We start from the raw sequence: 241,119 nt of genomic DNA, 5'->3' as shown, positions 1-241,119 counted from the left end.
TGTCTGTCCCTCATAACCATAGACTTCCTTATAGGTCAAAAATCCATCTAACTTAGTCTTGAATATATTCAATGACTCAGCCTTCACTCCCCTCTGTGGAACGCTAACAAGCCTCTGAGAGAAAAAAAAATCAAATCATAGAATTACTACAGCACAGAAGGCAATTCCAGCCATCGCAATCCTGCTGAATCTCCGAAGGAGCAATACGCGTGCTGCCACTCCACTGACTTCTCCTCATCTCAGTCTCAAATAAGAGACCCTTATTTTTAATAGTTCCTCCTGGTCATAGATTTGCTCATGAGGCAAACATCCTCAAAGCATTTATTCTGTCAACAACCCCCCCAGCCCCAGAATCCTTTATGTTTCAATAAGATCACCTCTCATTCTTCTAAACTGCAATGTATATGGGCTTAACGTGCTCAAATTTTCCTCGAGACAATCCTTTTATCCAAAAAAAACAATCTAGTGAACCTTCTCTGAGCTGCTTCCAATGCAAGTTTATTTACCTTTAGCTGAATATAGCAACAGGGTTAGGGTTGGGAAGACCAAAATTGTACACAGGGCTCCAGATGGGGTCTCACTAATGCCCTGTACGGTTGTAGCCGGACTTCCCAGCTTTTGTACTCTGTCCCCTTTGCAATAAAGCTCAACATTCTATTTGCCTTTCTAATTACTTGCTGAACCTGCATGCTAACATTTTGTGATTGATGTATAAATGATGAAATTTAAATCCAGTTTATAAATCTGGAATTAAAAGCTAGTCTCTGTAACGGTGACTGTGAAACCATTGTTGATTGTCACAAAAATGTATCTGGTTCACTAATGTCCTTTAGGAAAGGAAATCTGCCGTCCTTACCTGATCTGGCCTACATGTAACTCCGGACCCACAGCAATGTAGATGACTTTATTGCCCTCTGAGAAAGCCTTGCAGTGGAGTTGAGAAGAGGACACAAAGATTAGCACCAGCATCTAATCACGTTATTCAATCCTGTCCAGTTTGTAGCTCCAGATCAGAACAACCGTGTTCTGAGAAAAAAACATAGTCACACGAAAAAAGGTAGTTGAATGGATGGTAAATATTTTTCTCATCTTCATGATAACTATAGTAATTTATTCATAGTAGAAAGACTTACTAATAGTAGTTTATTAAATTAGCTGGTGAATATTTATCTTACTTAGGGAATTTCAATTGGGGTAAGTAGAACATTTATTGAACTAATGAGAATATAAGTACATGCTGGACTAGAAACAAAATTTAATCAGTAAAATAATCAAACGCTATAGAAAAGGCAGGGTGGGTGAAGTGTGGCAGCTGCAGAATGTGGGGGATACTAGACACTTCTGTGATCCAAGCACATTTGAGTAGTGTCTGCAGCTGTTGGGAATTTGGCTCAGTGTCACTGAGCATTGGGACATCCTTATCTGAACTTAGCAGTGTTCTGCTGAGTCTTGTCTTCAGGCTGCTAGAGAGGGCTTGAAACTAGATAGAGGGGGTGGGAGACCAATTTAGGGAAGATGTGATCAATTAACAAGAAAGGACAAAGCAGAAGAACAATGTAGCAATAAGGGAATTGATGATCTGAGTGTGGCAGCAAAGAACAGAGGATTCAAACTTAAGCATGCACCAGCAGGTAGAAACATAGAAGATAGGAGCAGGAGGAGGCCATTTGGCCCTTTGAGCCTGTTCTGCCATTCATCACAATCATGGCAGATTATCCAATTTAATAGCCTAATCCTGCTTCCTTCCCATAAACTTTGATCCCATTCACCCCAAGTGCTGGATCCAGCTGCCTCTTGAACACATTTAATGTTTTGGCATCAACTACTTTCTGTGGTAATAAATTGCACAGACTCACCACTCTCTGGGTGAAGAAAAGCCTCCTCATCTCCATCCTAAATGGTCTATCCTGAATCCTCAGACTGTGACCCTGATTCTGGGCTTGCCCACCATTGGAGCATCGTCCCTGCATCTACCCTGTTCAGTCCTGTTGGAACTTTATAAGTTTCTATGAGATTGCCCCTCATTCGCCTGAACTCCAGCGAAAACAATCCTAATCTAGTCAAACTCTTCTTATACATCAGTCCTGCCATCCTCGGAATCAGCCTGTTAAACCTTCACTGCACTCCCTCAAGAGCAATAACATCCCTCCTCAGAAATGGAGACCAAAACTGCACGGAATACTCTAGGTGTAGCCTCACCAAGGCCCTGTATAATTGCAACAACACATCCCTGCTCCTATAAGAGCAAAAACAAAGAACAAAGAAAATTACAGCACAGGAACAGGCGTTTTGGCCCTCCAAGTCTACACTGACCGTGCTACCTGACTAAACTAAAACCCCTATCTTCCGGGGACCACATCCCTCTATTCCTATCCTATTCATGTATTTGTCAAGATGTCCCTTAAAAGTCACTATCCTATCTGCTTCCACTATCTTACCCTGGCAGCAAGTTCCAGGCACCCATCACCTTAGTAAGGTGGTGCACTGCACCTTAGTAAGATAGAGGGTTATAGGTAAGCCTAGTAGGTAGGGACATGTTGGGCGCAACTTGTGGGCCGAACGGCCTGCTTGTGCTGTAGTTTTTCTATGTTTCTATGTCACAGCCCTCCATTCAAAAATGCACCCTTCCAGTACTACTCTATCTTTGACCGAGCCAGTTTTGTATCCACCTTGCCAGCTCACCTCTGATCCCAGGCAACTTCATCTTCTGTACCAGTCTGCCATGAGGGACCTTGTTAAAGGCCTTACTGAAGTCCACGTAGACAACATCCAGTGCCCTACCTTCATCGATCATCTTCGTCACCTCCTCAAAAATCTCGATCAAGTTCGTGAGACACAACCTCCCCTTCACAAAACCATGTTGCCTCTCGTTATTACATCCACTTATTCTCCAGAGGGAGTAAATCCTGTCTCGAAGAATCCTCTCCAATAATTTCCCTACCACTGATGTAAGGCTCACCAGCCTGTAATTACCTGGATTAGTCTTGCTACCCTTCTTAAACAAAGGAACAACATTGGCTATTCTCCAATCCTCTGGGACCTTCCCTGTAGCCAGCAAGGATACAAAGATTTCTCTCAAGGTCCCAGCAATTTCCCCCCCTTGCCTGTCTCAGTATTCTAGGGTAAATCCCATCAGGCCCCAGGGGCTTTTCTACCTTAATGTTTCTCAAGAACTCCAATACCTTCTCCTTTCTCATCTCAACATGACTCAAACTACCTACACATCCTTTCCCACATTCATCATCCACCAAGTCCTTCTCTTTAACATAGAACATAGAACACTACAGCACAAACAGGCCCGTTGGCCCACAAGTTGCGCTGATCATATCCCTACCTGCTAGGCCTATCTATTACCCTCCATCCCATTAAATCCCATATACTCATCCAGAAGTCTTTTAAAAGACCCCAATGAGTTCACCTCCACCACTATCGACGGCAGCCGATTCCATTCACCCACCACCCTCTGAGTGAAAAACTTAACCCTGACATCTCCTCTGTACCTACTCCCCAGCACCTTAAACCTGTGCCCTCTCGTAGCGACCATTTCTGCCCTGAGAAATAGCCTCTGAGAATCACCCTATCTACACCTCTCAACATTTTATAAACCTCTATCAGGTCACCTCTCATCCTTCGTCTCTTCAGGGAGAAAAGACCGAGCTCCCTCAACCTATCCTCATAAGGCATGCCACCCAATCCAGGCAACACCCTTGTAAATCTCCTCTGCACCCTCTCAATAGCTTCCACATCCTCCTTGTAGTGAACATAGAACATAGAACATAGAACATTACAGCACGGAACAGGCCCTTCGGCCCACAATGTTGCGCCGACCAGTCTTATTTTTAAAAAAAAACATTGACCCACTCATCTAAACCAATCCCTTTTCGTCCATAAACCTATCCACCAATCTCTTAAACGCCCCCAAACTAGGCGCATTTACAACTGCAGCAGGCAGGGCATTCCAGTCCCTCACCACCCTCTGGGTGAGGCGAGCAGAACAGCACACAGCACTCCAAGTGGGGTCTGACAAGGGTCCTATAAAGTTGCAGCATTACCTTCCGACTCCTAAACTCAAACCCTCGATTAATGAAGGCCAGTACACCATACGCCTTCTTGACCACATCCTCCAACTGCGAGGCCGATTTAAGAGTCCTACGGACCCAGACCCCAAGGTCCTTCTGATCCTCTACACTGCTAAGAGTCCTACCCTTGATATTATACTCCTTCATCCCATTGGACCTGCCAAAATGGACCACTACACATTTATCCGTGTTAAAGTCACTTCTCTGCCCAGTCTTGCATCCTACCTATGTCTTGCTGCAACTTTTGACATCCCTCCAGACTATCCACAACACCACCAACCTTCGTGTCGTCAGCAAACTTACCAACCTGTCCCTCCACTTCCTCATCCAGGTCATTTATGAAAATGACAAACAGCAAGGGTCCCAGAACAGATCCCTGGAGCACTCTACTGGTGACCGACCTCCATGCAGAAAAAGACCCATCCACAGCCACTCTCTGCCTTCTGCAGGCAACAGCCCCTTGGATCCCATGCCTTCTCATCTTCTCAAGAAGTCTTAAGAAGATAAGAACATAAGAAATAGGAGCAGGAGTAGGCCATCGAGCCCTTCGAGCCTGCCCCGCCATTCAATAAGATCATGGCTGATCTGTCGTGGCTCAGTTCCACTTTCCCGCCCTCTCCCCATAACCCTTAATCCCCTTGCCTATCAAAAACCTATCTACCCGCGTCTTAAATATATTTAGCGAGGCAGCCTCCACCACTTCAACGGGCAGAGAATTCCAGAGACTCACCACCCTTTGAGTGAAGACATTCCTCCTCAACTCCGTTCTAAACTGTGCCCCCCTTATCTTGAGGCTGTGCCCTCTAGTCCTACTGTCCTATCTCAGCGGGAAGAGCCTCTCCACCTCTATCCTATCCATCCCATTCATCATCTTATACGTCTCAATGAGATCTCCCCTCATTCTTCTAAAGTCTAATGAGTACAAGTCTAGTTTATTCAGCCTTTCCTCATAGCTCAACCCCCTCAACTCAGGTATCAGCCTAGTGAACCTCCTCTGCACTCCCTCCAAGGCCGTAAGTGCGGCGACCAAAACTGCACACAGTACTCCAGCTGCGGCCTCACCAGTGCCCTATACAGCTGCAGCAAGACCTCCCTACTTTTATATTCAATCCCCCTCACTATGAAGGCCTTCCTGACCACCTGCTGCACCTGCAGGCTGGGTTTTTGCGACTCGTGCACAAGGACCCCGAGGTCCCTCTGCACCGTTGCATGCTGCAGTTTTTCCCCTTGTAAGTAGTAGTCCTTCCTACCATTATTCCTACCAAAGTGGACAACTTCACACTTGCCAACATTAAATTCCATTTGCCAGTTCCTGGCCCATTTGCCCAGCCTATCTAGATCCCTCTGCAGACTTTCCACACCCTCCGCACAATTTGCTGTTCCACCAATCTTGGTGTCATCAGCAAATTTCGACACCGTACACTCGGTTCCCTCCTCCAGATCATCTATATAAATGGTAAATAGTTGAGGCCCCAGCACGGACCCCTGGGGCACTCCACTAGTCACCAACCCCCAATCTGAATAGCACCCATTGACCCCCACTCTCTGCCTCCTATTTGACAGCCAATCCCCTATCCACGCTAACACCCTACCCCCAACTCCATGCCCCCTAACCTTCTGTAACAACCTCTTGTGCGGCACCTTATCAAACGCCTTCTGAAAATCAAGAAACACCACATCCACTGGTTCTCCTCTATCCACCGCACTAGACACATCCTCATAGAATTCCAATAAATTCATCAGACACGACTTCCCCTTAACGAAACCGTGCTGCGTCTGCTCTATCAAACAATTCTCCTCAAGATGCCTCGCTATTTTTTCCTTGATTACAGATTCAAGCATTTTACCTACAACAGACGTTAAACTAACCAGCCTATAATTCCCTGCCTTTTGCCTGCTACCCTTCTTAAACAACGGCGTAACATTAGCTGTTTTCCAATCTTCCGGCACTTCTCCGGAATCCAGCGAGGTTTGGAAAATAATCATCACGGCATCCACTATCACCTCTGCCATTTCTTTCAGAACCCTTGGATGCATTCCATCCGGTCCTGGGGACTTGTCCACAGTCAGTCCCTCCAGTCTGTTGAGCACTGCCTCTCTAGTAACAATAATGTCAATCAGGCCCTCCACTCCTACCATCTTTCCATCGCTAACATCCGGCAAACTATTCACGTCCTCCTCCGTGAAGACCGAAGCAAAAAAGTTATTCAAGGCCTCAGCCATATCCCCATCCCCTACCACTAAGTCCCCCCTCTCATCCTCTAAGGGTCCAACGTTCACCCTAGCCAGCCTCTTCCTTTTTATATATTTATAAAAACTCTTACTATCCTTTTTTATATTAAGCGTTAGCCCAGCTTCATAGTTTATCCTTCCTTTATCAACTTCTTCGTCATTCTTTGTTGATATTTAAACCTCTCCCAATCCTCTTCTCGCCCACTACTCTTAGCCACTCTAAACGCATCAGCATTTAATTTAATACTCTCCTTTACCTCCTTCGTTATCCATGGCTGATTATCTCTCCTCCTACGATCCTTTTTAACCATCGGAATACATTTCTGCTGAGCACCAAGAAAGATCTCCTTAAAGATCCTCCACTGTTCCTCAGCAGACCTACCTTCCAATGTGCTCCCCCAATCAACATTCGCCAATTCCTCTCTCATCCTATTGTACTCCCCTCTGTTCAAACAAAGGACACAGGTCTGGAAACCCACTTTCTCCTCCTCCATCTGCATCAGAAACTCCACCATACAATGATCACTCTTCCCAAGAGGATCCTTCACCACAAGGTCCCTAATTCTACCTGCCTCATTACATAACACCAGATCCAAGATAGCTTGCATGGGGGACCTTATCAAACGCCTTGCTGAAGTCCATGTAAACCATGTCCACCGCTCTTCCTTCGTCAATGTGCTTAGTTACATTTTCAAAGAACTCAACTAGGCTCGTAAGGCACGACCTACCCTTGACAAGGCCATGCTAACTACTTTTGGTCATACTAAACTTTTCTAAATGTTCATAAATCCTGTCCCTCAGTATCCTCTCCATCAAGTTACTAACCACTGAGGTCAGACTCACCGGTCGGTAATTTCCTGGGCTATTCCTGTTCCCTTTCTTGAAAATAGGAACCACATCTGCAATCCTCCAATCCTCCGGAACCTCTCCCATCTCCATCGATGATGCAAAGGTCATCGCCAGAGGCTCTGCAATCTCTTCCCTCGCCTCCCACAGTAACCTGGGGTACATCCCATCCGGTCCCGGCAACTTATCCATCTTGATGCAATTTAAAAGCTCCAACATGTCCTCTTTCTTAATGTCCATATATTCAATCTTTTCATTCCACCGCAAACCTGCAGTACAACCACCCAGATCATTTTCCACCATGAATACCGAGGTAAAGTATTCATTAAGCACCTCTGCCATTTCTACCGGTTCCGCACAGACTTTTCCCCCTTCACCTTTTATAGGTCCTATTGCTTCACATCTCATCCTTTCACTCTTCACATATTTGTAGAACGCCTTAGGGTTCTCCTTAATCTTACCCGCCAAGGCCTTCTCATGACCCCTTCGGGCTCTCCTAATTTTCTTTTTAAGCTCCTTTTTACAACCTGTATACTCTAGATCCTTTATATTGCGTAGCTCTCTGAACCTTCTCTATGCCTTTCTTTTCTTTCTGACTAGGTTCATTACAACCTTCGTGCACCACGGTTCTCGTAACCTACCAAAACCTCCCTGTCTCATCGGAACGTTGTTGTGCAGAGCTCCAGACAAACATTCCTTGAAAATTTGTCACCTTCCTTCAGTACTTTTCCCCAAGAACACCTCCTTCCAATTTACTTGTCTAATTTCCTGCCTGATGGCTTCATAGTTCCCCTTACTCCAGATAAACACTTTCCTAGCCTGCCTGATGCTATCTCTTTGGTGAATACTGATGCAAAGTACTCATGCAATACCTCCCCCATTTCCTCTGGATCCACACAGAGATTCCCTCCCCTCTTCTTGAGTGGGCCAATCCTCTCCCTGGCTACTCTCTTGCTCTTTATATTTGTATCAACAGCCTTTTATCCTGCTGGCCAATGCTTTTTCATGACCCCTTTTAGCCCTTCTTACTCCTTGCTTAAGTTTCTTTCTACTCTCCTTGTATTCCACACTTGCTTTGTGTGTTCCCAGCCTCCTAGCCTTGACAAATGCTTCCTTTTAGTCTTTGACACTTCTTGAAATCTCTCACACTGAAAGCTAACATATCATTTGCCTTCTTTTCCGCCTGCTGTACCTGCAAGCTTACCTTCAGCAACTGGTGCACAAGGACACCCAAGTGTCCCCTCTCCCAATTTATAGCCATTCAGATAGTAATCTGCCTTCTTGTTTTTGCTTCCAAAGTGAATAACCTCACATTTATGCTGCTAGAGGTTGAAAAAATAATAAAAGAACGGAATAGAAGGTGCCTTATCTGAATGTGCATAGCATTCACACTGAGGTAGATAAATTGACAGCACAGCTAGAGTGAAACATACATGATCTAATTGCCATCACGCTGATGTGACTGCAATGACAAAGGTCAGTAATTAAATGTTCAAGGGTATTCAACATTTGGGAAGGATAGGCAAAAAGGACAAGGAAGTAGGGTAGCACTGTGAATAAAGATGAGATCAGTACACTATTGTGAGAAGATCTTCAGTCAGAAGACCAAGATGTAGAATCAGATTAGCTGGTGCTAAGAAACAGCAAGGGGTAGCAAACATTGGCAGGAGTTGTTTAACCAAACAGGGGTGGTAACGCAGGGCACATTATAAATCAGAAAAGTAGAGGTGATTGCAACAACAGTAATAGAGTAACCATAGGGTACGCCAATCTAGATGGAGACTTGGAAAACCAAATTAACATGAGTAGCTGGAAGCTTGAACTCCTGAAATGTATATAAGATTGTTTTTGCGAACAGTACCAATGAGCCCGACAAATGGGCTGTATTTTGATCTAGTATTATTAATTGAGAGACAGCTAATTAATAAAGGGGCCTCTAGGGAACCGTAACTATAATATGTTGAAATTTTACATTAACATTGAATGTGATGCAGTTTAATCCAAGGACCTTAAATCTAAATGAAGTGGGATATCTAGACCTAAGGGGGATATTTGTTGTGGTAGATTGGAGAACTACATTAACAGATATGACGGTAGATAGCAATAACTACTATTTAAAGAATTAATACATGATGTCCTTTGAGGCAAAAAACCAGTAGGAAAAGTAATCCAACTGTTGCTAACAAGAAAAGTTAAAGATTGCATTAGATCAAAGGATCTAAGCACCTAACCAAGCTATCATAGTACAGCGACAACACTGGAAGCTATTTGGCAATGTAGAAAAATGGTCAGGTATGTCATGTACAAGGAAAAAGTCTGACAACACCAGGTTTTAGTCCAACCTATTTATTTGATAATATACTCACAAGCTTTCAAGGGGACTGCCTCTTCGTCAGGTGAATGGAGAGTTCCACTCCATTCACCTGACGAAGAGGCAGTCCCCTCGAAAGCTTGTGAGTATATTATCAAATAAATAGGTTGGACTAAAACCTGGTGTTGTCAGACTTTTTACTGTGTTTACGCCAGTCCAACGCCGGCATACCCACATCATGTACAAGGAACACAGGACAATTTGAACCGAGCCAGTTACTGCCCCAATCAGCTGTCACATTCATCAGGAAAGGGGAGGCGATGGCCTCGTGGTATTATCTCTAAACTATTAATCCAGAAACACAACTAATGTACTGGGGGACTCGGGTTCGAATCCTGCCACAACAGATGGTGGAATTTGACTTCAATTAAAAATAAATCTGGAATTAAGAATCTACAGATGACCATGAAACCATTGTCGATTGTTGGAAAAGCCCATCTGGTTCACTAAACGTCGAAACTGGAAGCAGGAGTGGGTCATTCGGCCCTTGAAGCCTATTCCGCTATTCATTTTGATCATAGCTGATCATTGAATTCACTATCCTGATTCGGCCTCTCTCTCTCCCCCACCCCCAATATCTCTTGATCCCTTTAGCCAAGAGCTATATCTAATTTATTCTTGAAACCAGATAATGTTTTGGCCTCAACTACTTTCTGTGGTAGTGAATTCCACACATTCACCACTCTCTGGGAGAAGAAATTTCTCCTCACCTCAGTTCTCAAAGATTTTCCCCTTATCCTCAAATTATGACCCCTAATAGTGGATTCCCCCACCATTCTTTCTGAATCTACCCTGTCTAACCCTTTATAATTTTATAAGTTTCCCCTCCGAGAATCCCACCTGAGGTCAACAGACCTTTCATGGTCCACCCCTCATCCGCTACGATTCCTGGGGCGGGCAGAACAGGAACAATCGCCCAATAATAATTCATCCCTTTGACAAGCTACCACATGGTACATTGTTCCATAAGGTTAAATCTCCCAGGATCCAAGGTGAGGTAGCCAATTGGATACAAAATTGGCTTGATGACAAAAGACAGAGAGTTGTTTTAGAGGGTTGTTTTTCAAACTGGAGGCCTGTGACCAGCGGTGTGCCTCAGGGATTGGTGCTGAGTCCACTGTTATTTGTCATTTATATTAATGATCTGGATGAGAATTTAGGAGACATGGTTACTAAGTTTGCAGAAGACATGCTGGTGTCTTGGCGTTTATTGGTAGGGGGATTGAATTTAGGAGCCGCAGCGTCATGTTGCAACTGTACAAAACTCTGGTGCGGCCGCACTTGGAGTATTGTGTGCAGTTCTGGTCCCCACGTTATTGGAAGGATGTGGAGGCTTTGGAGAGGGTGCAGAGGACGTTTACCAGGATGTTGCCTGGTATGGAGGGGAGGTCCTATGAGGAGAGACTGAGGGATTTGAGGTTGTTTTCGTTAGAAAGAAGGCGGCTTAGAGGGGACCTTATTGAAACATATAAGATGATTAGAGGTTTAGATAGGGTGGACAGTGATAGCCTTTTTCCTCGGATGGAGAAAGCTAGCACAAGGGGGCATAGCTTTAAATTAAGGGGTGGTAGTTATAGGATGGATGTCAGAGGTAGGTTCTTTACCCAGAAGGTGGTGAGGGATTGGAATGCCCTGCCTGCTGCAGTTGTAAATGCACCTAGTTTGGGGGCGTTTAAGAGATCCGTGGATAGGTTTATGGATGGAAAGGGATTGGTTTAGGTTAGAGGGTCATTGCTTTTTAATTGGTCGGCGCAACATCGTGGGCCGAAGGGCCTGTTCTGCGCTGTAATGTTCTATGTTCTATGCTGGCATGGTGGACAGTGAGGAAAGTTATCTTGGATTGCAACAGAATCTTGATCAATTGGGCCAGTGTGACGAATTTGATAAATGCAAGGTGATGCAACTTGGTAGATTGAACAAGGGCAGGACTTACTCAGTTAATGGTAGAGCATTGAGGAGAGTTATAGAACAAAGAGATCTAGGGTCCAGGTTCATAGTTCCTTGAAAGTGGAGTCACAGATGGATAGAGTGGTGAAGAAGGCATCCGGCATGTTTGGTTTCATTGATCAGAACATTGAATACAAGAGTTGGGATGTCTTGTTGAAATTGTACAAGACGTTAGTAAGACCACACTTGGAATACTGCTTACAATTGTGATCACCCTATTATAGAAAGGATATTATTAAACTAGAAAGAGTGCAGAAAAGGATGCTACTGGGACTTGATAGTTTAAGTTATAAGGAGAGGCTGGACAGACTTTATTCCCTGGAGGGTAGCAGGCTTAGGAGTAATATTATAGAGGTCTATAAAATAATGAGGGGCATAGATCAGCTAGATAGTCAACATCCTTTCCCAAAGATAGGGGAATCTAAAACTAGAAGACATAGGTTTAAGGTGAGAGGGGAGACATACAAAAGGGTCCAGTGGGACAATTTTTTTCACACAGAGGATGGTGAGTGTCTGGAACAAGCTGCCAGAGATACTAGTAGAGACAGATACAATTTTGTCTTTTAAAAAGTATTTAGACAGTTACATGGGTAAGATAGATTAGGGGGATATGGGTCAAATGTGGGCAATTGGGACTACCTTAGTTGTTCAAAAAAAAGGGTGACATGGACAAGTTGGGCCAAAAGGCCTGTTTCCATGCTGTAAATCTCTATGACTTCCTGACTCTATAACTCTAAAGTGTGACATCCTGTTATGTCATCCTCTCAGCTAGTCACAGGCAGCACAGTAGCACAGTGGTTAGCACTGCTGCCTCACAGCATCAGGGGCCCAGGTTTGATTCCCGGTCTGGGTCATTGTGTGTGGAGTCTGTGCGTTCTCACCTGTGTTTGTGTGGGTTTCCTCCAGGTGCTCCGGTTTCCTTCCACGGTCTGGAAGACATGCTGGTTAGGCGTGTTGGCCATGCTAAATTCTCCCTCGGTGTAGCCGAACAGGCACCCGAGTGAAGTGACTAGGGGATTTTCATAGTAACTTCATTGCAGTGTTAATGTAAGCCTACTTGTGACATTAAATAAATAAATTTTCTAAACTACTCAGCACTGCAAGTTCAGATTTTCTTTTTAAGGTTATCAGATTCTACAGGGATCATAACAGCATTGGTACATCTTCTATCATCCTGGTAGGCCCATAATACAAAAATAATGACGCTTTGACCAATCACAGTGATTAACCTCTATTATTGAGACCATCAAAACCCAGATAGGAGGTGGAAAAAACCCTCAATGGAGGAGACATTCGGGAACCATCCTTCCAAAGTCACTTGTTCTTCCCAATCCAGGAATTACGCATTACCTCTCAAATACTCACACGCTGAACATAAGAACATAAGAAATAGGAGCAGGAGTAGGCCAACTAGCCCTTTGAGCCTGCCCCGCCATTCAATAAGATCATGGCTGATCTGTCATGGCTCAGTTCCACATTCCCGCCCTCTCCCCATAACCCTTAATCCCATCAACCCGCGTCTTAAAAATATTTAGCGAGGTAGCCTCCACCACTTCAACGGGCAGAGAATTCCAGAGATTCACCACCCTTTGAGTGAAGAAGTTCCTCCTCAACTCCGTTCTAAACCGCCCCCCCTTTATCTTGAGGCTGTGCCCCCTAGTCCTACTATCCTTTCTGAGCGGGAAGAGTCTCTCCACCTCTATCCTATCCATCCCATTCATCATCTTATACGTCTCAATGAGATCTCCCCTCATTCTTCTAAACTCTAACGAGTACAAGCCTAATCTATTCAGCCTCTCCTCATAGCTCAACCCCCTCAACTCCGGCATCAGCCTAGTAAACCTCCTCTGCACTCCCTCCAAGGCTAAAATATCCTTGCGTAAGTACGGCGCCCAAAACTGCACACAGTACTCCAGCTGCGGCCTCACCAATGCCCTATACAGCCGCAGCAAGACCTCCCTACTTTTATATTCAATCCCCCTTGCGATGAAGGCCAGCATCCCATTCGCCTTCCTGACCACCTGCTGCACCTGCAAGCTGGGTTTTTGCGACTCATGCACAAGGACCCCGAGGTCCCTCTGCACCGTCGCCTGCTGCAGTTTTTCTCCACGTAAGTAATAATCCTTCCTACCATTATTCCTACCAAAGTGGACCACCTCGCACTTGCCAACATTAAATTCCATTTGCCATTTCCTGGCCCATTCGCCCAGCCTATCTCGATCCTTCTGTAGACTCCCCCCACCCTCCGCACAATTTGCCTTTCCACCAATTTTGGTGTCATCAGCAAATTTCGACACCCTACACTCGGTTCCCTCCTCCAGATCATCTACATAAATGGTAAATAGCTGAGGCCCCAGCACCGACCCCTGGGGCACTCCACTAGTCACCATCCGCCAATCCGAATAGCACCCATTGACCCCCACTCTCTGCTTCCTATTTGACAACCAGTCCTCTATCCACACTAACACCCTACCCCCAACTCCATGCCCCCTGACCTTCTGCAATAACCTCTTGTGAGGTACCTTGTCAAACGCCTTCTGAAAATCAAGAAAGACCACATCCACCGGCTCTCCTCTATCCACCGCCCTAGACACATCCTCATAGAACTCCAGTAAATTTGTCAGACACAGTTGATTCTCTGTCTGAACTGATCTGTCAAATCACTCAGTTGTATCAAGCTATTAGTAGTTCAAGGAGAAAGCCACCAGCATCTTAGGATAACTAAAGGTGGACAGTATGTGATAACCTTGCCAACAAATCTATATAACCAGAATGAAGAGAAGTCTGAGGCCTACCATGCTACAAAATTCTTCAGACACTTTTGCATAGTTGCTCTAATTTATATCAAATTTGTTTAGCTATCAGCAAAAATAGATTTGCAAACTGCAAAATTAAAAGGTCAAACAGAAATTAATTATTTTTATAACATAATAATCATTCCAATTCTTTAGTGCAATTTCCCATCAACTGCAGTGGGTAAGCTTTAGCAGCATTGACAGGAAGCCATCTGTTAAAAAGGTCATATGGTTGTTTGAGGTTTGGGTGCAAACTGCTTGTGCTGTTGAAGAAGCTGTGAGATGGCGGAGAATTGGAGAGAGCAGCATGCAAAGTACTCTGCTCAGCTAAAAAGCAGAAGTACCTTCTCCTTGCTTGAATCCATTCTTTCTAAGGGTTACCCAGAACACATAGCGTAAGTAAACGGACGTTAATTTTTTAAAGTAATGCAGATTTACTTTACAGACCATTGGTTCGTTAATCCATTTGTATCTGGAATTTGTAAATGATTTAACAGCTGTTTGTTTCAAAAATGTTCAGTCACGGCTTTAATAGTTTAAGAATTTAAATTTCAGTGAGATTAGAGAACTAGGAGTGAGTGGACACAGATTTGAGTTAATTGGTATAAAGAACCAGCGGCAAGATAGAATTGTTACGTAGTAAGTTATGATCTGCAATATGCTGCATGAAAGAGCAGTGGAAGCAGATTCAAATGTAAATTTCAAAAAAGAATTGGATAAATACTTGAAGGAGAAATTAGGATTATGGCCCAAAAGCTGGTAAGTGGGACTTGTATAGATAATTGGATAGCTCTTTCAAAAAGCTGGCAAAGGCTTGATGGGCCTGTGTATTTACCGTTAAAAGGCGTAGCTGTTAGGGAACTTGGGGAAGTAAAAAGTAATGTTTTGAGGAGTATACATATTACAGAGAAGGAGGTGCTGGAAGTCTTAACACGCATCAAGGTGGATAAATCCCCGGGACCTGATGAAATGTATCCCAGGACATTGTGGGAGGCTAGGGAGGAAATTGCAGGTTCCCTAGCAGAGATATTTGAATCAACGACAACCACAGGTGAGGTGCCTGAAGACTGGAGAGTAGATTGAAAGGTGGCAAATGTTGTGCCTTTGTTTAAAAACAGCTGCAGAGAAAAGCCTGGGAACTATAGGCCGGTGAGCCTCATGTCTGTAGTGGGTAAATTGTTTCTGAGAGACAGGATCTACAGGCATTTAGAGATGCAAGAACTGATTAGGGACAATCAGCATGGCTTTGTGAATGGAAAATCATGTCTCACAAATTTGATTAACCAGCAGTGTGCCTCAGGGATCAGTGCTGGGTCCACAGTTATTTGTCATTTATATCAATGATTTGGATGAGAATTTAGGAGGCATGGTTACAAATAAAACATTACAACGCAGTACAGGCCCCTCGGCCCTCGATGTTCATAGATCATAGAGCCCTACAGTGCAGAAAGAGGCCCTTCGGCCCATCGAGTCTGCACCGACCACAATCCCACCCAGGCCCTACCCCCATAACCCTACATATTCTACCCACTAATCCCTCTAACCTACACATCCGTGGACACTAAGGGACAATTTCTTAGCGTGGCCAATCAACCTCACCTGCACATCTTTGGACTGTGGGAGGAAACCGGAGCACCTGGAGGAAACCCACGCAGACACGAGCAGAATGTGCAAACTCCACACAGACAGTGACCCGAGCCAGGAATTGAACCCAGGACCCATGAAGCAGCAGTGCTAACCACTGTGCTACCGTGTTGTGCCAACCTGTGAACCCAATCTAAAGCCCATTTAACCTACACGATTCCAATATAATCTATATGTTTATCCCATGACCATTTAAATGCTCTTAATGTTGGCGAGTCCACTACTTTTGCAGGCACGGCATTCCACGCTCTTACTACTCTCTGAGTAAAGAACCTACCTCTGACATCTGTCCGATATCTATCATCCCTCAATTTAAAGCTATGTCCCCTCCTGTTAGTCATCACCATCCGAGGAAAAAGGCTCTCACTGTCCACCCTATCTAACCCTCTGATCATCTTGTATGCTTCTATTAGGTCACCTCTTAACTTCCTTCTCTCTAACGAAAACAGCCTCAAGTCCCTCAGCCTTTCCTCATAAGACCTTCCCATCATACCAGGCAACATCCTGGTAAATCTCCTCTGCACCCTTTCCAATGCTTCCATATCCTTCCTATAATGAGGTGACCAGAACTGTACGCAATACTCCAAGTGCGGCCGCACCAGAGTTTTGTACAGCTGCAAAGTGACCTCATGGCTCTGAAACTCAATCCCTCTACCAATAAAAGCTAACACACCGTACCCCTTCTTAACAACCTTGTCAACCTGGATGCCAACTTTCAGGGATCTATGCACATGGACTCCGAAATCTCTCTGCTCATCCACGCTACCAAGTAACTAACCATTAGCCCAGTATTCTGTATTCCTGTTACTCCTTCCAAAGCGAATCACCTCACACATTATACTCCATTTGCTACCTCTCAGCCCAGCTCTGCAGTTTGTCTATGTTCCTCTGTAAGTTGCAACATCCTTCCGCACTGTCCACAACTCCACCGACTTTAGTGTCAACCGTAAATTTACTAACCCATCCTTCTGCGCCCTCATCCAGGACATTTATAAAAATGACAAACAGCAGTGACCCCAAAACAGATCCTTGTGATACACCACTAGTAACTGAACTCCAGGATGAACATTTTCCATCAATCACCACCCTCTGTCTTCTTACAGCTAGCTAATTTCTGATCCAAACCACTAAATCACCCTCAATCCCATGCCTCCGTATCTTCTGCAATAGCTTACCGAGGGGAGCCTTATCAAACGCTTTACTGAAATCCATATGCACCATATCAACTGCTTTACCCTCATCCACCTCTTCGGTCACCTTCTCAAAGAATTCAATAAGGTTTGTGAGGCATGACCTACCCTTCACAAAACCGTGTTGACGATACCTAATCAAATTATTCCTTTCTAGATGATTATAAAATCTCCTATAATCCTTTCCAAAACTTTGCCCACAACAGAAGTAAGGCTCACTGGTCTATAATTACCAGGGTTGTCTCTACTCCCCTTCTTGAACGATGTGACAACATTTACTATCCTCCAGTCTTCTGGCACTATTCCTGTGGAGAATGACGATCTAAAGATCAAAGCCAAAGACTCTGCAATCTCCTCCCTAGCCTCCCACAGAATCCTAGGATAAATCCCATCCGGCCCAGGGGATTTATCTATTTTTACACTTTTCAGAATTGCTAACAACACCTTTTTATGAACCTCAATCCCGTCCAGTCTAATAGCCTGTATGCCTGTATCTCAGTATTCTCCTTGACGACATTGTCTTTTTCCTATGAGAATACTCGTGAAAAATATTCATTTAGCGCCTCTCCTATCTCTTCAGATTCCACACACAACCTCCTACTACTGTCCTTGACTGGCCCTAATCTTACCCCAGTCATGCTTTTATTTCTGACATACCTATAGAAAGCTTTATGGTTTTCCTTGGTCCTACCTGCCAAAAACGTCTCATGCCCCCTCCTGTCTCTTCTTAGCTCTCTCTTTAGGTCGTTCCTGGCTAACTTGTAACTCTCAAGTGCCCTAACTGAGCCTTTATGTCTCACCGTTACATAAATCTCCTTCTTCCTGTTCACCAGAGATTCAATTTCTTTAGTAAACCACAGTTCCCTCGCTTGACAGCTTCCTCCCTGCCTAACAGGTACATACTTATCAAGTAAGTAAAGAACTTCATAAGTTTGCAGATGATATTCAGATTGGTGGCATAGGGGATAGAGAAGATTATCTAGGATTGCAACGGAATCTTGATCAATTGGGCCAATGGGCTGATGAATGACAGGTGGAGTTTAATTTAGATATATGCGAGGTGATGCATTTTGGTTGATCAAACCAGGGCAGTATTTACTTAGTTAATAGGGCATAGGGGAGAGTTATAGAACAAAGAGATCTAGGGTACAGATTCATAGCTGCTTGAAAGTGGACTCACAGGTAGACAGGGTGGTGAAAAAGGCATTCGGCATGCTTGGTTTCATTGGTCAGGACATTGAATACAGGAGTTGGGATGTCTTGTTGAAGTTGTACAAGACATTGGTTAGCCCAATGGAATGCTATGTACAGTTCTGGTCATCCTATTATAGAAAGGATATTCTTAAACCAGAAAGAGTGCAGAAAAGATTTACTAGGATGCCACCGGGACTTAATGGTTTGAGTTATAAGGAGAGGCTGGATATATTGGGACTATTTTCCCTGGAGGGCGGGAGGCTTAGGGGTGAACTTTTTGAGGTCTATAAAACAATGAAGGGCATAGAAAGAACAAAGGATAATACAGCACAGGAACAGGCCCTTCGGCCCTCCAAGCCCGCGCCGATCCCTGCCTAAACTAAAATCGTATGCACTTACGGAATCCATACCCCTCCATTCCCATCTTTTCATGATAAGTAAGGTAGAACAAAGAAAAAAGAACAGTACAGCACAGGACACAGGCCCTTCAGCCCTCCAAGCCTGCGCCACTTATTGGTCCAACTAGACCATTTGTTTGTATCCCTCCCTTCCCAGTCTGTTCATGTGACTATCCAGATAAGTCTTAACCAATCACAGTGTGTCCACCTCTGCCACCCTGCTTGGCAGCGCATTCCAGGCCCCCACCACCCACTGTGTAAAATACGTCCCTTTGATATCTGAGTTAAACCTGACCCCCCCTCACCTTGAACCTGTGACCCCTCGTGTTCGTCACCTCCGACCTGGGAAAAAGGTTCCCACCGTTCACTCTATCTACACCCTTCATAATTTTCTACACCTCTATTAGGTCTCCCCTCATTTTCCATCTTTCCAGGGAGAACAACCCCAGTTTACCCAATCTCTCCTCATAGCTAAGACCCTCCATAGAACATAGAACATAGAACACTTCAGCACAAACAGGCCCTTCGGCCCACAAGTTGCACCGATCACACCAACTCCATACCAGGCAGCATCCTAATAAACCTTTTCTGTACTCTCTCCAAAGCCTCCACATCCTTCTGGTAGTGTGGCGACCAGAACTGGACGCAGTACTCCAAATGTGTCCTAACCAATGTTCTATACAGCTGTCTTGCTGCAACTGTACAGGGTACTGGTGAGGCCGCAGCTGGAGTACTGTGTGCAGTTTTGGTCGCCGCACTTACGCAAGGATATTTTGGCCTTGGAGGGAAGTGCAGAGGAGGTTTACTAGGCTGATACCGGAGTTGAGGGGGTTGAACTATGAGGAGAGGCTGAATAAACTAGGCTTGTACTCGGTAGAGTTTAGAAGAATGAGGGGAGATCTCATTGAGACATATAAGATGATGAATGGGATGGATAGGATAGAGGTGGAAAGGCTCTTCCCGCTCAGAAAGGACAGTAGGACTAGAGGGCACAGCCTCAAGATAAGGGGGGTGCAGTTTAGAACGGAGTTGAGGAGGAACGTCTTCACTCAAAGGGTGGTGAATCTCTGGAATTCTCTGCCCGTTGAAGTGGTGGAGGCTGCCTCGCTAAATATATTTAAGACGCGGGTAGATAGGTTTTTGATAGGCAAGGGGATTAAGGGTTATGGGGAGAAGGCGGGAAAGTGGAACTGAGCCACGACAGATCAGCCATGATCTTACTGAATGGCGGGGCAGGCTCGAAGGGCTAGATGGCCTACTCCTACTCCTATTTCTTATGTTCTTATGAAATAAATTGATTAGGGATAGTCAACACGGTTTTGTGAAGGGTAGGTCGTGCCTCACAAACCTTATCGAGTTTTTTGAAAAGGTGACCAAAGTGGTGGATAAGGGTAAGGCAGTTGATGTGGTGTATATGGATTTTAGCAAAGCATTTGATAAGGTTCCCCATGGTAGGCTATTGCAGAAAATGCAGATGCATGGGATTGAGGGTGATTTAGCAGTTTGGATCAGGAATTGGATAGCTGATAGAAGACAGAGGGTGGTGGTTGATGGGAAATATTCAACCTGGAGTTCAGTTACAAGTGGTGTACCTCAAGGATCTGTTTTGGGGCCACTGCTGTTTGTCATTTTTATTAATGACCCAGATGAGGGTGTAGAAGGATGGGTTAGTAAATTTGCTGACGACAGCAAAGTCAAAGGAGTTGTAGACAGTGAGGATGGATGTCACAGTTTGCAGAGGGACATAGATAAGCTGCAGAGCTGGGCTGAGAGGTGGCAGATGGAGTTTAATACAGAAAAGTGTGAGGTGATTCACTTTGGTAAGAATAACAGGAGTACAGAATATAGGGCTAATGGAAGGACTCTTAGTAGTGTTGACGAGGAGAGAGATCTCAGGGTACATGTGCATAGCTCCCTGAAAGTTAGCACCCAGGTTGATAAGGTTGTTAAGAAGGCATACAGTGTGTTAGCTTTTATTCGTAGAGGGATTGAATTTCGGAGCCATGAGGTCATGTTACAATTGTACAAAACTCTGGTGTGGCCACACTTGGAGTATTGTGTACAGTTCTGGTTGCCGCATTGTAAGAAAGATGTGGAGGCATTGGAAAGGGTGCAGAGGAGGTTTACCAGGATGTTGCCTGGTGTGGTGGGAAGGTCTTATGAGGAAAGGCTGAGGGACTTGAGGTTATTTTCATTGGCGAGAAGAAGGTTACGAGGTGACCTGATTGAGGCATACAAGATGATCAAAGGATTGGATAGGGTGGACAGTGAGAGCATTTTACCTCGGATGGTGATGGCTAACACAAATGGACATAGCTTTAAATTAAGGGGTGGTAATTATAGGACGGATGTCAGAGGTAGGTTCTTTACTCAGAGGGTAGTAAGGTCGTGGAATGCCCTGCCTGCAGCAGTTGTGGACTCGCCAACTTTAAGGGCATTCAAATAGTCTGTGGATAGGCATCTGGATAACATTGGAATAGTTTAGGTTAGAGGGTCATTCGATTGGTTCCACTGGTCGGCGCAACATCGAGGGCCGAAGGGCCTGTACTGCGCTGTAATGTTCTATGTTCTATAATTATCCCTGGGTTATCCTTGCTACCCTTCTTAAACAACGGGACCACATTTGCTATCCTCCAGTTCTCTAGGACCTCACCTGTGTCCAGTGAAGAGACAAAGATTTCTGTCAGAGGCCCAGTGATTTCATCTCTTGTCTCCCTGAGCAGTCTAGGATAGATGCCATCAGGCCCTGGGGATTTGTCAGTTTCCCTAAAAAACCTAACACTTCCTCCCTTGCAATGGAGATTTTCTCTAACGGGTCAACACTTCCCTCTGAGACACTCCCAGTCAACACATCCCACTCCTTTGTGAATACTGATGCAAAGTATTCATTTAGGATCTCCTCTACTTCTTTGGGCTCTAAGCATAATTCCCCTCCTTTGTCCCTGAGAGGTTGAATTTTTTCTCTGACAACTCTTTTGTTCCTAATGCATGAATAAAATGCCTTAGGACTCTCCTAAATCCTGTCCACCAAGGACACTTCATGATCCCTTTTTTGCCCTTCTAACTCTCCATTTGAGTTCTTTCCTACTCTCTCTGTATTCCTCCAGTGCTCCATCTGTTTTTAGCTGCCTGGACCTAACGTACGCCTCTCTTTTCTTTTTGATCAGATCCTCAATTTCCCTGGTTATCCACGGCTCTCGACTCCTACCTTTCCTATCCTTCCTTTTTATAGGCACATGCTTGTCCTGCAGCCCCATCAACTGTTGTGGATTTACCCTCAAACAGCCTCTCCCAATCAACAGTCACCAAATCCTGCCTAATCCGGCTATAGTTAGCCTTCCCCCAATTCAGTACCCTATCGTAGGACAACACTCATCCTTTCCCATTACTATCCTAAAGTTTACAGAATTGTGGTCACTATTTGCCACATGTTCCCCTACTGAAACTTTGATGACCTGACCAGGCTCATTCCCCAGTACTAGGTCCAGTGTAGCCCCCTCTCTAGTTGGGCTATCTACATATTGTTCCAAAGAACCTTGCTGTACGCATTTTACAAATTCCTCCCCATCCAGACCCCCAGCCCTAAGCACTTTCCAGTCTATACCAGGGAAATTAAAGTCTCCCACCACAACCCTATTTTTTCTGCACCTATCCAGAATCTCCCTACATATGCGTTCCTCCACTTCCTGTGGTCTGTTGGGAGGCCTGTAGTATACCCCCAGCATAGTGACTGTGCCCTTCCTGTTTCTGAATTCCACCCACAGTGACTCATTACATGACCCCTCTAAATTGTCCACCCTCTGCACCGCTGTAATATGCTCCCTAACCAGTATTGCTACTCCCCACCTCTTTTAGCCCCTCCTCTGTCTTGCCTAAAACACTTATACCCTGGAATATTCAGCTGCCAGTCCTGTCCTTTTAACCAAGTCTCTGTCACTGCAACCACATCCAAATTCCGCTTAAGCATTAAAGTCCCAAGTTCATTTGTCTTACCCGTTACGCTCCTTGCATTGAAGCAGTTGCACTCCAGACCTCCAGGCCCACTGAGGTCATCCTCCTCAGAATTGCTCTTCTTCTTTGATAGCCTTGTCCTGGCTCCAAGCTCGTCCCCAGTAGGTAGATAGTAGATGGTCAATGTCTTTTCCCAAAGGCAGGGGAATCTAAAACTAGATGGCATAGGTTTAAGGTGAGAGGGGGAGAGATACAAAAGGGTCTAGAGAAGCATTTCTTTCACACAAAGGGTCGTGAGTATCTGGAATGAGCTGCCAGAGGTAGTTGTAGAGGAGGATATAATTTTGTCTTTTTAAAAGCATTCAGACAGTTACATGGGTAAGATGGGTATTGAGAGATATGGGCCAAATGCAGGCAATTGGGACTAGTTTAATGGTAAAAACTGGGCAGCATGGACAAGTTGGGCCAAAGGGCTTTTTTCATGTTGTAAACCTCTATGACTCCATAACTGAGATGAGGAGTAATTTCTTCGCCCAGAAAGTGGTGAAAGTGTGGACTTCATTACCACAGAAAATAGTTGATGCCAAAACATTGTGTGATTTCAAGAAGAAATTAGATATAGCTTTTGGGGCTAAAGGGATCAAGGAATGTGGGGGAAGGCGGGATCAGGATATTGAGTTTAATGATCAACCATGATGAAAATGAATGGCAGAGCAGGCTTGAAGGACCGAATGGCCTACTCCTGCTTTTAGTTTCTATGTTCTGGCTGGTGGAGAGTATGCTCCTGAATGCACAAATGGCACACTCCAAATAATCCCACCTTTTTGTAAACTTGACCTCAAAAGTCGACCTGCCCGCTCCACTATCCTACTCATGCCAACAGTATAATGGCATAAACAGTGTAATATCCCAGTCAACTGACTTGGTAACAAGCTCAACTGACCTTGTAATATTCGTAAGAAATATCTGATGTTGATTTTGGCACCTGCCCATCTAATATATTATGGAGAAGCTCTGAGATGGGCATGAAGGTTGTGGGCTGGGAACCTCTCATATTTGACGTGCCTCCCACTGAAAGTGTGCCCATTGGAGGCCATAAGATTCAGGTATTTGGTATGTTGGCCTTTATTACTAAGGGATTTGAGTGTAGGAGTAAAGATATATTACTGCGATTATGTAGAGCCTCGATGAGACCACACCTGCAGTGTTGTGTACAGTTTTGGTTTTCTTACCTGAGGAAAGATATACTTGCCATAGAAGGCATGCACTGAATGTTAGCCAAATTAATGTCTGTTCTGGAGGGATTGTCCTATGAGAAAGGCTCCCTAAATGAGGTAATTATTCTCTGCAGTTTAGAAGAATGAGAGGTGACCTCATTGAAACGTACAAAGTTTTTACAAGACTTGATGGGTAGGTGCAGAAAGTATGTTTGCCCGGTTAGCGGGAGTGTAGAATCAGTGTAGTGTATGACACTAAAGTCGGAGGAGTTGTAGGCAGTGAGGATGGATGTTACAGTTTGTAGAGGGACATAGATAAGATGCAGAGCTGGGCTGAGAAGTGGCAAATGGAGTTTAATGCGGAAAAGTGTGAGGTGATTCACTTTGGTAAGAGTAACAGGATTACAGAATATAGGGCTAATGGAAGGATTCTTGGTGGTGTCGAAGAGCAGAGAGAGCTTGGTGTACATGTGCATAGATCCCTGAAAGTTGGCACCCAGGTTGATAAGGTTGTTCAGAAGGCATATGGTGTGTTAGCTTTTATTGGTAGAGGGATTGAATTTCGGAGCCGTAAGATCACGTTGCAACTGTACAAAACTCTGGTGCGGCCGCACTTGGAGTATTGCGTACAGTTCTGGTCGCCGCATTATAAGAAGGTTGTGGAGGCATTGGAAAGGGTGCAGAGGAGGTTTACCAGGATGTTGCCTGGTATGGTGGGAAGGGCTTATGAGGAAAGGCTGAGGGACTTGAGGTTGTTTTCGTTAGAGAGAAGAAGGTTAAGAGGTGACCTAATTGAGGCATACAAGATGATCAGAGGATTAGATAGGGTGGACAGTGAGAGCCTTTTTCCTCAGATGATGATGGCTAACACGAGGGGACATAGCTTTAAATTGAGGGGTGATAATTATAGGACGGATGTCAGAGATAGGTTCTTTACTCAGAGGGTAGTAAGGGTGTGGAATGCCTTGCCTGCAGCAGTTGTGGACTCGCCAACTTTAAAGGCGTTCAAATGGTCAGTGGATAGGAATATGGACAACACTGGAATAGTTTAGGTTAGAGGGTCATTAGATTGGTTCCACTGGTCGGTGCAACATTGAGGACCGAAGGGTCTGTACTGCACTGTAATGTTCTATGTTCCATCAGAAAACACAATCTCAGGATAAGATACAGGCCATTTCGGATTGAGATGGACAGGAATTTCTTCACTTCAAGGCATTCCATGCCCTTACTACCCTCTGAGTATCTCTGACATCCGTCCTATAATTATCACCCCTCAATTTAAAGCTATGTCCCCTCGTGTTAGCCATCACCGTCCGAGGAAAAAAGCTCTCACTGTCCACCCTATCCAATCCTCTGATTGTGTTTTCTGATAGAACATAGAACATTACAGCGCAGTACAGACCCTTCGGTCCTCAATGTTGCACCGACCAGTGGAACCAATCTAATGACCCTCTAACCTAAACTATTCCAATATTATCCATATGCCTATACAATGACCATTTGAACGCCCTTAAAGTTGGTGAATGTCTGGAATTCTCTGCGCTAGAAGGCTGCAGAGAATCAGTCTTTGAGCATGTTCAAGGCCGAGATCGATAGATTTCTACATAATTAAAAACATCGAGGGATACGGGGATTGTGCAGGAAAATGATGAAGTGAATGGTACAGTGAGTTCAGAGGGCTGAATGGCCTAAGCCTGTTCTATTTGTTATGGTCATTTGTTCTTACTTGTTTAAGGGTTTCCCTCCATCCCATGATGGAAAATCAACCACATTACAAGCTTTCATTCCATGGGTCTATTCTTCCAGATGACACAGGGTGTGGTAAAGATAAACTTTACCTCATTGTCTGGCTTTGTGAGTTTATTTGTTTAACTGTCTCTCTGCAGCCAGAAAGCTTTAGCTGCAACAGGAAGAAGGAGCGCACAGGAAGCTGCTGACTGGTGAGTAATGTCACTGTTCCTTTCATGGTTTCTAGCCTAAATTTGGTTTGTTTCTTAAAGTTGGTAAATTTGAAATTTGACTTGCATTTGGTTTACGTTCCCACACCTGAGCAAGCAGCGACAACCATCTTTGAAGCACTCATTTTCAAGAAACTACATAGGTGGAGGAATTTGGAAGCTTTTCAGGAAAGAACAATATTTTGAAATGTCCAGAGATTACAACACACAGAGGACAACAGACCCAAGCAGTCTGTGTCACCAAACATAGCAATGGTCCAATCACAAAACCAAGAAAACACAAAGAAGAGCAGTGGCCTCGGCACTGATCCCCAGGAAACATTACTGCAATCCAATAAACAACATTTCACCACTACTCTCTGTACTCCAGCCAATTTTGTACCAATTCTAACATTTTCCCTTTCATTCCATAGGCTTTACATTTGTTAAAAAGCTATTCTGTGGTGCGTCATTGATTGCCTTTTAATAGTCCATCACACACAATCAATCATACTTGATCAAAGAACTCAATGAAGTTAGTCAATCTCAAGGGAGTGGGGAGAGGGTATTGAAAAGGAAGGAGATGATGGAGGTGGAACTGGGGAAGGATGGACAGTGTTGTCTCTCCAGACAACTCAGGAGCTGGATCCCGATATCAGTAAAATGTGAATGTGCAATTCCTGTTTGATGCCTTTTCGCCAACTACATTTTTCTTGCTGTAATGAGAACTACAGTCAGTTTTTGCAACATTTAACCTCAGTGTGACTGATATGATCTCACCACAATTCTGTAAAGTTATAAACATGCTGATCCGATACCAAAAGATAACAAACACTGCACCAGTTGAATTCCTGCAGAAGTTAGGAACAGTTATTCTCTAATTATTAAAGCTGCTTTACGATAAATTGAAACAAACAGTGCCTTAACATTTGGCCCTTACCTCTGATTATCCTGGATTGAAGTTCAAACTTGCTGTCACAATAATGAAAACTCATAATGAGTGGGTGTATGGATTCAGCTTGCATAGGATCAGGGCTGAAACATTGGGCAGAATTTGACCAGATTTTTTCCAAGTGTCCAACTAGTGTGAAAATGGGACAATTCCTGATCCATTTGTTGGATGAGTTTTCACTGCCAATCTTACGCACTTAATCACTGAAAGTATGGATTAGACCACTTCTGGCTGGTTAGCACTGCTGCCTCACAGCACCAGGGACCCAGGTTTGATTCCCGGCTTGGGTAACTGTCTGTGTGGAGATTGCACGTTTGCCTTGTGTCCGCGTGGGTTTCCTTCGGGTGTTTTGGTTTCCTCCCACAGTGCAAAATATGCAGGTTAGATGGATTGGTCGTGCTAAATTGTCCCTTATTGTCAGGGTGGCTAACTAGGGTAAATGCTTGGGGTTATAGGGATAGGACCTGGATGGGATTGTGCTTGGTGCAGACTCAATGGGCTGAATGGCCTCCTCCTGACTGTAGGATTCTATGATCGAGGCAGTGGGTGGGGTGGGGTGGGGGGGAGGGTGCGGTTTAACTCGCCAGATGCAACATAAAAAGCATTATATGCTTTTACATTACATGCATCTTTACTGACGCTATAGGTAAGAAAGCCCACCAACACCTCTATTTTCTCAGGAGGCTAAGGAAGCTTGGCATGTCCACTATAACTCTCACCAACTTCTGTAGATGTACCATAGAAAACATTCTTTTTGGATGTATCACAGCTTGGTATGGCTCCTGCTCTGTCCAAGACCGCCAAAGAAAACTACAAAATATTGTGAATGAAGCCCAGTCCATCACACAAACTAGCCTCCCATCCATTGACTTCATGCTGCCTCGGCAAAGCAGCCGGCATAATCAAGGACCCCACACACCCCAGACATTCTCTCTTCCACCTTCTTCCATCAGGAAAAAGATACAAAAATCTGAGGTCACGTACCAACGGACTCAGCTCCTTCCCCGCTGCTGTCCGACTTTTGAATGGACCTATCTCGCATGAAGTTGATTTTTCTCGACTGTAACACTAACTCTGCACCCTCTCCTTTCCTTCTCTATGTATGGTATGCTTTGTATGTTTAGTGCACAAGAAACAATATTTTTCACTGTATACCAATACGTGACAATAGTAAATCAAATCAAATCAGACAGACTGCAATTCAGATTATAGTCACAAACTGTGCATGTGCAGGAAAAGCACAAAAACAGCAGTTCTCTTGAAAGAACCCCCCCCCCACCCCCCCAAGCCAGATACAGCCTCTGCCTTTCTCTCATGGACATTGGAGACCCTCCTCAACAGGGGGCATGGTGGCACAGTGATTAGCGCTGCTGCCCCACAGTGCCAGGAACTCACGTTTGATTCCTGGCTTGGATCCTGTCTGTGTGGGTTTTGCAAGTTCTCCCTGTGTCTGTGTGGGTTCTTGCCAGGTGTTCCGGTTTCCTCCCACACTCCAAAGATGTGCAGGTTAGGTTGATTGACCATGCTAAATTGCCCCTTAGTGTTAGGGGGATTAGCATGGTAAATGCATGGGGTTGTGGGGACAGGGTCTATGTGAGATTGTTGTCCGTGCAGACTCAGTGGGCCGAATGGCCTCCTTCTGCATTATAGGATTCTATGATTCTATGATTACTGACCCCCTTGCACATGGCCCCCTCATTACACCCCGGCCCCAATTGCTGAGTGACATGAACCTCTCGCTCTCCCACCACACCACCACCCCCCCCACCCGCTCCTGACACCCCCATCATCACAGAGCACATTTCCCCACCTTAATCAGCATACTTATTGAATAGCAGGGCAGGCTCGAAGGGCTAGATGGCCTCCCCCTGCTCTTATGTTCTTACCTGAAGTGCTGACCTAGCTTCCACTCCAAGGCAAACTGCATTAAACTCACTGAATGCTCTAACGGGCGTGTGACTTACCAAACTGGTAAGTGGAACTGGTCCACTGGAAAAGTGGAACTGATCCACTTCAGATCAGCCATGATCTTATTGAATGGCGGGGCATGTTCTTATGTTCTTAAACTGCCTGAAACTATGTGTCCTAATAAGGGACAGCTCCATAAAAACTCCAAGCATGGGCAGACAGGCAAGTAGTGCAGGAAAAAATGTCCTCAAGGAAGACAGCCCCCAGATTTTCTGATGCAGATCTTGCCAGGTAGCTGGAGATGGTAGAGGCAAGACAGGACACCCTCTCCCCCCAAGCATGACGCCATCCCAGAGGAAGGGATGGAAACACAGCCTGGGAGCGGGTGGCAGCATGCATTAGTGCCAGGCCACTGGCCAGGAGAACAGGGAAGCAGTGCCACAAGAAATTGAATGATCTCATCCGGGCAGCAAGGGTGAGTGTTTTACGTCATCTAGCATCTTCCCCTAAATCACACCCAGATCTCCCTACCTCCCCCTGCATGCTTCAGCACCTGACCCCCAAGCACCTCCTTCACCCCCAAGAGTTTGTGTGTGGGGGTTTGTACGTGTTTGTGCGTGGGGATTTATGTATGGAGGGGAGTCAGGTGTCTCAGTGTGTGGGGGTTTGAGCGTGGGGATTTATACATGGGGATTTGTGTATGGGGGGGGTGTCAGGCATCTCAGTGTGTGGGGGTTTGAGCGTGAGGATTTGTGTATGGGGGGGAGTCAGGCATCTTAGTGTGTGGGGGTTTGAGCGTGAGGATTTGTGTATGGGGGGGAGTCAGGCATCTTAGTGTGTGGGGGTTTGAGCGTGGGGATTTGTACATGGGGATTTGTGTATGGGGGGGGTGTCAGGCATCTCAGTGTGTGGGGGTTTGCGCTTGGGGGTTTGTGCTTGGGGATTTGTGTATGGGAAGGGTCATATAGTCGTACAGTGCAAAAAAGGCTCTTTGAACATAAGAACATAAGAAATAGGAGCAGGAGTAGGCCATCTGGCCCTTCGAGCCTGCCCCGCCATTCAATAAGGTCATGGCTGATCTGTCGTGGCTCAGTTCCACGTTCCTGCCCTCTCCCCATAACCCTTAATCCCCTTGCCTATCAAAAACCCATCAACCCGCGTCTTAAAAATATTTAGCGAGGCAGCCTCCACCACTTCAACGGGCAGAGAATTCCAGAGATTCACCACCCTTTGAGTGAAGAAGTTCTTCCTCAACTCCGTTCTAAACCGCCCCCCCTTTATCTTGAGGCAGTGCCCCCTAGTCCTACTGTCCTTTCTGAGCGGGAAGAGTCTCTCCACCTCTATCCTATCCATCCCATTCATCATCTTATACGTCTCAATGAGATCTCCCCTCATTCTTCTAAACTCTAACGAGTACAAGCCTAGTTTATTCAGCCTCTCCTCATAGCTCAACCCCCTCAACTCCGGCATCAGCCTAGTAAACCTCCTCTGCACTCCCTCCAAGGCCAAAATATCCTTGCGTAAGTGCGGCGCACAAAACTGCACACAGTACTCCAGCTGCGGCCTCACCAATGCCCTATACAGCCGCAGCAAGACCTCCCTACTTTTATATTCAATCCCCCTCGCTATGAAGGCCAGCATCCCATTCGCCTTCCTGACCACCTGCTGCACCTGCAAGCTGGGTTTTGCGACTCATGCACAAGGACCCCGAGGTCCCTCTGCACCGTCGCCTGATACACTCGGTTTCCTCCTCCAGATCATCTATATAAATGGTAAATAGCTGAGGCCCCAGCACCGACCCCTGGGGCACTCCACTAGTCACCAACCGCCAATCCGAATATCACCCATTGACCCCCACTCTCTGCCTCCTATTTGACAACCAGTCCTCTATCCACGCTAATACCCTACCCCCAACTCCATGTCCCCTGACCTTCTGCAATAACCTCTTGTGAGGTACCTTGTCAAACGCCTTCTGAAAATCAAGAAAGACCACATCCACCGGCTCTCCTCTATCCACCGTCTAGACACATCCTCATAGAACTCCAGTAAATTTGTCAGACACGACTTCCCCTTAACGAAACCATGCTGCATCTGCTCTATCAAGCAATTCTCCTCAAGATGCCTCGCTATTTCCTCCTTGATGACGGATTCTAACATTTTACCTACAACAGATGTTAAACTAACCGGCCTATAATTCCCCGCCTTTTGCCTGGCACCCTTCTTAAACAACGGCGTAACCTTAGCCGCTTTCCAATCTTCCGGCACTTCCCCGGAATCCAGCGACGTCTGGAAAATAACCACCAAGGCATCCACTATCACCTCCGCCATTTCTTTCAGAACCCTCGGATGCATTCCATCCGGTCCTGGGGACTTGTCCACAATCAGCCCCTCCAGTCTGTCGAGCACCGCCTGTCTAGTAACAGTAATGTCATGGAGACCCTCCAGTCCTACCACCTTTCCATCTCTAACACCCGGCAAATTATTCACGTCCTCCTCCGTGAAGATCGAAACAAAAAAGTTATTCAAGACCTCAGCCATTTCCCCATCCCCTACCACTAAGTCCCCCTTCTCATCCTCTAAGGGTCCAACGTTCACCCTAGCCAGCCTCCCCCATCAAGTTTGCACCAACAATAACTATCACCAAGGCACACTGCTCCCATTTCCCTATACTTGTCCCATATCCTTGAATATTTTGATATTTCAAGTGCTCATCCAAATATTTATGAAAACTTTCCCAGGCAGTGCATTCAAGATTCCCACCACCCTCTGAGTGAAAAGGTTTCCCTCAAATTCCCTCTGAATCTCCGGCACCTGATCCCAAAACTCTACCCCTCGTGATTGACCCTTCAAAGAAGGGGAACAGCTGCTTCCTATTCACCCTGTCCATATCCCTCAATCTTACACACTTCAATCATGTCCCCCCTCAACCTTCTCTGCTCCAGAGAAAACAATCCAAGGCTATCCAGTCCCTCCTGAGAGCTCAAATGCTCCATCCCAGGGAACATCCTGGAGAATCTCCTCTGTATCTCTTCCAAGGAATCACATCCTTGTCTAGTATCCATGTGGGATTTGTGTACGCATGTGTGTTGGGGAATGTCTGATATCTGTGTGCAGGGGTTTGTGTGTGGGTGTTTGTGTGGGTATGTGTGTAGCTGTGTGTGTGGGTCAGGGTTTGTGTGTGTGTGGGGGGGGAGTGTGTGTGTGGGGAGGAATGTGTGTGGGGGTGGTGTGTGTGTGGGGGGATGTGTTGGGGGTGTGTCTGGAGGGGAGTGTGTTGGTATGGGTGAGTGTGTGAGTGGGAGGGTGTGTGTGTGGGGGGTGTGTGGGTGTGTGTGTGTTGGGGGGGCGTGTGGGGAGATGCGTGTGTGGGGTGTGTGTGTGCGTGCGAGTGGGGAGCTGTGTGTGGGGGATGTGTGTTTGGGTGGAGGTATGTGTGTGTGTGGGGGAGTGTGGATGTGTGTGGGGGGATGTGTGTGTGGGGGTTGTGTGTGTTTGTTTGCGGGGTATAGAAACATGGAAGAAACAGAAAAACTACAGCACAATACAGGCCCGTCGGCCCACAAAGTTGTGCCGAACATGTCCCGACCTTAGAGATTACTAGGCTTACCTATAACCCTCTATCTTACTAAGTTCCATGTACTTATTTAAAAGTCTCTTAAAAGACCCTATCGAATCCACCTTCACCATCATTGCTGGCAGCCCATTCCATGCACCCACCACCCTCTGAGTGAAAAACTTACCCCTGACATCTCCTCTGTACCTACTCTCCAGCAGCTTAAACCTGTGTCCTCTTGTGGCAGACATTTCAGCCCTGGGACAAAGCCTCTGACTATCCACTCAATCAATACCTCTCAACATCTTATAGACCTCTATCAGGTCACCCCTCATCCTTCGTCCCTCCAAGGAGAAAAGGCCGAGCTCCCTCAACCTATCCTCATAAGGCATGCCACCCAATTCAGGCAACATCCTTGTAAATCTCCTCTGCACCCTTTCTATGGCTTCCACATCCTTCCTGTAATGAGGTGACTAGAACTGAGCACAGTACTCTGAGTGGGGTCTGACCAGGGTTTTATAAAGCTGCAGCATTATCTCCCGATTCCTAAACTCAGTTCCTCAATTGATGAAGGCCAGTACACCATACACCTTCTTAACCATAGCTTCAACCTGCACAGCTGCTTTGAGCTTCCTATGAACTCGGACCCCAAAATCCTTCTGATCTTCCACACTGCCAAGAGTCTGACCATTAATATTATATTCTGCCATCCTATTTGACCTGCCAAAATGAACCACTTCACACTTATCCAGGTTGAAGTCTATCTGCCACTTCTCTACCCAGTCTTGCATCCTATCAATGTTTTGCTGCAACTTCTGACATCCCTCCACACTATCCACAACATCTCCAACCTTAGTGTCATCGGCAAACTTATCAACCCATCCCTCCACTTCCTCATCCAGGTCATTTAGAAAAATCACAAAGAGTAAGGATCCCAGAACAGATCCCTGGGGCACTCCACTGGTGACCGACCTCCACGCAGAATATGACCCATCCACAACCACTCTCTGCCTTCTGTGGGCAAGCCAGTTCTGGATCCACAAAGTAATGTCCCCTTGGATCTCATGCCCCCTCACTTTCTCAATAAGCCTTGCTGGGCAATCTTATTAAATGCCTTGCTGAAGTCCATATATACTACATCTACTGCTCTTCCTTCATCAATATGTTGAGTCACATCCTCAAAAAATTCAATCAGGCTCGAAAGGCACGATCTGCCTTTGACAAAGCCATGCTGACTATTCTTAATCATATTATACCTCTCCAAATGTTCATAAATCCTGCCTGTCAGGATCTTCTCCATCAACTTAACAACCACTGAGGTTAGACTCACTGGCCTATAATTTCCAGGGCTATCTCTACTCCCTTTCTTGAATAAAGGAACTACATCTGCAATCCTCCAATCCTCCGGAACTTCTCCCATCTCCATTGATGATACAAAGATCATCGCCAGAGGCTCAGCATCCTCCCCGGCTTCCCATAGTAGCCAGGGTCATCCCATCCGCTCCCAGCAACTCATCTGACTTGATACTTTTCAAAAGCTCCAACACATCCTCTTTCTTAATATCTACATGCTCAAGCTTTTCAGTTCACTACAAGTCTGCACTACAACCACCAAGATCCTTTTCCATAGTGAATACTGAAGTAAAGTATTCATTAAGTACTTCTGCTATTTCTTCCAGTTCCATACAAACTTTCCCACTGTCACACTTGATAGGTCCTATTCTTTCACATCTTATTCTCTTGCTCTTCACGTACTTATAGAATGCCTTGGGGTTTTCCTTAATCCTGCCTGCCAAGGCCTTCTCATGACCCCTTCTGGCTCTCCTAATTCCTTTCTTAAGATCCTTCCTATTAGCTGCATACTCTTCGAGATCTCTAACATTACCTAGCTCTCTGAACCTTTTGTAAGCTTTTCTTTTCTTCTTGACAAGATTTATTACAGCCTTTGTACACCATGGTTCCTGTAACCTACCATGACTTCCCTGTCTCATTGGAACGTTGCTACGCAGAACTTCAGACAAATATTCCCTGAAAACTTGCCACATTTCTTCTGTACCTTTCCCTGAGAAAAACTCTTGCCAATTTCAGCCTCCAATTTCCTGCCTGATAACCTCATAATTTCCCTTACTCCAATTAAACACTTTTTTAACTTGTCTGATCCTATTTCTCTCCAACGCTATTGTAAAGGAAATAAAATTACAATCACTATCCCCAAAATGCTCTCCCACTGAGAGATCTGACACCTGACGAGGCTCATTTCCCAATACCAAATCAAGTATAGCCCCTCCCCTTGTAGGCTTATCCACATAATGTGTCAAGAAACCCTCCTGAACACATCTAACAAACATCTCCCCATTTAAACCCCAATACTTCCCTCAGCAGCGAGTTCCAGGAACCCATCACCCTCTGTGTAAAAGGTCTGCCTCGTACATCTCCTTTAAATCTTGCCCCTTGCACCTTCAATCTATACCCCCTAGTAATTAACTCTTCCACCCTGGGCAAAAGCTTCTGACTATCCAGTCTCTCCATGCCCCTCATAATCTTGTAGATTTCTATCTGGTCACCCCTCAACCTCCATCGTTTCAGTGAGAACAAACCAAGTTTCTCCAACCTCTCCTCATAACTAATGTCCTCCGTACCAGGCAACATGCTGGCAAATCCTTTCTGTACCATCAGCAAAGACTCTATATCCTGGTCTGGCAGAAACTGACAACCAAGTTCCGCATGCATGAGGGTGGCCTCAACTGGGAACTTGGGTTCATGTCACACTATGTGTAACCCCCACCATGTGGCCTAGCCTTGCAAAATCCTACCAACTGTTCTGGTTTGAGACAATTCACATCTCTTTAATATGTAATTAACCCTCTCTCCATTCACACCGTCTGTACCTGTAAAGACTCAATTAGCCGTAAAGACTCGCATTCCAATCATTTTCTTGCGATTGTGTCTCCATCTGTATACAATATGTTTGTGAACCTACCTCTCCACTCACCTGATGAAGGAGCAATGCTCCGAAAGCTCATGATGCCAAATAAACCTGTTGGACTTTAACCTGGTGTTGTGAGACTTCTTACTCAGTCCAACGCCCATCCCAGTCCAACACCGGCATCTCAACATTCAAATCAGAAAGTTCTGGAATGAAACTCCGTTTCAGAAATTTCAGCACAGAAATCTAAGATGGCACTACTACTGCAGTGCTACAGTGTCACAGATGCAACCTTTCAAATGTGATGCTAAATCAAGTTCTTGTCTTCTCTCGGAAGTGTGAAAGATTTCAGGGAACTATTTCACAGAAAAACAAGGGTTAGTTCATCCTGATGCCTAGCCAACATCTATCAATCAATCAACATCACAAACAAAACCTGACATTCTCACAGTTTGGTTTGTTGGATGTTGCTGTGCATAAATTGGCTACTGTGTTTCCTACGTTGCATTAACGATGGCATTCCAAAAGTAATTTGTGGCTGGTGTAGATGAGATGTTCTGAGGTTCTGAAAGGGCTATATAAATGCAAGTCTTTATTTACTTTCTCAAGCTTTTAGTGATCTCTGTACTTCATTCCATAACCCTCTCTCTTCCTCCACAGTTTGTACCTTCTCACCATTTGAAAAAACACTTTGGTCTATCAATACTCTTTGTAACTTTCTATTCCAATCTCCACTATTTATTGTAACTTCTCTTGTCAGAAATTAGATATCGGTCTTTCATTCTTCTTTTGTCTTCATTATTTATAAATATGGTGAAAAGCTGAGGCTTGGATGCAGATCCGTTTGAGACATCAGTAATCCCTACTGAAAGTGGACTGGTCACTCAGAAGTGTGATGGAAAAAAGGCCAGGCCTCCAGATTCTGTGAATATGTGGATTTATGACCTACTTCTGCTATTGCACGTTCTTTGCCATAGCAAAGAATGGCAAAATTGCCATTGTTTTGTGAAGGGTAGGTCATGCCTCACAAACCTTATCGAGTTTTTTGAAAAGGTGACCAAAGAGGGTGACCAATAAGGGTAAGGCAGTTGACATGGTGTATATGGATTTTAGTAAAGCATTTGACAAGGTTCCCCATGGCAGGCTACTGCAGAAACTGCAGATGCGTGGGATTGAGGGTGTTTTAGCAGTTTGGATCAGGAATTGGCTAGCTGATAGAAGACAGAGGGTGGTGGTTGATGGGAAATATTCAACCTGGAGTTCAGTTACAAGTGGTGTACCTCAAGGATCTGTTTTGGGGCCACTGCTGTTTGTCATTTTTATAAATGACCTAGATGAGGGTGTAGAAGGATAGGTTAGTAAATTTGCTGACGACACCAAAGTCAGAGGAGTTGTAGACAGTGAGGATGGATGTTACAGTTTGCAGAGGGACATAGATAAGCTGGGCCGAGAGGTGGCAAATGGAGTTTAATGTGGAAAAGTGTGAGGTGATTCACTTTGTTAAGAGTAACAGGAGTACAGAATATAGGGCTAATGGAAGGACTCTTGGTAGTGTCAACGAGCAGAGAGACCTCGGTGTACATGTGCATAGATCCCTGAAAGTTGGCACCCAGGTTGATAAGGTTGTTAAGAAGTGTACGGTGTGTTAGCTTTTATTGGTGGAGGGATTGAATTTCGGAGCCATGAGGTCATGTTACAACTGTACAAAACTCTGGTGCGGCCGCACTTGGAGTATTGTGTACAGTTCTGGTCATCCATTATAGGAAAGATGTGGAGGCATTGGAAAGGGTGCAGAGGAGGTTTACCAGGATGTTGCCTGGTATGGTGGGAAGGTCTTATGAGGAAAGACTGTGGGACTTGAGGTTATTTTCGTTAGAGAGAAGAAGGTTGAGAGGTGACCTAATTGAGGCATACAAGACGATCAGAGGGTTAGATAGGGTGGACAGTGAGATCCTTTTTCCTCGGATGGTGATGGCTAACACGAGGGGACATAGCTTTACATTAAGGGGTGGTAGTTATAGGACGGATGTCAGAGGTAGGTTCTTTACTCAGAGGGTAGTAAGGGCGTAGAATGCCCTGTCTGCAGCAGTTGTGGACTCACCAACTTTAAGGGCGTTCAAATGGTCAGTGGATAGGCATATGGATAACATGGGAATAGCTTAGGTTAGAAGGTCATTAGATTGGTTCCACTGGTCGGCGCAGCCTCGAGGGCTGAAGGGCCTGTACTGCGCGATAATGTTCTATGTTCTAATTAGAATGCTGGAATTTACAGAGGCCATTGGGTTCCTCAGTCCCCTTTTTAAGGGAAGCTCTTTGATTGTAATTGTCCAGTTTGATCCACTTAAAGTTTCACCTCACATAAATTGATGAGGGATGTTTTTTTCAACAGGATATTTGCTCACCGGAACGACCCCACTTTAGATGATCTCATCCCACAAGAATATGTTCTATATCTGTGTCCATCAGGTCCACTCTGGGACAAGTTAATGACATTCTGGACCAAAAGTCAACAACAATGTGGTCGGAATAAGGCACACGAAACTTTCCCGCACGTTACTCTCTGCCATTTCTTTACGGTAAGACAGTTTTCTATGTGGAATATTAGCAAAGCTCTTCAATATTATTAATGTGATTTAAACAGTTGTTTCCTTTATAGAAGCTTTAACATAACGTGACATTTGTTTTCTAATGAGAGACGGGCAAGTTGGGCTGAATGGCTACCTCTGCGACTTACCATGCTGTGTTACAGTGAAGTGTGTATTGCGTGAGTACAGTCGTCAAACTCACCTAGTGAGATTTTCCTGGGAAATTGGCAAAGGCCAATGACAGGACAAATAACCGGGGCTGAATCCTCAATGGCAGTGGTAAATTTTTGCCCTATATTGTATGGCATTTAGGCAAACAAGTTTGAGCCTAGGGAATTGATGTTGAATTGGTGTCTGGCAGCCTCTGATTCACCAGTCGCACCATCCCCTCAGCACATTAGTGATAGGGCGCTTCAATTAAAGGGAACCCTCTTATTCACCAGCCATTTCTCCTTAGTCAATGGCAAAGGATGGCTGCAAAGAAGGCTGCCCACAAATCAGACCATAATACAAAGGAGCCATTTGGCCCATCGAATGTGCTCCATCTGTTAGGGAACAGATCAGAAACTCCAACGTATATTATGAAGTTAGCCTAGACCCCAACTTCATTTGATTATGACATTAAGGATAGGCAACAATACCTCCTCTATGATCATCCTCAACACCGGTACCCCACAAGGCTGTGTTCTCAGCCCCCTACTATACTCCTTATATTCCTATGACTGTGTGTCCAAATTCCCCTCCAGCTCTATTTTCAAGTTTGCTGACGACATCACCGTAGTAGGTTGGATCTCAAACAATGAAGAGACAGAGTACAGAAATGAGATAGAGAATCTGGTAACTGTTGCGACAACAATAATCTCTCCTTCAATGTCAACAAAATGATTGAGATAGTCATTAACATCAGGAGGCATAGGCATCAACATGTCCCTGTCTACATCAATGGGGATGAAGTAGAAAGGGTCAAGAGCTTCAAAGTTTTAAGTGTCCAGATCACCAACAAGCTGTTCTGGTCCCTCCATGTGGATGCTATAGGTAAGAAAGCCCACCAATGCCTCTATTTTCTCAGGAGGCTAATGAAATTCAGCATGTCTGCTACAACTTTCACCAATTTCTGCAGATGTAGCATAGGAAGCATTCTTTCTGATTGTATCATAGGTTAGTATGGCTCCTGTTCTGTTGAAGACAGCAATAAACTACAAAGGGTCATGAATGAAGCCCAGTCCATCACTCAAACCAACCTTCCATCCATTGACACTGTCTACACTTCCTGCTGCCTCAAAAAAGCAGCTGACATAATCAAAGGCCCCTCATGCCCTGGACGTTCTCTCTTCTACCTTCATCCATAAAGGAAAAGATACAGGAGTCTGAGGTCATGTACCAAGTGACTCAAGAACAGTTTCATCCCTGCTGCCATCAGACGTCTGAATGGACTTATCTCACATTCAGTTGATCTTTCTCTACACCCTAGTATGCCTAACACTACATTCTGCACTCTCTACGTTCCCTATGTAAGGTACGCTTTGTCAGTATAGCGCGCAAGAAACAATACTTTTCACTAATACATGTGACAATAATAAATCAAATTGAACATTACTGTGAGCATACATGTTTTGCTTCAGGTGTACAAAGAACAAAGAAAATTACAGCACAGGAACGGGCTCTTTGGCCCTCCAAGCCTGCACAGACCATGCTGCCCAACTGAACTAAAACCCCCAACCCTTCCAGGGACTATAATCGCTCTATTCCCATCCTATTTATATATTTGTCAAGATGCCCCATAAAAATCACTACCGTATCTGCTTCCGCTATCTCTGTAAAAAGTCTGACAACACCAGGTTTTAGTCCAACTGATTTATTTGATAGTAAACTCACAAGCTTTTGAGGGGATTCCCTCTTCGTCAGGTGAATGGAGAGTTCTGGCCTCAGACAGAGCATATGAAGCACAGACAGTTTACAGAATACTGATTTGCTATTCTGTAAACTGTCTGTGCTTTATATGCTCTGTCTGAGGCCAGAACTCTCCATTCACCTGACGAAGAGGGAATCCCCTCAAAAGCTTGTGAGTTTACTATCAAATAAATCAGTTGGACTAAAACCTGGTGTTGTCAGACTTTTTACTGTGTTTACCCCAGTCCAACGCCGGCACATCCACATCATGTCCACTATCTCCCCCAGCACAAGTTCCAGGCATCCACCACGCTCTATGTAAAAAAAATGTCTCACACATTTCCTTTAAACCTTGTCCCTTGCACCTTAAACCTGTGCCCCCTAGTAATTGACTCTTTCATCCTGGGAAAAGGCTTCCCACTATTCACTCTGTCCATGCCCTCATCATCTTGTAGACTTCTGTCAGGTTGCTTCTCAACCTCCATCGTTCTAGTGAGAACAAACCAAATTTGCCCAACCTCTCCTCATAGCTAATGCCCTCCATACCAGGCAACATCCTGGTAAATCTTTTCTATACCCTCTCCAAAGCCTCCACATCATTCTGGTAGTGTGGCGACCAGAATTAAACATTATATTACAAGTGTGGCCTAACTAAGGTTCTATAAAGCAGCAACATGACTTGCCAATTTTTAAACTCAATGGCCTGGCCAATGAAAGCAAGCAGGGCAGGGTAGGTGTAGGAGGATGCGGCGGCGCGGGCTCGTTGGGCCGAAGGGCCTGTTTCCGTGCTGGGTTGTTCTTTGTTCTATGCCATATCCCTTCTTGACTACCTTCTCCACCTGCTTTGCCATTTTCAGTGACCTGTGTACCTGTATACCCAGATCCCTCTGCCTATCAATTCTCTTAAGGGTTCTGCCATTTACTACATATTTTCTATCTGTATTAGATCTTCCAAAATGCATTCCCTCACATTTAACTGGATTAAACTCCATCTGCCATCTCTCCGCCCAAGATTCCAACCGATCTATAACCTGCTGTGTCCTCCGATGGTCTTCATCGCTATCCACAAATCCACCAACCTTTGTGTTGTCTGCAAACTCACTAATCAAACCAGTTACATTTTCTTCCAACTCATTTATATATATTACAAATAGCAAAGGTCTCAGCACTGATCCCTGAGGAACACCATTTGTCACAGCCCTCCATTCACCCTTCCACTGCTACCCTCTGTCTTCTTTGACCGAGCCAGTTCTGTATCCACCTTGCCAGCTCACCTCTGATCCCATGCAACTTCACCTTCTGCACCAGTCTGCCATGTGGAACCTTGTCAAAGGCCTTACTGAAGTCCATGTAGACAACATCTACTGCCCTACCCTCATCAATCACCTTCATCATAAGAACATAATAACATAAGAAATAGGAGCAGGAGTAGGCCATCTAGCCCTTCGAGCCTGTCCCGCCATTCAATAAGATCATGGCTGATCTGAAGCGGATCAGTTCCACTTTCCCACTTTCTCCCCATAACTCTTAATTCCCCTGTCTATCAGAAACCTATTTACCCGTGACTTAAGTATATTTAGCGAGGCAGCCTCCACCACTTCAACGGGCAGAGAATTCCAGAGATTCACCGCCCTTTGAGTGAAGAAATTCCTCCTCAACTCCGTACTAAACTGCCCCCGCCCTTATCTTGAGGCTGTGCCCTCTAGTCCTGCTGTCCTTTCTCAGCGGGAAGAATCTCTCTACCTCTACCCTATCCATCCCTTTTATTATCTTATACGTCTCTATAAGATCCCCCCTCATCCTTCTAAACTCCAACGAGAACAGACCCAGTCTATTTCGTCTCTCTTCTTAGTCCAACCCCCTCATCTCCACTTCACTTTCTTGAAAAACTTGATCAAGTGAGTGAGACACAAACTCTCCTTCACAAAACCACGTTGCTCTCACTATTACATCCAGTTATTTCCAAGTGGGAGTAAATCTCCCAGTGTACAGCAGGATGAGAATAGGGAGGTCATGGATAAGGTTTCTAGGTCACAGCAGTGTATTGGCAGGCGGGAGGGTGGTTTGAAGTGTGTATACTTTAATGCGAGGAGCATACGCAATAAGGTGGACGAACTTGCAGCCTGGATTGGTGCCTGGGACTTCGATGTTGTGGCCATTTCAGAGACATGGATAGAGCAGGGACAGGAATGGTTGTTGCAGGTTCCGGGGTTCAGATGTTTTCAGTCACAGCAGAGAAGGTGGTAGAAGAGGGGGAGGCGTGGCATTGTTAGTCAAGGACAGTATTTCGGTGGCAGAAAGGACGTTTGATGTGGACCTGTCAATTGAGGTAGTATGGGCTGAGATTATAAACAGGAAAGGAGAGGTCACCCTGCTGGGAGTTTTTTATAGGCCTCCAAGAAGTTCCAGAGATGTAGAGGAAAGATTTGCAAAGATGATCCTGGATAGGTGCGAAAGTAACAGGGTAGTTGTTATGGGGGACTTTAACTTTATAAGTATCGATTGGAAAAGCTATTGCTCAAGCACGTTAGAGGGGTCAGTTTTTGTCCAATGTGTGCAGGAAGGTTTCCTGACACAGTATGTAGATAGGCCAACAAGAAGTGAAGCTACATTGGATTTGGTACTGGGTAATGAATCAGACCAGGTGTTAGATTTGGAGGTAGGTAAGCACTTTGGTGATAGTGATCACAATTCGGTTGCGTTTACCTTAGTGATGGAAAGGGATAGGCATATACCGAAGGGCAGAAGTAATAGCTGGGGGAAAGGTAATTATGAGGCTATTAGACGAGATTTAGGATACACAGGGTGGAGTAGGAAACTGCAGGGGCTGGAAACATCTGAAATGTGGAGCTTATTCAAGGAGCAGCTACTGCGAGTCCTTGATAAATATGTACCTGTCAGGCAGGGAGGAAGTGGTCGAGCGAGGGAACCGTGGTGCACTAAAGAAGTTGAATCTCTGGTCAAGAGGAAGAAGGAGGCTTATGTAAAGATGAGACATGAAGGCTCAGTTAGGGCACTAGAGAGTTATAAATTAGTTAGGAAGGAGCTAAAGAGAGAGTTAAGAAGAGCTAGAAGAGGACATGAGAAGACTTTGGCGGATAGGATTAAGGAGAACCCTAAAGCTTTCTATAGTATGTCAAGAATAAAAGATTGGTTAGGGCAAGATTAGGGCCAGTCAGAGACAGCAGTGGGAAGTTGTGCATGGAGCCTGAAGAGATAGGAGAGGCACTGAATGAGTATTTTTCATCAGTATTCACGCAGGAAAAAGTCAGTGTAGTCAAGGAGAATACTGAGATACCAGGTTGTAGACTAGACGGGATTGAGGTACATAAGGAGGAGGTGTTAGCAATTCTTGAGAGTATGAAAATAGATAAGCCGGATGGGATTTACCCTCGGATTCTCTGGGAGGCTAGGGAGGAGATTGCAGAGCCTTTGGCTTTGATCTTCATGTTGTTATTGGCTTCAGGTATAGTGCCGGAAGACTGGAGGATAGCAAATGTTGTTCCCTTGTTCAAGAAGGGGAGTAGAGACCATCCTGGGAATTATAGACCGGTGAGCCTTACTTCTGTTGTGGGCAAAGTTTTGGAAAGAATTATAAGGGATTGGATTTATAATCATGTCGAGGGAAATAAATTGATTAGGGATAGTCAACACAGTTTTGTGAAGGGTAGGTCGTGCCTCACAAACCTTATTGAGTTTTTTGAAAAGCTGTCCAAAGAGGTGGATAAGGGTAAGGGTTAGCTTTCATTGGTAGAGGGATTGAATTTCAGAGCCGTGAGGTCATGTTACAACTAAACAAAACTCTGGTGCGGCCGCACTTGGAGTACTGCGTACAGTTCTGGTCGCCGCATTATAAGAAAGATGTGGAGGCATTGGAAAGGGTGAAGAGGAGGTTTACCAGGATGTTGCCTGGTATGGTGGGAAGGTCTTATGAGGAAAGGCTGAGGGACTTGAGGTTATTTTCGTTAGAGAGAAGAAGGTTATGAGGTGACCTAATTGAGGCAGACAAGATGATCAGAGGATTGGATAGGGTGGACAGTGAGAGCCTTTTTCCTCGGATGGTGATGGCTAACACAAGGGGACATAGCTCTAAATTAAGGGGTGGTAATTATAGGATGGATGTCAGAGGTAGGTTCTTTACTCAGAGGGTAGTAAGGGCGTGGAATGCCCTGCCTGCAGCAGTTGTGGACTCGCCAACTTTAAGGGCGTTCAAATGGTCAGTGGATAGGCATATGGATAACATTGGAATAGTTTAGGTTAGAGGGTCATTAGGTTGGTTCCACTGGTCGGTGCAACATCGAGGATCGAAGGGCTTGTACTGCGCTTTAATGTTCTATGTTCTAATCTTGTCTCGAAGAATCCTCTCCAATAATTTCCCTGCCACTGATGTAAGGCTCACTGGCCTGTAATTAGCTGGGTTATTCTTTTTACCCTTCTTAAACAAAGGAACAACATTGGCTGTTCTCCAATCCTCTGGGACCTCCCCTGTAGCCAGTGAGGATACAAAGATTTCTCTAAAGACCCCAGCAATTTCCTTCCTGTGCGCATACTTTCAAGGACTGATGCATGGGGACACCAAGGTCTCATTGAGTATCCAAAAGAGAAAATGCTAGAAAATCTCAGCAGGTCTGGCAGCATTTGTATGGAGAGAAAAGAGCTGACGTTTTGAGTCTAGATGACCCTTTGTCAAAGCTCGATTTACATCCATCCAAGTAATAATCTGTCCTATTTTTGCTACCAAAGTGGATAACTCACATTTATCCACATTATACTGCACCTGCCATTCATATGCCTATTCACTTGTCTACCTTAATGCATTTTAAGACACATAACCCTTCCTTCTTCATTATATTGGTTTGCCTGAGAGTGTTCACATACCCACAAAGTATTCCTCTGTCTTTCTTAGATTGCCACATGCATTCAAACTTCCACACAATCTCCAGTTACCCAGCAATGCCGGCAGAAAGCCACTGCTTCATCAGCTGCACTAAGATGTCACCAAACTTTTTTTTATCTCTGATAACTTGCTTCTCACCTAGCTGACTTTAACTCTGGTTCCTGAGCTGTCTTTTTAACTCAGAACACTTTCTCTGCCTTTTACTTAAATTCTCCTGAACATGCCCTTCTTCAACCTCTTTTTCTTTGTTCCTTCAACTTCTTGAAATCTTTTCGTCTCAACTCTCTGGTTCCTGGACCTACTTTTGTTCTTTTGAGAAGTTTGCTTTTCCCAGGTCCCTTTTCCTGTCCAAATTATTCTGGGTTTATCTTAAAAACAGAACTCAAAAGTTCTTTCTAACTTAAGGTGTCTTCTTGTGGCTAACCAACAGCCTAATAGAACATAGAATGTAGAACAGTATAGCACAGTACAGGCCCTTCGGCCCTCGATGTTGTGCCGAACTATGTCCAAACCCAAGATCAAGCTATCCTACTCCCTATCATTCTGGTGTGTTCCATGTGCCTATCCAAAAACCACTTGAAAGTTCCGAAGTGTCCGACTCCACTATCACAGCAGACAGTCCACCCCACACCCCAACTGCTCTCTGAGTAAAGAATTTGCCTTGGAAATCCCTCCTATATCTCCCACCATGAACCTTATGCCTCCTAGTAATTGCTACATCCACCCAAGGAAATAGTCTCTGCACGTCCACTCTATCTATCCCCCTCATCATCTTATAAACCTCTATTAAGTCACCTCTCATCCTCCTCCACTCCAAAGAGAAAAGCCCCAGCTCCCTCAACCTTTCCTCATAAGACCTACCCTCCAAACCAGGCAGCATCCTGATAAATTTCCTCTGCACTCTCTCCAATGCTTCCACATCCTTCTTATAGTGAGGTGACCAGAACTGAACAGAATATTCCAAATGTGGTCTCACCAAGGTCCAGTATAGTTGCAGCATAACCTCACGGCTCTTAAGCTCAAACCCCCTGTTAATAAACGCTAACACACTGTCGGCCTCCTTCATGGCTCTATCCACTTGAGTGGCAACCTTCAGAGATCTGTGGATATGAACTCCAAGATTTGTGTTCTTCCACATTCCTCAGAACCCTGCCGTTGACCCTGTAATCCGCATTCAAGTTTGTCCTACCAAAATGAATCACCTCACACTTATCAGGGTTAAACTCCATCTGCCACTTTTCTGCCCAGCTCTGCATCCTATCAATGTCTCTTTACAGCCTACAAGAGCCCTCCACTCATCCACTATGCCACCAATCGCGGTGTCATCAGCAAATTTACGAACCCACCCTTCAGCTAGCTCCTCCAAGTCATCGATAAAAATCACAAATAGCAGAGGACCCAGCATAGATCCCTGTGGTACACTGCTGGTAACTGGCCTCCAGTCCAAAAATTTTCCCTCCACCACCACCCTCTGTCTTCTATGAGACAGCCAGTTACTTATCCATTCAGCCAAACTTCCTCCTATCCCACACCACCTTACTTTTTTCATGAGCCTACTATAGGGAACCTTATCAAACGTCTTGCAAAAATCCATGTGTATGACATCAACTGCTCTACCTTCTTCTACACACTTAGTTACCTCCTCAAAGAATTCAATCCAATTTGTGAGGCAGGACTTACCCCTCACGAAACCGTGCTGACTATCCCTGATTAAACTGAATCTTTCCAAATGGTCATAAATCCTATCCCTCAGGACCCTTTCCATTAACTTGCCAACCACCAAAGTAAGACTAACTGGCCTAAAATTACCAGGGTCATTCCTATTTCCTTTCTTGAAGAGAGGGCCAACATTCGCCACTCTCCATTCCTTTGGCACAATCCCTGTGAACAGTGAAGACCCAAAGATCAAAGCTAAAGGCTCTGCAATCTCATCCCTTGCCTCCCAAAGTATCCTAGGATATATCCCATCTGGCCCAGGCGACTTATCCACCCTCAGGTTTTTCAAAATTGCTAATACATCTTCCCTCAGAACATCTACCTCCTCCATCCTATCAGCCTGTATCATACTCTCATCCTCAAAAATATGGCCCCTCTCCTTAGTGAACACTGAAGAAAAGTATTCATTCAACATCTCACCTATCTCTTCTGACTCCATGCACAAGAAGACTTTGGCAGATAGGATCAAGAAGAACCCTAAAGCTTTCTATAGGTATGTCAAGAACAAAGGATTGGTTAGGGCAGGATTAGGGCCAGTCAGAGACAGCAGTGGGAAGTTGTGCGTGGAGCCTGAAGAGATAGGAGAGGCATTAAATGAGTACTTTTTGTCAGTATTCACACTGGAAAAAGTCAGTGTAGTCGAGGAGAATACTGCAATACAGGGTTGTAGACTAGATGGGATTGAGGTACATAAGGAAGAGGTGTTAGCAATTCTTGAGAGTATGAAAATAGATAAGTCCCCTGGGGTGGATGGGATTCACCCTAGGATTCTCTGGGAGGCCAGGAAGGAGATTGCAGAGCCTTTGGCTTTGATCTTCATGTCGTCATTGGCTACAGGTATTGTGCCGGAAGACTGGAGGATAGCAAATGTTGTTCCCTTGTTCAAGAAGGGGAGTAGAGACCATCCTGGGAATTATAGACCGGTGAGCCTTACTTCTGTTGTGGGCAAAGTTTTGGAAAGAATTATAATCATCGAGAGAGAAATAAATTGATTAGGGATAGTCAACATGGTTTTATGAAGGGTAGGTCGTGCCTCACAAACCTTATCGAAAAGGTGACCAAAGAGGTGGATAAGGGTGAGGCAGTTGACGTGGTGTACATGGATTTTAGCAAAACGTTTGATAAGGTTCCCCATGGTAGGCTACTGCAGGAAGTGCAGATGCAGGGGATTGAGGGTGTTTTAGCAGTTTGGATTAGGAATTGGCTAGCTGATAGAAGACAGAGGGTGGTAGTTGATGGGAAATATTCAACCTGGAGTTCAGTTACAAGTGGTGTACCTCAAGGATCTGTTTTGGGGCCACTGCTGTTTGTCATTTTTATAAATGACCTAGATGAGGGTGTAGAAGAATGGGTTAGTAAATTTGATGACGACACCAAAGTCGGAGGAGTTGTAGACAGTGAGGATGGATGTTACAGTTTGCAGAGGGACATAGATAAGTTGCAGAGCTGGGCCAAGAGGTGGCAAATGGAGTTTAACACAGAAAAGTGTGAGGTGATTCACTTTGGTAAGAGTAACAAGAGTACAGAATATAGGGCTAATGGAAGGACTCTTGGTAGTGTCGATGAGCAGAGAGACCTTGGTGTACATGTGCATAGCTCCCTGAAAGTTGGCACCCAGGTTGATAAGGTTGTTAAGAAGGCGTACGGTGTGTTAGCTTTTATTGGTAGAGGGATTGAATTTCGGAGCCATGAGGTCATATTGCAACTGTACAAAACTCTGGTGTGGCCGCATTTGGAGTACTGCATACAGTTCTGGTCGTCGCATTATAAGGAAGATGTGGAGGCATTGGAAAGGGTGCAGAGGAGGTTTACCAGGATGTTGCCTGGTATGGTGGGAAGGTCTTATGAGGAAAGGCTGAGGGACTTGAGGTTATTTTCATTAGAGAGAAGAAGGTTATGAGGTGACCTAATTGAGGCATACAAGATGATCAGAGGGTTAGATAGGGTGGACAGTGAGATCCTTTTTCCTCGGATGGTGATGGCTAACACGAGGGGACATAACTTTAAATGTAGGGGCGGTAATTATAGGACGGATGTCAGAGGTAGGTTCTTTACTCAGAGGGTAGTAAGGGCGTGGAATGCCCTGCCTGCAGCAGTTGTGGACTCGCCAACTTTAAGGGCGTTCAAATGGTCAGTGGATCGGCTTATGGATAACATTGGAATAGTTTAGGTTAGAGGGTCATTAGGTTGGTTCCACTGGTCGGCGCAACATCGAGGGCCGAAGGGCCTGTACTGCGCTGTAATGTTCTAAAAAAGTTCCCACTACTATCCTTGACCAGCCCTAACCTCAGTCTGGTCACTCTTTTATTTCTCACATAAGAGTAAAAAGCCTTGGGGTTTTCCTTGATCTGACCCGCCAAGGACTTCTCATGCTCCCTCCTAGCTCTCCTAAGTCCTTTCTTTAACTAATTCCTGGCTACCTTGTAACCCTCAAGCGACCCAACTGAACCTTGTTTTTTCATCTTTACATATGCTTCCTTTTTCCTCTTGACAAGACATTCAACCTCCTTTGTGAACCATGGTTTCCTCACTTGGCCATTTCCACCCTGCCTGACAGGGACATACCTATCAAGGACACGCAGTATTTGTTCCTTGAAAAAGCTCCACTTTTCATTTGTGTCCATACCTGACAGTTTCTGTTCCAATCTTATGCTCCCTAATTCTTGCCTAATCACATCATAATTACCCCTGCCCCAATTAAAAACCTTGTTCTGTCGTGTGACCCTATCCTTCTCCATTGCAATAATGAAGGACACCGAATTGTGGTCACTATGTCCAAAGTGCTCTCCTACAAACAAATAACACTTGACCCGGTTCATTACCCAGTACCAAGTCCAATGTGGCCCCAACTTTGTCGGCCAATCCACCTTTTGTCAGTAACCCTCCTGCACACACTGTACAAAAAGTGTCCCATCCAAACTGTTTGACCTATAAAAGTCCCAATCAATATTTGGAAAGTTGAAGTCACCCATGATAATGACCCTGTGACCTCCACACCTATCCATAATCTGCTTTGCCATTTCCTCCTCCACATCTCTATTACTATTTGGGGGCCTATAGAAAACTCCTAACAATGTGACCGATCCTTTCCTATTTCTAACTTCAGCCCTCATTTCCTCAGTAGGCAGATTGCCCTCGAAATGCCTTTCAGCAGCCGTTAAACTATCTTTGATTAACAATGCTACTCCTCCACCTCTTTTACCACCTTCCCTACTCTTATTGAAACATCTATACCCTGGAACTGCCAACAACCATTCCTGTCCCTGTTCAACTTGAAAAGCAAGTGTAAATCCTAGAGAGTTCTGGGATTCGAACAAAATCATAAACGTTTTTACAGAAAACTAACAAATCTGATAGGGCCAATCAAAATGATAAATAATGTTTACTTAACCCCGTTTACCTTCAACTATAAACCTTTTAATTATAATGCAGGGACAATTTAAAATGAAACGAAGTTTAACGTGAATTAACTTACGTTTTAACCTTTTCATACACTGAAGCACAAATTAAATTTACTTAAAGCTATATCTTGTTTCTAGTACCTACAAACACAAATTTAAATTACTTCAAATTGTCTTTGTTTCCATTCAAAATGGCCTTTAATTGAATTAATTTTTAAAGCCATTCTTTGAAGTGGGCACCAGTGACTTGATTCCTGAAAACTACATTGCTTGAAAAATCCATCCTAATGTCCTGATTTGTTCTGTAATGCGACTGGGAGAATGATTTTTCAAAGAGATTGAAAAAAGGAAATTTGATCAATTTGAGGCACACGTCTCCAGTTATCGAATTTTTCATTTGTTACCACCGCCTATTCAATTTGAACTTTCAGTTTTTGGATGATTCGGATCCAATGCAACTGTCATTAATGATATTTTTAACTGCAGTGTGAAGACAGCAAAGCAGAGAGTTTGTATGAAGCATTGAAGAAAGCTGGAGACAAGTTTGTGGGTCGTTTCCCATCCTGCCTCTCTCTAAGCCTTCACACAAGCCCAAGTTATATTGGATACTTCTTTGATGAGATAAGTACCGACATCATCAAACAGTTTGCATTGACCTTTGCTGCAGAAGCAACAGCCTTGGCAGGTACAGGAGCAGCTGTTTTATTTGATTTGAGGCAACGTATCAACATTTCTAAAATGCTTTAAATAAAACATTGTACAGATGTAAAGTGCCTGATTAACAAAGTAACTGATAACATGATTCCATAAAGGCACAATGGGCCAACTAGAAAAGCAAGTGTAAATCCTAGAGAGTTCTGGGATTTGAACAAAATCGTAAACACTTTTACAGAAAACTGATCGGGCCAATCAAAATGATCTGGAGATTTAATAAAGTCTGTTTTATGGCGATGAGGCGGTAAAGATAGACTATTATCATGACAAATAACCAAGAAGGGCAAAAAGATCATTTTCCTCAATAGAATGTTGGTAGGACATCAAATGCTTGACTAGAAACATTGAAATGCGTTTCACCATAATCAGACAGAGTCAGCATGGATTTACACAGGGGAAATCATATTTGACAAAGCTAATGGAATTGTTTGAGGCTAGCTGATAAAAGACAGAGGGTGGTGGTTGATGGGAAATATTCAACCTGGAGTTCAGTTACAAGTGGTGTACCTCAAGGATCTGTTTTGGGGCCACTGCTGTTTGTCATTTTTATAAATGACCTAGATGAGGGTGTAAAAGGATGGGTTAGTAAATTTGCTGATGACACCAAAGTCGGAGGAGTTGTAGGCAGTGAGGATGGATGTTACAGTTTGCAGAGGGACATAGATAAGCTGCAGAGCTGGGCTGAGAAGTGGCAAATGGAGTTTAATGCAGAAAAGTGTGAGGTGATTCACTTTGGTAAGAGTAACAGGAGTACAGAATATAGGGCTAATGGAAAGACTCTTGGTAGTGTCGACGAGCAGAGAGATCTTGGTGTACATGTGCATAGATCCCTGAAAGTTGGCACCCAGGTTGATAAGGTTGTTAAGAAGGCGTACGGTGTGTTAGCTTTTATTGGTGGAGGGATTGAATATCGGAGCCGTGAGGTCATGTTGCAACTGTACAAAACTCTGGTGTGGCCGCACTTGAGGTATTGCGTACAGTTCTGGTCATCGCAGTATAAGAAGGATGTGGAGGCATTAGAAAGGGTGCAGAGGAGGTTTACCAGGATGTTGCCTGGTATGGTGGGAAGGTCTTATGAGGAAAGGCTGAGGGACTTGAGGTTATTTTCAGTAGAGAGAAGAAGGTGAGATAGTGAGGAAGGGTGTCATAGTTTGCAGGAAGACTTAGACAGGTTGCAGAGCTGGGCCGAGAGGTGGCGGATGGAGTTTAATGCAGAGAAATGTGAGGTAATTCACTTTGGTAGGAATAACAGATGTGTTGAGTATAGGGCTAACGGGAAGACTTTGAATAGTGTGGAGGAGCAGAGGGATCTAGGTGTATGTGTACATAGATCCCTGAAAGTTGGGAATCAAGTAGATAAGGTTAAGAAGGCATACAGTGTCTTGGCGTTTATTGGTAGGGGGATTGAATTTAGGAGTCGTAGCGTTATGTTGCAACTGTACACAACTCTGGTGCGGCCGCACTTGGAGTATTGTGTGCAGTTCTGGTCCCCACATTACAGGAAGGATGTGGAGGCTTTGGAGAGGGTGCAGAGGAGGTTTACCAGGATGTTGCCTGGTATGGAGGGGAGATCCTATGAGGAGAGGCTGAGGGATTTGGGGTTGTTTTCGCTGGAAAGAAGGCGGCTAAGAGGGGATCTTATTGAAGCATATAAGATGATTAGAGGTTTAGATAGGGTGGATAGTGATAGCCTTTTTCCTCTGATGGAAAAATCTAGCACGAGGGGGCATGGCTTTAAACTAAGGGGGGGTAGTTATAGGACAGATGTCAGGGGTAGGTTCTTTACCCAGAGGGTGGTGAGGGATTGGAATGCCCTGCCTGCTGCAGTTGTAAATGCGCCTAGTTTGGGGGCGTTTAAGAGGTCTGTGGACAGGTTTATGGACGAAAAGGGATTGGTTTAGGTTAGTGGGTCATTGTTGTTGTTTTTTTTTAACTGGTCGGCGCAACATCGTGGGCCGAAGGGCCTGTTCTGCGCTGTAATGTTCTATGTTCTATGTTCTATGAAGGTTAAGAGGTAACCTAATTGAGGCATACAAGATGATCAGAGGTTTAGATAGGGTGGATAGTGAGAGCCTTTTTCCTTGGATGGTGATGGTTAACACAAGGGGACATAGCTTTAAATGTAGGGGTGGTAATTATAGGATGGATGTCAGAGGTAGGTTCTTTACTCAGAGGGTAGTAAGGTCATGGAATGCCCTGCTTGCAGCAGTTGTGGACTCGCCAACTTTAAGGGCATTCAAATGTTCAGTGGATAGGCATATAAGAACATAAGAACATAAGAAATAGGAGCAGGAGTAGGCCATCTAGCCCTTCGAGCCTGCCCCGCCATTCAATAAGATCATGGCTGATCTGTTGTGGCTCAGTTCCACTTTCCCGCCCTCTCCCCATAACCCTTAATCCCCTCTCTTATCAAAAACCCATCAACCGGAATAGTTTAGGTTAAAGGGTCATTAGATTGGTTCCACTGGTTGGCGCAACATCGAGGGTCGAAGGGCCTGTACTGAGCTGTAATGTTCTATGTTCTATGTAACTAGTAGAGTTGACTGAGGAAAACCAGTGGATGTGGTTTATTTAGATTTTCAGAAGACTTTTGACAAGGTGTCACATAATAGACTACTGTGTAAAGTTAAAGCACATGGGATTGCAGGTAATGTCTTGAGATGAATAGCAGATAAGAGTTGGCATAAATGGGTCTTTTTCTGATCAGCAGTCAGTGACTAGTGGGGTTCTGCAGGGATCTGTGCTAGGACCCCAATTGTTCACATTATATATTAATGATTTGGAAGAGGGAACCAGATGTACTGGGGGGGATTTTGCAGCCTCACTCGAGCGAGACTGGAAATTCCGGCCCGAGGTCAATGGACATTTCTGTTGTCCATCCTGCACCCGCTCCAATTCTGTGGCAGGCAGGACGCTAGAATTCTGGTGATCATCTCCAAATTTGCAGATGATACAAAGTTGGGTGGGAGGGTGAGCTGTGAGGAGGATGCAGAGATGCTTCAGGGTAATTTGGACAGGCTGAGTGTGTGGGCATCTGCATGGCAGATACAGTATAATGTGGATAAATGTGAGGTTATCCACTTTGATAGCAATAATAGGAATACAAATTATTATTTGAATGTATGTAAATTGAAAGAGATAGATACTCAATGAGACCCTGGTGCCCTCATGCATCAGTCGCTGAAAGTAAGCGCACAGGTACACCAGGCAGTAGAGAAAGCAGATGGTATGTTGGCCTTCATAGCAAGAGGATTTGAGTATAGGGATAGGGATGTTTTGCTGCAATTGTATAGGGTGGTGGTGAGAACACACCTGGAGTATTGTATGCAGTTTTGGTGTCCTTATCTGAGGAAGGATGTCCTTGCTATACAGGGAGTACAGCGAAGGTTTACCAGGCTGATTGTTGGAATGGCAGGTTTGTCATATGAGGAGAGACTACATCGGTTAGGATTATATTCACTGGAGTTTAGTAGATGACAGATATGATAATCCTTAACTCCACTTTCCTACTTTATGCCCATAACCCATGATTTCCTTACTGACTATAAATCTCTACATTTCAGCTTTGAACATACTTAACGACCCAGCCTCTCCAGCCCTCTGCAGTAAAGAATTCCATAATTCACCACCCTCTGAGAGAAGAAATTCCTCCTCATCTCTGAACTGTGGCAAGTAACTCACTTCTTGCCTCCCCACAATCTGTCCACCATCTGCACGACCTAAGTCAGGAATGTAATGGTATACTCTCCCCTAAACAACACTCAAGAAGCTTGAAGTCATCAGGGGCAAAGCAACCTGCTTGATTAACACCCCTTCCACAAACTGTCACTCCACCAGCCTCTGATGCATAATGGTAACAATGTGTATCATCTGATGGTACGTCTGTTATTGGGAAAATGTTCAGAGTCAGTTATAAAGGAGGTAATAGCATTTTAGTATTTATAAATACATAATATAATCGAGCAGAGTCAGCATGACTTAGAACCGAAGAACCATAGAACATTACAGCACAGAAACAGGTCTTTTGGCCCTTCTTGGCTGTGCTGAACCATTTTTCTGCCTAGTCCCACTGACCTGCACCTGGACCATATCCTTCCATACCCTTCTCATTGATGTACCTGTCCAAGTTTTTCTTAAATGTTAAAAGTGAGCCCGCATTTACCACTTCATCTGGCAGCTCATTCCACATTCCCACCACTCTCTGTGTGAAGAAGTCCCCCTTAATATTCCCTTTAAACTTCTCCTCCCTTCACCCTTAACCCTTATCCTCTTTTTTTCTCCCCTAGCCTCAGTGGAAAAAGCCTGCTTGCATTCACTCGATCTATACCCATCATAATTTTATACACCTCTATCAAATCTCCCCTTGTTCTACTACGCTCCAGGGAATAAAGTCCTAACCTATTCAACCTTTCTCTGTAACTCAGCTTCTCAAGTCCCGGCAACATCCTTGTAAACCTTCTCTGCACTCTTTCAACCTTATTAATATCCTTCCTGACTTCATTAATGAAGTCAATAGACTTCATTAAGGCGTAATTGTACCTGACAAATGTATTAGAATTCTTTGGTGCGGTAATAAGCTGAGATAAAGGGGAACCAGTAGATGTAATATTCTTGGATTTCCAAAAGTGTTCACTAATGTACCACACAAAAGGTTACTTAACATGATAAGATCCCTTGGTGTTGGGGGTAGTAGTTGGGGGTTTTGAGCAGCACGGTGACACAGTGGTTAGCACTGCTGCCTCACAGTGCCTGGGACCCGCATTCGGTTCCCGGCTTGGGTCACTGTCTGTAAGGAGTTTGCACATTCTCTGTGTGTCTAAGTGAGTTTCCCCCCACAGTCCAAAAGACATGCTGATTACGTCCATCTTGTTGGTTCCCTCCCCACCTGCTACAGACCCCAGTCTACTGGCTATGCCCTTTTGGAGCCAAACAGCTCTGTCTGTGGTGGTGCTACTGAGCCACTCTTAGTGACGGACATTGAAGTCCTCCAGCCAGATTACATTCTGTGCCCTCACCACCCTCAGTGGTGTTCAACATGGATGAGTACAGATTCATCAGCTGAGGGAAGACGCATGTGGCAATCTGCAGGAGGTTTCCTTGCCCCTGTTTGACCTAGTGCCCCAAGATTTCATTGGGTCCAGAGTGAGTGTTGAAGACTTCCAGGATAACTCCTCTCTGACTGTATACCACTGTGCCATCATCTCTGCTGGTGATGGTGATGTCTGGGACATTATTTATTCCATGAAAAGTCATTTAGTCTTTATTAGTGTCACCAGTTGGCTTACATTCACAGTGCAATGAAGTAACATTGAAAATCCCCTAGTTGCTACACTCTGGCGTTTGTTCAGGTATATGAGGGAGAATTTATCATGGCCAATCCACATAACCAGCACATCGTTTGGACAGTGGGAGGAAAACCACCCAGACATGGGGAGAATGTGCAAACTCCACACAGACAGTGATCCAAGCCAGGATTTGAACCCAGGTCATAGAGTCATAGAGATTTACAGCATAGAAACAGGTCCTTCGGTCCAACGTTTCCATGCCGTCTTTTTTTAATCACTAAGCTAATTCCAATTGCCAGCCTTTGGCTTATATCCCTCTATACCCATCTTACCTATGTAACTGTCTGAATGCTTTTTAAAAGACAAAATTGTACCCGCCTCTACTATTACCTCTGGCAGCTTGTTCCAGACACTCACCACCCTCTGTATGAACAAATTGCCCCTCTGGACCCTTTTGTATCTCTCCCCTCTCCCCTTAATTGTATGCCCTCTAGTTTTAGACTCCCCAACTTTTGGGAAAATATGTTGACTATCTACCTCACCTACGCCCCTCATTATTTTATAGACCTCTATAAGATCACCCCAAAAGCCTCTGACGTGTCAGGGGAAAAACGTCCCAGTCTATCCAACCTCTTCTTATAACTCAAACCATCAAGTCCCGGTAGCATCTTAGTAAATCTTTTCTGCACTCTTTCTGGTTTAATAATATCCTTTCTATGACAGGATATACCAGAACTGTACACAGTATTCCAAGCGTAGCCTTATTAATATCTTGGACAACTCCAACAACTTCAGCGGTCACAGGCATTCGGCCTCTGATTTGGGCATTCAGGTAAACATTCTCCAAGGCGGCCTTCATGACAAACGACAGCGCAGAGTCGCTGAGCAGAAACTGATAGCCAAGTTCTGCACACATGAGGACGGCTTCAACCGGGATCTTGGGTTCATGTCACACTAGCTGTAACTCCCATGACTTGCCTGGGCTTGCGACATCTCACTTACTGTCCTGTCTGGAGACAATACACATCTCTTTAACCTATGCTTAATGCTATCTCCACTTACATTGTCTGCACCTTTAAGACTTGATTAGCTGTAAAGACTTGCATTCTAATTAATATTCTGTAAACTGTGTGTGCCTTTATATGCTCTGTTTGTGATCAGAACTCCCCATTCCCCTGACAAAGGAGCGGCGCTCTGAAAGCTAGTTGCTTTTGCTACCAAATAAACCTGTTGGACTTTAACCTGGTGTTGTGAGACCTCCCTTGTAGCCAGTGAGGATACAAAGAGTTCTCTCAAGGCCCCAGCAATTTCTTCCTTTACCTCTTTCAATATTCTGGGGTATATCCCATCAGGCCCTGGGACTTGTCCACCTTAATGTTTTTCAAGAACCCCAATACCACCTCCTTTTTGATCTCAACATGACCCAAACTATCTGCACACCCTTCCCCAGGCTCATCATCCACCAAATCCTTCTCTTTGATGAATATTGACGCAAAGTACTCATTTAATACCATTTCCTCTGGCTCCATGTATAGATTCCCTCCCTTGTCCTTGAGTGGGCCAACCCTCTCCCTGGCTACCCTCTTGCTCTTTATATATGTATAAAAAGCTTTGACATTTTCCTTAATCCCACTGACCCCGTTTAGCTCTTCTTATTCCTTGCTTAAGTTTTTTTCTATTTTCCTTGTATTTCACACTTGCTTCATGAGTTCTCAGCCTCCTAACCTTAACAAATGCTTCCTTTTTCTCTTTGACTAGGCTCACAATATCTCTCATTATCCAAGGTTTCCAAAACTTGTCATACTTATCCTTCATCCTTACAGGAATGTGCTGGTCCTAAATCCCTATCAAGTTACACTTGAAAGCCTCCCACATGACAGATGTTGATTTGCCCTTAAACATCTACCCCAAATCTACATTCTTCAGTTCCTGCCTAATATTGTTGTAAGTAGCCTTCCCCCAATTTAACACCTTAACTGAGGACTACACTTATCTTTATCCATCAGTACCTTAAAGCTTACTGAATTGTGGTCACTGTTCCCGAACTAATCCCCCACTGGCAGGGCTCCTTCCACATAACAAGTCCAGTATAGCCCCTTCCCTAGTTGGACTATCTACATACTGTTTCAAGAAGCCTTCCTAGACACTCCTTACAAACTCTGCCCCATCCATGCTCCTGGTCAATGTAGGGGAAGTTAAAATCACTCACCACAACAACGCTGTTACTTTTACATCTTGCCAAAATCTGCCTACATATCTGTTCCTCTATCTCCCGCTGGCTGTTGGGTGGCCTATAGTAAACTTTCAACATTGCGACTACACCTTTCTTATTCCTGAGCTATACCCATATTGCCTTGCTGTATGAGTGCTCCAAGGTGTCGTCCCACAGTACAGCTGTGATATTCTCCTTAAGCAGTAGTACAACTCCCCACCACTTTACATCCTATCCCGCCTGAAAAATCTGTATCCTGGAATGTTAAAGCTGCCAATCCTCTTTCCCTTAACCAAGTCTCTGCAATGGCAACATTATCATAGTTCCCAGCACTAATCCAAGCTCTAAGTTCATCTGCCTTACCTGTTACACAACTCTCCCAACATTGGCACAAATCTCTAGATATTGATAAGGAGGACTTTGCAAGGTCAAGAGGGCTGTCTTTGCCGCTATTGTCTCTGTTGCCTTGGTCAGTGGTGTGTGGTCCATCCCACTTCATTCCTTTTAGTTTTTTTATCTTTCTTGAGTGAAGGAGTAATTTAAGTTCAGTGGGATAAGAAATGACAGAAATGGTTGTTGCTGCTTATTATGTTCCCACCTGTTGCTCCCTCTTGCATACCTGCATTTAACCCATTAACCTGTACCCACATGCTACCACCACCTCTTGCATACCTACATTACACGCCCGCCATTACTCACTCTGATGTGCCTGCTTATTAGATATCACCCATTACACAACCATTCAACAGACACCTATAGACCATAAGACCAAAATACATAGGAGCAGAATTAGGCCACTCGGTCCATTAAGTCTGTTCCATCATTCAATCATTGCTGATATTTTTCTAATCCCCATAACCCCATTATCCTGCCTTCTCCCCATAACCCCTTATCCCCTTATTAATCAAGAACCTATCTATCTCTGTCTTAATGAGACTCAATGACCCAGCCTCCACAACCTTCTGTGGCATAAAGTCCCTCAGATTCACCACTCTCTGGCTGAAAAAATTCTTCCTCATTTTGTTTTAAAGAATCATCACTTCAGTCTGAGGTTGCGCCCCCTGTTTCTGGCTTTTCCTACTAGTTTCTCCATGTCCACTCCATCCAGGCCTCACAGTATCCTGTAAATTTCAATAAGAGAGGACACAGGTTTAAGGTGCTGGGGAGTAGGTACAGAGGAGATGTCAGGGGTAAGTTTTTCACTCAAAGGGTGGTGGGTGAGTGGAATCGGCTGCTGTCGGTGGTGGTGGAGGCGGATTTGACAGGGTCTTTTAAGTGACTTCTGGATGATCGGCACAACTTGTGGGCCGAAGGGCCTGTTGTGCTGTAGTTTTTCAATGTTCTATGTTCTAAGATCTCCCCTCATCCTTCTAAACTCCACTGAGAATTTAGGACAGGATTTATGAACATTGACAGAAGTTTAGTATGATCAAAAATAGTCAGTACGGCTTTGTCAAAGGCAGATCATGCCTTACGAGCCTGGTTGAGTTCTTTGAAAATGTGACTAAATACATTGATGAAGGAAGAGCGGTGGATGTGGTTTATGTGGACTTCAGCAAGGCATTTGATAAGGTCCCCCATGCAAGACTTCTTGAGAAAGTGAGAGGGCATGGGATCCAAGGGGCTGATGCTTTGTGGATCCAGAACTGACTTGCCTGCAGAAGGCAGAGAGTGGTTGTGGATGGGTCTTTTTCTGCATGGAGGTCAGTCACCAGTGGAGTGCCCCAGGGATCTGTTCTGGGACCCTTGCTGTTTGTCATTTTCATAAATGACCTGGATGAAGAAGTGGAGGGATGGGTTAGTAAGTTTGCCGACGACACGAAGGTTGGTGGTGTTGTGGATGGTCTGGAGGGATGTCAGAAGGTGCAGCGTGACATAGATAGGATGCAAGACTGGGCGGAGAAGTGGCAGATGGACTTCAACCCAGATAAATGTGTAGTGGTCCATTTCGGCAGGTCAAATGGGATGAAGGAGTATAATATCAAGGGTAACACTCTTAGCAGTGTTGAGGGTCAGAAGGACCGGGATCCAGGTCCATAGGACTGTTAAATCGCAGGTAGAGGATGTGGTTAAGAAGGCGTATGACGTACAGGCCTTCATTAATTGAGGGATTGAGTTCAGGAGTCGGGAGCTAATGCTGCAGCTTAATAAGACCCTAGTCAGACCCCACTTGGAGCACTGTGCTCAGTTCTGGTCGCCTCATTACAGGAAGGATGTGGAAGCTATTGAAAGGGTGCAGAGGAGATTTACAAGGATGTTGCCTGGATTGGATGGCATGCCTTAATGAGGATAGGTTGAGGGAGCTAGGTCTTTTCTCCATGGAGAGATGAAGGATAAAAGGTGACCAGATAGAGGTGTATAAGATGTTGACAGGTATAGATCAGGCGGATTCTCAGAGGCTATTTCCCAGTGCTGAAATGGTTGCTGCGAGAGGACACAGGTTTAAAGTGCTGGGGAGTAGGTACAGAAGAATATAGAACATAGAACATTACAGCGCAGTACAGACCCTTCGGCCCTCGATGTTGCACTGACCAGTGGAACCAATCTAATGACCCTTTAACCTAAACTATTCCAATGTTATCCATATGCCTATCCACTGACCATTTGAACGCCCTTAAAGTTGGCGAGTCCACAACTGCTGCAGGCAGGGCATTCCACGCCCTTACTACCCTCCGAGTAAAGAACCTACCTCTGACATCCATCCTATAATTACCACCCCTTAATTTAAAGCTATGTCCCCTCGTGCTATCCATCACCATCCGAGGAAAAAGGCTCTCACTGTCCACCCTATCTAACCCTCTGATTGTCTTGTATGCCTCAATTAGGTCACCTTTCAACCTTCTTCTTTCTAACGAAAATAACCTCAAGTCCCTCAGCCTTTCCTCATAAGCCCTTCCCACCATACCAGGCAACATCCTGGTAAACCTCCTCCGCACCCTTTCCAATGCCTCCACATCCTTCTTATAATACGGCGACCAGAACTGTATGCAATACTCCAAGTGCGGCCGCACCAGAGTTTTGTACAGTTGCAATATGACCTCATGGCTCCAAAATTCAATCCCTCTACCAATAAAAGCTAACACACTGTATGCCTTCTTAACAACCTTATCAACCTGGGTGCCAACTTTCAGGGATCTATGCACATGTACACCAAGATCTCTCTGCTCGTCGACACTACCAAGAGTCCTTCCATTAGCCCTACATTCTGTACTCCTGTTACTCTTAGCAAAGTGAATCACCTCACACTTTCCCGCATTAAACTCCATTTGCCAACTCTCAGCCCAGCTCTGCAGCTTAGCTATGTCCCTCTGCAAACTGTAACATCCATCCTCACTGTCTACAATTCCTCCGACTTTGGTATCGTCAGCAAATTTAATAACCCATCCTTCTACACCCTCATCTACGTCATTTATAAAAATGACAAACAGCAGCGGCCCCAAAACAGATCCCTGAGATACACCACTTGTAACGGAACTCCAGGTTGAATATTTCCCATCAACCAACACCCTCTGTCTTCTATCAGCTAGCCAATTCCTGATCCAAACTGCTAAATCACCCTCAATCCCATGCATCTGCATTTTCTGCAGTAGCCTACCATGGGGAACCTTAACAAACGCTTTGCTAAAATCCATATACACCATGTCAACTGCCTTACCCTTATCCACTTCTTTGGTCACCTTTTCAAAAAGCTCAATAACGTTTGTAAGGCACGACCTACCCTTCACAAAACTGTGTTGACACTATCCCTAATCAATTTATTTCTCTCTGGATGATTATCAATCCTATCCCTTATAATTCTTTCCAAAACTTTGCCCACAACAGAAGTAAGGCTCACTGGTCTATAATTCCCAGGGATGGTCTCTACTCCCCTTCTTGAACAAGGGAACAACATTTGCTATCCTCCAGTCTTCCGGCACTATACCTGAAGCCAATGACAACATGAAGATCAAAGCCAAGGCTCTGCAATCTCCTCCCTAGCCTCCCAGAGAATCCTAGGGTAAATCCCATCCGGCCCAGGGGACTTATCTATTTTCATACACTCAAGAATTGCTAACACCTCCTCCTTATGTACCTCAATCCCATCTAGTCTAAAAGCCTTATCTCAGTATTCTCCTCGACTACATTGACTTTTTCCTGCGTGAATACTGACGAAAAATACTCATTCAGTGCCTCTCCTATCTCTTCAGGCTCCACGCACAACTTCTCACTGCTGTCTCTGACTGGCCCTAATCTTGCCCTAACCAATCTTTTATTCTTGACATACCTATAGAAAGCTTTAGGGTTCTCCTTGATCCTATCTGCCAAAGTCTTCTCATGTCCTCTTCTAGTTCTTCTTAACACTCTCTTTAGCTCCTTCCTAGCTAATTTATAACTCTCCAGTGCCCTAACTGAGATTTCACATCTCATTTTTACATAAGCCTCCTTCTTCCTCTTACTAGAGATTCAACTTCTTTAGTATACCACGGTTCCCTCGCTCGACCACTTCCTCCCTGCCTGACAGGTACATATTTATCAATGACTCGCAATAGCTGCTCCTTGAATAAGCTCCACATTTCAGTTGTTCCCAGCCCCTGCAGTTTCCTACTGCAACTTACGTATCCTAAATCTCGCCTAATAGCCTCATATTTACCTTTCCCCCAGCTATAACTCCTGTCCTTCGGTATATACCTATCCCTTTCCATCACTAAGGTAAACGTAACCGAATTGTGGTCACTATCACCAAAGTGTTCACCTACCTCCAAGTCTAACACCTGGTCTGGTTCATTACCCAGTACCAAATCCAATGTGGCCTCACCTCTTGTTGGCCTATCTACATACTGTGTCAGGAAACCTTCCTGCACACATTGGACAAAAACTGACCCCTCTAACATGCTTGAGCTATAACTTTTCCAATCGATATTTGTAACGTTAAAGTCCCCCATAACAACTACCCTGTTACTTTCGCACCTATCCAGGATCATCTTTGCAATCCTTTCCTCTACATCTCTGGAACTTTTTGGAGGCCTATAAAAAACTCCCAGCAGGGTGACCTCTCCTTTCCTGTTTCTAATCTCAACCCATATTACATCAATTGACAGGTCCACATCAAACGTCCTTTCTGCCACCGTAATACTGTCCTTGACTAACAATGATGTGGGTATGCCGGCGTTGGACTGGCGTAAACACAGTAAAAAGTCTGACAACACCAGGTTTTAGTCCAACCTATTTATTTGATAATATACTCACTAGCTTTCGGGGTTACCCCCTTCGTCAGGTGAATGTAGAGTTCTGGCCTCAGACAGAGCATATAAAGCACAGACAGTTTAGAGATTACTGATTAAAATGCGAATCCTTACACCTAACCTGCTGTTCAAGACCTGAAGTGGCTGATAATGTGAGTGGAAGGAGCACTGATCACAGTTTAAAGAGATGTGTATTGTCTCCAGACAGTACAGTAAGTGAGGTTTTGCAAACCCAGGCAAGTCATGGGGGTTACAGATAGTGCGACATGAACCCAAGATCCCTGTTGAGACCGTCCTCATGTGTGCGGAACTTGGCTATCAGTCTCTGCTCAGCGACTCTGCGCTGTCGTGTGTCGTGAAGGCCGCCTTGGAGAATGCTTACCCGAAGGTCAGAGGCTGAATGCCCGTGACCACTGAAGTGTTCGCCAACAGGAAGGGAACAGTCTTGCCTAGTGACTGTCGAGCGATGTTCATTCATCCGTTGTCGTAGCGTCTGCATGGTCTCCCCAATGTACCATGCTTCGGGACATCCTTTCTTGCAACGTATCAGGTAGACAATGTTGGCCGAGTTGCAAGAGTATTTACCATGTACCTGGTGGATGGTATTCTCACGTGTGATGATGGTGTCCATGTCGATGATCCGGCATGTCTTGCAGAGGTTGCTGTGACAGGGTTGTGTGGTATTGTGGTCACTGTTCTCCTGAAGGCTGGGTAGTTTGCTGCGAACAATGGTCTGTTTGAGGTTGTGTGGTTGTCTGAAAGCAAGAAGTGGGGGTGTGGGGATAGCCCTGGCGAGATGTTCGTCTTCATCAATGACATGTTGAAGACTCCGGAGAAGATGTCGTAGCTTCTCCGCTCCGGGGAAGTACTGGACGACGAAGGGTACTCTGTCCACTGTGTCCTGTGTTTGCCTTCTGAGGAGATCGGTGCAGTTTTTCGCTGTGGCGCATCGGAACTGCCGATCTATGAGTCGAGCACCATATCCTGTTCTTATGAGGGCATCTTTCAGGGTCTGGAGGTGTCTGTCACGATCCTCCTCATCTGAGCAAATCCTGTGTATACGGAGGGCTTGTCCATAGGGAATGGCTTCTTTAACATGTTTAGGGTGGAAGCTGGAGAAGTGGAGCATTGTGAGATTGTCTGTGGGCTTGCGGTACAGTGAGGTGCTGAGGTGACCATCCTTAATGGAGATGCGTGTGTCCAAGAATGCAACTGATTCTGGGGAATAGTCCATGGTGAGTCTGATGGTGGGGTGGAATTTGTTGATATCATCATATAGTTGTTTCAGTGATTGTTCACCATGAGGCCAAAGGAAGAAAATGTCATCGATGTATCTAGTGTATAGCATCGGTTGAAGATTCTGTGCAGTGAAGAAGTCTTGTTCGAACCTGTGCATGAAGATGTTGGCATATTGAGGTGCAAATTTGGTCCCCATGGCTGTTCCATGTGTCTGGATGAAAAACTGGTTGTTGAAGGTGAAGACATTGTGGTCCAGGATAAAGCGGATGAGTTGTAAAATTGCATCTGGAAACTGGCAGTTGTCAGCATTGGGTACTGAGGCAGTCGCAGCAATGCCATCGTTGTGGGGGATGTTGGTGTAGAGCGCTGAGACATCCATTGTGACGAGGAGTGTCCCTGGTTCAACTGCTCCGTGTGTGCTGAGTTTCAGTAGGAAGTCCGTAGTGTCGCGACAAAAGCTGGGGGTTCTTTGTACAATGGGTTTCAGGATGCCCTCGACGTAGCCGGAGAGGTTCTCACACAGAGTCCCATTGCCCGATACAATGGGACGGCCAGGTGTGTTTGCCTTGTGTATCTTTGGGAGGCAGTAGAGATCTCCAATGCGGGGAGTACGTGGAATGAGAGCACGGAGGGTGCTCTGAAGGTCCGGATCAAAGGTCTTGATCAGATTGTTGAGTTGACGAGTGTGTTCTTTGGTCGGATCTGTGGGTAATTGTCTGTAGTGTTCCTCATTGTTTAGTTGTCGGTACACTTCTTTACAGTAATCCGTTCTGTTCAGTATGACGATGGCCCCTCCTTTGTCTGCTGGTTTGATGACAATGTTGCGGTTTGTCTTGAGAGCGTGGATGGCGTTGCGTTGTGCTTGGGTGATGTTCGGGGCTGTCTTGTGAGTGCGGCTGATGAATCTGGTGTTAACGCACCTCCTGATGGTTTGGGCATACAAGTCCAGTCGAGGGCAGCGGCCTTCCGGAGGAGTCCAATTGGATTCCTTCCTCTTAGGCTGTTGCACTGCGGATCTCTCTGTCGGCTGTTCTGGTTCATCGACTGTCTCATTGTGTTCGTTGCTGGCCTCTTGGGGTTTGTGGAAAAACTCCCGCAGCCTCATTCGCCTGATGAATTCCTCTGTGTCCGCTGCGAGACTGATGGGGTCCATTTTGGTGGTGGGGCAGAAATTGAGCCCTCGGCTCAATTTGACTAACAATGCCTCACTTGACTAACAATGCCATGCCTCCCCCTCTTCTACCACCTTCTCTGCTCTGACTGAAAACATCTGAACCCCGGAACCTGCAACAACCATTCCTGTCCCTGCTCTATCCATGTCTCTGAAATGGCACAACATCAAAGTCCCAGGCATCAATCCAGGCTGCAAGTTCATCCATCTTATTGCGTATGCTCCTCGCGTTAAAGTATACACACTTCAACCCACTCTCCTGCCTGCCAATACTCTGCTGCGACCTAGAAACCTTATCCATGACCTCCCTATTCTCATTCTCCTGTACAGTGGAGCTACAATTCAGGTTCCCATCCCCCCTCTGAATCAGTTTAAACCCCCCTGAATAGCACTGGCAAATTTTGCCCCCAAGATGTTGGCACCCCTCTGGTTCAGGTGCAGACCATCCCTTTCGTAGAGGTCCCACCTTCCCCAGAATGAGCCCCAATTGTCCAAGTATCTGAAACCTCCCTCCTGCACCATCCCTTTAGCCATGAGTTCAAATGTTCTCTCTCTCTATTCTTCTTTGTGCTATCCCGTGGCACAGGTAACAAACCAGAGATAACAACTCTGTTTGTTTTAGCCCTAAGCTTCCACCCTAACTCCCTGAATTTCTGACTTACATCCCCATCCCTTTTCCTACCTATGTCATGGGTACCTACGTGAACCACGACTTGGGGCTGGTTCCCCTCCCCCTTCAGGATCTCGAACGCTCGATCAGAGACATCACGGACCCTGGCACCTGGGAGGCAACATACCAACCGCGAGTCTCGCTCGTTCCCTTAGACTCTCCTATCTGTCCCCTTAACTATGGAATCCCCAATCACTAATCCAGTTCTTTTCTTCCCCCTTCCCACCTGAGCATCAAGGACAGGCTCTACTCCCGAGACCTGTACTCCATGGCTTACCCCGGTTGAGTCTTCCTCCCCAACAGCATCCAAAACAGAGTACTTATTTTGGAGAGGAACAGCCACGGGAGATCACTGCTCTGACTGCTTCTTACCCCTTCTAGCAGTCATCCACTTATCACTTTTAGGAGTATCTATCTCCCTGTAAGTTTTGTCAAGATGTCAGGGGTACTTTTTTCACTCAGAGGGTGGTGGGTGAGTGGAATCGGCTGCCGTCAGTGGTGGTGGTGGCAAATTTGATAGGGTCTTTTTTTAGTTTTTCTATGTTCTTCTATGAGTACACACCAGCCCCTTAAAACACATGCTGGTCATATATATAACGGGCATCATGTGTGACGAGTTACTGACTTTTCTCCTGCTCATTGTGTGGAAGCATTGAGATACACTAGAGACCATCGCTGACATCACAAGCATCAGAGACTAAGGGGGGAGTTGCGAGCTCCAGAGGCTCTCGGGCCGAGTGAGGTGGTGGGAAGGCAGGGGGGAGGAATTCATGGCCTCTGAGACTGTGGGGGGAGTTTTGGGATGATTATGTCATTAACTATTCATTGTAGTTATTGCCCTTTTCCTGAACATTCAAGATATGTTTATAAAATTATAAAAGGTTTATAAAATGTTGAGAGGAATAGATAGGGTGGATTTTCGGAGGCTATTTCCCAGGGCTGAAATGGTCGCTATGAGAGGACACAGGTTTAAGGTGCTGGGAAGCAAGTACAGAGGAGATGTTAGGGGTAGGTTTTTCACTCAGAGGGTGGTGAGTGAGCGGAATCGGCTGCTGTCGGTGGTGGTAGAGGCGAACTCGCTAGGGTCTTTTAAAAGACTTCTGGATGAGTATATGGGATCTAATGGCATTGGGAGTTACAGATAGTTCTATGGCTTGGTAGGTATAGATGTGATCGGCGCAACTTGTGGGCCGAAGGGCCTGTTTGTGCTGTAGTGTTCTATGTTCTATATCTGGTGACCTTTCCCATTGCAGGGATGCTTCCCAGTATTTGTCTGATTTCTACCTAATTATGGTTTATTTCCAAACAGATTGTCATATTGAACTTTACAACAAGCAACTGCACCTTACACTCTCTCACAAGTTTCAGATACAACAGCAGTGGAAGTTGGAAGAACTTGCTCGAGCTATTGAATTGGGAGTTAGTTGTCAATGGACAGCAGCTCTTTATTCCAGAGACATGCGATTTGTACATTATCAGGTAAACTGGCTATGTGTTTTTATGAATTAGAGTATTTGCGGTGGAGAAAGGGGAAGAAACAATAAAGGTGTAACTGCATATCATAATTGTGCAGATCTTGCGTGAAACGTAGGATTCTCCCATCTTCTCTTCTGGGACAGGCAAAGCTCACAAATTGGAATTTTGCCAAACTTTCTTAGTGTCAGGCTCTGACTGAAAACTGGTCTGGATCTTTCCAGATGCTAATTTTCAGATGGATTTTCTGGCTCTCTGTGCAGAAAAACCTGTCTGTGGAGTCTGATCGAGCAAGCAAGACAATCTCCACAGACATCAAGGACACTTAAAGAGTGCCCAATCTGCACTGAAAATAAATACCTCCCACATAAGCATCAGGGCGACCCCCGCCCCACTCCACCCCCAACCAAGAACATGCTGGGGGCTCTCTCCCTGCCACACCACTACAACCATAGACGCACACCCGCTCGCAAGCACAAACTCCCCCAAACCATGCCTCAGCATATAAGGAGAATGTCATCCTGAATGGGGCTCCTGAGAGGACCCACTCCTGGTTCTGCCACCCTAACACTGCCAGTGTGCAGTGCCAACCTGTGCAGGGGCAGCACCGGGGCAGTGCCAACACACTGCCTGGGCATATCCCTCTCCCCTGGGAACTAGACTTACCTTAGCATCCCGGTGGGACCCTCTCGATTGGTTCCCTTTTTTATATACCTATTGGAAATCACATCAGTGAGATATGGGGGAGGACCATATCGCTGGAAAGCCCTTCATTAAAACGGATGGAAATGAGAAAGATTCCCATCCTGTTTGAGCATGCCAAATAACCAGTGAAGGGTGGGCAAATTCAGGAAATGAAATCTTACTGGTGAGAATCTTGTTTCCTGACACTAGCAGGATTTTGCGCCCATGTCGCATTTGCACTTGTGGCAAACATGGGCACAAAATCCCTCTGTCCGTAAGAGCACTCATCATGATCGTGGCAGGATCCATTTTTATTTGTTAGTAATTTAAATTGTCTTGTAGCTGTTGTTTAGCGTCATAGAGGTTTACAGCATAGAAACAGGCCCTTTGGCCCAACTTGTCCATGCCGCCCAGTTTTTACAACTAAGCTAGTCTCAATTTCCCGTGTTTGGCCCATATCCCTCTATACCCATCTTACCCATGTAATTGTCTAAATGTTTTCTAAAAGACAAAATTAAGCTCCTCTGGCAGCTTGTTCCAGGCACTCACCACCCTCTGAGTGAAAAAAATCTCCCCTCTGGACTTTTTTGTATCTCTCCCCTCTCACCTTAAACCTATGCCCTCTAATTTTAGACTCCCCTAGCTTTGGGAAAAGAAGTTGACTATCTATGTCACCTATGGTCCTCATTATTTTGTAGGCCTCCATAAGATTACCCTAACCCTTCTATGCTCCAGGGAAAGAAGTCCCAGTCTATCCAGCCTCTCCTTATAACTCAATCCGTCAAGTCCCGGTAGCATCCTAGTAATTCTTTTCTGCACTCTTTCTAGTTTAATAATATTCTTTCTGTAATACAGTGACCAGAACTGTACACAGTATTCCAAGTGTGTCCTTACCAATGTCTTGCACAACTTCAACACGATGTCCCAACTCCTGTATTCAATGTTCTGACCAACGAAACCAAGCATGTTGAATGCCTCCTTCACCACCCTGTCCACCTTTTAAGTTTATTTATTTATTAGTGTCAGAAGTTGGCTTACATTAACATTGCAATAGTGGACAGTGAAGAAGATTATCTCAGATTGCAATGGGATCTTGATCAATTGGGCCAGTAGGCTAACGAATGGCAGGTGGAGTTTAATTTAGATAAATGTGAAGTGATGCATTTTGGTAGATTGAACCAGGGCAGGACTTACTCAGTAGGGTGTTGGGGAGAGTTACAGAACAAAGAGATCTAGGGGTACATGTTCATAGCTCCTTGAAAGTGGAATCACAGGTAGACAGAGTGGTGAAGGTGCATTGGCCATGCTAAATTCTGCCTCGGTGTATCCGATTAGGCGATTAGGGGATTTTCAAAGTAAATTCTCATCCAAATCATTAATGACAAATAACAGTGGGCCCAGCACCGATCCCTGAGGCACACTGCTGGTCACAGGCCTCCAGTTTGAAGAACAATCCTCTACAACCACCCTCTCTCTTCTGCCATCAAGCACATTTTGTATCCATTTGGCTATCTTACCCTGAATCCTGTGAGATTTAACCTTATGCAACAACCTACCATGCAGTACCTTGTCAATGGCCTTGCTAAAGTCCTCATCTGCCACAGCACCAGGTACCCGGGTTCAATTCCCAGCTTGGGTCACTGTCTATGGAGTCTACATGTTCTCCCTGTGTGTGCGTGAGTTTCTTCCGGGTGCTCCAGTTTCCTCACACAGTTTGAAAGACGTGCTGGTTAGAGGTGGAGAGGCTCTTCCCGCTCAGAAAGGACAGTAGGACTAGAGGGCACAGCCTCAGGATTAAGGGGGGGCGGTTTAGAACGGAGTTGAGGAGGAACTTCTTCACTCAAAGGGTGGTGAATCTCTGGAATTCTCTGCCCGTTGAAGTGGTGGAGGCTGCCTCGCTCAATATTTTTAAGACGCGGGTTGATAGGTTTTTGATAGGCAAGGGGATTAAGGGTCATGGGGAGAGGGCGGGAATGTGGAACTGAGCCACGATAGATCAGCCATGATCTTATTGAATGGCTCGAGGGGCTAGATGGCCTACTCCTGCTCCTATTTTTTATGTTCTTATGTGCATTGGCCATCCTAAATTCTCCCTCAGTGTACCTGAACAGGCGCCAGAGTGTGGCGACTAGAGGATTTTCACCGCAACTTCATTGCAGCGTTAATCTAACCTACTAATAAAAAAACAAGTATCGAAGTTATCGGGCCCTGGAGATTTATCAGCCTTGAACTCCTTCAGTTCCCCAACATTTCTGGTATCTTAATTATGTCCTCTTTTGTGAATGTAGTTGAACCAAAGTATGTGTTTAATTGGTTAGCCAGTTTTTGTTCCCCACTATACAGTCCCCTCTTTCTGACTGTCTCCAACAATTTTTTTCTGCTTACATACCTGGGAGTCAGGTTTTTATGTTCCCCACAATCTTACTGTCTTGCTCTATACTTCCCTTCTTAATCAATCCCTTGGCCCATGTTTGCTGAATTCTAAACTGATCCCAGTCCTTGGTTCTACAGTTTTTATATGGTTAATTTGTCTGCCACATTCTTGGACCTGTTACAAGTCAGGTTGGATACTTCAAGATGTTCTATGAAGCTCACCTGACCTGTAATATTTAACACTGAATTTGGCCAGGATGAGCATGAGAGCTTACAGTCGAATCTATTTCCCAAAACGCAGCTTCTTTAAGGCAGGATGGCAATAAGCCCCTCCTTCAGCTAAATGAAAATAGTTTCAGAAGCACACAAAGAGAAAGAAACAGTGAGAGAGAGAGATTGCTGCTAAACTGCTTCAAACACACTCCCTGAAACAAAATATCGATTGGAAAAGCTATAGTTCAAGCACGTTAGAGGGTTCAGTTTTTGTCCAATGTGTGCAGGAAGGTTACATGACACAATATGTAGATAGGCCAACAAGAAGTGAGGCTACATTGGATTTGGTACTGGGTAATGAACCAGACCAAGTGTTAGACTTGGAGGTAGGTGAACACTTTGGTGATAGTGACCACAATTCGGTTATGTTTACCTTAGTGATGGAAAGGGATAGGCATATGCCGAAGGGCAGATGTTATAGCTGCGGGAAAGGTAATTATGATGCTATTAGGCGAGATTTAAGATACATAGGGTGGAGTAGGAAATTGCAGGGGCTGGGAACATCTGAAATGTGGAGCTTATTCAAGGAGCAGCTACTGCGAGTCCTTGATAAATATGTACCTGTCAGGTAGGGAGGAAGTGGTCGAGCGAGGGAACCGTGGTGCACTAAAGAAGTTGAATCTCTGGTGAAGAGGAAGAAGAAGGCTTATGTAAAGATGAGACATGAAGGCTCAGTTAGGGCACTGAAGAGTTATAAATTAGCTAGGAAGGAGCTAAAGAGAGAGTTAAGAAGAGCTAGAAGAGGACATGAGAAGTCTTTGGTGGATAGGATCAAGGAAAATCCTAAAGCTTTCTACAGGTATGTCAAGAATAAAAGATTGGTTAGGGCAAGATTTGGGCCAGCCAGAGACAGCAGTGGGAAGTTGTGCATGGAGCCTGAAGAGATAGGAGAGGCACTGAATGAGTATTTTTCATCAGTATTCACATACGAAAAAGTCAATGTAGTTGAGGAGAATACTGCGATACCAGGTAGTAGACTAGACAGGATTGAGGTACGTAAGGAGGAGGTGTTGGCAATTCTTGAGAGTATGAAAATAGATAAGTCCCCTGGGCCGGATGGGATTTACCCTAGGATTCACTGGGAGGCTTTGATCTTGATGTCGTCATTGGCTTCAGGTATAGTGCCAGAAGACTAGAGGATAGCAAATGTTGTCCCTTTGTTCAAGAAGGGGAGTAGAGACCATCCTGGGAATTATAGACCAGTGAGCTTTACTTCTGTTTTCGGCAAAGTTTTGGAAAGAATTATAAGGGATAGGATTGATAATCATCTAGAGAGAAATAAATTGATTAGGGATAGTCAACACGGTTTTGTGAAGGGTAGGTCGTGCCTCACTAACCATATCGAGTTTTTTGAAAAGGTGACCAAAGAAGTGGATAAGGGTAAGGCAGTTGACATGGTGTATATGGATTTTAGCAAAGCGTTTGATAAGGTTCCCCGTGGTTGGCTACTGCAGAAAATGCAGATGCATGGGATTGAGGGTGATTTAGCAGTTTGGATCAGGAATTGGCTAGCTGATAGAAGACAGAGGGTGGTGGTTGATGGGAAATACTTAACCTGGAGTTCAGTTACAAGTGGTGTACCTCAAGGATCTGTTTCAGGGCCACTGCTGTTTGTCATTTTTATAAATGACCTAGATGAGGGTGTGGAAGGATAGATTAGTAAATTTGCTGACGACACCAAAGTCGGGGGAGTTGTAGACAGTGAGGATGGATGTTACAGTTTGCAGAGGGACATAGATAAGCTGCAGAGCTGGGCCGAGAGGTGGCAGATGGAGTTTAATACGGAAAAGTGTGAGGTGATTCACTTTGGTAAGAGTAACAGGAGTACAGAATATAGGGCTAATGGAAGGACTCTTGGTAGTGTCGACGAGCAGAGAGATCTTGGGGTACATGTGCATAGACCCCTGAAAGTTGGCACCCAGGTTGATAAGGTTGTTAAGAAGGCGTACGGTGTGTTAGCTTTTATTAGTAGAGGGATTGAATTTCGGAGCCGTGAGGTCATATTGCAACTGTACAAAACTCTGGTGCGGCCGCACTTGGAGTATTGCGTACAGTTCTGATCGCCGCATTATAAGAAAGATGTGGAGGCATTGGAAAGGGTGCAGAGGAGGTTTACCAGGATGTTGCCTGGTATGGTGGGAAGGTCTTATGAGGAAAGGCTGAGGGACTTGAGGTTATTTTCATTAGAGAGAAGAAGGTTAAGAGGTGACCTAATTGAGGCATACAAGATGATCAAAGGATTGGATAGGGTGGACAGTGAGAGCCTTTTACCTTGGATGGTGATGGCTAACACAAGGGGACATAGCTATAAATTAAGGGGTGGTAATTATAGGACGGATGTCAGAGGTAGATTCTTTACTCAGAGAGTAGTAAGGGCGTGGAATGCCCTGCCTGCAGCAGTTGTGGACTCGCCAACTTTAAGGGCGTTCAAATGGTCAGTGGATAGGCATATGGATAACATTGGAATAGTTTAGGTTAGAGGGTCATTAGATTGGTTCCACTGGTCGGCGCAACATCGAGGGCCGAAGGACCTGTACTGTGCTGTAATGTTCTATGTTCTATAAAACTGAAAGCCCAAAGAAGAAAACCTATCACTTGACTGCCACATCTTAGCTCCACCCCCAATGACATCACAAAAAGTGAAAGCTGCATGATTTTTAAAAAACTTTCTTAAAGGTACATTCACATGACGGACCTAAGGTTATCTCTAATACCGCTTGTAAGTCATGGTTTGGCCACCTTCCCCGTTTTATGTTGCACTAGTCAGGAATGAACCATAGAATCCTGATAGCACAAAAGGAGGCCCATCAAGTCTGGCCCAACTCTCCGATAGAGCATCTTACCCTGCCACACCCGTCCCTCCCCCAATCCGACCCAGGTCCTATTCCTGTAACTCCACACATCTACCCTGGTAATCCATTTGACACTAGGATCAATTTAGCACGGCCAATCTACCTAACCCGCACACCTTTGGACTGTAAGAGGAAACCAGAGCATTCGGAGGAAACCCACACAGACATGGGGAGAACATGCAGACTCCGTACAGACAGTGCCTGAGGCCGGAATTGAACCCGGGTCCCTGATGCTGTGAGGCAAGCAGTGCTAACCACTGTGCCACACCAGTGTCCAGAATTAACTACAGTTTCTTCAATTGGTGTCTCAGCAGAATGTTAGATAACTGCAGCCTTATTTCATGTTTCAGACCTATTGAGGTAAATTCCAATATTCCATTCGTCTTTCTAGTCACACCAGGTCGAATTTGCTTTGCTATAGTTAATGCTTTAGAAGCTATTTGTAAAGATATAAGCATAATAAACCAGAGAAATATACTCACTGAATGTAAACATTATTTCCTAGATTTTGCGTGCTCGTTATCCCTACATTCCTCAGAATGAGGACGAACTGAAGCTTGATTCCAACGATTACATCTTTCTGGACCCCACAGACCAGCTGGGCCTGAGTGAAGGCTGGGTCCATGGAATTTCACATCGGACTGGTTCTACAGGACTTCTGCCTGAAAACTATACAGAAAGAGCATACGAGTCAGATACCTGGGTCAGGCACAGGTAAACACAGAACATACAAAATAGGAGCAGTAGGATGCCATTTGGCCCTTCAAGCCTGTGCCAATCACAACACCCTAACTAAACTAGAACAAAGAACAAAGAAAATTACAGCACAGGAACAGGCCCTTTGGCCCTCCAAGCCTGCACCAACCATGCTGCCCGACTGAACTAAAACCCCCTACCCTTCCAGGGACTATATGCCTCTGTTCCTATCTTATTCATGTATTTGTCAAGACGCCCTTTAAAAGTCAGTGCTTCCACTACCTCCTCTGGCAGCGAGTTCCAGGCGCCCACTACTCTCTGTGTAAAAAATCTGCCTTGTACATCTCCTTTAAACCTTGTCCCTCGTACTTAAACCTATGCCCCCTAGTAATTGACTCTTCCACTGTGGGAAAAACCATCTGATTATCCACTCTGTCCATGCTCCTCATAATCTTGTGGATTTCTATCAGGTCGCCCCTCAATCTCATTCGTTTCTGTGAGAACAAATCAAGTTTCTCCAACCGCTCCTCATAGCCAATGCCATCCATACCAGGCAACATCCTGGTAAATCTTTTCTGTACCCTCTCCAGAGCCTCCACATCCTTCTGGTGGTGTGGCAACCAGAACTGAACACTATATTCCAAGTGCGGCCAAACAAAGTTCTATAAAACTGCAACATGACTGCCCATTTTTAAATTTAATGCCCTGGCTGATGAAGGCAAGCACGCTGTATGCTTTGTGTCATCCGTAAACTTACTAATCAAACTGTTACATTTTCCTCCAAATCATTTATATATATTACAAACAGCAAAGATCCCAGCACTGATCCCTGAATAACACCACTTGTCACAGTCCTCCATTCAGAAGCACACCCTTCCACTACTACCTTCTGTCTTCTGTGACAGAGCTAGTTCTGTATCCATCTTGCCAGCTCACCTCTGATTTCATGTAACTTTACCTTCTGTACCAATGTGCCTTAACTAAAAAAAACCTTCTGCCCTTACTCAATCCATATCCCTCTATTCCCTCCGTATTCATTTACCCATCAGATGTCTCTTAAATATTGGTAATGTGACTGCTTCCACCACCTACTCTGGTAGCACATTCCAGGCACCCACCACTCTCCCCATTAAACTTTCCCCCTCTCACCTTGAACCTGTGTCTCCTTGTAATTGATACTTCCACTCTGGGAAAAAACCTCTGACTATCCACCCTGACTATGTCTATCTTAATTTTGTGGACCTTTATCAGGTCTCCCCTCAGCCTCCATCTTTCCAGTGAAAACAATCCTAGTTTATTCAACCTCTCCTCATAGCCAACACCCTCGAGACCAGGCAACATCCTGGTGAACCTTCTTTACGGGTTGATGGGTTTTTGATAAGAGAGGGGATTAAGGGTTATGGGGAGAGGGCGGGAAGGTGGAACTGAGCCACGACAGATCAGCCATGATCTTATTGAATGGCGGGGCAGGCTCGAAGGGCTAGATGGCCTACTCCTGCTCCTATTTCTTATGTTCTTATGTTATGTTCTTATGTACACTCTACAAAGAACAAAGAACAATACAGCACAGGAAACCTTCGGCCCTCCAAGCCTGCGCCACTCATTGGTCCAACTAGACCATTCTTTTGTATCCCTCTATTCCCAGGCTGCTCATGTGACTATCCAGATAAGTCTTAAATGGTCCCAGCTTGTCCGCCTCCACCACCCTGCTTGGCAGTGCATTCCAGGTCCCCACCATCCTCTGTGTAAAATACATCCATCTGATATCTGAGTTACACCTCAACCCCCCCCCCCTCCTTACCTTGAACCTGTGACCCCTCGTGTTTGTCACCTCCGACCTGGGAAAAAGCTTCCCCATCTATACCCCTCATAATTTTATACACCTCTATTAGGTCTCCCCTCATTCTCCGTCTTTCCAGGGAGAACAACTCCAGTTTACCCAATCTCTCCTCACAGCTAAGACCCACCATACCAGGCAACATCCTGGTAAACCTCCTCTGCACTCTCTCCAAAGACTCCACGTCCTTCTGGTAGTGTGGCGACCAGAACTGGACGCAGTACTCCAAATGTGGCCTAACCAACGTTCTATACGACTGTAACATCAGATGCCAATTTTTATACTCAATACCCCGTCCTATAAAGGCAAGCATGCCATATGCCTTCTTCACCACCTTCTCCACCTGTACTGCCACCTTCAAGGGTCTGTGGACTTGCACACTCAGGTCCCTCTGTGCATATATACTTTTGATGGTTCTGCCATTTATTGTATAGCTCCCCACTACATTAGTCCTACCTATTTCTCATTTATCTGGATTAAATTCCATCTGCCGTTTCTCTGCCCAGTTTTCCAACCTATCTATATCCTGCTGTATTCTCTGACAATGTTCATCACTATCTGCAAGTCCAGCCATCTTTGTGTCATCCACAAACTTACTGATCACACCAGCTACATCTTCTTCCAAATCATTTATATATATCACAAACAGCAGAGGTCCCAGTACAGAGCCGTGCGGAACACCACTGGTCACAGACCTCCAACCGGAAAAAGATCCTTCCACTGCTACCCTCTGTCTCCTGTGGCCAAGCCAGTTCTCTACCCATTTAGCTAGCTCACTTTTTATCCCATGAGATTTAACCTTTTTCACCACCTGCCATGAGGGACCTTGTCAAACGCTTTACTAAAATCCATATAGATGATATCCATGGCTCTACCCTCATCAGCCGTTTTTGTCACCTCCTCAAAAAACTCCACCAAATTTGTGAGGCATGACCTCCCTCTTACAAAACCATGCTGACTGTCACTAATGAGATTATTCCGTTCTAAATGGCCATATATTCTACCTCTAAGAATCCTCTCCAAAAATTTCCCTACCACAGACGTCAAGCTCACCGGCCTATAATTACCCGGGTTAACCTTGCTACCCTTCTTAAATAACGGTACCACATTTGCTATCCTCCAATCCTCTGGGACCTCACCTGTGTCTCATGAAGAGACATCTCTCCAAAGCTTAAAAGTCCTTCTGATAGTGTGGTGACCAGACCTGCAAGCAATACTCCAAATGTGGCCTAACCAAGATTTTATATAGCTGCAACAGTATCCCTTTTGCCTCAAGTGCTATATCTAACTCTTTCTTAAAAACATGCAATATTTTGTCTCAACTACTTTCTGTAGAAGCGAGTTCCATAGGCTGACCACACGCTGGGTGAAGAAATTTCTCCCCATAGAAACTAGAAGCAGGAGGAGGCCATTCAGCTCTTTAAGCCTACTCCGCCATTCATTTTGATCATGGACGATCATCAAATTCAATATCCTCATCCCCCTTCCCCCCATATCCATTGATCCCTTTAGCCCCAAGAGCTTTATCTAATTTCTTCCTGAAATCAGACGATGTTTTGGCCTCAACTACATTCTGTGGTAGTGAATTCCAAACATTCACCACCCTATGGGAGTCTGCACTTCCTCTAGTGTAACAACATCCTCCGTCAGATAAGGAGACCAAAATTGCACACAACATTCTGGATGTCGTCTCATCAAGGCCCTGTGTAATTTCAGCAAAACATCCCTACTTCTGCTATCGAATCCTTCACTATTAAGGGCATCATACCATTTGCCTTCTTTACTGCCTGCTGCACCTGCATGCTTACCTTCAGTGACTGGTGCACAAGGACACCCAGATCCCACTGCACACTCCCCTCTCCTAATTTATGTCCATTCAGATAATAATCTGTCTTCCTTTATTGCTAGCAAAGTGGATAACCTCACATTTATCCTTATTATACTGCATCTGCCAATCATTTGCCCACTCACTCAGCCTGTCCAATTCATGCTGAAGCATCGCCACATTCTCCTCACAGCTCACCCTCCCACCTAACTTTGTATCATCTGCAAATCTGAAGATAATACATTTAGTTCCCTCTTCCAAATCATTAATATGAACAGCTGGGGTCCCAGCACTGATCCTGTGATACCCCACTAGTCACTGCCTACCATTTGGAAAAAGACCCATTTATTCTTAGTATTCTACGCCCATTTTGAGCAAGAGATCAGTGAGAACATGCCCTCCACCCCAGAAGCCCTAGGATGGACCTATATTTGGGGTCACTATTGCAGATGTCAGAGCAGCTTTCTTGAAGGTCAACCCACAGAAAGCAACTGGCCCGGATGGGGTACCCTGACGTGCACTCAGATCCTGTGTGGATCAGCTGCTGGAGATACACAGACATTTTCAACCTCCCTTTACAACAATCTGAGGTGCCTATTTACTTCAAGAAGATGGCTGTCATCTCAGTGCCTAAGGAAAACCAAGCAGCATGCCTTAATGACTATCAGCCCGTGGCTCTGACATCCATCATTATGAAGTACTTCAAAAGGTTAGTCATGGCACGAATCAATTCCAGCCTCTCGGACTACCTGGATCCACTACAATTTGCCTACTGCCGCAACAGGTCCACAGCAGACGCCATTTCTCTGGCCCTGTGCTCAACCCTGGAACACCTAGATAACAAGGACACCTCTGTCAGACTCCTATTTATTGACTACAACTCAGCCTTCAATACTATTACTCCCATGAAACTCATCTCCAAACTCTTTGGCCTGGGTCTCAGCACTTCCCTCTGACTGGATCCCGAACTTCCCAACTCACAGACCACAATCAGTAAGGATAGGCAACAACACCACCTCCATGATCATCCTCAACACCGGTGCCCCAAAAGGCTGTGTTCTCAACCCTCTACTATACTCCTTATAGACCCATGACTGTGCGGCCAAATTCCCCTCCAATTCAATTTTCAAGTTTGCTGATGACACCACCATAGTGGGTCGGATCTCAAATAATGATGAGATAGAGTACAGGAATGAAATAGAGAATCTGTGAACTGGTGCGCAACAATAATCTCTCCCTCAATGTCAACAAAACAAAGAAGATTGTCTTCGACTTCAGGAAGACAAAGGAGAACATGCCCCTGTCCACATCAATGGGGACGAAGTCGAAAGGATCGAGAGCTTCATGTTTTTAGGTGTCCAGATCACCAACGACCTGTCCTAGTCCCTCCATGCCGACATTATAATTAAGAAAGTCCACCAACACCTCTACGTTCTCAGAAGACTAAGGAAATTTGGCATGCCAGCTACGACTCTCACCGACTTTTACAGATGTACCATAGAAAGCATGCTTTCTGGTTGTATCACAACTTGGTATGGCTCCTGCTCTGCCCAAGGCCGCAAGGAACTACAAAAGGTTGTGAACGTAGCCCAATCTATCACACAAACCAGCCTCCCATCCATTGATTCTGTTGACACTTCCAGCTGCCTCGGCAAAACAGCCAGCATAATTAAGGACCCCACACACCATGGACATTCTCTCTTCCACCTTCTTCCTTTGGGAAAATGATACAAAAGTGAGGTCACATACCAGTCGACTCAAGAACAGCTTCTTTCCTGCTGCTGTCAGACTTTTAAATGGACCTACCTTGCATTAAGTTGATCTTTCTCTACATCTTATCTATGACTGTAACACAACATTTTGCACTCTCTTGTTTCCTTCTCTATGAATGGTATGCTTTGTCCGTATAGTGAGCAAGAAACAATACTTTTCACTGTATGCTAATACATGTGACAATAATAAATCAAATCAAATCCAATCAAAATATTTGTCTGAAAGAACAGAGAAAGGTACAGCACAGGAACAGACTGTTCAGCTCTCCAAGCTGCTGCCCTACCTAAATTAAAAAGAAACCTTCTGTCTTTACTCAGTCTCTATCACTCTATTCCCTCCCTATTCATGTACCCATTCAGATGCCTCATCTCAGTTTTGAACCTAACTCCTCTGTATATCTATGACCTCTTGTTCCAGACTGTGCCACAGTCTGAAGCACCTGTTTATCAATCCCCTTTAGCATTTTATATATCTCAATCAGACCCTCCAGTGGATACAAGGCCAAACTATCTATTTCTTTCAAAGTGCACCACTATGCACTTATCAGGGTTAAATACCATATGCCACTGCTCTGCCCATCTGAACGACTTTGTCTGCCAACCGGTTTTCTATCCATCTCAATACACTGTCCTTAATCCCATGTGCTTTTACACACTAATCTCTTAAATGGGACTTTGTCAAAAGCTTTCTGAATGTCCAAATAAACCACATCCTTTGGCTCCCCCTCATCAATTCTATTAGTTACATCCTCAAAGAATTCCAATAGATTTGTCAAGCATGATTTCCTGTCATAAATCCATGCTGACTCTATCCGACCCTGCCACTGTTTTCCAATAAAATCCTTGATGATGGATTCTAGTATCTTCCCCACTGCTGAGGCCAGGATTGCTGGTTTATAAATCCCTGTGTTCTCTCTACTTTTCTTTTTAAATAGTGGGGTTACATTCATTACCCTCCAATCTGTCAGCCAGAATCTGTAGAATCTTAGAAGATGACCACCAATGCATCCACTATTTCTCAGGTCACTTCCTTTAAAGTTTATTTATTTATTAAAGTTTATTTGTTTGTTAGTCACAAGTAGGCTTACATTAACACTGCATTAACACAAGTGGGCTTACATTAACACTAAAGGTACTGTGAAAATCGCCTAGTCATCACACTCCAGTGCCTGTTCGGGTCCACTGAGGGAGAATTTAGCATGGACTTAATCAGCATATCTTTGGACTGTGGGAGGAAACTGGAGCACCCGGAGGAAATGTACGCAGACACGGGAGACATGCAGACTCCAAACAGACAGTGATCCAGTGAATTGAACCTGATGCTGTGAGACAGCAGTGCGAACCACTGTGGTGCCATATCACCCTTAAGTACTCTGGGATGTAGATTATCAGGCCCTGTGGATTTATCGGCCTTCAATTTCCCATCAATTTCCCCAACATCATTTCTCTGCTAATACTGATCTCCTTCAATACCCCCCTCACCCTAAAACTATGTTGCCCAACAGTTCTGGTATGCTGTTTGTGTCCTCCTTTGTGAAGACAGAACTTGTTCTGATGAACGGTCATCCAGACTCAAAACATTGACTCTATTCTCTCTTGACAGATGCTATCAGACCTGCTGAGATTTTCCAGCATTTTTTTGTTTCAGATTCCAGCATCTGCAACATTTTGCTTTTATTGAACGAAAGTATGTATTCAGTTGTTCAGCCAAAGAACTGGTGATAAAGCTTTAATTGTAAATTTCTTGAATTAATAAAAATTGCATTAGGTGGTAGCTTGACTTTAGAGATAAAAAGCTTTTACTAGAAGGAATTTCAGTTGGAAAAAATTCCATGTTAAATATGAACATACATACAAATTAGGAACAAAGCGAGGCAGCACTGCTAATCACTGCACCACCGTGCCCTCCGAGATCATACGGAATGCACTTGGGAAAGGCAAATCAACATGCTTGATTTGATTCAATTTTTTATTGTCGCATGTATTGGTAAATGGTGAAAAGTATTGTTTCTCGCATGCTTTACCATACCAAAAATACCATACATACAGAAGGAAAGGAGGGCAAAACGTAGCCTTACAGTCAACGCTAGGATGTAGAGAAAAATCAACCTAATACGAGATAGATTCAACAGTCTGATGACAGCAGGGAAGAAGCTGTTCTTGAGTTGAATGGTACATGACCTCAGATTTTTGTATCTATTTCTTGTTTGGAGAGAGAATGTCCGGGGTGTGTGGGGTCTTTGATTATGCTGACTGCTTTTTCGAGGCAGCGGGAAGTGCAGACAGAGTCAATGGATGGGAGGCTGGTTTGTGTGATGGACTGGGCTTTATTCACGACCCTTTGTAGTTTTTTGTAGTCTTGGGAGAGGAATTGGCGAATGTTGATTGGGGGAGTGCGTTGGAAGGTAGGTCTGCTGAGGAACAGTGGAGGATCTTTAAGGAGATCTTCCTTGGTGCTCAGCAGAAATTTATTCAGATGGTTAAAAAGAATCAGAGGAGGAGAGGTAATCAGCCGTGGATAACGAAGGAGGTGAAGGAAAGTGTTAAATTAAAAGCGGATGCGTTTAGAGTAGCTAAGAGTAGTGGGCGAGATGAGGATTGGGAGAGGTTTAAATGTCAACAAAGAATGACAAAGAAATTGATAAAGAAGGGTAGGAGAAACTATGAAGCTGGGCTAGCGCTTAATATAAAAAAGGATAGCAAGAGTTTTTATAAATACATAAAAAGGAAGAGGCTGGCTAGGGTGAACGTTGGACCCTTAGAGGATGAGAGGGGGGACTTAGTGGTAGGGGATGGGGAAATGGCTGAGGCCCTGAATAACTTTTTTGTTTCGGTCTTCACAGAGGAAGACGTGAGTAATTTGCTGGGTGTTAGCGATGAAAAGGTGGTAGGACTGGAGGGCCTGAATGACATTATTGTTACTAGAGAGGCGGTGCTCGACAGACTGGAGGGACTGATTGTGGACAAGTCCCCAGGACCGGATGGAATGCATCCAAGGGTTCTGAAGGAAATGGCGGAGGTGATAGTGGATGCCGTGGTGATTATTTTCCAAACGTCACTGGATTCCGGGGAAGTGCCAGAAGATTGGAAAACGGCTAATGTTACGCCGTTGTTTAAGAAGGGTGCCAGGCAAAAGGCGGGGAAGTATAGGCCGGTTAGTTTAACGTCTGTTGTAGGAAAAATGTTAGAATCCGTCATCAAGGAGAAAATAGCGAGGCAACTTGAGGAGAATTGTTTGGTAGAGCAGACGCAGCACGGTTTCGTTAAGAGGAAGTCGTGGCTGATGAACTTATTGGAGTTCTATGAGGATGTGTCTAGGGCGGTGGATAGAGGAGAGCCGGTGGATGTGGTCTTTCTTGATTTTCAGAAGGCATTTGACAAGGTGCCTCACAAGAGGTTATTGCAGAAGGTCAGGGGGCATGGAGTTCGGGGTAGGGTGTTAGCGTGGATAGAGGATTGGCTGTCAAATAGGAGGCAGAGAGTGGGGGTCAATGGGTGCTATTCGGATTGGCGGTTGGTGACTAGTGGAGTGCCCCAGGGGTCGGTGCTGGGGCCTCAGCTATTCACCATTTATATAGATGATCTGGAGGAGGGAACCGAGTGTATGGTGTCAAAATTTGCTGATGACACCAAGATTGGTGGAACGGCAAATTGGGCAGAGGGTGTGGAGAGTCTGCAGAAGGATCTAGATAGGCTGGGCGAATGGGCCAGGAACTGGCAAATGGAATTTAATGTTGGCAAATGTGAGGTTGTCCACTTTGGTAGGAATAACAGTAGGAAGGACTATTACTTACGTGGCGAAAAACTGCAGCATGCGACGGTGCAGAGGGACCTCGGGGTCCTTGTGCATGAGTCGCAAAAACCCAGCCTGCAGGTGCAGCAGGTGGTCAGGAAGGCGAATGGGATGCTGGCCTTCATAGCGAGGGGGATTGAGTATAAAAGTAGGGAGGTCTTGCTGCAGCTGTACAGGGCACTGGTGAGGCCGCAGCTGGAGTACTGTGTGCAGTTTTGGTCGCCGCACTTACGCAAGGATATTTTGGCCTTGGAGGGAGTGCAGAGGAGGTTTACTAGGCTGATTCCGGAGTTGAGGGGGTTGAACTATGAGGAGAGGCTGAATAAACTAGGCTTGTACTTGTTAGAGTTTAGAAGAATGAGGGGAGATCTCATTGAGACGTATAAGATGATGAATGGGATGGATAGGATAGAGGTGGAGAGGCTCTTCCCGCTCAGAAAGGACAGTCGGACGAGAGGGCACAGCCTCAGGATAAAGGGGGGGCGGTTTAGAACGGAGTTGAGGAGGAACTTCTTCACTCAAAGGGTGGTGAATCTCTGGAATTCTCTGCCCGTTGAAGTGGTGGAGGCTGCCTCGCTCAATATTTTTAAGATGCGGGTTGATAGGTTTTTGATAGGCAAGGGGATTAAGGGTTATGGGGAGAGAGCGGGAATGTGGAACTGAGCCACGACAGATCAGCCATGATCTTATTGAATGGCGGGTCAGGCTCAAGGGGCTAGATGGCCTACTCCTGCTCCTATTTCTTATGTTCTTATGGATAGAGCAGGAGCTATACCAAGATGTGATACAACCAGAAAGAATGCTTTCTATGGTGCATCTGTAAACGTTGGTGAGAGTCATAGCTGACATGCCAAATTTCATTAGCTTCTTGAGAAAGTGTGCCCTGACTGAAGCCAGGTCCTTGGGTTATTTCCATATTTCTCTACCCAGTGCCATTCTTGCATTGGCCAGTAACTTCCTTCAATTTTAAAGCCATCCAGCATAGATAATCTCATCCATCTTCTTATTTTCCTTGAAATCTTTCCTCCATCATCTCCTTTACAAGTTCGTTTCCGCTAAAAATGTTACCAACCCAGTTTCTCTGCTTTTCCCAATACATTCAATAAATTTCTTTGTTAAATCACTTTCCAGAGCATTTCAGTATTTACAGTTTTGTTCTCCAGCAGATTGTTTCTGTTTTCCTCCAAACCCACATTTCAAACTTCTTTAGCAAGTTTGTCTCTACTTCCCATGAGGTCGAAGTCTCACGCCCATACAAAACAACATTCAAACATAGAAATATAGAAGATAGGAGCAGGAGGAGGCCATTTGGCCCTTCAAGCCTGCTCTGCCATTCATTACAATCATAGCTGATCACCCAACTCAACAGTCTAATCCTGCTTTACCCCATAACCTTTGATCCCATTCGCCCCAAGTGCTGGATCCAGCTGCCTCTTGAATGCATTCAGTGTTTTGGCATCAACTACTTCCTGTGGTAATGAATTCCACAGGCTCACCACCCTTTGGTGAAGAAATGTCATAGAGTCATAGAGGTCTACAACATGGAAACAGGCCCTTCGGTCCAACCTGTCCACGCCGCCCTTTCTTTTTGAAACACGTAACTAATCCCAATTGCTCACATTTGGCCCATATCCCTCTATACCCATCGTAGCCATGTAACCATCTAAATGCTTTTTTAAAAGATAAAATTATACCCACCTCTACTACTACCTCTGGCAGCTTGTTTCAGACACACTATCCTCTGTGTGAAAAATTGCCCCTCTGGACACTTTTGTATCTCTCCCCTCTCATCTTAAACCTATGCCCTCTAGTTTTAGACTCCCCTACATTTGGGAAAAGATATTGACTATTTACCTTGTCTATGCCCCTCATTATTTTATAGACCTCTATAAGGTCACCCCTCAGCCTCCTACGCTCCAGAGAAAAAAGTCCCAGTCTATTCAGCCTCTCAGTAGCACAGTCGTTAGCACTGCTGTTTCACAGCTCCAGGGACCCGGGTTTGATTCCCAGCTTGGGTCACTGTCTGTGTGGAGTTTGCACATTCTCCTCAGGTCTGGGTGGGTTTCCTCCGGGTGCTCCAGTTTCCTCCCACAGTCCAAAGATGTGCGGGTTAGGTTGATTGGCCATGCTTAAAAAATTGCCCCTTAGTGTCCTGGGATGTGTAGGTTAGATGGATTAGCGGGTAAATATGTAGGGATATGGGGGTAGGGCCTGGGTGGGTTTGTGGCTGGTGCAGACTCGATGAGCCGAATGGCCTCTTTCTGCACTGTAGGGTTTCTATAATCCTCTCCTTATAACTCAATCCATCAAATCCCAATAGCAACCTCATAAACCTTTTCTGCACTCTTTCTAGTTTAATAATATCCTTTCATAAGAACATAAGAAATAGGAGCAGGAGTAGGCCATCTAGCCCTTCCAGCCTGCCCCGCCATTCAATGGCTGATCTGAAGTGGATCAGTTCCACTTTCCCGCTTTCTCCCAAAACCCTTAATTCCCCTGTCTATCAGAAACCTATCTACCCGTGACTTAGATATATTCAGCGAGGTAGCCTCCGCCATTTCAACGGGCAGAGAATTCCAGAGATTCACCACCCTTTAGAACATAGAACATAGAACACTACAGCACAAACAGGCCCTTCGGCCCACAAGTTGCGCCGATCACATCACCTACCAACCTACAGACCTATCTATAACCCTCAATCTCATTAAACCCCATATACTCATCCAGAAGTCTTTTAAAAGACCCCAGCGAGTTCGCCTCCACCACCACTGACGGCAGCCGATTCCATTCACTCACCACCCTCTGAGTGAAAAACTTACCCCTAACATCACTTCTGAACCTCCCTCCCCGCACCTTAAATCTGTGTCCTCTCGTAGCGACCATTTCAACCCGGGGAAATAGCCTCTGAGAGTCCACCCTATCCATTCCTTTCAACATTTTGTAAACTTCTATCAGGTCGCCTCTCAACCTTCGTCTCTCCAGGGAAAAGAGTCCCAGCTCCCTCAACCTAACTTCATAAGGCATGCCTCCCAGTCCAGGCAACATCCTTGTAAATCTCCTCTGCACCCTTTCAATAGCTTCTACATCTTTCCTATAGTGAGGCGACCAGAACTGCGCACAATACTCCAAATGAGGCCTGACAAGGGTCTTATAAAGTTCCAGCATTACCTCCCGACTCCTAAACTCAATCCCTCGATTAATGAAGGCCAGTACACCATACGCCTTCTTGACCACCTCCTCCACCTGCGAGGCCGATTTAAGAGTCCTGTGGACCCAGACCCCAAGATCCTTCTGCTCCTCAACACTACTCAGACTTCTGCCCTTGATAGTGTACTCGTTCATCCCGTTGGTTCTGCCAAAATGGACGACTACACATTTATCCGCGTTGAAGTCCATCTGCCACTTCTCCGCCCAGTCCTGCATCCTATCTATGTCCTGCTGCAACTTTTGCCATCCTTCCAGATCATCCACAACACCACCGACCTTCGTGTCATCAGCGAACTTACTTACCCATCCCTCCACTTCCTCATCCAGGTCATTTATGAAAATGACAAACAACAAGGGTCCCAGAACAGATCCTTGAGGCACTCCGCTGGTGACTGACCTCCATTCAGAAAAAGCCCCATCCACAACCACTCTCTGCCTTCTGCAGGCAAGCCAGTTCTGGATCCACAAGGCCAAAGGCCCTTGGATCCCATGCCCTCTCACCTTCTCAAGAAGTCTTGCATGGGGGACCTTATCAAACGCCTTGCTGAAGTCCATGTACACTACGTCCACGGCACTTCCTTCGTCAATGTGTGCAGTCACATTATCGAAGAACTCAACTAGGCTTGTAAGGCACGACCTGCCCTTGACAAATCCATGCTGACTATTCCTGATCATGTCAAACCTCTCCAAATGTTCGTAAATCTTGTCCCTCAGAAGCCTCTCCATCAGCTTACCAACCACTGAGGTCAGACTCACCGGTCGGTAATTTCCCGGGCTATCTCTGTTCCCTTTCTTAAAAATAGGAACTACATCCGCAATCCTCCAATCCTCTGGAACCTCTCCCGTCTCCATTGATGACGCAAAGATCATCGCCAGGGGCTCTGCAATCTCTTCCCTCGCCTCCCACAGTATCCTGAGTGAAGAAGTTCCTCCTCAACTCTGATGTAAACTGGTCCCCCCCCCACTTACCTTGAGGCTGTGCCCTCTAGTCCTGCTATCCTTTCTAAGCGGGAAGAATCTCTCTACCTCTACCCTATCTAGCCCCTTCATTGTCTTATACGTCTCTATAAGATCCCTCCTCAGCCTTCTAAACTCCAACGAGTACAGACCCAGTCTATTTAGTCTCTCTTCATAGGCTAACCCCCTCATCTCCGGTATCAGCCTAGTGAACCTTTTCTGCACTCCCTCCAAGGCCAATATATCCTTCCGCAAGTGCAGCGACCAAAACTGCACACAGTACTCCAGCTGCGGCCTCACCAGTACCCTGTACAGTTGCAGCAAGACCCCCCTGCTTTTATATTCTGTCCCCCTCGCTATAAAGGCCAGCATTCCATTCGCCTTCTTGATCACCTGCTGCACCTGCAGACTGGGTTTTTGCAATTTGTGCACATGGACCCCCAGGTCCCTCTGCACCGTAGCATGCTGCAACTTTTTGCCTTTTAAATAATAACCCCTCCTACTATTATTTCTACCAAAGTGGATAACATCACACTTGCTAACATTATACCCCATCTGCCAGGTCCTCGCCCACTCGCTCAGCCTATCCAGATCTCTCTACAGACTTTCCACACCCTCTACGCAATTTGCTTTTCCACTCATCTTCATGTCATCATCAAATTTTGTCACCCTACACTCAGCCCCCTGCTCCAGATCATCTATATAAATGGTAAACAGTTGAGGCCCCAGCACTGATCCCTGCAGCACTCCACTAGTCACCAGCTGCCAACCAGGATAGCACCCATTGATTCCAACTCTCTGCTTTCTATTAGACAGCCAATCCTCTATCCATGCTTTCTATAATAGGGTGACCACAACTGCACACAGTATTCCAAGTGTGGCCTTACCAATGTCTTGCACAGCTTTAACAAAACGGCCCAACTCCTGTATTCAGTGTTCTGACCAATGAAACCAAGCATGCCGAATGCTTTCTTCACCACTTTCTCCACCTGTGACTCCACTTTCAAGAAGCTATGAACATGAACATGGACACCTAGATCTCTCTGTTCTGTAACTCTCCCTAACGCCCTGCCAGTAACTGAGTAAGTTCTACCCTGGTTCAATCTACCAAAATGCATCACCTCGCATTTGTCTAAATTAAACTCCATCTGCCATTTGTCAGCCCACTGACCCAATTGATCAAGATCCCGTTGCAATTAGAGATAACTTTCTTCACTGTCCACTAGACCACCAATCTTGGTGTCATCTGCAAACTTACTAACCATGCCCCCTATATTCTCATCCAAATCATTCATAAAAATGACAAATAACAGTGGGCCCAGCACTGATCCCTGAGGCACACTGCTGGTCACAGGCCTCCAGTTTGAAAAACAACTCTCGACAACCACCCTCTGGCTTCTGTCAAGAAGCCAATTTTGTATCCATTTAGATACCTCACCCTGGATCCTGTGAGATTTAACCTTATGCAACAATCTACCATGCAGTACCTTGTCAAAGGCCTTGCTAAAGTTCATGTAGACCACATCAACTGCACTGTCCTCATCTACCTTCTTGGTTACCCCTTCAAAAAACTCAATTAAATTTACGAGACATGATTTTCCACTCACAAAGCCATGCTGACTGTCCCTAATCAGTCCTGGCATCTCTAAATGCCTGTGGATCCTCTCTCTCAAAATACTTTCCAACAATTTACCCACCACAGGTGTCAGGCTCACTGGTCTGTAGTTCTCAGGCTTTTCCCTGTGGCCCTTTTTAAACAAAGACACAACATTTGCCACTCTCCAATCTTCAGGCACCTCACCCATGACTATCAATGATTTAAATATCTATGTCTGCTCATTTTCGTCCTAAATGGTCTATCCTGAATCCTCAGACTTTGACCCCTGGTTCTGGACTCCCCCACCACAGGGAACATCCTCCCTGTATCTACCCTGTCTAGTCCTGTTAGAATTTTATAAGTCTCTCTGAGATCCTTCCTCATTTGTCTGAACTCCAGCGCAAACAATCCTAACACAGTCAATCTCTCCTCGTACATTACTCCTGCCATCCCCGGAATCAGCCTGGTAAACGTTCGTTGCGCTCCCTCAAGAGCAAGAACATCCTTCCTTGGAAAAGGAGACCAAAACTGCACACAATATTCTAGGTGTAGCCTCACCAAGGCCCTGTATAATTGCAACAACACATCCCTGCTCCTGTACTCGAAACCTCTCATGGTGAAGACCAACATGCCATTTTGCCTTTTTACCGCCTGCTGCACCTGCATGCTTACCTTCAGTGATTGGTACACAATAACACCCAGGTCCCACTGCACTCTCCCCTCTCCCAATTTACAGCCATTCAGGTCATAATTTACCTTCTTGTTTTTGCTTCCAAAGTGAATAACCTCACACTTATCCAAATTATACTGCATCTGCCACTGATTTGCCCACTCACCCAACCTGTCCAGATCATTCTAAAGGATCTCTGCATCCTTGTCGAAGTTCAACCTCACATACAAATCGGTATCATCTGCAAACTTTGAAACGTTACATTTTGTTCCCTCATCTAAATCATGAATATTTATTATAATTAGCTGGGGTCCCAGCAAAAACAATCCCTGTGGCACCCCCACCAGTTACTGTCTGCCAATTTGAACAGCAGTGAAAAGTCTGACAACACCAGGTTTTAGTCCAACCTATTTATTTGATAATATACTCACAAGCTTTCGGGGAAGGGGCTAACCCCGAAAGCTTGTGAGTATATTATCAAATAAATAGGTTGGACTAAAACCTGGTGTTGTCAGACTTTTCACTGTGTTTACGCCAGTCCAACGCCGGCATACCCACATCATGACAATTTGAACAGCACCCATTAATTCCTACTCTTTGTTTCCAGTTTTCTATCCATCGCAATATACTTCCCCAATCCCATGCACTTTAATCTTGAACTTTAGTCTCGTGTGCAGAACTTTGTTAAATGCCTACTGAAAGTCCAAATATATCACATTGACTGGCTCTCCCTTGTCAATTCTACTAGTTACATTTTCAAAGAATTCCAATTTGTCAGGCATGATTTCCCTTGTATAACCATGCTGACTCTACATAGAACATTACAGCGCAGTACAGGCTTTTCGGCCCTCGATGTTACGCCGACCTTTGATACCAATCTAAACTCCATCTAACCTACACGTTTCCAATATCATCCATATGTTTATCCAATGACCATTTAAATACCCTTAATGTTGGCGAATCCACTACTGCTGCAGGCAGGGCATTCCACACCCTTACTACTCTCTGAGTAAAGAACCTACCTCTGACGTCTGGCCTATATCTATCACCCCTCAATTTAAAGCTATGTCCCCTCATGCTAGCCATCACCATCTGAAGATAAAGGCTCTCACTGTCCACCTTATCTAATCCTCTGATCATCTTATATGCCTCAATTAGGTCACCTCTTAAATTTCTTCTCTCTAACGAAAACAGCCTCAAGTCCCTCAGCCTTTCCTCATAAGACCTTCCCACCATACCAGGCAACATCCTGGTAAATCTCCTCTGCACCCTTTCCAATGTTTCCATATCCTTCCTATAATGTGGCGACCAGAACTGAGTGCAATACTCCAAGTGCGGCTGCACCAGAGTTTTGTACAGCTGCAACATGACCTCATGGCTCCGAAACTCAATTCCTCTACCAATAAAAGCTACCACGCTGTACACCTTCCTTACAACCTAATCAACCTGGGTGCTAACTTTCAGAGATCTATGCACATGGAAAGCAAGATTTCTTTGCTCATCCACACTACCAAATATCTTACCATTAGCCCAATATTTTGTATTCCTGTTACTCCTTCCAAAGTGAATCACCTCACACTTTTCTGCATTAAACTCCATTTGCCACCTCTCAACCCAGCTCTGCAGCTTATCTATGTCCCTCTGTAACCTGCAACATCCTTCCACTCTGTCCACAACTCCACTGACTTTAGTGTCATCCACAAATTTGCTAACCCATCCTTCTATGCCCTCATCCAGGTCATTTATAAAAATGACAAACAGCAGTGGCCCCAAAACAGATCCTTGTGGTACACCACTAGTAACTGAACTCCAGGGTGAACATTTCCCATCAACCACCACCCTCTGTCTTCTTACAGCTAGCTAATTTCTGATCCAAACCACTAAATCACCCTCAATCCCATGCCTCTGTATTTTCTGCCATAGCTTACCATGGGGAACCTTATCAAACGCTTTACCGAAATCCATATACATGACATCAATTGCTTTACCCTCATTCAACTCTTTGGTCACCTTCTCAAAGAATTCAATAAGGTTTGTGAGGCACGACCTACCCTTCACAAAACCGTGTTGACTATCCCTAATCAAATTATTCCTTTCTCGATGATTATAAATCCTACCTCTTATACTTCTTTCCAAAACTTTGCCCGCAACAGAAGTAAGGCTCACTGGTCTATAATTACCAGGGTTGTCTCTACTCCCCTTCTTGAAAAAGGGGACAACATTTACTGTCCTTCAGTCTTCTAGCACTTTTCCTGTAGACAATGACGACCTAAAGATCAAAGCCAAAGGCTCTGCAATCTCCTCCCAAGCTTCCCAGAGAAGCCTAGGATAAATCCCATCTGGCCCAGGGGACTTATCTATTTTCATACTTTCCAGAATTGTTAACACCTCCTCATGAACCTCAATCCTGTCCAGTCTAATAGCCTGTATCTCAGTATTCTCCTCGACAACATTGTCTTTTTCCTGTGTGAATACTTATGTAAAATACTCATTTAACATCTCTCCTATCTCTTCGGACTCCACGCACAACTTCCCACTACTGTCCATGACTGGCCCTAATCTTACCCCAGTCATTCTTTTATTCCTGACATACCTATAGAAAGCTTTAGGGTTTTCCTTGATCCTATCTGCCAAAGACTTCTCATGTCCTCTCCTGGCTATTCTTAGCTCTCTCTTTAGGTCCTTCCTGGCTAACTTGTAACTCTCAAGCACCCTAACTGAGCCTTCACGTCTCATCTTTACATAAGTCTCCTTCTTCCTCTTGACAAGTGATTCAACTTCTTTAGTAAACCACAGTTCTCTCTCTCGATCACTTCCTCCCTGCCTAACGGGTACATAATGATCAAGGACACGCAGTAGTTGTTCCTTGAACAAGCTCCACATTTCAATTGTGCAATCCCCTGCAGTTTTTTTGCATCCTAAATCTTGCCTAATAGCATTATAATTTCCTTTCCCCCAGCTATAACTCTCGTCCTGCGGTATATACATATCCCTTTCCATCACTAATGTAAACGTAACCGAATTGTGGTCACTATCACCAAAATGTTCACCTACCTCCAAATCTAACACCTGGCCTGGTTCATTACCCAGTACCAAATCCAATGTGGCCTCGCCTCTTGTTGTCTTATCTACATACTGTGTCAGGAAACCCTCCTGCACACATTGGACAAAAACTGACCCATCTAAAATACTCGAATTATAGCTTTTCCAGTTAATATTTGTAAAGTTAAAATCCCCCATAACAACGACCCTGTTACATTCGCCCCTATCCAGAATCATCTTTGCAATCCTTTCCTCAACATCTCTGGAACTTTTCAGAGGCCTACAGAAAACTCCCAACAGGGTAACCTCTCCTTTCCTGTTTCTAACCTCAGCCCATACTACCTCAGTAGACGAGTCCTCATCAAATGTCCTTTCTGCCACCATAATACTGTCCCCAACTAACAATGCCACACCTCCCCCTCTTTTACCACCTTCCCTGATCTTACTGAAACAACCATTCTTTTCCCCGCTTTATCCATGTCTTCGAAATGGCCACAACATCGAAGTCCCAGGTACCAACCCATGCTGCAAGTTCACCCACTTTATTCCGAATGCTCGTGGTATTGAAGTAGACAAACTTCAAACCACCTTCCTGCCTGCTGGTACACTCCTGCGACCTTGAAACCTTATTCATGACCTCACCACTCTCAATTTCCTGTACACTGGAGCTACAATTCAAGTTCCCATCCTCCTCCTGAATTAATTTAAACCCTCCCGAAAAGCATTAGCAAATTTTCCCCCCAGAATATTGGTATAGGTATAGACCATCCTGTTTATAGAGGTTTGTAGACCTAGTCTGATCCTGCCACTGCTTTTTAAATGCTCTGCTATAATGTCCTTGATAATGGATTCGAGAATTTTCTCCACTCCAAATTAAGCTCTTTACAAGTCACTTTTAGCTTGTTTTATTCAGCTTTCCAGTTAACAACCATCTCTTTTTATCAAATGTGGCATTTCCCATTGCTATCCTTGTTCTTATTTCTTGATTGCAAAGAGACATAGGAAATAGGAGCAGCGAAAGGCTATTTGGCTCTTCAAGGCTGCCCCCACCACCACCCCCCCCCCCCCCACCCCCCCCCCCCCCCCCCCACCACCACCACCCCCCCCCCCCCCCCCCGCCCCATTCAACAGTAGCTTGGCTAATCATCAAATTCAATATCCTGATCCCCTCCATATCCCTTGATCCTTTAGCCCCGAGAACTATATCTAATTTCTTCTTGAAATCAGAAGTTTTGGCCTCAGTACTTTCTGTGGTAGTGAATTCCATTCAATCACCACTTTCTCCTCATCTCAGTTCTATAAGGTTTACCCCTTATTCTCAAACTATGACCCCTAGTTCTGGACTCCCCCACCATTGGGAACATTCTTTCTGAATCTACCCTGTCTAATCCTGGTAGAATTTTATAAGTTTCTGTGAAATCCCTCCAGTGAATACATTCCTAACCAACTTAGTCTCTCCTCATATGACAGACCAGCCATCCCTGGAATCAGCCTGGTAAACCTTTGCCGTACTCCCTCTATAGCAAGGACATCCTTCCTCAGATAAAGACACCAAAACTGCACACGATATTCCAGGTGTGGCTTCACTAATGCTCTATACAATTGCAGCAAAACATCCCTATCCCTATATTCAAATCCTCTCACTATGAAGGCCAACATACCATTTACCTTCTTTGAATCCCAAAAAGTTGGTCAGTAGATAATTAAAAAGGCAAATGGAATTTGTTTCTTCATTGCTAGAGAGATGGAGTTTAAAAATAGCAAGGTTATGTTGCAGCTGTATAAGGCGCTGGTGAGGCCACACCTGGAGTACTGTGTACAGTTTTGGTCTCCTTACTTGAGAAAGGATATACTGGCACTGGAGGAGGTGCAGAGGAGATTCACTAGGCTGATTCCGGAGTTGAGAGGGTTGGCTTATGAGGAGAGACTGAATAGACTGGGGCTATACTCATTGGAATTCAGAAGAATTGTTTTAGAAACATATAAGGTTATGAAGGTAATAGATAAGATAGAATCAGAGAAGTTGTTTCCACTGGCAGGAGTGTCTAGAACGAGGGGACTTGGCCTCAAAACAAGGGGAAGCAGATTTAGGACTGAGTTGATGAGGAACTTCTTCACACAAAGGGTTGTGTATCTTCGGAATTCCCTGCCCAGTGAAGCAGTTGAGGCTACCTCATTTAATGTTTTTAAGGGCAGGATAGATACATTTTTGAACAGTAAAGGAATTAAAGATTACGATTGAACGGGTGGGTAAGTGGAGCTGACTCTACGAAAATATCAACCATGATCTTATCGAATGGCGGAGCAGGCTCGAGGGACCAAATGGCCTACTGCTGCTACTAGTTCTTATGTTCTTTTCTGTCTACTGTACCTGCACGCTTATTTCAGCAATTTATGCAGGAGGACACCAATGTCTCACTGAATATCCATTTATCTTAAGCAGGACCCAGGCCTTCCTGTTGCTTGCCACATCAACCCTGGTCTCCTATTCACCTGTCCATCCTTGGCCTTTTGCAGTGTTCTAGAGAAGCCCAATGCAAACTGGAGGAATAACACCTCAGACTGAGCACTATACAGCCTTTGGGACTGAACATTGAGTTCAACAACTTCAGAGCATGAACTCTCCCCTCCACTTTCACCCCATTTCCGCTTATTTAATATTTTCTTTTCATCTCATTCACCCATTTTTATCACCCTTCATTCTCACTTCCATTTTTCCTCTTCTCCATTCCCGCTCTTCATCTTGTCCCAAACCAGCATTTTCTGTTTTTGATTTGACTGGGCCAGTATTCACTGGAGTTTCAAAGGATTGCAACGCGTCAGATCCTATTAGGGTGGGATGCAGGCAGGATGTTTCCCTGTTGTGAATATAGAGCCAGGGGACACACAGTGGAACTTTGAGCCCTGACTCTCTGCAATAATAGAAGTGCGCTCAAAACCCGGAGAGTTTTGAAAGATGTGATTCTCGCTGGCATGATGGCATTTTGTAGTTTTGGAGCAGGCTGGCCAGTGGCTGATGCCAACCACACCACAGAACGGCAAAAACATCATTTTCATACATCAGTATCTCATTATCGAGCACTCACGCCTGATATTGAGCCTTCACTGAACCTGGCACCTTCACATCTAAGGGACATGGGTGCTCAGACAGCCATTTCTCCTGTTAGGGTGCTAGACCAGAACCCCAAATTACATTAGCAAGCCAGACTAGATACTAACAATTTTTCTATTTTAGCATAAGTGTGGGGAAAGGATGCTTCACTCAAGGGGTAATTCCACTGACAAATTAGGGATCTTTTATCCTAAAATAAACTTTCTTTAATAACACAGTTTAACCATAAATCTAACAAATTAAGCTACTTAACTATTAACATAGAGTCATAGAGGTTTACAGCTTGGAGCAGGCCCTTCGGCCCAACTTGTCCATGCCACCTTTTTTTTTTAAAATCCGAAAGCTAATCCCAATTGCCTGCATTTGGCCCATATCCCTCTATACCCATTGTACCCACGTAACCGTCTAAATGCTTTTTAAAAGACAAAATTGTACCTGCCTCTACTACTACCTCTGGCAGCTTGTTCCAAACACTCACCACCCTCCGTGTGAAAAAATTGTCCCTCTGGACACTTTTGTATCTCTCCCCTCTCACCTGAAACCTATGCCCTCTAGTTTTAGACTCCCCTACCTTTGGGAAAAAAGATATTGGCTATCTATCTTGTCTATGCCCCTCATTATTTTATAGACTGCTATAAGATCATCCCTCAGCCTCCTAAACTCCAGAGAAAAATGTCCCAGTCTATCCAGTAAAAAGTCTGACAACACCAGGTTTCAGTCCAACCGATTTATTTGACTGTTGGACTGAAACCTGGTGTTGTCAGACTTTTTACTGTGTTTACCCCAGTCCAACGCCGGCATATCCACATCCAGTCTATCCAGCCTCTCCTTATAACTCAATCCATCATGTCCCAGTTGAACAATATTTTAAAAAATGAAAAGGAAACAACTTTAATTTCCAATTTAGCACCATTTCAGTTTCAAATAAGCATTATTCCTCTTACAAACTTAAATACTGCTGTAAATACAGTTAGCAACCAAAAATATACTTGCTGTAATGAGTGTAAACAGTCTTGAAGTTTTCAGTGAGCCTGCAAAATCCTACTAACTTCAACCAGGCTTTAGCTACAAACTAAAGTGCTTCCTGTAAAAATCTTTTCTCTGCTAGTCTCAGGACTGCACATGTATCACATCATCACATGTCAATCTCTCTAATCAGAAATCCCAAGTGAACTTAAATCAACAAAAGTCCATGAACTCAACTTAATATAACCACTTTTAAGATTAAAATGAGCAATTATCCTGCTCGTCCAGCATCTGAGCTGCATTCCAACCACCTGTAGAATAAAGCTGAATTTTTAAACTTTCCCCTTAAACACAAAAAGCAATATATAAATATTATATATGTTATTTATATTTACACATACAAGTCAGTTACACTATTATCACACTCCTCAGTCTCTTCAATACTCAAGAGATACCAAAAGAATGCTGGGGGCACATGGAAGTGAAGCTCGGAGTTGGGGGGGTGAACACTTGCCAAACTTGGGGGGTGGGGAAGTACAATATTCACCCTTGTGGTTTACAGGGGAATTTATGAAGAGTTGTGGCTATTATGTCACTGAGGGTGTTGGGAGGGAGAGCAGATACTCACTCGGTGAATATGAAGCCTGGCAAATGAACCAGGGCAGGTGATGGATCTCTCGGTAGGGGAGCATCTTGGGAATGGTGACCATAATTCTATCTCCTTCACAATTGCATTGGAACGAGATAGGATCAGGCAGGCTAGGAAGGTGTTTGTCTGGAGTAAGGGGAGATACGAAGAAGTCAGGAAGTTACTTGGACAAATAAACTGGAAGGAGGCGTTCTTAGGGAAAAGTACTGAAGGAAGGTGGCGGATATTCAAGGAATGTTTGTCTGGAGCTATGCGTGACAACGTTCCGATGAGACAAGGGGGTTTTGGTAGGTCGAGGGAACCGTGGTGCACGAAGGCTGTGTTAAACCTAGTCAGGAGGAAAGGGAAGGTCTACAAAAGGTTCAGGGAACTCGGAGAGGTTAAGGATCTTGAGGAGTATAAGGACTGTAGAAAGGAGCTTAAAAGGGAAATTAGGAGAGCCAGAAGGGGTCATGAGAAGACCTTGGCGGGTAAGATTAAAGAGAATCCCAAGGCCTTCTATAAATATGTGAAAGGTAAAAGGATGAGAAGAGAAGGGATAGGACCTATAAAAGGTGAAGGGGGTAAGGTCGGTGTGGAACCAGAAGAAATGGCAGAGGTGCTTAATGAGTACTTTGCCTCAGTATTCACGGTGGAAGCTGATCTGGGAGTTTTTGCTACGGATTTGCAGCAGATGGAAAAGATTGAGTTTGTGGATATTAAGGTGGAGGATGTATTAGAACTTTTGAATTCTATCAAGATTGATAAGTTGCCGGGACCAGATGGGATATACCCCAGGATACTGTGGGAGGTGAGGGAAGTGATTGCAGAGCCCCTGGCGATGATCTTTGCGTCGTCAATGGAGACGGGAGAGGTTCCGGAGGATTGGAGGATTGCGGATGTAGTCCCTATTTTCAAGAAAGGGAACAGAGATAGCCCGGGAAATTACCGACCGGTGAGTCTGACCTCAGTGGTTGGTAAGCTGATGGAAAGGCTTCTGAGGGACAAGATTTACGACCATTTGGAGAGGTTTGACATGATCAGGAATAGTCAGCATGGATTTGTCAAGGGCAGGTTGTGCCTTACGAGCCTAGTTGAGTTCTTCGATAATGTGACTGAACATATTAATGAAGGAAGTGCCGTGGACGTGGTGTACATGGACTTCAGCAAGGCGTTTGATAAGGTCCCCCATGCAAGACTTCTTGAGAAGGTGAGAGGGCATGGGATCCGAGGGCCTTTGGCCTTGTGGATCAAGAACTGGCTTGCCTGCAGAAGACAGAGAGTGGTTGTGGATGGGTCTTTTTCGGCATGGAGGTCAGTCACCAGTGGAGTGCCCCAGGGATCTGTTCTAGGACCCTTGCTGTTTGTCATTTTCATAAATGACCTGAATGAGGAAGTGGAAGGATGGGTAAGTAAGTTCGCTGATGACACGAAGGTCGGTGGTGTTGTGGATGGTCTGGAAGGATGGCAAAAGTTGCAGCAGGACATAAATAGGATGCAGGACTGGGCGGAGAAGTGGCAGATGGACTTCAACGCGGATAAATGCGTAGTCATCCATTTTGGCAGAACCAACGGGATGAACGAGTACACTATCAAGGGCAGGAGTCTTGGTAGTGTTGAGGAGCAGAAGGATCTTGGGGTCCGGGTCCACAGGACTCTTAAGTCGGCCACGCAGGTGGAGGAGGTGGTCAAGAAGGCGTATGGTGTACTGGCCTTCATTAATCGAGGGATTGAGTTTAGGAGTCGGGAGGTAATGCTGCAACTTTATAAGACCCTTGTCAGGCCTCATTTGGAGTACTGTGCGCAGTTCTGGTCGCCTCACTATAGGAAAGACGTAGAAGCTATTGAAAGGGTACAGAGGAGATTTACAAGGATGTTGCCTGGACTGGGAGGCATGCCTTATGAAGTTAGGTTGAGGGAACTGGGTCTCTTTTCCCTGGAGAGACGTAGGTTGAGAGGCGACCTGATAGAGGTTTATAAAATGTTGAGAGGAATAGATAGGGTGGATTCTCAGAGGCTATTTCCCCGGGTTGAAATGGTCGCTACGAGAGGACACAGGTTTAAGGTGCGGGGAGGAAAGTACAGAAGTGATGTTAGGGGTAAGTTTTTCACTCAGAGGGTGGTGAGTGAATGGAATCGGCTGCCGTCAGTGGTGGTGGAGGCGAACTCGCTGGGGTCTTTTAAGAGACTTCTGGATGAGTATATGGGGTTTTATGGGATTGGGGGTTATAGATAGGTGTTGATGTGATCGGCGCAACTCGTGGGCCGAAGGGCCTGTTTGTGCTGTAGTGTTCTATGTTCTATGTTCTATAATGTTCAAGGCTGTGGGCCAAATGCTGGTAAATGGGATTGGGTGGTGGTCAGGTGTTCCTCTTGTGTCAGTACTGACTCGATGGGCTGAAGGGCCTCTTCTTCACTGTATAGTTCTATGATTGCAGAGGTAAGGAGGACATCTATGTAGCTTAGTTGCTGCAGTGGATGGCCGATAGAGGGTATCTCTCTGTTTTCAACCTCTTGTTGCAGTCCACTAAAGGCTGCTAATCATGGATTTTGTGATGAATTAAATCTTTGACTTATGATTCCAATTTTTTTAATAGGACGTATGCCTTTTGTGAAACTTTGGTGAGAACTTCCTCCAGTGTTCATGAACATAATCTTCCATCTTCACAAAGCGGAATCCTTTTGCCATCACAGCCACAGGCAACAAACAGTATTCATAAACTTCTTGAATCACAGGTAATTCTTAAAACACAATCAATTACTGTACTGCAGATAAAGATCTTAGCAAACTGTTTACGTCAAAGAAGAGGCATTCATTTCATCAGAAATATATCTTTGTGTTATAAATACAGTTACAAATATATCTCAAGATTTGGTGCTGGCATTTCTTAATAATTATATTAGAACATAGAACATAGAACATTACAGCGCAGAACAGGCCCTTCAGCCCACGATGTTGCGCCGACCAGTTAAAAAACAATCACCCTCTAACCTAAACCAAATCCTTACCATCCATAAACCTATCCACGGATCTCTTAAACGCCCCCAAACTAGGCGCATTCACAACTGCAGCAGGCAGGGCATTCCAATCCCTCACCACCCTCTGGGTAAAGAACCTACCCCTGACATCCATCCTGTAACTACCACCCCTTAATTTAAAGCTACGCCCCCTCGTGCTAGCTTTCTCCATCCAAGGAAAAAGGCTATCACTGTCCACCCTATCTAAACCTCTAATCATCTTATATGTTTCAATAAGGTCCCCTCGTAGCCGCCTTCTTTCTAATGAAAACAACCTCAAATCCCTCAGTCTCTCCTCATAGGACCTCCCCTCCATACCAGGCAACATCCTGGTAAACCTCCTCTGCACCCTCTCCAAAGCCTCCACATCCTTCCTGTAATGTGGGGACCAGAACTGCACACAACACTCCAAGTGCGGCCGCACCAGAGTTTTGTACATTTGCAACATGACGCTGCGGCTCCTAAATTCAATCCCCCTACCAATAAACGCCAAGACACCATGTGCCTTCCTAACAACCCTATCTACTTGATTCCCAACTTTCAGGGATCTATGTACACATACACCTAGATCCCTCTGTTCATCCACACTATTCAGAGTCCTACCGTTAGCCCTATACTCTACACATCCGTTATTCCTAATATTTATTCCTACACATCTGTTATTCCTAATATAATATTTATATATAATAAACATTTTATCTTCACTCATATTCAACTGTTTGGCCTGAAGTTTTCAGATGGCAGGATTTCCCTTCCCGTCGACTCTGAGTTCCTGCAGACAAATCTCATGGGATCAGGGTGAGCTAACTAGATGGATACAGAACTGGCTTGGCCATAGAAGATAGAAGGTAGTGGCGGAAGGGTGTTTTTCTGAATGGTGGTCTGTAACCAGTGGTGTTCCACAGGGATCAGTGCTGAGACCTCTGCTGTTTGTAATATATATAAGTGACTTGGAAGAAAACGTAGCTGGTCTGATTAGCAAATTCACGGATTATACTAAGATTGGTGGAGTTGCGGATAGTGATAAGGATTTTCAGAGAGTACAGCAGGATATAGATAGGCTGGAAAATTGTCCTAATCCTGCTATAGCTCGCCTTTCCCCAGTTCAGCACACTCCCATTCGGCCGGCACTCATCCCTTTCCATTTTTATCCTAAAGTAGACGGACTTGTGGTCACTGTTAGCCACATGTTCGCCTACCTGTACCTCGACCACCTGCCCTGGCTCATTACCCAACACTAAATCCAGTATAGCCCCTCCCCTAGTCGGGCTAGTTACATACTGCTCTAGAGACCCTTCCAAAACACATTTCACAAACTCCTCTCCCTCCGTACCCCCAGCTCTAGGCCCCCTCCAATTCACTCCAGGTAGATTAAAGTCACCCACCACAACGAGGAATAGAAGGATATAAGCAGTTGGTTTAGATAAGTAAATGTGATTGACGCAGGCTTGGAGGGCTGAAGGGCCTGTTCCTGTGCTGTACTGTTCTTTGACATTTGATGCTCAAATTAGTGTACATTGGCTGCACATGGAACCTCCACCACTCAGTAAGTTGAATGTCCGACCTTAGAGAGTTGCAGTGGACGAAAGCCGAACTTCAGGAAGGTGCCTGAACCAGTTCTGGGGTCAGAGGACAAGATAAGTTTAGGCAGTCCCAGGGCAGTGAGAATAGGGAAGGTCAAGGGTATGGGAGAAAGGGAGTGCAAGGGGTGGTGTTTGGGGTATCTGGGCACAAAGCTGGGGGAAGAAATGTCTAGTGGCGACTGGATCTTAAGGGATGGGGTTGCGTCCATATTCAAAAGGGAGATTTCTCATGGAAATGCACCCACCCAACCACCTTGACCATTCCTTTTTAGGCTTCTTCCATGCCAGGTAAATCTTGCTACCAACCTAAAACTGAGGCAGGTGGGAAACAGTGCTTAAGAAGAACCTCATCTGGACCAAGGTTGGATGTCCTATCAGAAGTCTTATGACCCTGGCATAAGGTCACTGCAGGGTCAGGGAGAGTGGGATTGCAGAATTCCTGAAGGGAATGCCATTCCTTCAATTTCATAACATCCCCACTGGCAGGAAGCCGAAAATACCGGCCTTCGTTTTCAGATTTTTAAAAAAATTCTGATTTTAAATTCTAATTGTGTTATAGTGGGATTAGAAATCCTTCCCAGGATCTCAGAAACATAGGACTGAGGAGCAAAATAGATTATTTGGTCTTTTGAATCCATAGCCCTGAATGTTATGACATGCCAAGTGCTCATCCAGATACCTTTTAAAGGATGCGAGGCAACCACCTCTAGCATCTTCCCAAGTAACGCATTCCAGACCGTCACCACCCTCTGGGTAAAAAAGGTTTTCCTCAAGTCCCCGCTAAGCCTCCTGCCCCTCATCATGAATCTTTGTTTCCTCATGACGGACCCTTCAACTGAGGGAAACAACTGCTCTCTATATACTTTGTCCATGTCCCTCATAATCTTATACACCTTATTCAGGCACCCCTCAGGCTTCTCTGCTCCAATAAAAACAACCCAAGTCTATCCAACCTCTCTTCATAACTTAAATGATCCATCCCAGTTGGCATCCTGGTGAATCTCCTCTACATCCCAATCCAGTGTAATCACATCCTTCCTACAATGTGGCGACCAAAACTACACACAGTACTCTGGCTGTGGCCTCACCAAAGGTCTATACGACACCAACATGACCTCTCTGCTTTTGTAATCTATGTTTTCATCGATAAAGATGAGTGTGCCTTCAGAAATCTATGGATAAACACGCCAAGGTCCCTTTGTTCTTTGGAACTTCTCATTGTCAGACCTTTCATAATATACCTCCTTGTCAAATTACTCCTTCCAAAAGTGTATCACACACTTTTCATGGTTAATTTTTCATCTGCCACTTCTCTGCCCATTAGAGCATTCCGTCTATATTTTATAGAACATAGAACACTACAGCACAAACAGGCCCTTCGGCCCACAAGTTGCGCCGATCATATCCCTACCTACGAGGCCTATCTATAACTCTCAATCCCATTAAATCCCATATACTCATCCAGAAGTCTTTTAAAAGACCCCAGGGAGTTCGCGTCTACCACCACCGATGGCAGCCGATTCTACTCACTCGCCACCCTCTGAGTGAAAAACTTATCCCTGACATCTCCTCTGTACCTGCTCCCCAGCACCTTAAACCTGTGTCCTCTCGTAGCAACCATTTCAGCCCTGGGAAATAATCTCCGAGAATCCACCTCATCTATGCCTCTCAACATTTTATAAACCTCTATCAGGTCTCCTCTCAATCTTCGTCTCTTCAGGGAGGAGACCTAGCTCCCTCAACCTATCTTCATAAGGCATGCCTCGCAATCCAGGCAGCATCCTTGTAAATCTCCTCTGCACCCTCTCAATAGCTTCCACATCCTTCCTGTAGTGAGGCAACCAGAACTGTGCACAGTACTCCAAGTGGGGTCTGACAAGGGTCTTATAAAGTTGCAGCATTACCTCCCAACTCCTAAACTCAATCCCTCGATTAATGAAGGCTAGCACACCATATGCCTTCTTGACCACATCCTCCACCTGCGAGGCCGATTTAAGAGTCCTATGGACCCCAAGGTCCTTCTGCTCCTCAACACTGCTAAGACTCCTACCTTTGATATTGTACTCCTTCATCCCATTGGATCTGCCTAAATGGACCACTGCACATTTATCCGCGATGTAGTCCATCTGCCACTTCACTGCCCAGTCTTGCATCCTATCTATGTCTTGCTGCAACTTCTGACATCCCTTGTATCTTCTTGTAGTCCAAGATTTGTGCCATCCGCAAATTTACTAGTCCTACCCCCCATGTAGTCATCAATGTCATTTATATAAATGATGAATAATAGAGGGCCCAATACAGATCCCTGTGGTACACCACTGGACACTGTCTCCAGTCACTAAAGCAACCATCTGTCATCAGCCTCTGTCTCCGACAACTGAGCCAATTTTGAATCCACATCCTCAAATTAACCTGTATCACGTGTGCATTTACCTTCTTTACAACTCTCCCACGTGGGACCGTGTCAAAATCAGCCTGCTAAAGTCCTTTGTTTTCCTTCTCATCATATCCTGAACATTTCTGGCCATCCATGGCTCTCTGGGCTTGTTACTCCTTCCTACCACCGGGGAGACCAGATTGTACAAATGCTCTTTCCATTTCCTTTATGAACACCTTTATGATGGCAGGAATGTCATTGATGAATCAGATGAAGATGGTTGGGCCTAGGACACTAACCCTGAGGAACTCCTGTAGTGATGTCCTGGAGTTGAGATTTTTGACCTCCACCAGCCACAACCATCTTCCTTTGTGCCAGGTATGACTCCAAACAATAGAGTTTCTCCCCTGATTCCCATTAACTCCAGTTTTGCTAGGGCTCCTTGATACCACACATAGTCAAATGCTGCCTTCATGTCAAGCTAATATCACTCTCACCTCACTCAGCTCTTTTGCCCATATTTGAATCAAGGCTGTAATGACCCTGACAAAACCCAAATTGTGTGCCAGTGAGCAGATTATTGCTGAGCAGGTGTTGCTTGATAGAGCTGTTGATGACCACTTCCATCACTTTACTGATGATCGAGAGTAGACTGATAGCCGGTAATTGGTCAGGTTGGATATGTCCTGTTTCTTGTGGTAAAAAGTCTGACAACACCAGGTTTAAGTCCAACCGATTTATCCTGGTGTCGTCAGACTTTTTACTGTGTTTACCCCAGTCCAACGCCGGCATAGCCACATCATGACTGTTTCTTGCGTACAGGACATACCTGGGCAATTTTCCAAATTGTCGGGTAGATGCCACTATTGTAACCATAATGGAAAAGCTTGGATAGAGCAGTAGCAAGTTCTGGAGCACAAGTCTTTAGTACAATTGCTAGAATATTGTCAGGGCCCATTGCCTTTGCAGTATTCAGTGCCTTTAGCCATTTCTTGATGTCACGTAGAGTGAATCTAATTGGCTTAAAACTGACATCTGTGATGCTGGGGACCACTGGAGCAGGCTGAGATGGATCATCCACTTGGCACTTCTGGCTGAAGATTACTGCGAATGCTTCAGCCTTATGTGCTGAACTCCTCCAGCATTGAGTATGTGAGTATTTGTGGAGCCTCTTCCCACAGTGAGTTGTTTAATTGTCCACCACCATTCATGGCTGAATGTGTCAGGATTGCAGAGCTTAGAACTGATTCATTGGTTCTGGGATCGCTTAGCTTTGTCTATCACTTGCTGTTTTTGCCATTTGGCATGCAAGAAATTCTGTGTTGAAGCTTCACCAGGTTGACACCTCATTTTTAGGTACGTCTGCTGTTGCTCCTGGCATGCCCTCCTGCACTCTCCATTGAACCAGGGTTATTACTCTGACTTGATGGTAATGGTTGAGTGGGGGATATATCAGGCCAGAAGGTTACAGATTGTGCTAGAGTTTAGTTCTGCTGCTGCTGATCGCCCACACATCTCATGGATGATCAGTTTTGAGTTGCTAAACCTGGTCGAAGTCCACCTCATTTAACACAGTGGTAATGTCACATAATACAAAGGAGGGTAACCTTACTGTGTTTCCACAAAGACTATGTGATGGGCATTTTCTCAGAAACTGAGATGGACAGGTGCACCTGTGGCAGGCAGGTTGGTGAGGATAACATCAAGTGTCATTTTCTTTTAGGACCTGGTCATTAGACAGTGATGGTGTTACTGAGCCACACTTGGTGGTGGTCATTGAAGTCTCCACCTAGTGTACATTCTGTGACCTTGCCACCGTCAGTCCTTCCCCCAGGGTGGCACGGTGGCATAGTGGTTACAGTGCCAGGGACTTGGGTTCGAGTCCCAGCATGGGTCACTGTCTAATGTGGAGCTTGCATGCTGTCCCCGTGTCTGCGTGGGTTTCCTCTGGGTGTTCCCGTTTCCTCCCACAGTCCAAAGATATGTGGGTTAGGTGGATTGACCATGCTAAATTGCTCCTTAGTGACAGAGGGACTATCTGGGGTAAGTGCATGGGGTTGCTGCAGGCTCAATGTGCCAAATAGCCTCCTTCCGCACTGTAGGGATTCTATGATTCCAAGTGGTATTCAATATGATTCATCAGCTGAGTGGTATGTGGTAATCATCATGTTTGATGCTGTGAGGCCTCATGGGGTCTGGAGTCGATGTTAAGGACTCCCAGAGCGACTCTCTCCCTTACTGCCACCTCTGCTGGGTCTGTCCTGCTAGTGAATCAGGATATAACCAGGGATGGTAATGGTGGTATCTGGGAAATTATCTGTTGGGTATGATTCCATGGGAATGATTGTCAGGCTGTTGTTTGACTAATCTGTGAGGCCGCTCTCCCAGTTTAGATACAAGCCCCCAGATGTTAGTAAGGAGGAATATACAAGGCTGACAAGGCTGAGTTTGCCATTGTTGTTTCCAGTGCCTAGGTCGATGCCGCTTGTCTGTCCAGTTTCAGTCTTGCAAGGCCACTTCACAGAACATTTAGTTTTAAATTTATTAACACTGCAATCAAGTTATTGTGAAAGTTCCCTTGTTACATCACTTCGGCGCCTGTTCAGGTACTCTGAGGGAGAATTTAGCATGGCCAATGCACCTAAGCAGCACATCTTTCTGACTGTGGGAGGAAACCGGAGCACCCGGAAGAAAACCACGCAGACACGCAGAGAATGTGCAAACTTCACACAGTCAGTGACCCAAGCCGGGAATCAAACCTGGATCCCTGGCATTGTGAGGCAACAATGCTAACCACTGTGGCACTGTGCCATCTGGCTGCTTTTCTGATGCAACTGGAAGTGTAGACACTGTCAATGGAAAGGAGGCTGGTTTGTGTGATGAACTGGGCTATGTTCACAACCCTTTGTAGTTTATTGCATTCTTGGTCAGAGCAGGAACCATACCAAGCTGTGATACAACCAGAAAGAATGCTTTCTTTGGTATATCTGTAAAAATTGGTGAGAATCGTAGCGGACATGCCAAATTTCCTTAACCTTCCGAGAAAGTAGAGGCATTGGCGGGTTTTCTTAACTATAACATCAGCGTGGAGGGACCAGGACAGGTTGTTGGTGACCTGGACACCTAAAAACTTGAAGCTTCAACCGTTTTCACTTCATTCCCATTGATGTAGACAGGAGCATGTCCTCCACTATGCTTCCTGAAGTCGATAGCTATCTCCTTCGTTTTGCTGACATTGAGGGAGAAATTATTGTCATAGCATCAGTTCATTAGATTCTCTATCTCATTCCTGTCTCATCATTGTTTGAGATCCAACCCACTGCGGTGATATCATCAGCAAACCTGAAAGTCGAGTTGGAGCAAATTTTGCCCACATTGTCACAGGTATAAGGAATATAAAGTTTATTAGTCACAAGTAGGCTAGTAAGGGGCTAAGAATACAGCTTTGTGGGGCACCAGTGTTGAGGATGATCGTGGAGGAGATGTTGTTGTTGCCGATCCTTATTGACTGCAGTCGTGGGTTAGGGATTCTAGAATCCAGTCCCAGAAGGAGGAGCCGAACCTCAGGTCACAGAGTTTGGAGATGAGTTTTGTAGAGATAATGTTGTAGAAAGTAGCAAGCTAAGTCAAAAAAGGGACCCTGAAGACAAAATTCTCCCAATTCACCCGCCGTGGGAATCATAGAGGGCGAGACAGAAAATCCAGCCAACCATTCAAAGTTCCATCGAGCGGGAATTTCCAGTGTTGGGGCATCCACAGCCAGAGAATCCCGACAATGCTGTATTTGATTTTCTAGAAGGCATTTAACACACCAAAAGTTGCTGCACAACATAAGCGCTTATGGTGTACGGTGTAGCATATGTAGCATGAAGAGGAGATTAGTTAACTAACCGAAAACAAAGTAGACATACATGGGTCATTTTTGGGTTGACAAGATGTTACTACACCCACCTTACTTTACTTTTTTGAAAGAAATGCATGAAATGAACATAAGAACATAAGAAATAGGAGCAGGAGTAGGCCATCTAGCCCTTCGAGCCTGCCCCGCCATTCAATAAGATCATGGCTGATCTGTCGTGGCTCAGTTCCACTTTCCCACCCTCTCCCCATAACCCTTAATCCCCTCTCTTATCAAAAACCCATCAACCCGCTTCTTGAAAATATTTAGCGAGGCAGCCTCCACCACTTCAACGGGCAGAGAATTCCAGAGATTCACCACCCTTTGAGTGAAGAAGTTCCTCCTCAACTCCGTTCTAAACCGCTTCCCCCTTATCTTGAGGCTGAGCCCCCTAGTCCTACTGTCTTTTTTGAGCGGGAAGAGTCTCTCCACCTCTATCCTATCCATCCCATTCATCATCTTATACGTCTCAATGAGATCTCCCCTCATTCTTCTAAACTCTAACAAAGAACAAAGAAATGTACAGCACTGGAATAGGCTCTTTGGCCCTCCAAGTCCGTGCCAATCATGTTTATGGATGGAAAGGGTTTGGTTTAGGTTAGAGGGTCATTGTTTTTTAACTGGTCGGCGCAACATCGTGGGCCGAAGGGCCTGTTCTGCGCTGTATTGTTCTATGTTCTATGTTCTACAACGCCCTAAATAAATTTTACTCAGTCCATATCCCTCTATTCCCTCCCTATTCATGTACCCATCCAGATGCCTCTTAAATGTTGCTAATGTGCCTGCTTCCACTACCTCCTCTGGCAGCACATTCCAGGCACCTACCACTCTGTGTGAAAAATGTCTCCCACACGTCTACTTTAAATTTGTCCCCTCACTTTGAACTTGTGTCCCCTAGGAAAAAGCCTCTGATCATCCACCCTGTCTATGCCTCTCATGATTTGGTAGACCTCGATCAGTTCTCCCCTCAGCCTCCATCTTTCCAATGAAAACTATCCTAATTATTTCAACCTCAAGACCAGGCAACATCCTGGTGAACCTTCTTTGCACTCTCCAGAGCTTTCACATCTTTCTGGTAGTGTGGTGACCAGAATTGCATGCAATACTCCAAATATGGCCTAACCAGTTTTTATATAGCTGCAACATGATTTCCTAACTCTTGCGCTCAATGCCATGGCTGATGAAAGTAAGCATGCCATATGCTTTCTTAATCACCTTGGCCACCTGTGTTGCCACTTGTCGGGAACTGCGGACCTGCATACTCATCCCTCTGTATGTTAATGTTCCTAAGGGTTCTGCCATTTACAGTATAATTCATACCCAAATTTGATCCTCCAAAATACATCACCTCACATTTGTCCAGATTAAACTCCATCTGCCATTTCTATGCCAAAGTCTCCAATTTATCTATATCCTGTTGTATCCTCTGACAATCCCCTGCACCATCAGCAATTCCACCAATTTCATGTCATCCACAAACTTACTAATCAGATCACACACATTTTCTTCTAGATCATTTATATATATTACAAACAACAGAGGTCCCAGCACTGATCCCCGCAGAACACCATCAGCTACAGATCTCCATTCTGAAAAACACCCTTCCACTGCTACTCTCTGTCTTCTATAACCAAGACAGTTCTGCATCCATCCAGCCAGCCCACTCCAAATACCATTTGGTTTTAGTTTTTGTATCAATCTGCCATGTGGGAATGAAGCCATTACACTGTGGAATTGTTTTCCCCAGAAAGCAGTGGAAACTAGGTCATTAAATACATTCAAAGATGTGTTAAATTTATGATTGACAAGGGAGTCAGGGTTATGGGGGGTTGACAAGAAAGTACAGTTAAGGGCACAATCAGATTGACCTTGGGCATGAGATCCAAGGGGCTTTGGCCTTGTGGGTCCAGAACTGGCTTGCCTGCAGAAGGCAGAGAGTGCTTGTGGATGGGTCTTTTTCTGCATGGAGGTCGGTCACCAGTAGAGTGCCCCAGGGACCCTTGCTGTTTGTCATTTTCATAAATGGCCTGGATGAGGAAGTGGAGGGCTGGGTTAGCAAGTTCGCTGACGATACGAAGGTTGGTGGTGTTGTGGATAGTCTGGAGGGATGTCAGAAGTTGCAGCATGACATAGATAGGATGCAAGACTGGGCGGAGAAGTGGCAGATGGACTTCAACACGGATAAATGTGTAGTGGTCCATTTTGGCAGGACCAACGAGATGAAGGAGTACAATATCAAGTGTAGGAGTCTTCGCTGTGTTGAAGAGCAGAAGGATCTTGGGGTCCGGGTCCATAGGACTCTTAAATCGGCCTTGCAGGTGGAGGATGTGGTCAAGAAGGCGTATGGTGTACTGGCCTTCATTAATCGAGGGATTGAGTTTAGGAGTTGGGAGGTAATGCTGCAACTTTATAAGACCCTTGTCAGACCCCACTTGGAGCACTGTGCACAGTCCTGGTCGCCTCACTACAGGAAGGATGTGGAAGCTATTGAGAGGGTGCAGAGGAGATTTACAAGGATGTTGCCTGGATTGGGAGGCATGCCTTATGAAGATAGGTTGAGGGAGCTAGGTCTCCTCCCTGGATACACGAAGGTTGAGAGGCGACCTGATAGAGGTTTATAAAATGTTGAGAGGAATATATAGGGTGGATTCTCGGAGGCTATTTCCCAGGGCTGAAATGGTCGCTATGAGAGGGCACAGGTTTAAGGTGCTGGGAAGCAAGTACAGAGGAGATGTCAGGGGTAAGTTTTTCACTCAGAGGGTGGTGAGTGAGTGGAATCGGCTGCCATCGGTGGTGGTAGAGGCAAACTCGCTGGGGTCTTTTAAAAGACTTCTGGGTGAGTATATGGGATCTAATGGGGTTGGGAGTTACAGATAGTTCTATGGCTTGGGAGGTATAGATGTGATCGGCGCAACTTGTGGGCCGAAGAGTCTGTTTGTGCTGTAGTGTTCTATGTTCTATGTTATAAAATGGCAGAGCAGGCTCAAGGGGTCAAATGGTCTGCTGCTGCTTCTAATTCCTGTGTGTTCTTGCGTGCTGATTCCATTGAATTTCTTGTTTCAATGGTCATTTTCAATTTATCCTGTCTTCCAGCTGATTGAGGCAGCTTCCTCCCGGAGATATGTCCTAACCATGCGGCATGCTGAAAGAGCTGATCTCGTATTTGGCAAGGCTTGGTTAGCACAATGCTTCACCAGCGAAGGTATGTTTCAGATGAAGAATTAAAGTTCTATAATTCACTTAGTATTAATCTCAAGTAAAATTTATGACAGAATGGCCTGCAATTCTCTTTTCTGTTCTGTCCATTGGCTGATCAGCAGGAACAGCCTTAAACAAATATTGATTAAAAAGGTAAGGCTTGCGATGTGAGAATCACTGACTAGCTCATCATTTATCCATCTCTAATTGCCCTGGAGAGGTGGTGGTGAGCTGCCTTCTTGAACCTGCTGCAGCCCATGGGTGTTGGTACACTCACAGTGCTGTTAGGGAGGGAGTTTCAAAATTTTGATCTGGCAACACTGAAGAAAAGATAAGAAAGATCCAAGTGAGGATGATGAGTGACTTGGATGGAATTTGCAGGTGGTGGCCTTACCCCTTTGGAAACTGCTGAAAATTTGCAATCTGTTGCAATACATCTTGTAGATGGAAGAACACAGAAGGCTTAAAGAGAAGATGGTAAAGCACATTACAGAAGTGAAGAGGGGAATCCCAAAATCTTCTATACGCACATAAACAGTAAAAGGGTGCTAAAAGGAATAGGGCCGAATAAGGAACTAGAACAGAATTTACACATGGAGGCTGGGGGCATGGCTAAGGAATGAAATCAAAACTTTGAGTATGTCTTTACCAAGGATACACAGGCTACACAGGCCATCGTGACAACTGAGGAAAGTCATCCCTAAAAGAGTTCGGAATTGAAAAGGGGAAAGTGTTGAATAGACTGTCGGTACTGAAAGTTGACAAGACCCCGAGTTTGGATAAGATGCATCAAGGATATTGAAGGAAGTGAGAATGGAAATTGCAGGGACATTGGCCCTAACCTTCCAGCTTCTCCAGACTCAGGGAGATGCCAGAGGACTGGAGAATTGCAAATGTTACACCCTTGTTTAAAACAAGTTATAAGACCCAGCAATTACAGGCCAGTCAGTTTAACATCAGAAACTTCCAGAAATAATCATTTGGGAAAGAATTAGGATTCATATGGAAAAATGTGGGCTGATTAGAAAGAACCACCACACATTTCAAAAGGGGAAATAATGTTTTTTTTATTTGTGGGGCATGGATGTCATTGGCTGGCCAGCAAATATTACCTATCTCTAGTTGCCTTTGGAAGGCAGTTGAGAGTCAACCACATTGCTGTGATAATGGATTCAAATGTAGGCCTGACTGGGTAAGGACAGCAGATTTCCTTCCTTAAGGGACATTAGTGAACCAGATGGGTTTTTCTGATAATCAACAACGGTTTCATGGTCATCAGTAGATTCTTAATTTCAGAGATTGTTCTTTTGAATTCAAATTGCACCAACTGCTGTGGTTGGATTTGAACCTGGCTCCCCAGAACATTACCTGAGTTTCTGGATTAATAATCTAGCAGTAATACCACGCTCATCACCTTTAATTAACTAATGTTTAACTAACTTACTGGAGTATTTTGAGGAGGTAACAGAAAGGATCATCGCAACATAGAAAGTAGAAGCAGAACTTAGCTATTTGGCCCTTCAAGTTTGCTTCACCTTTCATTACGATCATAGAATCATAGAATCACTACAGTGCAGAAAGAGGATAATCACCCCACCGACATCAATGCCACCCAGGTCCTATCCCCATAACCCATGTATTTACTTGCAAATCTCAATGATGTTTAGAGCAACATAGCATGGCCAGTCTCCCTAACCCGTACACCGTTGGATTGTGGGAGGAAACTGGAGAACCTAGAGGAAACCTATCAGCTTTTAGGCTGATTGATTGGGTAACAAATTGTCCCTATATTGGACCTCCCTGATCCTCGCACATTAGGCGTAGACTAAAATCATGAATAGGTCACTGAGACAATGGGACGGCGGCGCGGGCTCGTTGGGCCGAAGGGCCTGTTTCCCGTGCTGTGTTGTTGTTCTTTGAAACCCAAGCAGACATGGGGAGAATGTGCAGACTCCACACAGACAGTGACCCAAAGCTGGAATTGAACAGCAGATGCCAGTTTCACTCAGGGGGATTACCTTGTTCTCTCTCTCAGAAGCCCCAGATGTGAGCAGACTCCTTTAAAATCTTTGAATGGCTGTAGCGCATTCTGAAGCGAGAGGGAAAACATACAGGAATCTTCAGGTGAAACAGGGAAGGAGGTAAAAGAAGAGGCGGTGTTGCAATTTTGATTAGGGAATCAATTTCAGCAATAAGAAGGGATAACATAGAACATAGAACACTACAGCACAAACAGGCCCTTCGGCCCACGAGTTGCGCCGATCACATCAACACCTACCAACCTACAGACCTATCTATAACCCTCAATCTCATTAAACCCCATATACTCATCCAGAAGTCTTTTAAAAGACCCCAGCCAGTTCGCCTCCACCACCACTGACGGCAGCCGATTTCATTCACTCACCACCCTCTGAGTGAAAAACTTACCCCTAACATCACTTCTGAACTTCCCTCCCTGCACCTTAAATCTGTGTCCTCTCGTAGCAACCATTTCAACCCGGGGAAATAGCCTCTGAGAGTCCACCCTATCTATTCCTCTCAACATTTTGTAAACTTCTATCAGGTCGCCTCTCAACCTTCGTCTCTCCAGGGAAAAGAGTCCCAGCTCCCTCAACCTAACTTCATAAGGCATGCCTCCCAGTCCAGGCAACATCCTTGTAAATCTCCTCTGTACCCTCTCAATAGCTTCTACATCTTTCCTATAGTGAGGCGACCAGAACTGCGCACAATACTCTAAATGAGGCCTGACAAGGGTCTTATAAAGTTGCATGTATTTAATGTGACAGAGGGAGAGCATTTTAGTGATAATGACTACAACATGGTATGATTCAACTTTGTTATGGTCAAGGTGAAAAATGCCCTGCAATAAAACACCTTTTGGATTGAGGGAGGCAGACTTTATTAAAATAAGGCAGGATCTGGTCAAAGTTGACTGGGAACAGCTCCATGCAGGTGTAATAACTCCATGGAGCAAAAGTCCTGCCATCAAGTTACATTATTTACACCATACATCTGCACTCAGCCAGCTCTCCAGTTGCTCCCTGCTGAATGCAGACTGGGATTCTGACACACCTGCTTTAAATGAGGCTTTCTGATTTAACCATCAATTAGGATCTCTTTTTGACACCAACCAAATAAACAAACTCAAATTAACTTAGGGACAAAAATCAAAGTGGACAATGTGGGCTTCGATCCTACTACCTCGCACATACTAAGCAAGAACTCTACTATTTGAGCTAATTCCCCCAAGCTAGGACTCATCACCTAGCTCATGCTCTATCAAGCCAACATCATTAGCCTGGCTGAAGTCATCACAGCAGGAAAGTCTACAGTGGACCAGTGGGAGAGCATTCAAAAAGGAAATGAGGAGAATACAGGTCAAACATGTACCCTTTCAGGAAAAAGTGCCAAGTTCAGGGAACCCTGGATGTCTAGGACAATTCAGGACTGCATAAGGAAGAAGAGAAATGCTTTTAGCAAACCTAAAGCAGGTAATTTAGTTGTGGCCACAGAGGAATATAGGAAGTGCAAGAGGGAACTTAAGAAAGAAATTAGAAGAGCAAAAAGGGGACATGAGAAAGGACTTGTGTTAAGGGGAACAGATTAACCAGGGAAAGAGTAGGGCCCATTAGAGACCAAGGGGGCAATCTGTGCACGAAGCCACAGGACATTGGAAGGGTTTAAATGAATACTTCACTTTGGTCTTCACTCAGGAAAAGGAGGACATAAGTACAGGATTCAAGAAAAGAGACTGAGAAACTTGAGCAGTTCCACGTATGAAGAGGGATTGGAGACTGGATGGGCTTAGACAAATGGATGGACAAATCCCCAAGCCTGGATGAATTGCATCCCAGGCTGCTGTGGGAAGTGAGACAGGAAATTGCAAGGGCTCTGACACAAATTTTTAATTCCTCTCTGGCCACGGGGGAAGTGCCAGAGGTCTGGGGGACGGCTATTGTGGTTTCACTTCTCAAGAGTGAACCCTAATCCTAACCTTTTCTCAAGAAGGGTGGTAGAGATGAACCAGGAAATTACAGACCGGCAAGTTTCACATCAGTGGTAGGGAAACTATTGCAGAAAATTCTGAAGGAGAGAATTAATTTCCACTTAGAAACTTAAGTTGATTAGTGATAGTTATCATGGCTTGTCAGAGAGAGGTCATGCTGAATAAATTTGATTGAATTTTTCAAAAAAGTGATCATGCGTGTGGTTGAGAGAACTGTAGTTTATATGGATTTCAGCAAAGACACTGGCAAGGTCCCACATGGAAGACTGACTGAGAAACACATGGAATTCAGAAGAATTCAGGAGTTTACAGTAGCTCCCCACTTTTGGGGAGCTAGCGACCCAAAATTGTTGGAATGAAGGCGGGTGACAATCAAAGTCCCCCTGAGGATGGGGTGTGGGGAGGGTGAAGTCCCCCTGGGCACTGGCACCCTGATCATACTAGCCTGAGCCCCCTGGCACTGCTCAAGGACCAAGGTGCCAATGCCTAGGGGACACAGAACATAGAACATTACAGTACAGTACAGCCCATTCGGCCCTCAATGTTACACCGACCTGTGAAACCAATACAAAGCCCACCTAACCTTCACTATTCCAATATCATGTATATGTTTATCCAACGACCATTTAAAAGCCCTTAATGTTGGTGAGTCTACTACTGTTGAAGGCAGGGCATTCCACGCTCTTACTACTCTCTGAGTAAAGAATCTACCTCTGACATCTGTCCTATATCTATCACCCCTCAATTTAAAGCTATGTCCCCTCGTGCCAGTCATCACCATCCAGGGAAAACCTTATCTAATCCTTTGGTCATCTTGTATGCCTCAATTAAGAACATAAGAACATAAGAAATAGGAGCAGGAGTAGGCCATCTAGCCCTTCGAGCCTGCCCCGCCATTCAATAAGATCATGGCTGATCTGTCGTGGCTCAGTTCCACTTTCCCGCCCTCTCCCCATAACCCTTAATCCCCTCTCTTATCAAAAACCCATCAACCCGCGTCTTAAAAATATTTAGCGAGGCAGCCTCCACCACTTCAACGGGCAGAGAATTCCAGAGATTCACCACCCTTTGAGTGAAGAAGTTCCTCCTCAACTCCGTTCTAAACTGCCCCCCCCCTTATCTTGAGGCTGTGCCCTCTAGTCCTACTGTCCTTTCTGAGCTGCAAGAGCCTCTCCACCTCTATCCTATCCATCCCGTTCATCATCTTATATGTCTCAATGAGATCTCCCCTCATTCTTCTAAAGTCTAATGAGTACAAGCCTAGTTTATTCAGCCTCTCCTCATAGTTCAACCCCCTCAACTCTGGAATCAGCCTAGTAAACCTCCTCTGCACTCCCTCCAAGGCCAAAATATCCTTGCGTAAGTGCGGCGACCAAAACTGCACACAGTACTCCAGCTGCAGCCTCACCAGCGCCCTGTACAGTTGCAGCAAGACCTCCCTACTTTTATATTCAATCCCCCTCGCTATGAAGGCCAGCATCCCATTCGCCTTCCTGACCACCTGCTGCACCTGCAGGCTGGGTTTTTGCGACTCATGCACAAGGACCCCAAGGTCCCTCTGCACCGTCGCATGCTGCAGTTTTTCGCCATGTAAGTAATAGTCCTTCCTACCATTATTCCTACCAAAGTGGACAACTTCACACTTGCCAACATTAAATTCCATTTGCCAGTTCCTGGCCCATTCACCCAGCCTATCTAGATCCTTCTGCAGACTTTCCACACCCTCCGCACAATTTGCCGTTCCACCAATCTTGGTGTCATCAGCAAATTTCGACACCATACACTCGGTTCCCACCTCCAGATCTATATAAATGGTAAATAGCTGAGGACCCAGCACCGATCCCTGGGGCACTCCACTAGTCACCAACGGCCAATCCGAATAGCACCCATTGAACCCCACTCTCTGCCTCCTATTTGACAGCCAATCCCCTATCCACGCTAATGCCCTACTCCCAACTCCATGCCCCCTAACCTTCTGTAATAGCCTCTTGTGCGGCACCTTATCAAACGCCTTCTGAAAATCAAGAAACACCACATCTACCGGCTCTCCTCTATCCACCGCCCTAGACACATCCTCATAGAACTCCAATAAATTCATCAGACACGACTTCCCCTTAACGAAACCGTGCTGCGTCTGCTCTATCAAACAATTCTCCGCAAGATGCCTCGCTATTTTCTCCTTGATCACGGATTCGAGCATTTTACCTACAACAGACGTTAAACTAACCGGCCTATAATTCCCTGCCTTTTGCCTGCTACCCTTCTTAAACAACGGTGTAACATTAGCTGCTTTCCAATCTTCTGGCACTTCCCCGGAATCCAGCGAAGTTTGGAAAATAATCACCAAGGCATCCACTATCACCTCCGCCATTTCTTTCAGAACCCTTGGATGCATTCCATCCGGTCCTGGGGACTTGTCCACAATCAGTCCCTCCAGTCTGTCGAGCACTGCCTCTCTAGTAACAATAATGTCATTCAGGCCCTCCACTCCTACCATCTTTCCATCACTAACACCCGGCAAACTATTCACGTCCTCCTCCGTGAAGACTGAAACAAAAAAGTTATTCAAGGCCTCAGCCATTTCCCCATCCCCTACCACTAAGTCCCCCCTCTCATCCTCTAAGGGTCCAACGTTCACCCTAGTCAGCCTCTTCCTTTTTATATATTTATAAAAACTCTTACTATCCTTTTTCATATTTAGCGCTAGCCCAGCTTCATAGTTTATCCTACCCTTCTTTATCAACTTCTTCGTCATTCTCTGTTGATATTTAAACCTCTCCCAATCCTCTTCTCACCGACTACTCTTAGCCACTCTAAACGCATCCGCTTTTAATTTAATACTCTCCTTTACCTCCTTCGTTATCCACGGCTGATTACCTCTCCTCCTACGATCCTTTTTAACCATCGGAATAAATTTCTGCTGAGCACCAAGAAAGACCGCCTTAAAGATCCTCCACTGTTCCTCAGCAGACCTACCTTCCAATGTGCTCCCCCAATCAACATTCGCCAATTCCTCTCTCATCCTATCATACTCCCCTCTGTTCAAACGAAGGACACAGGTCCAGGAACTCACTTTCTCCTCCTCCATCTGCATCAGAAACTCCACCATACAATGATCACTCTTCCCAAGAGGATCCTTCACCACAAGGTCCCTAATTCTCCCTGCCTCATTACACAACACCAGATCCAAGATAGCTCGCTCCCTCGTCGGCTCCAACACACACTGTTCAAGGAAACTATCCCGGCAGCATTCCAAGAACTCTTCCTTGAGCCCACCGCATCCAGCATGGGTCAACCAATCAATATGCAGATTGAAATCCCCCATAATTATCGCCGTTCCATTCCTGCACGCCACATTTATTTGCGCATTAATAGCCCGCCCCACCTCCAGATCATTATTTGGGGCCCTATAGATGACACCCACCAGCGTCTTCCTCCCTTTGCTGTCCCTAATCTCCACCCACAACGATTCCACGTTCTGCTCTTTGGCTCCTATATCATCCCTTACTACCACCCTGATGCTATCCTTAATCAGCAGAGCTATGCTCCTCCCCTTTTTCCTCCCGCCTATCCTTCCTAAACACTTGATACCCCTGTACATTCAGCTCCCAGTCCCTGTCACCCTGCAGCCACGTCTCTGTAATGGCCACCAGATCATATCCATTTGTACTGATCTGCGCCACCAGCTCATTCACTTTATTCCGAATGCTTCGTGCATTCAGATAAAGTGCCTTCATCCCAGCCTTCACCTGTACCCTATTTGCAGGAACGCCACCAACCTTACTCACGCCCCCTACTCCCTTTATTATTGGGACATCCTTGGCCTCTTCCCGTACCTGTACCCTCTCCTTTACTTTAGACCCAGTAATTTCACCTACCCTTGCACCCTCCCCCCCCACAATTAGTTTAAAGCCCTATCTACAGTCCTATCTACACAATTCGCCAGGACTCTGGTCCCAGCACGGTTCAGACCAACCCCATCCCACCTGAACAGGTCCCCCCTACCCCAATACTGGTGCCAATGCCCCATAAATTCAAACCCATTCCTCCCACACCAATCCCTGAGCCACCCATTCACTTCCTTAATCTTATCAACCCTACGCCCGTCTGCACATGGTTCAGGCAGTAGTCCAGAGATAACCACCTTGTCAGTTCTACTTTTTAATTCCATTCCCAGCTTTTCATACTCCCTCCCCAGATCCTCAGTTCGCATTTTGCCTACATCGTTGGCACCCACATGTACTACAACGACCGGATTCTCACCCTCCCACTCCAGGTTCCTCTGCAGCCCAGATGCGACATCCTGGACCCGAGCACCAGGCAGACAACACACCCTTCTGTGCTCTTTGTCATTGTGACAAAGGACAGTGTCAATACCCTTAACCCCACTATCCCCAATTACTACTACATTCCTTTTCACCTTCTCTTTGCCTATGTCCTGTGTCTGCATCACTGTACCGTGTGCAGTTTGCTCACCAACCTCACCGCCCTCGTTCTTGTCCACACTGGAAGCAAGAACCTCAAACCTGTTATGCAGATTGAGAGGCTGAGGCATTTGGTCCCCACCCTCCTTCCTCCTCTCAGCAGCTCCTTCCTCCTCTCAGCAGCCCCCTCCTGTTCCTGACCCTTAGAGTTAGCCAGTCTAGGGGGTGTGGATGTCTCTTGCACTCCATTATCAATGGTACCCTCCCTCCCCCTGATGAGCCTCAGTGTCTGTAGCTCAGAGGCCAGCTCATCTACTTTGAGCTGTAGCTCCTCCAGCAACCTGCACTTACTGCAGACATGGTCACTGGGAAGGACCCTGGAGTCCACCAGCTCCCACATCATACAGAAACAGCACATTACATGCCCCTCCATTATTCCCTTTACTACTACTGAACACTGTTTTCAACTCAAACTTACCTGGTCCTTTTCTGGAAAGCCCTTTGATCCTAAGCCCTAGCAGCTCACTCTGCTTCCCTCTCACTCCGCTGCCTGCTCCGACAGAGGTCTACAGCAGGCCTCCTTTTAAACCTAGCGCGGTTTAAAAGACTGCTTACCCACAAATCCCTGCTATCCACTCCCTTTGAATTCTTAAAGCGGTAAACACAAAAAGCCCGCGAAAATGCTTTTAAATGAATCGAACAGTCTTACAAGGTAAGTTCTTACTAAACACAAAAAAGCCCGTGAAAATGCTTTTAAATGATTTAAACAGTTTTTAAACAGGTAATTTCTTACCTGACTCAGTGCTCCTTCGCTCCGCCCGCTCCAGCGAACAATGGGGAGACCGGCAGTGCGGGGCCACTGCACATGTGATGATCTCTGCAATGACAGACCGACACGTGCAGTAGCCCACTCAACATGCTGATTTCAGCCTCTTCAACAGGAATATTCCCCGCCCCCTGAAATCTAATGATATTCACATTGGTGGCCTCTGCAGTGCACAAAGTGAGAGAGATTCCAGTCTGAACTCCCACCAAAGAAAGAGTGTGATTTACGCCGTTTTCACGCAAATTCGACACTTAGGATGGAATTTTACAATCTCACTCAGGCGAGATTGTAACATCTCGCTCGAGGCCAACAGAGATTTCCATTCTGCGAGCCTCACCCACCCAATTCCGAGGCGAGCAAGGTGATCAAGTTCCGGCCTTAGAATTCATTTGGGAAAATTCTGGTGCGAGTCTTGGGGAAATGGCTAAGTGGGTGAAGTCATAGTTTGTGACCATATTGTGGATAATAATCAAACTTTCTATTCCCATTCTGATGATAGATTAACTCTGTTTCTCCCCATAGAAGGTGGCAGACATGCTGGGTGGGATTTTCCAGCCTCACTCGTTCTGTAACCATAAAATCCCACCCAAGGTCAATAGGGTCTGTACTCGTTGGAGTTTAGAAGGCTGAGGGGGGATCTTATAGAGATGTATAAGATAATGAAGGGGATAGATAGGGTAGAAGTAGAGAGATTCTTCCCGCTTAGAAAGGATAGCAGGACTAGAGGGCACAACCTCAAGATAAGGGGGCAGGTGCAGTTTAGATCAGAGTTGAGGAGGAACTTCTTCACTCAAAGGGTGGTGAGTCTCTGGAATTCTCTGCCCGTTGAAGTGGTGGAGGCTACCTCACTGAATATATTTAAGTCACGGGTAGACAGGTTTCTGATAGACAGGGGAATTAAGGGTTATGGGGAGAAAGCGGGAAAGCGGAACTGATCCATTTCAGATCAGCCATGATCTTACTGAATGGTAGGGCAGGCTCGAAGGGCTAGATGGCCTACTCCTGCTCCTATTTCTTATGTTCTAATGTTCTTTCCATGGTCTGCCCCTCGCCCGCTCCGATTCCCCTCACGGGCGGAAGGGAAAAATTCCAGCCACTGAGTATTTTGAGTGTTTTTGGTTTTCATTTCTCATCTACTTCAATTCGTTTTGCAGCCAAGAAGCAGCAGAATGATGTTAAACAATGGGATCTAATGCTGAACCTGCATCAGTTCCTAGAGAGATTGGTGTGCATAAATCCTGCCCTGCCACAGAGCAAAGACATTGAAAATTCACACCCATGAAGCAGAACTGTTTGATAAAAATAGTTTTGATATTTTTAGGTAGATATGTCAGACCAGACTTAAACTTCCCTTCCAGTATTCCCCGGAGGGTTGGTGGGACCAAGGATTATGATCACGATGCTCCCTTATCATCCTGTGGGATATTCCAGTCTAGACTAATGGGTAAGTTTAAGATGCTTCATAGAATGTAGAACAGTATGTGCTGGCCTTGGAAGTAGGAGTATGTGAGGGACAGGTGTGTGTGAGGGAGGGAGGAGTGTTGGATGGAGGGAGGAGTGTGTGAGGGAGGGTGGAGTGTGTGAGGGAGGGTGGAGCGTGTGAGGGAGGGGGCAGTGTGTGACATTGGGAGAATTTGTGAGGGAGGGAGGAGTGTGAGGGAGGGAGGAGTGTGTGAGGGAGGGGTGTGGGTGAGGGAGGGAGGAGTGTGGGATGGAGGGAGGAGTGTGTGAGGCAGGGTGGAGTGTGTGAGGGAGGGGAGAGCATGTGAGGGAGGGGAGTGTGTGTGAGGGAGGGAGGAATGTGTGAGGGAGGGAGGAGTGTGCGAAATAGGAGTGTGTGTGAAGGAGGAGTGAGTGTGTGAAGGAGGAGTGAGTGTGTCAAGGAGGGGGGAGTGTGTGAGGGAGGGAGGAGTGTGTGGGGGGAGAGTGTGAGGGAGGGTGAGAGTGTGAGGGAAGGGGGAGTGTGAGGGAGGGGTGAGTGTGTGATAGAGGGAGGAGTGTGTGAGGGAAGGGGAGTGTGTGAGGGAGGGAGAAATGTGTGTGGGAGGGAGGAGTGTGTGAGGGGGGAAGGGGTGTGTGAGGGAGGGGGGAGTGTGAGAGGGAGAGGTGAGTGTGATGGAGGGAGGAGAGTGTGAGGGAGGGAGGCGTGTGTGAGAGGAGTGAGTGTGTGAGGGTGGGAGAGTTTGTGAGGGAGGGAGGAGTGAGTGAGCGAGGGAGGAGTGTGTGAGGGGGAAAGGAGTGTGTGAGGAATGGAGGAGTGTGTGAGGGAGGAGTGTGTGTGCAAGAGGAGTGAGTGTGTGAAGGAGGAGTGAGTGTGTGAAGGAGGGGCATGAGTGAGGGAGGGGGGAGTGTGAGAGGGGACGAGTGTGTGAGGGAGGGGCGGAATGTGGGGGAGGGGTGAAAGTGTGAGGAAAGGGGGAGTGTGAGGGAGGGGTGAGTGTGTGATGGAGGGAGGAGTGTGTGAGGGAGGGAGGAGTGTGTAAGGCAGGGAGGAGTGTATGAGGGAGGGTGAGTGTGTGAGGGAGGGGTGAGTGTGTGAGGCAGCAGTGCTAACCATTGTGCCATCCTGCTGCAAAATATTCTGATTTTGTGGAGATCAATATAAAATTTTGCACTTATATCTCCAAAAGCATTTGAGAAACTTTTTTAAGTTCCAGATAAAGCTCTGCTCTTTTTATTTGGTAATTAGGTGAAGCATTTCGAGAGCAGGAATTGAAGATCCAACATGTATACTCCTCTCCTGCTTTGCGATGTGTTCAAACTGCTCACCATGTACTCAAAGGTAGGCCTGTGTAATGATACCATCAGCAAAATGCACCTATTTAAATATCTCAAAAGCAAGTGACTGCAGAGGCATAGTTTCCATTTGCCAACACCTTTCTTCCTTCAGGGACACACTTGATGATAACACCTCTTTTATCCATGTCTAACCAGTAAAGCCACCTTGGTAGTTCCCATGTGTACATGAATACTCTCTAACCTCTATCCCGATACAGCATGTGATTTGGAAAACAAGTTAAGCTTTCCATTCTCACGAACAAAGCGCATGCAATCTGTAGAACTGGTAGGGAAACCTGGTAGGTTGGGTTGGGAGATGCGCGTCATTGGCCTTATATCAGGATTGGCGCGTGCGCCAGGAACCCATGCACATCTCCCAGAGCCGAAAAACAGTCGGAGTCCAAACCACACTGGAAACTAGTGGGAGGACGAGTATGTTATTTGAATAGTTTCTTAATGTAGTTTAAATATGTTTCAACATATTTAACTTGCCGGTCCCGATTTGATCTCTCACCCTACCAGGAGTATTTCATTCCGCTGTGGTTTAGAATAACTCTCCACAGTAGGGGAACTAGCAGGAGATCCTGCCAAAATGAAGGGGGGCAATCGGGGCCCCCCATAGGATTGGGCAGCATGGCAGTGGTGCCCCAGGGCATGGGCACCCTGGCAGTGCTAGCCTGTGCCCCTGGCACTGACCAAGGGGCAAACTGCACATGTCCAGGGGGCACCTTAGCACTGCTCATTGGGCCTATTGTGAGCAGGGCCTAGGGGCAATCGGTGTGGGTGGAGGGTCCCACTGTCACGCTGCATGGCGTTCGGTCTGAGGCAGAGGGAGGCCAGCAATCAGGGTGGACTGGGGTGGGGGTGGGGGGGAAATCTGCCAGGAGCGGGGCCTGCCTCCCAGGTTGGGGGGTAGTCTGATCCTGGGAGGTGGGAAGGGGGTCTGTCAGTGTGAGGGGGATGGGGGAGCACCACGGCAGGGTGTGGGGGGCTGGACTTTGGGGTGAGGGGGGGGCTCAGGGTTGGCCCAGAAATTGTTGTGGGGGCCGTGATCAGGCCATGGTTGGGAGGCTGAAGGGGAAACACTGCAGGGGTCCCGGGCTGGCCAGCAAACAGAAAGTCTGACAGATTGGAGCCACAGTGCGTACATAGAGTTCTTGAACTGCCACACCCTGGCGTGAATAGGCCCCGCCCTGCTGAGTTTTTAATGAGATTCATAATTGGGACCTCTGCAATTTACAGAGTGCAGAGATTCGAGTGTGAAGTTGATCTAGAACAGCTTTCCCACCAATTCAGCCCTTTTGGGAGAATCGCCCTGCTGGATTCTGTTAGTCACCCAGTTAAGGGTGAATTATCAATTTTAAACAGCTGAATAATACATCATGATATTGCAGGGTAGCTGAAAGGTATTCTTCTTGGGTGGGGGGTGGGGGGGGTGTGGGAGGACAGCCAGAGGTTGTGATTCACATTGGTACCAATGACTTATTTACCTGTTACAAGTTAGCTTGAAGACTTCAAGATGTTCTATGAAGCTTGCCTGACCTGTAACATTTTATGTTGAATTTGGCAAGGATGAGCATGACAGGTTTCACTTCAGGTGTGATTCAACTGACCAAGAGGAGCTTTTATCAAACACAAAGTTTAATTAAGAATATTGTTGACATATGTAGCAAGAAAATTAGCAAGAACTTTTAACAAGTACAAATAAGAAACACAACTACCATGATAATGCATAACTCGTCAGGAAATTTGTCTAATGTGTTCCAACCTAAACCAACATCAATACACAAAACTCTCCAAATAAATACAATGCTGTATAGGTTAATGCCCACTCATTACAGGAAACCAGCCTCTTGGGTTAAATGCTGAAAATCTCTTGTAAAGAAATTCAGAACATGTTGTAGATTAATCTATTTCCTAAATCACAGCTTCTTAAAGACAGAACCAAACGAAGAGAAGAACAGGGGGGGAGAGAGACTGCTTCTTAGCTTGCTGCTAAAGTACTTCAACCTGCCCAAAATGAATCTAAAAGCCCCAAGGGAAAAACCCTATCACCTGACTCCCACATCTTAGCTCCACACCCAATGACATCACTGAAGGTGTAAGCTGCATGATGTTTTAAAAATACCTTTCCTAAAGATACACTCACATGACAGTCAGAAGAGAAATGGTATCCTTCAATCAGAATTCAGCAAGTTAGACAGAACATTAGCAAGCAGGGCCTTAAATGTAACAATCTCTGGATTATTCAGGAAGGGGGGAAGAGGTAAATCAGGAAACTACAGACCAGTCAGTCTAACCTCAGTGGTGGGGAAACGATTGGAAGCAATTGTGAGAAACAGAATGAATCCACATTTGGAGAGTCAGGGAATCATCAAGAACAGTTAGCGTGGTCTTAGAAACATAGAAAAATTATAGCACTATATAGGCCCTTCAGCCCACAAAGTTGTACCGAACATGTCCCTACCTTAGAGATTACTAGGCTTACCTATAACCCTCTATCTTACTAAATTCCATGTACTTATCTACAGGTCTCTTAAAAGACCCTATCGAATCTGCCTTCACCACCATTGCCGGAAGCCTATTCCACACACCCACGACTCTCTGAGTGAAAAACTTACCCCTGACATCTCCACTGTACCTACTCCCCAGCACCTTAAACCTCTGTCCTCTTGTAGCAACCATTTCAACCTTGGGAAAAAGCCTCTGACTATCCACTCGATCAATACCTTCCAACATCTTATACACCTCTATCAGGTCACCCCTCATCCTTCGTCTCTCCAAGGAGTAAAGGCTGACCTCACTCAACGCAAGGCATTCGATAAGGTCCCCCATGCAAGATTTCTTGAGAAAGTGTGAGGGCATGGGATCCAAGGGCCTGTTGCCTTGTGGATCCAGAACTGGCTTGCCTGCAGAAGGCAGAGAGTGGTTATGGATGGGTCTTTTTCTGCATGGAGGTCGGTCACCAGTGGAGTGCCCCAGGGATCTGTTCTGCGACCTTTGCTGTTTGTAATTTTCATAAATGACCTGGATGAGGAAGTGGTGGGATGGGTTGGTAAGTTTGCCAACGACATGAAGGTTGGTGGTGTTGTGGATAGTTTGGAGGGAAGTCAGAAGTTGCAGCATGAAATAGATAGGATGCAAGACTGCGCAGTGAAGTAGCAGATGGATTTCAACCCGGATAAATGTGTAGTGGTCCATTTAGGCAGTCAAATGGGATGAAGGAATATAATATCAAAGGTAAGACTCTTAGCAGTGTAGAGGATCAGAAAGACCTTGGGGTCCGGGTCCATAGGATCTTAAATCGGCCTCACAGGTAGAGGATGTGGTTAAGAACATAGACAATTACAGCGCAGTACAGGCCCTTCAGCCCTCGATGTTGCGCCGACCAGTGGAACCAATCTAATGACCCTCTAACCTAAACTATTCCAATATTATCCATATGCCTATCCACTGAACATTTGAATGCCTTTAAAGTTGACGAGTCCACAACTGCTGCAGGCAGGGCATTCCACGCCCTTACTACCCTCTGAGTAAAGAATCTACCTCTGACATCCGTCCTATAATTACCACCCCTCAATTTAAAGCTATGTCCCCTCGTGTTAGCTGTCACCATCTGAGGAAAAAGGCTCTCACTATCCACCCTATCTAACCCTCTGATCATCTTGTATGCCTCAACCAGGTCACCTCTCAACCTTCTCCTCTACAATGAAAACAACCTCAAGTCCCTCAGCCTTTCCTCATAAGACCTTCCCACCATACCAGGCAACATCCTGGTAAACCTCCTCTGCACCCTTTCCAATGCCTCCACATCTTTCTTATAATTCGGCGACCAGAACTGTACACAATACTCCAAGTGCGGCCGCACCAGAGTTTTGTACAGTTGCAACATGACCTCACGGCTCCGAAATTCAATCCCTCTACCAATAAAAGCTAACACACCGTACGCCTTCTTAACAACCTTATCAACCTGGGTGCCAACTTTCAGGGATCAGTGCACATGTACACTAAGATCTCTCTGCTCATTGACACTGCCAAAAGTCCTTCCAATAGCCCGATGTTCTGTACTCCTGTTACTCTTAGCAAAGTGAATTGCCTCACACTTTTCCGCATTAAATTCCATTTGCCACCTCTCAGCCCAGCTCTGCAGCTTATCTATGTCATTCTGCAAATTGTAACATCCATCCTCACTGTCTACAACTCCTCCAACTTTGGTGTCATCAGCAAATTTACTAACCCATCCTTCTACACCCTCATCTAGGTCATTTATAAAAATGAGAAACAGCAGTGGCTCCAAAACAGATCCTTGAGGTACACCACTTGTAACTGAACTCCAGGTTGAATATTTCCCATCAACCACCACCCTCTGTCTTCTATCAGCTAGCCAATTCCTAATCCAAACTGCTAAATCACCCTCAATCCCATGCATCTGCATTTTCTGCAGTCACCTACCATGGGGAACCTTATCAAACACTTTGCTAAAATCCATATACACCACGTCAACTGCCTTACCCTTATCCACTTCTTTGGTCACCTTTTCAAAAAACTCGATAAGGTTTGTGAGGCACATCCTACCCTTCACAAAACCATGTTGACTATCCCTAATCAATTTATTTCTCTCTAGATGATTATAAATCCTATCCCTTAAAATTCTTTCCAAAATATTGCCTACAACAGAAGTAAGGCTCACTGGTCTATAATTCCCAGGATGGTCCCTACTCCCCTTCTTGAACAAAGGGACAACATTTGCTCACCTCCAGTCTTCCAGCACTATACCTGTAGCCAATGACGACATAAAGATCAAAGCCAAAGGCTCTGCAATCTCCTCTCTAGCCTCCCAGTGAATCCGAGGGTAAATCCCATCCGGCCCTGGGGACTTATGTATTTTCATACTCTCAAGAATTGCTAACACCTCCTCCTTATGTACCTCAATCCCGTCAAGTCTAAAAGACTGTATCTCAGTTTTCTCCTTGACTACATTGACTTTTTCCTGCGTGAAAACTGACGAAAAATATTCATTTAGTGCCTCTCCTATCTCTTCAGGTTCCACACAAAACTTCCCACTACTGTCTCTGACTGGCCCTAATCTTGCCCTAACCAATCTTTTATTCTTGACATACCTATAGAAAGCTTTAGGGTTCTCCTTGATCCTATCTGCCAAAGACTTCTCATGTCCTCTTCTAGCTCTTCTTAACACTCTCTTTAGCTCCTTCCTGGCTAATTTGTAACTCTCCAGTGCCCTAACTGAGCCTTCATGTCTCATTTTTACATAAGCCTCCTTCTTCCTTTTCACTAGAAATTCAACTTCTTTAGTACACCATGGTTCCCTCGCTCAACCACTTCCTCCCTGCTTGACAGGTACATATTTATCAAGGACTCACAGTAGCTGCTCCTTGAATAAGGTCCACATTTCAGTTGTTCCCAGCCCCTGCAGTTTCCTACTCCAACCTACGTATCCTAAATCTCGCCTAATAGCCTCATAATTACCTTTCCCCCAGCTATAACTTCTGCCCTTCGGCATATACCTATTCCTTTCCATCACTAAGGTAAACGTAACCGAATTGTGGTCACTATCATCAAAGTGCTCACCTACCTCCAAGTCTAACACCTAGTCTGGTTCATTACCCAGTACCAAATCCAATGTAGCTTCACCTCTTGTTGGTTTATCTACATACTGTATCAGGAAGCCTTCCTGCACAAATTGGACAAAAACTGACCCCTCTAACGTGCTTGAGCTATAGCTTTTCCAATCAATATTTGTAAAGTTAAAGTCCCCCGTAACAACTACCCTGTTATTCTCGCACCTATCCAGGATCATCTTTGCAATCTTTTCCTCTACATCTCTGGAACTTTTTAGAGGCTTATAAAAAACTCCCAGCAGGGTGCCCTCTCCTTTCTTGTTTCTAATCTCAACCCATACTACCTCAATAGACAGGTCCACAAGAAGGCGTATGGTGTACTGACTTTTGTCAATCGAGGGATTGAGTTTAGGAGTCGGGAAATAATGCTGCAGCTTTATAAGACCCTAGTCAGACCCCACTTGGGGCACTGTGCTCAGTTCTGGTCACCTCATTACAGGAGGGACGTGGACGCTATTGAAAGGGTGCAGAGGAGATTTACAAGGATGTTGCCTGGATTGGGTGGCATGCCTTATGAGGATAGGTTGAGGGAGCTAGGTCTTTTCTCCTCGGAGAGACGAAGGATAAGAGGTGACCTGATAGAGGTGTATAAGATGTTGAGAGGTATAGATCGGGTGGATTCTCAGAGGCTTTTTCCCAGGGCTGAAATGGTTGCTACAAGAGGATACAGGTTTAAGGTGCTGGGGAGTAGGTACAGAGAAGATAAGAGGTCAATCTGACTATGACATTCATAAAAATCACCATCATTCACAGTCTATGTTCATCTAGGACTAAGGCCAATTTACCCTCACATTCACACATACACGGAATGGATTTCCAAAAGTGAAATTCATTCACAGTCATAGAGCATGCATGACCCTGAGGTGAATCAAAACTTTTTAACTTTCCTAATCCTACCACCATGTTTTGATACAGACCTAACATCTGCAGCAGGGGCAGATGTAGCATGCCAACTGTTACATCCTAATGTCTGTGATGACTTTAGCAGACGTACTCTGGTAGCCTGAGCTCTGGAGGGGCCAGGACTTACGATGGTCTCCTGCTCGCGGCACATGTTTGGCAGCTTGCACTGTAGGAGTTGGTGTGAGCACAGGCAGAGGGGACTCTGAGCAGCTACATAACTTTTGAGTGTCCTTGGGGTGTCTAGCTTATGTGCATCCTCCCTGGGGACGCCAGAGGGTCCCAGCCTGTCTCCTGCTGGAGATGGGGCATCTGGAGGGTGGTTAATGTGCCTTATCTCCATATAGCTTACATCCTGATTGTGCCCACTGGTATATGTACAAGGTGAAGTGCAAATCTAGTGGGAACTGCTGGACCAAGATCTCCATGGTGGTCACCAACATTCCCACTGTGGCGTTAGGACATATGTATGTTCGAGGCAGGACAACAAAGGGTCTCACATGCCTGGAGCTGAGCAGGTGGCTGGACTCCAGCAGCCTTCTGAGTGCCTGAGACCTGGGCAGTCCCTAACTCTGACTGCTGCAGTAATGTGTCTGTGAGGTGTTCTCCAGAAAGTGACTCTGAGTCTATCCTTGAACTATGCCCCACTGAGGTGTGTCTCTGTGCTAGTTGAGAGTATGACGTGGTGCTGTGATAGTTTTCCTGAGCCCTCTCATCCTCAGCCATACTTCAAGGGCTCAGAGTGCTTCTCAGCTAGCTACCTGGCTGCGGCCTGATGGTGCCAAAAAAAGACAAAGACACAGTTTTAGTGGATAAAGCTCTCACAGTGAATTTCAGGATTGGGTGAAGTGATGGAGCTGAGGAGAGCTGGAGAACTGTGTGCAGTTCTGGTCGCCACATTATCAGAAGGAAGGGGTGCACTGGAAGGGGTGCAGAGAAGATTCACCAGGATGCTGCCTGGGATGGAACATTTTAGTCTTGAAGAGAGGTTGGATAGCCTTGGGTTGTTTTCACTGGAGCAGAAAAGACTGAGGGGCAACCTGATCGAGGTGTACAAGGTTATGAAGGACATGGACAGAGTGAATAAGGAGCAGCTGTTCCCCTTAGCTGAAAGATCAGTCATGAGGAGACAAGGTGAGGGATGGGAGTTTTGGTCGCCGCACCTGTGCAAGGATATTTTGGCCTTGGAGGGAGTGCAGAGGAGGTTCACTAGGCTGATACCGGAGTTGAGGGGGTTGAGCTATGAGGAGAGGCTGAATAGACTGGGCTTGTACTCGTTAGAGTTTAGAAGGATGAGGGGAGATCTCATTGAGACGTATAAGATGATGAAAGGGATGGATAGGGTAGAGGTGGAGAGGTTCTTCCCGCTCAGAAAGGACAGCAGGACTAGAGGGCACAGCCTCAAGATAAGGGGAACGGAGTTGAGGAGGAACTTCTTCACTCAAAGGGTGGTGAATCTCTGGAATTCTCTGCCCGTTGGAGTGGTTGAGGCTACCTCACTAAATATATTTAAGATGCGTGTAGGTAGGTTTTTGGTAGGAAAGGGGATTAAGGGTTATGGGGAGAAAGCGGGAAAGTGGAACTGAGCCACTTCAGATCAGCCATGATCTTGTTGAATGGTGGGGCAAGCTCGAAGGGCTAGACGGCCTACTCCCGCTCCTATTTCTTATGTTCTTAGGGGGGAATGTGAAGAAAAACATTGTTACTCAGAGATGGTGACGGTCTGGAATGTGCTGCCTGGGAGGGTGGTAGAGGTGGGTTGTCTCACATCCTTTAAAAGGAACCTGGATGAGCACTTGGCACATCATAACATTCAAAGCTATGGGCCAAGTGCTGGCAGATGGATTAGGTGGGAGGTCAGGTGTTTCTCGTATATTGGTGCAGACTCGATAGATCGAAAAGCCTCTTCTTCACTGTACGATTCTACGATTCAAAGCTATGTGTTACAGTTTTAAACCCCTAAATCATGGATGTCACAGCATTTATAAAGTTAATACCATCAACCCATTCCATAGAATTTGAACCCAACTCCTTTCAGGCAGTGAGTTCTAGACCCCCACCATCCTGTGGATGAAAACATATTTCCTCACATCCCCTCTAAACCTCCTGCCCCATTTAAATCTGTGTCCCCTGATTATTGGTCCCTCCATCAAGGAGAAAATTTCTTTCCTGTTTACTCGATCTATGCCCCTCATTTCCATACAAATCTTACACAAAAAAAGGCAGGATTATTTAATGGTGCCTTTTTCTCTTGATTCAGCCCTCCAGCTTGGTCAAAAAGTGGCTATCCGAGTGGAACCAGGTCTTTTTGAATGGACGAAATGGGAAGGTGAACGGGCAATTCCAAACTTCATGTCTGTGGCTGAACTGAAAGCTGCCGAGTACTCCGTGGATATTAACTACAGGTATATTCCATCTTTGGCCTTCTGTAACTTTCTATTGGTTCTCCAGCCTGATTTTTTTAAACTGGAGGAAACAGGCTGAGGGATATAGGGAGTGGGGGGGAGGGCTGGGAATAGATGAGAGAGATTGTGGGAGAGGGTGAGGGATGGAGGATTAGTGAGAGGTTGGGAAATGCACAGGGACGGAGTTGTGGGTCATGGGGAGCAAATATGAAGAGAAGGGGGCGGGACTGAAAACTGACTGATGCTCGTGGAGTAGAGAGGATTTAAACAAAGAACAGTACAGTACAGGAATAGGCTCTTAGGCCCTCCAAGTCTGCGCCAATCACTTTGTCCTATCTAGACCAGCCGCCTAATTCCCTCTATTCCCCATCTGTTCATGTGTCTATCCAGATAAGTCTTAAATGTGTTTAACATACCTGCCTCAGCCACTTCACTTGGCAGTGCATTCCAGGTCCCCCTCACCCTCTGTGTTAAAAATGTCTCCCAAACATCTCCACTGAACTATTCCCCCTTTACCATGAACTTGTACCCTCTTGTGATTGTCATTTCTGCCCTGGAAAAAAGCTTCCAACTGTTCACCCTATCGAGACCGCTCATAATTTTATAAACTTCTATCAGGTCACCCCTCAGCCTCCGTCTTTCCAGGGAGAACAATCCCAGTTTATTCAATCTCTCCTCATAGCTAATACTCTCTATACCAGGCAACATCCTATACACCTTTTCTGTGCCTCCTCCAGACATCTACATCCTTCAGGTAGTGCAGTGACCAGCACTGAACACAGTATTCCAAATATGGCCTAACCAACGTTCTATATAACTGTAACATAATTTGCCAACTTTGATACTCAATGCCCAGGCTGATGAAGGTAAGCATGCCATATGCTTTCTTCACCACCTTTGCCACCTGTGCTGCCACCTTTAAGGATCTGTGGACCTGTACTCCCAGATCACTCTGTGTATCTATCTTCTGATTGTTCTGCCACTTATTTTATAGCTCACACCTGAATTGGATCTACCAAAATGCGTCACCTTGCATTTGTTCAGATTAAATTCCATCTTTGATTTGATTTGATCTTATTTATTACTGTCATATGTAATAACATACAGTGAAAAGTGTTGTTTCTTGCACGCTATACAGACAAAACATATTATTTATAGAGAAGGAAACAAGAGAGTGCAGAATGTAGTGTTACAGTCATAGCTAGTCTCAAGAAATATCAACTTAATGCAAGGTAAGTCCATTCAGAAGTCTGAGAGCATCAGGGAAGAAGCTGTTCTTGAGTCCGTTGGTACGTGATGTCAGATCTTTGTATCTTTTTCCTGAAGAAAGAAGGTGGAAGAGAGAATGTCTGGAGTGCGTGGGGATCCTTAATTAGGTTGGCTGCTTTGCCAAGGCAATGGGAAGTGTAGACCGAATCAGTGGATAGGAGGCTGGTTTGCATGATGGATTGGGCTATGTTCGCATGATGGATTGGGCTATGTTCACGACCTTTTTACAGTCCCTTGTGGTCTTGGGCAGAGCAGGAGCCATACTAAGCTGTGATACAACCAGAAAGAATACTTTCTATGGTGCCTCTGTAAAAGTTGGTGAGAGTCGTAGCTGACATGCCAAACTTCCTTAGTCTGCCATTCTCCGCCCAATTTTCCAGCCTATCTATATCCTGCTGTATTCAGTTCATTGATGAAACAGCTGAAGGTGGCTGGGATGAAGACACTTCCCTGAGGAACTCCAGCATTGATGTCCTACATTGATGTGAGAGGTCACTCAAATGATGTTTGGGTGACCTCCCACAACAACTATATTCATTTGTGTTAGGAATGATTTGATTTGATCTGATTTATTATTGTCACATGTATTAGTACACAGTGAAAAGTATTGTTTCTTGCGCGCTATACAGACAAAGCATACCGTTCATAGAGAAGGAAAGGAAGGAGTGCAGAATGTAGTGTTACAGTCATAGCTAGGGTGTAGAGAAAGATCAATGACAGTAAACATAAGAACATAAGAAATAGGAGCAGGAGTAGGCCATCTAGCCCCTCGAGCCTGCCCCGCCATTCAATAAGATCATGGCTGATATGTCGTGGCTCAGTTCCACTTTCCCGCCCTCTCCCCATAACCCTTAATCCCCTTGCCTATTAAAAACCCATCAACCCACGTCTTAAATATATTTAGCGAGGCAGCCTCCACCACTTCAACAGGCAGAGAATTCCAGAGATTCACCACCCTTTGAGTGAAGATGTTCTTCCTCAACTCCATTCTAAACCGCTCCCCCTTTATCTTGAGGCTGTGCCCTCTAGTCCTACTGTCCTTTCTGAGCAGGAAGAGCCTCTCCACCTCTATCCTATCCATCCCATTCATCATCTTATATGTCTCAATGAGATCTCCCCTCATTCTTCTAAAGTCTAACGAGTGCAAGCCTAGTTTATTCAGCCTCTCCTCATAGTTCAACCCCCTCAACTCCGGTATCAGCTTAGTAAACCTCCTGTGCACTCCCTCCAAGGCCAAAATATCCTTGCGTAAGTGCGGCGACCAAAACTGCACACACTACTCCAGCTGCGGCCTCACCAGTGCCCTGTACAGTTGCAGCAAGACCTCCCTACTTTTATATTCAATCCCCCTCGCTATGAAGGCCAGCATCCCATTCGCCTTCCTGACCACCTGCTGCACCTGCAGGCTGGGTTTTTGCGACTCATGCACAAGGACCCCGAGGTCCCTCTGCACCGTTGCCTGCTGCAGTTTTTCGCCATGTAAGTAATAGTCCTTCCTACCATTATTCCTACCAAAGTGGACAACTTCACACTTGCCAACATTAAATTCCATTTGCCAGTTCCTGGCCCATTCACCCAGCCTATCTAGATCCTTCTGCAGACTCTCCACACCCTCCGCGCAATTTGCCGTTCCACCAATCTTGGTGTCATCAGCAAATTTTGACACCCTACACTCGGTTCCCTCCTCCAGATCATCTATATAAATGGTAAATAGCTGAGGCCCCAGCACCGACCCCTGGGGCACTCCACTAGTCACCAACCGCCAATCCGAATAGCACTCATTGACCCCCACTCTCTGCCTCCTATTTGACAGCCAATCCCCTATCCACGCTAACACCCTACTCCCAACTCCATGCCCCCTGAAAAAATGATAGTGAAAGTTTTTACAAATATATAAAGAAGAAGAGGCTGGCTAGAGTGAATGTTGGACCCTTGGAGGACGAGAGGGGGGATTTAGCGGTGGATAATGAGGAAATGGCTGAGGCTTTAAATAAGTTTTTTATGTCGGTCTTCACGGAGGAGGACACAAATAGATTGCCGAATATTAAAGATAGAAGGATGGTAGGAGATGAGGTCCTAAATGCGATTACTGCCACTAGCGAGGTAGTGCTTGATAGACTAATGGGACTGAAGGTAGACAAGTCCCCGGGACCAGATGGAATGCATCCCAGGGTTCTGAAAGAAATGGCAGAGGTGATAGCGGATGCCTTAGTAATTATATATTAAAATTCGCTGGACTCTGGGGAAGTGCCAGAAAATTGGAAAGCAGCTAATGTTACGCCACTGTTTAAAAAAGATAGCAGACAAAGGCAGGGAATTATAGGCCGGCTAGCTTAACATCTGTAGTTGGAAAAATGCTAGAATCCATCATCAAAGAAGAAATAGCAAGACACCTAGAAAAGAACGGTTTGACCAAGCAGACGCAGCACGGGTTTGTGAAGGGGAAGTCATGTTTAACGAATTTATTGGATTTCTATGAGGATGTGACTAGTGCAGTAGACAGAGGGGAACCGGTGGATGTCATGTTTTTAGATTTCCAGAAGGCGTTTGATAAGGTGCCTCACAAAAGGTTGCTGAAAAAGGTTAGGGTGCACGGAGTTGGGGGTAAGGTGTTAGCGTGGATTGAGGATTAGTTGTTTAACAGGAAGCAGAGAGTTGGAATCAATGGGTGCTTTTCTGGTTGGCAGTTGGTGACTAGTAGAGTGCCGCAGGGATCGGTGCTGGGGCCTCAAATGTTTACTATTTACACAGACGATCTGGAGGAGGGGGCTGAGTGTAGGGTAACAAAATTTGCTGATGACACGAAGATGAGTGGAAAAGCGAATTGCATGGAAGGCGCAGAAAGTCTGCAGAGAGATCTGGATAGGCTGAGTGAGTGGGCGAGGACCTGGCAGATGCAGTATAACGTTAGCAAATGTGAGGATCTCATAGAAACTTATAAAATTCTCACAGAGTTAGACAGGATAGATTCTGAAAAGATGTTCCCAATTGCAATTACAAGGGGTCCCAGGTTCAAGGTGAGAGGGAGAAAGTTTAAAGAAGACGTGTGGGGGAAGTTTTTCATGCAGAGAATGATGGATGCAGGGAATGCTCTGCCAGATGAGGTGGTGGAAGCAGGTACATTAGCAACATTTAAGAGGTAGCTGGATAGGTACGTGAATAAGGAGGAAGTAGAGGGGAACAGATTAAGGAAGGGCATAAGGTTTTTTCTTTGGTTTGGTTAAGCATCATGACAACCACACTGTTTTAGAAGAGGAATTCCTGGAGCCTATACTGGATGGTTTTCTTGACCAATATATGGAGGAACCAACTAAAGAGCAGGCCATCTGAGACTGGGTACTGAGTAATGAGCAGGGAATCATTACCAGTCTAGCTGTATGAGACCCTTTGAGGATGAGCAACCATAATATGTTCGAATTTTTTATTAAGATGCAGAGTTAAGTAATTGATTCATGGACTATTCAAAGGGTGCTGAATCTTAATAAAGGAAACTATGAGGATATGAGGCATGAGTTGGCCTGGATAGATTGGGGAGAGTTACTTAAAGGGATGACACTGGATAGACAATGGCAAACATTCAAGCAATCCATGGGGGAACTGTAGCAATTGTTTATTCCTGTCTGGCACAAAAGCAAAATGGGTAAAAGGACCAATCCATGGCTTACAAAGCAAATTAGAGAGAGTATCCAATTTAAGGAAGAAGTGTATAGATTAGCCAAGAAAAATAATAGGTCTGAGCATTGGGAGCAGTTCAGAATTCAGCGAAGAAGGAACATGGGATTGATTAAAAAGGAGAAAATACAGTACGAAGGGAACCTAAAGACTGATATTAAGAGTTTCTATACGTACTTGAAGAGAAAGAGATCGGTGAAGACAAATGTAGGTCCCCTACCGACAGAAACAGGGGAATGTACAATAGGGGACAAAAAAATGGCTGAACAACTGAAAACATACTTTGGTTCTGTGTTCGCAAAAGAGGACACAAATCAGATGCCAGAAATATTGGAGAATGCAAGATTTACTGAGAGGGAGATCAATATCAGTAGAGAAATGTTGATGGGATTGAAGGTGGATAAATCCCCAGGACCCGATAATCTACATCCCAGAGTACTTAAGGAAGTGGCTCTAGAAATAGTGGATGCATTGGTGGTCATCTTCCAGGATTCTATAGACTCTGGAACAGTCCCTGCAGATTGGAGGGTAGCGAATGTCACTCCAGTATTCGAAAAGGGAGGTATAGGAAAAACAGGGAATTACAGACGAGTAAGCTTAACATGGGTAAAGGGGAAAATTCTCGAATCCATTTTCAAGGATTTTATAGCAGAGCATTTAGAAAGCAGTGACAGGATCAGACAGAGTCAGCATGGATTTATGAAGTGAAATCATGCTTGACAAATCTGTTGGAATTCTTTGAAGATGTAACTGGTACAGTTGACAAGGGGTAACCAGTCAATATGATATATTTGGACTTTCAGAAAGCATTTGACAAAGTCCCGCACAAGAGATTATTGTGCAAGATTAAAGCACGTGGGATTGGGAGGATTGTATTGAGAGGGAGAGAAAACTGGTTGGCAGAGAGGAAACAAAGAGTAGGAATTAATGGGTGCTTTTCAAATTGACATGCAGTAACTAATGGGGTGCCACAGGGATTGGTGCTGGGACCCCAGCTATTCACAATCTTTATTAATGATTTGGATGAGGTAACAAAATCTAACATCTCAAAGTTTGCAGATGATACCAAATTGAGTGGGAGGGTGAACTGCGATGAGAATTCAGAGATCAGGATTCAGAGATGGGCGACATGGTGGCACAGTAGTTAGCACTGCTGCTTCACAGTTCCAGAGACCTGGGTTCGATTCCCGGTGGGGTCAGTGTCTGTATGTAGAGTTTGCACGTTCATTTCATGTGTGTGTGGGTTTCCTCTGGGTGCTCCGGTATCCCCCCATGTCCAAAGATGGGCGGGTTAGGTTGATTGGCATGCTAAAATTGCCCCTTAGTGGCCTGAGATGCGTAGATTAGAGAAGTTAGCGGGTAAATATCTAGGGATATGGGGGTAGGGCCTGGGTGGGATTGTGGGCGGTGCAGACTCAATGGGCTAAATGGATATTTTCTGCACTGTAGAGTTTCTATGATTCTATGATCCTTCAGAATGATCTGGACAGGTTGGGCGAGTGGGCAAATCAGTGGCAGATGCAGTATAATATGAATAAATGTGAGGTTATTCACTTTGGAAGCAAATGCAAGGAGGCAGGTTACTACCTGATGGCTGTAAATTGGGAGAGGAGAGTGTGCAGTGGGACCTGAATGTCTTTGTGCACCAGTCACCGAAGGTAAGCATGCAGGTGCAGCAGGCGCTAAAGACGGCAAAATGGGATGTTGGCCTTCATTGCAGGAGGTTTTGAGTACAGGAGCAGGGATGTGTTGTTACAACTGTACAGGGTCTTGATGAGGCCACACTTAGAGTATTGTGTGCAGTTTTAGTTTCTTTTTCTGAGAAAGAATGTTCTTGCCCTCGAGGGAGTGCAATGAAGGTTTACCAGGCTGATTCTGGGGATAAGAGATTGACTAGGTTAGGATTGTTTTCACTGGAGTTCAGATGAATGAAGGGGGAATCTCATAGAGACTTATAAAATTCTAATAGGACAGGGTAGATGCAGGGAGGATATTCCCAATGGTGGGGGAGTCCAGAACCAGGGGTCACAGTTGGAGGATTCACTTAGGATGGAGGTGAGGAGACATTTTTTCACCCAAAGAGTGGTGAGCCTATGGAATTCATTACCACAGGAAATTGTTGATGCCAAAATATTGGATGCATTCTAGAGGCGGCTAGCTATAGCACTTGGGGCGAATGGGATCAAAGGTTACAGGGAGAAAGCAGAATTAGGCTATTGATTAGGCTAATTGATTAGGCTTTTGAGTTGAATGATCAGCCATGATCAAAATGAATGGCAGAGCAGGCTTGAAGGGCTGAATGGCCAACTCCTGCTTCTAGTTTCTATGTAACTTCCTTCCATCACAAGATCAGAAGTGGGGATGTTCGCTGATAACTGACAAATAGAATGGCAGAGTCATACAGTGGAGCAGAGACCCTTCAGCAATGTTCAGTATCATTCACAACATAGAACATAGAACATTACAGCGCAGTACAGGCCCTTTGGCCCTCAATGTTGCACCGACCAGTGGAACCAATCTAATGACCCTCTAACCTAAACTATTCCAATGTTATCCATACGCCTATCCACTGACCATTTGAACACCCTTAAAGTTGGCGAGTCCACAACTGCTGCAGGCAGGGCATTCCACGCCCTTACTACCCTCTGAGTAAAGAACCTACCTCTGACATCCATCCTATAATTACCACCCCTTAATTTAAAGCTATGTCCCCTTGTGTTAGCCATCACCATCCGAGGTAAAAGGCTCTCACTGTCCACCCTATCCAATCCTTTGATCATCTTGTATGCCTCAATTAGGTCACCTCGTAACCTTCTTCTCTCCAATGAAAATAACCTCAAATCCCTCAGTCTTTCCTCATACGACCTTCCCACCATACCAGGCAACATCCTGGTAAACCTCCTCTGCACCCTTTCCAATGCCTCCACATCTTTCTTATAATGCGGCAACCAGAACTGTACGCAATACTCCAAGTGCGGCCGCACCAGAGTTTTGTACAGTTGTAACATGACCTCCCGGCTCCGAAATTCAATCCCTCTACCAATAAAAGCTAACACACCGTACGCCTTCTTAACAACCTTATCAACCTGGGTGCCAACTTTCAGGGGTCTATGCACATGTACACCGAGATCTCTCTGCTCGTCAACACTACTAAGAGTCCTTCCATTAGCCCTATATTCTGTACTCCTGTTATTCTTACCAAAGTGAATCACCTCACACTTTTCCATATTAAACTCCATCTGCCATCTCTCGGCCCAGCTCTGCAGCTTATCTATGTCCCTCTGCAAACTGTAACATCCATCCTCACTGTCTACAACTCCTCTGACTTTGGTGTCGTCAGCAAATTTAATAATCCATCCTTCTACACCCTCATCTAGGTCATTTATAAAAATGACAAACAGTAGTGGCCCCAAAACAGATCCTTGAGGTACACCACATGTAACTGAACTCCAGGTTGAATATTTCCAATCTACCACCACCCTCTGTCTTCTATCAGCTAGCCAATTTCTGATCCAAACTGCTAAATCACTCTCAATCCCATGCATCTGCATTTTCTGCAATAGCCTACCATGGGGAACCTTATCAAACGCTTTGCTAAAATCCATATACACCACGTCAACTGCCTTACCTTATCCACCTCTTTGGTCACCTTTTTAAAAATCTCGATAAGGTTTGTGAGGCACGACCTACCCTTCACAAAACCGTGTTGACTATCCCTAATCAATTTATTACAATTCCTCAGATACTGAAACAGTCCATATCCAAATATAGCAAAATCCAGGTTTGGGCTGTTAAGTGGCAGTACACAACTGCCAGACAATGACTATCTCCAACAAGAGAGAATCTAACCATCATCCTTGATATTCCATGGTGATATCATGATTGAACCCCCAACATCAACATACCATTTATCAGAATCTTAGTGGGATTAGCAATATAAACACCATGGTTACAAGAGCAGATCAGATGTTACAAATTCTACTATGTTTAACTCACCTCCAGTTCATGTTTAACTCAGCTCCAACAACACTCAAAAGCTGCAACACTATCTAGGACAAAGCAGCTCCACTTTACTGGTACCCCAGGCACAAGCATTCAGTCCACCAGTGACATACAGTAGCAGCAGTAAGTACCATGTCCAAGATGCACTCACCAAAGCTCCTTAAACAGCACCATCCAAACCCATGGCTACTACCAGCAAGAAGGACAAGGTAAGCAGATACCTGGCAATACCACCACCTGGAGATTCCCCTCCAAGTCACTCACCATCCTGACTTGAAATTATATCGCCATTCTTTCACTGTTGCTGGGTCAAAGCCCTGGAACCTTCTCTCTAACAGCATTGCGGGTGTACCACAGGGACTGCAGTGGTTCAGAAGGCAACTTTTTTTAGAGCAATTAGGGATGGACAAGAACTGCAGACCTATCAGGCATCCTTTGAATTAATAGGGAGTTGGTAGCACAGTGGGATTGTCACTGGATTAGTAATCCAGCGACCCAAGGAGGTGCTCCAGGAACCCTCATTTGAATCCTCCCAGATGGTGAAATTTGACTTCAATAAAAATTTGCAATTAAAAGTCTAACAATGACCATGAAACCATTGTCAATTGTTGTAAAGACCCATCTCATTCATTAATGGAGGAATTCATTAAGAAGCAGCGTTCAGAAAGCTTGTGATACCAAATAAACCTGTTGGACTTAAACCTGGTGTTGTGGGACTTCTTACTGTGCCCTCCCCAGTCCAATGCCAGCATCTCCACATCATTCATTAATGCCCTTTAGTTTTTTTTAAGTTTATTTATTAGCGTCACAAGTAACCTTACATTGAGACTGCAATTAAGTTACTGTGAAAATCCTTTAGTTGCTACACTCCAGCACCTGTTCAGGTACACTGAGGGAGAATTTAGCACGGCCAATGCACCTAACCAGCACATGTTTTGGATTGTGGGAGGAAACCAGAGTACCTGGAGGAAACCCACGCAGACACAGAGAGAATGTGCAGATTCTGCATGTACAGTGACCCAAGCTGGGAATCGAACCTGAGTCTCTGGCGCTGTGAGGCAGCAGTGCTAATCACTGTGCCACTATGCCAAAGGCAATGTGCTGTCCTCACGTGGTCTGACCTACATTAACCTAGGAAATAGCTTCAATTAATAGGCATGATGGGTATTAAATGCTGTCCTAGTAAGCAATGCCTGTGGTGTACAAAAAGAGTCAGTTGCTAATTGCTGTTGTACTGTATGTGGGATATGTGTAATATTGAAAAGGGAGAGCTTTCAACATTACTTTGCAAGGGCCTGTCCTACCTCTCTTTCTTACATTTGGGATGTCTTCACTTTCCAAATCGACTCCACGCTCTCTGAGCTCAGATCATCCCTCAGAACTGTACATATTTCCTCTCTTATTAGCAGAGCTACTTTTCCTTTCACCTGTTCTTCTTAAAAGTCAAATAACCATGAACATTGATTTCCCAATTTTGACCTACTTGTAACGATGTTTCAATAATGGCTCTCAGATCAGACCCACTTAACTCTATCTGTGCCATCAGTTAATTTATCTAATTTTTTATGCTATGTGCATTAAGATACAGAACTCTTATTGTGTTTTTCTGACACTTTTCCTCACAATAAGCCCATCTCTCGGGACAGTAAAGCCACTGGTTGATTTTTAACATTTATTCCTATATCTTGAATATTGCTTTCACTTTTTCTGCCTTTGGTTTCTAACCCAGTTTCCATCTCCTTTAACTCCCTGCTCAGGTACCCATACTACTGCGATACTAGTTTAAACTCTCCTCAACAGCACCAGGAAACACCCCTGTGAGTTTATAGATCCCAGTTCTGTTAGGATGTAACCCATCCAGTTTGTGGAGATCCCACCTTCCCGAGAACCTGTACCAAAATCTCAGGAATTTGAAATACATCCCCGTACACAACTCCTTCAGCCTTGTATTTATCCTACCTATCCTCTCATTTCTGCTCTCGTGTGGCACCAGGAATAATCCTGAGATAACCACTTTAGAGGTCCTGCTTCTTAATCCCTAACTGCCTGTACTCAGCTTTTGGGATGTCATCCTTTTGTTTACTTATGTCATTGGTACTAATGTGTACAATGATCACCGTCTCTTTGCTTTCTCCCTCCAAAATGTTCTGCAGCTGCTCTGTAACAAACTGGACTCAAGAGCCAGGAAGGCAACATACTATCCTGGAATCACCTTTGTGGTCACAGGAACACTAACCTAATCCCCTTACATTTCTATCCCTTATCACTATAGCCCTACCCCCATTTTTCTTTGCCGACACACGTATCACGTATTTGGCTTCCACTGCATTCCCCTGAGAAGTTACTACCCCAACTATGTCCAAAGCAGCACATCTGTTTGAGAAGGGTATGACCCCTGGGGACTCCCGCACTACCTCTAATCTGCCTGGCAGTCACCCATTCCCTTTCTGCCAGTGCAGACTTAGCCTGGGGTGTGACAACCTCTCTAAACATGCTATCTACAAAAATCTCGGTATCATGAATGTTCCGGAGTGATCCCAAACTCCTCCAGCACCAATACACAGATTTTATTAGCTGCAGCTGGAGACACTTCCGACACACATGTTCATCCTGGGGGACACTGGAATTGTCCCTCATTTCTCATATAGCACAGGATTGCATTTATGGCTGACTCCATAAAACCAGTCAGGTCATTTGGAAAAACAATGCTCACTGCTAGATTGGGAAATTAGGTTGGAAGGTATAATGTATTTTGGCTTTAATTGCAAGAGCATTCAAGTTCAAGAATAAGGAAATCGTTCACCAATTGTTTTGGTGAATCCATACGCGGAGGACTGTTTGCAGTTTCAACTTCCATACATAAAGAGGGAATGTAACAAATGTTCAGCAAATCAGCTCCACGGATGAGAACTCCGAGGAGTGATTGTGAAGGATGGAATCATAGAAAAATCGTAGAATCCCTGCAGTACAGAAGGAGCCATTCTGCCCAATCAGCCTGCACTGATAGCAATACTACCTAGGGTCTATCACCACAATCCCACATACTTACCCTGTTAAGAAAAATACGGTGGTAATAGTCAGAGATTTAAATTTTCCCAACATTGACTGGGACAGCCATAGTATTAGAGAGTTGGATGGAGAGAAATTTGTTGAGTGTGTTCAGGAGAAATTTTTCATTCAGTATATGGAAAGTCCGACTAGAGAGGGGGCAAAACTTGACCTCCTCTTGGGAAATAAGGAAGGGCAGGTGACAGAAGTGTTAATGAGGGATCACTGTGCGACCAGTGACCATAATTCTATTAGTTTTAAGATAGCTATGGAGAATGATAGGTCTGTCCCAAAAGTTAAAATTCTAAATTGGGGCAAGGCCAATTTTGACGGTATCAGGCAGGAACTTCCAAAAGTGAATTGGGGAGTCTGTGGGAAGGCAAAGGGACGTTTGGTAACAGGCATGCGTTCAAAAGTGTGTTAATCAGGGTTCAGCGTAAACACATTTCTCTTAGAATGAAGGGCAAGGCTGGCAGAAGTCAGGAACCCTGGGTGACTCAGGATATTGAGGCCCTGATCAAGAAGAACAAAGAGGCACATGACGTACATAGGCAGCTGGGATCAAATGAATCTCTTGAAGAGTATAGGGGGTGTAGGAATAGATCGAAGAGAGAAATTAGGAGGGCAAAAAGGGGACACGAAATTGTGTTGGCAGATAAAGCAAAGGAGGATACATAAAGGGCAAAAGAGTAACATGGGAAAGAGTACGGTTCTTAAGGATCAACAAGGTAATCTATGTGCGGATCCACAAGAGATGGGTGAGATCCTAAATGAATATTTCTCATCAGTATTTACTGTTGAGAAAAGCATGGAGGTTAGAGAACTTGGGAAAATAAATACATATTACAGAGAAGGAGGCGCTCGAAGTCTTAAAGCGCATCAAGGTAGATAAATCTGCGGGACCTGATGAGGTATATCCCAGGACGTTGTGGGAGGCCAGGGAGGAAATTGCGGGTCCCTTAGTCAAGATATTTGAATCATTGATAGTCACGGGTGAGGTGCCTGAAGTTTGGAGAATGGCAAATGTTGTGCCTTTGTTTAAAAAGGGCTGCAGGGAAAAGCCTGGGAACTACAGGCCAGTGAGCCTCACATCTGTGATCTGTAAATTGTTGGAAGGTATTTTGACAGACAGGATCTACAGGCATTTAGAGATGCAAGGACTGATTAGGGACAGACATGAAACATAAGAACATAAGAAATAGGAGCAGGAGTAGGCCATCTAGCCCTTCGAACCTGCCCTGCCATTCAATAAGATCATGGCTGATCTGAAGTGGTGTGCTCCATGTGCCTATCCAATAATCACTTGAAAGTTCCTAAAATGTCCAACCCCACTATCACAGCAGGCAGTGCATTCCACACCCCAACCATTCTCTGAGTGAAGAATCTACCTCGGACATCCCTCCTATTTCTCCCATGAACCTTATAGTTATGCCCCCCTAGTAACAATTACATGCACCCAAGGAAATAGTCTCTGCATGTCCATTCTATCTATCCCCCTCATCATCTTGTACACCTCTATTAAGTCACCTCTCATCCTCCTCAGCTCTATAAGAAAAGCCCCAGCTCCCTCAACCTTTCCTCATAAGACCTACCCTCCAAACCAAGCAGCGTCCTGGTAAATCTCCTCTGCACTCTCTCCAATGCTTCCACATCCTTCTTATAGTGAGGTGACCAGAACTGAACACAATATTCCAAATGTGCTCTCACCAATGTCCGGTATAGTTGCAGCATAAACTCACGGCTCTTAAACTCAAACCCCCTGTTAATAAACACTAACACACTACAAGCCTTCTTCACGGCTCTATCCACTTGAGTAGCAACCTTCAGAGATCTGTGGATGTGATCCCCAAGATCTCTCTTTTCCTCCACATTCCTCAGAACCCTGCCATTGACCCTGTAATCTGCATTCAAGTTTGTCCTACCAAAATGAATCCTACCAAAATGAATCATCTCACACTTATCAGGTTTAAACCCCATCTGTCACTTTTCGGCCCAGCTGTGCATCCTATCAATGTCTCTTTTCAGCCTGCAAGAGCCCTTCGCCTCATCCACTACTCCACCAATCTTGGTGTCATCAGCAAATTTACTAACCCATCCTTCAGCCCCCTCTTCCAAGTTATTGATAAAAATCACAAATTGCAGAGGATGCAGCACTGGCCCCTGTGGTACACTGCTGATAACTGGCCTCCAGTCTGAAAATTTTCCCTCCACCACCACCCTCTGTCTTCTATGATACAGCCAGTTACTTATCCAATCAGCCAAATTTCCTTCTATCCTACACCTCCTTATCTTCTTCATGAGCCCAACATGCGGAACCTTATCAAACGCCTTACTAAAATCTACGCTCTACCTTCATCTACACACTTAGTTACCTCCGCAAAGAATTCAATCAAATTTGTGAGACAGGACTTACCTCTCACAAAACTGTGGTGACTATCCCGGATTAAACAGCATCTTTCCAAATGGTCATAAATCCTGTCTCTCAGGACTCTTTCCATAAATTTACCAACCACCGAAGTAAGACTAACTGGCCTATAATTACCAGGGTCATTCCTATTTCCTTTCCATAGAACCATAGAATATTACAGCACAGAAACAGGCCTTTTGGCTCTTCTTGGCTGTGCCGAACCATTTTTCTGCCTAGTCCCACTGACCTGTACCTGGACCATATCTTTCCACACCCCTCTCATCCATGTACATAGAACGTAGAACGCTACAGTGCAAACAAGCCCTTCGGCCCACAAGTTGCGCCGATCACATCTATACCTAACAAGCCATAGAACTATCTGTAACTCCCAATCCCATTAGATCCCATATACTCATCCAGAAGTCTTTTAAAAGACCCTAGCGAGTTCGCCTCTACCACCACTGACGGCAGCCGATTCCACTCACTCACCACCCTCTGAGTAAAAAACTTACCCCTAACATCTCCTCTGTACTTGCTTCCCAGCACCTTAAACCTGTATCCTCTCGTAGTGACCATTTCAGCCCTGGGAAATAGCCTCCGAGAATCCATCTTATCTATTCCTCTCAACATTTTATACACCTCTATCAGGTTGCCTCTCAACTTTCGTCTCTCCATGGAGAAGAGCCCTAGCTCCCTCAACCTATCCTCATAAGTCATGCCTCCCAATCCAGGCAACATCCTCGTAAATCTCCTCTGCACCCTCTCAATAGCTTCCAATTCTTCCTGTAGTGAGGTGACCAGAACTGCGCACAGTACTCCAAGTGGGGTCTGACAAGGGTCTTATAATGTTTGTGTCCAAGATTTTCTTAAATGTTAAAAGTGAGCCCGCATTTACCACTTCACCTGGCAGTTCATTCCACACTCCCAGCACACTCTGTGTGAAGAAGCACCCCACCCCCCACAATATTCCCTTTAAACTTTTCACTCTTAACCCATGTCCTCTAGTTTTTTTCTCCCCTAGCCTCAGTGGAAAAAGCCTGCTTGCATTCACTCTATCTATACCCATCATAATTTTATACACCTTTATCAAATCTCCCCTCATTCTTCTATGCTCCAGGGAATAAAGTCCGAACCTATTCAACCTTTCTCTGTAACTCAGTTTCTCAAGACCCGGCAACATCTTTGTAAACCTTCTCTGCACTCTTTCAACCTTATTAATATCCTTCCTGTAATTAGTGATCAGAACTGCACACAATACTCTAAATTCAGCCTCACCAATGTCTTATACAACCTCACCATGACATTCCAACTCTTATACTCAATACTTTGATTTATAAAGGCCAGTGTTCCAAAAGCACTCTTTACGACCCTGTCTACCTGTGATGCCACTTCTAGGGAATTATGTATCTGTATTCCCAAATCCCTCTTCTACTACACTCTTCAGTGTCCTACCATTTACCTTGTATGTTTCTTGAAGAGAGGAACAACATTCGCCACTCTCCAGTCCTCTGGCACAATCCCCATGGACAGTGAGGACCCAAGATCAAAGCGAAAGACTCTGCAATCTCATCCCTTGCCTCCCAAAGTATCCTAGGATGTATCCCATCTGGCCCAGGGGACTTATCCACCCTCAGGTTTTTCAAAATTGCGAATACATCTTCCCTCAGAACATCTACCTCCTCTATCCTATCAGCCTGTATCACACACTCATCCTCAAAAACATGGCCCCTCTCCTTAGTGAACATTGAAGAAAAGTATTCATCCAACGCCTCACCTATCTCTTCTGACTCCATGCACAAGTTCCCACTATTATCCTTGACTGGCCCTAACCTCACCCTGGTCATTCTTTAATTTCTCACCCCATATTACCTCAGTAGGCAGATCACCCCCAAAATGCCTTTCAGCAGCCATGAAACTATCGTTGATTAATAATACTACTCCTTGACATCTTTTACCATCTTCCCTACTATTACTGAAACATCTACACCACGGAACTGCCAACAACCATTCCTGTCCCTGTTCTAACCATGTCTCCGTAATAGCCACAACATGGTCCCAAGTACTAACCCACGCTCCAAGTTCACCTACCTTCTTCCTGATGCTCCTTGCATTGAAGTAGATACACTTCAACCCACCCTGGCATCCTGTCTGCCTGTACACTCCTACAACCTTGATACCTTCCTCAGTACCTTACGGCCCTCAACACTGGCTTTTGGCCGACAGCTCATTTTCCCATCCCCCTGACAATTAGTTTAAACCTCCCCTGAAGAGCCATAGCAAATTTCCCTCCCAGGATATTAGTCCCCTCTGGTTCAGGTGCAAACCGTCCTGTTTGTACAGGTGCCACCTTCCCCAGAATGTACTTCAATTATCCAAGTAAATGAAACCCGCTCTCCTACACTATCCCTGCAGCCATATGTTAATCTGCACTCTCTCCCTGTTCCTCAACTCATTAGTACGTGGCACGGCAACAGACCAAAGGATGCTACCGGGACTTGATGGATTGAGTTATAAGGGGAGGCTGAATAGACTGGGACTATTTTCTCTGTAGTGTAGGAGGATGAGGAGTGACCTTATTAGAGGTCTATAAATTAATGAGGGGCATAGACAATGTAGATAGTCAATATCTTTTCCCAAAGGTAGGAGAGTCTAAAACTAGAGGGCATAGGTTTAAGGTGAGAAGGGAGAGATATAAAAGTGTCCAAAGGGACAATTTTTTCACACAGAGGGTGGTGAGTGTCTGGAACAAGCTGCCAGAGGTAGTAGTAGAGTCAGGTACAACTTTATCTTTTAAAAACCATTTAGATAGTTACATGGGTATAATGAGTATAGAGGGATATGGGCCATATGTGGGAATTGGGATTAGCTTAGGGGTTTTGAAAAAAAAAGGGTGGCATGGACAAGTTGGACCAAAGGGCCTGTTTCCATGCTGTAAACCTCTATGACTCTAAGCCCAATTGCCCCGAGGGGCAATTTGTTATGGCCAATCAACCTAACCTGCATATCTTTGGATGTGTTTATACTCTGCTGTTTAAACATCTTACTGAAACGTATAAGATTCTGAGAGGGCTTGAAGGACTAGATGCTGAGAGACTGTTCCTCCATATTGAAGAGTCCCAGGATAAGACGTCAGTCATTTCAAACTGAAATGAAGAGATTTCTTCACTCAAGGTTGCGAACCTTCAGATTTGTCCTTCCAGTTGTTCGATTGTTGAGTCTGTGCCAAGCTGAGATAGCTTCTTGGGTACTAAAGAGTTATTAGGTATATGGGGAATGAGGGGAAGGTGGAATTGAGATAAAAATTAAACATGATTTCCTTAAATGATGGAGCAGGTTTGAGGGGGACGAATGAGCTGCTCCTAATTCTTATGTTTATACATTTAACTGTGCTCTTCCAATGGCTGTTGTATGTTTTAAAATTACATTTATTGATGAACTTTTTCCTAGTTTGAACAGATACAGTAGGATTGTGAATGAAAGATCTTTCTGCGCTGAATAGTCTATAATTTGATGAGTTTCACATTAGAAACTTAGGCGACTTAATAGAGGTTTATAAGATGATGAGAGGGATTGCTAGAGTGGACGTGAGGAGACTATTTCTTCGGGTGGATGTAGCTGTTACTAGGGGGCATAACTATAAAGTCCATGGTGGGAGATATAGGAGGGATGTCTGAGATAGATTCTTCACTCAGAGAGTGGCTGAGGTGTGGAATAGACTGCCTGCTGTGATAGCGGAGTCGGACACTTTAGGAACTTCAAGCGGTTATTGGATAGGCACATGGAGCATACCAGAATGATAGGGAGGGAATAGCTTGATCTTGGGATTGGACACAGCTCGGCACAACATTGAGGGCTGAAGGGCTTGTACTGTGCTGTAATGTTCTATGTTCTATGTAGAAATGCTGAGGGAGATTTATCAAGCACAGCGGAAGGAATTTACTCCAACCAAGTGTTGTGGACTAATTTCTATCGACGCTTCCTTCAGATGTTGCTCAACAATTAGAACATAGAACATAGAACACTACAGCGCAGAACAGGCCCTTCGGCCCACGATGTTGCGCCGACCAGTTAAAAAACAATGACCCACTAACCTAAACCAATCCCTTTTCGTCCATAAACCTATCCACGGATCTCTTAAACGCCCCCAAACTAGGCGCATTTACAACTGCAGCAGGCAGGGCATTCCAATCCCTCACCACCCTCTGGGTAAAGAACCTACCCCTGACATCCGTCCTATAACTACCACCCCTTAATTTAAAGCCTCGTGTTAGCTTTCTCCATCCAAGGAAAAAGGCTATCACTATCCACCATATCTAAACCTCTAATCATCTTATATGTTTCAATAAGATCCCCTCTTAGCCGCCTTCTTTCTAGCGAAAACAACCCCAAATCCCTCAGTCTCTCCTCATAGGACCTCCCCTCCATGCCAGGCAACATCCTGGTAAACCTCCTCTGCACCCTCTCCAAAGCCTCCACATCCTTCCTGTAACGTGGCGAAAAACTGCAGCAGGCGACGGTGCAGAGGGACCTCGGGGTCCTTGTGCATGAGTCGCAAAAACCCAGCCTGCAGGTGCAGCAGGTGGTCAGGAAGGCGAATGGGATGCTGGCCTTCATAGCGAGGGGGATTGAATATAAAAGTAGGGAGGTCTTGCTGCAGCTGTATAGGGCATTGGTGAGGCCGCAGCTGGAGTACTGTGTGCAGTTTTGGGCGCCGCACCTGCGCAAGGATATTTTGGCCTTGGAGGGAGTGCAGAGGAGGTTTACTAGGCTGATACCGGAGTTGAGGGGGTTGAGCTATGAGGAGAGGCTGAATAAACTAGGCTTGTACTCGTTAGAGTTTAGAAGAATGAGGGGAGATCTCATTGAGACGTATAAGATGATGAATGGGATGGATAGGATAGAGGTGGAAAGACTCTTCCCGCTCAAAAAAGACAGTAGGACTAGGGGGCACAGCCTCAAGATAAAGGGGGGGCGGTTCAGAACGGAGTTGAGGAGGAACTTCTTCACTCAAAGGGTGGTGAATCTCTGGAATTCTCTGCCCGTTGAAGTGGTGGAGGCTGCCTCGCTAAATATTTTTAAGAAGCGGGTTGATGGGTTTTTGATAAGAGAGGGGATTAAGGGTTATGGGGAGAGGGCGGGAAAGTGGAACTGAGCCACGACAGATCAGCCATGATCTTATTGAATGGCGGGGCAGGCTCGAAGGGCCAGATGGCCTACTCCTGCTCCTATTTCTTATGTTCTTATGTTCTTATGTGGGGACCAGAACTGCACACAGTACTCCAAGTGCGGCCGCACCAGAGTTGTGTACAGTTGCAACATGACGCTGCGGCTCCTAAATTCAATCCCCCCACCAATAAACGCCAAGACACCGTATGCCTTCTTAACAACCTTATCTACTTGATTCCCAACTTTCAGGGATCTATGTACACATACACCTAGATCCCTCTGTTCATCCACACTATTCAAAGTCCTCCCGTTAGCCCTATACTCGACACATCTGTTATTCCTACCAAAGTGAATTACCTCACACTTCTCCGCATTAAACTCCATCCGCCACCTCTCGGCCCAGCTCTGCAACCTGTCTAAGTCTCCCTGCAAACTATGACACCCTTCCTCACAATCTACCACACCTCCGACTTTGGTGTCATCAGCAAATTTACTAATCCACCCAACTATACCCTCATCCAGATTATTAATAAAAATTACAAACAGCAGTGGCCCCAAAACAGATCCCTGAGGCACACCACTCGTAACCGAACTCCATGACGAATATTTACCATCAACCACCACCCTCTGTCTCCTATCTGCTAGCCAATTCCTGATCCAATTTCCTAGACTACCCTCAATCCCATACATCTGCATTTTCTGCAGAAGCCTACCATGGTGAACCTTATCAAACGCCTTACTAAAATCCATATATACCACGTCAACTGCCTTACCCCCATCCACCTCTTTGGTTACTTTCTCAAAAAACTCAATAAGGTTAGTAAGGCACGACCTACCCGCCACAAAACCATGCTGACTATCTCCAATCAATTCATTACTCTCCAAATAACTATAAATCCTATCCCTAATAATTTTTTCTAAAACCTTGCCCACAACAGAAGTAAGACTCACCGGTCTATAATTCCTGGGGAAGTCTCTGTTCCCCTTCTTAAACAATGGGACAACATTCACTATCCTCCAATCTTCCGGTACTATACCAGAGACCAACGACGACCTGAAGATCAGAGCCAGAGGCTCTGCAATCACCTCTCTTGCCTCCCAGAGAATCCTAGGGTAAATCCCATCCGGACCAGGGGACTTATCTATTTTCAAACCCTCAAGAATATCCAGCACATCCCCCTTATCAACTGCAATACTGTCTATTTTACACCCCTGCAACCCAGTGTCCTCCTCAGCTATATTCATGTCCCCCTGCGTGAACACCGAAGAGAAATATTGGTTCAATGCCTCTCCAATCTCTTCCGGTTCCACACACAACTTCCCTCTGCTGTCTGTAACTGGCCCTAATCTTGCCCTAACCAACCTTCTGTTCTTGACATACCTACAGAACGCCTTAGGATTCTCCTTAATCCTATCAGCCAAAGTCTTCTCATGTCCTCTTTTAGCCCTTCTTAACTCACTCTTCAACTCCCTCCTAGCCAATCTAAAGTTTTCTAGTGCACTACCTGAGCCCTCAAGTCTCATCCGAACATAAGCCTCCTTTTTCTTTTTACCCAACGAATCAACTTTTTTAGTGCACCACGGTTCCCTAGCCCTGCCAATTCCTCCTTGCCTGACAGGGACATACCTATCACGGACTCGCAGTAGCTGCTCCTTGAAAAAACTCCACATTTCGGACGTTCCCAGTCCCTGTAATCTCTTAGTCCAATCTCTGCAGTTTAATGCGGAGAAGTGTGAGGTAATTCACTTTGGTAGGAATAACAGATGTGTCGAGTATAGGGCTAACGGGAGGACTTTGAATAGTGTAGATGAGCAGAGGGATCTAGGTGTATGTGTACATAGATCCCTGAAAGTTGGGAATCAAGTAGATAAGGTTGTTAAGAAGGCATACGGTGTCTTGGCGTTTATTGGTAGGGGGATTGAATTTAGGAGTCGCAGCGTTATGTTGCAACTGTACACAACTCTGGTGCGGCCACACTTGGAGTACTGTGTGCAGTTCTGGTCCCCACATTACAGGAAGGATGTGGAGGCTTTGGAGAGGGTGCAGAGGAGGTTTACCAGGATGTTGCCTGGTATGGAGGGGAGGTCCTATGAGGAGAGGCTGAGGGATTTGGGGTTGTTTTCGCTGGAAAGAAGGCAGCTAAGAGGGGATCTTATTGAAACATATAAGATGATTAGAGGTTTAGATAGGGTGGATAGTGATAGCCTTTTTCCTCTGATGGAGAAATCTAGCACGAGGGGGCATGGCTTTAAATTACGGGGGGGTAGTTATAGCACGGATGTCAGGGGTAGGTTCTTTACCCAGAGGGTGGTGAGGGATTGGAATGCCCTGCCTGCTGCAGTTGTAAATGCGCCTAATTTGGGGGCGTTTAAGAGATCCGTGGATAGGTTTATGGACGAAAAGGGATTGGTTTAGGTTAGTGGGTCATTGTTTTGTAACTGGTCGGCGCAACATCGTGGGCTGAAGGGCCTGTTCTGCGCTGTAATGTTCTATGTTCTATGCTTCCTAATTCTCTCCTAATAGCCTCATAATTACGCTTCCCCCAGCTAAAACTACTGACCCGAGGTTCATGCCTATCTCTTTCCATCACTAAGGTGAACGTAACCGAATTGTGGTCACTACCACCAAAATGCACACCAACTTCCAAGTCTAGCACCTGGTCTGGCTCATTTCCCAGCACCAAATCCAATATAGCCTCACCTCTAGTTAGCCTATCTACATACTGAGTCAAAAAACCTTCCTGCACGCTTTGTACAAAAACTGACCCCTCTAACGAGCTAGAGCTATAGCAATTCCAATCAATATTAGTAAAGTTAAAGTCCCCCATAACAATTACCCTATTACTTTCACTCCTAACCAGGATTGTCTCCGCAATCCTTTCCTCAACTTCTCTCGAACTTTTAGGAGGTCTATAAAAGACTCCCAACAGGGTGACCTCTCCTCTCCTATTTCTAATCTCCGCCCATACTACCTCAACAGACAAGTCCTCATCAAACTTCCTCTCTGACACTGTGATACAGTCCTTGACTAATAATGCTACCCCTCCCCCCCTTCTACCTCCTTCTCCTGGTGATCCTTTCAAAGATACAGGATCACAAAGGTGCTTTCCTGCAATTTATTTAACACAAGTTAAAGGGCACTCTCTTAAATTACTGCCAGGGAGCGTCAGAAAGTTTTTCCAATTTATTAACAGATTTTTTTATTATTCATTCGTGGGACATGGGTGTTACTGGACTGCCAGCATTTATTGCCCATCTCTAGTTGCCTGAGGAAAGAGAGTCAACCAATTGTAGGCCAGACCGAGTAAAGATAGTAGATTTCCTTCCCAAAGGACATTAGTGAACCAGATGGGTTTTTCCAACAATCGACAATGGTTTTATGGTCATCAGTAGACTCTTAATTCCAGATATTTTTTATTGAATTCAAATTCCACTTTCTGCCATGGCAGAATTCGAACCCAGGTCCCAGAACAGTAGCTGAGTTTCTGGATTAATAATCTCACAATAATACCACTAGGCCATTGCCTTCTCTATGATTGTTTTGAACAGGTAAGAACCATTGTATGGATCACACATGTAAATCTTCGTTCAATATTTTCTCCCAGTTGTGGCTCCACCTCTCTCTGATCTCTGCTGTAACATTATGTGAGAGTGGCAGTGATTTACTCAGAAACCTCTGCCTTGCTAAGATCAGGAACTAATTCTGTGATGAAATCATTCAGCCAAAGTACCAAGCCTGGTGCAGCCTGCTGCACAAGACCCAGATGTCTTTTCATAGAATTATTAATGATGCATTTACAAAGATGTAAACATTTGTGCTTCTTGTCTGTAGTGCCCATGTTCCTGTTTCCAATCTGATTCCATCAGAATCATATGAAGATTACGTTAATAGGTGTTCTTCAGTGGTGACAGCGATTGTCAATGGGGATGAAGGTAATCAAAACAATGAACAAACCAATTCAAAATTGATTACAACATGTTGATTGTTTAAGGAACATTGTGTAATATTCCACAAAGAACAGTGAAACATGAAAAAGATATTGAGGGCTGGTGACAGGATGGATGTGGAAAGGATGATTCCTCTTGTGCGAGATAGTAGAAATAGGGATCATGTTTAAAAATAAGACCATTTAAGATGGAGATTAGGGGAATATTTTCTCTTTGAGGGTAATGAATCATTTGAACTCTCTTCCTTCAAAAGCAGTAGAGGTATAGTTTTTAAATATTTTTAGCTAGGGCTCAATTCTTGATAAACATGGCAGTGAAAGATTACTTATATAGGCTGGGTTGACATTCAGGCAAATGTGAGGTAATGCATTTTGGAAGGTCTAATACAGATGGGAAATATACAGTAAATGGCAGAATCCTTAAGAGTATTGTTCTGGTCGCCGCACTACCAGAAGGATGTGGAGGCTTTGGAGAGAGTACAGCAAAGGTTTACCAGGATGTTGCCTGGTATGGAGGGTCTTAGCTATGAGGACAGATTGGGTAAACTGGGGTTGTTCTCCCTGGAAAGATGGAGGATGAGGGGCGACCTAATAGAGGTGTATAAAATTATGAAGGGCATAGATAGGGTGAACAGTGAGAAACCTTTTCCCAGGTCGGAGGTGACGAACACAAGGGGTCATAGGTTCAAGGTGAAGGGGGCAAGGTTTAACACAGATGTCAGAGGGACGTATTTTACACAGAGGATGGTGGGGGCCTGGGATGCACTGCCAAGCAAGGTGGTAGAGGCAGACATACTGGGATCATTTAAGACTTATCTAGATAGCCACATGAACAGACTGGGAATGGAGGGATACAAACGAATAGTCTAGTTGGAAGCATGAGCGGCACAGGCTTGGAGGGCCGAAGGGCCTGTTTCCTGTGCTGTATTGTTCTTTGTTCGGGCTTTTCATGCATCGGTAATGACTTGATGGACCGACGATGTACGAGATAAATTTTTTACACAGAGAGTAGTGGGTGCCTGGAATTCGCTGCTGGGGGAGGTAGAGGAAGCAGATACGATAGTGACTTTTAAGGCATGTCTTAACAAATACATGAATAGGATGGGAATGGAGGGATATGGTCTCCAGAAGGGTAGGGAGTTTTAGTTCAGTCAGACAGCATGTTCGGGGCAGGCATGGAGGGCCAAAGGGCTGTAATTTTCTTTGTTTTTTGTTCTAATGCCTGGCACTACCTCTGATCACCATATCTTGCAACAGGGAAATTTCCCTCACTTCACCCTTATCTCTCATAGCATGACTTTCATTGAAACTTTACCCTCACAATGTACTCACCCTAACCTATAACTCACACTCACATCAGACTGCAAACTCAACTCACTCTCGCGACACAATCATGTTAGCCTTCGCCCTAAACCTCACATTCATAACTACATGGATGCAGCGACCAACGGAGGCAGCTCACCACCACCTTCTCAGTGGCAATTAGGGTCAGGCGACCCTCTGTTGGAAAGAATTCTAAAGATTCACAACTTCTTTGCATGAAGACATTTTGTCCTAAATGATCATCCTCTTCCCCTAAGACTGCATCAGTTTTGTAGAATCTCCAGCTAGGTGGCTACCTTATCATGCCCCTCAGAATTTCTTTTCTTATTCATATGTGGACATGGGCATCACTGGCTGGCCACATTTATTGCCCATCCCTAGTTGCCCCTGAACTGAGTGGCTTGCTGGACGATTTCAGAGGGACAGTTGAGAGTCAACCACATTGATGTGAATCTGAACCCATATATAATCCAGACCAGGTAAGGATGGCAGATTAAATCTTGTAGATTTAAATTGAATCACCTCATTCCTCTAAACTCCAGAGAACTTGGCTAAAATAGGACAATCCATACCTGGAAAGTGGGAGTCCTTCAAAGCAGAAATTTTGAGAGTGCAGAATTTGTATGTTCCTGTCAGAATTAAAGGCAAAGTAAATTGGAATAAGGAACCTTGTTCTCGAGGGAGATTGTAACGCTGGTTAAGAGGAAGAGAGAGTTGTATGAAATGTACAAGCAGCAAGGAACAGATCAGATGCTCGAGGAGAATAAAAAGTGCAAAAAGCTACTTAAGAGGGAAATCAGGAGGGTTAAAAGAAGACATGAGGTTGTTTTGGCAGATAGAGTGAAGGAAAATCCCAAGAGCTTCTATAGGTATGTTAGGAGCAAAAGGATAGTGAGGGATAAAATTAGTCCTCTTGAAGACCAGAGTGGTAGACTGTGTATGGAACCAAAAGAGAGCAGGGAGATAATAAATGGGTTTTTTGCATCTGTATTTACTGAGGAAACAGGCATAGAGTCTACGGAAATAGGTCAAACAGGCAGGGAGGTCATGGAACATTTACAGATTAAAGAGGAGGAGGTGCTGGCTTCTTGAGGCAAATCAGAGTGGATAAATCCCCAGGTCCAGACAGGGTATTCCCACAGACCTTGAGGGAGGCTAGTAGTGAACTTGCAGGGGCCCTGGCAGACATATTTAAAATGTCAGTGTGCACGGGGGAGGTGCTGGATGATTGGAGGGTGGTTCATGTTGTTCCATTGTTTAAAAAAGGTTCCAAAAGAAATCCGGGAAATTACAGGCCAGTAAGTTTGACGTCGGTGGTTGGCAAGTTATTGGAAGGTGTGATAAGGGATAGGATCTACAAATATTTGGGTAGACTGCGACTTATTAGAGAGAGTCAACATGGCTTTGTGTGTGGTAGGTCATGTTTGACCAATCTATTAGAGTTTTTCGAGGAGGTTACCAGAAATGTGGATGAAGGAAAGGCGGTGGAAGTTGTCTACCTGGATTTTAGCAATGCCTTTGATAAGGTCCCTCATGGGAAGTTTAGGAAGGTTCAGTCGCTAGGTATACATGGGGAGGTAGTAAATTGGATTTACATTGGCTCAATGGAAGAAGCCAAAGAGTGGTTGTGGAGGATTGCTTCTCTGAGTGGAGGCCTGTGACTAGTGATGTGCTGCAGGGGTCGGTGTTGGATCCATTGTTGTTTGTCATCTATATCAATGATCTGGATGATAATGTGGTAAATTGGTTCAGTAAATGTGCTGATGATACAAAGATTGGACGTATAGTGGACAGTGAGGAAGGTTTTCAAAGCTTGCAGAGGGATATGGACCAACTAGAAAAATGGGCTCAAAAATGGCAAATGGAATTTAATGCAGACAAATGTGAGGTATTGTACTTTGGAAGGACAAAGCAAAGTAGAATGTACAGGGTAAATGGTAGGACTCTGAAGATGGCAGATGAACAGAGGGATCTGGGAATACAGGTACAGAATTCCCTAAAAGTGATGTCACAGGTGGATAGGGTCATAAAGAGTGCTTTTGCTATATTGGCCTTTATAAATCGGAGTATCGAGTATAAAAGTTGGAGTGTTATGATAAGGTCATATAAGGCATTGGTGAGGCCGAGTTCAGAGTATTGTGTACAGTTTTGGTCACCTAATTATAGGAAGGATGTAAATAAGAACATAGAACACTAAAACACAAACAGGCCCTTCGGCCCACAAGTTGTGCTGATCATATCCCTACCTACCAGGCTTATGTATAACCCTCAATCCCATTAAATCCCATGTACTCATCCAGGATTCTCTTAAAAGACCCCAATGAGTTCACCTCCACCACCACCGATGGCAGCCGATTCCACTCACCCACCACCCTCTGAGTGAAAAACTTACCCCGACATCTCATAGAACATAGAACATAGAACATTACAGCGCAGAACAGGCCCTTCGGCCCACGATGTTGCGCCGACCAGTTAAAAAAAAAACAACAACAATGACCCACTAACCTAAACCAATCCCTTTTCGTCCATAAACCTATCCACAGACCTCTTAAACGCCCCCAAACTAGGCGCATTTACAACTGCAGCAGGCAGGGCATTCCAATCCCTCACCACCCTCTGGGTAAAGAACCTACCCCTGACATCTGTCCTATAACTACCCCCCCTTAGTTTAAAGCCATGCCCCCTCGTGCTAGATTTTTCCATCAGAGGAAAAAGGCTATCACTATCCACCCTATCTAAACCTCTAATCATCTTATATGTTTCAATAAGATCCCCTCTTAGCCGCCTTCTTTCCAGCGAAAACAACCCCAAATCCCTCAGCCTCTCCTCATAGGATCTCCCCTCCATACGAGGCAACATCCTGGTAAACCTCCTCTGCACCCTCTCCAAAGCCTCCACATCCTTCCTGTAATGTGGGGACCAGAACTGCACACAGTACTCCAAGTGCGGCCGCACCAGAGTTGTGTACAGTTGCAACATAACGCTACGACTCCTAAATTCAATCCCCCTACCAATAAATGCCAAGACACTGTATGCCTTCTTAACAACCTTATCTACTTGATTCCCAACTTTCAGGGATCTATGTACACATACACCTAGATCCCTCTGCTCCTCCACACTATTCAAAGTCTTCCCATTAGCCCTATACTCGACACATCTGTTATTCCTACCAAAGTGAATTACCTCACATTTCTCTGCATTAAACTCCATCCGCCACCTCTCGGCCCAGCTCTGCAACCTGTCTAAGTCTTCCTGCAAACTATGACACCCTTCATCACTATCTACCACACCTCCGACTTTGGTGTCATCAGCAAATTTACTGATCCACCCAACTATACCCTCATCCAGATCATTAATAAAAATCACAAACAGCAGTGGCCCCAACACAGATCCCTGAGGCACACCACTTGTAACCGAACTCCATGATGAATATTTACCGTCAACCACTACCCTCTGTCTCCTATCCGCTAGCCAATTCCTAATCCAGTTCCCTAGATCACCCCCAATCCCATACATCTGCATTTTGTGCAGAAGCCTACCATGGTGAACCTTATCAAACGCCTTACTAAAATCCATATACACCACGTCCACTGCCTTACCCCCATCCACCTCTTTGGTCACTTTCTCAAAAAACTCAATAAGGTTAGTAAGGCACGACCTACCCGCCACAAAACCATGCTGACTATCTCCAATCAACTCATTACTCTCCAAATAACTATAAATCCTATCCCTAATAATTTTTTCCAAAACCTTGCCCACAACAGAAGTGAGACTCACTGGTCTATAATTCCCGGGGAAGTCTCTGTTCCCCTTCTTAAACAATGGGACAACATTCGCTAACCTCCAATCATCTGGTACTATACCAGAGGCCAACGACGACCTGAAGATCAGAGCCAAAGGCTCTGCAATCACTTCTCTTGCCTCCCAGAGAATCCTGGGGTAAATCCCATCCGGACCAGGGGATCTCCTCTGTACCTGCTCCCCAGCACCTTAAACCTGTGTCCTCTTGTAGCGACCATTTCGGCCCTGGGAAATACCCTTCGAGAATCCACCCTATCTATACCTCTCAACACCTTATAAACCTCTCTCAGGTCACCTCTCATCCTTCGTCTCTCCAGGGAGAAAAGACCGAGCTCCCTCAACCTAGTAATAACAGAGTTGTCGTGATGGGAGACTTTAATTTCCCAAACATCGACTGGAATATCCCAAGCGTAAGGGGTTTGGATAGGGAGGAGTTTGTTAGGTGTGTTCAGGTGGGGTTCCTGACACAGTACGTGGATAAGCCTAAGAGAGGAGAGGCTGTACTTGACCTGGTGCTGGCTAATGAATCAGGACAGGTGTCGGATCTCTCGGTTGGAGAGCATCTTGGGGATGAAGATCATAATTCTATCTCCTTCACGATAGCACTGGAAAGAGACAGGATCAGGCAGGCTAGGAAGGTGTTTGTCTGGAGTAAGGAGAAATATGAAGACATCAGACAGATAACTGGACAAATAAACTGGAAGGAGGCGTTCTTGGGGAAAAGTACAGAAGGAAGGTGGCGGATATTCATGGAATGTTTGACTGGAGCTCTGCACGATAACGTTCCGATGAGACAAGGAGGTTTTGGTAGGGCACGGGAACCGTGGTGCACGAAGGTTGTGGTGGACCTAGTCAGGAAGAAAGGAAAGATGTATAAAAGGTTCAGAGAGCTAGGAGATGGTAAGGATCTAGAGGAGTATAAGGCTAGTAGAAAGGAGCTTAAAAAGGAAATTAGGAGAGCCAGAAGGGGTCATGAGAAGGCCTTGGCAGGTAAGATTAAGGAGAATCCCAAGGCCTTCTACAAATATGTAAAAAGTAAAAGGATGAGAAGAGAAGGGATAGGACCTATAAAAAGTGAAGGGGGAAGAGTCTGTGTGGAACCGGAAGAAATGGCAGAGGTGCTTAATGAGTACTTTGCCTCGGTATTCACGGTGGAAAGTGATCTGGGAGGTTGTACTACAGGTTTGCAGCAGTCTGAAAAAATTGAGTATGTGGATGTTAAGGAAGAGGATGTGTTAGAACTTTTAAACTCTATCAAAATAGACAAGTTGCTGGGACCGGATGGGATGTACCCCAGGTTACTGTGGGAGGTGAGGGAAGTGATTGCAGAGCCCCTGGCGATGATCTTTGCGTCGTCGATGGAGACGGGAGAGGTTCCGGAGGATTGGAGGATTGCAGATGTGGTTCCTATTTTCAAGAAAGGGAACAGGGATAGCCCGGGAAATTACCGACCGGTGAGTCTGACCTCAGTGGTTGGTAAGTTGATGGAGAGGCTTCTGAGGGACAAGATTTATGAGCATTTGGAGAAGTTTAGAATGATCAGAAATAGTCAACATGGTTTTGTCAAGGGCAGATCGTGCCTTACGAGCCTAGTTGAGTTCTTTGAGAATGTGACTGAACACATTGACGAAGGAAGAGCGGTAGACGTGGTTTACATGGACTTCAGCAAGGCATTTGATAAGGTCCCCCATGCAAGACTTCTTGAGAAGGTGAGAGGGCATGGGATCCAGGGGGCTTTGGCCTTGTGGATCCAGAACTGGCTTGCCTGCAGAAGGCAAGTGATTGGCGCAACTAGTGGGTTGAAGGGCCTGTTTGTGCTGTAGTGTTCTGAGTTCTATCCTCATAAGGCATGCTGCCCAATCCAGGCAACATCCTTGTAAATCTCCTCTGCACCCTTTCAATAGCTTCCACATCCTTCCTGTAGTGAGGCGACCAGAACTGCACACAGTACTCCAAGTGGGATCTGACAAGGGTCTTATAAATTTGCAGCATTATGTCCCGACAAGGGTCTTATAAAGTTGCAGCATTATGTCCCGACAAGGGTCTTATAAAGTTGCAGCATTATCTCCCGACAAGGGTCTTATAAAGTTGCAGCATTATCTCCTGACAAGGGTCTTATGAAGTTGCAGCATTATCTCCTGACAAGAGTCTTATAAAGTTGCAGTATTATCTCCCAGCTTCTGGCACATTGTTTCAGTCTTCACAAAGGAACACACAAATCAAGTATGAATTTAGTTCCTCAGCAATTTATTTGTTCCCCGATATGCATTCTCCCATTTCTGGCTTTCTCCACAGTAAATACTGATGAATATTCTGTAATGTGGACCACTTTTTCAGACATCACTATTTAGTTCCTTGAGTTCCCTGGCTTCCATTTTTTCTCCATAGTGAATATCAACAAGAAATATTTGCTTAGGATCTCACCCATTACCTGTGATTCCAAACACAGATGACCTTGTTAATCTTCAAGGAGCCCTATTCTCTCTCTAGTTACTCTTTTGCCCTTAAAATAGTTGTAAAATCTCTTTGGATTCTCCTTTACCTTCTCTGCTAAAGCTATCTCATGTCCCTTTTCTGCCCTCCTAATTTCCCTTTTAAGTGTACTCCTACATCTCCTATACTCCTCAAAGGATTCACTTGACCCCAGCTGTCTCTTCCTATCATTTGCTTGTGAGGTTATCCATGGGCTTGCGGTACAGTGAAGTGCTGAAGTGACCATCCTTGATGGAGATGCGTGTGTCCAAGAGTGCAACCAATTCTGGAGAGTAGTCCATGGTGAGTCTGATAGAGGGATGGAACTTGTTGATATCATCATGCAGTTGTTCAAGTGATTCTTCATTGTGAATCCAAAGGAAAAAAAATGTCATCAATGTGTCTAGTGTATAGCATCAGTTGAAGGTCCTGTGTGGTGAAGAAATCGTGTTCAAACTTGTGCATGAAGACATTGGTACATTGAGGTGTGAATTTAGTCCCCAGGGCTGTTCTGAGTGACTGGATGAAGAACTGGTTGTTGAAGGCGAAAACGGTGTGGTCCACGATGAAGCGAATGAGTTGTAGAATTGCATGTGGAGATTGGCAGTTGTTGGCATTGAGTACTGAGGCAGTTGCAGCAATGCCATTGTCATGGGGGATGCTGGTGTAGAGTGCCTTGGTGTTTATTGGTAGGGGGATTGAATTTAGGAGCCGCAGCATCATGTTGAAACTGTACAAAACTCTGGTGCGGCTGCACTTGGAGTATTGTGTGCAGTTCTGGTCCCCACATTATAGGAAGGATGTGGAGGCTTTGGAGAGGGTGCAGAGGAGGTTTACCAGGATGTTGCCTGGTATGGAGGGGAGGTCCTATGAGGAGAGACTGAGGGATTTGAGGTTGTTTTCGTTAGAAAGAAGGCGGCTAAGAGGGGACCTTATTGAAACATATAAGATGATTAGAGGTTTGGATAGGGTGGATAGTGATAGCCTTTTTCCTCGGATGGAGAAAGCTAGCACGAGGGGGCATAGCTTTAAATTAAGGGGTGGTAGTTATAGGACGGATGTCAGGGGTAGGTTCTTTACCCAGAGGGTGGTGAGGGATTGGAATGCCCTGCCTGCTGCAGTTGTAAATGCGCCTAGTTTGGGGGTGTTTAAGAGATCCGTGGATAGGTTTATGGATGGAAAGGGTTTGGTTTAGGTTAGAGGGTCATTGTTTTTTAACTGGTCGGCGCAACATCGTGGGCCGAAGGGCCTGTTCTGCGCTGTAATGTTCTATGTTCTAAGACATCCAGTGTGATGAGGAGTGTTTCTGTTTCAACTGCTCCGTGGGCGCTGGATTTCTGTTACAAGTCCGTAGCATCGCGACAGAAGCTGGGGTTCATTGCACGCTGGGTTTCAGGATGCCCTTGACATAGCCAGAGAGGTTCTCACAAAGAGTCCCATTGCCTGACACAATGGGACGGCGGGGTGTGTTGGCCTTGTGTACCTTTGCGAGGCAGTAGAGATCTCCAACTCGGAGCTCTGGGAGTTCTTCCACAAACCCCAAGAGCCCAACAGCAAACCCAATGAGACAGCCAATGAACTGGAACAGCTGACAGAGAGATCCACGGTGCAGCGACCAAAGAGAAAAGAGTCGAATTGGACCCTTTTGGAAAGCTGCTGCCCTTGATTTGACATGTATACCCAAGCCGTCAGGGGATGAGTCAATGCCAGATTCATCAGCCGCACTCAAAAGACGGCCCTAAATGTCACCCAAGCACAACATAAGTCATCCGCACACCCGAGACCAACCGCAACATTGTCATTAAATCAGCAAAGAAGGAGCCACTGTCATACTGAACAAAATGGATTACTTCAAAGAAGTAAACTGACAACTGAACAACCAGGAACACTACAGACACTTACCCACATATCTAACCAAAGAACACACCCGCCAATTCAACACACTGACCAGGACCTTTGATCTGGACCTTCAGATCACCCTCCGTGCTCTCATCCCACATACTCACTGCATTGGCGATCTCTACAGCCTCCCAAAGATACACAAGGCCAACACTCCCAGCCATCCTATCGTATCAGGCCATGGGACTCTGTATGAGAACCTCTCTGGCTACATCAAAGGCATCCTGAAACTCATTGTACAAGGAACCACCAGCTACATTACACACTTGTTCAGGAACGCAGCACCCATGGAGCATTTGAACCAGGAACACTCCTCATCACAATGGATGTGTTGGCACTCCACACCAGCATCCCCCACGATGACAACATTGTTGCAACTGCCTCAGTACTCAACACCAACAACCGCTAATCTCCAGAAGCAATTCTACAACTCATCTGCTTCTTCCTGGGCCACAACATTTCGACCCTTCATCAAGGACTATCACCTCATCACTTCATTGCACTGCAAGCCCAAGGATAACCTCGCAATGCTTCACTTCTCCAGCTTCCACCCTAAACACGTTAAAGAAGCCATCCCCTGCACAACAGACACCTACAGACACTGAAATACACCCTCATAAGAACAGGATACGGCACTCAATTCATTGACTGATAGTTCCAACGCATCGCAGTGAAAACCACACTGACTTCCCAGGCGACAAACACACGACACAGCTAACAGAGTACCCCTCATCATCCAGTACTTCACCGGAACGGAGAAGCTACAACATCTTCTTCGAAGCCTTCAACACGCCATCAGTGAAGATGAACATCTCACCAAGACCATCCCCATACCCCCACGACTTGCCTTCAAAGAACCGCACAACCTCAAACAGACCATTGTTCGCAGCAAACTACCCAATCTTCAGGAGAACAGTGACCACGACAGCACACAACCCTGACACATCAACCTTTGCACGACATGCCGAATCATCGACATGGATGCCATCATCACATGTGAGAACACCACCCATCAGGAACACGGTACATTCTCATGCAACTTGGCCAATGTTGTCTATCTGATACACTGCAGGAAAAAGATGTCCTGAGATATGGTACATCAGCAATACCACGCAGATGCCAAGACAGTGGACGAATGGACACTGCTTGACAATCACCAAGCAGGAGTGTGCTCTTCCTGTCGGGGAGTACTTCAGCAGTCAAAAGGGATTCAGCCTCCAATCTTCAGGTAAACATTCTCCAAGATGGCCTTCAAGACACACAACGCAGAATCGCTGAGCAGAAACTGATGGCCAAGTTTTGCACACATGAAGACAGCCTCAACAGGGATCTTGGGTTCATGTCATACTATGTGTAACTCCCACCATCTGGCCTGGGCTTTCAAAATCCTACTAACTGTCCTGACTTGAGACAATTCATACCTCTTTAATCTGTCATTATCCCTCTCTCCACTTGCATTGTCTGTACCTATAAAGACTTGATTACCTGTAAAGACTCGCATTTCAACCATTATCTTGCAATTGAGTCAGTGTCTATATATATCATGTTTGTGAACCCAACTCTCCACTCACCTGATGAAGGAACAGCACTTTGAAAGCTCGTGCTACCAAGTAAACCTGTTATACTTTAACCTGGTGTTGTGAGACTTCTTACTGTGCCCACACCAGTCCAATGCTGGCATCTCCACATCAGGTTTATGGAGAAAGAGTGAGGGAATAGAACTAACTGGATTGTTCTTCAAAAGAATCAGTACAGACTCAAAGATTCTACTGGTCTTTTGTGCTTCTGTTCTGTGATTTTACGGCATATTGCTGTGAGCTTCCAATTTAGGTGACAAAAACAGTTGACGAAGGAAGGGCCGTGGATGTCGTCTATATGGATTTCAGTAAGGCGTTTGACAAAGTCCCTCATGGCAGGTTGGTTAAGAAGGTTAAGGCTCATGGGATTCAAGGAGAGGTGGCTAGATGGGTAGAGAATTGGCTTGGCCACAGGAGACAGAGGGTAGCACTCGAAGGGTCTTTTTCCGGCCGGAGGTCTGTGACCGGTAGTGTTCCGCAGGGCTCTGTACTGGGACCTCTGCTATTTGTGATATATATAAATGATCTGGAAGAAGGTGTAACTGATGTGATCAGCAAGTTTGCGGATGACACGAAGATGGCTGGACTTGCGGATAGCTGTGAACGTTGTCAGACAGTGCAGCAGGATATAGATAGGCTGGAAAATTGAGCGGAGAAATGGCAGATGGAATTTAATTCAGATAAATGCAAGGTGATGCATTTTGGAAGAACTAATGTAGGGGGAGCTATACAATAAATGGCAGGGCCATCAAGAGTATAGACACACAGAGGGACCTAGGTGTGCAAGTTCACAAATCCCTGAAAGTGGCAGCACAGGTGGAGAAGGTGATGAAGAAGGCATATGGCATGCCTGCCTTTATAGGACGGGGTATAGAGTATAAAACCTGGAGTCTGATGTTGCAGCTGTATAGAACGCTGGTTAGGCCACATTTGGAGCACTGCGTCCAATTCTGATCGCCACACTACCAGAAGGACGTGGAGGCTTTGGAGACAGTGCAGAGAAGGTTTACCAGGATGTTGCCTGGTATGGAGGGTCTTAGCTATGAGGAGAGATTGGGTAAACTGGGATTGTTCTCCCTGGAAAGGCAGAGAATGAGGGGAGACCTAATAGAGGTGTACAAAATTATGAAGGGTATAGATAGGGTGAATAGTGGGAAGCTTTTTCCCAGGTCGGAGGTGACGATCATGAGGAGTCACAGGCTCAAGGTGAGAGGGTCGAAGTATAACTCCGATATCAGAGGGACGTTTTTTATGCAGAGGGTGGTGGGGGCCTGGAATACACTGCCAAGTAGGGTGATGGAGGCAGACACGCTGGCATCGTTTAAGAATTACCTGGATAGTCACGTGAGCAGCCTGGGAATGGAGGGATACAAATGGTCTAGTTGGACCAATACGTGACACAGGCTTGGAGGGCCGAAGGGCCTATTTCTTGTGCTGTATTGTTCTTTGTTCAATTGTTTGCCATTCTAATTGTCTATCCCAATCCCAGTCTGACCCCTTTGACCTCATGATGTGGATATGACGGCGTTGGACTGGGGTAAACACAGTAAAACGTCTGACAACACCAGGTTTAAGTCCAACCGATTTATTTGATAGTAAACTCACTAGCTTTCGAGGTTTCCCTCTCACTATCTGTAACCCCCGTGACTTGCCTGGGCCTGCAAAACCTCACCCACCTTTGACCTCAGCATCTCCTACTTGTCCAGTGTTTGTTACCATCTCCTTTTGCCTTGCACAATTGCTCTTTTTTTGCCATTTGATCTCTCCTGCTTCCCAGCCTATCACTGAACTTTCCTTTTGTTCTTTCTTCTCCTCACCATTATCTCCTTACTTGTTTAAAACCTGTTACATCTCTAAATTTTTTCTATTTTAGAAAAAAAATTTCTATTTTTCTATTTATCATTCATTTACAGGTTATGGGCATCACTAGTGAGACCAGAATTTATTCCCAACCCTAGTTGCCCTTGAGGAGATGGTGGAGAGCAGCCTTTATGAATTGCTGCAGTCTAGGAGGTGTAGATACACCTACAGTGCTGTTAGGGAGGGAGTTTCAGGATCGTGACCCAGTGATGGTGAAGGAATGGCAATGTATTTCCAAGTCAGGGTGAGTGATTTGGAGGGTTACATCCAGGTATCTGCTGCCTTTGTCCTTCAATGGTAGTGGTTGTGGGTTTGGAAGGTGCTGCTGAAGGAATTTTGGTGAGTTCCTGCAGTGCATCTTGTAGATAAACACATTGTTGCCACTGTTCATTGGTGGTGGAAGGATTAAATGTTAGTGGAAGGGATACCTATCAAGTGGGCTGCTTTGCCCTAGATAGTGTTGAGCTTCTTGAGTGTTATTGAAGCTGCATTCGCCCAAGCAAGTGGAGAGTACTCAGTTACACCTTGCCTTGTAGATGGTGGATAGGATTTGGTGTGACAGGAGGTTAGTTGCTCAGCACAGGAATCCTAACTTTTGATCTGCTCTGGTAGCCATAATATTTAAATAGCTAGCCCAGCTCAGTTTCTGGCTGCTGGTAACCGCACCCCCCACCCCGGATGTTGATGATGGATGATTCAACAATAGTAATGCTATTGAATGTCAGGAAAAAGATACAAAAGTCCGAGGTCACGTACCACCCGACTCAAGAACAGCTTCTTCCCTGCTGCCATCAGACTTTTGGATGGACCTATCTCGTATTAAGTTAACTTTCTCTACACCCTAGCTATGGCTGTAACAATACACTCTGCACTTTCTCCCTTCCTTCTCTATGAATGGTATGCTTTGTCTGTATAGCGTGCAAGAAACAATACTTTTCCCTGTGTACTAATACATGTGACAATAACAAATCAAATCAAATCAAATCAAACCTGCAGTTTACTGCCTTTACTCTCATACCCTATCTAGTAACAGCCCTAACCCTAACAGTCTTAGCTTGACTAAAATTTAGACAGGCTCTGCTAAATAAGCCAAAGCGTTAGCATTCGATGGATAGCGTGCCCTGCACAGCTAATCTCTCCGTTCAATATTGTGCCTTTCAATGTTAGATGACCAAAGCAATAACTTAATCTGTTTCTCGAATAGCTTTTAATTTTCCCTTGCAGTTGGTAATATTCTGCTGGTGGCTCACTCTTCAACCTTGGATTGCTGCACGCGTCCTTTGCTTGGTTTGCCTCCGAAGGACTTCAAGGAATTTGTACAAATGGTTAGAAAGGTAAGTATTTCAAATTGAGATATTGGGAGGGAGCAAATGTACTGGTGGGACGACTGCCATAGCTCTTGTTAACACTGGGTGATCTGGAAAAGACATTCTGATGTTCAATGAAATCTAAATCACCAGAAATGGATTGATGGGGAGGGGGAAAGGTATGGGTAATGGTGCAGGGGAGGCTAAAGTGGAAGAAGGTGGGGAGAGGGGACAGAGGGGGCAAGGGAAAGACAGAAGACGGAGGGGAATGGAAGGCAGAGTGGAGAGGAGGGGGGTAAGAGCTGGAGTTGTAGTGGATGTGGAGGGGGTAGCAGAGGTGCAGAGGCAGAGAGGCAGATGATTTTATGATTATAGGAGGCAGATGAGTGGAGGGGATAAGGGAGACAGAAGGAAGGGATTGGGGTGGAGAAGAAGGGAGCTGGAGGTAGTAAGGGAAACCGGGGGATCTGCTGTGTCACTCCGGCTTCTCTTGTGCAATTAAACCTCCTCTGGACCCTCTCCAAGGACAGTACATCGGAGTCCAAAATTATTCGCAATATTCTAAATGTGATTACAGCCTTACACAGCCTCTGAATACACAGAACAAGAACAAAGAACATCCCTGCTTTTGCATTCTAGTCCTGTCAAAATGAATGCTAACATTGTATTTGCCTTCCTGCTCCACCATTTATTTTGATCATTGCTGATCATTGAATTCCATATCCTGATCCCCCGTTCCCCCTTGATTCCTTTAGACCCAAGAGCTATATCTAATTTCTTCTTGAAATCAGACAACGTTTTGGCCTCAACCACGTTCCGTGTAGTGAATTTCGCACCTTCACCACCCTCTGGGTGAAGAAATTTCTCCTCACCGCAGTTCTGAAAGGTCTACCACTTACCTTCACATTACGGCCCCTAGTCCTGGACTCCCCCATCATTGGGAATGTTCTTTCTGAATCAGTCCTATTTCTATGAGATCTCCTCTCACTTTTCTAAATTCTAGTGAATATAGAACGTAGAACACTACAGCACAAACAGGCCCTTCGGCTCACAAGGTGCACCAATCATATCCCTACCTGCTAGGCCTATCTATAACCCTCAATCCCATTAAATCCCATGTACTCATCCAGAAATCTTTTAAAAGACCCCAACGAGTTTGCCTCTACCACCACCGACAGCAGCCGATTCCACTCACCCACTAGCCTCTGAGTGAAAAACTTATCCCTGGACATCTCCTCTGTACCTACTCCCCAGCACCTTAAACCTGTGTACTCTTGTAGCGACCATTTCAGCCCTGGGAAATAGCCTCTGACAATCCACCCTATCTATACCTCTCAACATCTTATAAACCTCTATCAGGTCGCTTCTCATCCTTCGTCTCTCCAGGGAGAAAAGACCTAGCTCCCTCAACCTATCTATATAATGCTAACTGACTTTGTCTCTCCTCATATGACAAACCTGTTATCCCAGGAATCAGCCTGGTGAACCTTCTATAGCAAAGACATCCTTCCTCAGATAAGGACACCAAAACTGCACACAATACTCCAGGTGTGGCCTTACCAATGCCCTGTACAATTGCAGCAACACATTCCAATCCCTCAACTCAAATCCTCTCGCTGTGGAGGCCAACAAACCATTTGCCTTCTTTACTGCCTGCTATATCTGCGCGCTTACTTTTTCACTTGGTGCACAGGGAATCCAAGGCTTCATTGAGTATCCACCTCTCTCAATTTAAACCCATTCAAGTAATAATCTGTCTTCCTATTATTGCTACCAAAGTGGATAACCTCACATTTATCCACATTATACTGAATCTGCCATGCAGATGCCCACACACTCAGCCTGTCCAAATTACCCTGAAGCATCTCTGCATCCTCCTCACAGCTCATCCTCCCACCCAACTTTGCATCACCTGCAAATGTGGAGATAATACATTCAATTCCCTCTTCCAAATCATTAATTTACAATTTGAATAGTTGGGCTCCTAGCAGAACCCACTAGTCACTGACTGCCCATCAGAAAAAGACTCATTATGCCAACTCTTTGCTTCTTATTTGTCCTTTTTCTTGTGTACATGATATCCCTAGGCAATTTTCTACATTGCTGAATAGTGATAATGTCACTGGATGAATAATCCAGAGATCCAAGCCCATGTTCTCAGGACATTACTTCAAATACCAACATGATATCTCATGGAATTTAAATTCAATGACTGTGATTTAGTGGCCTCACTAGCTATTGATGCAAATCCTATAATGGTTGCTAAGTATCAAGGGAGGCTAAAGACAGATTTGTGCCAGCGGGCTTTCAGAATGCGATCTTCCCACCCCTTGTTTAATGATACCCAGGAAGGGCATCTGCCCGATCAGCGTAGATTATAATGAATTTGAATGTCATTAGCAGGCTTAATGCTGCTACTTCTACCCTCTCTGATAAGTGCGAGGTGATGCACTTCGGAAGAAGTAATAAGACAAGGGAGTATTTAATGAATAGCAGGACATTAGGAAGTTCAGAGGACAGATAGATCGTGAGGTACTTATTCACAGATCTCTGAAGGCAGCACAACAGGTTTTTTTAGTTATTTAATTGTGGGACATGAGCGTCGGTGGCTGGCCAGCAATTATTGTCCATCCCTAGCTGTCCCTTGAGAAGGTGGTGGTGAGCTGCCTTCTTGAATCGCTGCAGTCCATGTGCTGTGAGTTGACCCACAATGCCATTAGGGAAGGAATTCCAGGATTTTGACCCAGTGACTGTGAAGGAATGGCGATATATTTCCAAGTCAGGATGGTGAGTGGCTTGGAGGGAAACTTGCAGCTGGAGGTGTCCCAGGTAGCTACTGTCCTTGTTCTTCTAAATGGAAATGGTCATGGGTTTGGAAGGTGCTGTCTAAGGATCTTTGACTGTTGCTGCAGTGCATCTTGTAGATAGTACACATTGCTGTTACTGAGCATCGGTGGTGGAGGGAGTGGATGTCTGTGGATGTGGTGCCAATCAATTGGGCTGCTTTGTCCTAGATGGTGTCAAGCTTCTTGAGCGTTATTGGAGCTGCACTCATCCAGGCAAGTGGGGAGTATTCCATCACAATCCTGACCTGTGCCTTGTAGGCGGTGGGTAGGCTTTGGGGAATCAGGAGGTGAGTTATTCGTTGCAGTATTCAAAGAACAAAGAACAAAGAAAATTACAGCACAGGAACAGGCCCTTTGGCCTTCCAAGCCTGCACTGACCATGCTGCCCGACTTAACTAAAACTCTGTATGCTTCTGGGGACCATATCCCTCTATTCCCATCCTATTCGTGTATTTGTCAAGATGCCTCTTAAAAGTCACCACAGTATCCGCTTCCATTACCTCGCTGGCAACAAGTTCCAGGCACCCACCACTCTCTGTGTAAAAAATCTGCCTCGTACATCTCTTTTAAAACTTGCCAGTCGCACCTTAAACCTGTGCCCCCTAGTAATTGACTCATCCACCCTGGGAAAAAGCTTCTGACTATCCACTCTGTCCATGCCTCTCACAATCTTGTAGACTTCTATCCGGTCTCCCCTCAACCTCTGTCACTCCAGTCCAACCTCTCCTCATAGCTAGTGCCCTCCATACCAGGTAACATTCTGGTAAATCTTTTCTGTATCCTCTCCAAAGCCTCCACATCCTTCTGGTAGTGTGGTGACCAGAATTGAACACTGGATTCCAAGTGCGGCCTCACTAAGGTTCTATAAAACTGCAACATGACTTGCCAATTTTTAAACTCAATACACCAGTTGATGAAGGCAAGCATGCCGTATGCCTCCTTGACTACCTTCTCCACCTGCATTGCCATTTTCAGTGACCTGTGTACCTATACACCCAGATCCCTCTGCTATTAATACTCCTGAGGGTTCTGCCATTTACTGTATACTTCCTATCTGTGTTAGACCTTCCAAAATGCATTACCTCACACTTGTCCAGATTAAACTCCATCTGCCATCTCTCCGCCCAAGTCTCCAACTGATCTATATTCTGCTGTGTCCTCTGGTGGTCCTCAGCACTATCTGCAAATCCACCAACCTTTGCGTCATCTGCAAACTTACTAATCAAACCAGTCACATTTTCCTCCAAATCATTTATATATATATTACAAACAGGAAAGGTCCCAGCACTGATCCCTGAGGAACACCACTTGTCACAACTCTCCATTCAGAAACACACCCTTCCACTGCTACCGTCTGTCTTCTTACCAGTTTTGTATCCACCTTCCCAGCTCACCTCAGATCCCATGCGACTTCACCTTCTGCACCAATGTGCCATGAGAGACCTTGTCAAAGGCCTTCCTGAAGTCCACGTAGACAACATCCACTCCCTACCCTCATCAATCATCGTTGTCACTTTCTCAAAAAACTCGATCAAGTTCGTGAGACACAACCTCCTCTTCACAAAACCATGTTGCCTCTCACTAATACGTCCACTTATTTCCAAGTGGGAATAAATCCTGTCTTGAAGAATCCTTTCCAATAATTTCCCTACCACTGGTGTAAGGCTCACCGGCCTGTAATTACCTGGATTATTCTTGCTATCCTTCTTAAACAAAGAGACAACATTTGTTATTCTCCAATCCTCTGGGACCTCCCCTCAAGGCCCCAGCAATTTCTCTCAAGGCCTCAGCAATTTCCTCTCTTGCTTCTCTCTGTATTTTGGGGTATATCCCATCAGGCCCTGAAGACTTGTCTACCTTGATGTTTGTCAAGAATCCTAGCCTCTGACCTGCTCTTGTAGCCACTGTGTTTATTTGGTGAGTCCAGTTGAATTTCTGGTCAAGGGTAACCCCAAGGATGTTGACAGTGGGAGACTCAGTGATGGTAACACCATTGAATGTCAAAGGCTGGTGGTTAGATTGTCTCTTATTATCAATGTGGTCATTGCCTGGTATTTGAGAGGTGCAAATGTTACTTGCTATTTGTCAGCCCAAGCTTGATATTGTCCAGATTTTGCCTATTTTTGAATAATTAAGAAGACATATGGGGCACTTGCTATTATTAGTTGTGGCACTGAGTATAAGAACAAAGAGGTAATGTTGGAGCATACAGAGTGTTGGTTAGGCTGGAATACTCTGTGCAGTTCTGGTTACCTCACTATAGGAAGGATGTGATTCACTGGAGTAGATACAGAGGAGATTCACCAGGATGCTCCCTGGGATGGAGCATTTGGGCTATAAAGAGAGACTGAATAGGCTTAGATTGATTTCTTTAGCACAGAGAAGGCTGAGGGGCCATGATTGAGGTGTACAAGATTATGGGGGATATGGACAGGCTGAATAGGAAGCAGCTGTTCCTCTTGGTTGAGGGGATCAATCATGAGACGCACAGTTTTGGAGTCAGGGATAGGAGACTCAGAGGGGATTTGAGAAGAAAATTCATTCTGAGGGTTGTGAGAATCTGGAATGCACTGCCTGGACAGGTAGTGGAGGCAGGAAAGCTTACAACCTTTAAAAATATTTGGCTGAGCATTTGAAATATTATAACATTCAAGGATATAGGACAAGTGCTGGAAAATAGGGTTAGTGCGACTGTAGCAGTAGTTACTGTCGGCACAGACTCGATGGGCCGAAGGGCCTTTTCTGTGCTGTACAACTTTATGACTCTCCGTACCGTTTCATCCAGCTGGAATGATATCATCCCGGTGCAAATCACGACTAGTGTTCAAAACCGGAATTCAGTCGCGACGACCATGCTGGATGCACAGATAAGTATAACCCATAGGTGGTGAGGGACATGCCTGAGTGACGCCCTACCCCTCCCCCCTGATATTTCAAATCTGGTATGGCTGGACGCTTTGAGCAGCCCCACTGGGGTCTTCCCCTTACGTATTGCTGGGGCGGGGGGGGTGGAATAGCAAGACTGGACTGAGGGGTGGGTTTGCGGAGGGAGGAGATTTGATACCTGTGAGGGGAGAAGTTGGTTGATACTTGCATGGAGGGGGAGGGAGGGGAAAGAGTACCCTAATCCTTGTATGGAATCTGGGAGCACCCAGATTCTTGCTTGGTTACTGGGTGGAGAATGTCTCAATGTGTGTGGTGGATCCTCTGTGTCTGTGGGGGAATGGGGAGGGAAGTTTATTTGACAATGCACCCCCCTTTAGTTTTACAAATATACACAGATGTTAAGGTTAAAACGGATTATGAAGTATATCTGACATAGAAATATACTTAGAAACTAGAAGCAGGAGTCGGCCATTTGGCCCTTCAAGCCTGCTCCTCCATACATTTTGATCATGGCTGATTATCGAGTTCAATATCCTGATTCCCCCCTCCCCTTTAGCCCCAAGAGCTATATCAAATTTCTTGAAATCACACCATGTGTTGGCCTCAACTACTTTCTGTGGGAGTGAATTCCACACATTCACCACTCTCTGGGTGAAGAAATTTCTCCTCACCTCAGTTCTAAAGGGTTTACCCCTTATCCTGAAACTATGACCCCTAGTTCTGGACTCCCCCACCATTGGGAACATTCTTTCTGAATCTACCCTGTCTAATCTAGTTTGAATGTTAGAAGTTTCTATGAGATCCCCTCTCACTCTTCTAAACTCCAATGAATATAACCTTAATCTAGTCTCTCCTCATGTGACAGTCCTGCCATTCCAGGAATCAACCTGGTAAACCTTTGAATCATAGAATAGAAGAATCATAGAATCTCCACAGTGCAAAAGAAAATCATTTGGCCCATCGAGTCTACACTGACTGTCCAAAAGAGGATCCCACCTAGGCCTTTCCTGTAAACCAACGTACTTAGAATCATAGAATACAGTGCAGAAGGAGGCCATTCGGTCCATCAAGTCTCACCTACAACAATTCCACCTAGGCCCTTTCCCCATAACTCTTCGTATTTACCCCACCAATCCCTCTAACCTATGCATCCCAGGACACTAATGGGCAATTTAGCATGGCCAATCAATCTAACCCACACATGTTTGCACTGTGGGAGAAAACTGGAGCATTTGGAGGAAATCCATGCAGACACAGGGAGAATGTGCAAACTCCACACAGGCAGCGACCCAAGCCAGGAATCAAACCCAGCTGTCTGGAAAACACTGCAGGGGTGGTGGTTGTGGAGGCATATACGATAGGGACATTTAAGGGGCTTTTAGATAACCATATGAATATGCAAGAAATAGAGGGATGTGGACCAAGGGTTTGCAGACGGTATTAGTTTAATTTGGCATCATATTCTTTACAACATCTTGGGATGAAGGGCCTGTACCGTTCTATGTTCGATGAAATTATAGTTTCTTTTTTAATGTCTTCACTAAAGTTTTTTCTTAATTCAAAAACCTGATCACAGACTTTGTATTTTGAATTTAGTCTTGTGCTCCGAACAAAAAGCAGGGCAGGGATTTTCCAGCTACTCCTGTTGACAGGATCATCTGATCCCATCGAAGTCAGTAGATATTAAAGTGGCTTGTTGCATCCACTGTGGCGAGTTCCAATGGAAAATCTTAGTCAAGCTCTTTCATTTCCCCATTGCCACTGCTAGCACACAGCCAACGAATTGTTTTTCCATGTCTTGCAGTTTCTGCTGGAAGGAAACCTGAGGAATCATTTCAGAAATCTTGTTCAGATGAAGTTATTAAACTTTTCTTCAAACAAAAACGCTAGTATTCAAGAATGAAAAAAAACTGAAGAATAACTGGACCTTTACAAGTTGTATGAGTTGAATAATCGGACCTTATCTGGATAGTCAGAAGCTTTTTCCCAGGGTGGAAGAGTCAATTACTAGGGGGCACAGGTTTAAGGTGCAAGGGGCAAGGTTTAAGTGAGATGTATGAGATTTTTTATACAGAGAGTAGCGGTGCCTGGAACTCATTGCCAGGGGAGGGAGTGGAAGCAGATACAGTAATGACTTTTAAGGGGCGCCTTGACAAATACATGAATAGGATGGGAATAGATGGGATACGGTCCCCAGAAGGGTAAGGGGTTTTAGTTCAGTCAGGCAGCATGGTCAGTGCAGGTTTGGAGGGTTATTGCTGTGCTGTAATTTTCTTTGTTCTTGTTCTTTGCTGCAAAAACAGAAAATGTTTGAAGATCTCAGCAGATCTGATAGCATCTGTGAAGAGAGAATAGAGCCAACATTGCAAGTCTGGATGATCCTTCATCAAAGTTCTCAGAGACCTTTGCAGCATTTAATTTGTCGTAGTCATAGAGGTTTACAAGATGGAAACATGTCCTTTGGCCCAACTTGTCCATGCCGCCCAGTTTTTACCATTAAGCTAGTCCCAATTGTCTACATTTGGCCCATATCCTTCTATAGCCATCTTACCCATGTAACTGTCTAAACACTTTTTAAAAGATAAAATTGTACCCACCTCTTCTACTGCCTCTGGCAGCTCGTTCCAGACTCTCACCACCTCTGAGTTAAAAAACTGCTCCCCGGACCCTTTTGTATCTCTCCCCTCTCACCCTAAACTCATGTCCTCTAGTTTTAGGCTCCCCTACGTTTGGGGAAAGATGTTGACTATCTACCTCATCTATGCCCCTTATTATTTTATAAACTTCATAACATCACTCCTACACTCCAGGGAAAAAAATCCCAATCTATCCAGCCCCTCCTAATAACTCAAACCATCAAGTCCTGATAGGATCCTAGTAAATATTTTCTGCACTCTTTCTGGTTTAATAATGCCCTCTCTAGTCAAGCCAACCACATACTGAATGAAAAATTCCTCCTGAACACATTCAACAGATTTCTCTCCATCTAAGCTCCTAATTGCTGTCCCAGTCAATGTTGGGAAATTTGAAGTTCCTTAATATCACTACCCTATTTTTCTTGGAGCTGTCTGTAATTTCCTTACATATTTGTTCCTCAGTTTTCTGCTGGCTATTTGGCAGCTTGTAATACAATCCTATCAAAGTGATCTCCCTCATTTTTAAGTTCTAACCATATAGACACAGTGGGCAAATCCTCAGATGTATCTCCTCTCAGTACTGCCATGATGTTCTCCCTAATCAAAAACGCAACTCCTCCTCCTCTCTTATCCCTTGTTCTATCTTTTCTATAGGATCTGTACCCTGGAAAATTGAGCTGCCAGTCCTGCCCTCCCTTGGCCAAGTTTCAGTAATTGCTATATTATCCCAGTCTCGTACCCATCTATGCCCCGAATTCATCTACTTGCCCATCAGGCCTCTTGCATTGAAATAAATGCAGTTTAATCTAAACTTCCCTTGTTTTCTGCCCTGCTTTCTCACACTATCTGTCCGGTCATGTTTTGTACACTGTCCCTGTTTTATTTCTCTTAGCTTTATTGGACCCATTCACTAAGTTCTCCACAGTCTCTGTACTCTTGCTAAAGAACAAAAAAAAGTACAGCACAGAAACGGGCCCTTCAGCCCTCCATGCCTGTGCCGATCATGATACCTGCCTAAACTAAAACAGAAACAATACGCACTTACAGAGCCCGAATCCATCCATTCCGCTTTTCATTTAGTTGCCCCTTAAATGCCTGCCCCTACCACCTCCCCAATCAGTCATTCCAGACATTCACCACCCTCTGTTTCACACATCTCCTCTAAACGTTTCCCCATGCACCTTAAAGCTATGTCCCCTAGTACTTGACCTTTCTACCCAAGGAAAGAGCATTTGATTATCCACTCTGTCTATTCCAGTCATAATCTTGTAAATCCCGACTAAGTCACTCCCCAACCTCTGTCATTCCAGTGAGAACAAACCAAGTTTATCCAACCTCTCCTCATATCTAATACCCTCCAGACCAGGCAACATCCTGGTAAACCTCTTCTGTATCCTCTTCAAAGCATCCACATCCTTCTGGTAGTGTAGCATCCAGGATTGAACACAATATTCTAAATGAAGCCTAACTAAGGCTCTGTACAGCTGCAGCACAACCTGCCAATTTTTATACTCAATGTCCTGACTGATGAAGGCAAGCATGCCGTATGCTTTCTTGAATACCTTATCCACCTGCGTTGCCACTTTCAGTGATTGGTGGATGTATACACCCAGATCTCTCTGCCTGTCAATACTCCTAAGGGTTCTACCATTTACTGCATAATTCCTACTTGCTTCAGACCTTCCAAAATGCATTGTCTGTACTGTGGCCCTTTTTGGCATATGTCTTTGGTTGCTCTGCTTTTCACCTTTCTAATTTCTGCCTTTTGTTTCCATCCCCATTTTGCTTCCTTCTGACTTCCTGCATTGGTTCCCACCCCACTGCCATATTAATTTAAACCCTCCCCAACAGCACCAACAAACACTCCCAAAGAACAAAGAAAATTACAGCACAGAAACAGGCCCTTTGGCCCTCCAAGCCTACACTGACCATGGTGTTTGTTTGAACTAAAACCCCCGACCCTTCCGGGGACCATATCCCTCTATTCCCATCCTATTCATGGATTTGTGAAAACGCTCTTAAAATTCACTATTGTGACTTCCACTACCTCCCCCGGCAGCGAGTTCTAGGCACCCACCACCTTCTGTGTAAAAACTTGCCTTGTACATCTCCTTTAAATCTTGCCCTTGCACATTAGACCTATGCTACCTAGTAATTGACTCTTCCATCCTGGTTAAGAAGTTTCTGACTATCCACTTTATCCATGCCTCTCATAATCTTGTAGACTCCTATCAGGTTTCCCCTCAACCCCTGTCAGTCTAGTGAGAACAAATCAAGTTTTTCCAACCTCTTCTCATAGCTAATGCCCTCCATACCTGGCAACATCCTGGTTAATTGTTTTTGTAGCCTCTCCAAAGCTTGACTACCTTTTCCAGCTGCACTGTCACTTTCCGTGGCCTGTGTGCATTTACACCCAGATCCCTCTGCCTATCTGCCAATCCCTCTGCCAATGTTTCCCTGGGACATTGGTTCCAGTTCTGCCCCGGTGCAGACCGTCCGATTTGTACTGGTTCCACCTCCCCCAGAACTAGTTCCAATGTCCCAGGAATTTGAATCCCTCTCTCTTGCACCACTTCTCAAGTCACATATTCATTTCAGCTATCCTAACATTCCTATTCTGACTAGTCTGACTGGAAACTGTTCTGGGGGAGGTGGAACCAGTACAAATCGGACGGTCTACATCTGGGCAGAACTGGAACCAATGTCCTAGGCGGACACTGATAGCATCCTGAGATTACTACCTTTAAGGTCTTTCTTTTTAGTGAACTACCTATATTCAGCTTGTAGGACCTCATCCCGTTTATTACCTATATCATTGGTGCCTATATGCACCATGACAGTTGGCTGTTCACCCTCCCCCTCCAGAATGCCCTGCAGCCGCTCTGAGACATCCTTGACCCTTGCACCAGGAGTAACATATCATCCTGGAATCTCGTTTGCATCCGCAGAAATACCTGTCTATTTCCCTTATAATTGAATCCCCCATCACTATAACTCTGCCACTCTTTTTCTTGCCCTCCTGTGCAGCAGAGCCAGCCACGGTGCCATGAAGTTGACTGCTGCCACCTTCCCCTGGTGAGCCATCTCCTCCAACAGTATCCAAAATGCTATATCTGTTTTGGAGGGAGATGACTGCAGGGTACCCCTGCACTGCCTTTTTACTCTTCCTCTGTCTGGTGGTCATCCATTCCCTATCTCCCTCAGTAATTTTTATCTGTGCCATGACCAACTCACTGAATGTGCAATCCATAACTTCTTCAGCATCATGGATGGTCCAGAGCGAATCCATCCTCAGCTCCAGAGTCGTCAAGCAGTCTAACAGCAGCTGCAGTTGGACACATGAAGGAGACAGGAACACCAGAAGGGTCTCTGAATTCCCATATCACACAAGAGAAGCATGACGCGGAACTGGGGTCTTCTGCCATGACTTAACCCTTAAGTTAACTTATCACAACAAGTACAATGCCAAGAGAAAAAAGAAAAAACTATTTACCAGTCATCAATCACCTACCTGCTGGCTGTGGTGTGACGGTTTGATTTCTTTCTATCTCTCACTTGCCCTCAAGTCTCCCTCAGCTTTCCATTTGTCCCAAAGATCAGCACCATTTTCCCCTCAGCATCGAATTCCCACTCAGCTCCAAATTCCCGATACCCTCACTCTGGCTGAAATCTCACTTTGGCTGACTGGTGCAAGCTCACTCATTTGTGTTTTTAAAAATGAGTAAGTAAGCTGAAAGAAAACAGTACAGTAGGTTGAAAGAAAACAGACACTATTAGTTCTCTTTTCAAAGTCATGCATTGTCCTCTTTTAATTTTATATCGTAATTACTTTGTAAAATTATGGTGTTTTGGTAACCAGAAAAATTGAATTGATTGAAGTGTTGAAGTTCCTACAGGAACTGCTGTTAGACAAAACTGAGGTGATGCAATGTACACTGGCAAGAACAAGTACTTAACATTTGTTTATTGATGTCACGAGTAAACTTAAATTGACAGTGCAATGAAGTTACTGTGAAATTCCCCGAGTTGCCACACTCTGGCGCCTGTTTGGGTACACTAAGGGAGAATTTAGCTTAACCAATGTGCCTAACCAGCCCGTCTTTCAGACTGTGGGAGGAAACCGGAGCACCCAGAAGAAACCTGCGCAGGCACTGGGAGAAGATGCAGACATCCAAGCCAAGGATCAAACCCGGCTCCCTGGCGCTGTGAGGCAGCAGTGCTAACCACTGCGCTACAGTGTAGGAGAGTCTCCATAATTAATGTGATCAGAGGAAGGTGGCATCATGTGCAACAAGAATGTAAATGAAGTAGGATCTCTAATCTATAACATCATTGATGGTTAAATAACATTCAGTAAGTATGTGCCATGATATTTTTAACTTAAAGTTCATTTCTTAAGTTCATATTGTGCAATGCTCATCCTTTTGCTGCAGATTCCTGCTGTTGGATTGTGCTGCTGTGAAGAAGTCAAAGAAACAAAGAAGTGGCAAATGATTGAACCTCCAGTCAGGACACTGACTCATGGACCCAACCCAGCATTTAACTGGAAAGAAACTATACTGCAAATTTAAGAATGTTACATTGAATGCATAGTTTCTTACAACTGAACTAATCTTAACATGCAACTCAGTTAAGGCAGTGGTTAAATATCTGAAGTCTAACTTAGTATAACACTGAATGAATGAACATAAGAGCGTAACAAGGGTAGGCTATTGGCCTTTCGAACATGCCCTGCCTGCCATTCAATACAATCATGGCTAACCTTTGACCTCAACTCCAATTTCCCACTCGCTCCCCATATCTCCTGATTGCCACTAGAGTCCAAAATTCTACTTCTGAATATACTCAATGACTAAGCATCTACATCCCACTGGAGTAGAAATCTCCAAAGATTCACAACCCTTCGAATGAAGAGATTATTCATCTCAATCAAAAACCAATAATCCTGAGGTTATTCCCTTGAGTTTAAGACTCTTCATCCAGAGCAAATAACCTTTTTCACACCTCCGGTGGATCTTATAGAATTCAAATAAATTAACTCTTATTCTTCTGAACTATGAGCCTATAGCTCCCTTCTACTGATCTCTGATCATAGGACAAAATCACATCCCAGGAGAGGCAGTGTGTAATGATATTGTCAATAGCCTAAGATGTAAAGCAGACAGTGGTGGTGTATTTCTTATTCGTGCACAGGATCAACACTGTCCCACTTGTTTTCCAATCTGAGCATCCAGACCCGGGCAACAAAAATAACTATATGCTAATTCCTTCATCTGGACCGTACCACAATGTCTTTCAGGTCGTTGTTCAAGAACTCTTCCATGCAGACGAAGAGGAATGATCACTCGAATTCCCCAAAACAATACCCACCTTGAACAGTCAATTCAAGCTTTCTTGACACATATGGTTTCAGATCAGGATGCGGATGATGCGTTCTAGCTATTGTTTCTTTCAATATTGAATGTGAGAGGGAAGGAAGAGGAGGAGAGACAGAGGGAGGGGTGAGGCTGGCACCCCAGGGGCAACAATCAACCAGCTACCAGCCCAGCCCGGCGCGGGGTGGTGGCAGGACAGCACGCGGCTAGGCTAGGCCAGGCTGGGACAGGCTAACGGTCCTAGGGCCCGGGGAAAGTGGGGCCTCTCTCTCTCTTCCCCCTCTCCCTTACCTGCCAACTGGGCTCCCCGGGGCGGTCAAAGCTGTCGCCCTCTCTCCCAGTGTTGGGGGGAGAAGAGTTCGAGGCGATGCCATTGGTCACTCAGTCACTGCGATGACAGACAGCCTCAGCCACCCACCCACGCCCCTTCCCAACAGCAAGAACTTTCCATCAGTTCCCGAGACAACTCTGAGTGCGGCGTGGGAAAGAGGTCCCGGGCTTTGTCCGGTCACTAGCACCCTTTCTTCCCCCCCAATCACCTCTCCCCCCTCAAAGCATTTGTCCCCTCCAAATCATTTCTTCCCCCCAAATCACTTCTCCCCCCAAATCATCTCTCCCCTAATCAATCATCTCTTCCCCAATCAATCATCTCTCCCCCCACCAAATCTCTCTCCCCATCATCTGTCTCTGCCCCCCTCCCCATAATCTCCGTCTCTGCCCCCTCCCCATCATGTCTCTGCCCCCTCCCCATCGTCTAACTCTGCCCCCTCCCCATCATCTCTGTCTCTCCATCATCTTTCTCTCTCTCTCTTCCCCCTCTCCTGCCATCTCCCTTTGCTCCTCATGCCCCCTCCTCCCCAGTCCTCCTATGCTGCCACTCCCCAACCTCCCGGCGGCATGGTAGCACAGTGGTTAGTACTGCTGCCTCATAGCTCCAGGGACCTGGGTTCGATTACCGGCTTGGGTCACTGTCTGTGTGGAGTTTGCACATTCTCCTCATCTCTGCGTGGGTTTCCTCTGGCTGCTCCAGTTTCCTCTCACAGTCCAAAGATGTGCAGGTTAGGTTGATGGACCATGCTAAAATTGCCCCTTAGTGTCCTGAGATGTGTAGGTTAGAGGGATTAGTGTGCAAATATGTCAGGATATGGGGGTAGGGCCTGGGTGGGATTGTGGTCGGTGCAGACTCGATGGGCCAAATGGCCTCTTTCTGTACTGTGGGGTTTCTATGTTTCTATACCATATTCACCACCTTCCCCATCACTGGATCATTTCTGGTAAGCCTCTGAATTTGAGAGGTCACAACAAACGACCTACCAGTGAAAACTAAAGAACATTAGCAAAACCAGTTAATGGCATTTGTTCAGTAGGTAAAGGTAAGCATGAAAATTCATTAGCATTAGCATGACACTCTGATTGACAATACTTCATATCATAGGAGTGTGTAAATAAGATCAATGATCATTTTTGCAATTGACTGGGGCCTCACAGCTTCTATGTGGCCCAAAATAGTAAAGGGTCAATAATTAGTTAATAATTGAAAATGACAACCATATAAATATTAGAACATAGAACACTACAGCACAAACAGGCCCTTCAGCCCACAAGTTGCACCAATCACATCTATACCTACCAAGCCATAGAACTATCTGTAACTCCCAATGCCATTAAATCCCATATACTCATCCAGAAGTCTTTTAAAAGACCCCAGTGAGTTTGCCTCAACCACCACCGATGGCAGCCGATTCCACTCACTCACTACCCTCTGAGTGAAAAACTTTCCCCTAACATCTCCTCTGTACTTGCTTCCCAGCACCTTAAACCTGTGTCCTCTCGTAGCAACCATTTCAGCCCTGGGAAATAGCCTCCAAGAATCCACCCTATCTATTCCTCTCAACATTTTATAAACTCTATCAGGTCGCCTCTCAACCTTCGTCTCTCCAGGGAGAAGATACCTAGCTCCCTCAACCTATCTTCATAAGGCATGCCTCCCAATCCAGGCAACATCCTTGTAAATCTCCTCTGCACCCTCTCAATAGCTTCCACATCCTTTCTGTAGTGAGGCGACCAGAACAACGCACAGTACTCCAAATGGGGTCTGACAAGGGTCCTATAAAGTTGCAGCATTACCTCCCAACTCCTAAACTCAATCCCTCGATTAATGAAGGTCAGTACACCATACGCCTTCTTAACCACATCCTCCACCTGCGAGGCCGATTTAAGAGTCCTATGGACCCGGACCCCAAGATCCTTCTGCTCTTCAAATCAGCTACGACTCCTACCCTTGATATTGTACTCCTTCATCCCATTGGACCTGCCAAAATGGACCACTACACATTCATCCACATTGAAGTCCATCTGCCACTTCTCCGCCCAATCTTGCATCCTATTTATGTCACACTGCAACAGATCCCTGGTGCACCCCACTGGTGACCGATCTCCATGCAGAAAAAGACCCATCCACAACCACTCTCTGCCTTCTGCAGGCAAGCCAGTTCTGGATCCACAAGGCCAAAGCCCCTTGGATCCCATGCCCTCTCATCTTCTCAAGAAGTCTTGCATGGGGGACCTTATCAAACGCCTTGCTGAAGGCCATGTAAACCACGTTCACCGCTCTTCCTTCGTCAATGTGTTCAGTCACATTTTCAAAGAACTCAACTAGGCTTGTAAGGCACGACCTGCCTTGACAAAGCTGTGCTGACTATTCCTGATCATTCTAAACTTCTCTAAATGCTCATAAATCTTGTCCCTCAGAATCCTCTCCATCAACTTACCAACCACTGAGGTCAGACTCACCGGTCGGTAATTTCCCGGGCTATCCCTGTTCCCTTTCTTGAAAATAGGAACCACATCTGCAATCCTCCAATCCTCCGAAACCTCTCCTGTCTCCATCGACGATGCAAAGATCATCGCCGGGGCTCTGCAATCACTTCCCTCACCTCCCACAGCAACCTGGGGTATATCCCATCTGGTCCAGGCGACTTATCTATCTTGATAGAATTTAAAAGTTCCAACACATCCTCTTTCTTAGTATCCACATACTCAGTCTTTTCAGTCTGCCGCAAACCTGTAGTACAACTTCCCAGATCACTTTCCACCGTGAATACCGAGGCAAAGTACTCATTAAGCACCTCTGCCATTTCTTCCGGTTCCACACAGACTTTTCCCCTTTCACCTTTTATAGCTCCTATCCCTTCTTTTCTCATCCTTTTACTCTTCACATATTTGTAGAACGCCTTGGGATTCTCCTTAATCTTACCCGCCAAGGCCTTCTCATGTTCCCTTCTGGCTCTCCTAATTTCCTTTTTAAGCTCCTTTCTACAAGCCTTATACTCCTCTAGAGACTTAACATCTCTTAGCATTTAATGATGAAACTTTTATATGCCAAAAATTATTTTCAATGCTTTGTTTTCTAGCTGAGCATATTTGATTCGGCACTAGTCAGAATAGATGAAGCAAAAGCTATTGGTTGTTCTCCTGAAGGCATGAAATGTGAAACTGCTCCATATGGTGAAGCGTCGCAAGCAAGTAGTAAATGTGGTTTTAGATTAAAATTAACCAATACTTCAGATTTCTGCAAAGCATCTTTGACACCCATGTATGCTTTCTCACATTGTTGTCCCGTCCCATGACTGTTTCACACAGAGTAAATTATCATAGAATCCCTAAAGTGCAGAAACAAGTTATTCAGCCCATCGAATCTGCACCGACAACAATCCTATCTCGGCCTTATCCTTGTAACCCCACATATTTACCCCGCTAATTCCTCTAACCTACGCATCCTGGGACAATAAGTAGCAACTTATCAGGCCAATCCACCTAACCCACATCTTTTGGAGTGTGGGAGGTAACCAGAGCACCCAGAGGAAACCCATGCAGACACAGGCAGAACATGTAAATTCCACACAGATAGTGCCCCAAGCTGGGAATTGAACCTAGGTCACGAGCTGTGAGGCAGCAGTGCTAACCACTGTGTTGTGTAATGGTTTCAATAATGTAGCTGTTCGGAATAAGTTTGCCATAATAATTTACTAATCCTAGAAAGGATCTCCACTGCTTCACCTTCATTGGATGTGGTGCTTCTAAAATAGCTTCTATCTGTTTAGGTGCTTTAAGGAGGCCTTTACTATCAATAACATGACCCAAATACTGGACTGATTTTGCTTTCTTGATACACAGACCATCTACTTGAAGACATTACAATGTTGCCTCTAAATTATTCAAAATTGTTCACTGGACCCTGTATTTAGAATATCATCCAGGTAACATTGTACACCAGAGAGACCACTTAAAATCTTATTCATTGGTTTTTGGAGTGGGACTGGTAAGCACTGGTTGAAATTCAGCGGCTACATTCATCATGATGTCTTTTTTATTCATGAGATACGGGGATTGCTGGCTGTCCAGCATTTATTGCCCATCCTTAGTTGTCCAAGGGCAGCTGAGAGTCAATCACATTGCTGTGGACTCTGGAGTCACATGGAGCCTAGACCAAGTAAGGACGGCAGACTTCCTTCCCTAAAGGACATTAGTGAACTAAATGGGTTTTCCGACAATCGACAATGGTTTCATGATCATCAGTAGATTCTCAATGCCAGATTTTTTTTATTGATTTTAATCTGTCGTGGTGGGATTCAACCAGGGTCCCCAGAACATGAGTTGAGTTTGTAGATTAATAGTCTAGTGATAAGTAGTCTAGTAATAGTCTAGTGGGTCTGTACTCGTTGGAGTTTAGAAGGATGAGGGGGGATCTTATAGAGACGTATAAGATAATGAAAGGGACGGATAGGGTAGAGGTAGAGAGATTCTTCCCGCTCAGAAAGGACAGCAGGGCTAGAGGGCACAGCCTCAAGATAAGGGGCGGACAGTTTAGAACAGAGTTGAGGAGGAACTTCTTCACTCAAAAGGTGGTGAATCCCTGGAATTCTCTGCCCGTTGAAGTGGTGGAGGTTACCTCCCTAAATATATTTAAGACACGGGTAGATAGGTTTTTGACAGACAAGGGAATTAAGGGTTAAGGGGAGAAAGCGGGAAAGTGGAACTGATCCACTTCAGATCAGTCATGATCTTATTGAATGGCGGGGCAGGCTCGAAGGGCTGGATGGCCTACTCCTGCTCCTATTTCTTACGTTCTTATAATACCAAAAACAAAAACAAAATCAGCTCTGATGAGGGGTCATCAAGACTCGAAACATTGGCTCTATTCTCCCTCTATAGATGCAATCAGACCTGCTGAGATTTTGCAGCATTTTCTGTTTTCGTAGTGATAATACCATTTGGCCATCACCCCACTATTGGGAGAGGATCTCAGAAATGAAAATGAGTGAGGGACCACACAAAATGCCACGGATAATGACCACTTCCTCCTCTATCTCCTACATCTCCGCATCTCTCACTCCACCCCATCAGGGTGGCATGGTGGTACAGTCATTAGCACTGCTGCCTCATAGTGCCAGGGACCTGGGTTCGATTCCCAGCTTGGATCACTGTCTGTTTGGAGCTTGCACATTCTCCCTGTGTCTGCAAGGGTTTCCTCCAGGTGCTCTGGTTGATCCCGCATTCCAAAAATGTACGGGTTATGCAGATTGGCCATGCTAAATTGCTCCTTAGTGTCAGGGGGACTAGCTAGGGCGAATGCATGGAACTATGGAGAGAAGATCTGGATGAGATTGTGGTCGGTGCATACTTGATGGGCTGAATTGCCTTCTTCTGCACTGTAGGATTCTATGATCATCTGGTCTTTTCCCCTGCTAGCCCTTCTTCTTCCCAGTCCTCTCCTTTACCCCGACCTTCATCTGTCCCTCTTCCCCATCATCCCACTACACATCTCCCCATATACTCCCCCCACATCTGCTCTTCTTCCAGTCCTCTTCAAACTCCCCTGCTCCCCATCACTTCCCTTCTCCAAATCACCGATTCCTCCAACTCCCATTTCATCACCATTAATCCCCATCACCTGCATCTCTATCTCTCTATCATACTTTACCAACACCTCTCAGCTCCAGAGTCCTCCTCCCCAACTGTTCTCAAGATCGCGTTGCAATCTAGATAATCTTTTTCATTGTCCACTATGTCACCAATATTGCTGTCATCTGCAAACTTATTAACCATGCCTCATAAATTCTCATCCAGATCATTAATATGAAAGACAAATAACAGTAGACCCAGCACCAATCCCTGAGGCACAACACTGATCACAGGCCACCAGTTTGAAAAACAACCCTCTACAACCACTCTCTGGCTTCTGTCATCAAGCCAATTTTGTATCCATTTGGCCACCTCACCCTGGATCCCAGGAGATTTAACCTGATGCAACAACCTACCATGTGGTACCTTGTCGAAGGTCTTGCTAAAGACCAGGTAAACAACATCAACTGCACTGCCCTCAGTTACCTTCTTGGTTGCCCCTTCAAAAAACTCAATCAAATTTGAGACATGATTTTACACTCACAAAGCCATGCTGACTGTTCCTAATCAGTCTTTGCCTTTCTAAACGCCTGTAGATCCTGTCTCTCAGAATACCTTCCAACAACTTACTCACTATAGATGTGAAGCTCACTGGCCTGTAGTTCCCAGATTTTTCCCTGCAGCTCTTCTGAAACAAAGGCACAACATTTTCCACCCTCTAATCTTTAGGCACCTCACAGCTGTGGTTGTCAATGATTCAAATATCTCTGCTAGGGAATCTGCAATTTCCTCCCTAGCCTCTCACAATGTCCTGGGATACGCTTCATCAGGTGTCAGGGATTTATCTACTTTGATGCGCTTTAAGGCTTCCAGCACCTCCTTCTCTGTAATATGTACGCTCCTCCAGACATCACTATTTATTTCCCTAAGTTCCCTAACATCTGTGCTTTTCTGAACAGTAAATATTGATGAGAAATATTCATTTAGGATCTCACCCATCTCTTGTGGATCTGCAAATAGATGACCTTGTTGATCCTTAAGAGGCCCTACTCTTTCCCTAGTTATGCTTTTGCCCTTTATGTATATGTAGAATTTCTTTGTATTCTCCTTTGCCTTATCTGCCAAAGCAATCCCATGTCCCCTTTTTGTCCTCCCGATTTCTCTTAACTCAACTCCTATATCCTCTACACTCTTCAAGGGATCCACTTGATCCCAGCTACCTTTGCATGTCACATGCCTCCTTCTTCTTGACCAGGGCCTCCAAATTCCGAGCCATCCAGGTTCCCTACTTTTACCAGCCTTACCTTTCACTCTAAGAAGAATGTGTTTACCCTGAATCCTGGTTAACACACTTTTGAAAGCCTCCCACTTACCAGCCATCCCTTTGCCTGCCAACAGATTCCCCCAATCAACTTTTGAAAGTTCTTGTCTCATATCGTCAAAATTGGTCTTGCCCAACTTAGAACTTTAACTTCTGGGCCAGATCTATCATTCTCCACAGCTATCTTAAAACTAATGGATTTATGGTCATTGGTCCCAAAGTGATCCCTCACTAACACTTCAGTCATTACCATTCCTTATTTCCTAAGAGGAGATCAAGTTTTGCCCCCTCTCTAGTTGGGCCATCCACATATTGAATGAGAAATTCCTCCTGATAACACTCAACAAATTTCTCTCCATCCAAGCTCCTAATACTTTGGCTGTCTCAGTCCATATTGGGAAAGTTAAAGTCCACTACTTTACTTGATATTACTCAGTTAATGATAGGGCATTGGGGAGAGTTACAGAACAAAGAGATCTTGGGGTACATGTTCATAGCTTTTTGAAAGTGGAGATACAGGTGGACAGAATGGTGAAGAACGCATTCGGAATGGTTGGCTTCATTGGTCAGAACATTGAATACAGGAATTGGGACGTCTTGTTGAAATTGTACAAGACATTGGTAAGGCCACACTTGGAATATTGTGTGCAATTCTGGTCACCCTGTTATGGAAAGGATATTATTAAACTAGAAAGAATGCAGAAAAGATTTACTCGGATGCTACCAGGAATTGATGGATTGAGTTATAAGGAGAGGCTGAATAGACTGGGACTTTATTCTCTGGCATGTAGGAGGCTGAGGGGTGACCTTATAGAAGTCTATAAAATAATGAGGGGCATAGACAAGGTAGATAGTCAATATTTATATAGAAATTATAGAAACCCCATGGTACAGAAAGAGGCCATTCAGCCCATCGAGTTTGCACCGACCACAATCCCACCCAGGCCCTACCTCCATATCCTTACATATTTATCCACTAATCCCTCCAACCTATGTATCCCAGGACACCAAGGGCAATTTCAGCATGGCCAATCAACCTAACCCGCACATCTTTGGACTGTGGGAGGAAATTGGAGCACCCGGAGGAAACCCACGCAGACACGAGGAGAATGTGCAAACTCCACACAGACAGTGACCCAAGCCAGAAATTGAACCCAGGTTCCTGGAGCTGTGAAGCAGCAGTGCTAACCACTGAGCTACCGTGCCACCCAAATATCTTTTCCCAAAGGTAGGGGAGTCTAAAATTAGAGGGCATAGGTTTAAAGTGAGGGGTGGGGAGGAGATACAGAGGGGCAATTTTTTCAGAGGGTGGTGAATGTCTGGAACAAGATGCCAGAGGTAGTAGTAGAGGTGGGTACAATTTTATCTTTTAAAAAACATTTAGATAGTTACATGGGCACAACAAATATAAAGGGACATGGGCCAAATGTGGGCAATTGGGATTAGCTTAGGTATTTAAAAAAAAAGGGTGGCATGATCAAGTTGGGTCAAAGGTCCTGTTCCATGCTGTAAACCTCTATGACTGTAATATTGGGGTCCTTATCTGAGGAAGGATGTCCTTGCTATCGAGGGAGTATAGTGAAGGTTTACCAGGCTGATCCCAGATGGAAGGTCTGTCATATGAGGAGAGACTAAATTGGTTAGGATTATATTCACTGAAGTTCAAAAGATGAGGGAGGATCTCATAGAAACTTGTAATATTCTAACAGGGTAGATTCAAAAAGAATGCTCCCAATGCTAGGGATGTCCAGAACTAGGGTCATAGTTTGAGGATAAGGGGCAAACCTTTTAGAACTGAGACGAGAAGAAATTTCTTCACCTAGAGGGTGATGAATAAGTGGAATTCACTCCCACAGAATGTAGTTGAGGCTAAAATGGTGTCTGATTTCAAGAAAAAATTAGATAAAAGCTCTTGAGGTTAAAGGGATCAAGGGAATCAAGAGGAAGGGGGGAATCAGGATATGTAATTTGACAATTAGCCATGATCAAAATGATTGGCACAGCAGGCTCGAAGGACCAGTGGCCTACTCCCACTTCTAGTTTCTATGAATCCCCTCTTGCTCCATCTTCCTTCTTCCTCCCATTCTGTACAATCAGGCTGCTTGTGTTGCTAGAAGCTTGGCTCTGCCTGCACTCCCTTGAGGAACCAGTTTCTAAAATGGATTTCCTCACCTTTCTTTCAGTATCTTGAGCTGTGGTGTGACCACATCAATAAACGTGCTACCATGTACCTTTCAGCTTTGCAGCTGTACCATAGTGTCTCCAGCTGCCACTCAGGAAATTGGAGCTCAAGTTTCTACATTTGGGAGCACTTCCTACATGTATGATCATCTTGGATGCCTGTATAATCTTAATTGCTAACTTTTCCAATTATTTAGTGTTAAAAGATACTCTTTTTACCTTAACATAGTCTCCTTGCCAAATTCTACTCAGCCTAATTAACCTTGTGTGACTTATGATAATTACTTATCATGTTATTATGCTGGCTTTCATTTTAAATGTTTATTTAGAGTTTATTTATCAATGCCACAAGTTGGCTTACATCAACACTGTGTTATAATCCAGGTCAGAGACTGCAAGTTGTTTTGTGGAGTCAGCCTAAACCATAAATTTTGCACTTTGGAGTTTAACACAGTAGGCATAAGGGGCAGGGTTTCACAGCTTCATTCGAGTGAGACTGGAAATTCCTGCCCAAGATCAAAAGACATTTCTGTTGTCTAATTCCTGCCACTCCGATTCCATGGCAGGCGAGGCAGTAGAATTCCGGTGAAGATGTTTCACTCCAGATATGATTCAAATGACCCATTAGAGAGCTTTTATTGAACAGTTTTCTTAAGAATACAATTAACATACAGAAAGAAAATTAGCAATAACTTTTACCAATTACAAACAAGAAAAAGAACAACCATGATATTGCATTAACTTTAACAGCTATGAATACTGCTACAACACAACTACCCCGATCAACATACACCTCCATTCCAAGCTTAACAAAGAAAGTATATTCACCTGATGCTGAATTTTGCAGCTTTCTACCCCCTCTGTGATCTACTTCTTTAGATGGTGAATTGAAAATGCTGAGGTCTTCCGACCCTGATACTTTCAGCATACCTCAAGAGACAGAGGCACTCTTTGTCTCTGGTTACTAGTTAACCAGCCACCAAGAACTAAATTTCCAATCCCAGAGAGGGACACAGAAATACTGCTTGCAGCTTACAGTCTTAACAGCTTCTGCCTAGCCAGCAGAACTTCTAACACCAGCGAGAGGGAAAAAAACACTCTTTTCAGTCTGAAATTCAAAAGCCAAATTCTATCTAGCCAAGCTGAAAGTGAATCCTTGGATTCTTCTGTGGAAGAACTGCCTGACCTGTCAATCATTCTCCCGCCCAACAATTCAAAAGGGTCATAAAATTCCCTGAAATTGCATTTGACCCAAATTAAAAATAAACCAAAACTCTAGCAATATAAAAGACAGACAGCTCCATGCCTGTTTATAACCATGATGTGGAGATGTCGGAATTGGACTGGGATGGACACAGTAAGAAGTTTCACAACACCAAAGAACAAAGAACAGTACAGTACAGGAAACAGGCCCTTCGGCCCCCCAAGCCTGTGCCGCTCATTGGTCCAACTAGACCATTCATTTGTATCCCTCCATTCCCAGTCTGCTCATGTGACTATCCATGTAAGTCTTAAACGATCCAAGCATGTCCGCCTCCACCACCCTAATTGGCAGTGCATCCCAGGCCCCCACCACCCTCTGCGTAAAAAACGTCCCTCTGATATCGGAGTTATACCTCACCCCCCCTCACCTTGAGCCTGAGACCCCTCATGATCGTCACCTCTGACCTGGGAAAAAGCTTCCCTCTGTTTACCCTATCTATACCCTTCATAATTTTGTACACCTCTACTAGGTCTCCCCTCATTCTCCATCTTTCCAGGGAAAACAACCCCAGTTTACCCAATCTCTCCTCATAGCTAAGACCCTCCATACCAGGTAACATCCTGGTAAACCTCCTCTGCACTCTCTCCAAAGCCTCCACGTCCTTCTGGTAGTGTGGCGACCAGAACTGGACGCAGTGCTCCAAATGTGGCCTAACCAACTTTCTATACAGCTGCAACATCATACTCCAGTTTTTATACTCTATACCCCATCTTATAAAGGCAAGCATGCCATATGCCTTCTTCACCACCTTCTCCACCTGTGCTGCCACCTTCAAGGATTTGAGGACTTGCACACCTAGGTCCCTCTGTGTTTCTATACTCTTGATGGTTCTGTATAACTCCCCCCTACATTAGTTCTACCAAAATGCATCACCTTGCATTTATCTGGATAAAGTATAACAGGTTTATTTGGAATCACTCACCTATTGAAGGAGCAGCACTCTGAAAGCTCGTGATTCCAAATAAACCTGTTGGATTTTAACCTGGAGTTGTGTCCTGCTGATAACTGAAGAGAATATGCTTAAAATACATTCCTTACAGACACTGTAAAATCACAACTGCAATGAAGTTACTGTGAAAATCCCCTAGTTGCCCGCTCCAGCACTTGTTCAGGCACACTGAGGGAGAATTTAGCATGGGCCAATCCACCTGCTTCTCAGTTAATCCCTTAAAATTACATATTTCTAAATTATTGCTATTTAGGATCAGTTCCTTACCAGCCAATTCCAAGTCTCCCAACTTTACTCACCAATCAACTGCTCCCCCTTACCCTGCAGCATTTGCTGAATCCTGACATCACCTCAGGACTCTGTCTCTGGATTCAGTGAAGGTTCGTTGTGCTGCTCTTCTTCTTATGTCCTCGCTGTTCTGATCAGCCACTCCCCACCAGATCCGCTTTCACTCCAGCTTCCGGTGCTTTTTCCCAGTCTGCTTTATGGTGATGGTTACTGCAGGGCACTCTTCCTAGACCCTCAGGGGAAGATGGCAGCATAGTGGTGATGTCACTGGATCAGTAACCCAGAGGCCCTGGCAGCACAGTGACATAGTGGTTAACACTGTTGCCTCACAGCACCAGACACCCAGGCACTGATGCCTCAGAGTGCCAGAGACCCATGTTCAATTCCAGCCTCGGTTCAGTATCTGTGTGGAGTTTGCACTTTCTCCCTGTATCTATGTGGATTTTCTCCAAGTGCTTCAGTTTCCTCCCACAGTCCAAAGCTGTGCGGGTTGGATTGATTGGTTATGCTACATTAACCCTAGTGTCAGCGGGATTAGCAAGGTAAATGTGTGCCGTAATGGGAAAAGGGCCTGGGTGGGATTGTGTAGTCAAGATGCCAATGGTTAGAGCGGGGGTGAATCCAGGTTATGCATAGGCAGACGGAAGGTTGTGTTGGTGATGAGGAGGCCGTGTGCTGCACAGATCTTCAATAAGAGTAGGCCATTACTGTTACACTTGCCCACACCATGCCTCCCAATGACTCCCTGCCAGATTGCAGAGTTCCACCCTACTCTTGCATTGAAATCGCCAAGCAAGATCAGCTTGTCGGTACTTTTCACTGCTGATAGTACGGCGTCTAGTTCTTCGTAGAACTTGTTTTTCATCTCGTCAGGTTTATTCACTGGGGGGGCAAAGGCGCTGATCAGGGTGGCTTGGCTTCTGTTCTGCAGAGGAAGCTGTAATGTCATAAGCGATCATTCACACCCTTGGGCAGACTATCAAGTTTCTGAACAAGGTGATTCCTGACGGCGAATCCAACTCCAGCATCACGACGCTCATCGCTACCGCGACCGCTCCAGAAAAAATTGTATCCACCTCCAGTTTCAGTCAACTGACCTACGTTGGCAAGACAAGTTTCACTCAGGGCTGCACTGTCAATGTTGTATCTTGCAAGCTCTCTGGCAACTAAGGCTGTTCTTCTCTCTGGTCTGTCTGCTGTACGGTTGCCCAAAAGCATGCACACGTTCCAAGTGCCAATGGTGAGCGGTGTCACCTTGTGTTTAATATTGTGAGTTCAACCGTAAGTTGGGATCCCCGCCAGCCGCCGTAAACTGGCCAGGGTGTAGTGAAGCAGGCAATGTTTAGGGCACCTTTTTTAGCCCCTTCCTCATTCTACGGAAGCGAGCAGTGCGTTCCTGAAGAGGACTGCTTAGTCGCCCAGGTAGACGCCGAGTTCCACTGCTGCTTCGGTCAGCGGAAAACGACCATTTGACCTGGTGCGTGCAGGTCCGTGACTACAGCTCCCAGTGTATCCTCACCTGCTGCTTCACCACAGGACTTCAAGGGCTGAACAGGACACTGATGATGATGATGATGATGGTGTTGATCGTCATCATCATCAGTGTTCTGTTTTTCTTGTGTACAGTAGGCATTCTATGAATCATAGAGTCTTAGAAATTTACAGCATAGAAACAGGCCCTTCTGCCCAACTTGTCCATGCCACCCTTTTTTTTTAAACCCCTAAGCTAATCCCAATTGCCCGCATTTGGCCCATATCCCTCTATACCCATCTTACCCATAAAGCTATCCAAATGCTTTTTAAAAGACAAAATTGTACCCAACTCTCCTACTACCTGATGACACCAAAGTCGGAGGTGTGGTAGATTGTGAGGAAGGGTGTCGAAGTTTGCAGGGTGACTTGGACAGGTTGCAGAGCTGGGCCGCGAGGTGGCGGATGGAGTTTAATGCGGAGAAGTGTGAGGTAATCCATTTCGGTAGGAATAACAGATGTGTTGAGTATAGGGCTAACGGGAGGACTTTGAATAGAGTGGAGGAGCAGAGGGATCTAGGTGTATGTGTACATAGATCCCTGAAAGTTGGGAATCAAGTAGATAAGGTTGTTAAGAAGGCGTACGGTGTCTTGGCGTTTATTGGTAGGGGGATTGAATTTAGGAGTCGCAGCGTCATGTTGCAACTGTACACAACTCTGGTGCGGCCGCACTTGGAGTACTGTGTGCAGTTCTGGTCCCCACATTACAGGAAGGATGTGGAGGCTTTGGAGAGGGTGCAGAGGAGGTTTACCAGGATGTTGCCTGGTATGCAGGGGAGGTCCTATGAGGAGAGACTGAGGGATTTGGGGTTGTTTTCACTGGAAAGAAGGCGGCTAAGAGGGGATCTAATAGAAACATATAAGATGATTAGAGGTTTAGATAGGGTGGATGGTGATAGCCTGTTTCCTCAGATGGAGAAAGCTAGCACGAGGGGGCATGGCTTTAAATTAAGGGGGGGTAGTTATAAGACGGATGTCAGGGGCAGGTTCTTTACCCAGAGGGTGGTGAGGGACTGGAATGCCCTGCCTGCTGCAGTTGTAAATGCGCCTAGTTTGGGGGCGTTTAAGAGATTGGTGGATAGGTTTATGGACGAAAAGGGATTGGTTTAGATTAGTGGGTCAATGTTTTTTTTTAAAAATAAGACTGGTCGGCGCAACATTGTGGGCCGAAGGGCCTGTTCCGCGCTGTAATGTTCTATGTTCTATGTTCTATGTTCTACCTCTAGCAGCTTGTTCCAGATACTCACCACCTGTGTGAAAAAATTGCCTCCTGGACACTTTTGTACCTCTCCCTTCTCACCTTAAACCTATGCCCTCTAGTTTTAGACTCCCTTACCTTTGGAAAAAGATATTGACTATCTAGCTGATCCGTGCCCCTCATTATTTTATAGACTTCGATAAAATCACCCCTCAGCCTCCTAAGCTCCAGAAAAAGAAGTCCGAATCTATCCCGCCTCTCCTTATAACTCAATCCATCAAGTCCCAGTAACATCCTAGTAAATCTTTGCTGCACTCGTTCTAGTTTAATAATAGCCTTTCTATAATAGGGTGACCAGGACTGCACACAGTATTCCAAGTGTGGCCTTATTAATGTCTTATCCAACTTCAACAAGACGTCCCGACTCCTGTATTCAATGTTCTGACCAAGCATGTCGAACGCCTTCTTCACTGCCATGATCACCTGTGACTCCACTTTCAAGGAGCTATGAACATGTACCCCTAGATCTCTTTGTTCTGTAACTCTCCCCAACGCCCTTCCATTAACTGAGTAAGTCCTGCCCTCGTTCAATCAACCAAAATACATTATCTTGCATTTTTATGAAGATGTGACTAGTGCGGTAGACAGAGGGGAACTGGTGGATGTGGTGTTTTTAGATTTCCAGAAGGCATTCAATAAGGTGCCTCACAAAAGGTTGCTGCAGTACATGGAGTTGGGGATAAAGTGTTAGAGTGGATTGAGGATTGGCTATCTAACAGGAAGCAGAGAGGTTGGAATAAATGGATGCTTTTCTGGTTGGCAGTTGGTGACTAGTGACGTGCCACAAGGATCGATGCTGGGGCCTCAACTGTTTACCATATACATAGACGATCTGGAGGAGGGAGCTGAGTGTAGGGTAACAAAGTTTGCTGATGACACGAAGATGAGTGGAAAAGCGAATTGCATGGAGGACGCAGTAAGACTGCAGAGAGATTTGGATAGGCTGAGTGGGCAAGGACCTGGCAGATGGAGTATAACGTTGGCAAATGTGAGGTTATCCACTTTGGAAGAAATAAAAGTAGGATGGAATATTATTTAAACGGTGAAAAATTGCAGCATGCAACTGTGTAGAGGGACCTGGGGGTCCTTGTGCACGAATCGCAAAAACACAGTCTGCAAGTGCAGCAGGTGACCAAGAAGGCGAATGGGCCTTTATAGCGAGGGGGATAGAATATAAAAGCAGGGAGGTCTCCCTGCAACTGGACAAGTCACTGGTGAGGCCGCAACTGGAGTACTATGTGCAGTTTTGGTCCCCTTATTTGCGAAAGGATATACTGGCCTTGGAGGGAGTACAGAGAAGGTTCACCAGGTTGATACAGGAGATGAGAGGGTTAGCTTATGAGGAGAGATTGAGTAGATTGGGCCTGTACTCGTTGGAGTTTAGAAGGCTGAGGGGGAATCTTAAAGAGACATATAAGATAATGAAGGGGCTAAATAGGGTAGAGGTAGAGAGATTCTTTCCACTTAGAAAGGAAACCAAAACTAGAGGGCACAGCCTCAAAATAAGCGGGGGGTGAGTGGGGTGCAGTTTAGAACAGAGTTGAGGAGGAACTTCTTCATAAGAACATAAGAACATAAGAAATAGGAGCAGGAGTAGGCCAACTAGCCCTTCGAGCTTGCCCCGCCATTCAATAAGATCATGGCTGATCTGTCGTGGCTCAGTTCCACATTCCCGCCCCCTCCCCATAACCCTTGATCCCCTCTCTCATCAAAAACCCATCAACCCGCGTCTTAAAAATATTTAGCGAGGCAGCCTCCACCACTTCAACGGGCAGAGAATTCCAGAGATTCACCACCCTTTGAGTGAAGAAGTTCCTCCTCAACTCTGTTCTAAACCGCCCCCCCCTTTATCTTGAGGCTATGCCCCCTAGTCGTACTATCCTTTCTGAGCGGGAAGAGTCTCTCCACCTCTATCCTATCCATCCCATTCATCATCTTATACGTCTCAATGAGATCTCCCCTCATTCTTCTAAACTCCAACGAGTACAAGCCTAGTTTATTCAGCCTCTCCTCATAGCTCAACCCCTCAACTCCGGCATCAGCCTAGTAAACCTCCTCTGCACTCCCTCCAAGGCCAAAATATCCTTGCGTAAGTACGGCGCCCAAAACTGCACACAGTACTCCAGCTGCGGCCTCACCAACGCCCTATACAGCCGCAGCAAGACCTCCGTACTTTTATATTCAATCCCCCTCGCGATGAAGGCCAGCATCCCATTCGCCTTCCTGACCACCTGCTGCACCTGCAAGCTGGGTTTTTGCGACTCATGCACAAGGACCCCGAGGTCCCTCTGCACTGTCGTCTGCTGCAGTTTTTCTCCACGTAAGTAATAATCCTTCCTCCCATTATTCCTACCAAAGTGGACAACCTCGCACTTGCCAACATTAAATTCCATTTGCCATTTCCTGGCCCATTCGCCCAGCCTATCTAGATCCTTCTGTAGACTCTCCCCACCCTCCGCACAATTTGCCTTTCCACCAATTTTGGTGTCATCAGCAAATTTCGACACCCTACACTCGGTTCCCTCCTCCAGATCATCTATATAAATGGTAAATAGCTGCGGCCCCAGCACCGACCCCTGGGGCACTCCACTAGTCACCATCCGCCAATCTGAATAGCACCCATTGACCCCTACTCTCTGCCGATCACTCAGAGGGTAGTGAATCTCTGGAATTCTCTGCCCATTGAAGCAGTGGAGGCTACCTCATTGAATATATTTAAGTTACAGGTAGATAGATTTCTGATAGACAAGGGAATTAAGGGTTACGGGGAGCAGGCGGGTAAGTGGAACTGATCCACTACAGATCAGCCATGATATTATTGAATGGCAGGGCAGGTTCAAAGGGCTAGATGGCCTACTCCTGCTCCTACTTCCTATGTCTAATATCCCAGGGACAGTTAAATCTCATCATGACAACTGGTGGGATTTAAATTCAATTGGTTAAAAAAAAGACTGTGTTCTGACCCTAGTGTCAGTAAGGGTCATCCTGAGACTTAACCTTTCAACATTTCTGTAACCATTTTAAAAATTTGTTCATGGGACATGGGTGTCACTGGCTGGGCCAGCATTTATTGCCCATTCTTAATTGCCCTAAACAGAGTAGTTTGCTTGGCCATTTCAGAGTGCACATTGCTGTGGGTCTGGAGTCACATATAGGCCAGACCAGGTAAACCAATCCTCTATCCATGCTAATGCAAACAGTCAGATCCAGGGCACTTGTCAGTCTTTAACCCCATTAGTTTGACTAAAGTAGTTCTCTGGCGATTGTGACTGTTTTTAATTCCTCCCCTGTATTTGTTCTATTTCTGGGATGCCTGTACTATCCTACACAATAAAAACCGATGCAAAACATTTATTTAACTCTCTGCCATTTCCTTGTTCCCCATGATTTCCCCAGTTCAATTCTCTAAGGTGGGCTAATGCTTTTTTTAACCTCTAATTGCAAAACTCCCATCATTCCTTTCCTTTGGGATTTGTCACTTCCCAAATTGACTCCACATTCTCTGAGCCTAGATCATCAATTTGCTCATTGTTCGGCCAGAGCAAGCAGAGAGGAGCGATTTGTGGTGGGAGTGTGAAGGATAAGCGATTGACTTTTTTTCTTATTTTTTCGCGGGGTTTCTCTTTTTTTCCATTTTTTTTAACGGTAAAGCAGAAGTAGGCTGAAGAGTGACCTGGGAATGGTTTGTTAGTGTGCGAGGTTTAAAAAGCAGGTCACACTATACAGCGGGCAGCGTTAGTAGCGGGCAGCGGAGTGAGCAGGTAGCAGAGTGAGAGCTGAAGGGCTTTAGCTCAATGGGCTTAGGAGGAAACGGGTGAGGCAGGGTAGGTTTAGTTCTTAGTTTCTTTTCCTGCGGAATTTGAAGAAAAGGGGAATTATGAGTGTGAGGCCAGTTTGTTGTTCTCAGTGTCAGGTGTGGGAGGTCCTGGAGTCTCCTGGCCTTCCAGACGTCCATATCTGTGCCGGGTGCATTGAGCTGTGGTTCCTAAGGGACCGCATTAGGGTGGTGGAGCTGCAGCTTGAGGACCTTCGTCTGGTCAGGGAGAACGAGGAGGTGATGGAAGGGAGTTACAGGCAGGTGGTCACACCGGGGCCATGGGAGGCAGGCAAGTGGGTCACGGTTAGGAAGGGGAAAGGTCAGGTACTAGAGAGTACCCCACTGGATGTGCCCCTTAACTAAAAGTACTCCTGTTTGAGTACTTATGAAGTTAGGTTGAGGGAACTGGGTCTCTTTTCCCTGGAGACACGAAGGTTGAGAGGCGACCTGATAGAGGTTTATAAAATGTTGAGAGGAATAGATAGGGTGGATTCTCAGAGGCTATTTCCCCGGGTTGAAATGGTCGCTACGAGAGGACACAGGTTTAAGGTGTGGGGAGGAAAGTACAGAAGTGATGTTAGGGGTAAGTTTTTCACTCAGAGGGTGGTGAGTGAATGGAATCGGCTGCCGTCAGTGGTGGTGGAGGCGAACTCGCTGGGGTCTTTTAAAAGACTTCTGGATGAGTATATGGGGTTTTATGGGATTGGGGGTTATAGATAGGAGTTGATGTGATCGGCGCAACTCGTGGGCCGAAGGGCCTGTTTGTGCTGTAGTGGAAGCAGCAGTGGCCGTGCCCCCGGCGTGGAGTTTGGCCCTGTAGCTCAGAAGGGTAAGGAAAGGAGGAAAGCAGTAGCGATGGGGACTCTACAGTGAGGGTTCAGACAGGTGATTTTGTGGAGGCAGACGGGAAACGCGGATGGTAGTTTGCCTCCCTGGTGCCGGGATCCAGGGTGTTTCTGATCGCATCCAAGATATCTTGAAGTGAGAGGAGCCAGAGGTCGTAGTATATACTGGTATCAATGATATAGGTAGGAAAAGGGAAGGGATCATGAAAAGAGAATATAGGGGGTTAGGTCGAGAGTTGAGAAGGAGGAACGCAAAGGTAATAATCTCGGGATTGCTGCCTGTGCCACAAGAAAATGAGAGTAGGAATGGAATGAGGTGGAGGATAAATGCGTGGCTGAGGGATTGGAGCAGGGGGCAGGGATTCAGGTTTCTGGATCATTGGGACCTCTTTAGGAGCAGGTGTGGCCTGTATAAAAAGGACAGGTTGCACTTGAATCCCAGGGTGACCAATACCCTGGCGGAGAGGTTTGCTAAGGCTACTGGGAGAGTTTAAACTAGAATGGTTGGGGGGTGGGAATCAAACTGAAGTGATTGGGAGAGAGGAGGTTCGCTCACAATTAGAGAAAGCTTGTCGACAGTGTGAGAGGGAGGATAGGCAGGTGATGGAGAAGGGGAGCACTCAGAACAAAGGTTTGAGATGTGTCTATTTTAATGCAAGGAGTGTTGTGAACAAAGTGGATGAACTTAGAGCGTGGGTCACTACTTGGAAATGTGATGTGGTGGCCATTACAGAGACTTGGATGACTCAGGGACAGGACTGGATACTTCAAGTGCCGGGTTTCAGATGTTTCAGAAAGGGCAGGGAGGGAGGCAAAAGAGGTGGGGGAGTGGCACTGTTGATCAAAGATAGTGTCACAGCTGTAGAAAAGATGACGCCATGGAGGGATTCTCTACGGAGTCTCTGTGGGTGGAGGTTAGGAAAGGAAGGGGTCATTAACTTTTCTGGGTGTTTTCTATAGGCTGGCCAATAGTAACAGGGATGTTGAGGAGCAGATAGGAAAACAGATCCTGGAAAGGTGTAATAATAAGAGAGTTGTTGCGATGGGAGATTTTAATTTCCCAAATATCATTTGGAATCTCCCTAGGGTAAGAGGTTTAGATAGGGAGGAGTTTGTTAGGTGTGTTCAGGAGGGTTTCTTGACACAGTATGTGGATAAGCCTACAAGGCTGTACTTGATTTGGTATTGGGAAGTGAACCTGGACAGGTGTCAGATCTCTCAGTGGGAGAGCATTTTGGGGATAGTGATCATAACTCTATCTCCTTTACATTAGCATTGGAGAGAGATAGGATCAGACAAGCTAGGAAAGTGTTTATTTGGAGTAAGGGGAATTATGAGGCTATCAGGCAGGAAATTAGAGGCATAAATTGGAAAGAGGTTTTCTCAGGGAAATGTACAGAAGAAATGTGGCAAATTTTCAGGGAGCATTTGTCTGGAGTTCTGCATAGCAACATTCCAGTGAGACAGGGAAGTTATGGAAGGTTACAGGAACCATGGTGCATGAAAGCTGTAATGTATTTAGTCAAGAAGAAAAAAGCTTACAAAAGGTTCAGGGAGCCATGTAATGTTAGCGATCTAGAAGAGTATACGGCTAGTAGGAAGGATCTTAAGAAGGAAATTATGAGAGCCAGAAAGGGTCATGAGAAAGTCTTGGCAGGCAAGATTAAGGAAAACCCCAAGGTATTCTACACGTATGTGAAGAGCAAGAGGATAAGACGTGAAGGAATAAGAACATAAGAAATAGAAGCAGGAGTAGGCCATCTAGCCCTTCGAGCCTGCCCCGCTATTCAATAAGATCATGGCTGATCTGAAGTGGATCAGTTCCACTTTCCCGCTTTCTCCCCATAACCCTTAATTCCCTTGTCTGTCAAAAACCTATCTACCCGTGACTTAAATATATTTAGATTGTGAGGAAGGGTGTCGAAGTTTGCAGGGTGACTTGGACAGGTTGCAGAGCTGGGCCGCGAGGTGGCGGATGGAGTTTAATGCGGAGAAGTGTGAGGTAAATCCACTTTGGCAGAAATAATAGTAGGAAGGATTACTATTTAAAGGAAGAAAAGCTGCAGCATGCTACGGTGCAGAGGGACCTGGGGGTCCTTGTGCATGAGTTGCAAAAACCCGGTCTGCAGGTGTAGCAAGTGTTAAGAAGGCGTACGGTGTCTTGGCGTTTATTGGTAGGGGGATTGAATTTAGGAGTCGCAGCGTCATGTTGCAACTGTACACAACTCTGGTGCGGCCGCACTTGGAGTACTGTGTGCAGTTCTGGTCCCCACATTACAGGAAGGATGTGGAGGCTTTGGAGAGGGTGCAGAGGAGGTTTACCAGGATGTTGCCTGGTATGCAGGGGAGGTCCTATGAGGAGAGACTGAGGGATTTGGGGTTGTTTTCACTGGAAAGAAGGCGGCTAAGAGGGGATCTTATAGAAACATATAAGATGATTAGAGGTTTAGATAGGGTGGATGGTGATAGCCTGTTTCCTCGGATGGAGAAATCTAGCACGAGGGGGCATGGCTTTAAATTAAGGGGGGGTAGTTATAGGACGGATGTCAGGGGCAGGTTCTTTACCCAGAGGGTGGTGAGGGACTGGAATGCCCTGCCTGCTGCAGTTGTAAATGCGCCTAGTTTGGGGGCGTTTAAGAGATTGGTGGATAGGTTTATGGACGAAAAGGGAGTGGTTTAGATTAGTGGGTCAATGTTTTTTTTTTAAAAATAAGACTGGTCGGCGCAACATTGTGGGCCGAAGGGCCTGTTCCGCGCTGTAATGTTCTATGTTCTATGTTCTATGTTCTAACCGCCACCACTTCAACGGGCAGAGAATTCCAGGGATTCACCACCTTTTGAGTGAAGAAGTTCCTCCTCAACTCTGTTCTAAACTGCTCCCCCCCCCCCTTATCTTGAGGCTGTGCCCTCTAGTCCTGCTATCCTTTCTAAGCAGGAAGAATCTCTCTACCTCTACCCTATCCATCCCCTTCATTATCTTATACGTCTCTACAAGATCCCCCCTCAGCCTTCTAAACTCCAACGAGTAGACCCAGTCTATTCAGTTTCTCTTCATAGGCCAACCCCCTCATCTCCAGTATCAGCCTAGTGAACCTTCTCTGCATTCCCTCCAAGGCCAAAATATCCTTCTGCAAGTGCGGCGACCAAAACTGCACACAGTACTCCAGCTGCGGCCTCACCAGTACCCTGCACAGTTGCAGCAAGACCTCCCTGCTTTTATATTCTTTCCCCCTCGCTATGAAGGCCAACATTCCATTCGCCTTCTTGATCACCTGCTGCACCTGCAGACCGGGTTTTTACGATTCGTGCACAAGGACACCCAGGTCCCTCTGCACCGTAGCATGCTGCAGCTTTTCACCTTTTAAATAATAATCCCTCCTACTATTATTTCTACCAAAGTGGATAACCCCACGCTTGCTAACATTATACTCCATCTGCCAGGTCCTCGCCCACTCGCTCAGCCTATCCAGATCTCTCTGCAGACTTTCCACACCCTCTACGCAATTTGCTTTTCCACTCATCTTCGTGTCATCAGCAAATTTCATCACCCTACACTCAGCTCCCTCCTCCAGGTCATCTACGTAAATGGTAAACAGTTGAGGCCCCAGCACCGATCCCTGCAGCACTCCGCTCGTCACCAACCGCCAACCAGAATAGCACCCACCAAGTGTGACAGTGGGAAAGTTTGTATAGAAATGGCAGAGGTCCTCAATGAATATTTTACTACAGTATTCACAGTGGAAAAGGATCTTGGTGATTGTAGTGCAGACTTGCAGCGGACTGAAAAGCTTGAATATGTTGACATTAAGAAAGAGGATGTGTTGGAGCTTTAGAAAAGCATCAAGTTAGATAAGTCAGAGGGACCAGATGGGATGTACCCCAGGTTACTGTGGGAGGTGAGGGAGGAGGTTGCAGAGCCTCTGATGATGATCTTTGCATCATCAATGGAGACGGGAGAGGTTCCGGACAATTGGAGGTTTGCGGATGTGGTTCCTTTATTCAAGAAAGGGAGAAGAGATAGCCCAGGAAATTATCGACCAGTGAGTCTAACCTCAGTGGTTGGTAAGTTGATGGAGAAGATCCTTGGTGACTAGTGGGGTGTCACAGGGATCGGTGCTGGGGCCTCAGCTATTTACCATTTACATAAACGATCTGGAAGAGGGGGCTGAGTGTAGGGTGACGAAATTTGCTGATGACACAAAGATGAGTGGAAAAGCAAATTGCGTGGAGGGTGTGGAAAGTCTGCAGAGGGATCTGGATAGGCTAAGCGAGTGGGTGAGGACCTGGCAGATGGAGTATAATGTTGGCAAGAGTGAGATTATCCACTTTGGCAGAAATAATAGTAGGAGCGATTATTATTTAAAAGGCGAAAACCTGCAGCGTGCTACGGTGCAGAGGGACCTGGGGATCCTTGTGCACGAGTTGCAAAAACCCAGTCTGCAGGTGCAGCAGGTGATCAAGAAGGCAAATGGAATGTTGGCCTTTATAGCGAGGGGGATAGAATATAAAAGTAGGGAGGTCTTGCTGCAACTGCATGGACATCAGTCACCAGCGGAGAGCGCCAGGGATCTGTTCTGGGACCTTCTGGGATTTTTATAAATGACCTGGATAAGGAAGTGGAGGGATTGGTTGGTAAGTTTGCTGATGATACAAAGGTTGTGGAAGGTGTGGAGGGGTGTGAGACGTTGCAACGAGACATTAATAAGATGCAAGACTGGGCGGAGATGTCACGGATGGACTTCAATCCAGATAAGTGTGTGGTGATTCATTTTGGCAGGTCAAATACGATGACAGAATATAATATTAAGGGTAAGACTCTTGGCAGTGTGGAAGATCAGAACGATCTTGGGGTCTGGGTTCATAGGACGCTCAAAACAGCTTCGCAGGTAGAGGCTGTAGTTAAGAAGGCGAATGGTGTACTGGCATTCATCAATCGAGGAATTGAATTTAGGAGTCGGGAGATAATCCTGCAGCTGTATAAGACCCTGGTCAGGCCCCACTTGGAGTACTGTGCTCAGTTCTGGTCGCCTCATTACAGAAAGAATGTGGAAGCCACAGAAAAGGTGCAGAGGAGATTTACAAGGATGTTGCCTGGATTGGGTGGCATGCCTTATGAGGATAGGTTGAGAGAGCTCGGTCTTTTCTCCTTGGAGAGATGAAGGATGAGGGGTGACCTGATAGAGGTGTATAAGATGTTGAGAGGGGTATTGATTGAGTGGATTCTCAGAGGCTTTTTCCCAGGGCTAAAATGGTTGCCACAAGAGGTCACAGGTTTAAGGTGCTGAGGAGTAGGTACAGAGGAGATGTCAGGGATAAGTTTTTCACTCAGAGGGTGGTGGGTGCATGGAATTGGCTGCCGGCAGTGGTGGTGGAGGCGGATTTGATAGGGTCTTTTAAGAGACTCTTTGGATAATACATGGAACTTACTAAGATAGAGGGTTATAGGTGAGCCTAGTAGGTAGGGACACGTTTGGCATAACCTGTGGGCTGAAGGGCCTGTTTGTGCTGTAGTTTTTCTATGTTCTATCCCTCAAAACTGTAGCTACTTTGTCTCAGCAGAGCTACCCCACTGCAATTTCCTTCCTGCCCATTCTTCTTAAAAGTCAAATAATCCTGAATATTGACTTCCCAATTTGTATCTCCTTTAGCCATGTGTTGAGGATTAACCTGACAATGCACGCTGAGTACTCAAATCTTCTAAGCTTTTATTATTCCTAACAAGGAAATGAACCTAAGAGAGAGCGAGTGAACCTATGACGGAGCGAGTGAACCTACGAGGGAGCGAGTTATCTTAGATCTGGTACTGTGTAACGAGGCAGGTAGAATTAGGGATCTCCTTGTGAGGGATCCTCTTGGGACGAGTGATCACAATGTGGTTGAATTTCTGATGCAGATGGAGGGTGAGAAAGTAGGGTTCCAAACCAGAGTCCTTTCCTTGAACAGAGGGGAGTATGATAAGATGAGGGCGGAACTGGCTAATGTAGATTGGGGGCGCAGATTGGTTGGTAGGATGGCTGAGGAACAGTGGAGGATTTTTAAGGAGATCTTTTTCAGTACTCAGCAGAAATATATTCCAGTGATAAAGAAGGACTGTAAGAAAAGGGATAACCAGCTGTGGATATCGAAGGAAATAAAGGAGAGAATTAAATTAAAAACCAATGCGTACAGAGCGGCTAAAAATAGTGGGGAATTAGAAGATTGGGAAAGATTTAAAAAACAAAGAATGACTAAGAAAGCGATAAAGAAAGGAAAGATAGAGTATGAAACCAAACAAGCTCTAAATATAAAAAATGATAGTAAAAGTTTTTATAAAGAAGAAGAGACTGGCTAGAGTGAATGTTGGACCCTTGGAGGACGAGAGGGGGGATTTAACGAGGAAATGGCTGAGACTTTAAAGAAGTTTTTTGTGTTGGTCTTCACGGAGGAGGACACAAATAGTTTACTGAATATTAAAGATAGAGGGCTGGTAAGAGATGAGGTCCTTAATACAATTACTGTTACTAGAGAGGTAGTGCTTGGTAGACTAACGGGACTGAAGACAGACAAGTCCCTGGGACCGGATGGAATGCATCCCAGGGTTCTGAAAGAAATGGCAGAAGTAATAGCAGATGCCTTAGTAATTATTTATCAAAATTCGCTGGACTCTGGGGAAGTGCCGGCAGATTGGAAAACAGCTACTGTTACACCGCTGTTTAAAAAAGGTAGCAGACAAAAGGCAGGTAACTGCTGGCTGGTTAGCTTAATGTCCGTAGTTGGAAAAATGCTAGAATCCATCATTAATATGTGCATAGATCCCTGAAAGTTGGCACCCAGGTTGATAAGGTTGTTAAGAAGGTGTACAGTGTGTTAGCATTTATTGGTAGAGGGATTGAATTTCGGAGCCGTGAGGTCATGTTGCAACTGTACAAAACTCTGGTGCGGCCACGCTTGGAGTATTGCGTACAGTTCTGGTCACCGCATTGTAAGAAAGATGTGGAAGCCTTGGAAAGGGTGCAGAGGAAGTTTACCAGGATGTTGCCTGGTATGGTGGCAAGGTCTTATGAGGAAAGGCTGAGGGATTTGAGGTTATTTTCGTTAGAGAGAAGTTAAGAGGTGACCTAATTGAGGCATACAAGATAATCAGAGGGTTAGATAGGGTGGACAGTGAGAGCCTTTTTCCTCGGACGGTGATGGCTAACACAAGGGGACATAGCTTCAAATTAAGGGGTGGTAATTATTGGACAGATGTCAGACGTAGGTTCTTTACTCAGAGGGTAGTAAGAGCGTGGAATGCCCTGCCTGCAGCAGTTGTGGACACGCCAACTTTAAAGGCATTCAAATGGTCAGTGGATAGGCATATGGATAACACTGGAATAGTTTAGAGGGTCATTACATTCGTTCCACTGGCCGGCGCAACATCGAGGGCCGAAGGGCCTGTACTGCGCTGTAATGTTCTATGTTCTATTAAAGAAGAAATAGCAGGACACCTAGAAAAGAGCGGTTTGATCAAATAGAAGCAGCATGGATTCGTAAAAGGGAAGTTGTGTTTGACAAATTTACTGGATTTTTATGAAGATGTGACTAGTGCGGTAGACAGAGGAGAACCAGTGGATGTGGTGTTTTTAGACTTCAGCATGGTGCCTCACAAAAGGTTGCTGTAGAAGGTTAGGGTGCACTGAGTTGGGGGTAAAGTGTTAGCGTGGATTGAGGATTGGCTATCTAACAGGAAGCAGAGAGTTGGAATCAATGGGTGTTTTTCTGGTTGGCAGTTGGTGACTAGTGACCTGCCACAGGGATCAGTGCTGGGGCCTCAACTGTTTACCATATACACGGACGATCTGGAGAAGGGGCCTGAGTGTAGGGTAACAAAATTTGCTGATGACACGAAGATGAGTGGAAAAGCGAATTGCGTGGAGGACATGGAAAGTCTGCAGAGAGATCTGGATAGGATGAGTGAGTGGGCGAGGACCTGGCAGATGGAGTATAATGTTAGCAAATGTGAGATTATCTACTTTGGAAGAAATAATAGTAGCAAGGAATATTATTTAAAGGGTGAAAAGTTGCAGCATGCTACTGTGCAGAGGGACCTGGGGGTCCTTTTGCACAAATCGCAAAAACTTAAGTCTGCAGGTGCAGCAGGTGATCAAGATGGTGAATGGAATGTTGGCCTTTATAAAACATAGAACACTACAGCACAAACAGGCCCTTCGGCCCACAAGTTGCGCTGACCATATCCATACCTACCAGGCCATAGAAATATCTATAACTCCCAATCCCATTAAATCCCTTGTACTCATCCAGAAGTCTCTTAAAAGACCCCAGCGAGTTCGCCTCTACCACCACCGATGGCAGCCGATTCCACTCATTCACCACCCTCTGAGTAAAAAACTTTCCCCTAACATCTCCTCTGTACCTGCTCCCCAGCACCTTGAACTTGTGTCCACTCGTAGCGACCATTTCAGCCCTGGGAAATAGCCTCCGAGAATCCACCCTATCTATACCTCTCAACATTTTATAAACCTCTATCAGGTCGCCTCTCAACCTTCGTCTCTCCAGGGACAAGAGTCCCAGCTCCCTCAACCTATCTTCATAAGGCATGCCTCCCAATCCAGGCAACATCCTTGTAAATCTCCTCTGCACCCTCTCAATAGCTTCCACATCCTTCCTGTAGTGAGTCGACCAGAACTGTGCACAGTACTCCAAGTGGGGTCTGACAAGGGTCTTATAAAGTTGCAGCATTATCTCCTGACTCTGAAACTCAATCCCTCGATTAATGAAGGCCAATACACCATACGCCTTCTTGACCACATCCCCACCTGCGAGGCCGATTTAAGATTCCTATGGACCTGGACACCAAGGTCCTTCTGCTCCTCAACACTGCTAAGACTCCTACCCTTGATATTGCACTCCTTCATCCCATTGGACCTGCCAAAATGGACCACTACACACCTATCCACTTTGAAGTCCATCTGCGACTTCTCCGCCCAGTCTTGCATCCTATCTATGTCATGCTACAACTTCTGACATCCCTCTAGTCTATCCACAACACCACCAACCTTTGTGTCGTTGGCAAACTTAATAACCCATCCCTCCACTTCCTCATCCAGGTGATTTATGAAAATGACAAACAGCAAGGGTCCTAGAACAGATCCCTGGGCCACTCCACTGGTGACCGACCTCCATTCAGAAAAAGACCCATCCACAACCACTCTCTGCCTTCTGCAGGCAAGCCAGTTCTGGATCCACAAGGCCAAAGCCACTTGGATCCCATGCCCCCTCACCTTCTCAAGAAGTCTTGCATGGGGGGCCTTATCAAACGCCTCGCTGAAGTCCATGTAAACCACATGCACCGCTCTTCCTTAGTCAATGTGTTCAGTCACATTTTCAAAGAACTAGTCACATTTTCAAAGAACTATCATGAGGGGGATAGAATATAAAAGCAGGGAGGTCTTGCTGCAACTGTACAAGGCACTGGTGAGGCCGCAACTGGAGTACTCTGTGCAGTTTTGGTCCTCTTATTTGCGAAAAGATATACTGGCCTTGGAGGGAGTACAGAGAAGGTTCACCAGGCTGATACCGGAGATGAGGGGGTTAGGTTATGAGGAGAGATTAAATAGACTGGGCCTGTACTCGTTGGAGTTTAGAAGGCTGAGGGGGGATCTTATAGAGACTGACAAGATAATGAAGGGGCTAGATAGGGTAGAGGTAGAGAGATTCTTTCCGCTTAGAAAGGAAACCAGAACTAGAGGGCACAGCCTCAAAACAAGGGGGGTGCAGTTTAGAACAGAGTTGAGGAACATAGAACATAGAACATTACAGCGCAGAACAGGCCCTTCAGCCCATGATGTTGCGCCGACCAGTTAAAAAACAATGACCCACTAATCTAAACCAATCCCTTTTCGTCCATAAACCTATCCACAGATCTCTTAAACGCCCCAAAACTAGGCGCATTTACAACTGCAGCAGGCAGGGCATTCCAATCCCTCACCACCCTCTGGGTAAAGAACCAACCCCTGACATCCGTCCTATAACTACCCCCCCTCAATTTAAAGTCATGCCCCCTCGTGCTAGCTTTCTCCATCCGAGGAAAAAGGCTATCACTGTCCACCCTATCTAAACCTCTAATCATCTTATATGTTTCAATAAGATCCCCTCTTAGCCACCTTCTTTCTAGCGAAAACAACCCCAAATCCCTCAGTCTCTCCTCATAGGACCTCCCCTCCATACCAGGCAACATCCTGGTAAACCTCCTCTGCACCCTCTCCAAAGCCTCCACATCCTTCCTGCAATGTGGGGACCAGAACTGCACACAGTACTCCAAGTGCGGCCGCACCAGAGTTGCGTACAGTTGCAACATGACGCTGCGACTCCTAAATTCAATCCCCCCACCAATAAACGCCAAGGCACCGTATGCCTTAACAACCTTATCTAGTTGATTCCCAACTTTCAGGGATCTATGTACACATACACCTAGATCCCTCTGTTCATCCACATTATTCAAAGTCCTCCCGTTAGCCCTATACTCAACACATCTGTTATTCCTACCAAAGTGAATCACCTCACACTTCTCCGCATTAAACTCCATCCGCCACCTCTCGGCCCAGCTCTGCAACCTGTCTAAGTCTCCCTGCAAACTATGACACCCTTCCTCACAATCTACCACACCTCCGATTTTGGTGTCATCAGCAAATTTACTAATCCACCCAACTATACCCTCATCCAGATCATTAATAAAAATTACAAACAGCAGTGGCCCCAAAACAGATCCCTGAGGCACACCACTCGTAACCGAACTCCATGACGAATATTTACCATCAACCACCACCCTCTGTCTCCTATCTGCTAGCCAATTCCTGATCCAATTTCCTAGACTACCCTCAATCCCATACATCTGCAATTTCTGCAGAAGCCTACCATGGTGAACCTTATCAAACGCCTTACTAAAATCCATATATACGTCAACTGCCTTACCCCCATCCACCTCTTTGGTCACTTTCTCAAAAAACTCAATAAGGTTAGTAAGGCACGACCTACCCGCTACAAAACCATGCTGACTATCTCCAATCAATTCATTACTCTCCAAATAACTATAAATCCTATCCCTAATAATTTTTTCTAAAACCTTGCCCACAACAGAAGTAAGACTCACCGGTCTATAATTCCGGGGGAAGTCTCTGTTCCCCTTCTTAAACAATGGGACAACATTCGCTATCCTCCAATCTTCCGGTACTATACCAGAGACCAACGACGACCTGAAGATCAGAGCCAGAGGCTCTGCAATCACCTCTCTTGCCTCCCAGAGAATCCTAGGGTAAACCCCATCCAGACCAGGGGACTTATCTATTTTCAAACCCTCTAGAATATCCAGCACATCCCCCTTATCAACTGCAATACTGGAGGAGGAACTTCTTCACTCAAAGGGTGGTGAATCTTTAGAATTCTCTGCCCATTGAAGTGGTGGAAGCTACCTCGTTGAATATAATTCAGTCAAGGGTAGATAGATTTCTGATAGACAAGGGAATTAAGGGTTATGGGGAGCAGGCAGGAAAGTGGAACTGATTCACTTCAGATCAGCCATGATCTTATTCAATGGCGAGGCAGGCTTGATGGGCTAGGTGGCCTACTCCTGCTCCTATTTCTCATGTTTTTATGTTCTAAGGAGAACGTACACAGTGAATTTCACTATGATGTTCTGTTGATTCATACAGATAATGTAGCAGTTACAGTGCACTCTATTTTGTTCTTTGGAATTTTGTTATTGAAAGGGTCTTATTTCATTCTGTGACCAAGGCTAAGAACACACTGTTTATGAAACTGACACAAGGTTTAGATTAGTCCTTTATCCTGAATACGCAAACGTTGGCCTCATTGAAGGCCTTGTTGCTGAGATGTTTTCTATTTTCACTAACAGAGTTGTCTTGTTGTTGTTGTAACTTAATTTTCCGCACCAGTATCTGTAGTTTTTAACTGCTTTTAACTGTAGTTTCATTCTATGGTGCCTTATTTGAAGTCAGCATCCTTAACGTTACAGAACAAAGTGAATTAAATATTTGGCCATAGAACATAGAACATAAAACATAACAGCGCAGTACAGGCCCTTCGGCCTTCAGTGTTGCGCCTACCTGTGAAACCAATCTAAGCTGGAATCACAACTTAATTTCTACATGTTTCAATAATGGCTATCAGATCAGATCCATTTAAATCTATCTGTGCCATCAATTAATTTATCTAATTTGGTTATGCTATGTGTATTAAGATACACTACTCTTAACTTTGTTTTTCTACCATTTTTCCTCACATAAAGCCGAACTCTAGAGTCGAAGAAAATCGGAGCAGCAGGAAGCCTTAAACCTGCTCTGCCATTCACTGTGGTCATTGCTGATCATCCAACTCAATAGCTTCCTGGATGTTCAATTACCATCCCTGGTTACCCCGCAACATGTCTTTGTAATCCCAATTGTATCATATCCGTTACAACTATTTGCACAAATAATTCATCCAAGTTATTGTGAATACTCTGTGCCTTAAAGCACAAAGCCTTTAGGCTCGTCTTTGTAACATTATTGGTTCCATTCTTGATTCTCTGTCTATCACTTCTCGTATTTCCCTTCTTTCCTTTATTTTGCCCTTGATTCCTACTCCTTTGGCTCCTTCTATTGGTACCCAGCCTCCTACCATTCTAATTTGAATCCTCCTCAACCACTCTAGCAAATATTCCTCCAGAACATCAGTTCCAGTCCCATTGCCCCAAGGAATATGAAATTCTCTACTCCATCTCTTCAGGCACGGATTCATCCTATGTATCCTGCTTTTACTATTCTGACTGGCATGTGGCATTGGTAGAAATCCTGAGATCATTACCTTTGAATCCAGCTTCTCAACGTTTTTCCTAACTCCCTATATTCTAATTTTAGGATCTCATCCTTTTTTTTAACCTATGTCATTGGTACCAATGTATACCATAACCACTGGCTGTTCAGCGTCCTCTCCAGAATGGCTCGTATCTGCTCCAAGACAGCCTGGACCTGAGCACGAGTGTTATGAAGTTAGCATTTGTAAATTATAAAAAACTTGTAAAATGCTAAGAGTTGTAAGATTTTATGGTCTATTTAAAAACAAAGGTCGTTTTTTTCAGTATTTTTTTCTGTATGCATAGGTTAGAGGGATTAGTGGATAAAATATGTAGGGATATGGAGGTAGGGCCTGAGTGGGATTGTGATCAGTGCAGACTCAATGGGCCGAATGGCCTCTTTCTGTGCAATAGGATTTCTACTGTTCTGTGAAATGTTACTTATTGCTTTTTTCACAGTCTAGGGTAGTTATTTTGATTTGACCACTAAAAGTTGCTATAGTGCAGATATTATCCGTTCTCACACACTCTTTTGTACTTCTTTTTGAGTGATTGAGTGTTAGTTCTCAGAGAGATCAATCTTCCCCTTCATAACACTAGGCAGGCAGCATACCATCCTGAAGTCTCATTTACAGCCACGAGAATGCCTATCTATTCCCTTACAGCCACAGGAATGCCCATCTATTCTCGATGACCTTAGTCTAATCAGGGAGAATGAGGAATTAATAGAGAGACGTTCCAGGCAGGTAGTCACACCAGGGCCACAAGAGAAAGACACGTGGGTCACGGTTAGGAAGGGTAAAGGTCACGTACCAGAGAGTACCCTGGTGGCTGTCCCCCTTAACAGTAAGGGCTGGGTGACAGACAGGAGAGGGGAGGGGAGAGAGCAGTCAGTGAAGGAATCCCCTGTGGTTGTCCCTCTCCAAAATAAGTATACTCTATTGGATACTGTCAGGGGGTGGATGACCTTCCAGGGGTAAGCCACGGTGACCAGGTCACTGGCACAGAGTCGGGCTCTGTGGCTCAGAAGGGAAAGAGGGGGACTAGGAGAGCAATAGTAGTGGGGGACGCAATAGTTAGACACACAGACAGGCAGTTCTGTGGGCGTGAACGAGACTCCAGGATGGAAGTCTGCTCCCCTGGTGCTGGGGTCCTGGATGTCTCTGAGCAAATTCTCTGAGGTTTCAAATTCGTGGATCACTGGGAAATCTTCAAGAGAGGATGGCACCTGCACAAGAAGGACGGGTTACACCTAAACTGGAAGGGCACGAATATTCTGGCTGGGAGTTTTGCTAGTGTGGTTCGGGTGGGTTTAAACTAATGTGGTGGGGGGTGGGGATCAAAACAATAGGTCAGTAGGCATAAAGGCTGCGGATGAGCTTGGGGCCAGGACAAGGCTATCGAAGAGGAAGAGCATTCTGGGGAAGGATGACCTCAGTGGGCCTGGAGGTCTGGGGTGCATGTGCTTCAATGCAAGGAGCGTAATACAGAAACATAGAACATTACTGCACAGTACAGCCCCTTCAGCCCTCAATGTTGTACCAAGCTATGTCCAATCCCAAGATCAAGCTATCCCCTCCCTATAATTTTGGCGTGCTCCATGTGCCTATCCAATAACTGCTTGAAAACTCCTAAAGTGTCCGACTCCACTATCACAACAGGCAGTCTATTCCACACCCCAACCACTCTCTGAGTAAAGAATCTACCTCAGACATCCTGTAATGGGCAAGACAGACAAACTTAGAGCCTTAACGCTTGCGCGGAGCTTGGGTGTGATTGCAGTGACGGAGACTTGGTTAAAAGGACAGGTCAGGCAGCTGAATATTCCAGGGTATAAGTGTTTTCGGCAAGACAGAGGAGGTGCTAGAAGAGGTGGGGGAGTAGCAATACTGGTTAGGGAGCATATTACAGCAGTACAGAGGGTGGACAATTTAGAAGGGTCATGTAATGAGTCACTGTGGATGGAGCTCAGAAACAGGAATGGCACAGTCACTATGCTGGGGGTATACTACAGGCCTCCCAACAGCCCACAGGAAGTTGAAGAACGGTTATGTAAGGAGATTCTGGATAGGTGCAGAAAAAATAGGATTGTTGTCATGGGAAACTTTAATTTCCCTGGTATAGACTGGAAATTGCTTAAGGCTGGGACTCTGGACGAGGAGGGATTTATAAAATGCATACAGGAAGGTTCTTTCGAACAATACGTTGATTGTCCAACTAGAGAGGGAGCTATACTGCACCTAGTACTGGGGAATGAGCCCGGTCAGGTCATCAAAGTTTCAGTAGGGGAACATGTGGCATATAGTGACCACAATTCTGTAAACTTTAGGATAGTAATGGAAGAAGAGTGTTGTCCTATGGGTAAGGTGCTGAATTGGGGGAGGGCTAACTACAGCTGAATTAGGCAGGATTTGGTGGCTGTTGATTGGGAGAGGCTGTCTGAGGGTAAATCCACATCTGGCATGTGGGAGTCTTTTAAGGAGCAGTTGATAGGGCTGCAGGACAAGCATGTACCTATAAAAATGAAGGATAGGAAAGGTAGAATTCGAGAGCCGTGGGTAACCAATGAAATTGTGGGTCTAATCAAAAAGAAAAAAGAGGCATACATAAGGTCCAGGCGGCTAAAAACAGATGGAGCACTGGAGGAATACAGAGAAAGTAAAGAATTCAAAAGGGAGTTAGAAGGGCAAAAAGGGGTCACAAAATGTCCTTGGCAGACAGGATTAAGGAGAATACTAAGGCATTTTGTACATACGTCAGGAACAAAAGGGTTGTCAAGGAAAGAATCTGATCTCAGGGACAAAGGAGAGGAATTATGTTTAGAACCCAAGCAAGTAGAGGAGATCCTAAACAAACACTTTGCATCAGTATTCACAAAGGAGAGGGACATGTTGACTGGTAGTGTCTCAGAGGGATGTGTTGACCTGTTAGAAAAAATCTTAATTACAAGGGAGGAAGTGTCAGGTTTTTTAGGAAACATTAAGACAGACAAATCCCCAGGGCCTGATGGCATCTATTCTAGACTGCTCAGGGAGACAAGAGATGAAATCGCTGGGCCTCTAACAGAAACCTTTGTTTCTTCACTGAACACAGGTGAGGTCCCAGAGGACTGGAGGATAGCAAATGTGATTCCATGATTTAAGAAGGGTAGCAAGAATAACCTGGGTAATTATAGGCCAGTAAGCTTGACGTCCGTGGTAGCGAAATTGTTGGAGAGGATTCTTGGAGATAGGATATATACACGTTTAGAACTGAATGACCTCATTTGCGATAGACAGCATGGTTTTGTACAAGGGAGGTCATGCCTCACAAATTTGGTTGAGTTTTTTGAGGAGGTGACAAAAACAATTGACGAGGGAAGGGCCGTGGATGTCGTCTATATGGATTTTAGTAAAACGTTTGACAAGGTCCCTCATGGCAGGCTGTTACAAAAGGTTAAATCTCATAGGATAAAAGGTGAGCTAGCTAGATGGGTGGAGAACTGGCTTGGCCATAGAAGACAGAGGGTAGCAGTGGAGGTGTCTTTTTCCGGTGGGAGGTCTGTGACTAGTGGACTTCCGCACGGCTCTGTACTGGGACCTCTGCTGTTTGTGATATATATAAATGATTTGGAAGAAGATGTAGCTGGTGTGATCAGTAAGTTTGCAGACGACACAAAGATTGCTGGAGTTGCGGATAGTGATGAACATGGTAGTGTTCTATGTATGTTCTATGTGGCAGATGGACTTCAACGTGGATGAATGTGTAGTGGTCCATTTTGGCAGGACCAACAGGATGCAGGAGTACAATATCAAGGGTAGGAGTCTTAGCTGGGTAGAAGAGCAGAAGGATCTTGGGGTCCAGGTCTATAGGACTCTTAAATCTGCCTCACAGGAGGAGGATGTGGTCAAGAAGGCGTATGGTGTACTGACCTTCATTAATCAAGGGATTGAGTTTAGGAGTCGGGAGGTAATGCTGCAATTTTATAGGACCCTTGTCAGACCCCACTTGGAGTACTGTGCGCAGTTCTGGTCGCCTCACTACAGGAAGGATGTGGAAGCTATTGAGAGGGTGCAGAGGAGATTTACAAGGATGTTGCCTGGATTGGGAGGCATGCCTTATGAAGATAGGTTGAGGGAGCTAGGTCTCCTCCCTGGATACACGAAGGTTGAGAGGCGACCTGATAGAGGTTTATAAAACGTTGAGAGGAATAGATAGGGTGGATTCTTGGAGGCTATTTCCCAGCGCTGAAATGGTCACTATGAGAGGACACAGGTTTAAGGCGCTGGGAAGCAAGTACAGAGGAGATGTTAGGGGTAAGTTTTTCACTCAGAGGGTGGTGAGTGAGTGGAATCGGCTGCCATAGGTGGTGATAGAGGCGAACTCGCTGGGGTCTTTTAAAAGACTTCTGGATGAGTATATGGGATCTAATGACATTGGAAGTTACAGATAGTTCTATGGCTTGGTAGGTATAGATGTGATTGGCGCAACTTGTGGGCCGAAGGGTAATTATACCAAACTATTGCATTCCCACATTTTTACTCCTCCACTTTGCAGCATAATCAACTGTGGTGCAACAAATGTGGCTGTTGCTGTTTTCCCCACGAGGTCATTCCCTCAACAGTATCTAAAACAGTTATCTTTTTTTCAAGAAAATGGCCACAGGAAATTCCTGCACTGCCTGCCTCACCGTCTTGTTCTAACTGGTAGTCACCAATTCCCTTCCGATTGGAGAATCTTAACTTGTGGTGTGGCCTCCTTGCTGTACCTGCTATCCACAATATTCTCCACCTCACTTGCTCCAGAGTGTCCCCAGTCACCACTCAAGGTCCGAAATCCTGATTTCCAGGAGTTGCAGCTGGAGGCACTTCCTGCACACACGTTGGCTCCGGATAATGGAAATTTTCATGACTTCCCACATGGAGCTTGATGAGCACACCACAGCTTGGAACTCTTCTGCCATGACTTACCCCCTTTAAATTAAACTTTGGAAAATGCTTGATATCAGATTATATCCACTTCACAGAATTACAGAATACTACAATGCAGAGGAGGCGTTTCATCCATCCATTTGGCACCGACACATGGGCCCTGACCTGCCCATCTAATCCCACTTGCCAGCACTTGGTCCAAAGACTTTAATGTCATGGCATGTCATGTACTCATCCAGGTACTTTTTAAAAGATGCGAGGCATCGCGCCTGCACCACCCTCCCATACAGCGCATTCCAGACCATCACCACCCTCTTGATAAAGAAGTTTTTCCTCAAATCCCTCCTAAACCTCCCACCCTTCACTTTTAACTTCTGCCTGGCTTCATTCCCAGAATTCAGTCCAGCATTGCATCATCCCTTATTGAATCCTCTAATATTGACCTAAGAAGTTTTCTTGTATATCTTTTAAGAACTCTACTCCATCTCAGCCCTTAACATAATGGCTATCCCAATTAATGTTGGGAAAGTTGAAATGACTTAATATAATTACTTCTTATTATTTTTGCACCCCTCCGCGAATTGTGCATATATTTGCTCTTCAATTTCCTGCTGACTATCTGGGGGTGCACAATAAGCACCTAGCAATGTAGCTGTCCGTCTTTTATTCCTAAGCTCTACCCACAAGGTTTCATTATAAAACTGAAAAGAGTGCAGAAAAAATTTATTAGGATGCTACTGGGACGTGATGTTTGAGTTATAAGGAGAAGCTGGATAGACTTTTTTTTCTGGAGCATAGAAAGGGGTGATCTTATAGAGATCTATAAAATAATAAGGGGCATAGATCAGCAAGATAGTTAATATCTTTTCCCAACGGTAGGGGAATCTAAAACTAAACAGTGTAGGTTTAAGGTGAGAGGGGAGAGATACAAAAGGGTCCAGAGGGGCAATTTATTCACACAGAGGGTGATGAGGTCTGAAACAAGCTGCCAGAGGTAGTAGAACATAGAACATTACAGTGCAGTACAGGCCCTTCAGCCCTCGATGTTGTGCCGACCTGTGAAACTAATCTAAAGCCCATCTAGAATCATAGAACCCTACAGTGCAGAAAGAGGCCATTCGCCCCATCGAATCTGCACCAACCACAGTCCCACCCAGACCCTACCCCGAGATCCCTATATATTTTACCCTGTAATCTTTCTAACCTATGCATCTCAGGACTCTAAGGGGCAATTTTAGCATGGCCAATCAACTTAACCCGCACACGTTTGGACTGTGGGAGGAAACCGGAGCACCCGGAGGAAACCCATGCAGACACGAGGAGAATGTGCAAACTCCACACAGATAGTGACCCGAGCCGGGAATCAATCCAAGTCCCTGCAGCTGTGAAGCAGCACTGCTAACCACTGTGCTACTGTGCCACCCAACCTACATTATTCCAATATCATCCAAATGTTTATCCAATGACCATTTAATGACCATTTAAATGCCCTTAATTTTGGCAGGTCCACTACTGTTGCAGGCAGGGCATTCCACGCTGTTACTACTCTGAGTAAAGAACCTACCTCTGACATCTGTCCTATATCTATCATCTCTCAATTTAAAGCTATGTCCCTTCGTACTTATCATCGCCGTTCGAGGAAAAAGGCTCTCACTGTCCACCCTAACTATGCATCTATTAAGTCACCTCTTAACCTTCTAACGAAAACAGCCTCAAGTCCCTCAGCCTTTCCTCATAAAACCTTCCCAGCATACAAGATATCAGCAGTCATGGAGATTTACAGCATGGAAACAGGCCCTTCAGCCCAATCTGTCCATGTTGGCACTTTTTTTTAACCAATAAGCTAGCCCCAATTGCCTGCATTTAGCCCATAGCCCCCTACACCCATCTTACCACTGTGACTGTCTATATGCTTTTTAAAAGATAAAATTGTATCTGCCTCTACTACTACTAGAAATTGGCTAGCTGTAAGAAGACAGAGGGTGGTGGTTGATGACAAATGTTCATCCTGGAGTTCAGTTCCTAGTGGTGTACCGCAAGGATCTGTTTTCGGGCCACTGCTGTGTGTCATTTTTATAAATGATCTGGATGAGGGTGTAGAAGGATGGGTTAGTAAATTTGCAGATGCCACTAAAGTCAGTGGAGTTGTGGACAGTGTGGAAGAATGTTGCAGGTTATAGAGAGACATAGATAAGCTGCAGAGCTGGGCTGAGAGGTGGCAAATGGAGTTTAATGTGGAAAAGTGTGAAGTGATTCACTTTGGAAGGAATAACAGGAATACAGAGTACTGGGCTAATGGTAAGATACTTGGGAGTGTGGATGAGAACAGAGATCTCGGTGTCCATGTGCATAGAATCCTGAAAGTTGGCACCCACGTTGATAGGGTTCTTACGAAGGCATACGGTGGGTTAACTTTTATTGGTAGAGGGATTGAGTTTCAGAGCCATGAGGTCATGTTGCAGCTGTACAAAACTCTGGTGTGGCCGCACTTGGAGTATTGCGTACGGTTCTGGTCGCCGCATTATAGGAAGAATATGGAAGCATTAGAAAGGGTGTAGAGGAGATTTACCAAGATGTTGCCTGGTATGGTGGGAAGGTTTTATGAGGAAAGACTGAGGGACTTGAGGCTGTTTTTGTTAGAGAGAAGGTTAAGAGATGACTTAATAGAGGCATATAAGATGATCAGAGGATTAGATAGGGTGGATAGTGAGAGCCTTTTTCCTCAAATGGAGATGGCTAGCACAAGGGGACATAGCTTTAAATTGGGGGATGATATAGGACAGATGTCAGAGAGTAGTAAGAGCATGGAATGCCCTGTCTGCAACAGTAGTGGACCCGCTAAAATTAAGTGCCTTTAAATGGTCATTGGATAAACATATGGATGATATTGGAATAGAACAAAGAACAAAAACAGCCCGGGAAACAGGCCCTTCGGCCCAACGAGCCCGTGCCGCCATCTCAACACCATCAGTCCCCCTCTCCACCCACGACCCTTGTCTAATGTTTTATGGCCATCCAGATTGATGGAAACTGATTTCGGGACAATTTATTCCTGCCAGTCAGCCTAATAGCACATCTTTGGGGTGTGGGAGGAAACCGGAGCACCCGGAGAAAACCCATGCAAGCACGGGGAGAATGCGCAAACTCCCACAGACACCGGCCCAAATCCACGTGTCTGCACAGCAATCAGCGATAGTCACTGAGCTGTCGTCTTGCCCAGCATCTGGTCCAGTTTAGGCACACACTAACGACATGAAGCACTAGGCCAATCTCGAACAACCAAGAGCAGCCCCAGTACGACCTATCGCATGTATGCCCCTCGTTGGACACGAGGCGGACCGACTTATAACCTGTGAATGAAAAGGGAAAAAAAAACATTATTATTATACCATATCCATTTACCTTACCAGGGACGCCCCAATGCTAATGACCCTTATTTAAAAGGATCTCCTATATCCACCCATCTCCAACCCAGTCATGTGCCTGTCTAAGTTACTCTTAAATGACTCTAGCGTGTTTGCCTCCACCACCTTACTTGGCAGAGTATTCCATACCCCCACTACCCTCTGTGTGAAAAACCTCCCTCTAATATCTGTGTTGTACCTCTCCCCCCTCACCTTAAGTCCACGGCCCCTTGTCCTACGTGTCTCTATCATGGGAAATAGCTTACCTCTGTTTACTCTATCTATACCCTTCATAATCTTATATACCTCTATTAGATCCCCCCTCAGTCGGCGTCTTTCAAGGGAAAAGAGCCCCAATTTCTTCAATCTTTCCTCATACCCCAGTCCTTCCATACCAGGCAACATCCTGGTGAACGTCCTCTGCACTCTCTCCAGAGTCTCCACGTCCTTCCAGTAGTAAGGCGACCAGAACTGGACGCAGTACTCTAAATGCGGCCTAACCAACGTTCTATACAACTGCAACATTAGACTCCAGCTCTTATATTCTATACCCCTTCCTATAAAGGTTAACATACCATAGGCTTTCTTCACCACACTCTCCATTTGCACTGCCACCTTCAAAGACTTGTGCACTTGCACCCCCAGGTCTCGCTGCGATTCTATACTCCCTACGGACTTACCCTTTACCATGTAACTCCCCCCTACATTATTCCAGCCAAAATGCATCACCTCACATTTATCCAGATTAAACTCCATTTGCCATGTATCTGCCCAATCAACCAGCCTATCAATATCCCGCTGTATTGCCAGACACTGCTCCTCACTGCCCGCCAATCCAGCCATCTTGGTGTCATCAGCAAATTTGCTGATCACACCACCTACTCCCTCTTCCAAATCATTTATATACACTACAAAGAGAAGAGGTCCCAGCACTGAGCCCTGTGGCACACCACTAGTGACAGACCTCCAGCTAGAAAAGGACCCCTCCACTACTACTCTCTGACTCCTCTTTGCAAGCCAGTTCTCTACCCATCTAGATACCTGACCACATATCCCATGAGCTTTAATCTTCTGAACCAACCTACCATGAGGGACTTTGTCAAACGCCTTACTGAAATCCATATAGACGACATCAACGGCTCGTCCTTCGTCAACCGTTTTTGTCACCTCCTCAAAGAATTCTACCAGGTGCGTAAGGCAAGACTTCCCCTTTACAAAGCCTGCTGCGTATCCTTAATCAGATCGCAACGCTCTAAGTGCGCATACATCCTATCCCTAAGAATCCTCTCCATCGACTTACCTACCACTGACGTTAAGCTCACCGGCCTATAGTTACCTGGGCTATCCCTCCTACCCTTTTTAAACAACGGTACCACGTTTGCTATCCTCCAGTCCTCTGGGACCTCACCTGTGTCCAAAGAAGAGACAAAGATTCGCGTCAGAGGCCCAGCAATCTCATCCCTCGCCTCTCTAAGCAGCCTAGGATAAATGCAATCGGGCCCCAGAGATTTATCGGTTTTAATGCCAGCTAAAAGCCCTAACACTTCTTCTCTCGTAATCGATAGATCTTTCAATTGGTCTACCGCTCCCTCAATGACCGTACCAGACATCAAGCCCCTCTCCTTCGTGAATACCGACGCAAAGTATTCATTCAGGATCTCCCCCATTCCCTCTGCCTCTAAGCACAATTCCCCACGTCTGTTCCTGAGAGGACCGATTTTACCCCTAGCCACCCTTTTGTTCTTAAGATAGGAGTAAAACGCCTTTGGATTCTCCTTAATCCTACCTGCCAAAGCCATCTCATGCCCCCTCTTTGCTCTCCTAACTCCCCGTTTGAGATCCCTCCTACTCTCTCTGTATTCCTCCAACGCTCTCTCCGTTCCCAGTTGCTTAGACCTGACATACGCCTCTCGTTTCTTCCTAACCAGGTCTTCTATATCTCTAGTAATCCACAGTTCCCTAATCCTACCTTTCCCATCCTTTCTCCTAACTGGCACATGCCTTTCCTGCACCCATTGCAGCTTTCCCTTGAAAGACTCCCACATGCCTAACGTGGTCTTGCCTTCCAACAGCCTATCCCAGTCTGTATCCCTAAGCTCCTGCCTAATTCGGCTATATCTAGCCTTCCCCCAATTTAGCACCCTCCCCTTAGGACAGCAATCATCTTTTTCCATTCGTATCCTAAAGTAGACAGAGTTGTGGTCACTATTAACCACATGTTCACCTACCGCAACCTCAACCACCTGACCCAGCTCATTTCCCAGAACTAAATCCAGTATCGCCCCCTCTCTAGTCCGGCTATCTACATACTGTTACAAGGATCGTTCCAATACACATCTTACGAATTCCTCCCCATCCGACCCCCCCAGCTCTAGGCACTTTCCAATCCACCCCAGGGAGATTAAAATCTCCCACTACAACAACCCTGTTCTTCCTACACTTATCCAAAACGTCCCTACATATACCCTCTTCCACTGCCCGTGGGCTATCGGGCGGCCTATAGTACACTCCTAGCATAGTAATGGCCCCCTCCCTATTCCTCAACTCCACCGACAGAGACTCAATTCCCAACCCCTCCATGTTATCCTCCCTCTGCACCGCTGTGATCTGCTCCCGAACTATGAGCGCCACTCCCCCTCCTCTTTTCAACCCTCCCCTATCACGCCTAAAACACTTATACCCTGGAATATTTAGCTGCCAGTCCTACCCCTCCTTTAACCACGTCTCTGTCACTGCCAGCACATCTAAATTCCTCGTGAACATCAAGGCCCTAAGTTCATCCGACTTTCCCATCACACTCCTCGCATTAAAACAGATGCACTGAAGCAGGCCCTCTCAGATCCTCCTTCTCCTGGGAGATTTTCCTATCATCTAGACTTACTCTGACCTCCAACTCACTCCCACTCCCAGTGCCTGAGCTGTCTCTCTCCTCCCCACCCCCCCTCCATATTAGTTCAAACCCTGCCGAAACACTCCAGCCAGCCTCCCAGCTAAAATATGTGTACCCTTCCCATTTAAGTGTTCCCTATCCCTCTTACACAAGTGCCCTTCCTTTGCAAAGACTTCCCAATGGTCAACAAAACTAAAACCCTCTGTCCTGCACCAATCCCTCAAACACGCATTCAGCTGCGGGATCTCATTATTCTTATCCCTGCTATTGCTGGGCACTGGCAGCAGCCCAGAGATCGCCACCCTGGAGGCTCTACACTTCAGCCTGGCTCCCAACTCCGTGAACTGCCTACATATTTCCCCCCTACTCTTCCTTCCTACGTCCTTCTCACCTACATGTATAATTACATCTGCCTGGGTCCCTTGGCCCAGTGTACGTTGGATGGGCTTTAGTTTCACAGGTTGGCGCAACATCGAGGGCTGAAGGGCCTGTACTGCACTGTAATGTTCTATGTTCTACTACCTCTGGCACCTTGTTTCAGACATTCATCACCCTTTGTATAAACAAATCGCCCCTCTGGACCCTTTTGTATCTCTCCCCTCTCACCTTAAACCGACACCATTTATTTTTAGACCCCTCTACCTTTGGGAAAAGATATTAACTATCTTGCTGATCTATGCCCCTTATTATTTTGTAGACCTCTATAAGATCATCCCTCAGCGGCTTATGCTCCAGAGAAAAAACTCTCAGTCTATCCAGCTTCTCCTTATAACTCAAACATTATGTCCCAGTAGCATCCTAATAAATCTTTTCTGCACTCTTCTATAACAGGGTGACCAGAACTGTACACAGTAGTCCAAGTGTGGCCTTACTAATATCTTGTACAATTTCAACAAGACATCCCAACTCCTGTATTAAATGTTCTGACCAATAAAACCAAACATGCCGAATGCCTTCTTCACCACTCTGTCCACCTGTGACTCCACATTCAAGGAACTATGAACACGTATCCCCAGATCTCTTTGTTCCATAACTTCCTCCGTAACTAATAAGGCAATGTCTCCTCCTCTTTTACCCCTTCCTCTCACCTGAAGATTCTATATCTCGGGATGTTGGACTGCCAATCCTGCCCCTCATTCAACCACATCTCGCTGACAGCTATTAAATCATAATTACAGGTGTCAATCCTTGCCCTTAACTCATTTGTTTTACTTTTAATACTCCTGGCATTAAAATACAGGCCATCCAGCCTTGTCTTACTCCCTCAAAACTGACTTCCGCTGTATTCCTCTGACCTGATTGCTTTTCTATGTTACACTGCCAACCAACTGGGCCCCTCTCCCTGCCAAACTAGTTTAAATTCTCCCCAGCAGCACTAACAACCCACAAGCAAGGATGTTAGTCCCGCTCTGGTTCAGATGTAGACTGTTCTGCTTGTACAGGTCCCACCTTCCCCAAAAACAGTCCCAGTGGTCCAGGAATCTAAAACCGTCCCTCCTGCACCAACTTTTAATCCACGCATTCATCTGTGCTAGTCTCCTAATTCTGTACTCACTAGTTTGTGACACTGAGAGTAATCCAGAGATTACAACACGAGAGGTCCTGCTCCTCAGTCTATTACCTAACTCCCTAAATTCTTGGCGCAAGACTCATCCCTCTTTCTACCTATGTCACTGGTACCAACATGTACCACGACTTCTGTCTTATTATCTTCCTCCTTCAGGATGCCCTGCAGCCGTTCAGTGACATCCCTGACCCTGGCATCAGGGAGGCAACTTATCACTTGCACGTCTTTCAATTTGGTGTATTGCATTCGCTGCTCCTAATGTGGTCTCCTCTATATCGGAGAGACCAAGCATAGACTGGGTGATCGCTTTGCTGAGCACCTTTGGTCTGTGCGCAATCAGGACCCTGACCTTCCGATTGCTTGTCATTTTAACACATGATCCTGCTCCCATGCCCACATATCCATCCTTGGCTTGCTGCAATGTTCCAGTGAAGCTCAACGCAAACTGAAGGAATAGCATCTCATCTTCTGACTAGGCACTTGACAGCTTTCCAGTCTCGACATTGAATTCAACAACTTCAGATGATTTGCTCTACCCACCTCGGCCCCCTTTGTTTTCTTTTTTTTTTACTGTTCTCTACCTTTTATTTCTTTGGTGTCTTTCTTAATTTTTCTTCCCCCCCCCACCACTCTTTCCCCCGACTTTATCCCCTTTCTCTTATCTTTTCTCCCCCACTTCCCCTTTTCTACATTCTGTCCCATTCCCCCACCGCCCCCCACCTCCAGCCCAACAAGTTCATCTGTCACAGCTTACAGCTTCTCTGCCGTTTGGTCATTTGCATCGTTTATTCTCTCTGTGGGTAGTTATTAGCAGTCTTTTCCACTGGTTTCTATGGCTACGACTCATCTTTCATTCCCTCACCCCGCAGCATAAATATTTCCCACTTCCTATGCTTTTTAGCTTTGACAAAGGGTCATCTGGACTTGAAACATCAACTCTTTTCTCTCTTTACAGATGCTGCCAGACCTGCTGAGATTTTCCACCGTTTTCTCTTTAGGCAACATACCATCCTGGAGTTTCTTTGACAACCACAGAAGTGCCAATCTGTGCCCCTGACTACGAAGTCGTCTATGACTCTTGCTTTTTTGCGCTTTGACCCTCCCTGTTGAACAACAGAGCCAGGTATGGAGACATTGCGCTGGCTGCTGCTGGTGTTTTCCCCTGATAGGCCATTCCCCTCAACAGGATCCAAAGCGGTAAAACTATGAGAGAGGGAGACAGCCACGGGGGATTTCTGCACTGACTGCCTGCCTATCTGCTTGCACCTTGGGTGTGACCACATCTCTGTAACTCCTGTCTAAGATGCTTTCCGATACCTGCATGCTCCTCAGTGCGTCCAGCTGTTGCTCCAACTGAACAATGTGATCTGTGAGGAGCTGCCATTGGATGCACTTCCTGCAGATGTAGTCATCTAGAATGTCGGAGGCGTCATGGACCTCCCACATTTCACAGTTATAGCACTGCACCCCACTGACCGGAATTTCTAGTGTTAATTAATCAATCAAGAATAAAAGATTGGTTAGGGCAAGATTCGGGCCAGTCAGAGACAGTAGTGGGAAGTTGTGCGTGGAGCCTGAAGAGATAGAAGAGGCACTAAATGAATATTTTTCGTCAGTATTCACGCAGGAAAAAGTCAATGTAGTCGAGGAGAATACTGAGATACAGGCTTTAGACTAGACGGGGTTGAGGTGCATAAGGAGGAGGTGTTAGCAATTCTTGAGGGTATGAAAATAGATAAGTCCCCTGGGCCGGATGGGATTTACCCTAGGATTCTCTGGGAGGTTAGGGAGGAGATTGCAGAGCCTTAGGCTTTGATCTTCATGTCGTCATTGGCTACAGGTATAGTGCCGGAAGACTAGAGGATAGCAAATGTTGTCCCCTTGTTCAAGAAGGGGAGTAGAGACCATCCTGGGAATTATAGACCAAGGAGCCTTACTTCCGTCGTGGGCAAAGTTTTGGAAAGAATTATAAGGGATAGGATTTATAATCATCTAGAGAGAAATAAATTGATTAGGGATAGCCAACATGGTTTTGTGAAGGGTACGTCGTGCCTCAGAAACCTTATCAAGTTTTTTGAAAAGGTGACCAAAGAGGTGGATAAGGGTAAGGCAGTTGACGTGGTGTATATGGATTTTAGCAAAACGCTTGATAAGGTTCCCCGTGGTAGGCTACTGCAAAAAATGCAGATGCATGGGATTGAGGGTGATTTAGCAGTTTGGATCAGGAATTGGCTAGCTGATAGAAGACAGAGGGTGATGGTTGATGGGAAATATTCAACCTGGAGTTCAGTTACAAGTGGTGTACCTCAGGGATGTGTTTCAGGGCCACTGCTGTTTGTCATTTTTATAAATGACCTAGATGAGGGTGTAGAAGGATGGGTTAGTAAATTTGCTGACGACACCAAAGTCAGAGGAGTTGTAGACAGTAAGGATGGATGTTACAGTGTGCAGAGGGACTTAGATAAGCTGCAGAGCTGGGCTGAGAGGTGGCAAATGGAGTTTAATGCGGAAAAGTGTGAGGTGATTCACTTTGGTAAGAATAACAGGAGTACAGAATATAGGGCTAATGGAAGGACTCTTGGTAGTGTCGACGAGCAGAGAGATCTCGGTGTACATGTGCACAGGTCCCTGAAAGTTGGCACCCAGGTTGATAAGGTTGTTAAGAAGGCGTAAGGTGTGTTAGCTTTTATTGGTAGAGGGATTGAATTTCGGAGACATGAGGTCATGTTGCAACTGTACAAAACTCTGGTGCGGCCGCACTTTTGGAGTTTTACATATAGTTCTGGTCGCCGCATTATAAGAAAGATGTGGAGGCATTGGAAAGGGTGTAGAGGAGGTTTACCAGGATATTGCCTGGTATGGTGGGAAGGTCTTATGAGGGAAGGCTGAGGGACTTGAGGTTATTTTCGTTAGAGAGAAGGTTAAGAGGTGACCTAATTGAGGCATACAAGATGATCAGAGGATTAGATAGGGTGGACAGTGAGAGCCTTTTACCTCGGATGGTGATGGCTAACACAAGGGGACATAGCTTTAAATTGAGGGTTGGTAATTATAGAACGGACGTCAGAGGTAGGTTCTTTACTCAGAGGGTAGTCAGGGTGTGGAATGCCCTGCCTGCAGCAGTTGTGGACTCGCCAACTTTAAAGGCATTCAAATAGTCAGTGGATAGGTATATGGATAACATTGGAATAGTTTAGGTTAGAGGGTCATTAGATTGGTTCCACTGGTCGGTGCAACATCGAGGGCCGAAGGGCCTGTATTGCGCTATAATGTTCTATGTTCTATTTCAAATTAAATTGTTATTAAATTTAGCACTAATTAAGCCCTTCTTTCCTTGTCTTCGTCCAACCAATTCCAGCCATTACAGATTATGAACCACAATATGCACTTTCATATAAAAAGTGATAAAAGTTGTAAAGATTTACTGACCTGACCCACTACTTACCAATCAGCACTCTCACTTGTACACTTTGCTACCTGCTTCACCTAACTCCAAAAGCACTCTCACTTGGCAAGCAGTACTCACAGGGCAGCCGTTCTTTTCTGGTTCTCCTAACTACTGAATATAATTTACAAAGTATAAACCTCAAAAAGACCTCTGAAACTGCAAGTGATAAAAGTATAAATACTTACCCGACTTACCCTCCACTTAACAATCTGCTCTCTCACTTATGTCCTCTAACACTGCAGCAGGGCAAAACCACTCCCTTAAGATTTAAAGGGCAACCTCTGCAGGATGTGCCAGATCATCGACACGATATCACCATCACACAAGAGAACACCACCCACTAAGTAATCGGTACATTCTCATTTGACTCAGCCAATGTTGTCTACCTGATATGCTGCGGGTAAAGGGTGTCCCAAGGCATGGTACGTCAATGAGACCATGCAGGCACTGCATCATCAAGAATCACCAGACAGAAGTGTTCCCTTTCTGTCGGGGAACACTTCAGCAGTCAAGGGCATTCAGCCTCCGACCTTTGGGTAAGTATTCTCCAAGGCTGCCTTCAATTCACATGACAATGCAGAATCGTTGAGCAGAAACTGATAGCCAAGTTCGGCACACATGAGGATGGCCTCAACCAGGATCTTGAATTCATGTCACACTATATGTAACCCCCTAACATTTGGCCTGGGCTTGCAAAGTCCTACTAACTGTCCTGGTTTGAGACAATTCACAACTTTTTAATCTGAGCTTAACCCTCTGTCCACTTGCATTGTCTATACCTCTAAAGACTCGCATTCCAGCCATTATCTTGCAATTGAGTCTATGTCTATATATGTTGTGTGTGTGAACCAAACTCTCCACTCACCTGATGAAGGAACAGCGCTCTTCAAGCTTGTAATTCCAAATAAACCTGTCGGACTTTAACCTGGTGTTGTGAGACTTCTTACTATGCCCACCCAGTCCAATGCCAGCATCTCCACATCATTAAGATATAACAGTTAGAAAGCAAGGACAAAAAGCAAAAGGCACCTCGCTCCCCCCGTGCCGAATTCCCACTCAGCTCCAAATTGCTGACACCCAAACTATGGCTGGCTGCTCTCATCCCGGATGTTGCTCTCTCCTCTTCCTGCAGTAGGTATGTACAAAGCACATGGGGACAGAGCCACTCTGTTATCACTGCAGCTTATCCCCAGCTCTTCATCTTTTGCTTTCACTTTTTCTGCCTTTTGTTTCATACCCACTTTCCATCTCCCCTCCTCCCCATCACACCTAGTCCTTCCCCCCGCAACAATCACCTCTCCCGATCACAACAACTCCCCATTGCCCCTTCACATGTGCTCTCCATCACATCAATTCCCCACTGCTTCCCCATCATCCATTCCCTATCACCCCTCCTCAAATTCTCTCACCACCATCTCCCCTCGTCCACATCACATCTACTCCCCCTCCCTCCAGCAAACACCCTCCTCCCCATCACACCTGCTTGCCATTTCCCCTCCACATGCCCTCTCCATCACCCTTCTCCCTATCACACCTATTCACCATTGCCCCTCCACATGCATTCTCCATCACCCTCAAAAAACAAAGAAAATTACAACATAGGAACAGCCCTATCTGCCCTCCAAGCGTACACCGAACATGCTGTCCGACTTAACTAAAACCCCCGACCCTTCCGGGGACCATATCCCTCCATTCCCATCCCACCCATGTATTTGTCAAGATGCCCCATAAAACTCACTACCATATCTGCTTCCACTATCTCCGCCGGCAGCAAGTTCCAGGCACCCACCACCCTTTGTGTAAAAAGCCTGCCTCATACATGCCCTTTAAATCTTGCCCTTAAATCAATGCCCCCTTGTAATTGATTCTTCCGCTCTGGGAAAAAGTTTCTGACTATACACTCTGTCCATGTCTCTCATAATCTTGTAGACTTCTATCAGGTCGCCCCACAACCTCATTTGTTCCAGTGAAAACAAACCAAGTTTCTCCAACTCTCTTCACAGCTATTGCCTTTCAGACCAGACATCATCCTAGTAAATCTTTTCTGTACCCTCTCCAAAGCCTCCACATCCTCCTGGTAGTGTGACAACTAGAAATGAACACTATATTCCAAGTGCAGTCTAACTAAGATTCTATAAAGCTGCACCATGACTTGCTAATTTTTAAACTCAGTGTCCCGGCTGATGAAGGCAAGCATGCCATATGCCTCCTTGACTACCTTCTCCACCTGCGTTGCCACTTTCAGTGACATGTTATTCCTGTACACTGAGATCCCTTTGCCTATCAATACTCTTAAAGGTTCTGCCATTTACTGTATATTTCCTCTCTGTATTAGACCTTCCATTTTTCACACTTGTCCGGGTTAAACTCCATCTGTCATCTATCCTGCTGTGTACTCTGATGGTCCCCATCGCAATCCGTAAATCCACCAATCTTTGTGTCATCTGCAAACTTACTAATCAAACCAGTTACATTTTCCTCCAAATCATTTATATATATTACAAACAGCAAAGATTCCAGCACTGGATCTTTGGGCCCGCTGTTATTTGTCATTTACGTTGATGATTTGGATTAAAATATAGGGGGCATGGTTAGTAACTTTGCAGATGACACCAGGATTGGTGGCATAGTGGACAGTGAAGAAGGTTATATCCAATTGCAATGGGATCTTGATCAATTGGGCCAGTGGGCTGACGAATTGCAGATGGAGTTTAATTTAAACAAATGCGAAGTAAAGCATTTTGGTAGATTGAACCAGGACTTACTCAGTAAATAGAAGGGCACTGGGGAGAGTTACAGAACAAAGAGATCTAGGGGTACATGTTCATAGCTCCTTGAAAGTAGAGTCACAGGTGAACAGAGTGGTGAAGAAGGCATTTGGCATAGTTGGTTTCATCAGTCAGAACATTAATGTTGTCTGGATTGGGAGGCATGCCTTACGAAGATAGGTTGAGGGAGCTAGGTCTCTTCTCCCCGGAGAGACGAAGGTTGAAAGGCGACCTGATAGAGGTTTATAAAATGTTGAGAGGAATAGATAGGGTGGATTCTTGGAGGCTATTTCCCAGGGCTGAAATGGTCACTACGAGAGGACACAGGTTTAAGGTGCTGGGAAGCAAGTACAGAGATGTTAGGGGTAAGTTTTTCACTCAGAGGGTGGAGACTGAGTGGAATTGGCTGCCGTTGGTGGTGGTAGAGGCGAACTCGCTGGGGTCTTTTAAAAGACTTCTGGATGAGTATATGGGATCTAATGGGATTTGGAGTTACAGATAGTTCTATGGCTTGGTAGGTTTAGATGTGATCTGCGCAACTTGTGGGCCAAAGGACCTGTTTGTGCTGTAGTGTTCTACGGTCATTAAATACAGGAGTTAGGACGTCTTGCTAAAGTTGTACAAGACATTGGTAAGGCCACACTTGCAATACTGTGTGCTATTCTGGTCTCATTATTATAGAACGGATATTATTAAACTAGAAAGAGTGTCGAAAAGATTTACTAGGATGCTACTGGGACTTGATAGATTCAGTTATAGGGAGAGGCTGGATAGACTGGGACTTTTTCCTCTGGAGCCTAGGAGGGGTGACCTTATAGAGATCTATAAAATAATGAGGGGCATAGACAAGGTAGATAGTCAATATCTTTTCCCAAAGGTAGGGAAGTCTAAAAGTAGAGGGCATAGATTTAAGGTGAGAAGGGAGAGATACAAAAGTGTCCAGAGGGGCAATTTTTTCACACAGAAGGTGGTGAGTGTCTGGAACAAGCTGCCAGAGGTAATAGTAGAGACAGGTACAATTTTGTCTTTTAAAAAGCATTTAGATAGTTACATGAGTACGATGGTATACGGGGATATGGGCCAAATACAGGTAATTGGGTTAACTTAGGCGTTTTAAAAGAAAAATAAGAGCAGCGTGGACAAGTTGAGCCATAGGACCTGTTTCCATGCTGTAAACCTCTATGACTCTATGAAACTGATCTCTGAGGAACGCCACTTGTCAAATCCCTCCCACTGCTACTCTCTGTTTTTTATGACCTAGCCAGTTCTGTATCGACTTTGCCAGTTCACCTCTGATCCCATGCAACTTCACCTTCTGCAGCAGTCTGCCATGAGGGGCTTTGTCAAAGGCCTTACTGAAGTCCATGTAGACAACATCCACTGCCCTGCCCTCATTAATCATCTTCGTGACTTCCTCAAAAAACTCAATCAAGTTAGTGAGACACGACCTCCCCTTCACAAAAACATGTTGCCTCTCATTAATACGTCCAATTAGTTCCAAGTGGGAATAAATCCTGTCTCGAAGAATCCTCTCCAATAATTTCTCTACCACTGATGTAAGGCTCACTGGCCTGTAATTACCTGGATTATTCTTGCTACCCTTCTTAAACAAAAGAAAAACACTGGCTATTCTCCAATTCTCTGGGATTTCCTCTTTAACCAATGAGGATACAAAGATTTCTCTCAAGGTCCCAGAATTTCCTCCCTTGCCTCTCTTAGTATTCTGGGGTAGATCCCATCAGGCTCTGGGGACTTGTTTACCTTAACGTTTCTCAAGAACCTCAATACCTCCTCCTTTTTGATCGCAACATGACTCAAACTATCTACACACTTTTTACCAGACTCAACATCCAAAGTCCTTCTCTTCGGTGAATACTGACACAAAGTACTCATTTCCTCTGGTTCCATGCACAGATTCTCTCTCCTGTCCTTGAGTAGGCCAACCCTCTCTGTGCCTACCCTCTTGTTCTTCATATATATATAAGAACATAAGAAATAGGAGCAGGAGTAGGCCATCTAGCCCCTCGAGCCTGCCCCGCCATTCAGTAAGATCATGGCTGATCTATCGTGGCTCAGTTCCATTTTCCCGCCCTCTCCCCATAACCCTTAATCCCCTTGCCTATCAAAAACCTATCAACCCGTATATATAGTATATATATCTATATGTATACTATATATAAAAATATGTTATATAAACTTTCCGAGTCAGACTATCTACATACTTCAAGAAACCCTCCTGGATGCTCTTTATAAATTCAGTACCATCCATGCCCCTAGCACGAAGTGAGTCCCAGTCAATATAGAGGAAGTTAAAATCTCCCACCATAACAACCCTGTTACTTTTACACCTTGACAAAATCTGTCCACGTCTGTTCCCCTATTTCCCACTCGCTGTTGGGCGGCTTATAGTAAACCTCCAACATGTGACTACACTATCTCACTATCACATCTACTCCCCACTACCCTCCACATGTCCCCTGCCTCAGCCTCCACATGCACTCTCCATCACTCTCTACATGCCCTCTCCATCACCCTCTACATGCCCTCTCCCTCGCCCTCCACATGCCCTCTCCATCATTCTCCACATGCTCTTTCCCGCACCCTCTGCATGCCCTCTCCCTCACCTTCCACATGCCCTCTCTATCGCCCTCCACATTCCCTCTCCCTCACTCTCAACATGGAATCTCCCTTAGCCTCCACATGCACTCTGCGTCACCTTCCACATGCCCTTTCCATCACTCTCCACGTGCCATCTCCATCACTCTCCACATGCCCTATCCCTCACCATTTACATTCCCTCTCCCTCACCCTCCACATGCCTTTCCCCTCACCCTCCACATGCCCTCTCCTTCACCCTCCACATACCCACTCCATCACTATCCTCATGTCCTCTCCCTCACCCTCCACATACCCACTCTATCACCCTCCACATGGCCTCTCTCTCACCACATGCTCTCTCCCTCACCCTCCACATGCCCTCCATCACCCTCCACATGCTGTCACCCTCCACATGCCTTCTCCATCACCCTTCATATGCCCTTTCCCTCACACTCCACATGCCCTCTCCCTCACTTTCCACATGCGTTCTCCATCATTCTGCACATGCCCTCTTCCGCACGCCCTCTCCCTCACCTTCCACATGCCCTATCACCCTCCACATTCCCTCTCCCTCACCCTGCACCTGCCCTCTCCCTCAATATGGAATCTCCCTCATTCTCCACATGCCCTCTCCTTCACCCTTCATATGCCCTTTCCCTCACACTCCACATGCTCTTTCCATCATCCACCACATGCCCTCTCCATCATTCTCCACATGCCCTTTTCCGCACCCTCTGCATGCTCTCTCCCTCACTTTCCACAAGCCCTCGCTATCAACCTCCACATTCCCTCTCCCTCAACATGGAATCTCCCTCACCCTCCACATGCACTCTCTGTCACACTGCATATGCCCTCTCCATCACCCTCCACCTACCCTGTCCATCACCCTCAATATGCCCTATCCCTCACCATTTAAATTCCCTCTCCCTCCACATGCCTTCTCCCTCACCCTCCATATGCCCTCTCCCTCATTCTCCACATGCCCTCTCCCTCATTCTCCACATACCCACTCCATTACCCTCCTCATGTCCTCTCCCTTACCCTCCATGTGCCCTCTCCAGCACCCTCCACGTGCCCTCTCCGTCACCCTCCACATTCCTGTCCATCACCCTCCCCATGCCCTTGCCCTCATACTTCACATGCCGTCTCCATCATCCTCTATAAGCCCTCTCCCTCACTCTATGTACCCTCTCCATTACCCTCCATATGCCCTCTCCCTCACCCTCCACATTCCCTCTCCCTCCACACGCCTTCTTCATCTCCCTCCCTGCCAGCCCCGCCCCGCCCCGTGGTGCTCCCCTATTGGTTCCTTTGCCCTAATGGCCCCGCCCCCACTGTTCGGGCGGGACGGTGCGGTTGCTGCGCATGCGCGTTGCTGCGAGCTGGCGGGCTGGCGGGCGCGAGGATGAAGCGGTTAACGGCTGCCGGAGAGAGTGGGAAAGCGGTAATAACTTGGTGATCCACTGCCTGTGCGCCCGCCTGGGGATCCACTATCACCATGGGGACCCTTAGACATGACAGGAATCCATTGTCTCTCCAGGGATCCAGTGCATGCCCGGGAATTCATTGCCTGTGCGGAGACCCTTGGACGGCCCCAGGATCTACTGCCTTCCCTGAAACCACTAACTGCCCGGGAATCCACTGCATGTTTGGGGACCAATTGTTCCCAGGATCCACTCCAACCACAAAATCCATCAGTGTCACAGGAATCCACTGCCTGTCTGAGAATCCACTGATCCTGGGGATCCACTGAGTGGGAATCCACACACATCCAGGAATTCCCCCCATGTCCCAGGAATCCACTGACTGTCCCAGGAATCTGCCCTATGTCTGGGAATTGACGCAGTATTGGGAAATCCACCCACTGCCTGTCCAGGAATCCACCATCTGTCTGGCAGCACAATGTCCAGAAATCCACCAACTCCGTAATCCACTCACTGTCAGGGAATCCACCCAGCATCCCGGGAATAAATCCACCCATTATCCGATTGGAAATCCACTGTTTGTCCAGGAATCCATTGTCCATCGTCATATTGAATGGTGGTGAGGACTTGAAGGGCTGAATGACCTACTCAAAGAACTAAGAAAATTATAGTACAAGCACAGGCCCTTCGGCCTTCCAAGCCTGCACCGACCATCCTGCCGGACTGAACTAAAACCTCTTATCTTTCCAGGGACTTATCCCTCCGTCGTCATTCTATTCATGTAGTTGTCAAGGTGCCCCATAAAATTCACTATCGCATCTGCTTCTGCTATATCCCCCTGCAGCAAGTTCCAGACACCCACCACTCTTTGTATAAAAAACTTGCCTAGTACATCTCCTATAAACCTTGCCTCTCACACCTTAAACCTGTGTCCTCTAATAATTGACTCTTCCAGCCTGGGAAAAAGCTTCTGATTATCCACTCTGTCCATTCCTCTCATGATCTTGTAGACTTCTATCAGGTCACCCCTCAAGCTTGTTGTTCCAGTGAGAACAAACCAAGTTTCTCCAACCTCTCCTTGTACCTAATGCCGTCGATACCAGGCAACGTCCTGGTAAATCTTTTATGTACTCTCTCCAAAGCCTTCACATCCTTCTGGTAGTGTGGCAACTAGAATTGAACACTATATTTCCAAGTGCGGACTAACTAAGGTCCAATAAAGCTGCAACATGACTTGCTAATTTTTAAACATAATGCCCTGGCCAATGAAGGTAAGTATGCAGTATGCCTTCTTAACTACCTTCTCCACCTGCATTGCCACTTTCAGTGACCTGTATACCTGTACATAGAGATCCCTCTGCCTATCAATTCTCTTAAGGGTTCTTCCATTTACTGTATACTTCCTGCCTGTATTAGACTTTGCAAAATGCAGTACCTCACATTTGTCTGGATTAAATTCCATCTGCCATCTCTCCACCCA

General features: G+C 45.4%; 1 protein-coding gene across 1 annotated transcript; it reads left to right on the top strand.

The window, feature by feature from the left end:
• The first annotated feature begins 14,552 nt into the window (after positions 1-14,552).
• LOC145337709 (ubiquitin-associated and SH3 domain-containing protein A-like) lies at positions 14,553-184,121 on the top strand. Its single transcript, XM_080182540.1, has 14 exons — positions 14,553-14,665; positions 25,751-25,804; positions 37,530-37,716; positions 50,116-50,314; positions 67,452-67,621; positions 74,303-74,511; positions 100,497-100,635; positions 111,869-111,977; positions 122,551-122,673; positions 123,919-124,011; positions 132,807-132,951; positions 156,348-156,448; positions 170,619-170,728; positions 183,503-184,121. The coding sequence occupies exons 1-14, from the start codon at positions 14,553-14,555 to the stop codon at positions 183,638-183,640; spliced, it is 1,890 nt and encodes a 629-aa protein (XP_080038666.1). The 3' UTR covers positions 183,641-184,121.
• Positions 184,122-241,119: the final 56,998 nt, after the last annotated feature.

Source organism: Carcharhinus amblyrhynchos, unplaced genomic scaffold, assembly GCF_965287045.1.
Source record: "Carcharhinus amblyrhynchos unplaced genomic scaffold, sCarAmb.v2.hapA scaffold_65, whole genome shotgun sequence".
In the NCBI taxonomy this organism is placed as follows: domain Eukaryota; kingdom Metazoa; phylum Chordata; class Chondrichthyes; order Carcharhiniformes; family Carcharhinidae; genus Carcharhinus; species Carcharhinus amblyrhynchos.
Note: the sequence above shows the minus strand (reverse complement) of the source record. Positions and strands in the feature narration are given on the sequence as shown.

Bases quoted from the DNA above. Each gene is read 5' to 3' on its own strand.
- LOC145337709 (XM_080182540.1), top strand. From the start codon at position 14,553: ATGGCGGAGAATTGGAGAGAGCAGCATGCAAAGTACTCTGCTCAGCTA. The intron at 67,622-74,302 runs GTAAACTGGCTA...ATTATTTCCTAG, and splicing joins TGCGATTTGTACATTATCAG to ATTTTGCGTGCTCGTTATCC. The intron at 122,674-123,918 runs GTAAGTTTAAGA...TTTGGTAATTAG, and splicing joins ATTCCAGTCTAGACTAATGG to GTGAAGCATTTCGAGAGCAG.